Genomic DNA, 288,358 nt, shown 5'->3' on the forward strand with positions numbered 1-288,358 from the left:
AACCGTTTATTAATAGGACCTTTGAGCTCAACGGTAATTAATTAGTAGTGGAAATAATTTCTGGTAGCATCACAGAAATGTAGCAGTGACAATAATACTGTATGCTGTAATCGTACTGGGCAATTAGTGATACAAAAAACCTGTTTTATCCTGTGAATAAAAGTATATGTTTTTGTCAATGTACCATAATAACAGAAGCGAAACGCAATATTGTGTCAGGACAATTCACTATTTATGCACAATAAATAAAGGAGCATAGCGCGACAATTTCTGTTCAGCGCCAGACTTGCTTGTAACCTATATCACCAATTATGTTATGAAAATGACGTATTAACTACAACAGCAGACTGACCTTCGTGTAAATGCTTGGAGCAGACTAACCTGTGAGCTGGAGTGTTCTGGGACGTTATATTTGATCTTTGAATGGCTGCAATCCAGTCGCCTCTTTGTTACTTCAGAAACATGGCTCGAACAATTTCTCTTCAACGACGTAATCCGATAACAACCGATCTCTTTACCCGTCGGCTTCCCGTGGCTGTCATGCGACCGGCTATTGCAGTTAATAATACAACAGCTTCTTGACATTTTTGTGTTTCTTTTTATCACTGTGTGACTGATTTTAATTGAAAGCCTGCGTGCGCTAGTACCGCTTGCCACGAGTTCCCAGAATCCTTTGCGGTTCTACCCGTGAATGACGTCACATTTTCAATCTCTATATAATATGCATGTTAAATTTTATATTTGGGGTGAAATATCAAGTCTTTTCAAGTAAACCGGTTCAAGTCCAATTCAAGTCCCAAGTCATTGGTGTAAAAGTCCAAGTCAAGTCACAAGTCTTAGAACATTTTTTCAAGTCAAGTCTAAAGTCATAAAATTAATGACTCGAGTCTGACTCGAGTCCAAGTCATGTGACTCGAGTCCACACCTCTGCAACAAAACCAGGGAGAGTTTTACAAGGCATCCTGCGGCTGAAGCAAAATTAGCATGACTTTACATCAGTAGGACTCCAGGCCACAGTGCTTTATGCCCCAGGCAGTCAGGATGTTTCCCCTCCGCCAGTCATTACAAGGTTTGCTGTCTGCATGCAGTCATGTGTGTAGAGCTTTAAGTCATGAGTGTGCATTAACAGTTCACTCTGTTTGCATGCCAAACAGCACGTTTACCCCCCGAAGTATATTAGTTCAGCATCCTTGAGTTAAGCAGATAATCTTGCATGCACACACTGAAGCTTTACTTGAATTTTACACGTTTTTCAGCAGTAAAATCAACTCAGTAGATAAATTAAAATGTTATAGCGTGCAAAGTAAACATCAACAACACACAGAACAACAGAGAGCTGCATACTTGGAGTCATTTTAAAGCTATGGCTTCTCTGCCCCCTTCTGGTTGTTCCTAACCATAGACGGCTTCTTTTAGGTGCCAGAAGAAGCCAGAAATATGATCCTCCCCCCAAACCCATTCGCCCCCAGTTTACAGTACAGAAGCTAGAAACAGGGATTCACAGAGTCATTCATATACTGAGCAGGCAAGAGCTTCACAAGTGTAGTATACATTCATACGGGAATGAATGGTTGTGGTACTTGTTCATGCTCAACAATCCAGAAAAGGAAATCCCATGTGGACATAGAAATGCTGCATCCAGATGAACAGATTCAAATTTCAGGTATAACATTAAATGTGTACACTACTGACCTGAGCGTGTAGATCAGTGAGTTATCAGTCTGGCTTTCTTACTGTTTAACGGAGGTTTTTCTTTCCCACTGTCACCAAGTCCACACTTACAGGGGATAATCTGATTGTTGAGGTTTTCTTTCTAATATTGTTGGGTCTCATTTTTACAATATAAAGTATAAAATATATATAATATATTTTTTACAATACAAACTAGAAACTTGAAGTGAAAACTCAAGAAATTCAAACACATCAATACAGAGATGGAGAACAATGCACAAGGAGCAGATTGTCGTATAAAACGCCAAGAATACTGCAGAAATATTATTCCTCTTAAACTGACACATTCATGAACACTGCAGGGAAAATGTTAACATGCTAAAATCAGTGGAACTATTGTTCATGTTTGTTGGGAAACTTGCTTTGCATTTTGGAGATTGTACCGTTACAGTTATGGACACCAAGCATTTTTGAGTGCGATCAGTCTCTTATTATTTTTATGTAGCTGTAGTAAATATAATGCAGACAGGCATATTTCACTGACCAGCTTTAAGAAAGCAAAAAGTGATTTGCAGCCAACAGGAGTCTGCAGGGTGTGCCAACACAGACCTCCACCAGGAACAGAGAGGTGAAGCAGCCAGCTACAGCACCATTAATGTGAGCCTGCAAGCCATCAGCTGGCAGCTTGACACCCTGCAACTCCAAATTCATGAGCTCAACAAACTGTTCCAGAGTCACAGCTTTTCTGATGAAATTTCTAAAGCTAATGAGGAGCTGAACTATAAAATTCACACTCTGTAGCAACAAATTTAACAAAAGCCTGAAAGACATAGCCATGGCCATTGACTTTAATTAAATTAAAGCAGAACGTGAAGCCATAAACCAGCAGCATGAGGTGCTCAATAATGAACTTGAGCACATAGAGGAAGAGGTCCACAACAAAATAGCCTTTGAGGAAATGTGTGGTGAGATAAAAAAAAAGTCCACAGAGAAAATTAGACAACAAAACACAGCAATGCAAAAGGAAATCCAGCAACTCAAGGACAAGCATGAACAACCAAACTCACTGGATGTCACAAAAGCAGCAGAATGAAGCTTCGCAACAGGAGATTCAGGAGATCCACAGACACATCCAGAGCAAAATCTCTGCAAGAAACCACAACAGTGTAGTGTCAAAAGAGGCCTTGAGTCATCACAGTGATGCCTTACGACGGGAACGCCAGAATCTCTTCAAGAATGAAAGAAAAAGTAAATACTGGAGAGGCTCTGTGCGGTTAAACACAATGAAAAGGACAAATTGGAAGCTGTTGTCAACCATCAGCTGCAGATCGAACAAACTTTAAAGGACAGATACCTTTAACTGGAAGCTGAGGAGAAGGTGGCACCATGCAGGCACAGAGCAAAGTCCTAATTAAAACTCACGTGAAGGTCTACAGAAAGGTTCTGAATGAAGAAGCTTGGAAATATAAGCACAAGCTGAGAAAATAACGCTGATGCCTTGAAGAAAAGAATTACTCTCAATGAAAGTCAAAGTTTATGAAACTTTGAGTACTTATAAGACTAGTTATAAGTCAGGAGGTGCTGAGCAACACACTCTCAAAGGAGAAAGGTTTGCAGGAGAAAAATAATGAGCTAAAAGCTGAGAAACTCTGCAACAGACTCTGAGGTGAAAAAAATCTATGGTTTTATGTATGACTCACTGAAAACAGAGAAAGATGCCATCAGCCAACACATTGATTCTTATTTTGTTTCCTCCCCAAATTGACCACAATTTGTCATTTCATTAAAGTAACCAATTAATCAGTCACTCGGTCAATCAAACAAATTTGGAGATCCATTAAAATAAACAACTAAATAACTATTTTCATCTGTAAATGTGTGTTTAGTTTTCATTTCAAAGTCTTCTAACACCCTGGTGCACCTTATCGCCTGGTGATGTGTCAGCATGACTGTCCTATCAGAACGAAACAGCTGCACATCTTCATGCATGTAGGTTGATCCAAGCAGGAGGTCCTGTACTAAGTCATCATAACTCTTAACTGCAAGTCTGCTTGATGTTCAAGCAGCTTGTTCTGCTTATGTTATTTCTGCAGATCGAGTAAAGAGTCTGAACAAAGAAACCTTGTCATTTCCTGTCTTTACACGCACGCTTAATGTGATCCTTAAGGTTCTTAATAAGTCAGAAGTGGTCAGACTCAAAATGTTTTCCCAAGACTGAGAGCGCTCTCTAGTGGCAGATCACTGAATACAACGTCCACATTCTCACTCCTGGTTTGTCTCAGAAGGTGGTAAACTCTCAACATGTATTTGGCATTTACCATGAAGCTGTGTAGTCAGAGTGCCCACATGGCAAAGAGTTTATGTGCAACTCTGGCAGGCTAGCATCCTCAGCGTGGACATAGTTTGCACATCCAATTGAGGAACCTGCTTTAAACTGATGGGTGGTCAGATCAAGTCCTGGTGCTTCCATCAAAGCAAGCACCAACACTTGTAATCAGCTGCTCAAAAAAATTAAAGAAAGACTTTGAAAACACGTGAGGTCACAAAAATAATGCTGAATAATGTATTAGGAACAAAAGGATGCCACATCAATTGTCACCCTGCAGATCAAAGTGACAAAATGATGCGGCAGGCGGGTCCCTTTTGCAAATATTTCATTGCAGCATCTGTGAATGGTACTCACAAGTTTGTTTGACTTCCACGTGCCTGTATGCATGTCTGACAACATCAGGGCATGCTCCTAATGAGAAGACAGATGGCGTCCAGGGAGATCTCCCAGATCTGGATCAGGGTATCACTGAGCTCCTGAAGCTTGTGTCGTTTCTTTGCATCCATCTCTCTTTTTTTGTGGTAGGTGAATGTAGTATTATTTGAGTGTTGAGTGGTGGATACACACCTTTGTGAACTTTTAACACACATGGAGCTGATGCCTGGGAAAGAATGCATGGAGCTGCAGTTTTCTACTGGTCCAATCTTCTTCTCGTTCTCATGCTCAGCTGTTTGAGAGGTGACCTTGTTTCTTTCAGTGTCTCTTTGACTTCTCACGGTCTGATGAATGAACAGAGTGAAAGATAGGACTGTAGGTGATCTCAGCTTCATTCAACACAAATGTATAAAGGTCCTTGAAATTCTTGTGTTGTGCTTACACTTTCTGTTACTTGCCAGATTTCAGATTCCAGTGGGAAGCTTTCCAGTCTGGCAATTAATGAACAAGCTTGTGATGTTTCTCACAGTTAGTCAATGTCAAGCCCCTTGACATGAAGCAGGGCATCTTAACAGACAGTTAAGAGTCAGCACAGAGAGTCTAAGATGTTTCAGAGTGCTTAAGCATTCTTTGCTTAAATTCTAGGCCACTGGGTGAGTCTCTGAAAGCTGTCTGAGTGTCAAATATCTTGCTAAAGCAACAATTCAGGCATGCTAGTAGGCTTCATTATCATTTCTGTAGAAGGTAATGTCCATTTATTTTTTCAGTCTGAGTTATTCAACTGGAGTGATTGTAATTTCATTAATGAGGAGGATAAATACTGCAATACTCTCATGAAAAAGTGTTTGAATGGAGTGGTTTTGAATTGCTCTGCAACTGGAACCTTATTTAAGGTGACCCAGTTTGGTAACACCTGAGCAAAGGTGGAAACATCTACATGAGAAGGTGTTGGTATTGTTGTTACTAGCATGTTTTTTGCATTCATGTTTCTTTGTTTTTAATGTGCTTAATGTAGCATATAAAACCACAGTTTTGTCTCATATTTTATTACAATGAGCACAGAACACTTATCAAATGTTTAAACTGAGACATTTTACTACTTCATGGAAAATATTAGCTATAATATTAGTCTCAAAATACTGGAGGAACGTTTTCCGACTTATTAGTTTCACTGGCAACAGGTCAGTGAGATGATTAAGTATATAAATGGTGTCTTAGCTCAATTCTAAATCCTACATCTCTGACAGTATAGAGTTGCATTAGTGCCATTAGTTTCCACATCTGGAAAGCCATCATTTGTGATGAAGAGAAAAAAGCATTTGCCTCCTTCCCTGAGTTCTTTGTTTCTGTATTTATCACACTTTAATGTTTCAACACATCAAATAAATTTTGATATGAGATTAAAAAACACTTAACCCAAGTAAATATAAAATGATACTCTTTATGAAGGCCGTATCTTGCCTGTTGCTCACTAAACCCGTCATCTATGGCTCTGTTTTAGACAGTGTTGAGGACTTCTGTTGTCATGGATATGTATCAACATGTCTTCTTGAGTCATTTCAACGTATGATGAGATTTAACACTCAAAAATAAATGTTTTCTGTGTCTTTCTTATTTTTCTTAGGTTTCTTTGTGAGATTTCTTACTTTGCACACATGAATCTTCCATTGCTCATACACATGCAGCAGCTTGGGGACCTTTAGCTAGATTGCCCTCCTTCGGATTGTTACCTTGGAGAGTATACACCCACTACCAAACATTGGTGTGAATGTAATACTTTCTTTCCTTTGCTGTACTTGATCACTGCACTGAATCCATGAGGGTACTGCTGAAATTGCCAATTAGCTCACGCGCTGTTGTGTGGGAGCACACGCTGACCCATAAATCCACACAGACAGCATGGAGCAAAGTAGCATTACCAGCAACAAACAAGACCTTCCATCATTTATCTGAACCCAGCTCATAAATGTCAATAAATGAAGGGCGTACTGTCGGGAACCAGGCCAGAAAACAGTATGCTGAAATATATAGAAGTTCTGAGAAGTAATTATATTCAGTTTTAAAAGATAAAGACCATAAAAAGAAGGGAAATATATGGATAAAATATTATCAGTGTGGCATGTCAGTGACAAACCTCTTTACTGTTATATACGTCAGCTCACACAGTCATAAAACAAACACTCCCGTCTTCCCATTTGAGCTTTAATATTAAAAACTTTCAGGCCTTAGGTTGCAGAGTAGACTCGCAGCATAACTTTGCTTCTTGTTGAGAAGAGTCTGTTAAATATTTTAGTGCTGCATCGTTAATCTGTGAGAAAAGGCCCCAATATGTCAGAAACACAGCTGACAAATCAGTGGCAGTGGCGGAATTAGGTTGACTTATTGTAAACCTTCCTAAAAATTATATATAATATTTAATTGAACTTTCTTTTTTTTCTGCCTTTGTTTTTACTGAGTGATGAAGTCCATGCTTCTCCACGGGGCCATGGTCCGCGTACAACGTAGGAAAGCTGCACTGCTGTTCTGGGTCTTTACCTGCAGCCTGGTACCACAAGAGGGCGCTAGAGAATCAAGTAGTAAGAAGGCACAAAGCTGTTTAAATAACAGTGGAGAGGACACAAAGGCAAAATCTCTTAAGATGGTAAAACACAAAATCTAGAGGGGTAAAAATTTGGGCAGAATTAAAGTTGTACTGACAGCAAACTCTGTTCTGGTTCAGCTTCTGATTTCCCAACGTAGTCTCCACAGCGGATAGATCCACATGTGATCTGGCACTGGTTTTATACTTCCTGACACAACCCAGGCTTGGGATCAGCACTCATGATCCCCTGAAGGTGGGTTGGTGTTTCCTTGTGGACTATTAAAGTGAATGTGTTAACAGCTACATTTGGAGCCAGGTTAACCAGCAACAGGCCCATTAACAGTTGCTGTTTTACTATAAACAGAGGGGGATAACACAGCAAAAATATTGATATAAACATATAACAATTATATTAAAGAAAAAAGAAAGAAAGACAGAAAAAAAGGAAAACAAAGAGCTTTTCTTAAGAAAAGTGGCCATCATTAAAGATCAAGTCTGAGAGCTACTGGAGCAGCTGAGCTATGGCTCTTTTGCAATCAATTTCTCCCACCGCAACTATTAGCTGTTAAGATTTCATATTTTTGTAGAACACTGCGTATTGCACAAACAAGTGGTGCCACATCACCTGTGAAAACCAATAATACTTTAGGAATAAATTGAACATTTCCATTGTTCTATTTATTTATTTTTTAACTTTTTCAAAGCGATTACAAACAAATAAGAAAGAAGCAGAAGCTTATAGATGGATAAATATGCTAGTAAAAAATAATAATGATAATAATGAAGAAAAGAGAAATGCTGTTAAATTAACTCCTTTTCCTTTGCAAATAACACATGTAGAGAAAAAGGCCAGATAAAAGTCTGCTTTTTTCATGAGTAAGCCATTTATGTCTTAAAAGCAAAGATCATAAAGACAAAGAAAATATACAGACAAAAATAATAATATAAAAATAATTGCACTAGTTTTCCTTTATTGTCTTATCCAAAGTGCCTGAATATATAAGCATTTAACAACAAAACAAGCACTGATCTGAAACCAGCATTAAACCTGGAGGACTGAAAGGCCCAGCACAGAGAGAAGAGAAACAGGGATAGATGGAAGGAAACAGCTGGGGCCAAATCTTTGTTTTCTGTGCAACTTGGACTAAAACTTACAGACATGCAAGTTTAGTACATCAATGTACACATTACATATGTACAATTATGATTCTGTGAAATTACCAAAAGAATCCATGAAATTGTTCCAGTAAGAGTCAATTTAATAGTATGCTGTGTATCATGCACTATACAAATATATATATATATAAACTGGCATTCATCATCTCTTGAGTCATCATCATGTTCGCCTCTTTTTTAAGATTTGTTAGCTGAGTGCTCTTTTCATTCAGTCAAGGCTCTCAGTCACTTTGTGGCTTGCAGAGGTTTTGGGACATGCCAGCATGGTTCAATAAATGATCAATTATAAACTAAAAACTTGTCATTTTAAATATATGAGGCTCGAAGAGAAGAACGGGGAATTCCTCAGATCAAAGGTGGGACTTACCTGGGAACTTGAGACAAGCAGGTCTCTGAACTTCTATGATGGCCTAATCTTCACACACGACGTCTCGGACCAACAAGCTGTAAATATAAACCACTTTCCTCTCTGGATGTTCGGAGTGATGACTGACTTTACAAAAAGCATCATTTTACCAGAAACTGAGAAAACTGTTCACCTTCATTCATCAGAGTGGAAAAAGCATTAGGTCCACTCGTGCAGCATCACTACACTGTTGAATGTTTAAGTCAAACTTTGGGCAATTGGGTTTTATGCTAAAATAAAAACACGAGCAATATATGAGTTTGTTCATCTTCTGGATTCTTTGTTGCTTTATTTGAAGTGCCCTTTGGATGGGATATACATAGAAAATTAAAATAAAAAACAACAACCTCCAAGGCACTAGCTGGAAGGCAACACATGTAATGTCAATATTCTTACAGCAAGGTCACATTTAATCTATAAAACTGAAGTTTTTAATTTTTTTAAATATTTTATTAAAACATTTAATTTATTATATTAAAAACAGACAAAACAGCAACAAAAATCTTGATTTTTTTAATTACTCAGCGTGTTGGCTTCAATGTTCGACAGTCCTCTCAGCTGCTCCTTGTTGCTCTGCCTTTCTCTTTAAAATACTCATATGGTGCTCTGTTGGATTCAGATGTGGTCGTCTCAGTTTAAACTATTTTCTTCCTATGGTACTTTTGGCAGTGACAATCTTTTTTGAAAATTCTGGAGACTTGGAGTCATCCTGTCAACCAATAATTTATCTAAAGACATTTATCAAGATATCAAGAAACATTCCCCCAACACTTCATCCAGCCACAGTCCCACCTCCCTGCCTCACTGCTGGGACTGTATTCACTGTGGTGGTCTTGGCCCAGCTTATGCTAAACATGCTGGAACAAATCTAGGGAAAACAAATTCATCCGTCATCTGACTAAGAAATCTGCTCCTAATAAGCGTCAGGCTTCTTCTCATGTTTGTAACAGTTTTGTGCTGGAGAGAGACTTCCTGTTCGTTGTGGTGAACGTATGTGAGTCATCTAACACGTGGCTGTGTTTTCAAGAGCTAGCCCGTGCTAGAGAACAGCTACTGTGGTTTGATCTACTTCTTCTGATTATTTATGCATCTGTTCTTTTGCTGATAGACACCCATAAATAAATAAACTGTACGTTCTGATGCTCATGTTAATGGATCCAGGCTAACTGGAGATCTGAGAAGGACTTGTTTTGGTTTCAGTAATCAGATTTTCTGACTTGTCGCTGATCTTTTTGTTGTGGTCAGAAGTTTACATACATCATGGGTATGAACTCTACCAAATCTGCCAAGAAGAGGGGAGAAATTTACAGCTGGAAATGTCAGCTACTAAGGTGTCTGGTTCAGCTGCAGGTCGATAAAGGAAATTTAACCAAATGTATAAATCTGAAAAGCTCTATGTACATTTTTGACATTGTGTGGATTAGTGAAGATCGAAAACAAATTCAAACACAATTCATGTTTGTAAAGTCATTAAAGATGACTCCCCAGAAACTGAACAGTTCAAAGAAATAATTAAAAGCCCCAGATTTCAATGACATTCATGCACATGATGACTCGTGTGTAAGCTTCTGACCACAACTGCGTTTGTTTGTTTTTGTGCTTATGTATATTTTATGTTTTTGTTTTATCTTTATGTGGTGGAAATATTTCACTCGTGAACCGTTTTATATTTCAGCGATATTGCACACGGGTATTCTCACTTCTGTATATGGCAGCTTAGCATGTAAAGTTTTATATTTCAGTCTTTCATTTTTAAGCCCATTATATGAAACAGGCTCGTCATGGTAGCAGTTATTCATCATACGAGAAATGGTGTTCATGACTGATGACAAAACCCTGCACCTTTATAAATCTATATACATTTTCAGTGGTGGGAAAAAAGAGGAAAATTTCCACAGAAGCAAAAAGAAAGGAAATTTAAAAAAGAAATAAAATACAATAAAACAGGAAGTTATTGCGCCCCATTAGGCTCCTACATTGCTGCATATTCAAATCAACCGTAGAACTTTTTTTCCTTTAAGGTGTTCATATTTTTTTAAATCTTAAGAAAGATGAACTTTTGTGTAGAATAAAGACAAAGCAGATATGTAGGGCCAAGAAAGGAGAAAACATTTTAAGTTAATGTTTAAATAAACTATTCTATGTTGTATAAGTGGACAGATTTTACTCTGTAGTCAGACCCCCCCACCCCCGTATTACATCAGGTGAGGTACAGTCCAATAGCAGATCTGAAATGGCTGCAGCAGTGAAAATGCTGACTGATATGAAGAGCATAAAAACAGTCATGTTGTCTGTATTCACGGTAAGAATCTGGGGGGGGAAAACCAAATCTGAGCAGCAGTCAAATTTGTCTGTTCTGATAAATAAGAAAACAAAGCAGCAGTGGTCAACATTGTCAATAATCAGTTTCAGGAATAATGGACAGCAGCACATAATCAATGCCTGAAAGTAGTGATTAACACAGTCATCATTCCACAATGGGCGTAGGATTCGAGCGCCTCCTTTTAAGAAGAGGCACACAAGTCACCTGCTAACACAGGTAATAGGTCCATCTGTTTTCAAGCAAGTTGCATTAACGCACTTTTTGTCCTCTCATTTCTTTTTCACCCTGCTGTAAAAGATCACTACCAACCAAAAACACACAGGGCAAATTACACAGAGTACCACTTAGATATCTCCATGTCCCCTTCACTGTGTGAGAGAGCGAGGATGCTGGACGGGTGAGGGGTGAAGCAAACTGCTGAATGCCTGGAAGTGTGACGGGAGGACAGCGGTTGAGGATGATGAAGAGGACGGCAGGCTAAATTCCACCTGCAGCATGTGGGAAGCACTGGCCCCACCGCTCACTGTGCCACAGTCAGGGCCCTCAGAAAGTAAATGTTCGCCACGCATGTGTAGCTGAAAGAAACAAGAGTTTGGGAGCCCGTGGTTGTCATGGAGGGCCGGAGAGTTCCCGCAGGCCCACTGGGAGGTCTCAGCAAAGAGCTGAGACTGGAGCTGGACTGGAGCTGAAGGACAACAACTATCTGAGCCAGATTCCTGCAGGCCGTCTATGGGCGGGAGAGAGAAAGGACATCCGAACAGCTGCTGAGGACACTCGTCGCCGCACAGCTCTGACAAGCCCATCACCAGCTCGCCATCTGGACAGACGTATAGAAATTCACAGGACGACAGATTAATAAAACCTCCATTACTGTTGTCATATATTCTAGGATGTATGTTTGATGTCTATGGTTACAATGGCATCTGAGGAGTGCTTTTGTGCTCTTCTAGCGTACCTATTTCTACTACAGAGTACCCAGCAAACATTTAAACGGCTGGCGGTCTTTTCTCGAACGATAGTCATAGTTCCAAAATGAACGCTGAACCGATATCAAGAATGTTACCTTCACATCAGCACCAACTTCCTAACATAAACGAGGTTCTTGTCGAACGTCCTTGTTAGATTTTCAAGCACGAGAAAGTTTGTGTTTAAAAATTCTGTTTTACTGTCAGAATAAAGGAAATAGAAATTAAATTCTCTCAAGAAAAGCATGAGAAGAAAAGAAGAAACCTTAGTGGTGACTCAAACTCGTGACCTCACGCTTTCAGGTCGAGAAAACCAAACTTCATGTTTGAATGAAGCATTCCTGAGTCGACGTCGCAGACAGAGAGGGAATAATTGTCCAATGTGCTAAATTCACCAACAAAAAAATGAAAAGAAATTCAGATTTACGAAACTGAAAACAACTTAAAAGTGTTGTTTATTTAAAACATTTAAAAAGATTCCAGGAGCACGACTCTGTGAGTACGTGACGATGTAAAATCCACGGAAATATTCATGTGGATATCTGCTCACAACCACATATTAGTTGTGAAAAAATAATGAATAAATAATAAAAATGGCTATCATTCCATCTTTGCAATAACTTAATATTCATTTCTCACCGTTTAAGAGACGAGCCGACGTCCCTTTTGTTCTATGCGGAAACAACATCTACATCCATCGCTCTACATCGGCGTCGCACCCCGACCTGTCCTGACCAGGGACGCGACGTCGCAGTTTGAACCATGTTTGCTGGGTAATCTCCTCAAACATCTTCCTCATATGAGGAGATTATGAACTATCTGAAATATCTACACAACTCTGTTTACTGCATGTTTTATACTGTGAATTCTACACATGCTGTGCTGTGTATATCAGCGAGCCACTGCAATAAATGCATTTTTTTTTGCTACACTGATTTTGAAGTTTATTTTAATACAGCAGTCTTATTTTGAAAAGATGTGACGGTATATAAGGGAAAAAACTGTATTTGGAAAAAACAAAGGGAAAAAAGCAAAAAGCAATATTTTAAATAACATCTCCAACATTATTCAGACACTATTTGCAAATGCGCTAATTATTACACAGCCAGAGGAGGCTGTTTACATTAGACCCGTTTCTTTCCTTTCTCATTAAACTTTGTCTATTTATTTGTCTGATTATTTCCCAGTGACCACATTATTTTAGTTTTCTGTACTCATCCTCTTTACCTGCAGGCTGCTCAACCTGCTGTCTGTGGCCTGAGTGGACTGAGGTCATGGCTTTAAGAGAAAACGGGGAGTTCGTCTGCGCCTGGGGCGGCCCTCTTCTTCTGGAGCACCATCAACATGCACAACATGCCCAAGCGCGCACACACAGACACACGCGCAGACGTGCATACATGCGAGCAAAAACACAACACAAAACAAATGTATACCATGAAAATATTGGGGAAAACAAAGGAAGGGAGACATAAAATGTTTCATATGAGACAGGGATAATAAATATGTCAAAATAAACAGGAAGAATATATAAACAAACAGGAAATCAATGGAGCCCATGTATAACATGACTGAAAGATGATTTGGCATGTATGTTTCACATGGCATGTAAATGGTTTATGTACAAAAAGATGGGTAAACATACATAGCTTCAGTTTTATCAGACACTGAAACTTTTGTTTATCTACTTTTTCTTTTGTGAAGAAGAAGAAGAAGAAGCTTGTGTCTTTACTTTGAACTTAAGGCCACAGTTAATAACACTTTAGACTGAAGCCTTTGCTTCACTATTATTTGAATATTATTTTAGTTCTCTGTAAGAAAGGACATTTTGTGTGGCAAGAGCTCACCAAAGTAAATATAAAGAGCTTCCATCTGAGCCATCACGTCAGGTGTTTTTATGAGGCGACCTCTGGTTTTTACCTTGTTTGTCCTGGTCCAGGTTCGACTGTGGAGGTAACGGGGACTCCAGCTGCCCTGTGCCCATGGAGCTGTGAGGCAACAACCTTGTGGAACTGTTGTTTCCCTCGAGTTCCACAACCTCCCCATCCTGGTCTCCATCCTCCCTGCAACACACAGCAGAACTACTTCCAGCTCTGATAAATTATGTGTTTGCGACCTACAGAGCTCACAGTTTTCACTCAGACAGTAGTTGTTGTAAAATCTGTTCATATAACTTGGATTAACCAGCTCTTTGCAGACCACCAGCATCTTTAGACGTCCTTTGAGGTGAGAGACTTTAACAGATAGCTCACGAAAACTTTATTTGCTTACAGATCAAGTGAGGTGGAATTTGTCAAAATGCTGTTAAAGTGAAGCAAAAACATGTGGGAATGAAGAATTAGGCCCTTCCAGGTTCCAGTTGTAATAGGTCATCTGGTGTAACCTGATGTAGTTTTAGTGTAGACCTTTTACTTACCTGTACTACATTTATTTAATTTATTCGGTGGACTGGAGAAAGAGCGTAACAATGGTTTAACCTAATAACGCACTAAAAGCGCGCATCAGGTTTTCTAATTTGCAAGTTAGGTCAACAATTTTTATTTATCATGTTCTTAAAAATTCTGCAACATCTAGACCAGTTTAATCTAAAACTGAGCGAGCAAGAGATCATCAATACCATCAGGATCATCAGTAACCCACAGAATATTAAGGAGGCCGTGTCTCATGAAAATACTGCCCAATGGCAGCATGTAAGAATTAAAAAGTAAGAGATTTAGAATTGATCCTTGAGCTACCTGACAGGTCTCACGCTTAGAAAGTAGACCTCTCTGAAGTCCAAAGCCTATCTGGCAATTTTACAGGAAGTGATTCTAGACATGTACCAAAGTGTAAATGAGCACTTCCTTTACCCGAACTCTACCTCTTTATCAAGTGTCATGAAAATGAGCTTCATAGTTTTTGTATGATTCTGTTATGAGACAGAATCATACATACTGTTAGTGCGCCCCAGGGTGGCTGTGGCTACAATGTAGCTGCCATCACCAGTGTGTGAATGTGTGTGTGAATGGGTGGATGACTGGATGTAGTGTAAAGCGCTTTGGGGTCCTTAGGGACTAGTAAAGCGCTATACAAATACAGGCCATTTACCATTTTTACCATTTAGAAAAACAAAATACCAAAATTTTTGCAGGGATCAGAAAAAAACCAAAAATCTTAAAGCTACTTTGAGCTACTCTGGAGAGCATGTTTGATATGGCAGAGTTTGGAAGTACTTCCTGACACATTCCTAAAAGCAGGTTTCCCCTTCAAGGCTGTCTCCTTGTGCAACACTTTAACACTTCAGAACTGCTCTCTGTAAAGTCCCACTCGGATCACTTGCACATGTACATTTGCTGGATTTCTGTAGTCCAAACTGTTTCCATTTAGATTTCATTGTGGAGTACAGGACAAATTCACAAAGAGGTTTGAGTGAATTTGTTGGCCATAATTAAGATGCAAGTGGACAGATGGGAGCAGCGGGGAGCAGTGCAGTGCTCCACAAGGAGACAAACCTGAAATCCGATGGCTGTTCTTGCTTTTTATGTGCCGTTCTTTCTGATTGCACCTTTTATCTAAAAGACTCTGGTTATCTTCAGATTGGTGTCCCAGCAACACTCACATGCTCCCTGATTGCAGGCTGTACTTCTTGCGGCTCAGCCTCGTAGCCTGCTGAGTAAAGTACTTGTGACGTTCAGACTTCTTCCACATGTAGTAATACTCCACACACTCACCCACTGAGCGTGTTCGTACCTGTGGATAAGAAGAGGTTGTTTTTGCATTAGCGGAAAATAGTCAACACTTTTAAATCAGCATATCAGGTAGCAGGTCATCCTCTGGGTGCTCACCTTATTTGCCTGAATGAGGTGGAAGTTTTTCCCATAAACTCGATACCCATGCTCAAAGTTCCTGCACTCCTCCTCGCTCCAGGAGCAGAGCTCTTCTAAAGACAGCGGACATCAAAAATAAGTTTATAAAACTACATAATAATTTTACATTTTTACATAATTGTAATTACAATCACATAAACTAAATAGAACAGAAAAACTGAAATGAAAAGTGACACTCTTAATATCATAATCTGTTAATTTTGCTTTCCTGTTTCTAGCATAATAAAACTGGTCTTAAACTGGAGGCTCATTTCTGATTTGAAGGTCATGAGGTCACATCAGTGAGTTATTCCTTCTCTGCAGTGATGAAGTTGGCAGCTATAGTTCCACCGAAATGGTAATGAAACGTCATACTTTGCACCGGAAAAGAATTACACTGGCCTTGGGTTGTTGAATAAGCCTGCATTTCTCTCTTTTATTAAGAATACCACAGATTTTTCATTGACACTGGTATGCTGTTACTGCAGATCTAATTCTAACACAGGCTTTATTGAGAAGACCAGGGGAGGCTGACTTTCAACGACTGAACTTTTTTCATACTCGCTTTTTTGTCATGGATACTTGAAAATGTTGTGGTAACACAACTATTTACACATCTACAGACCAATCAATTCTTTTCCCTGAAACAATTCGGCTTTAGACCAAAATATTACGCAGAAATAGTAACCTGTTATTTTACTAACACCATTAAGGGCTTTTTTGGTGGCAGTTTTGTGGGGGTGGAATACACACAAACTTTTGAGGGTCTTGTTATTCTTGATCTAAAAAACGCATTTGACACTGCCAATCACAATATACCCAAATGTGCAGTGTGTGATGGATGAACAAGAAAGAAAATTAGTGAAACTATTGAAAAACAGAATGGGCATTCCCCAAGGACTGCTACTTGTTCCAATGCTTTGCACTCTGTTTATCAGTGATTTGCCTGCAAGCTACCCAGAGGCTGATGATAACATTTTACGTTTTTAATAATAATTTGAGATCCGCAACTCAAATTTGATAAACATGAAACAAATTCAAAGACTGTTAAGACCAATCTGAGTGTTTTCAATCTTATTCAACACTAGATGAACTTTGCAGCAGCCCAGCTGTTTATGCATTCTTTCATATTTTCGCAATTTGTGATATTTTATGACAGTATGGGTCTAAGTATCACCATCTACAACTAAGCACCTTCTATCTTTTTATAAACAGACTCTAAATAATGAATTTAAAAAAATACAGTCCACTTAGTTTTGATGTTTTCATTCATATCTTTTGTGTTAAAGTAGTTTTTAAATGCAGACTGGCCGCATACCTCTAGATGCATAAGACGGTGACGGCAGTCACTAGGACCATGTTGGACACTGTAAAACACCACATCAAAGATCTAAATTTGGACAATCAGCATTCGCCATAATGACCTGTCACCTATTCAGGAAGCATGTCCTGTCAGGCCTCCTGAAATCAAATTAATTATAGATATTGAATCTTATTAAAAGTCAAATTTTGGTTAATGGCAAATAAAAATCATTTGTTAATTTCTGTATCGTTTTATGTGCATTTCATTTTATTTATGTTTTTCCCTAGTTATCTCTATTTATTGACTTGTATCTATATTGTATAGTATGGTAACGGTTTTATGTAACTAAATATGATAAAATTTTGTGTGTTGTGGGTATAAATGCCTAACTAGGGTCAATGGTTGAAAATAGGCCACAGTTTCATGTCTGGGAATTCCTCAGTTAAGTTTTGCCCTTGCTAATGGATTAAAAAATTGTATAAAACACTGTAACTGCAAAAACCTGTGACATATGGGTGCAACGATTTTCTGATGACTTTAAATTTACATACTATCAATCATTATTACAAACTTATTCTGGGTTGTTCACAAAGGTGTAAAATGCCCAGTTGGGGAAAGTAGGACAACGGGATAGTTCTTACCACTGAATACTTTCACGTTGAAACGAAATCGCCTCAGTGCTTCTTCGACATTAAAGTTGCATTTCACTAACTCGTACAGTGCCTGAAGGTTTAGAGGAAACACAAAAACTGTCACTCAGTGAAGACTTACCTCTCGGTTTAAGGCAAGTTAAAGAAAACAAGAACTCTTGATTATGGACATAAAGGCTGACCATGTTTAGCCATGGTCCACTATGAGTTCAGGTAATGCAGACTAAACGAGACAAGTAGAAGAAGTCTTCTGAAACGTCTTAAGGAGATTGGGATGAGGTTAGTAATCCAGACATCTGAATAACAAGACAAAAGTAAAATCTTCAAGTACACAGATCTAATAATACATGGACTTCTTTTTATCCAGCTGTTTGTTTCTTTCAGCGTGTACAGAAGGCACATTTATTATATTTTACCACAGCTAAAAACTGGTTAAGATGAGTCATTCGCCTTTGTGTGGGGGGCAGTTGCGACATTGCCATGAAGGAAGAATACTTCGTTACTGAAGAGGGGCGCTTACGTGTTACTACAGACTAGCTTAAACAAACAAAAGTAGCCAGCAGTGTTTGCTGAGATGTACCTGTTCATTGTCTTGGACAATGACCTCCTCGGTTCCTACTGCCTCCTCCTGGCCACGGGGTCTTTGTGCATTCAGCAAGAACTCCTCCACTTCATGCACTGGCAGAACCCCTGGCCTCCACAACAACTGGTCTTCGGTGCTGTAAGCTAGAGGGTGACAGGCACAGTTTCTCAGACTTACAGCGGACACATTAGACACGTTTACTCTGTATCGTGTTCGTGTTTGCACTGTGCTTTACATTATGGACTTGAATACACCTCGGTTTTTCTCAGTGCCTCAGCTCCTCTCTTTCACACTCACTCTCTCTTTCATGCATCAACATGCTTTGAAAGGCAGTCTTGCCGAGCACAATGAGGTTGATGTATTTTTTTGTGGATGTATTTGGGCGGTTTTTTAGAAGCAGTGACAAATTGTCCTCCCACATTCCTTATAGATTTGTTAATAATGTAACAGCAATTTTTAATGAAGGCAGCACGACCACACTCTGCACACTGAGCTGAGTCCAACAGAACTGTGCTGGTCCTACATCTTGAAGCAGGTCACAGCACAGTACACATCAATCACACCAACTCTGGGGAGTCAAAAGTGCTTGGACACAGTACTAAACACGTAATCCCCTCTTCCATTAGTACCATCTGATCAACTCGCCACGGTTCACCACAGTTTTCAGGATTTTCCATTAGATCATTCCTAAAAAAACGTACCAGGCACAAGGTACACATGCTTGGCCGGGGTTCCAAGTGATCTGAGCAGATACTAAAATGTGACATCGTCAGACTGCATGCCACCGATTGGCTGGTCAGCGGTGTCACTTAATGAGTCAAGAGAGTCTCATTCACGAAACTCAACATCGCCATTTTTGAAACCCGGCAACGAGGGAAATGTCTACGGAAAACAACACTGTGGTCCCCGAGTGTGATGAAAAGCCACAGACAGAGCAACAGGTCTACTTCCGAGTCGAGTATATATATGTATATATATATTAGGGGTGCAACGATACTCATATCGATATTGAACCGTTTGATACAGTGCTTTCGGTTCGGTACGCAAATGTATCGAACAATACAAAATTTTTAATTTATTTTATCAACTTTTCTTCTGACGATGCTGTCTGTGTTGAGAGCTCAGTGGATCTGCGTTCGACTACTCCGCCTAGGCTGCACTGTCGAGCGCAGATCCATTACTGAGCGCAGCGCAAGCTAGCAAGACAGAAGCTCGTTGCAACATGGCAAACTTCCTCCCCCACCCTCATTCAGATCTGGCCTTTGGAACTATTTTGGTTTTCATGTGAAGTATGACCCTGAAGGTAAGCGCGTCATGGACAAAAGTAAAACAGTATGTCGGATGTGCCACGCAATGCTCAATTACATGGGTGGGAACTAGTGTGTTAGCGCAGTTTTCTCGTTAACGTGTTGACGCTGGACGGCAGCACGTTAACGGAGATTTGCCGTGTTGTGGCGTTAACGTCATTTCAGATTAACGCTGACAGCACTAGTGGGAACACAACGAATATGACTGCACATTTACTCCGACATCATCCTCGTGCAAAGACAAGTCGAAGCAGACAAAAACAACAAGCCCGCATGCTACAAACTTTACCCGAGTCATTTAGACAGCCGTTAGCACAGGATTCTCCTTATGGGGACCTGATATGTTTAATATGCTGCTGAGAATATAGCCCAGAAGAAGCGTATAGTATAGCTTTTATTTTGGAAAGAGCCATTTCTCTGTAATAAACTCTCTTTTCCAAAGATGAGTGATTTCTCCATCAGATAGATTTATTTTTATTATTACTTTGTTGTTTCAGCAACATTAAATTTAAAAACTGTACGTTTGAGTTAAAATATATATTTATAATTTTAATAAATGACAAATTAAAAAGGCATGAACATTTTTTTGTATCGAAAAAATATCGAACCGTGAATTTTGTGTATCGTTGCACCCCTAATATATATGTGTGTATATATATCAGAACAACTGTCAAAAATGACAATTTCAGTTGCTTACCTCTCTCCTGGTAGGTGTACGGGCTGATTGGAGGGATTTTTGCCTGATACATGGAGCCAACCATGATCTCCTAAACAGGAAATCCAAACATGAATAGTCATAATTGTGAAACGTGTGATCATGCCTATAAAAGCTGAAATTTTATTTTAAAATGTACACATGTTAGTGTTCTTTGTGTCGACCTACAACCATGAGAAACACAGGCCTGTCCAAAACAAGCTGTTACATTTAGAAAGCTGAGCCACTGTGGTTTTAGAACTTGGGAGATTTTTTTCCTATTAACCATTTCTCTGGCTTATATGAATTTGAATTTTCTTAAGTAGAGCATTTTTGGCCAGCCCATTAAAAGCATCGTGGTTCTGTTGAAATTAGGTCTCAGCTCAGTAGCCTAACTTTGAATTATAATTAGTGCCAGAGCAGGAAAAAGTGTCATGTTTATATAAATGTAACCAAAGCCTAGTGTATATTCAGCCTTTGATTGCACTGATCAAAAGAACCATTACCAAAGGGTTGATAACCCATATTTTATTGCTGCCTAACTGTCTTGCTATTGGCATTTTATCTGATTTGCTTTCCCATAAAGACAAGTTGCAACGTAATGTGTCTCCCTTAAACTTAAAGGTGATTGAGAGTCACTTAGTCAAAATAAGATTACTATGCTCAGTAACCCACCTTTTGCTCTTCATTGGATGGAATAGAGACATCATCAGAGTCTTCATCTGATGAACTGATCAACGTGTCTTTGTCTCCACCTAAAACACATGAAATATTAGAGAAAGATCAGGAGAACATTCAAATAACGCCACAAGATTTTCCATGCCATCTTAAAAGCCAAATCTTTCTGCTGATTAAGAAAGGGAATCTTAAGCATATTTAAAACCACAATTCTTTATAGTCATGATAAAAAATAAAATGACTATACACTGCATCTAACTCAGTATGAACCACAATTCAGTATAAAGCAGAATATGCACAACATCAATGAGCAAAGTGGCACCTCCTCTTTTTAACCTGTTCAGTGTGTTCAGTCTGTGCACCATGAACAACACTAAAGCTGCATACCTGCTGTACATTTGGTTTTCATGTTTTATAGAGTCAGCACCTTTCACATAGAATCACTATCTGGATATGACTGTTTCAATATATTAAAACTCCTGTAGATTGAAATATCTCTCTGCCTTTGATTTAATGGTGTCATATGAAGAGTGACACATATATGCTATCAGACAGGAACATCTCATAACAACTTCCACAGAACTGTATAAAATCAATGCTTATTATGAGTGCATTTCCCTAGGATCACAAACCCTGACAGGTTGTGTTATTTGAAATGTCATCAAAGCACCAGAAATTCGATTCGATTCAATTTCAAACTGCGAACCTTTCTTTAGCTCAGAAAATTTCAGCGAGTTTTAGTGTTATATGAAAATGTGTTAATGCGTGTCTCCCTGGGTGTTACCTTGGATGCGGCGAAGCAGATCCGAGGTGTTTGAGGTGACTGAGGGGGTGAGATCGTCGGCTAATGATTCTTCCTGCTCCCCAGGGAAGAGATCCTCAGTTATCTGATCCTAAACCAAACATATAATAAGACAAAAAAATAAAAACAAAAGACAGAACAGTAAAAATAGAAAAACAGAGTTAGCATATTCATTAGATGTACAATCATTCAATTTGATATTTTTGACTGATTCTCAAAAGTTCTCTGACCAATTCGACCAATCAAAATCTGTTTTGATGAATAAATGAAAGATGAATGAGGCCACGGGTGTGTTCTGTGCACCTCAGGTTGTATACCTTGTCCAGTGTCATGTCTGGCAAACTGGCAGCCATGTGACAGGTCTCCTTCTCTGGATCTGATACTGTATAGCCATAGAAAGCCAACAGCTCCTCCAAGGGAAGCTCACTGGCCTACAAATAAGGCACAGAGGGAGGCAGTGACAGGTGGAGGGGAGGTGATGGGGTATAAGAGGGAAAGAAACCACAGAAATGTATAAATAACACCCACATTTCTTGAAAATCATCTACATGTCTGTCAGTTTAGCTATCTCAAGCACACTTGACACTTTTCCCTGGTCTGTCCAAATAATGCCATCAGACTGATTGAGCAGTCTCCTTGTAAGATGCCTAAAACACCCCCAGAGTGTACTCAGTTTACTCAAAGTAATTGAACTGTTCTGTAAAAATGTCAGAGTCAACATCTGCACGTCCCATGTCATTTCCTGAACACGGTGTTCAGAATTTCAGCATTTTTAAAGGTAAAAATGAATATTTCTTTACTTTACATGTTATGACAACAGACGTAGAGATTATGAGAAAAGTAAATGGTTGCGTTGATTATTTAAATCATCTTCTTCTTTGACTGCTCCCTTTAGGAGTCGCCACAGTGGATGATCTGCCTCCATCGCACCCTATCCCTAGCATCCTCCTCTGTCACACCAACCCTCTGCATGTCTTCCTTCACTGCATCTATGAATCTTCCTATTTTCCTGCTGCCTGCCTTTCTCTCCTCTGCACATGTCAAAACATCTCAGCTTCCCTCTAACTTTTTTCACCAAACTGCTCGACCTGAATTGTCCCTCTGATGTTCTCATTCCTAACTCCACCACCTTATTGCCATCTTATAAACCTTTCTTTTCACTCTTCCTGCTATACTTCTGTCACAAATCACCCCTGACACTCCTCTCCACCCACTCCACCCTGCCTGCGCTCTCTTCTACACCTCTCTTGTGCACTGTCTGTTGCTTTGGATGGTTGATGTCAGGTACTGAAACTCATCAACTTCAACTTCATATTTACTCCTCTGTTAAACTACAATTTAAAATAATTCTGTTGAAATGTTATATTGAAGGCAAATAATGCCCATAAAAAGGGGGGTTTATTAAGAGTTATCGATGCTGCTGGTTAGAGTAATTATTAAAATTCACATTCACTTGCAGTATGTTGATAGATTTTGGTCCTCAGACTGTTTTTCGTTTTTGTCAAAAAACGCTGCTGTTAAAATTTCTATGAACTAGTAACTGAATTATTTCAAAAGCAAATGTTACATGACTTTAGAGTAACAAAACTGTACTGAACAATAATAGTCGATGCCATTACTGTCAGTGATGTAGTACACCCTGCAACTATAAGGTTCCCATAATCACAGGAAGCTATTTTGCTGAATATTTTTGTGTTTATCACACATATAAACATGGCAGAACGTGATCATACAGTGTGGGATGGTGTCGCCATCTTCATCGAGCGAGGACTCTTCTCCTCCTCCAACTCCTCTAAGACCCGTAAAGACTTCTGCTTCTCCAGATGAGGGCCTTCATTGCTGTATCTCCTCCACTCTCCACTAGGCCACAAGCTCTGCATTCATGTTTAGATGCTTATCACCCACCTACAAACATGCACATAGATAAAGACAGTATGTCTGTTATGTTGCATTCAAACTCATGTAAAATAGCACAGTACATTAAAATGGTGCCGTGGCACTCGCACAAATGAACACATGAACAACACAGGATCAAATAGTGGCTGATCCTGGCTCATCCCATTACAGGTCAGCTGACTCCTCACTTTTCAAGGGCTCTTCTTTCAACTTATGAGACCTTCTGCTATCCAGACTTAGGTGTTAAACTTAATAACAGATTGATCATAGCACTTGTGGGAAGTTTAAGCGCAATGTAATGTAACTTTAAAGATATTTAAATGTCCAAGAGCTCATTGTGAATTGTCACCACAGGATGGTCGGTTTTGCTGTGATACTACATTAACAAAAAAAGCTTCACGGTGGTTTTCCTGATTCATCGACACGATTCCAGGCTCGGCTTTGGTCTGAACTAATCAGATACAATGTACGTACAGGATGAAGGCCACATAAAGAGTTTATAACCATAGTGGGAAACTTTGGGTAACACGCTTACAGCAGTAACCGTACAAGAATCTCGCCCAAACCTACTTCACATGAAGTCCAAGCGCTCTCTAAATTAGATTATAATCTACTTCTCACGACGCCAAAAGTCACCAAAAATCTCCCAACCCGTCGGTCGCTGTCTGACTGACCAGGGGCGCTTTCCTGCGACTTGGTGCTGAACGCCTCTTCCTCTCTCCGGCTCGCTACGAGTGGCAAGAAGGAAATAACTACTTCTCAATATTTCTGAAAGAGACGGTCGGAGTTTACCGCCGCCGAGTCATGACATGTCTCCCAACTTTTTCACTAAACCCACTTCGCCGGCAAGGCACACCTGAAATAGTTCAGCACCCCCGTGTTAGACCCTACCGGGCTCCCTATTGTTTTCTACGGCTTTACTATCAAGGCTGAGGGAATGGCTCTTTAAAGCCAAGAACGCGGAGAGAGGCGATACGCTGGAGAGGTTCTCCATTTCTTCCGCCGCTTCCCAGTTAAATAGCCCCCGTAGCTCTCTTTCAGCGGTCGTTCACCAGCCGGCCAAACCCTCGGCAGTCTTGTGTATCGTACGGAGTGACAGAAGTCTTAAATTCGGCCCAGCTTCTCTAACATTTGGGTCATTACATTTCTCGTTTTCGCTCACTTACCTCCGCCATTCCGTTTCTGCGCAAGCTGACTATTGCCCGGATGTTGTAGGTCTACTCTTCTCTGCTGCTCCGTTTATTGCCGCAACGATTCAGCAACAGCGGCTGCAGTGCAGCGTCGCACACAGTTACAATGACTTTTTTTCAGTAGTTTAGTTCATTTTGTTTAAGTTTACAACTTTTTTTTAAAAATCCTTCGTAGTTTTAAGTAATTTTTTTAAATCGCCCCGAACCAACACTTTCGGTATCATCTCTAAAAATGTTGTTTTACTGTAAGTAACAATTCTAAAAATATTACTAGAAAAAGAAAAGGGAAATGTATCGACTGATCAGTTCAATTATTCTTCGCCTTAAAACTTAACATAATAGTGACCCAATTTCTGCTCTTCTGCTATTAAATTAGTAAACAATAGTTTGGCACTGAACGCATCTTTAAGTTAAATGTAAATGCCCCCCTTTACCAACACGTCCACGTGCGGTTGCTGAAAGACACTACGGTTTGTGCTGATTATGCGAGTGGAGGAGGGGACAGGACATGGCCAAAGCAGATAAAGATTGCTTATATGGCTTTGTCCTCAGCCAGTGACTGCTCAAAGTTGTCAGCCATTATAGAAGCATATAATGTAGCTCTACGTGTTGTCACCATATTCTCTGACATGCCTCAACTAAACTTGAATATCAAGCAACGAAGGTGAGAATATTAAAAAAGAAAAAAGAAGCAGTGGGAAAACAAAAAGTATCAACATTTAACTAAGAAGATTAAAAAAAACTTGTTAAATACCGTTAACTGAAGAATGTCTGCGTAGGATGGCATAGTATTTGCATAAATACTATTCAACGTCTTCAAAGTCTTGCGCCACCTCTTATCTCTTTACATTTTGCTTTCAAGGAGCCAGACTTTCTTGTAATTTTATAAAATGGTTTCTGAAGGTCCTTCAAAATTTTTCTTTGGACATTGGTTGCTTTTTCAATTATTTTTAGTCCAGTTGTACCTGACCATTTCATGAGGAAGCTTTTTCTTGTTCACTTTACCTTTGAATCACAGAAGCAGAGAAAAGCACCTAACTCATGAGACGAACCAGACAGCTTAGCAAAGCCCTCATTTTAAATTGTGTCTTCAGGCACTTTGTTACTAACAGCTGAAACACATATAATCTGTTCCTATTTCTTTAGTTGAATCTGTGTCGAATGCAAAAGATAACACGGGCACAAAATAATATTTCTGGACCATCAGGGTGCTTCCCAAATAGCTATGAGCCAAAAATTGGTATACCTTGGTATAGAAACTTGGTGCAGTTTGTCTTTTACAACAGCTGGACATGTGGAGAACAAAAGTAGAAGTGGGCTAAACGCTATCTACAGCAGATGAACAGTATCTGGAATTCATGTCCCTAAGAGATATGAAGAAGACCTGACACAGGATCTGAGACATGCATCAGGCCCTTCAGTTGATCCAGAAGCTCATCTTAATGAGGGAAAAAGAGAAAAATTATACCAGAGCTGAACTGAACATCGGTGACAATAGGTCTCACGAAGTGGTGAATACAAATTTGACATTTGTGGTTCAAATTGTTGTCAGTATTTGCAGAGGAGGTCAGGAGAGAGGTACAGCAGTGAGTGTAAAGCATGGTGGAGGCTCTGTCATGGTGCATGGCTGCATTTCAGTCAGTGGGGTTGGGGATTTGTCAAAAATTGATGGAATTTTGGACACATAAAAGTAGAGTCAAATTTTAATGCAAGATGGAAAGCATCTGGAAAGCATCTGATTGGCAATGGCTTTGTGACAGGGTTCCCAAACACACGGCCAGTGCAGTAAAAGCACACCTGGATACAAGAAGATACAATGGAGCCCTATAAGTCATGGAAATGAACTCCCCAGAGCCCGTGTGTGGGATCATTTTGACACAGAACAGAACAAAAAGCAGCCAAGATCCAAATAAGAGCTTTGAATGTCTTTCAAGAAGCCCAGAGAACTTTTCTTGAGACTGAACTTGTCACGGTTCTGGATCATTTTGACCCAGCTTTTTCTGTTTCTGTTTTGGTGTTTTTCTAAATTATGATTTGTTTGGGGTTTTCAGTTGTGCTGGTTTGATTTTGTATTAAGGGTTATTCTTGGTTTTGTTCTCTTTACGTTATTTCTTGTTCTGGCCTCTAGTTTAAGTCACTGTCTTCTCTGTTTTATGTGTTATATTCTGCCTGTCGAGCTCTCTGTGTCAAGTTTGCGTCTTTGTGATTTGTTTCTTATTTCCTGTTTTATTTTGATAGTCCCAGTCCTATGTCAGTGTATTCAGTTTTACCTGCCCCTGTCTCGTTAGCCCTAATCTCTCCCAGCTATGTCTCCCTCCTGTTTCCCATTCCCTGATTACTCGCCTGTGTATATAAGCCCTGTGTTTGCCTTTGTGCTCTGTCCTGTCGTACTTTCTCCATGCTGTGTGGTTCTCGTGTTCCAGTTCTGAGTTTAGTTTAGTTTTTGTGAGAGTTATTTTCAAGGAGATTTTTCCAGCATTAAAGCTGCGTCTTGAGTTCCAGTCCTGTCTTTGTGAGTCCTGCATGTTGGGTCCCTTTTCCTGCCTGCCTGCCACACAGCCATGATAGAACGACGCGACCAGTACATGGACCCAGCAGAACTCGTCCCATCTGATGAGCTTAAGGAGGATATAATTTATTCAGTGAATAAATTATGTGACCTGTGGCTGAATCATCCAGAGGAGGAGTTTCAGCGTGCTGTAACCTACCGGCTACAGCGACTGGTTTCCGGTCTCCCCTGGCTTTTGGACTCTCTTCACCCACTCATACAGGAGATTTTCCTTAATGAGCTTCATCTGCATTCCCCTGCTGCTACCACTTACTCACCCAGCTCGGAGAAGGATGTGCTGCCCGGCCTGCCGGATTTGGAGTTGCCCGGCTCACCGGAACCATCACCGAGGAGGAAGTGACGGCTGCGCCACCAGAGCGTCACCCCTCAGCCAGATTTCGCGATATCACTCACAGGCTGTGGTGAGTGAAAAAGACAATTTTTCTGTTGCTTTGGACAATGGGACTATTTATTCTGGGGCTATGTTTTTTGGATCAGCTGCCCAGCCTGAAGCGCGTTCAGCTGCTCAGCTGTCCCCAGTTCAGTCTTCAATTCTGTCAGCCACTCAGTCATCATCATCTCTATGCAGGGAGGAAATCTCATTCCCACCCTGGGTGTTTCTCATAACTTAGCTGCTTTAGGTACATTTATTTACTCCAGGGCCTCCCCAGAGGCTAGATCTCAGTCCCCAGCTGATTCTGGAACCCTGAAGATTAAGCAGCCACCTGAGAACTGCACCGTGTCAGCGCTGCCAGAACAAAGCCACTGTCCTGTGCAGCTCCAACCAGCTTCGTTCTTGCCAGAGGTCTCCGTGCCTGTTGGTCTCCGTGCCTGCTGGTCCTGTCTCGTCCCTGCCAGAGGTCTCCGTGCCTGCTGGCCCTGAGCCTGTCTCCGCTGGAGGGTTCGGGGGGCCCGTTCAGCTGCCTGTCTCCGCTGGAGGGTACGAGGAGCCGCTTCAGCCGTGCGTCATTGATGAAGGGTCGGAGGACTCGCTTCAGCACCTTGTGGCCGCTGACGGCTCTGAAACCAATCTGCCACCTCCTGCGTCGCCTGCAGTGCCTTCATCAGGGGCTTCCACGCCATCGCCTGCAGCGCCACCACCCGCAGCTGCCACGCTGCCGTCTGGATACGCAGCTGCCACGCTGCCGTCTGGATACGCAGCTGCCACGCTGCCGTCTGGATACGCAGCTGCCACGCTGCCGTCTGGATACGCAGCTGCCACGCTGCCGTCTGGATACGCAGCTGCCACGCTGCCGTCTGGATACGCAGCTGCCACGCTGCCGTCTGGTCCCGCCTCGTCTGGTCCAGCTCACCTCTGCCAGCCACTTTCCAGGCCTCTAGCTGGACTTCATCGCTGTTGAGGGCAACCCCCTGAACAAGGTCGTTGCCGCCACTGCCTCCCGCGTGGTCTGCCTCCGGACCTGCTCTGTCGACGCTGCTGCCGTCAGCGCGGTCGGCCACATGAACTGCTTTGTCGCCGCCACTGCCTTCCCTGTGGTCGGCCTCTAGACCCGTTTTGTCTCTGTCACTGGCCTCCGGGTCGGCCACCTGAACTGCTCGGACTCCTGTGCTGTCAGCCCCCGGGTCGGCCTCCTGAGCAGTCTCAGTCGACTCTAGTTTGGTTAAGCTCCTGGACCCCCTACCACCCACTCTTCTTTGTTTTATGTGTTATATTCTGCCTGTCGAGCTCTCAGTGTCAAGTTTGCGTCTTTGTGATTTGTTTCTTATTTCCTGTTTTATTTTGATAGTCCCAGTCCTATGTCGGTGTATTCAGTTTTACCTGCCCCCGTCTCGTTAGCCCTAATCTCTCCCAGCTGTGTCTCCCTCCTGTTTCCCATTCCCTGATTACTCGCCTGTGTATATAAGCCCTGTGTTTGCCTTTGCGCTCTGTCCTGTCGTACTTTCTCCATGCTGTGTGTTTGTCGTGTTCCAGTCAGGTCCGCAGGTCCGCAGGTCCTCTGTTCCGAGTTTTGTGTTTTTGTGAGAGTTATTTTCAAGGAGATTTTTCCAGCATTAAAGCTGCGTTTTGAGTTCCAGTCCTGTCTTTGTGAGTCCTGCATGTTGGGTCCCTTTTCCTGCCTGCCTGCCACACAGCCATGACAGAACTACAGTCTAGTAATAGTAAAGATATTATATTACCCTACATTTGTTTTTACATGGTTCAATATGTCTGTCATCTTGTTAATTATGTCATGTTGTTGTTGTTGTTGTTGTTGTTGTTGTTGTTTTACATATTGAAGAGATTGAACATGAGCTTTGGACATAAATCAACATGTGTACAAACAGTAGGCTATAAGAGACAGTGATAAACTCCCTCACTGAGAGTGGGGTCATACAAGCAATGACACTCATTCCCTTTGTTTCTTTGGGACTCATTAACTGAGAGTTTATGCTTTATGTGAGAAGGTGAAAGTTGTCCACAAAACAAGCAAGTGAATGTTTATGTAAGGTAAGACTTTGTTGGTGCTAAAAGTTGTATGAAAGTGTAAACGTTACAAACACTATACTTAACAAATCCTTCCATCACAAAATGAGGAAAAAAGGGAAGCAATTGATGAGGGGTTAAAAATAGTACCTTCTTTTTGAATGTAGCAATAATTTATGCATAATATGTGCATAACTGGTTATGCACATAACAACAGATGAGCGTAAGCTCTTGGACTCAACTGGGGAGAGATTTGTTATCTACCATTTACATCTTCAACAAATGTCATCAGTTGTAATTTCTAGTAAACAACATTTATATCTGAGATAGTAGTTATGCATAATAATAATAATAAATGACCTAAAGTGGTATTTATACTAGCTTGTTAAGGAGGTTTTGCTTCTGTCACACACTAGGAAAAAAAAATCATAACTCAATGAAAGAAGTCATGTTAGCACACAGACCTAGACTTTTATGGCATACAGGGGAAAAAAGCAGTTTGTGCCTTATGTGAAAACTACCTTCCAAATATTCATACTTAGAGAAAAATGAACAAAACAGAAGTGGAGTGTAAAAGTTATTTTTATAAGTTTACTGTCAGGGCCGTAAGTATTTGGACAGTGTCACTTTTGTATTTTTACCTCTGTGCATCACCATAGTGGATTTTTAAAATCAAATAATCAAGATGTGACTGAAGTGCAGACTTTCAGCATTAATTCCAAGTGTTTAACAAAAGTATTGCTTTATCTTATTAAGAATGAGATTTTTATACTTATTTCTGTACTTGTAGAGTCAAATAAGCATAATTTTCAGTATAACAATTGTTTTTAATTCTTGGTTGAAAATCAAATTCATTCAATGACTGTTAGGAGTCCCAAACCCAAAAGCTGTGTTTCTTCCCTTGAGATGAACAAGTTCCCTTCGGTTGTTGTTTGTTTGTGTCTCATGCTTTTTTTTTAGTGACAAAAGCATGGACGACTGATAAGAGAGATCAGGTGACTGACTTTGCTATTTGATATTCATGCATTACTTTTTGGTTCATTATCCCCTTTGCACTGCAAAGCACTGTTCAATCAATTTTGCAGTATTTGGTTGAATCTTAGCAGACAGTGTACCCTTCACAATTTGTCCTGCTACTTCCATCAGCAGTCACAGCATCAAACAGTAGTGGCCCAGTTCCACTGGCAGCCATACATGCCCATTCCATAACATTGCCTCCACTATCTTTGGCAGAAATGTGGTATGCTTCAGATCACAAGCTGTTTCTCTCCTTCTCCAAACTTTGTGTGCATTTTTAAAATTAGAAACTGTTATTAAGAAAAAACCCCCAAAGTGAAGCAAACTAAGATATTGAGGACTCTTGAAAGTTGTATATTCAGTATAGACTGCTTAGATTATGCCTACGTATTTAGTATTATATGGGTATTTGTGTGAATACTGCTGGTAAGTGGAGGGCATGTGTATTGCAAAGTCTGTTTTAATGTCTGGACTGGGTGATAAGTGAGGAAAATACCTTCACTCTGTGGTTCTGTAGACATACAAATCTGAGCAATTCAACTGAGGAGTAAACAAACATGGTGTCTTTACTTTATATTCCATCTATTATATATAATGCTTTGAATAGTATGCCCATACCAAAGGTCAGCCATTCAAAGCAACAGACTATGCATACAAGAGGCGAAGAAGAGAGTGCAGGCAGGGTGGAGCGGGTAGAGACGACTGTCAGGAGTGATTTGTGATGGAAGGAGGAAGAGCGAAAAGGCAATGCTATGACGTCAGGTTGGGAGACAGTGGCACTGGCAGAAAGACAAGATGTGGAGCTGGAGATGCTAAGGTTTTCATTAGAAGTGATCAGGAGCTGCAAGATCAGAGAGACAGAAAATTACAAAGAAGATTCATGGATGTAGTGAAGGAAGACGTGCATGGGATTGGTGTGACGGAGGAGCATGCTAGGGATAGGGTGAGATGGATTTAGATGATCCACTCCTGTGATGCCTAAAGGAAGCAACCAAAAGAAGAAGATGAAGACTTTGCCTGGTATTCCAGACAAACTACAACTTGTGAATCCTGATTTTAAGACATGCCCAGAGTCCTGACAGGGAGAGAGCAGATTTCTCCTGTATTGGCTTCCCTTCATTGGCTCCCTGTTAAATCCACAATTGAATGACCTTATAGTACCATATTAACCCATTAGAGGACTTCATTCTCGCACTGTAGGCTTAGTTTTTGTTCCTAGAGTATTTAAAAGTAGAATGGGAGGGAGAGCCTTCAGTTTTCAGGCCCCGTTTGGATTCAGGAGACAGACACTATCTCTACTTTTAAGATTAGGCTTCAAACTTTCCTTTTTGCTAAAGCATATAGTTAGGGCTGGACCAGGTGACTCTGAATCCTCCCTTAGGTGTAGGCTGCTGGGGGATTCCCATGATGCATTGAGTATTTCCTTTTCAGTCACCTTTCTTACTCACTATGTGTTAATAGACCTCTCTGCTGAATCACACTTGTTATTAATCTCTGTCTCTCTTCCACAGCATGTCTTTATCCTGTCTTCCTTCTCTCACCCAAACTGGTCACAGCAGACGCCCCCGCCCCTCCCTGAGCCCCTCCCTCCGCCCCTCCCTGAGCCTGGTTCTGCCGGAGGTTTCTTCCTGTTAAAAGGAAGTTTTTCCTTCCCACTGTTGCCAAAGTGCTTGCTCACAGGGCGTCATATGATTGTTGGGCTTTTTCTCTGTATGTATTATTGTAGGGTCCACCTTACAATATAAAGCACCTTGAGGCGACTGTTGTTGTGGTTTGGTGCTGTATAAATAAAATTGAATTGAAAGACAGAGTGGATCATTAATCCAAATTATCCTTAATTTTCTCTGATTCCTGGATTGAGGGTACACTGAAAACCCTAACCCTAACTAAATATTCTGCATGTGGTGTTAATACAGGAGAATTAGCTGTGCATCACAGGGATCTGGGACTGAACCATGACCCACGAACACCATGCTGTTATGGGGAGGACTACCTGTTCCAGCTCCAGATGAGAGGCAGATGTGAAGCAGGGATTATATTTAGTGTCTCATACTGTCTCTCTTTTTATGACTCATTTTCTGTTAAGTGTACTGTATGTTTTATAAACTGCTTTAACATAAAATATGTGTAAAATGAAATGTAAGAAATACATAAACTGTACATTAAGTTGTAACTATTTTCATTTGTTAAAAGTCATCTTGACTGTTACAATGTAACAGCTATCACCCAGTGTCTTTTTTTTAAGACAGAGCAGAAAGTCAGAGAAATGTAAACACAGAGAGGACACACTGCAGACATTACAACGTGATGTAAGTGATTAGATGTTAAAATGTTCATTAGAGCACACAGAAGATCAGATGTTTTTGTTTTTTTTACTCGGTACATATGCTTTTCAAAAGAAGAACTCACGTCAGGAGGTTCAGACTGTCCAATCTGAGACTCGTTTGGAAGCTGTGCTATCCTGACAACCTCACGAGCCCCAGCAGAATGCTACAGGGTAGCAGTCAGCTGATAGGCCTCAGGGCACATTAGGGTTTGTTCCAGAACAACTGCTTTGCACAGAAAAGTAAAAACAGTAACAGAGGTGGGTGTTTGTGACATGGGCATTTGTTTGCGATGATTGTGAATATGTGCGGTCGTTTAAAATGGATCGCTGGATGCACTGTATGCGATTAGTGATTGCTCTGCCTGAGTGCAACTTAGACACGTGGTAAGCACTAAGTTGTCACAAGAGTCAAAGTGAAATGCCAACTGTGCAGCAAAGAAATGTGATCTCATCCCATGTGATAAATGTTTCAGAAATGATGCACTGAAAACACATTTAGTAATCTTGGGATTGATTTAATAAAAGCCAAATATACAGAGGTTTTTTGTAATATGAAAAGTGACACTGTAATGCAATTAAAACTACTACAAAGTAGTTAAATGTTTTTTTAATTACTAACTTAAGTATTAAAATGGTAATCTATGATTTGACAAAGTGTGTAAATTATTTTGGGTAAGGTACTAGGTAGCTGGGGAGCTAATGGATGCCTACTTTGGTAGTTTGTTTTAATTTAACATCAACAGGAACAGGAAATCAACTTTTTTGTACGTTGTAAATAAAACTTGGTGTTGACATAGTTTGGGAGGAGGTGGAAAACCAACAAGCAAAGCATTTTGGAGTAGTTTCACTATCTGCAGCTGATCTGTTTCACCTTTTGTAGTTCCTTATTTCACAAAGTAATTAGAAAAGAATGGGAGGAAGAAGTTATTTCCTTACTCCTCAAGTGACTTCCTGGGAATGACTTTTTGTTTTTTAAGTGTGGCTGACCGCGTTCATTTCTTTACCGAGCTCATGATTATCAACTTTTTAACCACCACAGCTCACCCAGTGTAACACAAAAAATGTCAAGCTGTGTAAAAACACGAACCTCCTTTTTTAACTTTAAACATCTGTTTTATTCTTCGTATACTGAGCTGTGTTTAATGCATTTAAAACATATATTAAACTGTACTTTTAATAAAGTACGACAATAGAAATACCTTGTGCAACTGGTCTCCTGTGCACGTACATCACTGCAAAGTGTTTACAATGTTGCTAGAATAATGCTGACCTATACATTTTCTGTTTACAATGTTTCTTTCTTTATTCTTTTAAGGAACAGTGAAGCTTTGTCCTGATTTCTGTCTTCGTTTTAAATCTTTCTCTTCTGTCTGATGTGACTCAGAATAAGGCCTCTAAATATTTTTTCAAAACATATGACAAATTATATGTAACAGTATGCTTTCTTTTACACTGTAACTACCATTCCACAAGGGGGCAATGCTGACTTATGTATTGTTCAACTCAGGAGCTCGAGCTTGGCACTAAACTACTCTGTTTCACAAACTACAAGTTTTCTTAACCATTAGCTCTATTAGTTCTACATTTAGTATACATGTCTGGGGGGTTTTCAAAAGTTTTATAGCAGTACATTTTGGATATAAGTGGTCTTATTTTCAGGGTACTGGCTGGCATGTTTCCATCCCAGGTTTCTCTAGGCTTATTAACATCCCTCATCTTCTACACTTAGTGATCCTGCATGGACACAAATTCTAAGAAATGCAAACACGGGTCCTGACAATCCTGTCTCTAGCCCCAGGTAGTTCTGGAACTTTCTACCCACCTTTTGTAAGACATACTTGCCGTTACCCGTTCTCATTCACTTATTCAGGATATTCACTGGAATTTCATTCTCTTTCTCTTTCTCTCTCTCTCTAAACAGGATGTTTGTGTCTCAGCGGGGACGCAGTAGACCAGTGGAAAGCTGATGATCTGATAGCCTCACCGTGGAGTGTCTAGCTTCCCCAATGATGTGACAGATTAACTGGGATTTAGGGCTTCTATTTGGATTCCCCACTAAACCAACACACTGAAAGAGACAGCAAAACACAGGAGGTCGTGCAACCGACAGCGTGTGTTGAGAGTGAGGCACCCCCCTCCCCGTGTGATATTTCACATTGCTTCTCAGCCTCACGTGTCATACCCAAGAAGGCTCACACTCTGTGTAAAAAAAGAAAGAAAGTAAATGTTCAAAGAGATCTCAGGATGTCATACTTCTTATCTACAGGAGGTGATCTCTGATTTGTTTGGGTGCTAAAGATCAAGTGCGGTAAAGAATGTTAGCGCTGTTATATATTATGACCAATAATACAAAGATGAATACAGTCGTAGGTGATATAATAAGACTCGGGAGACTTGAGTTTCCGTGTATTGTGTTGGTGTGCGTGTGAACAAACTCCAGTTAATGTTAGATGCCTGCCTGGGCAGTGATTTGGTAGCACAGGATCTGAATCATGAGTACAAGCTATTTCATGGCAAAACAATGTTGCCCAGTGTGAGTTATCAAAGCACGACTTAGAAGAGAGGGGAAACCTGAGGTGGGGCAAGACTGACATTTTTTTCCTTTCCTGTGCTTTTGCAGAGTCTTAATTGTTTCATATAAAGTGACAAATGCAAATTGCAGAGTTACTTTTACTGAACTGGGAATAACTTAATGTAAAATACAAAAATATATGCTATGGTTACACTCATATCCTAACAGCATATTCTGTCCTCGTATTTTATTAATAGTCTGCATGACTTTTCCTGTAGAAAAAGATGTTTTCGTGGAACAGTTGTGGGCATTTCCTGTGAGACACAACAAGCTCAAATAAAAACACAGGAGTGGAAATTTGTATGTGGTTCTGCCCTGTCCCCTTTTAGTGCTGCTCCACCCTCTGACTCCCATATCACTCTCCGTTTCACAGAAAGTCTCCAAACCACGTTTCCTCAGATTTACCATTTTTGGCCCCAACTTATTTCATTAGTAGCTCAGCAGCTGAGTTGACTTGAAACATTTCATCTTTTTTTAAAAGGCATCGTTTTTCAGGTAGTTAATGTGCAACATTACCAAATGATGCCCGTTGCACTAAAGCGTCAACAAAATTCTATTTTAACCCAGAAGAAGGATCAAAGCAGGTCAAACATCTCCCATCTGACTGACACAAGTGATTCTCTGTTTGCAGGATTTCCGTTCGTGTTATTTTTTCAAAATATGTACAAGAACCTGAGTGTGAATTAGGGCGGTAAGTGGTGTCATTAAGTCACTGACGCCCAGACACATAGGCCTTTCACTCTGAAGACCCACTGGTGTGTGTACACACAAGTCCCATAGATACAGCACACAACCTGTCTACTGTTCCCAATCCACAGTTAATCTGCGATCGTAACTAGCTGCCTTTTACTGGCTCACAGTCATATGAGTGGATACAGGCTGTTTGAAATGTTACGCCATTACTTAACGGTCGCTGGTTTGCTACTGTAGATCACATAAGTCACTCAATCTTGCTCCATGGAAATTGTTCATATTCCTTATTGATTTTTTAAATAGCATTTTTCAGTTTATATTTATATGTGTTTGCAATGATCATACTTAATAACGAACAACCTAAACTAAAGTAGGAAAACCTGTCCCAGTAGCCTGTGCCCGTCTCTATTCTGATTGTTAACAAAAGTGGTGTGGTAATTTTCCATGATGACTGTTTTCCCTTAAACGGTTTACGGCTATATTGGAAGTAAAATGTTCCAAGACAACAAGAATGCCAAGTGAGCGAGTGCCTTTGTGGTGACGGTCTCAGAGAACTGGCAGTCCACTGAGAGGTCAGGTCTTTATCTTTTGGCATGTGTCCACAAAAAACAAGACACAAAAAAATCCATTGGGTTGAGAATTGCAGAGGAAACAAAGAGGCCCAACCTCTTTAGAAATGCAAGTTTCCCTGTTTTTATTCGTCTCACCTTGATAAGCCTTTGCTCTGATGAGCACCTCAGCAGTATGATAAGGTGCAGAACCAAGATGGGAACTGTAGCAGTACAGCAGGCTGAAATATGGGTGCTGGAGACAAGTTCAAAACCTACAAACACAAGATAAATTGCCCTTCTTATTTGCGACTGCTAGCTTTTCATAACAATTTAGAGATCTTATCTAGAAGACAATGTTTTAAGAAGTGTGTGCATGTGTGTGTGTTTCCAGAATGGTGGCTTGTAAAGGTGACGGCTGTGTTGGAGACATATGTCTACTTTCCTGTGGTTTGATTGTTTTACTTTAGCCTCCAGGGAAAATGGTCCAGAGGTCCAAGGCGAGGGCAAGGTCGTGGCAGTTGTGCATTGTGCAAGGTTTGTGCGTGTCTGCATGTGTGTGTGTTTGTGCATGTCTGTGCAAATGTCAGATTTACTTTACCTCAGTCAGAGACGTTGTGGAGACATTGGCTTTATGGCTTTCCTGTAGGAAAGGATGATCTCACAAAGCAGGCAAATCTTTAGTGCTTATACAGCAGCCGCACAAAGCTTATACAGAACTGGATCTGACACACTGCTGCTGGATCTACCGTTTGCAGAGCAGTTCATTTATTTTAACAGCACATTCTCCCCGGGCAACTCCAGTACACCTCTTCCACCCTCATTCCTCTTGCTTGTTCCTTTCAGCCTTCATCAATAAACAAACTGTGACGATCACAGCCACATTTTCTCAACATGCCATTGTTAGACCCTCTCAGAAACCACCAGAGCTCCCACAGCACACTCGCAGGGAGAAGATGACAGATGTGGCATGACTGGCTGGCTGGATGGGAGGTGGAGCAGACTGCTGTGATCTCAACAGTGTGATGGACCATCATGTGTTGGAATCATAAACAAAGGTAGACTTCTGAACCGCTGTGTGCCTTCTTGGAAATGTGTATGTGTCACCAGATGAACTGCAGCAACATGTGCCCCGCAGACGGCCCGAGCTTTTGTAACACATTTAGTATACAGTGGCTGAAAACATCATTACTCATCACTGTGTTCAATCTGAGGAATTTGAACATTTCAAACCTGTGTGCCAGTGAAAGCATGTTGACCAGGAACTAAAATTCAGTGCTTTACTTAAATGAAAGAGTCGCAGTAATGTGTGATTTGATTGTAATTATACTTATGCAATCAAATATATCTATCTACACTCAGTTAACTTACTATAATGTCAAAATTTAATAAATTAGAGTGACTGGTTTCAGTTTGATGTCGATGGGAAAACTTTTTTTTAAAAAGGTCGGACAACTAAAACAAGGTAGTTGCAGTAGGCTAACGTTAGTTTTTAAAAAAGAACTTACTTCCAGATGTTTCTTTAGGTTGGAGGTGGAGTCTTTTGACGCTGAGAGCAGCAGGTTGCTGACAAACAGACTTTGCATTGCACGGTCAGATTTCACCCATCCCTTTCTTCTTTAAATATGAAGTGGTGTTGGAGTTTCTAAGTAAGAAATCTATTCCTGCCCGTGCACTGCTGGCTCTGTTGTGCTGGCTCCGGGTCCACCGTGTAACTGACACCACCGACATTAACAGGACGCTTACATTAGAGCATCTTATTGCATGTTTTGTTTGGATTTCCGGCAATGCATTTAATTACCAAAATTAGAGAGGCCATAGGCAAACATATGAAACAGGAAAAGACCACCGTGTAATCCAATTATTTCAACAAAGTAACTGTATTCTAATTATCACCTATTTAAACGGTAACTGTAGCAAAATACAGTTACTTATATTTTGTATTTTAAATCCGTAACGCCGGTACATGTATTCCGTTACTCCCCAACACTATGTGAGGCAACAGTGCTAACACCATTGTACCAGGCTGCATGACAAAAACATGCTTAAAAAACAAGTTTTTTTGAAGCTTAACATAAACGGGTGGAAAAACACTGATGCATTGCCTGGGCAAATAACTCAAAAGTAACTCTTCTCAGTAACCAAACTTTTAAAACTGAATTATAATCATTACTCCTTAGTAGAGTCAGATAATTTGTGTTGGAATGAAATGGATGTGATATTCAGGCCCTTAGGCACTATTGCAACAAAACTGTCATGCACCCTTGGTTGGTTGTGTCTACACTGTGTCTGCAGTTTTTGTACTGACATGTGGGTTCTATGATGGGTTCACTATTTGTAGTTTTGCTTTTCTGTGTTTGTGTTCTTGATTGAGATCTTTTTGAGTTTTGCATGGTGAATGTTTGCTGTTTTTTTTTTTAATGATTTTATTCTCAGTTTAGTTGTTGCCACCCTTGAAATCCACTTTCTGTTTGTGGTTGAGGCTGTGGTTTCTATTTGATTCCTTGAGCTTCAGCCTACGCGTTTCCCTGTCAAGTTACTTCCTGTCATTTTTCTAATGTGTCTTGTATTTATTTTTACTTGTGTGTCATTACATTAGTCAGTGCTCCACTTCCTTCATTACCTGTTGTATATTTAAAGCGTCAGTTGGTAAGTGCTCTCAGCCAGAGCGTCTGTTTACCGCAACTTTGTGAGTTCCTGTTTATTGCCCCATTTTTCTTTTTTGTTATTGTTTTCTCTTCTTTTGACCATAATAATGAAGGTTGGTTTATCAGTCTTTAAACCTGTTCTGTGAGTGCTTCCTCTGGTTGTTTTCCTGCTCCCTGTTTTAAACTTTCATGAAAACTGATATGATCCTGTAATGTCCTAGTGTTTTATGCATTACATTAAATCCACAGTTCATTGCTGCATTTATGTGACCTCTGGAAATCCCTTCTCTGGGCCTGAACTCATTTAAGGTGAACTGGGGGGATTACTTCAGTAAGACAATATGAAGCCACTTTGTAAATGGGTTACTCCAGCATGGATCTCTAGGAAAACAGTCTTGCTATAAAAACAGCCTGTCTTGCAGTCTGTTTTTATTTTTATTTTAAAAACCATGCAAACATTTTAAGTATCATGGCTGTTTTGGTATGACAAAGGGTTTCTAAGTAAAAGTATGTTAGAGGGGTAATAATTATTCTTTACAAGCAGGTTTACCAGGTAAACATTTGATGATTTGTATTCCTCACATGCAGATTTTGGGAAGGTTACATGGTCAAGTCAACCTTTGTTGGGCCCTTAGTCGGTTATCACAGTGGGCCTGTCTAATGAGATGTGAAGTGTGTGTTTTAGCCTTTATTTTGTCCGGCATGTCCCTGGAGCCAGAGAGCTTTAGGATTGCTGTGTCCGATGGCCAACCTGTCTTATTGTTGTTGCTGGTTGAGTGGTCACCATGGCAGCCTTTACTACCTCTGCAGATCTCTATCGAGCCTTTCTTTATGTGAACCATCGCTATGTCACACAGACCACAGAGCCCACTGTCAGCGAGAGACTGGTACCCTGGCTGAACACCATTCACACAGTAATTCATTCACAAACATGCACCATTCATCTCAAACAGTGACTATGGCAAGGTCACGTTCTGTCAGAATGCCCCTGAGCATGTCCACATAGTCCAGCCCCATATATGAAAGGGTTTTGCTGTTTAATTTATCAGCACTATAGGAAGCTCCTTATAGTTAGTGGCTTACCTTGAAATCTCTGAAAAATTCAAGAGTTATATACAGAACACAATGAACTTTAGTTAAAAAGCTAAGAGATCAGAGCAAAATGTGTCTGCAGAGTGTTTTTTTATAGCAATAGAAAGTATTTGAAATGTCTGTTAATGTAGTAACCATATCTGAAGAGCAATTTGATCAGCTGAACCAACATAACTTCATTTTCCTCATTTACATTTTATAATATTTAAAAAATGTAAGACTTTTTTGTCCATCCATCCATCCATCTTCATCCGCTTTGTCCGGGGCCGGGTCGCGGGGGCAGCAGCCTAAGCAAAGAGGCCCAGACCTCCCTCTCCCCAGCCACCTCCTCCAGCTTATCCGGGGGAATACCAAGGCGTTCCCAGGCCAGCCGAGAGATATAATCTCTCCAGCGTGTCCTGGGTCTGCCCCGGGGACTCCTCCCGGTGGGACATGCCTGGAACACCTCACCCAGGAGGCGCCCAGGGGGCATCCTTGTCAGATGCCCGAACCACCTCAGCTGGCTCCTTTCGATGTGGAGCAGCAGCTGCTCTACTCTGAGCCCCTCCCGGATGGCCGAACTTCTCACCCTATCTCTAAGGGAGAGGCCAGCCACCCTTCGGAGGAAGCTCATTTCTGCCGCTTGTATCCGCGATCTCGTTCTTTCGGTCACTACCCACAGCTCGTAGCCATAGGTGAGGGTAGGGACGTAGATCGACCGGTAAATTGAGAGCTTCGCTTTTACACTCAGCTCCCTCTTCACCACGACGGACCGGTGCAGCGTCCGCATTACTGCAGCTGCAGCCCCAATCCGTCTGTCGATCTCCGGCTCCCTTCTCCCATCACTCGCGAACAAGACCCCGAGATACTTGAACTCCTCCACTTGGGGCAGGAACTCATCCCCGACCCGGAGTGGGCACTCCACCCTTTTCCGGCTGAGAACCATGGCCTCAGATTTGGAGGTGCTGATCCTCATTCCCGCTGCTTCACACTCGGCTGCGAACCGTTCCAGTGCGAGCTGGAGGCCCTCACCCGAAGACTTTTTTGTATTATACAAAAAATTTAAACTTGTAATTGTGCATTAACATGCTATACAACAACTGACATGCTGAAAAATTAGTTATTAATTTTGTTACACCGTACTTTAACAAATTTACCAGTTTGTCGTGGTTAAGAGAGAGCTGAGTGTAAAAGCGAAGCTCTCGATTACTTGTCGATCTATGTCCCTACCCTCAGCTATGGTCACGAGCTGTGGGTAGTCACCGAAAGAACGAGATCGCGGATACAAGCGGGGAAAATGAACTTCCTCCGAAGGGTGACTGGCCCAGTGAGAGGCGCGAGTAGTTTGGCCATCCAGGAGGGACTGAGAGTAGAGCCGCTGCTTCTCCACATCGAATGGAGCCAGTCGAGGTGGTTCAGGCATCTGACTAGGATGCCTCCTGGGTGAGGTGTTCTGGGCATGTCCCACAGGGTGCAGGCCCTGGGGCAGACCCAGCACATGCATGGAGAGATTATACCTCTCAGCTGCCCTGCGAACACCTTGTTATATCCCCGGACAAGCTGAAGGAGGTCTGGGCTTCTCTACTTAGGTTACTGCACCCGCAACCCGGGCCCGGACAAGTGAAAAAAAATGGATGGATGGATGAATTTTGTTACCCTTTTTGCAAGTAAGAGGAGAAAACAAATGCCAAACTGAGTAGCTAGTGCTAGCTTAGCTTGACTTTGCTAGAAAAACTAACATATTGTGACAAGCTAATACTTACTTATATTCCTACTATTGTATACTGATGAAAAGAAAGAGTTCTGTCCTAGCCTGTCACAGTATATATTTTAAATCTTATTTAATGCCTTAAAAAAATGTAATTTAGAAAAACAATGTGGACACAGCTGTGGGCGTGTGGTGCTCTGCAGCCACAAGATAAGATACAAATCAAACTAAGAAATCGTAAACTTTTTAAGCTAGTTAGCAGGTGGTTAGCTTGACTTAGCAGAAAGAATGGAAACAAGACCAAAGAGCCAGCCTCTGTAGAAAGATAACGCAATACAGAACTTTTATGTAATGTATGCAACATTTGTTAAATACATTTTTGATGAAAATTGAGGAAAAACAAAACGATATAGTGACAAGCAAATACTTATTTACGTACTTACTTTTATATACTGATGAAAAGAAAGTGTTTTGCCCTTTTGTACCACGTAACAAATTTTATACCTTGTTTAAGTCTAGGTGTGTTGCAGGCATAAGATAAGATACAAATACAACTCTCTATAAGAAAACTGAGCATATCAACATTTTAAAAGTAAAAAGTAGTAAAAAGTTAAAAGTAAAAAGTTTCAAGTGACCACATTTAGTTTAGTGGAAGCAGCTGGAAGATGCGTATGCTGATGTCACACAGACATGGACATGGTCTAATTCTGACCCTGCCACTCAGATGCTGAAATCGAGACTTATCAGGCCAGGCAACATTTTTTCTGATATGCTTTCTGCAGTTTCGGTGAGTCCACGTGAACTACAGTCCACGGTAAAGGGTTTCTCTGCACTTGGGAAGATTGCTGGTAATGGTGGATGTGGGGGTAGCGGATAGTGTCTGATTGGGGTCAGCGGTACATGTGTGGAGCAGACACACTGGGCTCATCTCAAGGGAAATGCACCTTTGACATCATCGTAAAGAACAGCAGCCGTAAAAATAACAGGCGGTGAAAATAAACCTGAAAAAACAGGATGCATAATTCCTGAATGTAAAGGATGCATATTTTCTTCTGCATGACGGCCTCTTAAATGTTTGTGTTTGACAAATAGTCATGAAAACCACATGAAAACGGAGTACGGAAACACATACACACAAAAGTAATTAGACGCAGACATGCATCATGCCTACAGAAAAACTCATTCGTCTTACACACATGCACGCACACACAGAGGATTCTTTCCCAGACATTAGAGAAGCAGTTCTGAGAAAATTGGGCATGACTGTTTACATGAGAGGGGTCCAAGTTATTTTTACCATTTTTTTCTGGCAAATAGTTTGAAGTTTAGTGTTTAGAGCCTTAAAGAATATAAATAACATCATAAAGATCTTGACATGTGAAGTTGCAGGCTTATTGTGTGAGAAAATAGATGGTGACATTTCAAAGTTGGGGGTGGGGCGGGGGCTGGACGATGAGAAGTTGAGATATGGAGCTGTGTTTACATGCACTCAATGTTATTTTGAGGTCCACAGCTTTTTCATTGTGTTTTACTGCGAATCTTGAGAGTTTAAGTCATGCAGCTGTTTCTGAACATGAATTTTGCAACACAAGAGATCTCAACCTCCTGTCTCAGATCAGTTTTTTTTTCACACTTTTCCAAAGTGCACAGCAAGAAGGGTGTGTTTGCGTGTTTGTGTGTGTGAGAGTGTGAACCAAGAAGGGCTGACTGAGGATTTCTAGCTGATAATTCCTCTGCCTTCCTCCCCCCTGACAACTGATTACAAGCAGGATGAAGTCTTTGTCAAATCACACGTCGCTTTATCTTCCCATATCCTACGTTCATATCTTCCTGCACCTGTGTGTGTGTGTGTGTGTGTGTTTATGTATATAAAAGAGAGACTTTGATGGAATCTTAATGTAATGTAACTGTGCCAGTTAACAAAGCTAACTTACCGCTAAATATGTACATCCATCTGTCCTCCAATTATTATTCCAGCTGTGCGTCCTTTGATGGAACTATTTTGAGCTAAATGCAGATAAGAACGTTATCTAAAAGAAGCAGTATGGCTGTATCTCAGACAGGCAGTCACCTTGTGCCCTTAAAGATTTCAGACCTCTGCTGATAACCCACCAGCAGCACCAGTCCTCCAGATACACTATCAGCCCTCAGAACTCTACTCACAGCCTCCAACAGTGAGGTAACATGATTCACGAAAGAAAATATGTGATGGTACTCAGTATCCAGATAATGTTAAAATCATGTGGGCTGAGCAGAATCAAACAGGGGGTTTTGTTGTTATTGCTGTAATTTTCTGTTTGGATCCGCTAAGTGCAAATAGAATATTTTTACTCCGGGGAAATCAAAGGAATAATACCTCAATTTTTGTGCATATTCGATAATGAAATTAAAAAAAAAAACACTAAACCCCAAAAGAGAGAATGCATTTATGTTTTAGTAATAAGTAACCAAGCGAGTGAGGTAAACAGAGAGGATGTTTTAAAATAAAACCAAATAAAAGTTGCAAAAAACTGTAAACAGATCCATTTCTCTTAGAACCATCAGTCGCTTCAATCGACACCAGCAGAGTTTTTTTTTAATCTGTCAGGAATTGAAAGGAAGTCACTGATGTAGTCTGAGGTGATCTGGAAAGTGATTTGAAAATCAGAATAAATAATTTTGCCTCTAAGCAGTAGAGCTGCTTTCATTTTAATATTTGTGATCATTAGTTTGGTTGCAGCTGTGCAATCTTGATCTGTGGTTTGTTTCCACCATGGATGTCATAATGCAATAATAAAGACAAATGTAAACAAAAAGTGTGGGTGAGTCTTCACTTTTGTTGTGTGAGAAGATGCTTTAAGTGTTATAAGGCTTTTGATGTTTAAATTTTGATGAATTTAAAGGATTCCAGACTCAAGATTGAAGGCTCTCTATGGTCATTACAAATAAAAACTTAAATAAGATAAATATACTGACACATTATAAATAAAAATACAATAATTAAACACAAGTTAGTAACATGTATTAAATAGTAAACATGTTTATGTATATACACACACCCGCACATATAAATACGTATATATATATATATATAAAAAAACACCCAGCACGCCCCTGCGGGCGGTTTATCCTTCAAGCTCGGGTCCTCTACCAGAGGCCTGGGAGCTTGAGGGTCCTGCGCAGTATCTTAGCTGTTCCCAGGACTGCGCTCTTCTGGACAGAGATCTCCGATGTTGTTCCCGGGATCTGCTGGAGCCACTCGCCTAGCTTGGGAGTCACCGCACCTAGTGCTCCGATTACCACGGGGACCACCGTTACCTTCACCCTCCACATCCTCTCGAGCTCTTCTCTGAGCCCTTGGTATTTCTCCAGCTTCTCGTGTTCCTTCTTCCTGATATTGCTGTCATTCGGAACCGCTACATCGATCACTACGGCCGTCTTCTTCTGTTTATCTACCACCACTATGTCCGGTTGGTTAGCCACCACCATTTTGTCCGTCTGTATCTGGAAGTCCCACAGGATCTTAGCTCGGTCATTCTCCACCACCCTTGGGGGCATCTCCCATTTTGACCTCGGGACTTCCAGGTTATACTCGGCACAGATGTTCCTGTACACTATGCCGGCCACTTGGTTATGGCGTTCCATGTATGCCTTGCCTGCTAGCATCTTGCACCCTGCTGTTATGTGCTGGATTGTCTCTGGGGCATCTTTACACAGCCTGCACCTGGGGTCTTGCCTGGTGTGATAGACCCCAGCCTCTATGGATCTTGTGCTCAGAGCTTGTTCTTGTGCTGCCATGATTAGTGCCTCTGTGCTGTCTTTCAGTCCAGCTTTGTCCAGCCACTGGTAGGATTTCTGGATATCAGCCACCCCCTCTATCTGCCGGTGGTACATACCGTGCAGGGGCCTGTCCTTCCATGATGGTTCCTCGTCTCCCTCCTCTTTCTTGGGTTTCTGCTGCCTGAGGTATTCACTGAGCACTCGGTCAGTTGGGGCCATCTTCCCAATGTATTCTTGGATGTTCGTTGTCTCATCCTGGACTGTGGTGCTGACACTCACCAGTCCCCGGCCCCCTTCCTTCCGCTTAGCGTACAGCCTCAGGGTGCTGGACTTGGGGTGAAACCCTCCATGCATGGTAAGGAGCTTTCTTGTCTTTATGTCAGTGGCTTCTATCTCCTCCTTTGGCCAGCCTATTACCCCAGCAGGGTACCTGATCACGGGCAGGGCATAGGTGTTGATGGCCCGGATCTTGTTCTTACCATTCAGCTGACTCCTCAGGACTTGCCTGACCCTCTGCAGGTACTTGGTGGTTGCAGCTTTTCTAGCGGCCTCTTCATGGTTCCCATTTGCCTGCGGGATCCCCAAGTACTTGTAACTGTCCTCTATGTCTGCAATGTTGCCTTCTGGTAGTTCAATCCCCTCAGTTCTGACTACCTTCCCTCTCTTTGATACCATCCGACTACACTTCTCCAGTCCGAACGACATTCCAATGTCATTGCTGTATAGCCTGGTAGTGTGGATCAGTGAATCGATGTCTCGTTCACTCTTGGCATACAGCTTGATGTCATCCATGTACAGGAGGTGGCTGACAACTGCTCCGTTCCGTAGTCGGTATCCGTAGCCAGTCTTGTTAATGATCTCACTGAGGGGGTTCAGGCCTATGCAGAACAGCAGTGGGGACAGAGCATCTCCTTGGTAGATCCCGCACTTGATGGTGACTTGTGCTATGGGCTTGGAGTTGGCCTCTAGTGTTGTACGCCACATCCCCATTGAGTTCCTGATGAAGGCTCTTAGGGTCCCATTGATCTTGTACAATTCTAGGCATTCCAGTATCCAGCTGTGGGGCATTGAGTCATAGGCCTTCTTGTAATCAATCCAGGCAGTGCACAGGTTGGTCAGTCTGGTCTTGCAGTCTCGGCTGACTGTTCTGTCTACCAGTAGCTGGTGTTTTGCAGCTGGATAGCGTAGTGGTTAGACTACACGCCTTTGGAACAGAGGATCGCAAGTTCGATTCCTGCCTGGGGCGTCTGTATCCAGTAAGGGTCCTAAGGCTAGACCCCCTATGCTAAGCAAGCCTACCGCAGACATGAGCGAGACAGATAAATATGAAGGCATGCCGGCTCGGACGTCGCCCGGATCAACAAGGTCCGCGTCAGGTGTTGAGGAACCAGGGCACCCTGACGAAAAGTGGGCTACTGGAACAAGAAGGCATCAGTGGGCAAGAGACGAAAACAGGGCGTTGTTGGAATGCTACTACGCAAGTAACCCTGGCGGAAGGGGCTACATGAATAGGCTGAGGGACCTATGGATTCTTCGATACCCAACATCCACAATGACGGCGAAACAACTAGTAGCTCAGTGTTCCAACATTCGAAAGAAGGGACTGCTCTCACAGCTAGAGATTGACAAGGTACAACACAAATGCTACGGCAAGGAGGAGTCAGGATGCCAGGTCAGGGGGGCGATATCATCACCCCCACCCGAGATTGGGTACATAGCCCCAAGTGCGATAGGAGAAGGATCGTTAAGTGCGAGAGGAACTGACCTGAAAGATAGGATCATGGCCAAGCTTGAAACCTGGATCCCCCGTAGCCGGTTACCAAGATTACGTGAAGTACCCTCAGAAGGTCTGCTAGATGATGTTAATGCAGCACTACGGACGATACCTACAACCACAATTACCGACACTAACAAGCTGATCTACAATACGGCAGCAGTGATCAGTGAGATGCTTGGCTACAAGTTGAACAGCCACAAGGGGCAGTACCCTCCATGGAGAAGGAGGCTAGAGGGCAAGATCAAAGTAGCACGGAGGGAGGTTAGCCAACTAACGGAGTTGCAGAAAGGTGCGACAAAGAAGGTGCATAAGAAATACAGCAAGCTGTCCATACCTGAGGCCTTAGAAACTGCCAAGCAAAGACTCACAGCCTTGGCCAGCCGCTTGAGAAGGTACACCAGAGAGATAGAAGGCAGGAGAATAAACCAGCTGTTCTCCACAGAACCAGCAAAGGTGTACTCTCAGTGGCAAGGGAACAATAAGAGAACAGCACCACCAAGGCTGGAGACCGAGCAATACTGGAAGAGCATATGGGAGAAGGACGCAACCCATAACGGCAATGCTCAGTGGCTAGTGGATCTGAGGGCAGACCACAGCAACCTCCCCGAACAGGATCCAGTAACCATCACAGTGGCAGATATCCAAGAAAGGGTCTCCAGTATGAAGAGTTGGACAGCACCAGGGCCCGACATGGTTCACGCCTACTGGCTAAAGAAGCTGACTGCACTCCACGAGCGTCTAGCAGCACAAATGAACCAGCTGCTAGTTAACGAGAGACACCCGGAATGGCTAACCGAAGGTCGGACGGTCCTGATCCCCAAGGACCCCAAGAAGGGACCGGTCCCCTCCAACTACCGACCAATAACCTGCCTCAGTACTACATGGAAGCTCCTGTCAGGCATCATATCGGCTAAGATGAACAGGCACATGGGTCAATACATGAGCGGGACACAGAAAGGAATTGGCAAGAATACCAGAGGCGCAAAACACCAGCATAGATATATATATATATATATATATATATATATATATATATATATATATATATATATATATATATATATATATATATATTAGGGGTGCAACGATACTCGTATCGATATTGAACCGTTCGATACAGCGCTTTCGGTTCGGTACGCATATGTATCGAACAATACAACATTTGTAATTTATTTTATCAACTTTCCTTCTGACGATGCTGTCTGTGTTGAGCGCTCAGTGAATCTGCGTTCGACTACTCCGCCTAGGCTGCACTGTCGAGCGCAGATCCACTGAGCGTTCAACACAGACAGCATCATCAGAAGGAAGAGCGCAGGGCAAGCTAGCGAGACAGAAGTTAAGCTCTCCTTGCAACATGGCAAATTGAACCTCCCCCACCCTCATTCAGATCTGGCGTTTGGAATTATTTTGGTTTTCATGTGATGTATGACCCTGAAGGTAAGCGCGTCATGGACTAAAGTAAAACAGTATGTTGGATGTGCCAGCAATGCTCAATTACATGGGTGGGAACTAGTGTGTTAGCGCAGTTAGCTCGTTAACGTGTTGGCCGTCTAGCCCCATGCAGGGGTAGCTCGTTAACGGAGATTTGCCGTGTTGTGGCGTTAATGTCATTTCAACGAGATTAACGCTGACAGCACTAGAGGGAACACAACGAATATGACTGCACATTTACGCCGACATCATCCTAGTGCAAAGACAAGTGGAAGCAGACAAAAACAACAAGCATGCATGCTACAAACTTTACCCGAGTCATTTAGACAGCCGTTAGCACATGATTCTCCTTATGGGGACCTGATATGTTTAATATTGTGGCGAGCTCAGACAAGGAGGAGACGGAGGTGTCGTTTGGTCTTGTTTCCCGTGAGCTAGCCAGGGAGCACAGCCGTTTATTGACATCTGCAGAAGAACACTGCCGCTAGCTAACTGCTCAGCGCGGCAACCGCACAGCAACAACAACAACAACACACAGGGCGCCCTCTGACCCCGGAAGGACACACCGTCGCAGCGAGAGGGCGTCACCCGTCACTATGGCAACATAAACAAAACATAACTGTACAAACAGAACCCCGAACAGCCCTGACCCGCTACAATATGCTGCTGAGAATATAGCCCAGAAGAAGCGTATAGTATAGTTTTTATTTTGGAAAGAGCCATTTCTCTGTAATAAACTCTCTTTTCCAAAGATGAGTGATTCCTCAATCAGATACAGGTGTTACCGCGCCAGATCCGCGGCCCCGAACCGTAGTAAGGAAACCTCTGGCAGTTACTTGAAGGTTCCGTAACTGACTCGTAGCCGGCAACAGCTTACTATACAGGTCAACTCCGCTAGCAAAAAGATCGAAGGAGGCGTAGGAAACTGCTTCACCGAACTTTATTTCTTCTCTAAGGCACGAACACTGCGTACAGTGGGCTGAAACAGTTTACTCACAGCGAGCATCGCCGACACAACTCTGGCTGTCGAGGGAGTTATTATATTCCTTTTATTTATTTTCTACACACACACACACACACCAGGCAGTCCCCCTACACACATCCCGAATACATTTCCCATCAGGCTTCATCCTTAAAGGGCCATGCCTGTAACACAGGGCTTTCAAAATCGCTAGCCCGACGTCCCGGAGCTAGCGATTTTTCCAGTCGGGCTACCAAAATCTATCTCTGCCCTGCCCGTCGGGCTATTGTAGGAAGGAAAAATATATGTCAATGCTTTTGCATTCTTTCGGAAATGTAGCTGGGTAATTATGTCATTGGCATCGGTGAGCCACTGTCAATATGTGACATATTGAAATCGCGTTTGAATTTGCGCTTGTTTTTTGCTTTCACTTTGCAAATGTCCAGGTGCCTTCTTTTGGCGCACCGGCCGGTCACGACCGGCGGGGGAAAGTCACTTGGGTCAGAACATGGGGTGCCACCATCATCCCACTTCTGACACCAATGTGGCGAGCTCAGACAACGAGGAGATGGAGGTGTCGTTTGGTCTTGCTTCCCGTGAGCTAGCCAGGGAGCACAGCCGTTTATTGACATCTGCAGAAGAACACTGCCGCTAGCTAACTGCTCATCGTGGCAACCGCACAGCAACAACAACAACAACACACAGGGCGCCCTCTGACCCCGGAAGGACACACCGTCGCAGCGAGAGGGCGTCACCCGTCACTATGGCAACATAAACAAAACATAACTGTACAAACAGAACCCCGAACAGCCCTGACCCGCTACAATATGCTGCTGAGAATATAGCCCAGAAGAAGCGTATAGTATAGCTTTTATTTTGGAAAGAGCCATTTCTCTGTAATAAACTCTCTTTTCCAAAGATGAGTGATTCCTCAATCAGATACAGGGCTCGCAAAATCGCCTGCCCGACGTCCCGGGGCTAGCGATTTTTCCAGTCGGGCTACCAAAATCTATCTCTGCCCTGCCCGTCGGGCTATTGTAGGAAGGAAAAATATATGTCAATGCTTTTGCATTCTTTCAGAAATGTAGCTGGGTAATTATGTCATTGGCATCGGTGAGCCACTGTCAATATGTGACATATTGAAATCGCGTTTGAATTTGCGCTTGTTTTTTGCTTTCACTTTGCAATCGTGCGAACTGTGTATAGAGAGCGACAGCACTGATTGGTGAGTGATGATAATTTGTGCACCAATTCCTCTGACATCGTCTTATCAATCGTTAGCTTACTATGCAAACATGACAAGTGAAATCTCCCGCAGCAAGCTTAAACATGTGAGAGGTTGATCGCGCAGAGAATCGCTGACCGTTATGTGAGTGCCTGTGTAAGAGCAGCAGGATATATATTTCAGTTCTGCTGAGCCAAATAAGACAGGTCAGGGTGAAGAAGTGACAGCCAAAGAAAAGCTTACCACAAACCGGAAAAGTTATGACAAATCAGACTATAAGGCAAAAAGAAAGTGCAGCTTTATGGTTTCATGGACAAAATAATTTCTGTGGCTGTGATATGATGAGCTAAATAACCAGGGCTGCACATAAGTGGTCCGCAGGTGCGCATTCGCTGTCAAAATAAAAAACACGCACAAGGGTTAGGGTTAAATTTAAAAACTGTACTTTTGAGTTAAAATATATATTTATAATTTTAATAAATGACAAATTAAAAAGGCATGAACATTTTTTTTTGTATCGAAAAAATATCGAACCGTGACACCAAAGTATCGAACCGAACCGTGAATTTTGTGTATCGTTGCACCCCTAATATGTATATATATATATATATATATATATATATATATATATATATATATATATATATATATATATATATATAAGTGGTCCAGTCAAAGTCCGAGTCTCAATTCAACTTAAACACTGATATGAGTTTAAAGAGGGATGTGCATAAAGAAATGCCTGCAATAACTTTCAGGTTATTGCTACTAAATGTGGTTCTACAAGTTACTGAGTCATGGAATCTACTTAGTTTTTCATAGACCGCACAGAGTCTTGTGAAAACCTTCTTTTCCTCATGACTGTGCATGTACAAGATTGTAAACTAAAGGTTTTTACATGGAATTCCCCAACGATAAATTTCAGTCAACATGTTTGCACATGTACATGCACACATAAAACTGTGAAAAAAACTCATCCTTTCAACCTTTCAATGAATATTCATTTTGTGAATAATGTTACAGAGATCCTCTGCCAAATAGCTATAAGCAAAAAAGAAAAGAAAAGAAAAACATCTGTCAGATTTGCTAACCTCTCAACTGAAAGCAAAATGTTCCCATGATGAGAGTTCTAGAAAACAAATCTGCACCGCTTTGGCAAAATTCCAGCAACCAAACCCAAAACTGAAATTAATAAATGGGGGCTACACCAAATTAGTATATCCAGAGGTTCCTCCAAACAACATGTCACTATCCAGCCAAAAGTCTAGATTCCAAAACCCAAAGGCTGTGGTGACTGCCCCAGAGCTAACAGCTCAAACGCTCAATTTAGACATTTAGACATGTCACAACACTACTTGAATTTGAATACCTAAATTCGATTCATACCTATTAGTTATGATGTAGTTTGGCAATTTCACAAACCAAATGCCATCAGGTAAAAAAAAAAAGTCTGGCCATATCTTCTCTGCCCAAAAACTCAGACAAACACTGATGTAACCTTAGCCCCCGTCCTCAGACAGATACTTGTGGTGGATACTTCCACCAAAAAGCAGACAGAAACTGGCAGCCCTTTAGAAACGAAGGAAAAGTTTTGTCTTTACTAACATTCTCTGTCACACTAAAGATAAATCAAACACTGGTCGGTCTCTTCTTGAGCTCAGTCCTTTCAGCCTGCCAAATGGTTGCATGGTTTATACAAACTGAAATTTGGCTATTTTCATCAACAACAGATGGATTTGCGAACCAAAGGAAAATAGAGTCTAATGCTGCTCTCTTCCAAACTTCAACCAAATGTAGTTATTAAAGAAGTTAAGGAAACCAATCTAATCAAATGTAACGCACACATTACATTTATTGTTACATATATCTGCATGGTGCCCATCAAAAGTTGGATTACGGTGGTACATCAGTTGTCATTTACTTATCGAGGACATAAAATATTCTCAAATTCATCGTTAATAAATAATAACGATGTGTGCATACTTAATATACGTACTGTAAATCTATGTATGTCTAATTTTGTAACAGAACATTTTTTTAGTGGGTGTGGGTAAACAGCAGGAGTGGAGGGCAGTGGGTCTACGGCCTAAGAGGCCTTCCTTTTCCACCACCACAGCTCCTTCTTCGCTCCCACTACACTTTGCATTCCCAAACATCTAACTCACCACTGGAGCTTGCGTCATTGTGCCCTGACTCACTCACTAATGTGCATGCATATGCACAATGCACACACACAGAGCAGAGCAATGGCAAATTACTGGGCCTAGTTTTCAGGATCTGGTGACCTGAAGCATTTCCTCTTTCCAACACAGCACCAAAAATCTAGGAAGTGTGTATCCAACACCGAGCCAAGGCCTTTGGAGTGTTTTTCTTTGGTTATAAATGTGTTGTCAGAGTGTCTGTACATCTCTTGCTCTCAGGGTAAAGTCAACAGCTGTGGAGGTCATTCATTAATCTACCATCCCTGGGCTGACATTTGTAAGAGGGCCAGGCTGCCTGTAACCGCTCACTATCTGTGATATCACAGAGCCAGCGATACAGCGGGAATAAGAAGAAGCTGTCTGCTCGGCTGCACCTTGGCCTCCTGCTTTTTCTGTCTCTTACCATCTCTTCTTCTTTTCATCACTATTTGTTACGCTGTCGGTCTGAGTTAGCCAGAAGAGCCATTTTCCACCCTGTCCAATGCTACTCAAGCTCTTTCGATCCAGGAAAAACAAAGAATGTGAAAACAAAAAAATGGAAGTGATGGACACTTTGAAAAACAGAGCCATTCTTAGAAAAGAGAAAAAGGGAAAACAAAACAAAATAGCCCCCGCTTTCACTTCTTTTTTAGATGCTTTTAAAACATATCAAGGATGACTACCTTGCCTTGGAATAGGCTTATCGAGCAGCACAAGTCAAATCAATCTGTGACTGCAGAACAAGGCCTTGGATCCCGTCCTTAAACTTCACTGCAGTATATTCATGTGTAGTTTTGTATTTTTTTTACTTTCACTTTTAGGTCGAAATGACTGAAACGTAGTCACATTCAAAGTATATGTAACCTAAACAGACACACAAATTATGCTGGTTATAGGTTTAACATCGATCATGTTATTGACAAATGGCTGTATTTTATTGAAAGCTAAATGAAAAGCTAATTTTTTCCATGCGCTTATACTTTTCTCTTGTCATTTCTTTTTCTTCCCATAACTGTTATAACTGTTCACAACTCCTTGAGCGTTTTTTTGCCAGTTTTCTTTAGGTTTCAGTAGGTATACAACCACAGATCAGCAAATTTCTTACTGTTTTTAGGGCAGATTTCCTACGAGAGTGTTAACTTTCATAAACTTGAGTGAATTTATGCAGATAAAAATGCAGTGCAGTTAGTTTCCACATAAAGTGGGGGAACGTGGTCTCACTACTATTTATCCGTCTTTACTTAACACTGAAAGCTTATGTTTGATTTGTTACAAATCAATAATGTCAGGAATTAAAATAGTCTCTCCATTGTTACACTATAGCAGGAAAAGTGGGGAAAGCACCATTCATTCCTCTGGTATACCTGTTTAGTTTCTCATTTATGCAAATATTCAATTGGCCAATCACATGGCAGCAAAGTAGCGCATTTTAGGAATTTGGGCACGGTAACGACAACCTGCCGAAGTTCTAACCAAGCATCAGATTAGAGAATAAAGGCAATTTGAGTGACTTTGAATATGGAATCAGTGATGATGCCAGTTGGACTGGTGTGAGTATTTCGAAAACTGTTGATGTACTGGGATTTTCTCACACAACCAGAGAACACTGAAACATCAGAGAACATCGAAAAAAAAAGAAAAAAAGAGGAAAAATCCAGTGGGCTGCAATTCTCTGGGTGAAAATGCCTCGTTGATGCCAGAGGTCAGGAGAGAATGGCCAGAGTCCATGAAGCTGATATGAAGGGAACACCGAGCCAAACAACCACTCATTACCACCAAGGTATGCAAAACAGCATCTCCGACTGCACAACACTGAACCCTGAAGCAGTAACAGGGAAAACCACACCACGAGTTCACACGTGCCCACCAATGTTAGGGAATAGAAGCTTGAAAAAATGTCGCTTGCTCTAATTTCAGAATTTGTTGTAAACAATATGAAACCATGGACCCATCCTGCCTTCTGTCAGCGGTTCAAGTTCACGATGGTGGTGTAATACTATCAGGGATATTTTGTTGGCACATTTTGTTACCTTGATATCAATGTCACTTTATAACCAGTGTACCCATCTTCTGACAAGCCATGCCACAGAGATCAAATAATCTCAAACTGGTTTCTTGAACATGACAATAAATTCACTCTACTGAAATGGGCTTGACAGACCTTTGGGATGTGGTGTAATGGACAGAAGGCAAAAGGAGGTCCAACCTGATACTAAGAAGGTACACTAAATAAAGTGGTTTTATGCAATAATGATAAGGCTTGCCATAGTGTTTTCTACCTTCTTACTTATGTCCAATTTCATTTTTGTTTTTTCCCTTTGAATGCTGTTCTGACTCCCTTCTGACTCATAATTAATAGTTAAAACCAAATGAAGAGTTGAAGGAAAATACCACCCTGCTGGCCAGGACTGATGAGACTGGGACAGTCAAAGCTGGAGAGTCAAAGTGAAAGGATGCTAGAAAGTTAGTACAGAACCTACTGTGGATATTAAGGAGGTCAACTTTACTACTTTTTAAGCAGACAAGGACATGAACCTTTGATTTTACATTGAGTATATCTCCTTTTTGGAACTCACAAATCCATCCCTAACCCTTTTCGCCAATATGGACCTTTCTGCAATGACCAAACTGTCAGAACTCCACAAGCTAGAGATGACACCCATGTACGTAATACCCCAGTATCTTATCTGTTCAGAGAAAGTGCATAAAAGGATAAGAAATTTGTAACTCTTCCTTTTCCATCCTTCCAGTTGGCTCCAATGGGAGAGGTCTGACCTATCTCACACTCCTAGAGCACTAAAGGGACTCAGTGATCCTTTATCTGAGCATGAAAAACAATGAGTGGATTCCAGCAACTTCTTGGCCTGTCAGTGGAGGAGAATATTCCACAGATGGCTGATTGTGTTATGAAAATGAAATATTAACCTTTGGATAGAGTGATATACTTTGGTTTGTGATTTTCCTCTGCAACATTTCCGATGTTTTTAAGGAATATGATTTTATACTGGTAAACATCAAACGATCAAAACAACAGGCGTGCTACAGTGATGTAATGCAAGCGGCGTATTAAGGCCCAACGGGCAAAATCTATTACATGTGTTGCAACAAGTAAGAGCAGCAATTTTATGACACACTGGAAGAAACAAATTAGACGTTCTTCTCTGAAATAGTCAGCTGTCCTTTGACCACGGAGAACAAAAACAAATCGCTTTGACCTACACTTGGAAAATAAACGGTATCATTCACACTGCACGGCTCAAAAGTATAGCGCAATGACTCGCGTGGGTTCGACTTCTCTCCTGACTCATAATTAATGGTGAAAACCAAATGGAGAGGTGAGGGAAAATCCCGCCCCGTTGGCTGTGAGGGGTGAGACCGGGACAGTCAAAGCTGGAAGCTGGAGAGTCAAAGTGAGAGGACGCTGGAAAGTTAGGACAGAACCTACTGTGGATATTAACGAGGTCTTTACTTTACTGCTATTTTTAAGCGGACAAGGACATGAAACTTTAATTTTACATCGAGTATATCGCCTTTTTGGAACGCATCAATTCTGCGTCTTTACGCACGAGAGGAAAAAACAAATAAAACAACAACTTCGACATTTTTGGAAATCTGCTCATTGCAGGGATGTTCAAACGAGCCACATCATTCTGACAGGTAGGATAACTTTCTAGCATACTGTTGCGGGAGCGAAGAAAAACACACCGATTGCGCAAAGACTGTGCGCTAACAATGCACGAGCTCTATGTCATTTTTGATAACTTTCACAAAACAGGAAAGTCAGGAAGAGGAAAGTTACGCAGAGGCAGGATTTCAATTAAAGCCTCTGGCATTTTTTACTTCTGTAAAGAAGTTGGCTGTAACACTGTGCCTTGTTTCTGAAACTGGAAGAAACTTAATTTATGTTCAGCGTCATTGTGAGGGGGCATTTCTGGATCATTTAAAGACCTTTATAAAAGTCTTTTCTTTTTTTAAGGAAAAGAAAGAAAGAATAATAAATGATGACATAAACACTCCCTAGACTCATTATTCAACTATAATGCCAAAATTGTAAGTACTTGAAGTAAGTGGTAGTGGATAGAACAAAAGAACGGGCAGTTTAGATCATCTGATTGTTTTCAGTTTCTTCATGAGACTGTGTTCTATTTAACCTGTAAGTGCCACTGCTGTCTTTGTCAGGACACTTGTCTGAAGGGATTTTTGTTCTGATGTACTTATTTGCTTAGTTGCATAGCTTTAAACTGGCAATACTTTCCTTTTTTCAACGCAGATTTGATGTTTCTATAGAATAATCTTCTTTAGTTCCCAAGCTCAGAGAAAACCGAGTAATTTTTAAACGTTATCTTTTAACTTTTCTTCACAGGCTCCTCAAAGGATGTGACTCTGCCAACTTGACCACCCTTGCCTCTGTGTCCAGTGCTGTGCCGCCCTCTGCTGTGTGACCGAGGAAGGTCAAGAAGGGCCAGGCAGTATGAGTAATCAAATAGAGGAGGGGATGAACCCTGTCATAGTCATCCACTACAACCACTCGGGAAAGTGGGAACGGCCCCGCGTCAGTGGGGCCTGTAAAATGGTGCTGCTGCTTCTCATCTGCGTGCTGATTGTTCTGGAGAACATTACAGTTCTCCTTGCCATCTGGAGGAATAAGCGCTTCCATAGCCGTATGTACTTTCTCATTGGAAACCTAGCGTTGTCAGACCTGCTGGCTGGGGTGGCTTACATGGTTAACATCTTTACCTCGGGACCCAAAACCTTCTTCTTGACACCACTGGAGTGGCTGGCCAGAGAAGGCAGCATGTTCGTAGCCCTCAGCGCTTCTACCTTCAGCCTTCTGGCCATTGGGATCGAGAGGCACATGACAATGGTGCGTCTGCGCCCCTGCGAGACAGCAGGTCGAGGTCGGCTTCTAGCACTGCTGGTAGCCTGCTGGCTTGTGTCGGTACTGCTGAGTGCTCTGCCCAGCCTGGGCTGGAACTGCCTAAACAATCTGCCTTCCTGCTCCACAGTGCTGCCGCTCTATGCTAAGAGTTATATTGCTTTCTGCATCAGTGTGTTCAGTGCCCTGTTGGTGGCCATCATTATACTCTACATCAGGATCTACCGTCTGGTGACCTCCAGTAGCCGCAGGGTGAGCAGCCGGCCTTCAGAGCGTTCGTTGGCCTTGCTTCGTACGGTGGTTATTGTGCTTGGGGTTTTTGTCATGTGCTGGTCTCCCTTGTTTCTCCTGCTCCTGCTGGATGTTGGTTGCAGTCCAGATAAGTGCCCTGTTCTCTACCAGGTGGACTGGTTCATTGCCCTTGCTGTACTCAACTCTGCCCTTAACCCCCTCATATATACTCTGTCCAGCAGAGAAATGAGAAGCGCATTTTTCCGGTTGCTGTGCTGTTGTCAGACCAGCATGGAGCACACTGGGACTCCTGCAGTGGGCAACCCCAACCTAGGGACAATCATCCCCACAGGAGAAAACAGCAAGACAAGTTTTGGTGGAGGAGGGGGGAGCGGGGATGGGAAGTCTACAATGAATAGAGGGAAGGTTCCCACACCTGTGAACTTAGACAACAAGCACGGAGATCCCTCCGCCACTGCCGTGCCCCATCCTTCAGGGCCAGCAGACCTGCTTTCAGCTGTACTTGTGAAGGCGGGAGCGCTGCCAGCCCTCAACAAGTTTTAAATGGAAAAGCCTAAATGAGGTGTTACAGTTACACAGAAACAGACTGGTCTGATATAATCCTGCTACCAGCCACTTTTTGCTTGTACAGTGTCGTTTGGGAAGCATGGCTTAGATGAAGTAATGATAAATACATTCAGAAATTCATTTGGAACCAAATGCATCTGATTCTGAATCATAGTACAAAGGAACTCTTAAAGCCACTATTTACAGGAACTCAGATGTCTTTTCCAACACTAAACTCGCTCGAATACAGCGTCGGAGACTTACTTGGATTTAGAAATTTTTGACATTGAATTCATATTGACTGGGGATGCCGTAAAGCATGATTTACTCTTTTAGTGTTTTGTCTGTCATTGAGTTGGGTTTTTTTTTCTTGTCATTTTAAGCAAAATGATCAAATTCTTGCACTTTTCTTTTTTTTGCATGTACTATACGCAGGAAATCTTCAAACACCTGCATTTTTCATTACTTGACTTGATAGACTATTTATTTTCTGTGAGAACATTTGCCACCTTAATGCTACACAGCAGTGTTTTATTTTTTGTTTGTTTTTTGCTTTGTGTGCATGAAACCCATCATGGTACTAGGACTTTACTGTTCACTTTATTATTGATTATTTGCAATGCACTGTGAGAGAAACCTATTCTATAAGTTTAGTGCCAGACTAGCAGCCTCATCAGGCTGTGATGTGCATAATTACAAACCAAAAACAACAAAAAACCTGTTGGTTGAAGGAAAAATGACACTGCTAGTAGTTGATTCTTACCACTAGTGGGCAACATAGTAAAGTATGCCCTGATGGTAGTGCTGCAGGAGGTGGTGTTAATTTGTGGGATTCAACTCATGGACATTTCAGGTTCAGGTCAACAGAAGCTACACTGTGAGCAAAATCGGCCTGGCTAATAGCGACAATCATGAAAATTTTAGGGTCTCATCAGCACATCTACAAACCACTTGCCCATCAACTAACCACTAGTAAATACGAGTGTTGGATGTGAATTATTTAAAAGTTGTAGACTGTAAATGACATTTATGCTGAGGGTGATGTATTGCCTGATACGTTAAATAGCAAATAAAATTCTATTCGCTTTTATCCGATTTTCATGCGTCATTTTGTTTTATGGAATCAGGGGCTCGTTCCGAATCCCCTTCCTCTCTTTTCGTCTGTCCCTGTGATCGCCAGCTGCATAAATTTGCTAAAGAATAGTCATAAAACCCGATGATAAAAACCTTTTGCCAAATGAATGGCAGATTCTACTACTATCAATCCTTCATAAGATCCTTATTGAAGCCTAAGCCGTGGATTCCACACATTTATTAATGTGCGGTATAATTTGCCGTTGGTTTATTAATTGCTTTTCACAGAGGAGAGAAGAAATGTCATCAGATTTAACCTGCTGCACTCATTTAATACCCTAATGGGAGCACGTTCCTGCTATCTTACACGCCTACACATGCAGACATGGGTCAGACGCTGATGAATAATGCAAAAAAAATTCTTCATCCTTATTATGACTTGATCTTTCCAGTCAGTGAGGTCATTTGCCGATAAAAGGCATACTACTTGTGGCTACTGTGGAAAAACAGTCTGGGTGTTGTATGAATTCTATGAAAATCATTTAGGATGTTTCTTTAACAAAAAAAGAGTGATACCTGTGTGAATGATTTTATTGGCAGAGTATAACAGATAATAATCAGATGTGTAAGCAGCATATTTTCTAGACGTTGATAACTAAAGACAAGGAAAGAATTTGTTTGTTTTTGTCCTAAAATACTGCTGCACTAAAGCGTACTTTTACACTGAGCTGACAAATGAGCAGAGTTTGATCTTTTTACTGCACCGCTAGACCAGACAGGTGCTGTCAGAGTGGCATTTTATACTTGCCTCAGCTAAAGGATGTGTCTTGGCTCTGCACTTCCAGTTCTGATGAAGAGAGACAGCGAGGACGCAATACCGGCCGAACATTTCCAGCTTAAAGGTCACTGACTGCTTCCTGTCAGAAATGTCTGAACACGTTCTTTTCTGAATTAGCTGGGGATGATTGTGGCCTTATGCCACGTGGAACACCGGAAAATGTCCAAATGTTGAGCTGTGTAGTGTGATTTATAGACAGTGTATCCTGTGTTTCCTGAAACAGTTTACCCAATCTCTGCTTCATCCTCACCATTGCTTTATTAAATCACATCCTCATTTTAGTTCCGCTAAATCTGTCTTTTTTTGGTCTGAAAACAGGTTTGCAAAGAATAGAAGATAAATAAAAATCCATAAAAATAAGCAACATACAGAATTATAGAAAATTTCACTCTCAGAAATTTCACCGAGGGGATCCAGCGATATTTAAAACCCGTTAAATTAAATCTATTCCAAAAAGGATGATTATTCTTTATCCCCTCCTTAACATAAAGTTTGGAGTTTGAGATAAATCTTTTAATGTCATGGCAAAAAAAAGTAAACTAAATATTCTGGCACTATCATGTACAAATAATGTAACAGCAAGATGGACTGCTACTCCAAAACATAGACAATACAATGAAAAACAAGGAATGAATAAATAACTTGGGGGAAAAAAATCATAGGCAGAATTGTCCAAAATAGAAGCAACACAATCACAGTGGTCAAGATTACAACAATGTGGGATTTTTACAGGGACCAAAGTATTTAACAGCTGTGCAGATCAGCTGATCTCAGTGTCACCAAGCACCGGGTGACGGCTCAGCTGAAGCAGTTTGAGACATTCCACTCGCCAAATCTCAGCAAAACAGTCCATGCTGACTTAACCTGCCCAGAGCTGCGGTATCTTTGCAAGCCACTTTGCAACCCACCTGTATTCCACCCCTTTTACTGCTCAGTTCTATGCTGGGATTTTGCTACTGATCTCACTCCTCCAGCTGCCTCCAGAGTGGGGAGGTGAGCTCCTTATGTTTTTATGCTTTATGAGAAAGGGTGGGGAGGTCCCAAAACAAAGCTACACTAACATTTACAAATGACTACAAATGTAACCTAAGATTTTCTTTTGACTGTAGTGGTGTTGGCTGAAATGTTATTTAAGGACGTGTGTAGTATGTATGTGTACTTTATGTGTTAAGAAAGTACAGTGAATTACAGTTTCCAGCTGATTTTAGAACCCCTTTTTTCATTCTGACCTTGTATTTGGATCAACGTATTAGAAGAAAGTCATAAAAAGATGTCAGTCTGTCTTGAAATGACAGACAGTTCTTGGTTGACCCAAGTACATTTTCTTGAAATAACCTGCTTTACAGTGTTGGAGATGTGCTGGCAAACGTTTAATAATATAAACCTATAATAACTTACAGTATATATCAGCTCTGGTTTCCTAACATCACTTACTGCCACTGATAATGATTTTTGTACAAAACCTTCTTAACAAACACAGAAGCAGACAACAGTCATTATTTTTTAAGAGAGAAAACAAAAAGGTGGAAATAAAAGACACAATGTTGCACATGTCGGCATCATTTTCTAATCCAAAAGCCTTCTTTCTTTGCCCAACATCTATGCCCAGATAAAGAAAAGGACTTTAGCCCAGGGGCCTTAATTTGGGGACTGTGAAGACATAAAGTAGAAAAGTGAATAAATGTTGTTTTTCTAAATAATAATCCTGTTCTTCAAATCCAAGCTATGACAGATTCAATTTCTCCAGTACCTGAAGCAAACACCGTAAATGGTCTGTGTGCTAACTAGGTCAATCACCTTAATAAATCATGTTAACTAAATAGCCATGACTAGTGTTCTTTAAGGATTTAGACATGGTGGATTTGTGTTATTCTCTGTGCACAATGCTTATTTGCATATGACTAATGTGAACACAACGGAGGACAAGAGAATCACACCCCCTCCCATCATCACAATCCTGGCTTTATACCGCTGTGTGCTGAGGAAGTGTGCATGCGTGTGCATGCATTTGCACACATCCCGTTTTTGTGCACAGACGTGTGCACGCCGCGTGTTTCAGAGAAAGAACAAAGACTCCATCTGGTCCAGTCACTGAATGTGCCAGTATGAAACACTTCTGTCATTCTCAAGTCCCTTTTTGATGTAGCTTGGAGGTGGAGTGGAGCCAGGCCGAGAGCTGCGAGGGGTCCCATTTGAGGCGGCCACTCATGCTGGGAGCTCCCGAGTTGAAGCCATTCCCTGCTCTGCAGCCGAGTTGTACCACTCTCACCAGAGGAGGGAATCATTCATCTGGTGTGTGATGATTCTCCTCCCCTGCCTTCACCTCCATTGCTCCTCGATTCAATACAGTGTAATTACACGTGGAACAAAGAGAGCAAAGACTCAAACAGACTTTGGTGATAAGCCCCCCAGGATCACGGGGCTTTATCTAGGGAGCAGGTGGGATGAAGCCGAGGGAGCCGAGGCAAAGGTCACTTTGCAGGAGGATATCTGGAGGAGCTTGCTGAGATTTGGATTGGTGGACACTCCTCCCAGCATTCCCCTCAGCACCCCATTGCCATTAATTCTCCTGTCTAGTGCTGATCAAGTAGAATGAAAGCAGAATAGTTGAATTTGACAGCCTTTTTTATCATCTCAGCTAAGTCATTTTTTCATTTTTTACTTTTTGTTTCTCAGCATCAACAAAAACATCTTAATATACTAGACAACCACGAGACAATATCTGATCAAAGATGAGCACAGAGCCAATTCTGTGGCTTGTAGGGCTGCGACTAATTATTCACTCTTAATTGATTTTTGATTAATGTACTAATCCTTCTACAAACTGTGTGAAAATAACAGAAAAATTCTCATCTCCATTTTCCAAAGCCTGCTTAGATGGTTTTAAACAGCCTATTGGCTTAATAACAGTGTGAATGGTAAAAAAACAGAGACAAAGAAAACTGCACATTTTCACATAAACAGTAATATTTGCTAGAGAAATTACCTAATGACCTATTTATGTCTGATTAAATGCTGAGAGACTTACTTACTGGTTTTTCATATGAGAATAGAGACTCTGTTTTCATCTATTTTTATCTTTATTCCTAGCCATCATGTCTGCGCTTGATAGTGGAAATATTTTATTCTGTCATGATCAGCTGTCCAAAAACAGTCTGAAGTATTTTTCATCTGTGCTCTGTGTCTGTTTGCAGGAATTAATATTGTGTTCATCACCCAAACTACACAAACTACACGACATGCAGGCAACAAAAACAGGAGATTTTTGTAAAGTAATATTTTAATGTCTCCCAGAAAGGCTCAAGGAGGACATCATATCTCCAGTTTATCAGGTTATCTGTCATGACGCCACACAAATACCACACCTAGAAAGTCTGAAGTCTAATGCATTGCACCACATAAATGGAATTTAATATTTCACCGGCCACATAATTAGGTATACCAGTTTAACTGCCCGTAAACACAAATATCGAATCACCCAATCACATGGCAACAACTTAATGCGTTTATGCTCATTCATGGTCAAGACGACCTGCTGAACTTTAGAGGATCAGAATGAGGAAGAGAGGAGATTTAAGTGAGTTTTAATGTGCCGTGGTTGTTTGTGCCCGACTGGCCGGTATGAATATTTCTCATTTTCTCACAAACCATCTCCAGGGTTTACAGGAAATGGTCCATAAAAGAGAAAATATCCAGTGAGCGGCAGCGCTCGAGAGATCAAAGAAGAATGGCCAGACTGCTTTGAGTTGATTGGAAGACAACAGTAACTCAAATAACCACTTGTTACAACCAAAGTATACAAAAGATTATATCTGAATGTAGTACAAATGGAAAAATGAAGCCACTGGACTACAGTGTGGACCACACTGTGTGTCATTCCTGTCAGCTGAGAATAAGAAACTGAGACTACAGTTCAGACGGAAACATGTTGCCTGGTCTGATGAGTCTTGATTGTAACTGCAACATATGGATGGTAGGGTCAGAATTTGGCATGAACAAGCTGAATGGCTCCGTCATGGCAGCAGTTTAGGTTGGTGGTGGTGATGTAATTGTGTGGGGGTTATTTTCCCGGAATATTTTGAGCCTCTTAGTACCAAAATGAGCATTGTTTAAATACCACAGCCTACCTGATTACTGTTGCTGGCCCGTTTTTGACCACAGTGTACTTTTTTTTCTGACGGCTGTCACAAAGCTCAAATGATCTCAAATGCCCTGCACAGTCACCAGAACTCCATGGTCAGTGAGTGTGCATTTTAAACCTGAGTGTGATTGCGTGTGGTGTGTTAAACAAGCTCATCTTTGTTCTATTTTGCAGTACCCGGGTCTCTCTTGCAAAAGAAAAATTAAATACAGTACCTGATTATTAAATGAACACACGTCATGTTTTCATCAGTCTGAGCAACCAGCCGTTCGGCAACAGCTGAACAGATAGGTGGCAGGAGTGGGTAAGCAATCTCTTCAAGATTCCTTCCCTCTCAAAACCCCCCAAAACAGCAGCTGCCTCCCTCACCCAGCCTTCTCTGATTGCAGTCTTCTGGCAGGCTCTGACGGCAAACACACACCTGCTCACACTGACCTCCAATTTATCTCTTGTACGCCTGCCTGCCACAACTGTAGGGATTAACATGTCTGGAATAGGGGTTTAAGTGAGAGGGAGGATGGCGGCCTCTTAGTCTGACATGCATGTCCCGTCCCTCACTTGTGGCACTGAGTTTGTGTGCACAGCTGGCTAATTCCCTGCCTCTGTGCATGCAAACAGCCTGGAGGTTTCTGTGCAATATTGTGCGAAAGAGAAACTGAGGCTGAAGATCCAAAGTGTGCATCTCATAAATGTTAAAGCCCAAGGCAACTTGGGGCTGGAGATGGAATAAATATTTCTACATAACATTCATTAAACACAACAGATGTCTGAGTCTGTCATCAGGTCCGGGTTTAAACACTGCAATATTCGGATGGGTCACCTAGTCCCCACCGAAATGTCTCGTAAAACAACCAAAATTTTTACGTCTTTGTGTTCTTTTCACAATCAGGCTTCTACAACAGCAAGACTTTGACCCTGAAACAAAAGGTATCTAAACTGTAAGAAATCCATTTATGTATTGAATACTTCTACTTGCATGTTATGGATCTGTGTGTATACGTTATGTGGTTCCCTAAATGCTGTCTGGCTCTGAGGTGATCACAGGTGTTCATTCCTCCAAGCTTATCTAATGGATTATTAGCTGGCGTCACCGCATAATCGCCGACACCCACCACATCTGACATTACACACATTCTGATTCTGATATGACAGCCGCTCGCGCGCACGCGCACACACACACACACACACACACACACACACACACACACACACACACACACACACACACACACACACACACACACACAGAGACAGACACAGTGGAAGACACACATTTTTCCGAATTACTGGATATTGCTGAAGGGATGGAGCCACTTCTCCAACCTTCACAAATGCGCTCATAAAAATATAGCTTAACAGTAGGCAAGTTTCTGTCTGATAAAAACAAAAGAAAATCGAATAAAAACACCCTTCAAAGCAGAGAACAGCTAAGCGCTAGACAAAAGCCAGAAAAATGTGGGAATATTTGTTTGATTTTTACATGCTGCATTCCCGCTGTCGTTATTATTCATATTCCTCCCCAGGGAGGCTTGTTTGAAAAAATGGGACTGAAGCAGCCCCCCCTCCCCGTAATGTCACCGTCTCACTCTTAGACTCACAAACACCCACGCGCACACTTGTTTGGAGTCTTATTGGGGAAGTACAGCCAGGCTGCGTCTCCCTCCCATCCCTCCTGCTCCTCCTCACTTTCTTCATCTCCCTCCCTCCCATTTTCCCCCCTTCACTCTTTCTCCCCAAAACAGGGTGATCCAGCTCGTCTCCTCTCTCCGTCACGCGGGTAATCAGCCTCTGCTATTTCATTTGCCTCAGTAATGAAAGCAATCCCAGTGCTTTTCACTGCAGCGCAGCCCAAATAATGAGGACTGCCTCACCCCTCCTCAGCCACACCTCACCCCTAGTTCTCACCCTCTCCCTCCCAACCCTGCTGTTAATGGATGAAGGAAAGCAAATGTGTGTGCGTGTGTGTTTGAGTATGTGAAGCACGCAATCTTGCCAAGTCCTTTGTGCCTCTTTTCTCCTGCTGCAAAGGAGCCTATTGTATACAATTTCATCAGCAATGCTCTTAATCAGAATATTTTGGAAGGTTTTTCCCGCCTACATTAGTGGTTCCTAACCTTTATTACACATGACTAACATCAACGTGTTAGAACTACTCACAGGATGCACATCTAAGCTGTAAGCAGTTATTCTGCTATTTCCCATTCCCCAGTAGCTTTTCCAAAGGAGGTAAATTGCAAACAAACAAAGAAAATTATTTCATAATAAGAAAATCAAAATGAGTAAGAAATTAAAAAAATGTTGCAAAGCAGAAATGAGATTTTTATTGTTTCCAAATCTTCTACATTTCCTCCCCAAGTCAGGAACCACTAATTGTGATTAAAAATGTACAAGACAACCCTTTAAAAACACTGATTTGATTACAGGGTAATGCAGAGGTTATAGAGTGCAACCTAACATCTTTCGCGCCTTTTTTAAATTTTCATTTTTATAGCCTTAAGAAACAATGATTGAAATTAATTTTCCTTTCGAATGTGTCTGGTAGAAACCATCCCTTTCCTAACAGGAGTTTTAAACCACACAGTCAGTGCTGTTACCAGACAGCAGCAATGAGACTCCATCCCATTTTGCAAACATCTAATTCATCTTCAAGAGGGCCTCTGGAACCAGCTTCCAGTTTGGATTCGGGAGACAGACACCATCTCTACTTTTAAGATTGGACTTAAAACTTTCCTTTTTGCTAAAGCATATAGTTGGGGCTGGACCAGGTGACCCTCAATCCTCCCTTAGTTATGCTGCAATAGGTGTAGGCTGCCGGGGGATTCCCATGATGCATTGAGTATTTCTTCTTCAGTCACCTTTCTCACTCACTATGTGTTAATAGACCTCTCTGCATTGAATCATAATTAACCTCTGTCTCTCTTCCACATCTTGTCTTTTATCCTGTCTTCCTTCTCTCACCCCAACCGGTCGTGGCAGATAGCCCCGCCCCTCCCTGAGCCTGGTTCTTCCTGTTAAAAGGGAGTTTTTGCTTCCCACTGTTGCCAAAGTGCTTGCTCATAGGGGGTCATATGATTGTTGGGTTTTTCTCTGTATGTATTAATGTAGGGTCTACCTTACAATATAAAGCGCCTTGAGGCGACTGTTGTTGTGATTTGGCGCTGTATAAATAAAATTGAATTTAATTGAATTGAACTGAATCTTCTACTAACAGCATGTAATGACTATGCCAGACAAAAATTGTGCAATATTCAATCAAATGTGATTTAATATAGCCAGTGTTCTTAATAATCCCAATTTGTTTTGGCTTTCAATATTTGATTCGCATCTCTTTCTACATATGAACCTTCTCCTCAGTTTCTGGGCTTATCTTATCTTTAAGTTAGTCAAAGACGAGACCAGCTTTTATAAACCCAGTATTGTCTTTCAAATGCAAGAAACAAGAGATAAAAGGTCAGTGAGCTCAAGGCAAATACAACACAGCTTCTCTTCGCTTATGAAGGAAAATCAACAACGTAACTCTGTCAAGCAAATCAATAGAAAACTGTACGGAACTGACTGGATGGAAATAAGCAAGACTTTATGTAGAAAAGCTTTTGGAATATAACTGCTGCTGGTAAAAACCTTTTACACTTGAAAATAGCATACTTGCAACATGGATTTTTCAATGTTTACAAAAGGGTTTCCCAAGCCTGAGGATGAAGAAGGAATCTAATCTGATACAGTAAAACTCAACTGACTGATTCTAGCAGAAATATGAAAAATCAGCACAATGGCTGCAAGGTTTTCACCTAACAACAGCAATATTTTACCAGTGTCGATGAGGTGTTAATGTGGAACAGCAATAATTTAATCTCAGTCTCCTGCTGGTCTTCGGTACATTCAGAATACACACTTTCTCCTCTTCGGAGCTCTGCAAACATCCACTGGAAAGAAATGCAATGAAATGAACGTTTTTTTTGTCCTTAAGTCAGCCTCGTTTGGATGAGAGAGAAAAGGTGCCTCAAGTTCAGGTACTGCATTTCACGTGAATCAGTCCCCAAGATGTTTCAGCTTGGCACGGGTACACAGCAGTGGTAGGTAAGATAAGCTCCTCATGTGTTGAATCATCAAAAGTCTTCCAGTCAAAATAGAGGAGAACGCTTTCACTCCACTGGGTAGATCCAGTCAAACATTCATGTTTGAAGTGTCTGATCACTGAAAGGGCGCTCCAGGGCGGTCAGAGTGTCTGCACCAGCACTGGGAATAGCAAGGACAGGTGCTCAGCGCCTCTGATCGGGAGTTTGTGTGTGGTGTAAAAGTGGATGAGCTCTGGGATGGTGTCAAAGGGCGGGCTGTTCTGTCCCAGCACGTACTTGCCATCTTTACACTGGGTGAACTTCATGTGCATGAAACCTTGACAGCTCCTGTGAGAGTGAAAGCAGAACCGTAGATTGAGGACGGACATAAAAAGGAGAAAGAGCAAAAAAAAGAAGAGGGATGACATTAAATGTAGGGCACATAAAACACCATTCAGGCTTCCACACATTTTGTCACGTAATGACGGTGAAAGTGACAGGCCAGATTTATGCTCACGCCTTTTTTTCCTTTCGCTTTGAGGACACAATTTTAACCAACATTTAACACCATGTCACAAATTAGGAAGGAAGTGACATTATGATGGATGGATAAGCGGTGTTTTAACACATGGTAGAGAAACACAAAGTCAGAGGGAGAGCGAGAAAGATGAATGCTCCAGACTGTGAAAGTGGCTCCGCTCACAGGACCACACCTCCCCTTTAAAATCGGTGCAGCGCGACAGGACTTCCCCTTTAAGAGCCAGCCAGCCAGCCATGATGTATGTCTAATTATAGAAGCGGAGGGAAAGACAAGGGCTGAAACCGGTCACCATAATTATCATTGTTCAAGTAAACCAAATTAAATTTTGAAGAGCAGTGAAACCAAAAGCACTCACTGCAACTATAAACAGCCAAACAACCGGCAGTATGTAACGTCCCACTGGTTTCCTGAGCACCAGAGCCAGACGCTTCATCATGTCAGAGCTCAGAGTTGACAGCGTGTTTCCATCCAGTCCTGTATGTTTGGGGATTCTTTGTACTAAATGGTAGATTACAACCTACCAGTTCTTGTGCATATTACATGTTGGTTTAAACCTAGCAGGCCTGCCTACTTCAGTGCTGACTCACTTTGACACGGCTTCCTCCTGTCTCCATTAAAACATCCTTAATCAGTCACTGCTTCTATTGTTCACATTTCTGTGTAATCTTAGAATAGCGTAGGTGGGGTTCACATTTTCCAAGGACAGATAAGAGCAATGGCCGAAAATAAACCCACCCCAAAACATACAGATAATGCATTTTTTGATCAAATGTAGGTAGTACTGCTTGTTATTACACAAAGAATCTTTCTGAAGGTTCTATTGTTGGTATTAAATTTAAAAAAAAAAAAAGCCTACCAATCAGCCAAAACACCCTGATAAAGATTAAACTGATACATCTTCATAGAAGGACAGTTTTCTCCCTTATTTCAATAGTTTAGTCTTATTTCAGTAGCTTAGTCTACCTTTTCTAGCTATGGTACTGGCACAAGATCAGCCAGTTTAGTTAAACCACTGCACTAGATGGTAAAACCCAAAGGATTATGAAGATACACATACCTGAGTTGGGCTTTTACAGATTTTAAGGGTTCAAATTAGTATTAGGAGAAAAAAAAAAACCAGACTCTGGGGGTCACAACAACAAGTTATAAATCTCTGTAAAATCAAACATGCAGATTCATCCATTGTGGTAACCCTTTTGGGAATAAGGTGGCATCTGAAAGCACTTTATCTTTTTTTTTTAATCTTTAAAGTCAGTTCTTCTTAACAAAGCTTTTTTTTGTATTCATCAGGTTGCTTGTCTTTTTGGTGTCTTTTAGTGATGTATGTCAGTAGATCTCAGGATCATATTGCTTTAGCTCAGGGGTGCCCAATCCCAGTCCTCGAGAGCTACCGTCCTGCAGCTTTTAGATGCATCCCTACTCCAACACAGCTGAATCAAATGGTTTGGTTACCTCTTCAGCATGCCATCGTGTTTGGCAAAGGCCTGATAACAAGCCATTCATTTGATTCAGCTGTGTTGGAGTAGGGATGCATCTAAAAGCTGCAGGATAGTAGCTCTCGAGGACTGGGATTGGGCAGCCCTGCTTTAGCTGGACCCTGAAGGTTGACTTCAGTGAAGGCCAGCTTCTTTATGGTTCAAAGAGTTTCTGGATATATGACTTCTCCTGCACATTTTCCAGCTGTTGAACCATTACCAGTACTGACCTTGTTGCTGGAGAAAAATGTGCGTGTGTGTGTCACATCCATCTTCTCATGTAAATGAGTAATGCATGAGCTTGTTTATATGTCAGCACAACACGGTGACACACTGTGCCTCCCTCTCCCCTCACGCTCCTCTTCCCTCTCTCCTCTCTCTGCCTAATTTGCTGTGTCCCACAGAAGGTAATTCATATTCATTAGTGATTATGTGGAGGATGATGTGTGCACTGAAGTGTGCTCTACCTGGCTGATTACCACTTAGAAGGCCCGCTGGGGCCGTGAAGGAAGGCCACAGAGAGAACCCAAGGTTGGTGTGAGGACAGACCGCTGATGGGAGAATGGTGGTGAGGCCAGGACAATGGATCATGCTAGTAATTACAAGGGAGAGATTTGACCAGATAAGCAGTATTGTGCCCTGCAAATGAGTATCGGGAGGAGAATCAGTGTGGCAGTGATCTTAAGTGGAGGTGATGGTAAAGGGAAGGGAGGGGGAGAGAAGGGGGAGAGACAGATGGAGCGGTGTGGGAGACTGCAATATAATATCAGTAGCTCAGGTGGTGACACACACATACTTTCCACACACTCCTCCTACCACACTTGGCAAGAAAAAAAGAGAAAGATGCAATTAAACTGTATAGCTGTTCATCTGAAAGGGTGCTCAGGTGTTATGCTGCCTGTTGTTGCGTGTGCATGCATGCGTGTGTTTCTTACCGAAGAGAGAGGGAGTAGTCCGAGCGGTTGGCCTGACTGTTCCTCACCAAGTAGCTACACTCTTTACACAGTGTAAGCAGCGACTCCGCTTCCGAACGTGACAGCGAGCCGTGGTACCATCTGAGCAAACGCATAAAGACATGACAAGGCATGAGGGGAAAAAAGCCAAAACCAATAAACAAAAAAAGGGTCAGTTTTACACCTTTGGGAACAGATGTTGACATGTGTTATAAAAATATATTGTAAGATTGACCCCGGTACGTGCAGCAGCAGTCTTTGGTACAATGTGGACCCGAGAGTAAAGTTTTTCCTTCTTTCTTCATTTTTTTTTTTATTATTACAAAAAATGTAATGATGACAAACTCAGAGCACCACACATTTTACTTTCCTAGCTCTAAAATGTCAACAAGCCAGGATGCCTGCTAGCAGGTTGTGGGATCACACAAATTAAATCCATCCTCAGTGGGACACAGATATCTGAAGCAAAGTTCGCTGCAATTCATCCAACAGCTGAGCACTTAAAACTGCAAATGCCAAACCCATCAGTTCTTTCTCTTGGCTAGCATGAATGTCCAGACAGAATTTTATTGCAGTGCATCACTCACTGCTGAAAACCTTCAGTGTGAACATAAGCGTTGGACAGACTGATAGTGCAAAGTGCAAAGAATCTTTGGAGTGTCATTAAAAGGGGGGGGGGGGGGGGGGGGGGGGCTACAAAAAAAAAGGATATTGCAATATCCATTTCTATAACGATGAGCTTTTATTAGGAGATGTCTGAGCAAGGGGTGCTGTATGTTACAGACTGACAGAGATGCTGTTTTCTCGCGGAGGAAACCACAAAGCTCAAAACAGCCTCTAAGAGATCATCAGGGAGTAATGGAGCGTAATAATCAACACCATCCTCATGTGAATGTGTACAAAGGTTCAGGCTTGTGAGAGCAACCCAGAGTGTTGCATGTGTGTTTGAATGTGTATCTGTGCTTAAGGGGTGTGTGTGCTTGGATTTCATTAGTAAAACGACCCTTAATGTGCGCAGAAACAGCACATAAATTACACCAATGATGTCTGAAATTAAGACTAAAGTAAATGTGTGTTTTTAATGTTCTGACTTAATTAGCTCTCGTTCTAACCTTACTCAGTCCTGTAAGGTCTGATGAGTGCTGCTTAGCCGAAACACATAATCGTTTCACTTTAATGTGCCCAAGCCCTTAATAGATCAAAGCAGTGCAATCAGACAAGCTTTGGCTTTTTTTATTTTATTTTTTTCGTGGGACCTACAATCCCCCAATTTCAAAACCACTTTTATAGGGATGCCTTAGGTATGCGCATAGCAGCAAAGCATATATGTTTGTAGACTTTTCTTGTTAATTTACAACACATGAATCTGCGTTATGAAGCACCTGGTTTGATTCTACATCTGAACATCCAACTCTTCAATGTACTTGGAGTGATCTGTGTTTGAACACTGAATCATTCACTGCATTGCCCGTACAGTTTGATGCCTGTAGAAATGTCTTTATCCTGTGTTACAGTGAATGTAAATGAAGTGACAGCATCTAGGGCACTCAGTCATTTCCTGTCAGAAGTAACTGAACATCAGAGCATGCAGGCCTCTTAATCTGATTAAAACCTGACTAGTATGGCCCATACTGATAAACAGAAACTGATGATGCTGACTTTCTATGGGTTTCAAAAAAGACAGCATACATACACCTGCTTTTCCAGAGGCAGAGTAGGGTCCACTCTCTCCCCCACCATTGTGAGGCCTTCGTGGGGCATTCGAAACTTCATTCCCCCTCCCGCCAGCGGACTGGATCTGGGCCCCAGGGGACGCAACCGCTCTGTTGGCGATGAGGAGCGATCCCACTCTGTATTATCAAACTGCACTGTTGGCAGGCGGGGACAGAAAGAGTGAGTCATGTTATTTACACAGCAATATTATCAAAAGGGATTAAGCCTCTCAGCCAGACTAGGGTAAACATCAGACATCGGGCTACTGCAAAGCTGCGCATGCGGCATAGGCCTCATGGGTGGGTCACACTACAGGACAGCACGTCGGGGTCCAACAGTGACAAAACTATCAGCAGTATTATCACAATTACCACGATCGGTGGGTTTGTAAGATTAGGGGGGCAGCGGAATGCAGGAATTTAGCGTCTTCTCTGCTTCCTTCTCGCACATGTCTTTGTTTGCAGTAGACAATGCAGATTACTCGATGTTGACTGTACCAATACTACTTTGGAGCAAATTACAGAGACTGAAGTGTTATTTACCCCTTTTCTGCCTGAATTTTGTGAAATTGAACCTAGTGAACTTGTAATTAAACATTAAGTGCACCACAGCACTACTAAGTACCCTGACATGAACACAGCCGACATCCTCGTTTATGGGGAGCTTTTCATGCATGGTTGATGCACGAGGGGAATGCGGTAAGAAGGGAGTGCTTACATCCCCCAACACCACATCCAACAGTTACAACAGGCAGGGACAGATGCAGGTGCTGCAGATGCAGGCCGCTGGTGGCTCAGAGTGGAGGCAGAGCAGATGCAGGACAACAGCTTGGGTCATATAGGTCAGGGCGACTGCATGTTTCAGTGCTTGGGTTGAAGAAGGAAAGTAGGGGAAGGGGGCTGTTGGTGTTCAGGGTGAGAGGTCACCTTGTTCTTTGGTGGGGTGCTCCTCCTCCAGCTGACCCACAGGGGCAGGCCAAGGCAACTCCGCCAACTCCCTCATTTCTAATAAAAGGCGGGAGCAGGGAGGAGGCAAGAGAAAAAGGAGTGAGAAAACAACAGATGGGTTTAAGCAAAGTTAAGCATGAAAAAACAGACAAGTGAGGAAAATGGTGATGATTAAGGAGTGAAAGTGAACTTGGGTGCAAGATTTTAGAGTGAAGAGAAGTGAGAAGTCGACGTGACAAAGAAAAAAAGAAAGAGGAAGCTGAGAGTAGGAGAGAAGACGTGTCAAATGAGAGATATGTAGTGCCATTCAGTGCAGTTAACTAAACCTAGGCAGAAGGGGAGAAGTGATATACTGTACCTTCTCTCTCCTCTTTCTCCACACACGTGAACAAACATAGCGTAGTGTTTCACAGCCAATATTTAAAGTAATTTATTGTGGAAGAGAAGACTAAAGAAAGCAAAGAAAATGAAACAGAGAGAGCAGGAGATGTCATGCGTGGGTTATTTATCTCTATAAGTTCATCTTAAGAAACTGTCCCTTAGCATTAGATGTAATGAAAACAAGGATTTCATATGCAAGACAACCCACAGCGCAGCGTGACAGAGAAACTGTGACGCGTGGGGACGAAACATGCTCCATTTACCTTCGTACCTACAGCGAAAAAGCTACTGAAGGTGCACTCCGAGGCAGATCTGAAAATAGCTCATTATATACCATGGCAGGCGACCATCTAATGTAACAGTCATTACCGCAGCCTTACACACACAGACACACAAGGAGACACACGTACATTATGCATCTTTCCAGCTTCACACTGTGCATTCAGCTCCTGCTCACCGCAAAAACGGATTACAAAACAAATAAAAGGGAAAGAGGGGTGACATCTTAATGAGCCGACAAATCCAAAGACCCCCTAGGCCCACGACATCAAAGGCCATTTGAATGGGCGTTTGGAAAGAGACCCGGGCTGTACATACATGCCTCTCTCCCTCCCTGGTTAATTATTGAACAGGCAGACATACTCCGCCACTTTCTCTGGCTCTCGGTGAATTATTGATGCATGGCGCAGTACAATGGCCCCATCTGGAGCGGGCCGCACCTCCGCTCAAGCCAGGATTAAAGTGTGGCCTGGCACCCCTCAATGGGAGACACGCACGCAAACACAGGTCCATACGCACACATGCACACATTTAACCTGAAACCCCGAAAACGCTGCCACTGCAACACTCTGCTGCCTGTCAGCTCACCTCCACATCACATTTCACACCTCTAATTCTCAAGTAAAACTGAGAGGGATGTGTGGAACGAGAGGAAGGTTTAACATCAGAAGCACACAAAAGCAAGTGAAGGGTAACAAGAAGAGAGAAAGAGAAATTGGAGACAGCTGAGACAATTTATTAGAGATCAAAAATGTGCTCAGCCATCTGAGTTAGAGATAACCTCAGCTAGTGGCGTGTTACAGGAGGAGAAAAGTCCATCAAGCTTCCTCATTTTTACTCCTATTGTTTGTCTGGTATTCTTGAATCTTAATTGCGCTCGCTCATCAAAAAACTGACTTAAAAATTAAATAATTCTTGAAAGACTGAAGTGGTTCAGCTGTTTATCCCGTCTCACATCATTTGTAGATTTTTGCTTTAATAGAAAAACGACTCATCTTTAACTGAATCCGACTGAATATTTTTAACAACACACTGGTTTCAAGGTGTTTTACTTAATTTATTTATTGATCGCACAACTTCTATTTAGACACCTCATGTTACTGCACTAGCCTTGATTATCACCAAGAACAAGCCTGAGAGTACGAAACCTTCAAAAACTGGCGAAATATTCGTAGTCAGACAAATACAAACACCAGACAAGTAAGATGCTGGGAAATCTGCAAAAAGTTAACACTGACTTACTAATATTGGGGGGGGGGGGGGCATTATTTATGTAAGGCGTGAAAAGTACTGGGGGAAAAATAAAGCGACTGAATCAGCAGCAACAACAGTCTGGGAACCCTTACTGCTCCTTAAATATCAGGTTACATTCACGTATTAAATAATAACTGCTCAGAAAGTAACTGAAACTGTCAGACAGAAGACAGATTTTGTGACTGTGTAACTTGTGCTGTGACCTTTGCACACATGCTACAAAGACTACAACAGCCCATCTGTAACAGGGAGGGCTGCACCCGTATATCAAAGGTGGTATTTTGTGGTAGAGCATCAAACACTTCATGAGGACACGATATGAGACTCACTTAATTTATTGAAGGGCTGTAATACAAGAGCTTTGATGGACATCTTTTTTTTTTGTTTTTTTTAGTTTAAAGAAACAAAAGAAAAAAACAGATTATCTTTGCGATCCAAATGCATTTCTCTTCTGGAAAAGACTGAGCAGAAGCATTACAACACAAACCACAGAGCTCCTCCATTTAATAACAAAAGACTGAATCCCAAGCAAGCACACACACACAGACACACACACACTTATTCAAATTCACACACTCACAGCATGTCACTGATTTACTACCAGGGAACATCTGTTTTCCATTCACTCCTAATGGAACCTGTGGGTCTGTCATCCACAGAAAGTTCATCGATACAAAACAATGAGAATAATGGTTTACAGACAAATGCGCGCCCACATCAATAAACAAAGGCAATCTTTTTCATTTGTAAAGTAAATAATGTCTATGCAAAAAAAAGAGTGTTTTTTTATCCATTTTTAACCCAGATAATGAAGCAGGTAACAGCCATTTGTGGCCTGCCAAGATCTCCTGTTGCCGAAAATACCTGCTGACAATTACCAGAAATGATCTGAGGGGGAGGGAAATGAGAGTAGGTTTGACTCTGCGTGTTGCACAGAGGACACATCTCCTCATGTGATGGATAAGTAACTTTTCAAGTGCACCAGCTGTTTTCTGTGTCCTCATAATTAAGGGAGAGCAGACAAAGACAATATAACAGCATCATTAGGGTCCAGTAATGAAGACAGCTGTTTTTCCAAATACCTCTGGCATCACAGCGTGTCTCTACACACAAAGACCTTCTGCTGGACACAAAGACGCCAGTAAGATTTATAATTATCACCTTATACCAGAAAAATGTATATTCAAACAAGTTCCCTTTCTATAACAACTCCTTACCCATCGTTTCTTTCTTCATTTTACAGACCTACATTATATCCATGTCCCTCTGGATTTATAGTGCTCTCCGTCTTTTTTTTCCTCCATGCTGAGCATTCCTCCTTCTTCATCACTACTCCTTCACCCGTTTCCCCCTTTAACTGGGACATTGTCTTTCTTTTCAGGCTACCTTGATCGTCTCTTTTCTTGCCCTACTCTACTTCTGTTATCTCTCGTACAGGCCAGTGAAGAAGAGACACAAAAGAAATGTCTTTTCATTAATGCCAGTCAAGGTTTAGGCTGAAGGAGGGAAAAGGGAAAGACGGAAGGCGGGCAGAGTCTATTGTGTGAGTAAATTGATGAAGAGACTGGTCAGATGCCCCCAGGGCCTGCTTAGAGATACAGAGAGCAGCATCAATCCAGAAATGGAAATCTCATTTGCTGTTTCCTTTTTTCCCCTCACACACACACACAAACACACACACAGGTTACTGTATAGACACACACACACAAACAAACATGCAGACACACACGCGCATGTTCAGGGTAGCCCTGGGAACCTTGCCTTGTCAGAGTACATGCATCAAGATAAAGCCTATACGCACACCCCATTTGTCATGGTGTCTTTGCAAGCTTTGCACAAAAAAGCATCTACTTTGGTAATCATGAACACTTTAAACCGCCCTTCAGCATCTGGCTTACGGTGCCATTTAGTTAAGAGAAGGATTTGAACTATTCATCTGTATATTTTCTTGGACAACCTGCAAAGCAATTGCCTGCAGATAAAAGGTCATACAGCTGTGATCAAAAGTTTTCATACACATTTACATTTGAAAAACGAGGACTGGATGCACAGGTTTGAGCTAATTCTTTTCCTAATCCACACATGTTCAAAAGTATACATACAGGCTCAAATATACACAAACACAATCACTTAAATCTGTTAACAAGTTATACTCGTTCTACAAGGTTTACCTTGACAAGGCCATGGCTTATTAACATCATTAATAACATCATCATTGACTACAACTGGTAGTTTCTCTTAAGCAGGATATGCTTGTGAGGGCTCATTGGATTGCCATTGTTCTGAGCATTGGCCAAAGTTCAAGGAACTCAGTGAAGATCTAAGAAGGAAAATTTTAAGATGAGATTTCTAGGATCGGTTAGGATGTTTAGCAACACACCAGAAACCACCAAGGTTCAACCCTGATGAACTGGAAAGTGTTGGAACACCGGCAGTCACTGTCCACACTGACGTCTGTTGCACATCACCATGGACTGAGAAAGTACTGACCAAGAAAAAGGCCCTGCCCTAAGACGGACACCCCCTAGCTTAACTTAAATTTGCAGCTACTCACATATTCAAGCCAAAAGCCTTCTGGAGGAAAGTTTTATGATTAAATGAGAAAAAAAAAACAGAGCTATTTGTCTACAATAACAAAATGTTTGCAGTAGTAAAGTAGAAGCTTTCAAACCTAAAAGCACTATAACAACAATCATGCATGGTGGTGGTACCATCATATTCTGGGGCTTGGACATAACTGTGTGTTCCAATAGTAAAATGATACCAAACAAACATTTTTTAATGAATAAAGTAGGCTAACATAAACAATCCAGACAGACCTTCCCAAAGCCCCAACCTGAACCCTATTAAAAAATTGTGGATTATTTTTCAAAGCATGGTCCGTACCAGGAAACCAGCCAATTTAAATGAACTCTTCCATTTCTGCCAAGAAGAATAATTAAATATTCAGCTAGAATCACGCACACTGTTGTCTTTATCTTTAACCTCCTAGGACCTGGGCCCTATTTCAGGAAGCCGGTTTAGTGCAAAGTCTGACTAAGTATACCCTGAGTTAATGAAAACTCTGGTTTTTCGGTTTCACAAAGCGAGTTCAGCTGAAGCCTGAGTGAGTCACTATGACGACACACTCCGTGAAGCTAACCTGACCCCTAGCAGGTTTACTACAACTAACCCTGACTGTCCCCGCCTCTTTGTCGGAAACCTGACAGTAGGAAGTGTCAGACATGGCGTGTCCCTTCCTTGAAGAGCCAGTAGATCTTGAAGCCCAAATTCTCCGCAGAGCTCTCCGCCGGGAGAGAGTGATCAGAGCGCGTATCGACATTTTATCATTACCTGATGATTTCCTGTGCGAACGTTACCGTTTCTCAGCACAATCAATAAGTTATTTGAATAACATCCTCAGGCCATATATTGCGCATGTGACACATCGCGGACATGCGCTCAGTCCATTACATATTCTTTGTACCGCACTCCGTTTCTTTGCAAACGGGAGCTTTCTGTACAATATTGGTGACGCTGAGCACGTTTCCAAGGCTACCGTCTGTCGGGCAGTCAGGAATGTTACAGTAGCACTGAAACGTCTCCTGCACTCGTTTGTGGTGTTCCCCGGTCACAGACCCACAAGATTTATCAAAGAGGGATGCCACAAAATTGCAGGTATCAGGATGAACAAAACTTAATTCATGATGTGGTGATATTTGAACTACTACTTAAATGTTACATTTATTCTCACGGTTCCCAGGCGTGATTGGCTGTACAGATGGCACTCGCATTCCAATCATTGCTCCTTCAGTAAATGAAGGAGACTATGTGAACAGGAAGTCTTTCCACAGCATTAATGTACAGGTACATAGTTCCCTGTAGCATTTCAAACTAACAAATTATTTCATTATAGTAATGGATGCTAATTTGTGTTCTCTGCACTGTGAAGATCATATGTGATGCTGCCAACATTATCACAAATGTGGAAGCCAACTGCTCAGCCTCTGTGAGTGGTGGTGGTGGAGGACCCCCACCTGTTTTTCAGGCCTCCGCTTTTTTTCTGTTGGCTATAACGGGTCACATTTGAGAATATAGAGTAAGCAAATATGTACTTGTAATGTGCTCAGATAATTTCAATAAGTGCTTACAGAAAGAAAATTAATGTAGCCTCTAACTGCAATTGATTTACATGGGACAAACAGACCAAGCACTATGGCTCATAATACAATTACACCTTACCTGTTTGGACTATATTTTTATATTTCATTTTTACTTGCTGCCAGGAACGTTTGGGGCCTGTTGGGTTGCACCTGCGCTCAAATCACATCACAAAATAAAATGTATGAAATAAAAAATAAAATAAAATATAATAAAATAACGTGTTAAATGGGTGGAAATCCCTAGATCAGTGTTTAAATTAACACTCACGCATTGACTCTGTCGGCAATGTTTTGCCATGCATGCTCCCTTTCTTTTGTAGCTGAGGCTGTGTTACTTTTGTCCCGCAAAATTTGCATGTTATCGCCCACCCCCGTGACATCACGCTCCAAAGCCCTATACTGCCATCAGAATTTCGGCCTCATGCGCTGTAAAATACATTGACCGCGCCTTCTTTCCCTCCGTCTCCATGGTGACTCGCTTAATCTGTGCTCCACTAATCAGGGCTTTATGTATCCTCGTGCGCGCGCTTAACTTGGGGTTAAAGCAACTCCACGTTGATTGAACTAATTGTTATCAGCCTTTCTGAAACCGAATATTCCGAGTTGGACAGTTCGGGGTTACTCAACCCTGAGTATCGTTTTTCACTCTGAGTTTTCTAAACCGGCTTCCTGAAATAGGGCCCTGGTGTCCAAATATGTGGGCATCACATTTGGGGTTGTCTAGACCAAAATACTAAATTTTGCTCTATAAGGGCCTGATGTCCACTTACGAGGACATTATGCTGCCAATGTTCTATCAAAATTTAAAACGAATGTCCTCATATGTGGATCTCATTTTTCTCAGAAACAAAAATCTGGTAAAAAAGAAAAAAAATCTGGTAATTCTTTGTTTTTACATTCATCAAGCAATTCTCCGCTAGCACAACCTACTTTTTAAATGCATCAGTACTAAGAGCTAAATCCTAGCAGCACCATGATAACATGCTTACAGAAATAATACTGCTAGAGTAATCCATCGCTGCACGTAAAACACAAACCAAAGCATATCAAAATTCTGACCTGATGATGTATGAAAAGTTAACGAATCATCAAAACAGTTTGGGAAATGCGAAAGTATAAACCAAAATTCACAGCAATCACCTAGTTATCAAAACATTTGACTAAAAAAACCCAAAAATGCTAATTGCACAATGGAAATGGAAGAAGAGCCATCAAAAGTCAAACATAAAAGTCACCAGTATGAATCTGCTGCTCCGGTGAATAATACCTTGCCACAATGCAGGGTTTTTAAACTATGGTACATTTACCAGTGCTATACTTGCACAGGCTGCAAAATCCCTACTGCAACAGAAGTGGAAATTTCACCTTCTTTTTAGCCTGAAATAAGCTAATTTATGTATATTTAATGCACTGTATTTAAAAAGAAAAATGCACTATAGATTCATAACTATTTCACTTTAATGTATTTTTGTGCTGCAAGACTTATTCTGAAGCTAGACCCAAATAAGCCCTGAATTCACCACCACCTTGCTTTTAGGATGCAAAATATTCATAATGAGCAGCTTCTGTGTATGGGGAGGTGCAGTCCTTTGGTGGTGCCTAATGAGCAGCTGCACAGGAACAAGTGGAGGATAAGTGCTTTGCTCAATGGCACCATAATAGTAATCACTAGGGGTGGCAATGTTATTCATTCAGCTTCCCTTTTCCAGATTTCCAGCTGATTTGTGCCTCTCTCATCATGTGCCCACTCTTTCAGACTTCACACAGCCATCACTGGCATCACATGGCTCAAAGCTATTGTCGTGGACTATAAAATACAAAAACATGAAATACCTTATACGCCCACTCATCTGTTCATTAAGTGTGGCCATCGGAGAACTAATAAGACTGTGCCTTTCATTAGCTCACTAATAATGCTGAATGGCTGCAGGGCCAATCTCTCACTGCTGGACCGTCTATTAACTTCCAGGAATTAATGACTGCTGTAATTTGAGCTGGATGGTAGTAACTAGTGACAGCTTTCTAACGTTGCAATTAAAACCCACTGGGCTGAGAGAGGCCTGTCATGTCCGACTCCTCGGGCACTGACAGGCTCAACCTCACAGCACTGGCTGATATGGACCTGGCAACCAACGGAAAATAAGTACAATGCTTTGGAGGCAAGCTTATTTTTGATAATATATGAAATACAGCTACAGCGTTCAATATTCATCCATGTGATTACATGTAACCACGGATAAGCTGTGAAAATCACAATCAGAGAAGCTTTCGCATGAATGCAGTGCAGACAGATCCACACACAATATGCAACAGCAATCCTCCCAACTCCCCCACAGCCACACACTCATCTGTGCCAACAGCACGCAACACCCTTGAATTAGGTGCATGGTGATAATCAGAGCTGGGAAACCTAGTAGAAACTCTATTTTATGTGTGTGTGTATATTTGTGCATGTGAGTGGGTGATGATGTAGGGATGCTGGCAGATAGCATCCCCCTCCCCGCTGCCCCCTTCAGCAGGTTATCTGAGTGAGTATGTCACATCCGCAGGGACGAAGGGCTGAGGGGACAGCCCTGTCACGGCTGCTGTGTATGTGTGAGCCTGCGTTAGTGGATGACTGATTGCACCCCGCTACAATGGCCCTGACTCTCCTTCCTCCACACCTCGCCATAGCTCCCGACCATTAATACCCCTCACCGCCCCTCCCCGCAGAGGCACTGGGACTCCAAAAAACATCCAGTGAGGTGCCACCAAACATACCATAACCTTGGATGTCCCTTCCTATTACGCTCCAGCTAGCATTCTCTCCGTTTTCATCTCTCTTTGGATCTTTCTTACTCTCTTACCTAGTTCTCGTGTCATTTTTTCCCCTTCTTTACATCCCTCTATTTCTCTGACCTCCCCATCTCTCCCCATCCTTGCAAGTGGGCCATGCCTAGCAACGCTGAGAGGGCCTGGGAATATGGATTAAAGTGAGAATGGAAAATACTGTTTGTGTGTTTACACTTCAGTGCTTTGCTGTGCTCAGACAGACAGCACGCCAGCTCAGAGTGCTGACTCCAAATGAAAAAAACAAGGGGTCAGACGACTCGAGCTGCACAAGCGTTTTCCTCCACTGCGTTCTCTAATGGTGCTGTAAGCGCTCCTCTGCAGGAGTGCACGGTGTATGTGGCAACAGGAAGAAAAGCTGAAGAGGAAGTAAATGACAGATAAAGCAGGAATAAATGCTAAGTAGGTGAAAAGTGATATTAGCTTTTAAATGAACTGCCATGCACCTCTTTGAAATCACTCTCAAATAGGTTACCGTGTCTTTTCATTGCTCCTCTGCGTAGCGCAATTTGGGCATGAACACAGTGTGCATGGATATGATTCTGAAAGTGTGTATGTGTCTGACAATGGTGTACTGACCATGACTCTCCTATTAGCACTAGATCAGTCACGCACATGTAGGCATGTAATTAACTGAGAAGAGGGGGATGGGGTGGTGGGCATACACACCAGGGAAAGAGAAGGGAGGAGAGTGGTATTGGAGGGGAGTGAGGACAAGGCAAGTTGATTTATTATCCCATCACCTTGACCTTGGTGACTTGGAGATGCAGCTCAATTAGACTGGCTTGGCCTGGCAATGCCTTGCACTGATCCACTCCTAAATCATCTATCAGTCCTACTGTGTTTCGCTTTACCCCTAAGTCTCTTTCATTCCCAGTTCATTCTTTCCCTCCAACTTGACTCCTTATATGGAACATAACGAGATGTGAGACATGAACTACACAGCTTTAGCAAATGGGAAAAATGACACGCTATGTCAATTTTTGAAGACATACTGTAGCTAATATGACAATGTTGATCTTTATCCGTCTCTTCTTGACAACTATTCCTTTTCCCCCCATACGGACACAGAAGAAACCATTATTGGTTTTAATGATCACTTCATAGATTAAGTCCACGGTCAGTCACATGTGTGACAGCAAGAAATCAATATTCACCAGAAAGCATTTAAACATTAAAAGAGAGGCTTTTCGTCATTTGAAATGAGAGTGAAAGTCAGAGCCCTCGCTATTTCCAGGGAAAAAGGGTTGGAGATGTAATGACTGGGTGGGGTTGAGGGGGTGTAATAACTATATTAAAGGTCAAGAGAGTTAGACGATTATTTCGCCATGTAGTATCAGCAGTAGGGGTTGTCTGTGTGCTCCTAGGAGTGCTCTGACCTTTAAAAACAGAACATTTGAATCCTGATTTTAACCATCTTGACATATTCTACAGATTTTTTTTTTTTAAAAAAAGCTAAAACTAAATTTGAAAAACTAAACATGCCTCATGGATCAGACTAACATCACACCATCTGGTTTCAAGAACTCTCGTCTGATAGGCATTCACAGGTTTACTCCGAGGTACTTTTAACAGAATAGAGAACTGCCAATATGTGGGCACTTTTCTTTGCAAATAACCTGTTATTATGTGAGACTGCATTGACTAAAGCAGTTTCACACATTCACTGCAACCCCAAACCTTTCTATATATATATTACCTGATGGAGTGCCGATGAGAATGCAAATGTTCAAATGCCCCCGTGTGAGAATAACACGTGTAATTGTCCAGTAAAATAATAGTGAGTGAGTGGGCATCATGCGTCCTGCATGCTCTATCCAGGCAACAGCCTCATTTAAATTAAACAGGACATTATCAGCAGTGAGCAGCGCCTCTGAAGTGAATCATGTCCTGTTTTGTGTGACATGTGAAAAAGGAAAACTTTCATCTGTTTCTCTTAACACTGACTGAAGGGAAATGGTGTGATTCACCGCTTCTTCATAAATTACTACCTAATTAGGCAGTATAACTATAAAACAAAGCGCAGTTCAGAGTCTCCATTGCTTACATTTTGTGGGAAATGCATTAAATAACCTATAATCTGGAAAATATTGACAAAGGTTTAAAAAAGCACTACAGTTAGTTTTCTAACTACCTGCAAAAGCTTTAGAGATGTTGTCCTTTTTCCATTCCCAGGGTTGGTCATATTCATCAGCCGGTCTCTCGTCATCTTGCGGCAGTCTGCTGCTCTCCTTGCCCTCTTCTTGAGCTTCTCCATACACCAAACCCAGACACTGGCCTCGGATGTCTTCATAGGGGGTGTCATAGAGCTGCAGCCCTCCACGCGCCTGTCCTCCTCCTGGGTTACGCTGCAGCTCTGTCACGTCAGATCCAAAAGAACACAAGTTCATACATCGCCACGAACATATACATGCAAAAATATGTCTGTTGCATCGCGTTTAACCAGTCTGAAAGAAAACAGATAACATTACAAAATATTATCTGACACAGATGACGTTCCCCTATGCTAATATTATTCTGAGCTAAAAAATTTAAACGAAGCCTGTTGAGCTCTGCCTCGACTAGAATTAGGGGAAAGAGACAAATTATGTTTGCACAGCTTGCTGTGAGCTCAGAATCTCATATGGGGGGGCTTAATGATGCCTTGGGGTAGATGCTGAGCAGCAACACAGTAGACAGCCCACCACCCCTCCTCTTGTCCAACCTGAATCCCAGTAGCAATCTTGCACAGCTCAACACAGCATCCGCAATTCCCTGTTAACATTTTCATTACCTTCTCTGCGGGTTTTCAACCAACAAATGCTACTTGGCACCTGCAACTGTTATGTGGAGTCAAACGTGGCCATGAGATAAAAGGCTTTAAGGTTATTGATGCAACCAAGAGGTGAAAATCTGATTTCCAAATGCATCAGTGAGAGCCTCTATGCTGCAGCAATACCAATCAGCAATGGCTTTTTATATGTAGACCTCAGAAATGTGCCCGCTTTAAAAAAACAAAGTAGTGTTAGTAGTGAAAATGAGAGGAAAAAATAGAAGAGCAGACATTTCTGTGCACACATCTGGTTGTTTTGTAAGGAAGAGTAGATGGAAAGGTTTGCTTTCGAAAGGCAGAGAAAAACTTTAACCTTCACACAGCAAGATACAGTTATTGGGCGGTCTTGTAATCACCATGGTGACCAAGTGGTGGGCCCCTCGGGAAAGACCCAGAGGTAATGGAGATGAGGGTGGAGGGCAAATCGTAAAAGAGAAGGAGCAAGGCAGAGAAGCGAGGGAAAGAGGAGGAGAGGATGTGGTGGAGCCGTAGGAAAAGGAAGGGGAAAGGGAAGCAATGAGGAAACAAGAGGAGGACGCGAGAGAAAGGCAAGGAAGGGCGGAGGGAGGATTGGGGTCTGTCAGTGTTTGATGTTAAGTCATTGAGACAGAAGCACAGCGGGGCTGTATGCTGCTCTACCTGCGCTGGGAACCCGTGGTGCCGTGGCAGCCTGGAGATGGAAAAGATGAAGGTCGGGAGATAAAAACCGACATGAAGGAAATAAAATGATAAATTCACAGAAAACACGATGGAGAAAAACACAAGCAGGGGGTGGGGTGGCGGGAGTAAGAAAACAGCAATTTGACAGAGTGACAGACACTGGAGATAGAAGGGAATGACGACAGGAAGTCTGCTGAGTGTTTAGGCATGCAGACGTGTTGGGAGACCAATCTTTTATCCCCACGAGCACAATTTAAGAATCACGACGAAGCTGCTTAAGAAGAGTAAGCATTAAAGATCTTTACTACTAAAAAGTACCGTTTTCAGGACAGTCTTTGTGTGAGATCATTAAAATTCTGATTGCGCACCTGATTTTGCTGCTTTGCTGTTCTTTAGCGGGAAACAGCAGATTTAGACAGACAGAGGGACAGACAAAAGCAGGCAGACAGACAGCCCAGGAGTGACAGACTCAATGCAATGTCAGTGAAAGAAATTTTACAATGGCCTCCCAAATGCTGCGCCATCACCACTGCACATCTAATCTCTCCAATAGCTCCATCCAGCTGAACCACAAAACAATTTCTCCAGCATTTCTTGGTTTAGGCGAAGGAAGGGATGCACCATGCACTTATCCATGATATTATGAATTTCACGTGATGACTAAAAGGGCAGCACAAGTGACGGCGGAGAAAGGACAGGGCACAAAATTCGGTAACGGACAGATTAGAGTGACAGCCAATGACTCCCCTCAGGGCCGGGGAGAGCCCTTGAGATGAAGTGAGATAGAGAAATGGAGAGAGAGGAGGGGGCAGGCTTTCACACTAAATGACTAGGACAGATGAGGGAGAGAGAGGGGCTAAAGGGGCAGACAGAGATGTTATAGAAGGAGAGACAAATGGAAAACGATAGATGTGAGCTAGACGATGTGGGAGAAAATAATCACAGAGGTGGGGAGGGGTTCAAGACTGTATCGTGGCTAGACTCTTTAAAGGGACTTTTCGTGAGGCTGAGAACTGACACAGCTGGCTGCTAAAATACTCTGGGATGGTCTGTTACAAGGCTCAAGGTGGTGAATAAATGTAGCAATTAAATAACATATTATACGATATTTATACTGAACTACAGAGAAAAGGATTGTTATATTGGTCTTCTGGTTTTGTTCAGTAAAGGGAGAGCTGACAAATTACATATCGGTGATTTTGTTACTTGCATTTACATGTAAGAGCTGCGTATATTAAGAATGACAATTTTACTTTTATAGCAACTTTAAAACCAGTGTTTGCAAAGTGCAGCAATGTGAACGAGAAAGAGTAACAAAAATGAGAGAAAATTTAAAAAAGGGAAAGTTAAAGCAACATTATGTTATAGAAACAATCATGCAAGAATAAAAACTTCACAAGTCTATAAAAATGTGCTTCAGGAAGTAAAACGGCACTTATTCCACAAGCTTTATACTTTGGGCGCCTCCAAGCTGGAGGGCACAGTCTTGACTATGAATGACCCGAGGGCTGAGAAGCAGCTCGATGGAGGTAATGGTTTGGCTGTGTAGCTTGGAAACAGACCAAGAAATACTTTAAAAATTATCATAAAATCTTTCTAATCAGGATGTTTAGTAAGCCACAGATGAACCCAGCATCCCTGTACAACAGACAGTTACAGTGGTTCACTGGTTCAGTTATATTTGTATTTTTCATAGCAGGTTTCTGCGTTCTGGACGAGGTTTCTGGCACCAAAGTGCAAAACAACAAAGCTTTATTCAAGCAGCCATCACTCACATGAACGAGTCATCCTACAGGCTGTCCTACATGACGTTGTGCAAATTTGGTATTATTATTTATTTCTTAGTATTTTGTATTATGTCTGTACTTGTACTCAAAATGTGCATGTGAAGATGGATGACGTACTACTGCAGACCAAATCTACCTCTGGGTACAAATAAAGTAACCTGAACCTAAAATGTACAAGGAGCTAATGAAGAGAAGATACCATTAAGGTGACGTAATGCCATCTGCTAAAATCAGTAACACATCCAGCTGTTGTATTCTGAAGCTGCAGGAAAGAGGGTGACATTTAGATGAAAAAGGCCAAGGATGAGAAAAAAAATTAAAATCTGTGGCAAAACTGGGACTGGTTAGATTAGGGTGTTAAGGGCCCCCTGACCTGTTATGACCCTTTGGGCCTCATAGGGCTCCATATAGCCGTTGTTTTCACAGGGAACAGGTCGAAGATCTGGGTCTGGTCGGTGGTTCAGTCGAGCATCAAATGGGTCCGAATAATCTGTGTCTCCAGCCAACGGAGCGGACGGCACCACCTAAAGGACAAAACAAACTTCCTCATGAAAGAGAAGATTTACACAACTTTAACTTGACCCTCTGGAAAGAAAATGCTGACTCAGTATAATGAGTCACATTTTCAAAAGGAGCTAGAAGTCCAGCGACAGGCTATAATTAGTTGGACTTTTATCCATCATTTCTGGAGTTGCACATCAAACGAGCCAATCCTAGAAAACAAGAGTTTTTTGGATAATTGGGAATCACAGTCTCCATGTTAATGCCAAAAAAGTAAGGAGTGCTGCACAGAAAGATCCCCACTCAATGGCATGCTAAATAGGTGTTTGCTCACAAACAAATACACATGTACGGCATTACCGTGTATACTATATTTAGCAGCTAATCAAGGCAGTTAACTCTTGAATCCCTTGAAGGAAACATACTGCATCTTTCTTGTCACATTAAATGAATAAACAACACAGTGAGAAATCATCCTATCTTAGCACGACCCAGTTTTTGGCTGAAGGTAGAGAAGAGGAGATTAAAGAGGGAAATGTCCAGTTGGTGGCATTTGTTCTTTCTTACAAGCACAGGAGGAAAACAGTTGTAATCTGGCACAGTGACAGCTACATAGGAAAGCATATGGTCGCACATGCATCTACAAACCCATGCGCACGCACAATGTTCTTTGTCTGTCACTCTCTGACAAAGGAAATCACTGTAGCGAGACTTGCTGGCCAATTTCAAGATAAACACATCCACGCCCTGGTAAAATTACATCCTAATCCCATGTTGATTCTGTAACAGGTTATCTATCAATGCACAGGAATCTGCAATGTTAATTAGAGTGCGGATGTTCCCACAGACCATGGGAAATTAATGAGAACAGAAGAAGAGTGGGGCAGAGAGGGGAGCTATTGACTTCAGTTAAGACTGCTACTTCAAGCCACTTCAGGACATTTGCACTTGTAGCATTTTCCATGAGTGGAGTCATAGATTTAACTGCAGTGATGAAAAGCCGGAAATATTCCATAACTTATTCAACATATGTTGCCGAGTTGATGTGTACACCATACTGCTGTAAGATTTTTATTTTTTTCTTCAGTCGTTCTGTTAACATCTGCCTTTTTTTTGTAATTCTCAGTAGCTTTTCTACAGCACAATATGCAGCGCACGCAGCCAAGAGAGCAATACAGTCCTGATGACCCAAACAGCGCCAAAGAATAAATTTCAGCTCCCTTTGGCCCTTGACATATCACCATACACCATACAGTATATGGTTCCTAACATCTGCTCATGTGGAGGTCTCTCTCAGCTTGCAAAACCAAACCACATCTATTATTTATAGGACATAAACTCAGGGGACTGTGACCCTCTCTGATTCAATGGTCCGCTCAAGCCATCAATAATTCTTTCTTCAATCTAAGGTAGTAAGATTATGTGTTGCATAGGACATATCATGATTTATGTAAACAACACATATTTCAGACACAAATTAAAGTCACTTGCTTATGGAGTCTGATCAATAAAACTGTCACAATGATGAAAATGGGATGAGAGAAGTGGGAGAGTTTCTTTCCTTCGCTAGCCTTCCGGTCATCCCTCTAGTTCTCAAGAGATAGGCCACATAAAAAGCTTGTCATCGCCTACATTTTTCCTTATATAGGTACAAAGAGAAACTCACGGGCTCTTGCTGATCCTCTAAAGAGATGGTGCTAAGTAGGATCTTGGTGCGTCCCAGTTCCTGTGAGTCCACTTTGATCAGTCTGTGTTTAGGAGACTTCACGTCCACACTGGATGACTTCATGGGAGACCCATAGACAGGTGTTGCAGGTTCAGAAGTTCCAGACTCTCCCCTGGATCTATTTTCTGAGTCCTCATAGGGATCTTCAAAATCGAGGTCTCTCTGGAGCCGATAGGCTTTGAGGATCTCGCTCTCTGTGTAGTCTGGTGTTGGAGGCTGTGGAGGCACCTTCTTGCCAAAGCTCAGATAGTCTTTTAACCACTTGGCCATTTCCACTCCAAATATGCCAGTGTGTGGTGAAGGGAGAGCAGGAGGCTGGAGGAGATAGACATGGACAGATAAAGGGTTATTGCTTTACCTTTTTTTCTTGTAAGGCTTTGTGAGCTATGTGCTGGATTTGCTTTGTGAGATTTTGTGCTTTTCTAAATGTGACAGGTCAATGATTAAAAATTAAATCTTTCAATTATAAAAAAAAAAACCCCGCGACGATAATAATCCACAGGTCCTGCTTCACTAACAATATTTGTGTAGGATTATCTCCCCCTGATCACAGAGCCACGATTTCGGTGCTTTTACATGCATTCGTGTGACATTAAACTACACCGACAGCTGGGCTTTACGCACTCCTTTTGTTTTACGCAGGGAGCAATAACGTCTGGCATCTGGACTTTGCCCAAGGCTGCAATTACATTTCACACCCCAGCAATAAAAGGCGACTCTAACGCGGTGATACAAAAGTAAAAGCAAAGTGTGGAAGAGAATATTAGAAATAGACGAGGAGTTAAATAAATATAAGTTGTTTTAAATTCTAACGATTTCACTTTTTGGAATTTGAGGAAAACAAATTAATAAGTTCAGTTTTGACCCAGTCTTATTTCAGAAAGCCGAAGATACGCGGATTTCCCTAAACTTCCCCTCAAAAGCAATGACCAAAACACTGAATTTAAACGCCAGAGCGAGCGCTGCGCTCCGAAAGCACATTCACTCACCCAGCCAATTCAGTCCTTCAGCCACTTTGGATGCTTAATTCCGCGTTTTTCCATCTCGATGACAACAAAACGACACCGACAAGTGTCAAAACCTTCTACTTCCACTTTTTATTCCACAAAAGCACAAGAAAAAAACCAAAACAAACAGTATCCTTTCTAACACAAGAGCCCTGAAATCCAGAAGAGTTCCTCCAACGACTGGCGGAAAATGCGCGAGTGACGAGACCGACTACAGCTCCGAGAGAAACTCAACCGAGCGATTAAAGGGGAGGTGCTTCATTCCCTGTGGAATATCATCCTACTCCCTTTCGCAGTCAGCCGACCGTTCATTCATTGAAATATCTGCACATCGCACATGCTTCAACAATAGCTGCATCCTCTTAAAGCGGTGCACGAGGAGCACAAATCAAAAACTGAATCTAGGAGCTGAAATAAAGAAAAAACAAAAAAAACACCTCGCACGAATGTCATCCAAACTTGTGCATTATTTATTCGCATGACATCATTGGACAATTTTAATGTTTCAGCGTCAGTCTAGGTAAGTTAAATGATTTTGCCTTTAACAACTGGGAACTTCAAACGCACTAATAGTACTGAAAATGTCATCTGCTTCCCACGCAGTTGACAACATGATCAGGGTTGTAGGGACCAAACAAAAGAAAGCCCTACCACACAAACAAGATGCCAAAAGGCATCAAGTCCCATCCACTCTGAGGAAAAACTTAAGGATGTTTGTGTTTCATCTTCTCTTTTCAATCCTTACTGACCTCTCTGAATGTGTTTCATCCTCTCACAAACGTCACATCATCCACTGCACAGGCAGGAAAATTGGATTGTGTGCAACAGCGGTTAAGGACCATCTAAGTCTGTTAAAAGACCGTAAATGCCTCTTTCTTTATGAGCTCACTTTCTCCCAGGGGTGAGAGAGAAAGGATGAGGTCAGCAAACTAGAATCCACCCCCACCACACTATCAGCACAGCCATCAACATTATCCCATCTAGCTTTTTACATCTCCGCCATTGTGCCTACTGAGTCTGTCTCCACCAGTGTTTACCAAGTACTGGCTCCATACCTAAAGAGGGTCAAGAGATCAAAAACATGGCTCCAGGTGTTTCTGAAAAAAATCTGAGTGCACTTTATTAGTGTGAATGCAAATCTTTGTGGGCCCTGCAGCTCAATTTAAATCAATTATAGCAGTGAAGCAGTAAATGTGAAGAAGGGATTCAATTTCACTAGCCACTAAATGCCTGCCATTATTCTTATTGGGGAAAAGAAAGTTTCCAGAGTTGAAAACAAAGTCTCATTGTGAGGTTTAAGTAGTCTGAGAATCAGTCGTTATCATATGGGCATTGTGCTAAAGATTTTATCTTATAGGAATTAGATCCATATATTTATTAACAAAAATATGCCGTCCCCACAAAATCATGTTATCAAATTACCTACAATCTTTTCTCCCAGATGACAACGGAAAAAAGCCATCTTTTGGTTGTCATTATTTCCTGGAGCTTTACTAGCTCCCGATATCTCTTCCCCTGCCCTTTCTTTTCCACCTTTGAATTTTTATCTCCTCTCATATCTTTCACTGTAGCTGTAATATCTCTTCTCTTCCCCCTCCCCTTAGTCACACCTTCCCCTTTTTTCATCTGCACAATCCCTTCAATCCAACACCTCCTCTAACCCCCTAGCGAGTACCATATTGAGGACACATCTAATTTTTTATTTCCATCCCGACCAGGGTGAAAGCCAGAACTCAAAGACAGAGACTAAGCAGTAGATGGAACAATCAGAGATGAACAGACATGCAAGCTGTCAGAGTGAGCAAGAGGAGGACACATGGAGAGCACAGAGGGGAGAAAAACTGAAATGGAAAATTTGGATCTCTCACCGACATGAAATCAGAGACAGTCAGACTGACAGGCACACAATCAGACAGGTAAATAGTGACTGCAGTTTTTTCCATGCAAAATAACCGCAGTTACATAACAGAAAAAGAAGCTCTGTATTTTTCTTTTCATAGAATTAATAAGGCTGCCTCATTATAACGGGCTAAATATAGAGGTGACATTTCCTCTGAACTCCAAGCTTCACTCAGATTTTGGCTTCAATGTGCTATCATTTATGAAATTTGACAAACACAAACATACTACAGGTTTCACACATACACAGTGATGCACACATATATCAAAGCCTTGAGTTTAATCTTAATGTCAGCATAAGCGTTTGCCTTGACAAAAGGAGATAGTGAGGGGGGTGCAAAGCAGACCTGTAGAAGCAGCGGATTTCCATAGCTTCATCTGCCTTGCATCGACTGCCCTCATTTGGTGGTTGGTGTGCATTGCATTCCATGTGCTCTTTAATAAGCATGAGCACACCAGTGTCCCACTTTAACCACAGCTAACTTACTTGTCAGTTACTTGCAGTTATGACAAAGAACAGAGCAACTGCAAACAAAAAAACAAAAATAAACCGCAGAGGCAGTAAAGCGAATCAGCCTAGTAAAACACACACTAGTCTTTACGTGGCACCTGTAATACAGTAACATTAAGGTAAATTCTATTTTCCCTCACCTCACTCTTTCTTATTACATAAAGGTGTTTGCTTCCGGGGTCGGGCCCTCCAGTGTTGCCATTGGTGAGGTTTACTTTCTGTGATTGGCTAAAATTTTCTAAACTGTGGAACTTTCCCACCGCTACCACTACCCGCAGAAAACAGCGACAAAACAACAAATCATATATGACGTAATACCTCGATAATGTCACCATCACCCTATGAAACGCCTGTGCTCGTCACTGCTTCTCTACGCTTCTTGAAACCACAACTTTTAGAACAAGTCTGCCTTTGGCTGGCTGTGCTGCACGCGACAGAACAAAGTTGCCATCCATCATCTCCAATCAAACGCTGATCCGGCGTTTCCTGCAGTGCTGATTGGTTAATTTACGATTAGGGCGGGCGCATTCTTGCTGTCCGCCAGGCAGCAGTGACTTCAGTATTTTGCCGCGAGGAGCTCGTGGGACAGATGAAACCCTCACCTGGAGCTAGACGGTCGTCCACGGGTAGGCTGCACGTTTCTCCAGCTGTGTAATTGTGTGTCTGCATGAACTGCGTTAGTGTTGATGCTAGCCTGGTGGTGCATTCCCTATGTACTCCCCAAATTTTAGTACTAACCCTGTGGCTGGTCCACTGTTGAGAGCTGAGTAATGGGTAAATGAATCAAACCCTCCTTAAGACCCACTGAGAATTACACTAGCATTTTAACTTTAGCTCTTTTTTTTATTCTTACCTTGCAGTGCACCTGTTTAGACAAAGGCTGTCCAACCGTTATGAAAAGCCTGAAAGCAAAATTTAAAAAGATTGAGGTAAGAGCCATCTGTTGTGTGGCATCTTGAGTTTTACAGGTGGGTATGTTTTAAAGGAGCACACCTGTCTGATATGCTGCTTCAAGTTATTTGGTTTTTAAATGAATGTTAAGGTGTTGAACTGGACTGTGTTATGTAGTCATTTATACAGTCCCAGGTTGCTTTCTGTGTGTATGTGTAATGGGGGGCAGTGGGATTTGGTGTCACTGAGCAGCAGGAAGGCAGGACTGTCTCCAGACTGCAGCTGTAACCAGAGATCTCAGGTAGCCCTCAATTATTCACATGTACCTGCACACACACACATGCACACACAAATAGCTCCTATTATCCTGCTGTCATCCCTTTTCACATGAAAGCTGTTTAAAATGTTAACTTTACTTTTTAAATAAGAACCAACAGAGAATTATAGCAATCCTCTACACGATGCAGTGTGGTGTATTCAAACTGATAGGCTGCACTGAAAGTTGCTGGTTTATCTAACTAGACCTACTTGTGTTAGCATTTTCATGGTGGTGATGCTTTTAGAACAATTATAGGCTTTTCTTTGTGCTGTATCACCCTGACTTAGTGGCAATGAAGGTTACCTCTTTAGGTGAGACTGTGTGGACTATAACTTAACACTCCAAGAGGCCAGATAGGTAAAATTGCTAGTTCGGGCTGTCCTGTTTTTGTGGTTTGTACCTATTTGTGTTTGTGTCTTGCTTTTCTCCCGTTCCCTATAAATGACGTCCCAAACCTGCAGAGCAGCGTGCAGCTTGTCCAGCTCCCTTTTCCTGTTTTTGCTGAGTCCTCACATCGCACAGGCCCTACTCTGAAGCTGCAGAGGCACAGATCTGTGACGCTGACGCCAAGGGGTACTGTTGGAAGACCTGGCAAAAAAAAAAAAAACTAATGAAGAAAAGAAATGAGGTGGCTATAGAGAGGAAGGCACAAGAGAAAATGTTAGGTTAGAGAAAGGAGGGCAGTGAGGAAAGGAGGGAGAGTGTGTGTGGTGCAGTGGATAGACTGTTACGACTCTGCTAGCAGCTGGAGCAGGACGAAAGGATGCTGTTTTAAATGCGGAGAGGGAGGACAGAAAATAGCTGTGTTATGTGTAAGTGCGTCACAGTTTATGTGTGACAGTCCTTCGTTTTCACTGGAGGTATGATTTCACAAGAGCATAAATTCTCTGGTAGGTAGAGCTTTGCTGTGTTTTTGCTCTGACCTCTAAAGGGTAGCTTAAAGAAACTTAGGGGTAGCTGATTTTTTCTCTCGATCATTTGGAGTGTGTTTGTATTGTTATGAAGCCAGGTGGCAGTGTGTATTGTCTGATAGGAAACACTGCGGTGGCTTCGTATACTGTAGCTGTATTTAGTTGTGTGTGACACCCTGTTAGCAGCATGGATCCTCAACAGCCTGTTTATAGCCTGATGAAGAGGTTCTGTCCTTGTTTCAGCCTGCTACCGCTGCCAGTAGGTATCACATAGAAATATAAGTGATTTTTTTGCCTCCGTAGTTTATAATATTTCTGTATTTAAGTTATTTTGCATAAACTATAAAATTGTTGTGCTCTGTTGTCTTTACTGTGTTTTTCTTTTCTTTACTGGATCATTATCACTAGTTGTTGCCCATTCTAACTGCTCCATATTTCTCAGTCAACTGTTGTGTTGAATGGTAAAAGAAGTGGTACGGTATCAGTTTTCGTGGTGACCTGTTCTCTGTTTTGGCCCCCTCAGAGTCAGGACTGGAGTAAGAGTGATGAAAGGCTCTTGCAGGCTGTGGAGCAGAATGAACCCGATAAAGTCTCAGCTCTCATTGTCAAAAAAGGTCTCTGTCCTACCAAGCTGGATGCTGAGGGCAAGTCGGCGTAAGTTGAGTGCCTAAGTCTGCTGTGCCTTCAACCCTGTTGAAAATTTGTATCCAGGTAGTACCAGGAAGCCAACCAGTTCAAATGAACTCTACCATTTATGCCAAGAAGAGTGGTCAAATATCAGCTAGACCTGTGCCAGAAACTTACCAACAGTTACCAAAAAGTGCACCTTAGACAAAAACTCTGGAAAAAAAACTGTCCAAAGAAATCATTAAAAAACTTAAATTACAATCACATTCATGTCCATAATTAGGGAATGTCAATCTATGACCACAAGTGTAAATAAAAGTAACTAGAATCTTGAGCTGAAACTTAACTGATGAGAAGGATCACTAATTGTGACATTTTGCAATAGAAATGCAGAAATAAAAGCCATTTTTATTTTTATCCTCTCACCTGTAAGATGTGGTGGCATGTCCTGTTTCTCCTGACAGGCTTCACCTCTCTGTATCCCGAGGCCGGCTAGATTGTCTGGAGGTTATCATCTCTCATGGTGCAGACATCAGCGTCACCGATGGGGCTGGTGAGGGATTTTATTAAACAGAAACATAGTTGTATCCTGTAAGCCACTGGGCTGTTTATAAAATACATGTAACTGTCTGACTCCAGGCTTCAGCGCCCTTCATCTTGCAGCCAAAAATGGCCAGTCTGAGTGCTTAAAGAGGCTGTTACAGGTAAAAAAAAAACCCCAACAATGACACCATAGCTAATCAATTAATTATTGAAATCATTAATAAAAATAATGGCCATTATTTTAAATATTTATCCGGTTACCAATGATGCGTGCTTGTTTCCTCTAACAGGAACGAATGGCGGTAGACTGCACGGACAGCATTGGAAGGACACCGCTCCATCTTGCAGGTCGCTGTTACAGCATAAAATTATTACACCAGTTTATTTAATTCCATAACAGTTTGCTTATAACAAGATTTTATTGATCGTTCTGTTTAGAAATTCAGTTGAATTTAATCATGTCATTGCAAAACGCACTATATGCAAACTTTTAATTGCCTGAACGCTGGTTATACTCACAGCGGTCAGTGGTTGCATGTCCTGCACTGAGACCCTGTGGGACTTTAAAGCCAATCTGGATGCCCAGGACACTGTAAGTTTGACAATTTAGCTGTTTGGTTTGCTGTTTTTGCTGACCCAAAATAAATTTTATTTTTATTTATTTTTTTCAGGACGGGGCCACCCCTCTGATATTGGCAGCCCAGATGAGTAGAGTGGAACTGTGTGTCTTTCTATTGGGTCGAGGTGCAAATGCAAACATACAAGATAATCAAGGAAGGTAGTGAACTGTTATTGATAGTATCCCAAATATTGTTTTCCTTGCATGGCTTGGTGAGGCAGGGTATGACTGCTTGGGCCTTCATTTCCTGTTTCTTGAAATCATTATAGATGCAATGACTGAAGTGTCAAACAGGTTGGAATTTCACATCACTAGAAAGTGTCATGAAACCACTAGAACCCTCTAGCTAAGCTAGAACAAAAATAAAATCTCTTCAGGATTACTCCCACAGCAGTCTGGGTCTGCAGAAAGGATTCCCATAGAATTACTCCAGTAGTCGAGAGATTTGGAGGGATGCAGGTCAGGATCTCCAGCTGGGGCAACAGCTTTCGGGTTGGCTTTAGATGGCCCCTTGGAGAGGATTACTAGAGAACAGTCCTCGGGTTAAAATTAACAAGGGAAAAGACACAAATTTGACATAAAATGAAAAACTGCAGTATTTTCTGCTTCATATTGAGTATCCTGCAGTGTGTTTGTTTTTTGTTTTTCAAAACACATCCTGACTTTTATAACTGGAAACTTTGAACAAAATGAAACATTGCGCCTTTTTTTAGCATATTTTATTTTGCAATGATTGACATGCCAAACGAGATAACTCTGCACAATATGTAAGTGAAGGCCTGGAAAGAAATAAACATTCTCTAATACTTCTGTAGTTTCTTTTTGTATTGCATTCCTCATCGTAAGTATTTTTTTTATTGCCTTGTAATTATATATTGTGTGGGGTCACAGGTCTGCGTTGATGCTGGCCTGTGAGAGTGACAGCGTTGAGACTGTAGAGGCTCTGCTGAGAGGTGGGGCCAACACACAGCTGGTCGACGGCCTCGGACACAAAGCTACCGACTACAGCGTAACCACAGGCAACCAACGTATCATTGAGATGCTGCAGGATGGAGTACCTTCAGGTATGAGGCCCAAGTTTTCTTTCAGTAGTGTTTGCATTTGCTTTTGTTCTAAGATCTCAAAAGACCTGTCTCAGTAGTGCAGCTCAGATAATCAATCAAATTACTGAATGTTTGGGAATGGTGAAAACACAGCTACTCTGATCCCCACTGTAACACATGGTACACAGTGACTTTCCAGAGATAATCAGACCCAGAGTATGGTTTGAGTTGCTGTGATATTCCAGATCCAGACATTCTCATTGGCCTCCTTGGAAAACAACTGTAATAGAGGGAAGTGGATCAGAAGGACAGCTGGGCGTGATTGTAAAGTGGGGCATAAAAATGAAAAAGGCTGCTTCCGCTTTTATCTCTCAACAAAGACTTTGCTGATAGGTTACATGGAAAACAGATGTTTGACTTTTTTTGAGAAGATGAAGGAGGTAATTTGGTGTGCACATGATGCCTGACCACATCGGTTCATAATAATTTGAGAGATTTTCATAGATTTACTGCATAATACATGAATGGCACCCATGTAAACTGCATATTAGAAAGGGATTTCAGGGCATTGTCTGCATGTTTTTCTAGCTGTTTTCTGAGTCTCTGTGCAAGTGAGGTTTAAGTGCTTTAATGTTTCTTTCCCTATGCATACATAGTCTCTGAGGGCGCAGGGGAGGAGGTAATGTTGCATATTCTTGTGCTGCATCACTCCTTCCATAAATGAGATCATGGCTCACTTTGGCAATCATATTGTGCATGTTTTCCAATATGAGGTCATTGTTTTTTTCGTTTTGTTTTTTTTGTGCTGCTTTCTTTGTGTTGGCTTTCTTTCTCTTTAGTTGGCGACCTTTTGTCTCATCTTGATTTTCTCCATTTTTTCCCTTTTGTTTGTTTTTTAAGTTGAGTTTGATCTTTGCTTGCTTGTTATCACCCTCTCACCTCAATGCAGCCTTCTCAAACCCCCTCAGCCGCTTCATCAGTGCAAGGGGGGACTACCCCCCGCAAACGGAAAGCTCCTCCACCACCTCGGTCTCCTCTTCAGGTACTGTAAGAAACATGTTAGTGGGCACGAAACATTTCTCTGTTCAGTGTTGTCAGTATCTCCTGTACCCTAAACATGAAGTGATATTAGTTTAATAGTTGAGAAATGTTACACCTGAGATTTTCTTTTGATTGACTGTAGGAAATAAAAAGATGTGAATGAATTTTTAGTTTACAGCTCCACTTGGCACTCTGAAAGAATTGGCAGGTGTCCCTGTTTATACTAATTGTACCATCATTTCTTTGGTGAAATCTCTAAGCTACAACATTGCTTCTCAAGACATTAACTGGATTGTTTATTGATCTGTGTGATGTGATTCTCTTGATTATTTTTTTTCTGATCTCAAAAATGCAGGGTGTGCCACCTTCCCAAAAGTCCCAGAGTTCAGCTCCTCCTGCCCACTCTCCAGAGCCCCATCAGTCCCAGTCCCCACCTCCCTCTCCCCAGCCTCAAGAAACCCAGCAGTCACCCCAGGTTAGCACTGTAATGTTGGCTCTTATTTGGCTTTTAAGGGTTTCTTCCTTTATCTTAACATAAAAGGCAGACTATTGTTGGTTTAATTATTTTGTGTTGGGTTGTTTTTTGCTTGTTTTGTTTTAGGCTGAAGACGAGGAGGTGTTTGAGGAGATTCGGCGGCTGCGACTGGAGAGAGGCCGTCTGCTCCAGAAGATCAAAGCCTTGGAGCAGCAGCAGCAGAGTGCCCTCTCTGCCTTGGAGGAGGTACTGAACAAGAGTCTCCTTAATGCCTTGCGTGCATTCCCTTATTTTGTTTAAACCATGAGTGATTGAAATTGTACTTTCTGAATGCAACTGCAGTGGCCAATATTATGTGTGTTTGCTCACTAGCTTTCCCAACTAAAGAAACGTCTGGAGGAGGCAGAGGCAGAGAGGGACAAACTGCTTGAGGAACTGAAAGCAGTCCATGGTATTGGGGCGAGTGACTCTGAGGACCTGGATGAAATGCTGGACTTCCCAGGTATGCGATCCAAATATTTGTGACCGTTCCCGTCCCTAGCACAGAGCGTGCATGCACTTCATGCCGGTGTCATTGCTGTGCCACTTGGGTATTCTTACATCTTTCATGTCAGGGAGTCATGCTGATTTATTTTTGTCTTTGTTTCTTTTTAACTTTCGCTCTAGAAAAGCTGCTCTCCAAGCGCTCCAGAGCCTCCCCTGCTCAGGATGAGGCCTCTTCTCAAACGGACATTGACTCAGTCAGCCCCTCTCCTGCCCCTGCAGACCCAGGAGCTGTTGCTGAGCTGCATAAACAAATAGAGGAACTTACTTCCCAGAATGCTGAACTTGTTCTGAAAGTTCAGGTCAGGCAGCATAAATGCATAAATACACAGCTAATGCATAAGTACCTACTCTCACACATGCACAGACACCATTTTCATGCCTTCATTATGTTGGCTCATTAACAAAGATAAATTGGTAGTCAAAAGAGTATTAATTGGTTTCCTGGCAAGAGATGAAGATTCTGTTTCAAGAGTTGCTGAGTGTCCTTCATTCAAGCATTAGTCATGACCACTTAAACTTTGGGATGCTTCACTTTGGTGCACTAATGTACCCAGGCAGTTAGTTCATTTAGGTATAAATAGAACACAGCAACATCAGATGTAGACATGGAGGCATTTTGCAGGCGTTCTATGCTGACCGGTTCATGCTAGTTGAAGTTAATCAGAGCTTATTAGTGCTGATGGTTTTATGAAGCATTCTGTTATAGTGTGATTGTTCATTCCCCACTGGAAACATGAAAAGTCCAAACTCAATAAAGACTTAAATAAACTGAAGTAAAATTGAATTGAACTGGCAGTATATGCTCATGTGCTCACACTGTCACAAAAACGTGGTACTCTAACGACACTACCTGAATTTTCTGTGCACATTCTGTTGGGCTCACATATTGAAGCTAACTGAGTTTTTAATAAGCTGCTATAGTTTCACCTCTGTTGTGTACAGATGTTGGAGATGTTCGAGAAGGATGACACAGACATGCAGACCTCCAGTTCGGACTTTGTCCCTCTCGTTCAGTATGAAACCCTGAGAAAAGAGTATGAAACCCTTCAGGAGCGCTTCTCTCAGGCCCAGGCTTCAGCAGAGGCTTCAAGTGTGGAAGAGCAGCAGTAAGAATTTATTTGAAATACTACCACTTCAAACTAGAATCACAGGAAGAGTTCCCGTTCACTGGCTCTGGCCTTCATTCTAAAATGTGCTTGTTTACAAATTGAGTCCTCGTGACATAAGGCTTCATGACTGCTGTTGCATCATGTGTATTATTTTTCTTTGAAAAAATATAAAACCTCATCTGTGTTGCAGCTAAGCAACAAAACACTTCAATAATACACTGAGAAAGTGTTATCTAATTCTGAAGCAGTCACTCATTTACACCCTTGTTTGTTTAACAATAAGCTGTATGTCACTTGTTTTCATAAAGGCTAAATATTTATAATTGATTAGAATTTACGTTGGGTTTTTTTTGTTTTTTGTTTTTTGAGGACATCACCTTGTGTTGTTTTCTGTAATAACTAAACGTCTGACTCATATGAATATAGCATGTTTTCTTAATTTCACTTCAAGTCTCTGTTGTTTTGCAGTGATGATGAGCGCTCTCAGGGAGGAGCTGCAGATTCAGAGAATACAGAAGCTCTGAAGGAGAAGCTGCGTGAGCTGGAGGAGCAGTTGGCCTCTTCCAAATCTGAGCTGGAGGAGCTAAAGGAGCAGATGCGTGTCGGGGTGCTTTCTGTGGAGTGTGGTATAGGGGATATTGCTGCAGCAGGTGCTGGCGCTTCAGAGGAGGGCCTGAGCCAGGAGGCAGAGCAGCTGAGAGCCAGGGTGACAGAGTTGGAGGAGGAGCTTTCTAAAAGAACGGGTGAGGCTGGGGGTCAGAGCAATTCGGACAGTGACATAATCAAACAGCTGACAGAGAAAGTAAAGGAACTCCAGGCTGCTCTGGCCCAGAAGGAGTCTACAAAAGAGGAAGAGGAGAAAGAAGACAAAATAGAAGATACAGAAACAGTGAAGTGCCTACGTGACAACGTTGCTAAGTTGGAGGCAGCCCTGGCAGAGAGCAGGTTATCAGAAAAAGATAGAGGCGGAGCAGGAGATGGAGATCAGGTCCATCGCCTTCAGGAGCGTTTGCACGAGCTAGAGGGAGAACTGAGGAAATGTGTGCCCCGCTCGGAGCTGGAGGAGGTGCAGGTGAATCTGGGACTCCAGTGTGAGCAGCTGGCAAGGGAGAGGGCGGATGTGGCTAGAAGGCTCAACGATGCCCTCCTGGAGCTGGAGAGACTCAGACCTCCACCACACGGAGAAGAGGAAGATGAAGAAGAGGAGGAAGAGCATTCAGAGAGTTCAGAGCCCTCAGTCATATCAGGTACAACTGATAATGCAGTGTCATTTTGCATGAGTAGAAAACCATTGTATTTAGTTCACAGGTTGAGTTCATGTGTTATTATTTGTGCCTCTGTCCAATCAGAGCACTCCAGACGCACCTTAGCAGCAGTGAGAGAAGAACTTGAAGTAGCGAGGCAGGAAGCAGCTCAGGCTCTGGATTGTCTGTGCGCCGAGCGAGAGAGCCGGGCACAGGACGCCCTGCAGCTGAAGGACACGGTGCCACTTGCGAAACATAAAGAGGCGCTGTCGGCGGTGTCAGAACAACTTGCTCAGACACTGCAAGAGCTCCAGGAAGAAAAAACCCTTCGGGGCCATGCTGAGGAGCAGGCTGCCTCACTGGAGGCTAAACTGCAGGCCATGCAGGATGCCATTCCCAAAGAGGAGCATGAGAAAGTCAAGGTCAGCAGAAATGTACAAATATGATAATAACAGCTCAAAAGGTCAGTGATCAAAAGTAGCTGATAAGGCCGGGCTCTTCTTAAATATGTTAAATATAGACTCAGCAGAAGAAGCTTGTTGATAAATGGAAGGAAAACCATTTCCTCCACTTTTAAAGGACAGGTTCACATTTTTTCATCACCTTAACTCACGTGCACAATATACAGTAATAAGTTGCTGTAATTGTTCTGTAAAAAGCTAATTGTGAGTGAATCTGCCTGCAGTGAAAATTAATACATTTTATCTGAAGCATGAAACTTCAGGGCCTGAATGATGCCTCCATTTTTTCCTGAAAAATCTTTAATATTAAATACAACGAATTACAAAATGGGCATTTGCAGTTTCTTTAAATTGTTTATTGAGGTATGGAGAGAAGTAAGAGCTATGCACATGTGCTTTTAGTTGACTTCTCCTTCTGCTTTTAATTTTATTCAACCACAACTCTTAAGCAAACAGATCCCTTGTTAATGAACCTTGCCATCTTGCACATTATTAAATGGCATATGATAATAATAATAATAATACTGATATTGAATTTCCAAATTTTAGAAGTTTGTTTTAAATGCACACATGGTCAGACGGAATAAAACTCTTCAGTTAATCCTGGCTCGTCTCACAGGCAGAGCTCCAGCACGCCCTGCAGGAAAGTGAGAGCGGTGCAGCAGCAGCTCGGGATGCTCTGAGTGAGAAGGAGATGGAACTGAGAGAGCTGAAATCCCAGAAGGCTGCAGAACAGGGTCTGATTTCTAAGGAGGATCACGAGGCCCTTCGGCTCTCTTTGCAGGCTGAGATCAACGCCGTCACGGCCCGTTTCAACGATCTTACTCGTAAACACGAGAAGACCTGCACTGAGGTCTGTGTGTCTATGATATTATGTGAGACCTCAGATGTTATTGTTTTGCAACAGCAGCAGTAGCTGTGGGCCTTGATGCCCTCCTGCCTGCCTTTACATTATCCTACTCCATTACTTCTGTACTTTTTGCTGCAATGACCCATCTGAGTCATGTACTAAATTTGCTTGTGCACTACCAATTCAAAATATAACAAAACAGCAGGAAGCAATACAGCTATCCTACTAATTTAAGTTTTTATTATATATTTTTGCATTTAATTGATTTTAATTGCTGTAAAAAAATTAACTTCCCAAATGTGGGATAAATAAAGTACATCTAATCTCATTTTAGGGACACTCCAAATTGAATTTTCCTTCACATCTGCTGTTGCATTTAAATAATAAACTAAACGGCTAAATGCAGAGATTTTTTTTTTTATTAAGAGGCAGGATGAGACTGTTGGTATTATCTGTCTACTGCAGGTATTCCAGGTACAAAGGGAGGCACTCTTTAACAAGAGTGAGCGGCAGGTCGCAGAGTCGCAGCTCGCCACAGTTCAAAAACAACTTGCTGAACTACAAGCCCAGTCAACCCATATCCAGGAACTCCACAAAGACATCCAGGAATCGCAGAGCCTCGTGAAAGAGAAGGACCGCAAGGTGAGATGCTAGCTGTTCATGAAGTTCACGGCTGCTCTTGAAGAACAAGGTTGTGAAAAGTGATGTGTTCAATATGTGTGCAGATAACAGAGCTGTCAAAGGAGGTGTTCCGACTGAAAGAGGCCCTGGGGGCTCTCTCGCCTCCTCTCGGAATCACCTCTTCCTCCTCATCAACCCATCATGGTAACCCTGGACAGCAAATGGCTCTGCAGAATAGGATTGCCATCCTCACTCAACAGCTCCAGGTGATCTATTAGATTCAAAGTGAAAATGTACTCATAAGTCTGGACGAATAAAAAGGTTTTGAGTGGTTTTTCATTCTAAATGTTTGGATAGATATAATTGATCTGAGGCCAGCAGGGAGCTTATTCAAATGAACACAACCACAATAACTGAAGTCAGCTTTTAGTGCACTTGGATCTAATTCTGGGAACAGTTAAAAGATCTACACTTGATGACTGGAAAGGCCTGACTGGGTTGTAGACAGATTTGTACTGTAATATGATAATGATATTGTCCTTTTTTTGCAGGATTGGGAGAGAAAGCACAAAAAAGTGGTGACTGTATACCGCTCACACTTACTGGCAGCTGTGCAGGTCAGTTCAGTGCACTCATATGCACAACAATTAGGACTGAAATGGAAATTTGTTGAGGATTTGTTTGTGTGTCTGTGTCTACTTTGGATCACACAACAGCAGTCTTTGTATAATTACATCAGGTGCGTACACATTGTTGACCCTGTTGTTCTGACTTTTTAACCCTCAGCTGTAAAAGACAGAGTACTGTAGTCATCCTGCCAGGCAGGCAACGCTAACACACACGTTTATGAGTGTGATAACTCCAGAATGATGCAACATAGGAGTTTCAAACTGATACAAAGGTGTATCTACTATAAATCTCGGACAAATTTAGATCTCAGTGACCTTGACCTCAAGGTCAATGTCAAATTGATACCAAAGGTATATCTAATAGGAGCCTGAGGGGTACCACTGGCTGCCGCCTGTATTTTTCAGTTGATTTATCTAGATCACAGTGATTTTTAGTGTTCAGTTCATTGTTCATTTGTTATTACCTTTTGGCGTGCTAGCTATAATTTATTGTTCTATGTTGTTGAGCTGGCTGCATAGTTGCTTACCTTTAATGCTTTTAGCAGGTAGGAATTGTCTTCTTGATGCCTCTCTTAAAATGGGACAGTTATTGTAATGTTTAGTTGGTGACATTGTTTTTCTGGAAATACAAGTATCTTGGACTGCTATTTGCAGTATCGGTTACCTTTCATTTCAAGATGGCATCATCGTCTGTCAACAGGGTCGCATGGATGAAGAGGTGCAGCATTTGCTACTCCAGATCCTGAAGATGACACACGAGGGGCAATGAAATTTAGAGCATCTGCAAGTTTCTCTCAGCTCCAGTCCCCTCTACAGGGCAGCATAGCAGCTCTATCACAGCAGCCTGTGGGACCAGTACCCAGTATAAAGCCAAATACAACTGATCTGTGGTCAGGTATAGCTGCATGCTTGTAATGTAGTAACCCAAACAACCGATAGAAAAATGGAACATGGAGTGCCTTTATTGTGTAGTATGTGAGGAGTTTATGAAAGCAGAATGTGAATGTGACAGAGTGAATATTTAGACGATACCAGATGCATTGATTTGTTTTTTTTTTATATAATAGTTTTAATTAAAAAAAGAAGATAAATTCTCTGCGGTTCACTGTGTTCTTTTTAAAGTGATCCATCAAAGAGTGTCGGTTGACTGACTCTGGGCTTAACTGTGAACCCGATACATTAGCACACAAATATAGGATCCATTCCAGTAACTATACTATGGAGTGTGCGAGAAAAATGCATAGTAATATGTCAAATGCGTATTTAAAACACTAAGGGTCCTTATTTTACAGTATGTAAGCCAGCATGCTGTTCTGGCCATCCTGATCCATGACCCTCTGCAGCAGCTATACACATACATTAAGGAAGCTAGAGACACAATATTTGAACCAACTAATATGCCTGAAATACGTGCATACAACCATTTATACTTTGTGAGGATAAAAACACGGTGTAAACAACTTTCAGCTGCTTCCTTACTCACAAAAAGTTGTACTGCATTTTTGATCATCCGATGCCGTTCCTAACACAACCCCAGTGGGATTTGTGCCCTATTAGGTGGGATCTAAACATGGATCTTTTGCTTGTTGGTTAGATGGTTAAACTTATGCTCACAAATGACAACCCACCTTTTTTTAATACATTTTATTAACAAAAGGTCAGTCAGTTAATCATAGAAGAAAAGGTCCAGGAAATTCCTGAGGGGAGATACAAAAGAATGACAATGATCTGGATCTCGCAAAAAAACTGTTGAAGTTTACCTCATCTTTATGTGCATTTATGAGGCTAAGAACAAAGGAGGGCCTGATTAAACTTAAGTAGCCAAGAACAGAGAGGGGGAAAAGGGCAGAAAGCAGACAAAATAATTTTAAAGTATTACAGTGTCAAAACTGGGAATGAAACGCTGTGGAGCAAAAAAAAAAACCCAGCAAGTCAGTAAAATGTACAGACAGGGAATAAGGACAATAAAGTGATGCACTTCCCTGAGCTGGGAAAAATTAAGCTCCTTCTTTAACATGTCTATGACTGACCTCTGACTTAAAAACTCTGAGGGACACACATATAAGACGATAACATTTAAGACCATCATAGACAGTATTACTCATTCACCCCAAAACAAGAGCAGCTTCCATTACTGTTTACATGTACACAACTTTGAATCATCCTGAAGTTTGTTCATTTACTCATTGGCGTGGCAAGAAAACTGTTCTTTTGCAACAAGAGCATAAATGCACATTATATACACGCTGACACAAACGCCTGTCAGTGTAGTTATTAAGGCACTGAAGTGGGGGAGGCTGGGGAGAACGGGCATGGCTATACTGAGCATTAATGCGGAGGAGTTTTTACCACACATGACTTCCTAAAATAATGAACAGCCCTTACAAACAGCACAAATAGCAGATTTAATAGCAAATGTGATCAAACTTCTCAGTCAGGACAATGTATCGATCTCCACTGCACTGATAAATACACTAAAGCCACATTAAAAGCATCCATTGTGTAGATCCCGCTTGTTCCACCTAAACGGCTCTGACCGATCGGTGCAGCGACAGGTGATGTTTTGGGGTGCGCCGTGTTGTCTGGCTCTTTGCATGGAGTCGGTGCAGTGGATTGGCTTGTTCTGGCCCATCTTGTGGCCGAAAACAGAACCTGCAGGGAGGCGGGCTGTTTCAACAGCTTGCACTGTTTGTCATGTTCTGCAACTGTTCCTGAGGAAAGCACTTGAGGTTGCTGTTACTTGGAACTTGTTTATGTGGTTGATGTCTCGAGATAGCTTCCACTTGAATGCCAGGACCCAATGTTTCCCAGGTAAATCAGTGATGTGCGCTTCACCTGTCAGTGGTTTTAATGTTGGGGCTAATCGGTGTATCATGATTATGCTTTTTTTTGATGCATGTGAGGCTTAAAATAGCTCAGAGAAACAATAAAGGCTTTGTGGCTGTTATAAATTCAGATACTGCAGACCTTGAACATGAGCATTTAACAGTCTTTACATTCTAAACAGTTGCAGAATTTTCATTTCCTGCATTTGTACCGAGATGAACTACTGGACGAACTGGACATCTTGTTTTGAATTTTTTGGTGCACCAGAAAATTAGTGACAGTTTGTTCTGGTGATTCCCACAACTGGTTGATTTGAATAACCTGTGACTTACTAGTCATGCAAGTTGTGGTTTAAAGGAAGAACTTCACAATTACAGGCTTTTCTTCACTGTGCATTAAATCCTTTTGTGATTTCCTGAGGTTGGCTCCTCTCCAGACAGGTTGTCAGTTTAATTTTTGACCTCGGTTGGTGATTATCCAGCTCGGGCACAGCACAGACTGTGGATCCTGGTTGGTTTGTTAGCTTAATAACTGCATGCTGAGGAGTTTATGACAGATGAGGGATATTTGGTTTATCCTGGTAGTCAACAAGCAGAAGTACAGGGATATATCAGATACTGCAGACTCCTTAGAAGGATTGTCCATGGAAAGAAAGTATTGCTGATATTCTTTCTTCCCGTTGAAAAATCATCCCATAATGAGTCCTAGATTCAGTTTTTATGTGATTTGTATGGGCACATAGGAATTTAGCACTGTAGAACGAGAGAGAAAGAAATACTACATTATTTCTACTTAGATCTATTGTAACCAAGTGTGTGAATCTAAATAATCTACATGCTAAAATGTGAACCTCCCCTTTGCAGTTAAAGACAAATTGAACACCTCAACAATGTAAAGAAATAGCAATGCTTTTTAAAATGATAATGTTAGCATGCACTCCTTGCTTTACGTCTGCATTATAATCCCTTAAATTATTCATGTATCTGGTTTGAAAAGTCCATAGTGTATACTGCTATCTTACAGTCCCACACAGGTCCAGGTAATTCACTGCTTCCTCCTCACACCCCGTTTGAGATGAAGCTCACTCTCTGCTGCTACAATAGGCAGCTCATTCTTCAGGTGAAACGAGACGAGGTGGGTTATGCTCTCAAATAACATGTCTTTGGTCCGGACCTTTTTTTTGAAGGGAAAAGCAAAACAAAAGGAGTACACCAGTGTAACTTCATAACAAAACAAATAAGCAGTGTGATTTATTGAAACTACTTCTTAAGAGACTCACCACTCCTTCAGGGTCCACTAGCAGTAAGTGTTTAGGGAGGCCACGGTGCAGGCCGCTTAGCACATACTGGCCAGGATTGGTAGTGCTCTCCCTTACCAGAAAATCTCCATCCCGGCTCAGGAGTTTTTCTGCGTCTCGCCGGCTCATCCGGCTGTGGTACCAGGGCTCACGGCGAAGCTGCTCCTCATTTGGAGCAACGGGGGCTCTGCGTCGTGGAGGGCTGGGCCACTGATCCTCCAACACCCGACCACCTCCCACTCCTCCCTCAGCACCAGAGCCTCCAGATATAGTGGACCCAACACCACAGGCCTCATGGAGTTTCAGGGCATCCTCAAAGGGCCCTACAGAGATGACAAAGGCGCTTGAGATGTTTCACAAGGTTTTGTTGTTTCCTCATAGTGTAGTGGTCTGCCTAACTAGTAAAAGATGCGTGGATAATCGTAAAAGGACGGTGTCAAAAAGGGAATCTGGTGGGAATCAAACATTTGAGAGAAAGTCTGGCTGTCGTTCTGTTATATATATGTCCGAAGATGTCATAGGCAGGGACTTACTCATGTCAAAGAGATCCTTTTTGGGACTCTCTGGTGCCCTGGTGCCTCTGTGCCCATCAGGACCCTGAGTGAGTGAATCCAGGTTTTCCAGACTCTGGGTGTTAACATATTGATGCTCCTCATAGTCTCTGCTGCCTGGAGGCTGACCGTCAGCACACAAATAACCATCTGATGTCAGACCTAAGACAGAAAGGTGCGCACAAAATGCGTTTCATTCACTAGTTTCTGCCCCGTGCTACAGCACTGTTTGCTGCTAACGGAAACAACTGATTATATAAAAGAAAAAAAAATCACAAAATGTCACTTAAAATTTCCAACTACTAAAAGTCTAACTATTATTTTCTATATTTTTGAAAGGAAAAAGTTAATTGTCGTACCTATCTTGATCATCCTCCTAGCATCAGTCTAGTTAAAGATGATAAACAATATGAAGTATGAAGGGGGCCTTATTAAAAATGCCAAGATCCTATTTCTGTTAATTAAGAGGGCAAACGCTGAGCTCCCTCAGGCAATGAGAACTGTGATGATTAGCTTTGTAATACAATAAGGATGGAAAAAAAACAACTAACCTCCTTCAGAGACAATTTAACATAAATATATACACAAAACAAATCTGACAATCCTCATTGTTTAGTATGTGACTAGAAAACGTTGCAACTCATATATTTAAAAAAAAAAAAATCCTTCATTTAAAAACCTGTTTGAAATCCCCCCAGTTAAGTACATCACCTCTATATAACAACTGTATTATAAAAACTAATCTAAAAGGTCACAATGTTTTAGCTGTTACAGCTGCTCCCTGCCACAGGATGTCTCACCTGAGCTGCAGGTTGTCTCCGTGTCCCAGTGAAGCTCATAACACAGCTGACCAGGCTGGTGAGATGCTTGATCTCTCCTGGCTGGTGAGCTCATCTGCTAACACATAATCACACCACAAGAACACAACCTAAATACATCTGGATCTGTATAACCAAGAACTCTCATCTCGTGTCCCTGCATAATGTAGTTTCGAAGCACTCTATTTGAAACATTAGCTGCAGCATGTCACCCTGTTGTGAACAAGTTGCAACAAAGGGGGCAATGGGTCCTTTCACCTGATAGGCTACAGAGAACCCAAGGCTCTTCGTGTAATCGTATTTGTCTTAGGCAATTATGCTGCAGGCACAGTTATGGAGTATATTTTCATGATCCTATGCTTTAATTCCATGTAACAATATGAGGCAGGAGCATGAAAACACATCAGTCACCAGTTCACGAGGGAGATGTCAGAGAGTTCTGTTCAAAACATTAATCCAATACTTCATGATAATGACCAGATGTTTTAGTTTAGTCTGTAGTGCAAGCATGCAGGTTTTACAGTTTTACACAAAAATGCACCGGAGGTCTTCTCGATGAAATTTGGAGAAGCAGAAATACACCGTACAAATAGAAAAATATAAATACACAATATGCAATTACCTCAAAACTGGATTCAGCTACAGTAGAGCTACAACATGCAGAGCCTGATTTAACAGTATTTCTATAGCCATGTCAGGACACTCACCTGAGCTGCTGTCTTGCTCTGTGGTTGAGTGTGCATGTGACCAATGAGGGTTCCACTGGGCCTGAGTCTGGAGTCTACCACACCTCCAACAGGAGGCTCCTTCCCTGGAATACGGTTATAGTAATCCGGCTCAGAGAAGTCCTCATCATCCCTCCAAATTGGTTCTTCTGTCCTGGCAGACCTAAGGAGAAATATACTGTGAGTGTAAGTCTGACAACAGAACTACATGTCCAAATAAAGACAGCAAAAAACTGTATTTTAACCACGACTTCCAAATATGATTATGTATTCATTTCTATAATGATGTTAACGCTACAGCATTAATTTGAGGAGGAAATCAGCGTTGTTAAATTGATTTGTTCTGATCAAGTAACATCTCCACATCCGAAATTGAGAAGATGTTTATTTGAAACCAGGAAGAAACAAACTGCTTGTCTGGACTTATTCTGGTGACTGCAGTGGCATCGCTGCGGTAGCATCTCATGTGTGAGAAAATCTATGTATTTACAACACTGTAAGACTGATTTTGAAGAAATACAAGAACAAAGTATCACATCTCCTTGTAATAAATAAGAAAGAAATCTGAGAACTCTAAACTAGATCAGGTTGGTGGTGGCTAAGCTCTTTCTGCTGGATGCTTAGAATAGAATAAACCTTTATTATCCCACGGATGAGAAATTTCGGTGTTACAGAGCTCTTACAGCAAGTGAAAGTAAAATATAAAAGGAAGACACAAGCAACCGAGGTTCGTATATACAGGTATATACAGGTAACAATGTACAGAATATGTATAGAAAAATATAAAAATTGTACAGAGATATGTATAAAATGTGCAGTAAACAAACAAGCTGGTGAGTAAGATGACCAAAAGAGTGTTAAGCTGCATTATAGAGTCTGACAGCTGCTGGTAAGAATGCTTGGGATGTATACAGTCCTGGGAGTCTTAAACTGAAGTGTTTTTTGGTGCTTTTGTTACATGAAGTCAACATACTAGATTTTTCTATTTGACACGTTGGGATAATTTATGAGTCACTATCCCACCGCTTCACCGATGTCACTGATTTTAAGGAGAGTAACAACAACTCTTAACATCTTTTTTTATCCAGTTAAGTACGTGAGAAGTGGCAGGACTTTCTGTTACCTCTCCACAGATGTCATGGTTTTTGGTGGACTGTGCAGATACTGTTTGAACTGCAGCTCGAAGGCTTGGCCGAGGGTACTGATGACACTTTGGGCTAAACCATCTGAGCACTCCAGGATATGACATGCTGAAAGAAAAAGAGAGAGAGAGAGTGAGGAGTTAAAAAGTTGCCACGAGCTATTCAAACTCCCGGTACAGCAATGAGCCAATAGTTTATTGGCTTCTACATATGTGGATTTTTAAAATATTAATATTTTTTAAGACATCAGCAAACACAATGTTTATTAGCTATTTAATTTCCAACAAAGTATATTTTGTGGTGCAATAGGCTGATATTTTATAACAATACTGGTTTACGACACCGGCATATTACCACATTTTATATACTTTAGTTTTTTTAAATAATTGTGATGTTTAAAAATGAAATACTAATATGTTTACAATGCAAATGATAAAATCAAATCATCAATATTGTTAATAAAATATTTTTTTAAATGATTTTGTACTGTTATTGTTACAGTCTCACCCACCCTAAACCCATAATAATTGTAATTAAGCCACAGACAGACCACATAATACAGTTAGAGGTGGAATCAAAGCATTTTTAAGAAAAAATGTCTATAGATATCGCAATAGTAATGTTATAATCCACAGTAAAAAAGACAACAGACATTATTTTCTAATGCAACTTATTTTGCCTTACAAAATAAACGTGTTTGTCTAGTGGCAAAATGTATGGAAGGAGAAAGGGAACCTTTTTAGAACATACCTCTCTGATTCACTGGGTCTTTGGACACATATGCAACATAATCAGGTGTGTCCTGCAACATATCAGTTTGGGGGAAAATCAGCTCGATAAATCAAAACCATCAGTAATTTTCGAAGCTCGAGACTGTTAACGATTAATTCAAGTCATACATGTTTGCATAGGCAAAATGTTCATTCCAACAATTTAATGGAGAGTAAATGTTAAATGCTGCACTCACTGTGTCTCCCCCAGAGGCAAATGAGATGGACTGCAAGGGATGATGAGCTATCACCTGAAAGAGAAAGGAAGCCATTCGTTATTTTGTCAATGAATGTACAGTACTGTGTAAAAGTTTTGACCCACCCCTCATTTCTTCATATTTTGCTTCCAAGGAGCTAAAATTTCTTTGAATTCTTATAAAGTGGTCTTGAGCAACAGCCCTCCAGGTTTTCTGAAAATCTTTCAAAGTTTTTCTTTGGACATTGGCTGCTTTTTAACTGTTTTCATGTTTTTGTTTGTTTGTTTAGCCACCTAACTCTGGCCTATTACTCATTCAAGCATAAAAAAGGCACCTAAATCCAGCGATGAACCTGTTGTATCTACACATAATGGACAACTGGGCAAAGTCCCAATTAAAGGTTAAAGGTTTGACTCTGTACCTCACAAAAGTGGTATTTATTTATAATATTCACATAGGAGTGTAAAATTGTTCACTACAAACTTCCAACAAAGAATTTTTTTTTATCTCATCAGTGATTTCGCACATATTTTACCCAGTGATTAACAGTTAAGAGAAAATATGCTAACGTCAATGTAAAGCTAAGCTATAGGAATAAAGAAAAATGCAAAAATAATAGCTGGCACATTATAAAGGTCTTAATCACATTGTGGTCATGCAAGTACATTCGCCACCTTAATTAAGTATCAGCTAACCTGTCGTGTGGTAGGAATGAGCAGATTAATACCATCGATGGAAATATTGACTGCGATGCTCATGCCTGCAAATCGTAGGTTACTCTTCCCCATGACTGACTGCAGAGCTTTGTTTGGAACCTACAAAATAAAGGATACGATGAAAATTACAGTTATATAGCTTCAGTTGTAGATACAGATAAAAATGTCATACTGTATATTAGTTACCAGAAAAACAGCCGCATGGAGCAGCAGCAGTCCTTTCTACCCTTTGTTGTTATTTTAATACATCTTGTGTGTATATAAAATTACTATTGACTGCTTGTCAAAAGTACTGCATGTATGTTAGAATTATAAATTACTGTTAACCTTCTTCCTCCAAGCCCCCTTTCCACCTGGCACAGCTTCGCACAGTCTGTTGATGGCTTCCCTAAAGAGAAACATGAAGAAAGATTTCAGATCAGACTAAAGACGAATATACTGGTCACTGATTATCAGCCATTTGTAATAATAATAATATTATATAACGTATAAATCATATGGACTTGTGTTGTCTGTGCAAAAATACAGAAAACTGAGTCACAACACAAAACGCCGCCCCACAGCAATGGAAAACGTTAGGTTAAACATGAACAGACGTTTTCCCTTCCTCCAAACAAGCCCATAGGTCGTAGGCAAATCGTAGTTCAAAGGTCACGAAAATAGATAAGAAAGTCACAACATTCTTATCCATTAATGTTGGAAATGTTAACCCGAGAAAGAAAACAATAACAGCATTCATCTGTTGATGAATAATTTGGGAATTTAAATTCCCAAAGTATGGGAGAATAAACAGCATCAGATGAAGAAAATAAAAAGTAAATAGTGTATAAGACCTCTTTAGGGCATTAGCATTAGCATTTATTTTCTGCAGTGCAATTCTCCCTGCACATTTGTTACAAGTTGGCGATAAAACTGATATAACTCCTGGGAATGACTGCCTAATGGGCATTTAAAGGGTCTGTCCCTGTGTGAGCATGATGGCACGGCTGAGCCATAAAGTGGATTTGAGGCGAGAGCTCACACGCTCTCTGCCAGGGGACAGTGGGAACAATCAAGAACCTAGCTGCCCCTATCAAGTGGCTCGTAAATATTTAAAAAGCAGCGTCCCGGGCCCCATCTCGAGTAAAAGTCTTCTCAGGGATTTTTGAAAAACACCACAATGTTCGAATGACTCATGCTGATGAGAGAGCAGAAGGAGGAGGAGGAGGAGACAGAGGAGGGGGGGAGAGATGAGCTGTTGTTTTCGACTACAATAAAATGCTGCACCTCGTTTCACTCATTTTGCAGTTAAACGGCAAAAAACACAGAGAGGACTGTTAAGAGAAAGCACCTTCTTTAAATCCTGGAGCTGAATTACATTTTTGAAATACTGGAAGCTACTGACTGTTTCGTTGTGGTCTTCCAGGACTAAATCAAGTTGTGTATAAGTCAGGAAGCTGAAGAATGGCCTGTTCTGAATGGATATGTAAGCCCTTACTGTGCTGCCTTTAAATGATATCCAGCAATTCACATACACACATATCACGACTTTGGCAAACAAAGTAAGGAAAGACCCAGGAACAAAAGCCTTGTGTTGTTAGCATCATGGAGGACTTGAACCTATTTTGAATTTTTAAAAAATGCCTTATGTGAGCTACTAGGTGAAAAGGGCCCCTCTGACCTTGACCGAGGGGTAAACACACTTAAATGGGACTTTAAAATCAACCACGACAGGAATGCAAACAAAAAACATTCATCATTGCTGGAAATAATCATGACTCAGTCAGTCACATAAAAACAAGACCAGACATAGCCATCTTACTCTCTATGGCTACTCCCAGTGCAAACATTTTGTTTTGCTGCTTTGTTTTGGACATCTTCCTCCTCCTCCTCCTCCTCCCCCCTCAAGAAGTTACAGCCGCAGACATTATCCAGCAGGGTGCGTTCATGGGGACCACTGCAGCTTTCTACAGTCATTAATGAACATCATCAATAATAGATCTCCCTCTCCATCACTCCATCTCTGCTACCTCCTCCCCCCTGCACTTAAGCCTCGGATGCACGGTGGGCTCAGATTACTGCCGATCGATTGTGCAGGAGAGAGGAGAGGGTGAGAGACAGAGAGCGAGGCAGACAGGGAGGGAGTGGGGAAAAGGACTTCTCCCATGAGGTTGAGGACTGCAAAAAACCCTGTTTTTATAACAATAACATGACGTGTAGGGCATAAAAACACCAAGACACAGACATAGTAAGGCCCTGAGGCATAGTTTAATGTGTAACCTTCTGGCCTTTGATGCCAGTGAACACAAATACAGCAGCTCTGTTTATCTCTTAACAGTCCCACACTATAACTGCTGTCTTCATGCATGTAGTTCTTGCAAGTGCATGAGTTATTGGACAGCTCCACTGCAACGTAAACTTGAAATTCAAAGTTGTGGCTCTTGATCAAAAAAGACTAATGTGACAAGTGTAAATCTATTGGCCATGCTAAAGCAAAAGTATTTATATATAGTATATATATATATATATTTTAAAAAAACTCTTCACACTTCAATTAATACTACACATCTACACTGTCAGATATGACGGTTACCAGCTTACCTTGTCACTTGAGTGCGTGTGGTGAAGTCCAGGGATCGCATTGATTTCAGCACCTCAATGCATCCCATGTACTGTAAAGAAAAAACCAAAGGGAGAAAAATCATTAAAATCTAAGTTAAATACCTTATTTTTAATTTAAAAATAAACTCATGATATGTTCAAATATGTTTTATGATCTGAAAAGATAATTGAATGAAACTATTCAAAAATACAGAACTATAAACATGCGCTGCATTTAAATTAAGTTTGTATTTTTAACTACACCACAACACTTCCAGAAAGAGATGTTACGTTCACAATAGACTATACTCTGTTGGTACATGTGATTACTTTCAACAGTAATCTAAATCAAATCCCCATATAGCCCATTAATGTAGTGTCCTCCAGTGGGAAGGTCCCAGCTGAGCAGCTTCCTAATGCCTGTCAGGTTGGGGTGCTAATGGCACTGTGACTAGATTAGCAGCACTCAGAGCTCCAAATCATGGATAAACTGCAGCTTCTCAGCCCTCTGGGGGATGTGAGTGTGTTTGCGTAAACAATCAGCATGTGAGTACGCCCTCTACATCTTATTTGCATATCTGTGTGGTTATCATGAAAAGATGAAGTGGTGAACGAATTGCTTGGCATTTGTTTGCCTGCCATAATCAGTCTCTAAAAACCAACTCGGAGATAATAACTCATTTAAAAAAGCTTCTACCATCTACCACATTCCTGCTGCATAGGTAAATAAACCCATGAATACGTAAAAACAACAGATGCAACATTGAATATTAATAATTAACATTTTTTCCTGTGTTTTTTGCTACACTGATTGAATCGCAGCCTCCTTAAAAACATGTGACACTCATCTTAAATGCAGCACATTGCATTGGGGATGTAAAGCACAGCTCTTTGTGAAACTTATTTGGAGAGACGGAGAGAGAAACAGAGTGGGACCTCTGAGCCAGAGAACATAACGAGCTCACTAACAAGATTTGGACATGAGGGACATCTTCCATCAGAGAAATTGTCCCTCTCTTTTTTCTTTCCCTCTCTCTGCCAATGCTTCCATTGTCACAAACTCAATCTACTGATGCAACATCCCTACTTCTATCACCCTATCTGCACTCTTGTCCTTTTGGCCAAGTCTCTTGCACACTATTGCTATGACTACAGGGACGTAGACTTTCCAAGACACATTCCTTAGAAATTTAATAACATTAGCATGTCCTCTTTAGCCGTGTTTTGCTGTAGCGGCTGCCTTTGACATAAATAATTGCCAAATTATATCGTTTGTCACTGTAAAAGATTTCCAAAAGAAGTTTATTAGCCAATGTGATCAGATTTTACAACAAAACAACAGCCATGTAGTAAAGGATGATCAGATAAAAGTATGTGATTAGTTACTCTCTATTCCTGGTTAACTGCACACTACGCAGAGCATATTCAAAAATATATGACAGTAAAATTACAACAACTCAAGTCTACGGACCCTTCTAGAAACTGCATCAATTAGCAACAGGCAATCACATTGCAAATATTTATGCTTCGCTTTGATAGTGAAATAAGTGAAAAACACAAAATAGAAACAGTTTGTCTCTCTCTCTGCAAATGATTTAGCAGAAGCGGTGTTTTGATGGTCGGTGCAAAATCCTGACTAGCAGAGGCGGCAGATGCAGGCCAGACACAGATCTCGACGTGGCTATGCAGCGAGAGAGAGGGAGAGAGAGCGAGTAAGAGCATTGCTAAAAATCTGATTTGTGTCTTTCCCAGCAGAGGAGTGGATATGTATGAATATGTGAGTGAGAGAATGAGAGTCGCTCAGCATAGTGGCCGTGCTGCTTAAAAATGGCAAGGTGCAGCAGAAATCAACCATCACTCTGACACTAATACATGCATTTCAATGGCATAGATTTCCCATTGAAATGCATGCTGCACATACATGTCTCCTGAAGTACTACGTTAAGAGGCGTGAAACACGTTCAAACACTGGCTCTTTCAGGTCATCTGCAATAGTCAGAGGGCATTTTCTGATGACAACAACAAGCTGTTAAAAGCCTGGTCCCATCATTAATATGATTATGAGTCAGATATGAAAAGAGCACTTGTTATCCATTTCAGAAAGCCCTTCCTGGCTGTGAGAGCTCATATGTAATCGACATTTGGACTGCTCCCATACAGATCCAACCATCCTCTTCCACATCATATGATGCAAATGACTGTGATTAAATGTAATTGAATATGGGAATGAATGGTGCCTGTATAATGTTATTAGAAAGCGTGCTTGGGCCCCAGTCTGGGCTAATCAAGAGTCATGTCATTAGTTTGAGGAGGAGGAGAGCACAGGGGCAGAGGTGAACAGTTATGGGGGATTGCTGAGGGGACATCGAGCATTCTGCTCAGGCTGGTAGCCCTTTGTAAACACAGCGAGCTCGGATTGAGAACAAGATTTCTTTGAAACTCAGATTTATCTATATCATTTGAAATGATCACATTCATTTCTATATGTATCAGTTTATTTTGATACAAATTTACAGAATAATAAAAAAGCTTTATTGAGCATATTTTCATGATAATGAAATAAACATTTGGTATCGACTATGCTGAGATGCTGTAAATAACATTTTATGGGTAAAATCATAATAATTCATTGCACACAAGAACGTAAACAATCCCGAAACAAAACAAAGAGCAACCACTCCCACAAGCTTGCAGTGGGAGCTTACAATCAGACCTAAGTTACAAGCTCTATAAATACAGATTCTCATTGTTTAAGTACAGTATGATAAATTCTACCTTTGGTAAACAGTGCAGCTGAACCACAATCCTTTCTACAGTCTGTACACATAATTTCATGGTTTATCTCTCTCCACCCTGACGCCTGCATGCTGTCTCCCAATGAGCAACGCTCAGCCATCTATCTGGATTAAATTATGTGTTCCCCAGTCTTCCCACATGAGCTGCATAACAAACTGCCTGATAGTGAGGTGTCCTTTTGTCTTCTGTGCAGTCAGACAGAGAATATTTAAGTGGGGTCATATATTTAATATTCTGCAATTATCTTGTTCTCTTTACTCATTGATGAGCACCTGAAAAAAGTTACTGCATATTTCCTTTGGTTGTTTTTTATTTCTTTGAAGAAAATAAAAAAGTGCCAGCTAGCTTACCCTGACAATGTAGGACGCTCCTTGTCCTACTATCTTCTTGTCAGGGTGCAGCCAGCCTTGAGAGGGTTTGTGGATGAAGCTGCCCTTCTGGTTGAAGTCCTCTCCCCCAAGCCACATGCCTTCGACCCTTGTGCTGCGCGTCATTCCCGATCTGAAGTTGCTGGAGCCACCGGGGCTCGCCATGACCTCTGCGGCTCCAAATACGTGCCCCCCTGGACTGGCAGAATTTGCCGCTGCTACTGCTCGCTGCCCCCGAATGGCCTGTAGGGAACAAGGAGTGACACACACCGGGTCACAGGAGTTAAGCACTGCTGCAAGGCTCGCCACTGGGCCACTGGCTGAGGCTCCACCACCAGGCCTGTGTGATGATGAAGAAGACGTGACAGAGGCCTGGGAAGTAGCTGCCGCTGTCTTGCCCGAGTCCTTGCTAGAATTGGAGCTGGAACTGGAGTTGGATGGACTCCGGCTAAGCAGGGAGTTGGAGAATTTCCACTGAGGCATCTTAGGAATGAGCATGCAGAAGGTTGTCGTGGCATCTTGTTCCCCATCCAGGCAAGGAGAGTCGGCCAAGGCCATAGCCCCAGCAGAAGAGGAGGACCTGGCACTGGGATCCAGGGGAGGCAAAGGAGGCAGAGGAAGGCTTGGCGTGGAGGAGGGAACCACTGGTGTGGCCACAACTTTGCCGCTCATGGCTAAGCTCTGCATTAGGTCGTCGGAGGAGGTCACAGACTCATTGCGAAAGCGGTCATACTTTGGCTTAAGGAGCATGCCCGGAGTAGCCGCCTGAAGCAGGACCTGTGAGTGGGGATAACTGCCACAGGATGGAAGAAAAAGGGGAAAGGGGGGAAGGGGAGGGGGAAAGGTGCAAAGAAGGAGGAGGAGAAAACTAGCAGGAAAATCTTGTTGGTCTTATATCCTTGTCAAAGTCAACTGAATGCTGTCTGGTCCTCTCCCGTTCACACACACACACTGTCCCGCTCTCATGCTGCTCTCCTCACTGAGCTGCCCCGCTCCCTCTCCCTGCCTTAGGCAAGCTGTGCTCCCAGTCTTGTTCTCTCTCTTCTCTCTCTCTTTGGATGATGTCATTGGTCTATTAGCCCTGCCCAGCTGCTCTCAGACTGTATTAGCCAAATCACATCTGCCTGAACCACCCGGCTCCCAGACACACGTACACATTGACACTACAGAGCACCTGTGTTTCTACATAAAGTACATTCAGCAAGGCAGTAATTGGAGCCAGTAATCATTACATTTTGGAATCTACTCCTCAAATGAACTCTATGCCAGCATTTGACCTCCGACAATAAAAAAAACAGTGATATTAAGATTATAAAAAAGGCTGCATTGCTTTTAAGACGGTAAAAATATGACTGAAATAAAACGATATATCCATCCACTTAACCACTTAACCAGCTGGGATCCCAGCTAACACTGGGCGAGAGGCTGGAAACATCCGAAGCATCTTGCCCATCCATTGTCAGTTCATTATCATTTGGAATTTTTCTTATCTATGGATTTTCTGTTTATTTTTTATCCATGCCTTCTGTATTTCAACTGTCTCTGCATTTTGATAACTAACACAAAATAATGTCCTTAATTTAAATTCACATGTTCAAAAAGTAACCAACACTACTGTAAATCGCATAAAAACAAATAACACAAATGTACAGCAACAGAAGAACAAAGCTCTAGAACTAGCTAAATTGAGATATAAAGTTAAAATATTTAGGGTATTGAGTTTGGATGTTGATGAATATCAGAAAATTTCCTGTCCATTTAGTTAAAGTGAATTTTGTATGATTTGATGTATGCTTATAATTGATCCTGGTTATAGGCAAAGACTTCACAAAGAAAACAATGCAGCCACTCTCCTAAGGGACTACATCTCTAAAAACATCCACCCTATTCCATCTGCCTGAATTCCCTTCCCATCTCCCTCCCAACCGTCTCCCAAGAGAACAATCAGCCATCTCAGCAAGATCCTTTTAGCTGCTCTCTCTTTTTCCCTTTCCCCCGTTCAACCTCTTTCCTGCTTCTCTCTCACAACTGCATTCCTCCGTCTTACACAAAGGCAACAGAAGGTACGCATCAGGAGTCAGGATTCTCTGTGAGAAACATAAAGCGAGTTAAACGATGATTTTCAGTCGAATCACGTAAACAGGTACAGTAGTAAAAAGGATACTGACACAGAAGACAGAAGGAAAACCTATTCCCCAAAACAAGTTTCTAGAAATATATTGTGTCTAACCCAACACTCTGTCATGCCAAAAAGCTGAAGAAAGGTCTGTAATTCACGGGATTTCTACAGCGCTTCAGAGAATCTGGAGAACCTGGAGACCATGGCATTTATCCAACACCAACTCTAGAACAACTACAGTAAACAAACTACAGCCCAATTCATTCAGAACAATAGTAACAAGATAATAGATTATACAGGCATGCGACTGACACATTTGCAATCTTAAAGTTAGAAAGAAGCATGGATCTTACCTGTGTCAGGCTCTGAGAAAGCTGCTACATGACCACTGCAGTGGTTGTTTGCTAGAGTATAAAAAGTTACTGATAAACCAGATGTAATCGATGCATGTTGACAGATGCAGTAGCCTTTCTCGGTATTTTCTGTTCCCCATTTTCCCTGGCAAAACACTTGAGTGTCATGTATAAAATTAAAGTGTTCATGTTATTTCCTCAAACTCTTACTTCCACTTTCATTCTACAAATGATACCAATTCCAATTTAATTCACACATTTTTTTTTCTCTGTATTTCAAGAGTCAACGGATTTACCTCATGAATTTACATATACAAGTGGAACAAATCCTGCTCTGAATAACACACCACTCATTAGCAGCCACTGACACAACCTAATACAACAAAACGTCATAAGGTACCTGCAGCACAGAAAATTTAAGCTGTTATTTGGTTAAAATGTAAAATGAGTTCGCAGTAAGTTAGTAGACTGAGAATATAATGCTATTTATACAAAACATATATATACAATTTGGCTATGAAAGTTGGGTGTAAACGACCTGCATCTTGACTGTACTGTTTAATCACTTACTGATAATGCTGATGGATGCTTTTCTAAATATTTTTGCCATATTCACTTTCAGTGTTCTATGACAAAAGTGCTTTTTAAAAATAATAAAATGTATGTAGTCATGCTAAGTGTTCTGCGGGGCTCCGTAATATTCCCATGCTGTTGTGAATACACCACAGGTCGAACAGAAAGTATAGAAGTGAATCATACATACGATTTCACCCCCAGTGGATACATCGCCAACCCTGTGTACTTTTCTCCTGAAAGTTTACCCTCCGTTGTCGGCTCGTCTACGTCAAAAGTCCTCTCTTGCAGAAGATCAACTACGTAGCAGAGATAATTGAGAGCCGAAGATCTTTTACTGTGTCAACTTCTCAACATATCTGACAAAACGACCACAAACTTTTCAAAATACAACACAAACCTTGGGTTTAAAAAAATCAAAAACGTATTTTTTTTTAAATCTTATATATAGCCATTCCTAATATACCGTTAAATGTACAAATTCTATCGCGATAGCGCTTCGCCTCAAGGCTTGTGTTTTCCTTGCGGAGGGAGTCATCTTTCTTTGAATAGACGATCCTGTTAAGTCCGCGTGCTGCTGCTTTGACCAATCAGGGGAGTGCGGGTAACCGTTGGGGTTTGAATCATCCCCAGAAAACAGCGGCAGATGACAGTAGTTCGTTGAGCTTGTAGATACTGCTAGCGAACATATTTGGTTCACATTATCAGCTCTTTGAAGCGCAGTTTTGTTGCTTTTGTCAACTGAAAATGTCGAAAAAACAGATTTTCTATTCTGACAAGTACACCGATGACGACTTCGAGTACAGGTATTGTGTTTTTAACGTTTTCAAGAGTCCGTTAATTTAGTTCGAGTAATTAGCTAAGGTCAAAGTAGCTTTTGAACGTGGTGGAGATAACTTATTGCCGCTGTAAATTGAGACGTCTTGTGTTAGCGTTAGCAGTTGATATTAAAATATATCAAAATAAACTGTCTGACCCCTAGTAGGCAATTAACAATATGTTTGTTATATTTCCATCCTCAGGCATGTTGTGCTTCCTAAGCAGCTGTCCAAACTGGTGCCCTCCTCCCACCTGATGACAGAAGAAGAGTGGAGAGGACTTGGAGTCCAACAGAGCCAGGGCTGGATTCACTACATGATCCATAAACCAGGTCAGTAATCACGGTGTGAAGGATAAGTTCACATTTTCCTCAGTCTTGTCTTGAAAATTAAGTCAGACGCCCATGTGTGCATCTAAAGAACTACAAATTGACGTCATCATTCTTTGAATCTAAGGTGGTGAAAATACCACGTTTCTGTGTATTTGTCAAACTTTTGGAAAACTATGAAGCACAGTAAAAGCAAATATGTGTTTTAGGGCTCTTTTCTTTTTTTGTTTTAAACCAGACATTTCACCATCTGTTTACTGTCACTTGAGTAGGAAAGCGTCTCCAGGGAATGATCAGGGTTGCTATTATAAAAAAAAAAAGCTATAACAGCCTCCCCTCTGTCAGTGCGCCCCACGGCAGCTGTGGCTACATTGTAGCTTGCCATCACCAATGTGTGAATGACTGAATGTAGTGTAAAGCGCTATACAAATACAGGCCACTTACCATTTACAGGCCATAACATTGCTCACTCTACGCTGAAGCCTTTAGCTTTAGCTCAGCCTTTTTACATGGTGTGTATTCTATTGGCCATTATGAACAGATCTCTTCCTGGTATATGTATCAAAGAAGAGGGATGACTATATCAGGGTGATTTTCATGGTGACCCTATATCAGGGCCAAACTCATAAGAGCCTAGTTTGATCTTGTGTGGGTAAGAAGTAGTACATCCACAGGAGAGATGGTTGAGACCCTGAGAAACTGTAAGAAAAATAAGCACAATTTCAAGAAGGTGTTTTGTTTTGTTTGTTTGTTTGTTTTAAAAACAGCCAGTACCATTATGACACATCCCCCTGAGAACCAGCCTATTCATTTATGTCCTTTGTAATGGGCATTTGTTTTTGGTCTATATCTTTTGACTTATTTGAGCTATACTACTAAGTCCTGAGGGACTAAATGGAGGACATTCTGGGCTTTCCATTGATATCCCATGTGTTTGGGTGGCCTCTTTTAGCTCCAAAGAGGATGGTAATCACAAAAAAGTTCAATGGGAAGATTCTTTTTTTCCTTGGTTCCCAGGAAGATATATTAAAATGTGTAGATCACAGTGAATATACAAAATTAGAGAAGATTTAAATGTTAATTTTTTTGGAAAGAAGCAATATTGGGGTTTTTTTGTTTGGTTTTTTGTGTTTGTTTGTTTTTTTTTATGATCCAAGCAATCTGAATTAAATGTCCATAAATTATCAGTCATGTGAAGAAACGCTGGTAACGGCAAGGTGTTTTACTGACTAAAAACATTTAATAATTACCCTATAGAACCTTGTTATTGTTGGTAAAAATAAACAAACATAAGAACGTTTTTTTGACATCCATACCATTTCAATTATTATATTTTATAATTGCCCTTGTATACAGACCCACAATGTTTCTGTTTCAGTGTTTCTTACGCATACAGCATGTGTATATAGTTTCACTCGCATATATGTATACATATATTGCTTTTTATTTTATTTTCTTATTTATTTCCCCCCTTGTTGTATATTGTTTTCTCTTCTTATTTTTGCACCTTTGTGGTCCAGCTACCCAATTTCACTGTGCAAGAAACTGCACAATGACAATAAAAAGCTCTAAGTCTAAAATTTCAGGTTATTGTCTCAAGATTTTGACTTACTAACTCAAAATTCTTATTTTTTCAATTTCAATAAGTTGATAACAAAATTTTGACTTGGCTCTGCATTTGCTGAGCTGCATTTGGCCCCTGTGTTTGAAACCCCTTCAATATACTTTCAACAGCATATGAGTATTATGCTAAAGTTGACATAAGAATTGAATCTGTCATTGTACAGCTTCTACACTGCATTATTTGGCCACGATCAAATTTGGGTGTAGACGACGTACAGCTGTAGGCTTGACTGTGTTTGATGACTTACTGATGATGCTGACAGATCCTTTCTTGCTTTACTCCCTAGAGCCACACATACTGCTTTTCAGAAGGCCTCTCCCAAAGGATTAAAGGGGAAGCTGTCTGTTAAAATACCTGCTATCTCCTCTGCTGATATGTATTGTCTTTCGATCCTATATCTGTCCTGCACATAAATCTATATGTGTTGTGATATATTGTGTAGATGCCCTGTAGTTTTGTGTGTATATATTTTTGTGTTTCTTCATTCAAATTTCCTCAGTTTTTAGAGGTTATGAGAGACAAAAATGTCTTGTTTTCACTGTGAATGATAACTTAAAACAATTTGAAGGTGGAAGTTTGCCTGTCAATTGTACAATTTACCAATTTTTTTTATCTTTAGGTGTAATGTTGTCAAGACTGATCTATTTACTAAATGGCCATATGAGCATATGATTTTATTTTGCTCAAACCAATGACATCCCTAACATTTTTGTTAAAACATTTCTTGATAATTCCTTGAATGTATGTATTTTATGTGCATATGTTATTTCTTGATATACATTTGGCTCTCCGTTATGGTTGATTTGTCAAGTTCTTTGATACTGGACAAATAAAATATGCTAATTCCTTAATACTTGCTGCTTTTCTTTTTATTTAATTGAAGGATGATGTAATTTTCTCTCAGATGACTGTTTAGTCAGAAATATTGACAATAAGTGGAGTAACAAATTCTGAGTGTCTGATACCCAGGGAGTAGGCTGGTGCCCGGGCCTTGTGGACTGTAACTTTCTCTGGATTATATGTTCCTGGACCTGGTTTCTTGGTGCCATCTCTGGGTAAACTGTGACGTCCCGACATGGAAAACGCTGGCCGTCGGAGCAGATAAACATTTGGGTCTGTACTATTGTATCTGCAAGGCGCAGGAGTCTTGGCTAAATCCTCAGATGGTCCCCCTATGCTGAGACCACCTGATATTGTGTAGCTTGCACTGGATGCCTTGTTTGGGACTTGAGCGCCCATAAGTGGCGGTAGAGAGTACTTGTTGGGAGCTGGGACCGAGTCAACACTGCGGTAGTGTGTGCGAGAGCCCATGGTGTAGGATGGAGGTCTGCGCTGCAGGTTGCATGGTGGGGCTCTCTCAGGGCTGTATGCACCGGGTCCTGGTGTGTGGAAAAGCTCCTCTAGTGAGCAGAAGACAATCACATGGGGTTCTCCAGAAGGGTCAAAAGTACATGTTTTCTTCACTAATCTATTGATCTGACTGATATACAATATGTCACAATTAATTTTAAAATAAACTCCAATAATGAAGGAAAGCATACTTACTCTGGGCTTTGACTTTACCCAGCATTGAGTATGCAGGTGTGCCATCCTTTCCAAATCGAGTGATTCTTGCATCAATGTGATACTGAGGCCCTGGACTGGAGTCAACACTATACACTGTTAAAAATTAATTGGATAATTACAAATGTATATTTTTAAAGAGTAAACTTCTTTTCATTCTTTTTGCTTAGTTTGATTTGATTTGATCCTGAAAATCTGTAGATGCAGTTTAAAAAAAAAAAAAATATAACAAAAAGTGAAGAAAAACGTCTTGTCTCCACCTAGTGGTTGAATTTGACATCACACCAAACGGAAATTTTTGCGAGATCATTTTTACAGGAGAGGAAATCATTGTGAAAACAAAGACATAAACGATATAAATTACTGTGAAATGTGTGTATTGGTGACTGTAATGCTTTCAGCTAATTTGTGTCCTAAATCAGCAGTTTGACGAAAAAAAGGCGTTATTTAGTTAGTCATAGAATAAATAAAAAGAAAAAAATCTGCAAAAAAAAAAAAAAAGTAAAACTTTAGTTAGCTTTAAGTTAAACTTGAAAACTAGCCCTCAAAGTACCCACTTCTGATAAACCATAAAGCAAGAGCGGTGCTCACTATTATCAGTCATCCTTCCATGGAAAGTATAGGCAGGGCTAGTTGACTTTGTGAAGTCATGGCCAATAAATCCAATAGTGGGAGGAAGCCCATAGCGACCAGGTCCAGGCCCTTGAAACAGCAGAAGATGTCACAAAGTTGCCATAACCTCAAAATACAAGTGTCTTAAATTACATCCAGTTTACAAAAATCATACATGTGGAAAATTCTAAAGTGACAGTGGCTCCTTTGATTGTGAACGCAGCTTTATGTAAGGTTCTCTGCAAATAAGGTCTGTATAATTTTGCCTAAGATAACTAGACAATACAAATTAATATTCATGTGAATTTTAGAGATTAGCCTTCCAGTTTTCAGCCTTGAATGAAACACTATTATGCACACTATGTCAAACAGCTAACAAGGTGGGAGCATTTTTTTCACAGAGTGGAGCAAGTCCTGACAGGTCTGCCCACTGTAAAACGACCCACTCTGCTTAACTGCAGTATATTAAGCTACTGATATTTATTTGTAAATATTAATTTACATTTAAAAAAAGAACCATGATCATTATTCACGATGACTTACCTTTTTCTCGTCCAGCAATTACTGGGTATTTTTTCTCCATCTTACTCTTTGCAGAATTGATAGTTACTTCAGGAGTCCAGCAATGGTAGTGGTTCTATAGAAGTATCAGATTGCTCTGGGCATTATATGCTCGTAAAACCATTTAAAAATAAATAAATAAAAATAGCTGAACTGGGGTCTTTGCACAGGTAATGTCCCTTTTCAGCTAAAAGTGAGGCAGGCTTCAGGAAATTCAGTCATCAGATTCAGAGGCGCAAGTGATTCCTTCATTCAGGCTGCTCTTGGTCTATTGTCTGTTTCTTTTTTGTTAGATATCTGTGCTTCCTCTTGATCCAGCATCACCAAAGCCCCAGGTGACTTTAGAAACCCAGAACCCTGCCTGATCTAGGATCAATCACCAATTTCCTCCAAAGCAATCAGGAAACCTGAGACCTATAATGCTTGTCAAAGTGTCAACAACAGAGGAGGATCTACCCTGGATAGGGTTTACTCTGTCTGCCCGTTTGCCCCTTTGTCCAAATGCTTCATCAGTGGATGCTTGGACAGGTCATTAGCCCTTCCTCCATGGGGGTAGGTGTATAGGTGCACTCAGCTGGCACTTAGAAACAATGTCATCACTCCGATTCACTCTCATGTAACGCTAGCTCGCTCCCCCCGCAAACCATGAAACCAAGATCCCCCTCTCCGTCCTTTCTCTTTTGACTCTTTCTGCTCATCACAGCGTGGAGACGCAATATCACTCTTCAGCCATGCGTACAGTTGCCACGGAGACTGCTGAGGGTAGCTTGCTGCAGCCTGGTCCCCTGCACCGCTGCCTCGTTGTCACAACAAGAACAAAGTTTTCCATTCAGAATGAGCAGCTACATCAGCTGTCACTGCTCAGAGTTTGATAACTTCAAATTTGGCCTCACGCTGCTGACGGTACCAGATCTCTATACAGTGCAGCCACATGGCTTTATATTATTTCTGTAAGTACGAACGCAGAGAGAAGATTTCCTTTAAAATGAATGAACAAGCACAGCAACGCTTTGATGCAGAGTACACGCTATAAAACCCCAAACCAGAGTCAAATGTAGTGCAGCACACATGAACCTGTATTTTGGCATCTCCTGTTGAACTGATGGAATACACAGTGAATTAACAACCCCCTGATTTATCAACCTTAACCTCGAGCCAAGCACACTTTCCAGACACAGTTATGTGTTGATTTGATTCGGTTTAAAGGCCTGATCTGCCAGTTTCCAGAGACAACTGTAACCGAGAGGGTCGACAAGTGACGTGCAGTAAGCAAACATTAAACTTTCACAGGCTTTAACTCTCTCCTGGGGGTGCCCTCCTTTGGCAACCTAAATAACACCAACACATTAAGGCTCAAACATGTGCAAGTATGCTGCTATCCTGTATATATCTTATTTACTATTGTTTGAATACTTGCGATTGTTTTATTGTACTTTTTATATTTTACATTTATATTTATTATTGAATCTTGCACCAAGGGAGTGGCACTCCAATTTTGCTGTACTCTGTACAATGACAATAAAGGCTATTCTATTCTATTCTATTCTATGCAGTTAGGTACAAATTCACACACACTAACATGCTTTCTGTCTCTAATGCAGCTACATACAAGGAATAAGAGAGTGAAAGCAGAAGGCCCTTTGAAGCAGCTGAGTATAATACAGTTGACTGCTGACTTCACCGTCCATTTAAGGGAAATGGAGCAACACATCTCTCATAAAGAACTGCACTGCAGCTCTGCTAGTTGAAAAAAGAGACACGTACTGTGCTGCAGATGCAGATATCTCAGTGAGTCAGTTGGAGAAACACAGGTAGTGAAGTAACAAAACCAAAGGCCTAAACTGCATACAAATTTTATTCTCATTTGTTTTAAAAATCACAATATTTGATATCGATCTGGGTTACATTTGATCAAATTTGGTACTTTTACAGAAATCAAAACTTCATTCTTTATTATTCTTTAATATTTTTAACTTGACTGCTTCAAAGATCAAAATTGAACAAAAAAACAAAATAGCTTATGAGCTGTACAATCAAATCTCAATGGTGAGAGGAGATGCTGGTATCTTGGCAGAATAGTTTCAGAAACACTACAGCTGGGTCGAACTGTAAAAGTCAGAGTCGGCCAGAGGCCTTTGTTGCATGCCAGTCCCCTTCTGCCTCCTTGTGTTTCTTGTCAATCTCTACTCTGCTGTCTAATAAGACAAAAATGCCCCCCAAAAATCTTTAAAATGAAAAACATTTCAGCTTATGTTTCCGTAAAGCATATGGTTAGCATATGTCTGTTTTCCAGCAGGATACCAGAAGAGGAATTTCATCAAACATTGCAATAACTGGGTTAAAGCTTGCTATGAAAGAAAAAGAAAAATGCCTTGGATAGTATAGCATACATCTTAAAAATCCACAAGGGGCAGGTAGAATGTACTGAGGGGGCGACTTAGAAAATAAAAATGATATGATCTCTATCTAAAAATAAATACCACAGATAGAAAATATAACAAAATACGTTGCATAACATCAGGTGTAATTACAAACATAAATACTTGATTATTTCTTCTAGTGATTATTAAGGCAGTACAGTGATTAACAAATATGATATTGTGCCTATTGATTACTAGGAGTCTAGAGGAGGAAAAATACAAGTCTGGAGGATACTAGCTTAATAAAAAACGTACACAGTCACATCCAAGCGCACACACAGGCTTATAAATGCATCCACTCTGACTCACACAAGGTCAAACACTCATTCTCCAGACCCCCCCATGTCTTCCTTTCAGCAAGTCTCTCTTCTCTTTCCATTCACTAGCATATTCACAAATAATGTACAATTCGGAGGTGGGTATGGCTTCACTCTGGGAGTGTTTCTGTAGATGACAAGAAAACAGAACATATGTTCTTTAAAGGATCATCTTTAACTCTTTATCCCTTGAAAGCCTCCTAGGAGTAACTCTTGAAGCCTTTAAAACAAAGTGACTGGGTTTTTATCAAAAGTAAGTGAGGACAGTCTCTCCCTGTGCAGCTACCCTTGGAAAAACTGGAAAGCTAATGGTCATCAAACCACTTTATTGATATATACCGAGGTGTCATTTGGGAACAGGGGAGATTAAATGTCCTCTTTATAGGGGAAAGTCTTGCTGAAGTCTGTGGAGACATAATATTGGGAGATGTACAACTGCTTTTTTATTCCTTTAATATTATTACCAAAGATGAATATCCACAACAGACTCTTCCAGATACCTAGAAAACATCAGAGAGGTCTACTAATCCAAAGTCTGTTAAACAAATACATCAAAGATGTAGCTCATACCATCGCTCAGGGGTGTTTTTTGTGTCCAGTGTGGGTAGCTGGGAATCTACTGGCAGGAGCACGTTATGCTCCACACCCCTGCCGCCTTCAGGAAGATCAAAATGGTCCCCTCCCTCTGCATCAGCAAGGAAAGGATCAGAGTCTGGGTCGTATTCATAGGAGTAGTAGGACACCTCTGCCATAGAGCCCTGCTCCTCTTCGCCTGGAGAGAACAGGGTTAGTGAGAAACACAGAGACAAGGTAGGCGAGATAAAAATGAAAGTTCTGGCTGTCATGGATACTCTAAAAATCTGTCCTGATGTGAATATATATATAGTTGGTGTTGTACTACTACACTAAACTACAGGGGGTGGTAATGTGCCACGAAAAACATATCAATGTTTCAACACAGGGATGAGGAAGACTTTTAAGAAGTAAATAGTGATGTAAACTGTGAGAAAGAAAAATGTTTTTAGACCTGCAGGATGCAGATCGTAATCCTGGCTAGCAACACTAAATCTAAACCTAACCCTGCTGGCTTGCGAGACAGCTCCACAGGACACCTCTAATATACTGCACATCTGGACCTCTTGAGGAGCAATACCACATCACACACAGCAGGGGTCGCACCTTGCTTAAAATGTTGTCTCCTCGTATAAGCGTGCTAGGCTTGAATCGGTCTTTTCAAGGTATAGCTTTATGAAAGTTCGCTTTATTCTGAGTAGCCTGCAATCAGAGTTTCCTTCTTTGAGGCCTGCAGCACATATGGTGAGAGTTAAACAAATTTAAGACAAATATGATGTGGGAATTTTGTAAAGTCTGTAACCAAAAAAAAATGTATGTGTGATGACCAAAAATCAGCTGAAGGAATGCCTGTATAGGTATTCTACTGTATGTTGTCCTCTGGCAGAAGGTCACCGACATGACAAGTCTGCACAAGGAAGCTAATTCCAGAGCTCCAGCGTCCTCCGCTGTTACACTGGAAACTGTCAGGTTCATGGCAAGACTCACATTCACCCATTACACTCTCGGTGCACTTATCTGGCATGTAGTGAACATTCTAATGGTTTACAATGACAGTGTTTTTACAGTACTTATTCAATCTAATCACCCCAGGGTTATCTTATTCTAGATGAGTGTGCACGTGTGTCTCTGTGTGTGGGCAAATATCTGCCTGTATGGACATGCAGGAAGTGTATGCGTTATGTGTGCACGTATAGATATGTGTGTGTGTTTGTGTAAGTGCGAAACAACATTCCAGTGGTGAGTGTGAAGCATTGGCTTTTGTACTAAGGAGACCTTTGAGTGAGAGAAGCTTAGTGAACTGCAGCTACCGAGGGTAGCGGGCTCAGCAACAAGTCAGTGCAGGCTGTGCCACACGGGGTGCGCGCACACGCACGCACACACACACACACACACACGCACCTGTAGGCAACTCAGACTTTCATGCAGGCCGAGTTTAAAATCATGTACATATAACAGCATGCGGTGTGCGCACACAGTATGCAAGTACACGCTCCTGCAGCTTGTGAATGACTGGGTTTTTTTTATGCTTGCACTGCCAAATGTAACACAGCTACATCCTCCTTGCATGCACAGCCAAACATCCTATCAGGAATTTTCTGGCTGCCTCCCTGAAAATGGCAGCTGATCTAAGCTCATGACAGAGCAACAATCAAGCCGGCTGTTTGAAAACGATCCACCTATTTATCACACAGACTGTAAAAACATGACGTGGTGGCAGGGGAATGTGCTGCCGTACGCCCCACCTGCATATCTACTTTCCTATACTCTCCCACTGACCCTGTTCCTTTTCTCTTTTCTGATCCCATCTCCTGGTCGTCCCCTTCACTCTTTTTTCTCCTTTTTAGCTTTACTGCCCTTACACACTGTCTCAACCTTTTCATCCTGGTCTTAAATCCTTTCTTCTTCCCTGCCCTTGCAAACTCCAATGTGCCACAAACACGGGGTTGCTCACTGCCCACTGCATTTACATTTAGTTAACATAGAAATAGAGTTTCACCTATAATGGCAGCAAAAGTGGATTAGTCAGTAGATTTGCTTTCGGCTCTTTAAAACATGTAAATAATGAAGGAAAACAAGAAAAAAAAAGCAAAGCTTTGTCTCTAAGACAAACTACGAGTTTGAGAAAAAATGCATAGAAAGTGCAGAGAGGAGATGAAAGAATGCAAAGCTGTGTAAGTGGGGAAAAGGTGTGATATGGGAGGCTACCTGTGTGTACAGGCACTGAGGGTTGCTCAGTTTCCTGACTCACTATTGGTTGCCTGTCCTCCGTGGTCTTCACTGGAAGTATAAACAGACACATGTTAGATTATTCACATTTATGTGGCTGCCACAGCACCTAAAAAACAAGTAATGAATTCAACAGAGTTTCATTGTTGCATAATCTAAATACTGGCCAGAAGCATTATCCACCCCACTGAGCAACACTTCTTGGCAAGACAATGATGCACACTCAGTCTGAACAGAGGCTCGCACTAAATTCTATCTATCCAAAAATAGCAGGGGCCAAAGCATGGCCAGGAGGCCATGTGTGGAAGCAAATCATATCTTTTTCCTTTTCAAAACTGGGAAACGGTGGCATGAATCTCCCTCGCACAACTGTACACAAACAAACAAGGTCAGAGGGCCCTAAACAAAAAAATACAATCCTTTTGATAATCTCTAGCATGAACGACTTGGCACAAACTGAGGTCTTTTCCCACCACAGTTTTGTCTATGCCTTTTCCCAATCTGCTCCACAACATGAAGGCTCCTTTGTTGTTGGGCTGTGCGTCGGAAAGGAATGTGACAAGGATTTCAAAGGCTGGACAAAAGCACTCTGTCATTTGGAGGGAGCCCTGTAATACAGCAGCGAGTGAGAGAGGATGGTGGGGGTGGGGGGTTGGGGTGCGATGGGTAGTACCCCCCCCCCCCCCCACCCCCCCCCCCCAAAAAAAAAAACCCAAACTCATTCAGTAATCAGCTCAACACCTGAACAGCTGTTTCCCAAACTCAGATCACTGCATACACAGAGGCATGTGTACATGAACAGACGCAAATAAAAATAAAGGAAAAAATGAGGATTACACATTCATATGAGCCCATTAACCTACAATGAGAGTTGGGAAAAACACATACAGTTAAGGAAAAATACACTGGGGCACGCTGTTAATGCCCGAGAGCCACAGACCACTAACTGTATAGAGAAATGAAATGACACATGCTTTATATTAACTGAAATTTGTCTATTTCTGTGACATTTCTCTTCCAGAACAGAGAGAAATGTGGACATGTACACAATAATTTAACAGTAGTTTTGGATCATTCATTCAGCCATCCTTTGTGATGCGAGTCAGGTATAAATCTGGTCTGTGACATTTTCTGTTGATACTGAACTTGGCAGAGGATGTTTTCACAACTTTTTAACATGTGGACTTGCAAAAACTTGAAATACATTTTTGATGAACAGACATGACGGATCTATTCTTACCACTGCCTAAACTGTGATTGCTCAAATGTTTGTTCAGCCATTGGGTGGAAACAAATGTCAACAGGAACCAGACCTATTTTAATCACTACAAATCCAGGATTTGGGAGAGTCTTTGGTCTGCAGCTTGGCTATGGTATTGTGCAAACATCACTATTAGAGGCATTTAAAAAAAAAAACAAAAAAAAAAAAACTAAGGTTAAACAAAGAGGTCCAGAATCTGTGAACAGATGAGATGATGCGTGATGACAGAGCTCTTACCGTCTGGACACTGGGACAACGGAACCTGCTTGATTCTTGTGCCATTTCTGCAGGCAAAGACCTCCATCTGACACTGGTTCTGGTAGAGCTGCCCATCTGACCCACAAACAGGATCCCCATCGTAACCGCAATCCCTGTAGCACGTGCAGCGCTCAAACCGCTCCTCCTCCAGACAGCCAAACACATTGTTGCACTGGTTCGCCTGCACAAAACCTGCAGAAACAGAATTTTTCATTAGATTCATGAAAGTGAGGCCTTTCCACACTTTTAGGAGCGCTGCACATGTTTCTCACCTATCCACTGATTGGTTGAACTTTCCACCTCATTGCACGTAGGTCCATCACACAGCTCCCGTGCAAGTGGACTGCTCTCACTAACATTGTAGAACCGGGTAGCCTCGAAAGCTGCACGACAAGCACAGACCCACACGAGCATGTTCACACATTCACACACATGAAACAATGAAGCTCACCATTAGTAGGTCATAAAAAAAATTGTTTAACTCCTTAAAGAGGAGCACTTAAGCTCTTAATGCCCAGAGTTTTTAAGACTTCTTCATCATCAGTGTGATTTTCTCCCCTATTAAAAAAGTCGTAATATATCAGACAATATATTTAAGCAATAAACTGCAAAAACAAAATGCAGAATGTAGCAAATATGATACATGCATATTAATATGTATTTATTTATTGTCAAAAGGTTCAATAAACACTCCAATTTCAAATAATATGAATTTTATGGCAATTATTTCACAGTTCAGGCTTTAAAGGGTTAAAATATTCATCAGAGGCACACCTGGTTCGTAGTAGTCATAGATCTTGACCGGAACAGGCGCCGTCTTGCCCACAATGTACTCCCTGACAGCTTGGAAGGCCACGCACGTCATACACTGGCTGGGAATCTACAAAAGGTCGAAACAGAGAAAGACTTATGAAAGCACCCTAGCCCACATACACATGAATACAGACACAAACATGGGTATTATTAAACCTGCTTAAAAAAACCAAATAAATAAATCAGAGGTTCTTTTTATCTTGTGTTTACAGTGATGCAACAGGTGTGCAAAATCAGACGCAGCAATCAAGAATTTTGATTGCACTCACCTCATCAAAGTAGAACAACACTTTTCTCCCATTCAGCTCATATCTCTTCAGACCGACTCTCTTGTCCATAAGCAGCTGTTGACCAGCACAGTACATAAAGAAATCAAGCTTCATACGCAAATATTAACCTCGATCTCTTGACATTCTCATTTAAAATAGTAAAAGTTTAATAACGTTGATTTTATAATGCTGGAAGGGGTTTGTGAATATCTCTTGCCTTTGTACCTATTGAGAAGAATTAAAGGTCCTTTTTATCAGATCCTGATAAAAACGTGTTTAGATTTTCTAAAATTGCAGTCGAGTAAGATTATAAAATGTCAATTTAAAAACGCATAATGCATGGCATCCAGCTAAGTCAGCTACATGTACGGCTCCAGTATTTATATATGAACATGCAGAGAAGTCATTAACAATGGACATTAGCAGTAATCAGCACCACAGCAGTCTGGACAGCTCCACCTCATGCCAACCGAGGTTTACCGTACACAGACCAGTAAATATAATATGTCAAACATGAAAGAAAACCCACAGTTCTTATGTTAACCCCGTGACCACTACACTACAGTGCATCTAGGATATTATTATTTAACTAAAATGCTCCCTTTTCTGCTTGTACAGATTATGACTGTAGTGAATATAAAGAATTTCTATTATTGTGTGGCATGTGTGAGCAACAACAGAAATGCAAACCATACCCACTCTATCATGAAGTCATGTCCACAGTGGAAAATGAAAAAGACTCAGAAAGGCTTTTTCTAAGTAGTTAAATTATGCACAAATAATCATGTTTACATGAACATCTTACTATAATGATCATAGGGTTTGTATGTATATATTCCTGTATGTACCCTGGGGCAATATGAATGAAACTTTGCATTAACATCACCACACAAGGAGCAATTTTCATGTCTATATGTTTTTTAAAAACATTTAACATCAGTATTCTTGGGATTTTTGTATTCATCATCCCCTTGCGAATGCAACGTTACTGTTGCCACGTGTCACGTTCGCCTGTATGTAACTTAATAGTCACAAAAATTTGTCTCTGCAATAGAATTGTATTCGACTCACCACTAAATATGGAAGGAAGAATTTGAAATAGGCAGGCCTGGCTTTTGTTACGGTCTAATAATTAGGACGGTATGAATGACCGACGAGGATGCTGTTTACTAAGAATCAGAGTGTGTGCATAGAGAGCCAGCAGTTAATTCCCCCCACCAGGGGATTTTCATTCCGTCAGAGGTGGCAGCCTTTGGACAGCAGGGGTTTATGAGGTGCTCAGCCTGAGCTGGCGCCACCACGACACACGCACTTACACACTGTTTACGAAAGCATTGTTTGTCTATATAATAACCAAAAATTGCTCATGAACTCCCATTGCTCAAATGTTATACCCCCAAAGTGCCCTGGGTTGTTAAAGAAAGCTCATTATATTGGGTGATAAGAGGCCATGGCTGTGGCAGCTCCCAGTCAGTCACTGGACTAATCATTCAGTACTGCAGCATCAATGAATGCAACTAGACATCACTGCAGAAGCCAAGCTTGCCACCATAAACTGAGGAATGCAAGTGGCAGTCGGGCAGGCAGCAGTAAAACTCCAGGGGTGTAAACTGAGCTTGTTAGCCACTACAACTCGGGTCAGTCATGACTGATATACTCACAGTACTATGTGTGTATGAGTATGCGTGTTTTACATCTCTCCAGGTAGCCAGAGAGGTGGCTCTTTTGGAGGTGGAAGCCTGCAGACTTTAGCCCTATAACTGTCTAGTAATGAGGGACAAGTTTCAGATTGGTGGCTGGAGGGCTGACCTTGATACAGCCCTTAAATTTACCTTACTCTCCATTACTCATTTCATCCATCCAGCATAATGCTGTCTGTCAACTCTACACTTTACAAGTTTTCTATGTACCCCACATGGCCTAGTGAAGTGTATGTCTACGGTCTCGTAAGCCCAGAGAGGCCTGACGACTTTTAACCTCCAAGTTAAAAATGATCCCCATCAGCAAGACACATACACACACATGCAGACACATGAATATAACATTTCAGCAGCACATATTGCATAACATGCAGTAGTTAAATGACCTGCCTCTATCTGAAGGATGTTTTCCGGAGCTGTGCTGTCAAACAACACGGGACAGAATGCTTCACTGTGCTATTTACGCTAAAACCCAACAATATCTCAAATGTGTGTGTTTGTTTATGTGAGTGAATTAAATGTTGCATCCTGTTTGGTTGTGAAGGTTGTGAAGCGTGTGAGCGTGGTGTTTGCAAAGGGGTTTGATCAATTCCATGACATACTCATTATTGTTAAATGGCCTCAAGATGAATCTGTCTCTTTCTACCTTCTTTTCAGTTTAGTCAACTACCTGATTACCTGCCTGTCCAGCAATATGTCAGTCACTATGGCTAAATGCTAAATGCCTCTTTTAAAGTGTGGTCATGTGCGATTACATACCCGCTCTAGACTTTCGACATCTGCTCGGAAACCAGAAATCATAGGTACTTCTATGACAGCCATGTTAGACGAGCCTGAATGAAGCCACCTAGACAAAGGATTGGCGATGAATACATGTTTTTCCCCAGCTCTGTGTGTAAGTGTGTGGTAATCATTTACCTTGCACAAACTTCTAATGAGATGTGATAATCCAATTTGTCCTGGTGGGCTGCTGGGTCATCATCGTCAATGGGTGCCCGTCGCTTCCAGTTAAGCTCAGAGCGGTTGTCAGCGCGGCTCCGGGATCGTGAAGTAGAATGACGGGCAGAGGAGGAGGAGGAGGAGAGGGGCTGTAGGTTTCGTTCCTGAAAAGGCTCTTTCAGATCCACCTTGAGATGAAAGGCTGGCTTGGAAACTGGGTCAGGTACATTATAAGACACGTCGATCTACAGACACACAGAGAGAAGGAGATACTTGTGAAAATCAGGCACGCTAGCAATGTGGCTTCAGGGTCTGTACCACTGAGCTACAGTTATAGTAGAAAGAAAGCACAACCTCTGTCAATCCTAAGGTTTTACTTATCAGGACATAATAAAAGCACATACAAACTCAGATGACCAACAACACAGGTGATTCTTTTTTTTTTAATAAAAGCAAAGCCAAGACCAAGAAGTCGAGTGTGAACACCCCTTCCTCACATGTGACGCTAGAATACTTTAGTATACAAAAAAGTTCATGGTTGATTCAGTGATTGCAAAACAAGCCAAAGTCATCACCTCGCCACCACCGTGCGTAACACTTGGTATGTGTAGCACTCTCGTGTGCTGTGACGAGCCAATGATCACTCTGGATGTTGGTCCGCTGTAAAACTTTAATGCGTACTCCAGCACACGACAAAACACAATGGTAGTACCGGAAGAACAAAACTCCCCCCACCATACTATTCCGGTTGGACTAGCCCCCCACAGTCAGGCAGGTCTGCATAAACAAATATTGTTTGGCGATCATTTAACCAATGATCTACAGTATGAGTTTATCCTGTACGTGGGTTTCTTCACACATGGTGCTGTACATGAGGGTCAAACATCTCCATTTTGGTATCATTTCATCCGAAGGACATTGTTCCAGACGTTGGGTGAATTTTGCAAACATACATGTAAGCTGTACTGCCATGCTTTTTTAGAGAGAAAAGACTTTCTCCTGGCAACCCTTCCAAATAGGCCACACTTGTTTATCGTATTTTTTGGACTATAAGGTGCACTTAAAATCCTTTAATTTTTCAAAAAATCGACAGTGTGCCTTATAATCCAGTGCCCCTTATGTATGACTTCTGGTTCTGCTTACTGACCTCGAACCAACTTTATGTTGTACATGGTGCTCAAAAAAACCTGTCAAAAATGTTTTAGCACGACTTTGGTAAGCTACGAAGCTGCACCGGTTGATGGATTGTCGGAGCATTAGGGCTACCGTAGTCAGGAGCCTCGCGGAGTAATCTGGGTTCAGGTCCCAAAGTCGCACGAACACTGCGGCATCACTGAGAGTTAAAAACTGTCTAAATTCTTTCATCTTTAATAAAATGATCAGCGTTGCTGCTTTACCAGGTGTAACAATTAAGTTTAACATCCAGGCATCCATGAAAACAGAATTTATTCAATTTAATGGAGTTAGAGTTAGCATAAGTTAGCTCGCTAGTTTCCACCTAAACACGATATAGCATGTTCTGACTGAGAGATTTCCGAAAAAATTAAAAGGTACAGCTCTGCTATCACTTCCAACATAAATCAAGACAGAAAACTAAACAGCACTTTTGTAGGGTTACTGAAGTTGGACCAGCTGGTATATAATGATGTGCTACGTGATCGCTAGCGACACAGCTATGTTAGCATAACACAAACACAGTGAAGCTGGAGGATGAACGCTAACTTTTTACCACTCGATAAAAGTTAACGTGAGGGTTCCCGATGGTTAGGGACAAATGCAATCGCATGGCAGGATGCTGTAAACAGACCAAACTTCAGTCAGGAAAACAACTGAGATAATCCATCAACAGTACGAGGTTAGTCATTAATATACTGCAGTAACATGAGAATAGAGCAGCTGGCAAAGAATTCAACATTAATGAATCAATGGTACAGAAGTGGAGGAAGCAAGAAGAATGAGTTGAGTAAAGTTTGACTTATCTGACTGTTTTGTTTCGCTTAATGCGCCTTATAATCCAGTGTGCCTTATGGTCCGAAAAATACGGTAGTCCTTTTCTAACTGTACTGCCACGAACTTTAACATTTACATGCTAGCAGAGGTCTATTGAGTCTGAGATGTACCTCTCAACTTTTGGACTGTTTCCCTGAGAAATGAATAGTCAGATCTTGGAGCAAATTTGCTGGGATGTTCACTCCTGGGAAGATTGTTTAAATTTTTTTCTACTTGTGAATTATATGTCTCACTGGAGAATGATGGACTTAAGATTGTTTGGAAATGGTTTTCTAACCCTTTCCAGATTGATGGGGAGCTACAATTACTTCTCCAAGATCACTGTTGATGACTTTTCTTCCTGGCATTGTGTGAACACACCTGAATGCTCCAGACCTCCAAACTGCCAAAACTTCTGCTTCTACAAACATGGTCACACTTGCTGATGATCAAGTAATCAACTGCATCTGATTAGCAGCACCTTCTTAATTCCCGTGGAAGGAGTAAAGGTGTACTTCATTTTTCACATACTGCTTCTTCATTTTGGCTTTTGATTAAATAATGACGGATGTAATACATCATGTTTTATTGTTCATCTGAGGTTGTGTTTACGCAATTTTAAGACCTTCCAAGGAACAGAATGTCGTTATGTCCTGTTGCGTAAGCTCTTAGAAGTGAAAGTGAGTGTACTTTATTTTTACCATGACTGCATTTTTCCATCATTTTGCAACTATTTTCCAAATTATGGTAAAAGCTCACATATTTCATGAAGCCTGCTGACTTTAGTATTTCCCCAACGTTCCCCTGTATCATTATGTTGCTTAATGGACAACCATTAAAGCTGTTATCGACATTCATGCTCCCCTCAAGTTGAATCTAACAACCACTTTTTCCATACCACAGGTTTAATGATAAATGCAAATAGTAATATTATTATTCCTCGAGGTGCCTTATGCTAACTGAAAAACATTGATGCCTAAGAACAGTTCTGTCTCATAAAGCCAGTAGTATGACTGTGACCTGTTGGTCTTGTAGACTTCAAATGCTCCTTTGTGATCCGGATATTAAATCTTGATTAGTAGTCCTTGTCGTATTTCAAGTTTATTCTAAAAAAGTGAAATCTGATTATTTCCTCTTCATTAACTTTGATCTTACAGAGGTGAAGCCTTTTGTTTTCAACCAAATTATTTCATTTTTTGGATGGAAGCTTTACTTTAAAAAAAAAAAATACCAACACGGTCAGTAAAATAAAAATAAAGTAACAAAATGTTTAAAAATTTGACGCCTTCTTTTATAACCTCTAACATCAAAAAGTGAAAGCAGAAAAGGTCTTTAAAGTATAAACTGCAAATCATATTCTGTGGACAACAGAAATGCATTCAGCAGCCTGTGTTTTAGCCTGGGGACAATTCACTGCTTTGATGCTCGTTTTCATTTCACAGAAGATTATTCTCAACAGAACTGTCCACATTTCTGATAAATCATTCAGTGTTACCCGAGACCCTAGCAGAGCTGCTAAATGATATTCCTGAGGCAACTGCATATACTCATTGCATGCCTACAAACACATACACAGGCAGGACCGCTCAAGTATTTCATTAGAGCCCAGGTGCTGCTGGCCCCAGGGGCTGACAGAGAGGTGTGTTGACTCACGGAGAGGTGTGGATATGGGGAAAGCAGAGAGGGAGAGAGGTGTGAAGAAAAAAAACATGTTTGTGTGTGGGAACCGTGCAGAGGGGAGAGAGCTGGAAGCCGACCACCACATCCTCTAGTGCCTCGTTCAAATCAAGTCAGATTTCAAATACAGGATTCGGAAAATGGGACTGTGAACATCTTTGATCGCACATGCTTTTTCATTTACAACTTGTTTAGTTTTAAAGCAGACACATGTTTGAGTATGAGTGATAAGAAGAGAGGCACGGTCATCGTCTACAAAGAAAAATAACTCTTTCTGTTTATAAAAGGGGCTTTTGTTTGTCTGTGACAAGACAGGGAGAGACAACAGGGATCAACACACCCCAAAACAACTGGCCAAATTATGCCAGATCATTTCAAATTTCATGTTGGAATTTGAGGCGTTATGGAGCCTCTCCCCTACTGGCAGAGTGTTGCTGTGAGTCACTGAAATAAGCATTGCATTAAAGTTCAATTTTGGGCAATTTTCAAGAATGCAAATGTGTGTTTGTGTGAGCCTGTGTCTGTAGTAGCACAGTACCTGCATGAGACAGCAGCCTTCTCCTTTAGCGCTGACGAAAAGGCCTGTGGGGATACTGGGGATCTGAAAAAATGGGAGAGAGAGGAGAAACAAAGAGAGTCAGGGGGGCAGAGAGAGGTGAATGAGTCATTTATCAAGTGAATGAATGCTGTAGGCTGCTACACTGCCACTTGTGGTTCCCTGGCTACTAACCAGCAGGCCTTAATTGCCCCAATTAAGATGACACTACTAATCACAGTGGAGGAATATGCCTGGCAGAGAGAACCTACTGAACTCTCACCTGAACCACTCCAGCTGGCTGATGGAGCGCTTTCTCTCTCTCTCTCTCTCTCTCTCTCTCTCTCTCTCACACACACACACACACGCACGTGCACACACACGCACACACACACGCACGCACACGCACACACACGCACGCACGCGCGCACACACACACACACACACACACACACACACACACACACACACACACACACACACACACACACACACACACAGAGTAGTGCTGACCTGACACCACAGTGCTCTGGCCAAGGTAGTTCATGCCCAAGCTGTCAGGTTTGTATAAATCCAGTTATTAAATCAACAGACCAACAAGGTGCTTTTGGGAAATCCGGCCCAGTTAAGCCTGGTATGGTTTGGCAGTATCAAAAGGTCCTGGCTACTGCACAGTTGAACACGGAAACGGGGATTAATGTTTAATACCGGTGTGTGGCTCTGGTACATAACTGCTCATCAATCACAGCTCCTAAACTGCATTAAAGTGCACTGGGTTCTCTTAAGGAGGATTTACCAACTCAAGTACTGGTAATGATTAAGGGATTTCATTTTTGATAAAGCGCTGTCAAATTAGGTCATCTTCACACACCGCACTGCAGTTCCAGACTTTTCAAGACATTAGATATTGCAGAGTTCGTCCTTTGTTGCTCCCACATGAGGATAGCTTGTTTATTGTCAGAAGGATTCACAGCGACCGAGTGGGTGTTGTGTGTGTGACCACGCTAGCCTAAACTAGATGTGTGTATATCCTGCTGTGTGGTACATGTGCGTAAGGACAACTTCTTCCTTTTCCTTCATGACCTGTGTGCAAAAACGCTGAACAGCCTTGACATTAAACTAGACCATGTATTCAGGTTACCTTGGCACTCTGGAGGAGCTTCTTGTTGTCCCTATTGAGTTCAAAGGTCTCCTGGAAGTCAAGGTTGGTGGAGGCCAGTGAGATAGTGAGGTTTACCCCTCCGACATAAGACAGGATGGCATACTCCGACAAAGCATGCAGAGCCACACATGTGTCCTGGCACAAGGGGTTTTCAAGAAGCATCAAGTTAACAATTTATACTTTAGTAGTAACTGTCCATAACACTGAAAGACAGTTTGCTGTCATTTATTACTTATAGTTAATTTAATCTACAACAAAATATAGAAAAGAAAAACAGAGGTACCTGTGTGGAGGAGAAGCCACCCAAGGCATTCCTTTGCTGGGAGAGCCATTTGACGACGGGTAGGGCAGATGCCACATCCCCCAGCAGCGTGTAGGTCAAAAGACCGTACGCGGTCATCTCCACTTCTGCTGATACCACTACAAATAAAAACTGATTTTGAAGGGCAGTATATTTTCTCAGTGTGTTTTTATTGACAGAGGCTAATTCAAAGCTAGTGTATAGTACTGTGCTGTCACCTCCTTTGCATTATATTACACAGGCAGGAGCTATTCTGCAGATGTACAATATACCTGACTGAGCGAGGCCATCACTGAAGCCCATGAAAGTGTCTTCATCTGTCATTGTGCTCCCAGTTAAACTCCAGTGGGTTAGTCCATCTATAAAGACAAACCAGGTGAAACAGACAGGCAGGGGTAACGACTCACCGCTCCTTCCATCAATCTCCTTTGATAAAAACTAAAAGAAAACATCCACACCAGAATGGGGACGGTGCCAGCCCAAAGACAAAGTGAAACAAGCAAAGTTCAACACATTAGCTCACTGTGGGCTCACTAACTATGCTAGATATTTCATGGATCGTTATCCTGATTATCCTTTTGCTACCCCACCCTATGCCTTTACTGTACCTGGGGAATAAAATTATTGCTATCAAGGAAGAGCCCCACTCCCCCTGACGCCTGCAACGTTGTTAAATCTGCCAAACTTGCAGAACGTTTCAGGCAAGAGGAAGACAAGGAAATGGCCAAAGGAAATCAACAATAAGATAAGAAAGACAAGGGGAAAGGGAGGGGTGGAGCGAACTGCTGCTGAATACTGCAGCAGCTGGTTTTAAAGTAGCTGCTCTCCTATAGTTTGGGCCTGACTGCTTGTTCAAATTGTGAGCAGGAAGCTGTAAATATAAACCAGTAATACTTTTGTTTTGCTACAAAGATTTGACCAAAGAAGATCTAAATCTCTACATTTTAACGTGCAATATTGTCGTGGTTACAAAAAATACTTGATTCAATTTTCCTGGTTAAGTTCTGATTTAAAATACTACTACTACTAACAGTATTGCTCATAGTGGTACCTTGGGTGATAGCCATGTGGTTGAGGCGGCGCAAGGCCAGCGGGGCATAAGGACTGCGTAGCAGCGCCAAGGCATATGCAGACAGAGCGGTAGTGTAAGGATCATCAGCAGTGTATGTGTTCCCTTCCAGAAAGTCCTTGGCTTTAGCCACTGCCACTTTCTCTTCCTGGACAAGACAAGAAAGACCACAGGGCAAACACAGATGAACGTGTGATCAAAAGTTTACAAAATGTGGCATAGAGACATTTTTCTAGAATCTGTAAAAATGTTCTACTCAGTGTCATATTGGCAGAAATATGTGTATGCCTTGATACAAACACATTTCATATCTAATAGCTGATGTCCGCTGTTCATGGGTGAAGCAGAATTTTGCATTTCACATTTAATGCGCTGTTAACATTGCGACAAAATCTCTATAGTTTACATTGCAAATAACAGAGTGGGTTATAGTGATTTGGTCTGTTTGTGCAATTCTATATCCCAGGATCATCAGATATAGCTTTTACTTATTGAAACTACTGCTACACTTTTAAATCCCGTGTCCCCAATGCAAACACACACACACACACAAAATCATCACCAACCTAATATTTTTTAGAGGCTGCTCTGTCCAAAAACACGACAGTAGTTATTGAATAAACACTCATTTTAGCCATTAAAAAGTTGAGAGTGACTTTCATCTCATGCAGACGTGACCTTCCCTCTCATCCATGCGATGATAGGCCTCCAGAGCCACTCACTGTAATTGCAGCAGTCATCTTTTAATTAAGTGAAATTGAAGGGGGGCGAGGGGGGGGGGAGGGGGGTGTACTGCTTTGAAGTGAAGGATACCTTTTTGGTTTTTATCAGTTGTAAAAGCACAGATTCTCAGAAGAAACCTTCTGGGAGAGATAGAAGAGGAAGGGGGGAAAGACAGATGGGTGGAGAGGAGCCAGGCGGAGGAAATGCTAAATAAAGAGTCAACTATCTGGACGATTGTTGAGCAAAGACAAAAACAATTTGAGGTTTGGAGGCTTTCATGTTTAAGGAATTTCCAGCACACGCTGAGGACGATCATAGAAGACTCTTTTCCTAACTTTTCCATTTCTTTTAGTGAACACTAATGTTTATTTATCGAGGGCGGCTACTAGTAGGAGAATAAAGAAAAAGCAAGGTGGGAAAAAAATAGAGCAAAGCGGAGGGACAAAGGGAAAAAACAGATGGCAGAAAGAGAGCAATGCAACAGAGGTGTCTTTCATGGGAATCAAATGTCTCTGCACATCAGCCTGAAACTTTTGAAGTAGTCCTAAACGTGATAAGATGGTACATTAGCAGCACTGGGGCATAACAAATTTGAGTAGGCGGACTGCCAACACATCCATCTTCACAACTATGAGGAATGCAGCGATACGTCCACACACGACCCAGGCTGCGAGGAAGGACTTTAGGAGTATAGAGCAGGTATGTTTTATTAAGTAAAGCACCTCACTTTGAGACTGGATGAAACCATGAATCAAATTTTACACCACTGCGTTGATTTTACGTGACGTATTAGTCAAAATGAGAAACTTTAGCATGTTTTAGTGGGTTTGTTTAGGCCTGCCTAATTCAACACTATTTCGTTTGCCCCTGAGGAGCAACTTTGAAGCGAGAGGAATAAATAGTCTGCAGTGTCATTCAGTGCTGCTGGCCTGCTTACCTCTGTGGTCATCCCTGTCTCCAACAGAGCTGCTACCACATAAGCTGTAAGTGAAATCTTCCCATGGATTCCTCCCTGTGGTCAAAACCAGACATGTTTTCACTTAATAACATCTCGGCTCTCATTTCTCTGCAGTATAAATATAGTTAAACTTTAAATGTATTCATCGGTCCAGAAATCCTTTAGCTAAAAAGTCTGACACCAGGTTCATGCTGTAAATTTATGTGATTATTGCCCTCTCAATCAATGCCATTATCCATCTTGTCTATCCAATCTACTTCTTACACCCGTTCCTGCTTTGCAAGCACAGAAAATTAAACATCTGTCACCTCACATCTATGTAGACACAGCCCTACCTGCAGGTCTTTGTTGAGGATGCGACCCATAGCGGGGAAGGAGCCGTCATCTCCCTGATGCTTGATGAGCCAAGACTTGGCTGCATGAAGCTCATCGGGGTCGATGTAGATGAAGCCTTGAGACTCGGCAAAGGACTTCAGCACAAATGCTGTCAACCTTAGAGGAAGGACAGATGGAGGTGAGAGAAAAAAAGACGAGTAAGGGAAAGGAAAAGATATCAAAGATCTCTGACAACATATGGAATCACTATTTCAGTGGACTGAGACGTTTTTCCACACTCTTTCTATCTGTCAACAAATGGGAAGAGGGGCTGATAGAGACGTCCATAAATGTTGGGATGTTGTTTTCCAAGAGGACTGGTATGTATAGATGGAGCTGATGAAATGGAAAAAAGCAAGGAAGTAAGGAGGGGAGCAGATGGGTGCGGCAGGGTTTGATCAGTGCTACAGGATGCGGCAGCTGTGCTCTTGGGAATGTGAAATTGCACACGGGCCAATCAAGTATGTTTCTGGTTGTGATTCGAAGATTCCCCGAAAGCATTCCGAAACTTACACAAACATGAATATCAGGAACGAAGGTTGGGAATCCAGTTGGCCTGGGAGTGCAACTGAGAGTTTATGAGCTGTGGCTTTAGTGGGCCACAGTGGAGAAGAACCAGGGGAGAAATGGAGAAAGGCTAAGGTCAGCCCAGGGGGACACGGCTGAGCTAATAAACATACACGCATCCATAAACAACAGACCTCCCGGTACTGGTAGAAAGCAGCAGTCTCTGGCCAACAACTGCTCAGTGACAGCAAGACATTCCATTACAGCACCCCCTTACCAAAAGAGACTCACAGGATGAGGTAAGCTGTTTACAACAAAGAGAAAGAAACACAAGAGAGAAATAACGGAATAAACAAACAGGTCACACTCTAGTTTCTCAACGCAGCTTGTAAGTGAGATCACACTCCAAGAAAAGAGTACCAGAGGGGATGAACTGGAAAAAAAGATCTTTGCACTCATAAACCAAAAACATTAAATCTTCCGTGGTTGGAACCTGGATTATTCCTCCCCAGAGACAAAACTAGGGCTGAAGCCACAAGTCCGCTGGAATTTTTATAATGTTAAGTGATATTGTGTCACTGACTTTAAATGTTAGGCTTCAGGGAAAGGTACTGGAAAATGTAAATATGATTTAGCTTGGAGAAGGAAGGAAGCAGTAGACAAGCTCACTTCCACCACTCACCCCACGACTAAGGTCACCATCTCACGACTCTCGCCTTCACTTATTGTTTCTCCTGTTTTCTGACTCCACACATCCAAATCCTCTCTATGAGCTACACTTATTCAGCCCCGTCAGAGCTAAAGGACTTTTCTGAGACAATACATGGGTGTGCTCCATGATAAAGCTGAGGTTGATAAGCGTTAAGGAGAATTTTACAAGGTGGATTCAGAGAAAGTGCTTATCGTTACTGTAACGAGCCTGGATTCACTATATATATCATATAGTTAACACAGTAAATGGCTTTACTTTAAAACATATTTTACAACACATCTGCAAATAGAAGGCAAGCGACAACACAAACACTGACATACAGGTTTGGCACAGGAATGGAAACAGATATTAAGTTAATACAGCATTGTGTATCAGTTCTTTTAATCTCAGGTATTCAGCCTGTAACCCTGCTAATGCTGTCAGATCAACCTTTGGGTCGAGACACAAATGACATGCCGGTCTCAACACGTAGAGCCAAGAACTAAACCCTATTATTAAGGATAATTATATAAGGAAAAAGCAACAAGTTTTTAAAGCACATTTTGATTTACTACAACTTTGCTTTATTCTTTTAGCTAAAATTAAAGAATACAAGACAATTTGAAGGCTTATTGCAGTTTGCAAGACAGCCTTCACTCTGAAGTTTTATTTACTGTCTGCCTGGAATATTAAAAATATTGTGCAGGGGGAATGTAAAAATCTTGTAATTGTATCCGAATAGTGAATTCATACCTCTAGTTTGAAATGAAGTTCAAGGCTTCAATTACTTTTAGGGGTAAAGGTCACATTAGGGATTAAGTGAGGGGAAACTGATGTTGTCAGTGAACGGGCTTCACATCTTAAATTGAAGACAATCCAGAAGTACTTTAAAGTACAATATCACCAGGTGCTGGCTTAAAAAAAACAAAACAAAACAGGAATCTCTGCCTTCAATAGACCCCAAATGAAAATGAGTCAACCTCTCTCATTAAATAGTAAGTCTGTAAATTGGTTCCACAAGTCCATGTGATGTCATTCGCTAAACCCACTTCATACGATTCGGTGTGCTGGTGATCATCTTGAAATTAATTCCAATATGAAGCAAATATCAGGCCTGAAAGGAGGTATTTCTAGGGGCGTGGTTGGCTTAAAAGACATGCCTGGTCTAGAGAGACTGACAAGGCAATTTTGGCATTAAGTACAATGTGTACACATTAGCTATGCACCCCAGTCAGGATCAAGTGGCACTCGTCTGCTCTAGCTCCCTTCCCATATTTGGAACATCCTGGCTCCAACCAGAAGAGATGGTGTGGACCATAAAGCGAATCTCTAGGCCAGGGATGTCGAAGTCATTTTACATTGTGGGCCGCATACAAATCACTTTGATGTGGGTTGGATCAGTGAAACTCTCCTTTCTGTCAGTGTATAGAGGTTAAAATGCACATTTAATCTTGGAGATATCTTAATATAAGAAAAAGAAGTGCAAATTCAATTGTATGTCTCAGTTTTTCTGCATGATAAAGAAATTCTGTTTGAAGTAAATGAAAAATATCTGTCAGCACAACTCTTTGGGGTAAGAATTGGAAAAAGGAAATGTGTAAAATTACAGAAAAAGATGTGGCTTCTCATTGCCCAGATGTCTGTTAATTCTAAGGAATGCCCTATTTATTGTTTTAACTGTGGACACTGTAAAAAACTGAAATTTCTATAGGAGAACTTTTCAGTCCTTTAATTGTTAACTATTACTTAATTACTTCAGTGTAGTAAGAATGGCCATGGGAATGTCTTTATCATTAGAAAAAAATTCTAAAAGTTAAGATAAAAGTTAAAAATTTAGGCCCTACTTTACATTTTCCAAAGCTGGGCTGGATTGGAGTGTTTACCAAGCTGATTCTGGTCCCCGGGCTTTATTTTTGACAGCCCTGCACTCAGCTTAAACTCAGCTCCAGTGCGAATGACTGGGTGAAGTCATCACTTGCTTCTTCTATCTCTATATTTTTGTATTTGCAAAATATTGGTCTTTTAATTCTTATCACCATAAGAATGAAAGAGGTAAAGGGTCAGAAACACATCTCATAATTTCTTTCTTTGCCAGCGTTTCTCTACTTTTGCACAACATCAAGTCAGCGAACGTTCAGCCCAGTTTGTGAACTGTTAACGGCCTTGGCATCAGAGATCATTAGCGCTACACACCTAACCATTATTGCCAGCCTGTGTCATTCTGCTCTGTATTTTCATTAAACCCTGTCAATTTCCATACTGATACATTTTCACATCCTGGGATACATTAACACTGCATTACAGCTGCTTTTAAGCAGGCAGTAAAGCAGTGCTCTGCTCATGAACCCGGAGTCTGAAGCAAAAGCTGGGCTTGTTTTGGATGCAAACATGTTGTTGATGGATTCATAAAGTGTCTGATGCAGTTTTACTGAATGTTCACCATCTGTGTCCATCTGTGTTGTGCCCACAGCCCACACTTGTTACCCTGGGTGCCAAGGAAAACTCCAAACCGCTGCTGGTTACATCCTCATATCCTCTCACAGTCATCAGGGGAAGAGTTCAAGCTTTCAGCAGCGGTTTAATGTTACCAATTACACCCAGGTAGTGAGTCATAAGGAGACATGCACCATTTCTATTTTCTAGACCATGTCAAAAAAAGGTAAAACCTTTTTGGTAAAGTGGCTCCAGACAACTTATAACACTGTCTCCAATAGTGGCATTAAGAGCTTGTTTGTGGGGCCAAAGCAGCATGGGTCCACTCAGCGCTACGGATATGAACCCTGATTAATTGCAAATAAATCTTGACAACTTTGCCTACCTCAGGGATCCAATTATGCAGTTTGTTTATGATTCTCTGTCATTTATGTAACCTGCTGTTTCACGGTGTTAGCTCTACTAAATATCACAATACCCACCTCAGTTCATAAATCAACCAGAGGTATGTACATTCTGCGTGGGCCTCAAAATACAAGCAGTGGAGCTCCCCATTGAGACAACCGAATTGAGTTTTATAAATATTAACATGGTTGTCTGCCTGCCTGCCTCCAGGCACTGTAAACATGCAGTAAACACTCGAAAGGGAAAAACTCAGAGATTTAAACATACCAACAGGAATAGATTAATATGAGCACAGAGTACGAAGGTTTTGATAAAAACTTTACTGCTTTGGCCGGCAACCTATGTCCCACTGAAAGCTGAAGAATGTGGCTACAGCCAAGCATAGCTTAGATGGTATGTGTTGTGCACATTTCAGCAACTACACCTACAGCTACTTACCACATGCTGCCAGAGGAATCCCTCTCTCCGAAAGCACTGTATGATCCATCCTGCCGCTTGTAGGTCAGCTGTCTCTGGTAGCCTGGATGAGAAGAGAGTACTGTAAGAAAGGTTGGTTCCTAAGAACACGCAGAAATTATGTACATCTTTTTCAGGTTTGCTGATAAATCTCGAGGTGGATGTATTTTTTTCGTTTTTATCCACCACTGCAGAAATGTGCACAGAATAAAAGTAATGTGCAGGAGAAGCACCACCATGTTAACTAGCCCGTGTGAGCTTGGAAGATCAGGCAGACCAGAATCAACGCAGTGAAACTAAACACGGTATATTAAAAGGTAGCCAAAAAATTCAAATACATTTCAAAAATATAACATTTGTGGTATTCTTGGATCCCTAAAATTCTCTTTTGGCATTGATTTCTGATTCTTCACCCAGCTCTGTGGTGCATAGTGTGCTGCGACTAAATAAATGAAGGAAAACAGAACATTTACTCGGACATGCTCTCGATGTTCTTACATATGCAGTCAAGTGGTTTCACTTGCAACTATGCAACGAAGCAAACTGTGCAAAGATGTTCTGGTGCTTGCCTCCAAGAGGGTGAATCCAGCATAGTTTTCAGGTCTTAAAAAACACAAACGAACAAGAAAAATAGCCCACAATATAATAATTTACCAATATTCAAACATTTGTTGCTGTACCTAAGACAGTAAACACTCGGTAGCTGAATTTCCACTTTGTTTTAGGGTCAGCCCCAGTGTCAAAGGCAAACTCTTGAATTTACATATATGTGCAGGGTGACCTGTCCTTGTGTGGCACAATAATAAAGCCTATTGACATTTATTAAAGTTGAAGTTTTCCTTTTATATCTTTGTGAGGGACAAAGACTAATCTTGATAACTCTGAATAAACCTTTATGTTTCGGGTTACGATTCAAAGTTTTGAATCCCAGCCAGTCCAAGGCTCCGCTGCCAAAAAACTTTTTGTCTGATAAATGAACTCTGTTATTCAAGGTAAACTATATTCTTGTTGATTGCAGACAGCCCAATTATGATGCATAACTTTAAGAAAACAGCAAACTGTTAGAAATCATTCCTTTCTTTGAGCATGACGCCACTTTGCGCAGCTTCATGCCAGAAAGGATTTGACTTGTTGAAATTCATGACACACTCTTGAAGAACTTAAATAACTTCCTTGTTCCTGTGTTTAAAGCGCTGGTCTCTAACTGGGTTTACATCGGTGGGTATTTGGGAGGGCACAAATGGCAGAATCTGTGGTACTGAAAGTAATCCATATGTTTAAGAATCACCATATTGGTGTTACTGAGTTAACTCAGCATCTCGTTAATATATTATTCATCTTAAATACTCTGATGGCAGCTCAAGCACATTTGGACATGAAAAAATAATTCTAAAGAGACCATCAGAGCTTGTCTAAGCGAGGAGGTCATATTTAACCTACGAGGAAAAGAAAATACTGAATATCTGATCCAAGGAAGCGATTTGTTAGGATTCAGTTTCTTTACCTTGAAGTAAGTAGTCAGTTGCTTCATTTTCAACCTCAGGGCTGAGCTGCCTGGTCTTCTGCAGATACTTCAAAACAAAGACATTGGGGGCAAAGTGGATCATGTTCTGCTCACCACACCCAAAGGGTAGCCTCAAGAGCTTGTCCAGGTTATGCAAAGTTGGCCCCATAACATCACCTGATATTAGAGCAAGATACACAAACACACTTCACTTACTGACACTGCAAAATGTGCTGTATATTAGTTCCATTCGCTTGAGGATTGCATGATCTAAAATAGTTTTTTTTTTCAGATGTAAATGACACAATGGTGGAAGTAATAATAGTATATGGAATATATAAGCATCCAACCAGAAAACAGTTTACCAATCATAAATGCAGCAGCTCTTTCTGATCCAGGCACCATGTTTTGTGGGACTCCAAGTGTGAAAGCCTCATTGTGGTTGTCATCAGAGTCTTCCTTCCTCCAAATCTTGAACTCCCCTACTGAGCCCCAGCCTGTAGAAAAGCCTATGTGCCGCACCTGGATGAAAAAAAAAGGTATTTTTACAGAAATGATCTCTAAAGATATTTCCTGGAGTTGGAACAAAGATGTCATAAAAGTGTCAAACCTGTCCTGTGAATTGGCCTGCCCATCGCAGGATGACCGATTCATTGGTTGGATGTAAACCATGGCCCACCTGGAAGGAACGCAGGAATAATTATTTGTAATTATTATTCTGCATTTGCTTGAAATGTTTCATTATTTTTGCCCCATTATAGACGATACCAACAAAAACATTGGCACAGATTAGACCCAAGATAGCTGACAGATAATCTGTTACTGAAACTATGCTCCAAGAACTCAGTTCCCTCCTCACCCCTTTATTGTTTGACTGCATCTGCAGTCTCATAACTCATAACTGGGTTCTCTTGCTACTTAAAGCAAGACACAACATCCATCCAGACGATCAGTAGATGGAAAAGGTCCCAAATCCACAGTGGGCACTGCCTGGATGGTACCCATTCAAACTGAATAAAATAAGGGATTTCCACTAGTGTGTTACAAAGCAGGTGCCCTCCTGTCACTGGTACATATAGAGGTACAAAGTGAAAATTCTTAGCCATGGCTTTGACTTCTCTCATAGCATATATATATATAAAAACCCATATGAACATGCTAACAGTGTTAAAGATTTTAATTTTTATGGGATAGGTTTGTGAACCTACTGGTACAGTTCCTTTCCAGCTGGTCCTTCTTCCAGCTGTTGGTGATGCCATTGTGATTCATGCACCTCCCACAGATAATCCCAAAAACAAACACTCACACAGACCCATGCAGAGCACACTTGCTCTCCCGTATAAGAGTTTAATTTCATAATCACATTACACCATAAGACCATGAAACTCATCCATTTCCCAACGCTATTGGTGTTGTAGAAAATAAATGTATTCCCAAAGTACTTTGGGAAGTAATACGCGGCTTTTTAATTACTGCCTTTGGTGAATGGTGCAAGTCTAATTAATGCTGTGGCTGGAGCCGGGAAGTGGTGTGCCAGCCATTCACTGCCATGCAAGTCCTTGGCCATGGATCATCGACTGCCCTCAGTGTCCCCTGTTAAGTGTGAGTTCACCCAGAGGCACACCAGTAAAAACGACGCCAGCTCTCCTAACACACAGACCCCATGGCCTGCCGCACTTCTTTTTGTGTCAGAGCATCCGAGCACAACCTCGAAGCAAATCTGCCGTACATTTGGAAGTGTTACATCTATGATTCCTTTCTCTTCTTACCTGTACCACACCTCCCTTCCAACTGATCCAAAAGCTGCGGAACTCATCCCAAGACAGGATCCCTGGCGTAGGGACGCTGACAAGAGGCTCGCCCATTTTGCCAGCGGAAATCCAGGAACGAGTGTTCTGCCTGCCCCCGAGTACGATCTCCAGCATCTCTACGCTGTCGTGGGGACTGGCAGAGAGGGCAAAATGGGCATCGTTGTGTGTCTTTACTGCCACCAGGAACTGGTTCATCCTGCTTGGCTTTTTCACATACTGATACTCATATTTGTTGGGGGTAGAAATATGAATCCTCTCTGAGAAATGAAATGCAAAATAAACTTGAACTTTGTAAAGTTTATTCTCATTATGCTATATCAATTAAAAATGATTTACACTGACCATTTGGACAGAAGAAAACACTGTAGGTGTATTCTCTGGGCAGGCCTTCTGGCTGTAAACAGGGTGGCAGCAAGAGAAAAGATGCAGAAAAACATTACAGAAATACACAAAACAAACAATAAAAAAGTAGTTCTTTCTTATTAAAAGATTAAAGGATTAAAAAAAACATTAAAGGAAAATCTCAGCTTTCTTACCTCAACCAGGACAGTCCTACGGACATAGTCCTGGCCTTGGATCATGTCGTTACTTATTTTGCCTATCTGGAATCCATCTGAGCAGCAGCCTGGTTCACTAAAGGCAATGGCACGAGCTGTGTACAGAACAAAAGTCAGCTTAAGATTTTGTTTTTCTTGACACCATATGCAGCTTCAGAGACAGTGGCTTGAGCAGTTGCTCTTCTTTAGCCAGGGAAATGAGGCATAGTGAGCCTGTTCCCATCTGTACTTCTGTAAGTCTATTTGGGATACTTTTTTTTTTCTAATTACCTTAATTAGTTTCTTAGTGAGATGATCAGCAGTCAAATAAATATGTTTTGCAAAATTTCCAGACATCAAAATACATTAGACAAGACAAGCATATCTGTAAAAGGATTCCCAGTTCTTTTGCTGGGGAGCCCACTGGAAATGTGGCCCTGTGCCAATTGTGTCTCTTTGTGTGTGTGTAGTGAGAAGGAAACACAAGGGGCTAGTGGACTAGGAGTGGGGCCATGGGGGGCCCATTGGCCGCCAGTGACCTGCAAACTCATCAACATGCCACTGAGTGTCACAGTGCAGCTCTGGTTACTCCCCCACTGCTGGCCTGCTTTGTTTTCACATGCGCTCCGGAGGGGACTATTTGTAACCTGGGTGGGTGACCAGATCACACACACGGCTCCTTGGCCAGCAAAGCTTTCCTCAGTCATAGGCTCGCCCTTTTGTGTGGAATCACACTGAGTGGACCAAAGTCCTGGTGAAAGCTTGCTGTTGCTTGTAAGTGCCACGCCACTAAAGAATGCAAATAAGGCCATTTCCATGAGTCAGCACAAATCAATCTTGTAACATTCACATTAGCATCAAAACCTTGCATCATTCTTTTTTTCTAAAGAATGGCTGATCTAGAGAATGGGAACTTTATGGCATTGTCAGGTCTGTGCTTTTATAGTACTGGTAACACAATCACCATCCATGAGCATGCACTGCTGCACAGATGCTTCTCCACAGTTGGAAGAAGTGAAAAATTGCTCTCTGACTTTGCCCTGTGGCTCACATATACGTGTCCCAACAAAATAATTATGGCTTCCTAATTAAAACATTTCTGCCACTTTATCAACGTAGTACTAGAAATAAAATAATAAGCGAGTTTTATGAATTTGACTGAGCTCTGTGGATACCTGTGATGTTAACTGATCCCAGCTCAGTGAACGACAATACAATATTTGTAGGAGCAGCCTCTCCAGGAGCAACACACTTCTTCCTGGTGAGATAAAGCTTTCCAGGATGGCCAACAAACTTGATGCCCTCTGGAACCGACACTTTTAAATGAACCTGCGAGTGGAGAGGAGAAGAAGAGACAACAAATCAGAGAAAAGCGATCTCCTCTGATAGCCTTTAATGACATCATATCTGTTAGGCACGCCCCTCCCTCATATAGCGTGCTTCATCAAAGCTCTGAAAGCAAGGGCGAATTTTTTAAATCACACTGTGAATTTTCCATGCTGACTGACTCATGCTTCTCAAACTCCCTGAAGGATTAAGTTCCACTCATCGTCCAATTTTCACAGGGCTCAGTAATGCAGAAGGATCTTTTAACTGTTCTTTATCCGCATGCCACAAGTCATAAATAACTGAGCAGAAAATATAGGAATCACATGTTGCTGGGGTGGACATCAAAGGATGGGCTATTCTGGTTTGCATATTCACCTAACATGACATCAGGGCAGCACACGCACAGGCCATTTAACAGGCTCATCTGCAAACATCATGATGTCATCCGTATGGCGTGCAGGATGGACCCATTTAAGGCCAGGACAGAGCTTAGAAGGCTCTTCGGAGTAAGTGCTGAAACAAACATACTAGGCTAATCTCTTCATGGTCACATTACAAACCTATACTTACTACCGAAGAAGTTATTTCAGTTGAAAATATTTGTTCTGCATGTGTATATAATATCGAACCAGTTCTGATACATGCAGAAATAATAATTTAAAGAAATAGATCAACACAGTTATTTGCATCTTATATTTTAATATTTCCTACCTGGATAATCCTCTGTGATTTATGGCATGTGCCATTTTTAGTGCAGAGCTATGAACAAAATGAAGGACTGGACAAATTCCAAGACGTATCCGGTCTGAACCACAAGCTCTGCATAAAGATCCGCTGGAACGAGGTGTTCTAAGGGGTCCTGAAGTGGTTTGAGAACTCATTTGTGTGTTGGCTGGTTTCATCCCGTTCCAAGATTCCCAAATCTCTATGACTATGGATTTTATCAGCTTATCGTTGACCTACTTCTGTCTAACAACTAAACGGAGCACCTACTTTATGCCTCATTTGACTGACAAACCTGCAGTTTCTTTTTTGATGATCCTTCTCTCTTTTCCTCTTAGAAACCTTTTTCTTAACCAAATCTGGGGTCTGATCATAGTGAGAGTTGTGAGCAGTCTGTCTGTCTGCCTACGTCTTTTATTTAACTATCAAATTCAGATTACTGAGATATTTGCCTAGTGTGGTCTTTTAATTTTTCGGGCGCTACATTATGGGTTGCTCTTCTTCACTTTAATACAATTTTAATGTCATTTTTACTTATACGCAACACATTCTCACTCCCAAAGCGTAACATTTGACGCTAGGTGACAAATCGTCGGTATATTACGCTTCCGGGCACCCAACACGTCTCTATATTACGAGATCGGAAAAATTAGGAAACAGGAGAACCGTTTGGAATGAATCTACACATGTACGTTTATTTTACTTAAATCGCTTTGGAAAACACTATCTAACGTCATTAAAGTGGTGGTTAAGGTTAGGGATGAGGTTATGGTTAGGGCTGGAATACATGGCTGGAACGTCTATTACCACGGGACCGTCGTTCTACTGGATTTCATCCACAACCCAGCACGCAGCATAAGAATGCTGAAGGTCACCTTTCGCGCCGGGCGCGTTCCTATTTAACACCTTGGGACGTGACAAATCGTCGGTATATTACGCCTCAGGAGTGAGAATGGTCTGTTATACAGCACCAAATCACAGTTGTCTTAAGGTGCTTTATATTGTAAGTTAAAGACCCTACGATAATAGCGAGAAAAGCCAACGAGTCCATGTAAGGAAGCACTTGGCGACAGTGGGAAGGAAAAACTGCCTTTAAATAGGAAGAGACGTCTCAGTGACGTCATTGTGGTTCCTAACTTGATGTTCTAATAGACTCTTAGCAAGTTTAGATGGAGTCATTTTAGGATTAGTGTTAAAACTAACTGTCAAGAGCTTGCATAACATGTCATACAAACCTATAATTAGTGAAAATGTATTAAAAAATATGTTCTGCGATGGTTTACAAGTCATAAATGATTAAAAAGCACAGATGTGACATGTCCTGTCTTAAAGAATATGATGTCAAGATTGGACTTGAAGGCAGTTGCTAGGAACTAATGTCAGAGACCTGTCCATCTGCCACATTAAGAAAACATCTTACCGCAGAGCAGGTAGGCAGGTAGTTGTAGACGGTGAGGGGAACTTTGGTCTGCTCCCCTCTGATTAAGCTGTAGGGCAGCGTAAAGTCCACAAAGAAGCGCTTGAAGGTGCGAAGCTCTGCTCTCGTTCCTAACGCCAACCCCTTCTGCTCGGACAGGGAAACAACTTCTGCCACCCATGTGGTGATTGAATCCGGCGCATCCAGGTGCAGTTCAGCTTCCCCAGTTTCAGAGCTGTTACGTGGAGATACAACAGTGGAATAAAATAATTCGAGCATATTTTCTTTTTAAGACAAGCTATTAAAATTCATCAACTACAAGGAAGAGCTTGATCAAAGGCTGGAGATTACTTTAATGTTAGCACCTGTGTCAACACCAACATCTGCACCAATATAACTACAGCAAACACTCTAAAATGGACGGTTTCAAGGGACGGTCAGGTGTTGACCCAATCTGTTTCTTTGAAAGAAATGAGCTGGAGTCATTATTGGCAGCGCTCACTGGATGTTGGTCTTGGCAAACTGCAAGAGGGCACAATAAACTTCAAAAACTGCATGTACAGCCTTCCTTTTGATCAAAGCCGTCCAAAATCCATTTTAATATACTTTTAAGGAAAAATCAGAGCTCTGCACTTCACAGGAAATTAGTGAGAGCTGAAGTCCCATCCAAGGGAATCAAGCATATGGAAATCTATGGGCAATTCATTTATATTGGCTAAACATGAATGGAAGGAGCTCTTGAGAAAGTAAGAGTCTGTTCCAAGATTGAATGAGGCATTTCACACCCAGTGGGAGAAGTGGCGGATGCTGCTGCATGATGGAAGATCGGCCGTCTGGCATACAGCACCGCCTCGCACCTTTCCTCTCACAAATTTCTTCCAAGAGTCTGTCATGTTCACGTTTTCCTTTCCAGTACTCTCCAATCTTTTTTCTTCCAGCTCTACTCTCGCCTTTCTTCTTCTACCTATATTCTGCTTTTCACATATTTCTCACCTCCTTTTTGCTCTCTGTAAATATTTTTCCTGTATCTTTTTCACGCTATCATTTTTTTTCCACATTTGCTCCTCTCTTTTCCATTTCTCTATTCTCTCAAGCACTAAATCACATAAAAGGATAGACAATCTGTTGCACCTGATATATCTAGCCAGAGGCAAGTAACGCAGACACACAGACACGCTCACACAAGACAAATATTATTTAAAGATTTAAATACCTGACGTTGAGGCAGTGCCACACCCAAGTCTCTGGGAAAAATGTACGCCTCCGCCTCTCTACTCTACAGCCAAAACACAAGAAGACATCAGTGAAAAAGCTTTAGCTAATAAAATAACAACATAATGGAAAAATATACTATTTAAAATTCCACAATGATAAGTCACATCATGTGTTTGAAGTTCGGCACTAAAATGAAAAGTATTTGTAGCACAGGGGAATGCAGGCCTAACATGTGAAATCAAACAAAGAGGGCGATCTTGATGTAATTATTATTCTGTTATGGGTTTGCGTTCAGATTCCTTGTTTTCGGTAAAGTACATGCCCATATTACAGTGTGTGGTCCAGTGAAGGATTACAGTTAATCTTCTTCAACAATAATAACCACTTTTTTCCCTCTGACATTAAAGAGGGTGGAGTAATACATACAAGTACACAAATTTAATGGTTTAAAAGAACCTCCAAAACAGACAAGGATCATCTGTTTTTATCAGTTAATGAGCCAACATACACAAAAACAACTGAATAACCTTGACTATGACATGACACCACACCCAGGTGGCTCACAGTTTGGCTTTTAATACCAATAGAGTATGGTATTTGATAAGCTAGTTTCCTATAATTCATGTTTTTAAAATTTATAATGTCCTGTGTAAAAGTCTTGATCCACCCCTCATTCCTTTATATCTTGCCAGAAAACTGCCAAATTTCAATTTATGTGCAAAACACATTATTTAATGTGTTTTGCACAAATGCAATTATTTGTATAGTTCTAACAAATAAATCTCTTGAATGAGCTTTCTTCTGATTTCTCTAAGTATTTTTCAGGAAGAGTTCTCCAGGCTTCTTAAAGGAAATTCAAAGCTCTTCTTTGGATGTTATTTGAATAACGCTGCAGCCAATCAGATACTTTCCAGCTGCACTGCATGGCAGATCAAAATCTGATGGTAGTTTTTGACAGAGCCTCTACCGTACTTTACAGAGGGCTGTAGACACTCACTGCTGCACCTCTCTCCTGACCTCCTCCATACATACTGACAACAATTTGAACAAAAAATGCCAATTTTGGATTCATCACTCCATGAGACCTGTTGCCAATGGTTTTTAGTCCAGTTCTTTGGCAAACCTCAGCCTTTTCCCCTGTTTCCCTTCCTTTACAATGGCTTCTTTGACAGCCACCCTTTAACAGAGATAAATTCTGATGAACAGCGGGCAGTAGTGAACAGCAGATGGATCAGTTGAAGGGCCAGATTAATCTCTTAGGTCCTGTGTCAGGTCTTTGTTGGATTTGTCCAATTTCCTCATTTTTTAAGGACACGCTAGTTTTTGGCTACAGCTCTTTAGGAATCACCTCAATGGTGCAAAAACGCTGACAAATAGAGATTTTTGTAGATTCAACTAAAAAAATGAAGAAATGATTTAATTTTGCAGCGGGCTGCTAGTAACAAAGTGTCTAACGATACAATTTAAAATGCTTTTTTTGCTAAGTTGCCCATTATGTGTAGACACAAGACTGGTTCATCCCTTGAGTTAGGGGCCCTTTTTATGTTTGAATGATTCAACAGAGTTAAGCGTCACATAGACAATCATTTCCATGAAAAATGGTCATGGTCATGAAAATGAATGCAAAAGCAGCCAGTGCCTAAAGAGAAACTTTAAAAGTCCTTCAAAAAGCCTGGAGAACTATTTCTCAAAACCACTTTAAAAAAATGAAAAGTAAAATATAAAGAAACGTCGGCTGGTACAAGAAGAACTTTCACGCCATTTATGAAAACGTTGAATAATACAATTTGCACATTTTTAGGTATGAGATCATTAGAGTTTGCTGATGCCCAGTGGACAGCCTTGGACACCTATAAAGAACATCCTGTACCTGTTTGTGGGGCGGGAGGGCATAGCAGCCACCAAGGTAGAGGTGTGCGGTTGAAAGGCAGGAACAGCTTCATCTGTGTACATGCCCCCACTCTGCCGATGGTTTAAACTCACCATATCTGTCATCACAACCAGTCCCGTTTCCTGTATTAAATATAGAGAGAAGTAAACATCTGCACGCACTAGTACGATTACCTTTTAACCCAGTGACAGCACTAGCTGAGCTCTTTCACTAAGTGTATGTTCTCACTGTAAAAGCAAAGCGCGCGTCCTTAGTGATGTCCCAGTGCCATGGGAACACAGAGGACCGCCTCCGTCTTTTTGCCGTCAGCCCAGGCCACCAGAAGTGTCCGTCATCTTTAGGAATGTTGAAAGCGTCTGAAACATCAAACTCTGCCAGCTCTTTAAACACCTGCAGAGTGAAAAACATATTTATATAAAGTTACAGTAAAAGTAAAGTTATTTACAAAAATACAGCAGGTAACATCTTAAAAACTACGATCTAAGAAAGTAATTTAAACCAGCTCTCTAAATCTATACTATAAAGCGATTTTAAGTTACAGAACGCTTTAATCGATTGTTTATTAAAGTGTAATATCACCATAATCTATAAATATGACCAACCTTTTCAGGACTCAGCTGAAAGTCGGGCTTCAGCAGGTAAAGACTCTTATCTACAGTGGCCACGCAAACACAGGATCCCCTCTGAGCCCGAACGCGCAGGGTCACCGAGTCCCCCGGCATGGACTCATTGGTCGACATAGAAATAGATACCTGCAATCCAAAACATGACACATAAGTGCATTCTGCATAAACAAGGTGCATTTAACACATTTCCGCTCCACAGAATTGTGAATTTGTAAGACTGTACGGTTATAAGTTTACTGAAAAGGTTCACAGAGATGTCTTCAAATTGGTCACTTGAACATAAAACTTGAACCAGAAGACTGAATGTTTCCCTCATGAAAGAGAAAAATCTGAAATATCTATCAAAATGTCAATATCAAATATCAAACTGTCAGGTCAAAAACTAAATAATTTCAGCACTAGCTGGCAGATCCTCAGTGGCATTCGGAATAATATCAGTCTGAGAATTCTAAGCAGCAAACTTTGGAAAGCTCTGACTGAGAGTGGAAAACTACAGCCTTTGAAAGAGGGAGGGATGGCCAGAGTCAGCTTTCACAAATCAGAACTATTTCTCACCAGCACAAAATCACAAATTAACACCGTTAATCGGTTCTGCTGCCCTCCTTTCACCATTCTGTAACCTGTCATCCTCTCCTGTCATGACCCCACCTATCTGCCTGCGGCCTGTGCAGCTGCTGTCTCATCCTGCCCTCACAACCCCCTCCTCCGGCACACATACGCACAACACACACACACACACTTAGTGTTGTAAGGGCATACCAGAGAGCTGTAAATACTTCAGGGAGTTAACTCCACCTAATGCAGGCAGGAACTGGGGATCTCTCCCAAGCCAACACAGCTGTTTGTTTACAGACATTACACTGTGGTGTAATGGTTGGTGCATGGATACTTAGGCTCAGCTCCAAGGTGTATACAGAGAGTGCACCCTTTTCTCCGGGTTTTAATAAATCGCTATTTTAGCAGCAAAAAAACCCCCAAACAAAACATGAAAAGACAAACTTAATTTTGTATATCCAAAAACACTGGTGTTTTCGTAACAAGCATATGCAACAGTACCAACTGCAGTACTTTTCTCTGGATAAATTAAGTTATAATAGTTCTGTTTCCAAACCTGGTTCTCAAACTCGGGCTTGACAGGGATTTGCAGACTGTCTGTGACACCCTCACCGTTTTCCCTCACATAGTAGACCAGCAGACGGCTGAGTGGTGCCATGCTGTGACTAACAGGAAAACGTAGGTAGGACACACATCTGTCCATCTCAGTCTGGGAGGAAGAGCCTGCAACATCTGGCAGAGTGACAGGGTGACAGTGCTTTCTCCAAAACTATCTGGCATTCTGATGTCAAAGACCACTACGATTGAGAAGCTTGGACACTGATTTCCCAAGCACTACAACAATGAAAGAAAAAAAAAGCTGATTCATCAAAGGATTATTCTGTGAAACTTTAGCTCTTAAAATTACCTGGATGACAGTGAAGTTAGAGTTGTAATAAGAAGAAATGAGTACCAGAAGCAGAAGGAGGCAGGTGGGTGCTGTGAATGTTCTTGTCAAAGGTGACTGTGGCCCTTTTTCCTCTGTGGGAGGCTGTCAGGTTGGCTGCCTGTTGGCCTGATAGGACAATGTTTCCCCTGGATGCTACCTCGTAATGCAGGGTGAAGTTACAGGGACAAGTGGATTTGAGAGCCACTTCTGCCTCTTGTCCAACCTATACATGCAGACAGATATAAATATACTTCACAATCTGATGTTTTGAAACATGTTTAAATCATCCAAAGTTAAGCAAGAAACTCATACCACCGAAAAAGGTCACACCTACCTTGAGCGGGGTGCTGGGACTTTGGATCTGGATGTGACACCTGCTAGGAGAGTACCAACTACTGATAGAAAGGTAGCTGGGCAAGTACTGGTTTCCAACTGTCCTGTCCTCAATGGATATCACCTTGGTCTTTGTCAAGAAAATGCAATTAAGATTAGCTTCAAATTACTTCTTGCATCACTCTGTTTATATTACGTGACAATAGGAAGTTCTGACCTCAAGCCAGACATACTGAGCAGCTGCCGGGATGGAAGGGATCTCAAAGGTGGCCTGACCGTCCTTGGAGATTAGCTCGCTGGTATAGACGTTGTCCTTCGGGGTCAGCTCTGCTTTAACGCGCACCTTTACCCCTTCAGCAGGGCTCCCATCAGGATAGGTGACCTCGATCTACAAAGCAGAGGGAAAACGACTGAGTGTGCAAATGCAGACTCATTTGTGAATCAGTAATGTACATGGCTGCATACAGGCTTAATTTAGCTTTAGCATCTAACTGACTAGCAGTTAAAGTCATACTTTATTTAAAAAGCACAACAAATAAATATACTCTGAGCTCTTCTCAAAGCAAATCCCAGTGAGATGAAGATCCAAGCTGATTCGTATTTCTCTTCTCTTTTTTTCCCCACGGTGCCAATAACTTTTTTGTGGGCTCTCACCTTCCCTTTGTAAGGCAGACCAGGCTTGAACTGTTTGCGTGTATCCTTAGAGTACTTGATGTCAATGAGCTGTTTATGGACTGGTGTGGAATCATCAAATGTGGCTTGCTTGCTTCCATCTACGCTGGTCACAGAAGCCCAAATGCTAACAGTCCCTCTGAAGTGATCAGCCACATCCAAGGGCATCATGTCTTTGACGCACAGACTGAAATTTGCAGAGCCTTTGATCTGACAGCAGAAAAGATGTAATCAGGTACAGCAGGACATGTATAATTTTGGTGTCAGGGTTTGGAGCTTAACCTCTTAGATAATAACAATGATTTACAGTGTATGCATAAAACAGTAGCACTTTGAAGGAACTCTGAAGACAAAACAACAATCAATCAACAACCCTGTTTCCATATCAGCTTGGAAGTCTCTAATACATTCACAAAGCATGTAGAATAGGGATTAAATAAACTAACCTCCATAGTTTTTATGACAGGATGGCCCATCTCATGGCGGTAGTAGCCGACCCCATTCACCGTCATATTTACTGTCAACTTCCCAGTTACGGGTTTCCCAAAGGTATATCTGCATAAGAGTGACATGCCAGAGTGTAAAATTGATGTTCTTTTTTGTTGTATTGTAAATAAACATTACAATAATAAAAAACATTTATAACCTATTATCAGAGATGGACATGTAATCTGATTACTTTTTTCAAGTAACGAGTAAAGTAAGGGATTACTATTGCAAAAACGGTAATTAGATTACCGTTACTTTCCCGTAGGAACGCTGCGTTACTGCGTTACTAAAACCATGATTTTTTTGCGAGAATGTCTCATGACAGTGACGTAAGCGAGTGCGACGTTTGTGATAACAGCTGTGTGCAGATCAACAATGGATCATATATCGAGTGCAGAGAGAGTATGAGCGTGCAGCGTTTGAAGCGTGGAAGCACTGACCTTACTTTGAGTTTGATTCCATAAAAAGTGACAAAAACATTAGTGTCCGCTGTGCGTGGGAAGAAAACTTCTTTTTACACCGAAAAAAAACCCTAAACAAGCACCGAGTGCGCAACGACGTAATGGGAAACTCACAGAGAAACTCGCGGATTCTTCACCTGACCGCTGCGGCACACCTGCACCAGGGTAAACCTCCGCCTACCCTGCTCCTGCTTTACAGGTGAAAATAGAGCAACAGGACCGCTAGTCTTTGATTTTATTTATTTTCTGCTGTGTTTTACTTGCATCTATTTGAAAGACTGAGTGTAAACACAAATTTTTTTTTTATTTTATGTGCTGGAATGTGCAGAAAATAGGTTTAAATGTTAAACTAATTTCTTCAAGTCAGAGAATGTTGCATATAATTTAATTTTTGCTTGATGCATAAAGTTAAAAGATCAAAACTGATAAAACAAGTTTAAAAAAAAAGAGACTTTTCCATCTGATTACATTTTGTATGATGGATTATGCAGAAAAAGTAGAATTGGGCTGAGAGATCTATTGCTTTATCACCTCTTCAGGTTGTAAATCGTTTTTTTAAAAAGTAACTAAGTAATTAATTACTTTTGAAAATAAGTAATCAGTAAAGTAACGGGATTACTTTTTGGGGGAAGTAATCAGTAATTAGTTACTGATTACTTTTTTCAAGTAACTTGACCAACACTGCTTACCACTGAGTAAGTCCCCTTCATTCTTTCAAAACTGCTCTGACTTGTGGGGGCATGGAAACAATACCTGCTGGGATTTCATGTGATGTATAGCACCGGGACAATGGCAGTGGGCTCTGTGGACCAGGGTTGTTCTAGTGCACCCCATGGCTGCTCTGTCATGCTGGTAGTTAAGTTTAGAGATCAGGTGAACGCTTTGTGCGCTTTAATGTGTCCTTTAAGCTGATCCTGTGCAGTTTTTGATATGTGGCATATGAGAGCACACCCCCTAAAGGAGGAGGCTACTACCATGGGAAGATGTCCCATTTTGCAAGAATGTTTAGCAGGCGCTGTGTGTCAAAGTCCGCACGTAAGTACCCACCGTTTCTCAGAAGAGTGCTGCACTGGAATGAGATTATGACTTCACCATAGTCAATGGTTTTTATGCTGTGGCTGATTAGTGTAAACAAAGAAACAAAGAAAACACTCCACAAGTCCAGGTTAAAGTCTTGTTCCACTTTCGTACAGCGCTGAATATTTAGTGACTTACCTGGCCCTGACTGTGGCCTGCTCACATAAGTTCAGATCACGGATGTAGCGCGGTGGATCAATCACCAACTCAAATTTGGGCGCCACTGAAAGAGAGGCAGCACAATATTTTTTTTTTGAACTTTTTCTTGTGTTATATCTTATACATCAATAGCCTTGCTGTTTATTTGTAATATATTATTTGACAACTACACACATTTTAGTAGAGTAAAACAGTAAATATGCTTTTAACACAACTTGAAATAAAAAGACAGGCATTTAAAACAGCCTACAATGTTAAAAAAAACATACACACACACACTCATTACAGTGCTCTCAATAAACAATGGCAGGTGTGCGACAGTGTGTAGGTCCTCACCATATTTCTGCACTTCAAACGACTTGTTATAGGTGTGGCCCTGCACCTCCACGAAGACAAACCAATCTCCCAACACAGGCTGGTCAGACAGAGGAAAGCTCATGTTCACCACCCCTACAGGACGCAAAAATCTAATTAACACATTTAATTCCTGTGTCCTTGATAGTGATTAACCAAACTGTAGCAATCATATATCACCGTTCTTCAATTATGAGTCCAGAAAAGTAGTGTTTTAATTCAATCCCCCAGAGCAACCTAGCAATGAAATGTAAACGTGCAGCTTACACAAAGATGATGTAAAAATACTGCAAATGATGCGGCTCACCACAGCAGACAGAATTAAGCCCTCTCCACTGCACCATCCTGGATCCTCGTGGATCCTGGAAGATCAAAGCAGGATGTCACAAACCAATGTTAAGATTCCTTTACTTCACATACCGAAACAAAAATGCGGTACAAGTTTAGTTGCTCAGTGAATGTTGTTATCACACAATAGAAAAAGTCATAAATAGTTTTATTATTGCTGAACAGTCCCCTCACTGAACTTGACCCAGATATCTGGGTTCTGATATATTTTCCAAAATACTTTTAAAACTCTTTCCAAAAATAACATATACTGTAGTCTATAACTGAGGAAGAAAAATGCATCTGTGTGCTTGTTGCTACTGTTAACTCATGTATAAGCTTTTCTTCGCTTCCCATGAAGTCTTTGCTTGGTGTTTTCCAAATATTTCCTAAGATCTGGAAAGATGAATGAAGATCCAATGTGAGCTAGGTTTGCTAATACAGGGATTATAGTGTGTTGTAGATGTACGGATACAAAAAGACAAAGGAGAAGAGAAGAGAAGAGAAGAGAAGAAAAGAGGTTCCTTTCATGTTGTTTATCCTTGTACTGGTCCAAAGAGCACCCTGTTATCTAGGTGAGCTGCCCTGACTTCTGCTCTGTAATCTCCAAGCAGGCTGGGAACTAAAATTGCCACTGTCCCATCCCGGACGTGGCTCTGCCAACCCTGGGTGGTCCTGTCAGCCTGCACTCACCAAAATATATGCCTCAATCTGCAAAAAAAAAAAAAGAACAAAAGAGAGAAACACAAGAAAAAGTTGCAATAAAGTTGCTTAAAAAAAAGTACAAATCCTGTGTTTTATCTCTATGCTTCATCCCATTCATTTCGATTTCAACAATTTTCTGTCTGTACAATTAAGTATTGCCCTTTTACCTGCAATGTACCTTTATAGCTGCAAACATCAATAAGCTGTCTGTGTGCACAGTTGCACAGTATTTTTGGAGTCATTGCTAACATTCCAAGAGAAATGAGTCTAGCTTGGCTACAGTAAATAGGCAACTGTACATTTTCTTGCACACAGTGCAAAGTTTCTCCTCTTAACTCCACCAATTAAAAGGTGGAAAAGTATGCCTGTAGTAAACACTCGGTCATAAATCAAAGTCTGTCTGTCAACTCTGTCGTAAAAACACAGGTTTTGCTAATAACCCAACCCATTTTTATTAAAGATTATCATTCAATGGGTTTACTGTTTATTGTGAATCTGCTGAAGAAGCACGACAAATTGCTTTAATATTTGTCTGAATATGAGATCAATTCGGAATTACCTTCTCGTTTACTGGCCTCAAGTCAGGGTCAACTGTGTAAACGTTGATGAGAACTAAAGACAAAAAAAGAAATGCAATAATCTTAAAATAAGTCTTTCGTGTTTCTAATCAGAAAAATCTGCACGCACATGAAAATCTTGATACTTCTAAAGAAAACAACCCCAGCTGTCTGAAGTCATTTGATGGGTTGAAATCCTTAATTATGCAATCAGCAGCTATGTCTACAACATTTGTACAGCTCAAATGCAGCATCAACATGCCTGCATCCCCTGACTTATTTCCACTAACTGGCATTACTCTGTGATTAACTGATTAACTACCAGGTGCACTATGAGGGAACCTTTATGTTTGGGTTTGTAGATGGGTTTGTCAGTCTGGATGAACACAGCTGTGCCCTTGCTCTCCACGGTGACGGTGGTGTAGTTGTGGAAAATGTAACCTCCTTCCGCGAGGTGACGGTTCCCCCAGACCTTCAGGTGGGCCTGGCCTCTCAGCCCTGAGGGAACCTGGTGGCGTATACACACATCCATAAACGCATACAAAAGCAAAGTCAGCGGGAACTGAAAACGTAAATTAGGACTGAAGTGTTTACTCGAGGCTGAATTATTTGCCGTGATTTATTCAATTTCATTTTCTAGAGAACAAAAGCTCCAGAATAACAAAAACAGATTTAAAAAAAAAAAAAAAAAAGCAGAGAAGACGTCAGCCTCCAACAGAGTACGCTTCACGCGACAGTATTTTACGAGAATGAGGGTAGAGGTTATGAGAAGGGAAGGGAGAGAGAGAGACAGAGGCAAAGAATCTCTAAAAGTCGTGCATACTAGATTGATCTATTCCAGCCTTCGGGGGCGGCGGACCATACATGCACGTCAACAGCTGTTGCATATTATATCGAGGCTGTTACCTTATTCCCAATGAATGAGCAGAGACAGATGTTGCATTACAAATAATGTTAGTGTTGATTTGCATGTTGCTTGAGGAATGTGCACACAGCGGACAGGGGGCTCTCACTACTGTGCAGCTGTCACTGCTGCTGAGAAAATAAAAGCGCACTTAGTGGCACACAAAGTTCGACTCACCTTTAGTTTGATGGCGCCTTTGTCTAAAAGGAGAAAAAGTGAGATTTAAAGTAAGATTTTTTCCCCCCACAGGCTCTGCCATACACACTCGATTAGACCACTGACTGCACCTCAGATTTAAGTGCAAATAGATAGAGGAATAAATTGACTTTGAATGGGTTTTGTTGGGTTACAACCACTCTTTTAGAGGTTTCTATTAACGATGTGCTTGATGATCAAGTCCCTGAGACTCAACACATTAATAAGCTATTCGCTAAAATGGGGAAAAACTGGATTTCTGTAGTTAAAGGATGTGCAAAGTTTTTGAAACCAAACCCAATGAAACAATTTGTCCAGACTTTGATATTGTCTCATCTTGATTATTGCCCAACATTACGTGGCACAAAGAAGTAGATTAAGAAGTAGCAAGTGGTAGAAAACAGAGCAGCACATGCTGTCCTTTGTTGTGTGTACAGAACAAACATTGTAACAATGCACAAACGCCTCATGCTTTTGTTACAAACACTCCAATGATTTTGTTTGAAAATGAATGACAAATTATTCTACCAAACACGCCACAGAGAGATTTTATAACTCACAGCAAGAACCAGTTCAATCAGTAGAGCAGTTTTCTATTGGTCTGTTATGGAATAGAATTCATTGCGAATGTAGCAGAACTAGTGTGCACGTACGAATAGTATGTCATCAGTGCCTAGCTTGATGCGGAACACCATTTGTGTTGTGAGGAGCTGTTTGATTGTTTGCATGTGTGGTTCGTTTTGTTTTTGTTAAGATGCTGTACGGCTTTGAGTAATCAGTTACAGTCAAAGTGTAGAGATCTGTGACCCCAGGAAGAATAGCTGCTGTGCTGCTACAGCTAATAGGGATCTTAATAAACCAAGCTAAACTAAACCTCAGTTTCTCACAGATCTGTAAAGTGATCAATAAAATGCATGCTTCTAACATGCTTTAACTGTAAGCGCTGTGGTTAAGTCAGTTCAGTTGCTGTTCCAGCTGCAACCTGTCTCCTCTAAGCAGAGTCAGCACCATCTATCTATGCTGTCAAACAAATCACACAGTGTGTACATTAAGTGGCCGATGAGCTGGACTGAACTGATGCCTGCAGTCACAGATAATCTATATAAAAGCCAAAGCTTGTCTTGTAGCAGAGGCTCACACCGTCTGTGTGTGTGTGTTCTTTAATCTATGTGTATATTTTGCCTGCCTGCATCCTTTGAAAACAGTGACATAAAGGGGGTATCTTTTAGCTTGCCTAACTTGTCAGTGCATGCTTTGTTTCCAAACGTAACCCACTGTGCCAGTGTAACTTTAGCTTAAAGAATTTGTTCTCACCGAGCACTGAGCCATGGCTGTGGGCAACCGTCTGTCCCTTCACCGACAGCTGCACCTGGACGCGGGTTTCTGCTTTCGCGTTAAAGATGGTTACGCTCACGCTCTCCTCGACGCCTGCTCGAAAGACAGAGGGTGCAGCGACCAAGTAACCCCTGAGAGAAGAGCAGGAGGGCAGAGAGAGGGAAAGAGTTTAAAGGAAGGAGGGAGCAAGGGGGTAAAGTGAGGTGAGATGACAGTAGGGGGAGAATACAGGTGATGGCAAGGGAGGCAAAAGGAGATTGGAGACCAGGTGTAAATACACATTTTTTTCTGTCTCGCTTCATCTTTTTCACTTCCATGCACGCACAAGGTTAATTGCAGTTTTCACCAGGGATGCAGTGCCTGACGACCACTGAGCTTGTTGCTTTAATGTTTTCTTTGGGTGGTCCGGCACCCTCTGACAGAACCTCGACATCTGTTTGGAAAAATAGTGGCTGAGATTCCTCACAGTCACTCTGACATTTAATTGAGGGAAGGGGACCTGTCACTGAGGTCACAGAGCAAAGGTCATTCTTTGATGCTTATTAAGAGTCTAGGGTGTGTGTGTGTGTGTGTGTGTGTGGGGGGGGGTTCAATTTAAGTTTTATTTTGAAAGAACATGCCTTCTGGCACAAAGGGGCTACTTCTCTCAGGTAACAAAGGTAGAATAATAGGTGCTCTTGTTAGCATGCTCCAGTATGACTCAATCACCAGAGTGTGTGGAGCAAGTTCACTGAAGTGTCCACCAAATGTTGAGCTGTGTTTGAGACTCAGTCAGTTTAATTATTTTTGACCATGTGATGACCGAGGCTGATACAGCAACGCAAGTGTAAATATCTTCCTGTTAGTCTAACTCATTGCTTGCTCACCCCAGCCTTGCAGCTTTTTTCGACTGGGCCAACTCACCCCTTAACAACTTAACTGAAGATCACACAAATTAGAGGTGAGCAAATCCTTGAGCACAAGCCCAGTTGCATGCATGAGAGAAGGATCAGGTGGTTGGCATTACAGCACAACGGCATTACAGCTAGAGGCAACTGCAGTTCCTGAGAGAGAGAAAAAGTCATGAGAAAATCCCCTGGAAAATAAGGCTTTCGGGAGAATGAGGATAATAAGAGGAAATTGACTCTGTGCGTTTGATCTACAGTGAGTTTAACCAGCTCTTGGATGAGCTGGGATCAGGTGGTGGAGACCATGCTTATTTCAGTCACATGGCTCCATTTACTCAAGTTCTAATTGTTTTTGCTCAACTTTTGTCCTGTGGGAGTTAAGAGCCTGCTCTCATGTGTAGGTGAAGCTTTTAAGAGTCACATGGTTTCATGTTTTGCTCATTGCTTAAACTTCTAAGCTAACTTGTTTAAAGCTTCACAAAAAGATCTGCTTTAGCTTGAGTTTGATAGTAACCCCTCCTCTCTTCCTGGAAGAATTGCTACAACCATCGGCGTAACTTTGTGCTGATCTCAGTCTAAATAAATAAATCTGGGTAAATTCCCAGATGATTAGACATGCAACTATTTTGCTGGTAATACCTGAAATGAGTAAAGAAAATCAACATCCTATTTATGCAAGATAATTCATAATTTTATTGGGGGGAGGGGGGGTATATTGGTTGGGTCTGATTATTGGGGGGAGGGGGGGGGGGTCATAACCCCCCTAACCCCCCTGGAAATTACGCCCCTGGCTACAACTAGTTGGTCTCTTATCTCCCAAGGTCACAATTAACCCCTCAAGCACCTGACTGATAGAATCCGTCCTGGGTCTGGGTTAAACAAAACAACAATGAAAGACACACAGGAGTGCATCTATTCATATTTGGCAAGTTATGGGCTATCATTGACCTAATGCATCACTCTGTGTGACAACCTCACAGGTTAGTAACACAATTAATGAAAGTATGACAACAATACATTAGTGGCAGTGTGGTTGGGACAGTAATAACATTAAATTGTGGCTTATTCACAAAAAGGTTTTAATCTGACTGATCCGTACAATGAAATGCACTCAGTTTAAATAAAACTATTTTTAAAGATAATTTTTAAAAGTTTTTCAATGAACAATCACAGTCTATCCATACTTAAAGCACCGGGAAATGCTTGTAGTAGAGCACACAGCAGCTCAAAGACACCACATGTAACACAGGCTACTTACTGTCTTTCTTGTGCAGAACTTGTGCTCACGGTGCAGATGTACAAAATCCACGAAAGCCTCAAAGCTGTCAGAGACAACCGTAACATTTTGGCTCCAGAGCCCAGGATACTTCAGGATACAGTCTTTACCGTCTGAATGAGACTGGCTCTGAAAGCCCTGATTAAATGTTAAATGAAATTTAATCCCAGCCCTCACGGTCTATCTATTTATCCATTGAGATCGGTAGGAGAGAAAGGTGTGCAGAGCTCCGTTGAGAACCAAAGATCAACTTAATGAATTCATCTGTCTTCGCCAAATCCAGGTCCAAGCAAATCGTGCCTTTTTTTTTTTTCCGTCTTTTAGAGCCCGGAGTATACGAGCAGTCCTCACCCATGTGCCTTCACCCGCCCCGGCTTCGCTCTCTCATATTTCAGCATTACAATTTGTAAGTGTCCTCCCACTTCAGCGCGGAGAAATGTCACCGTTACGATTTGTTTGACATCTAAAATCCGCGCAGCTCTCGCTGTCCCGGTTGTTCCTGGTGATCTCAAGTCGGATGGTCTTTTTTTCCGCTCCTACAGCATCGCGTTGAGAGGCTTCAGACGGCGCTTCTTTCGCTTTGATACCTTCTCTTCTCTGCAGAGAGCATGAATGAGACCAGCTTAAGAAACAGTAGCAACGTGTCCTTTTAGCCACTAAAAACTATCTGCACGTTTTTAGCTCAGCCAAAAAGTCAGAATATCTCAAATCTGCAGCTACTCTGTTTTGTTATGAAACACAACAGAAATGCCAAGCGGTGTGAATGACACAATTCAATTACTGAAGGCATGATTATAACAGTTTTACTCACTTAAATTTGCACTTTTGGAGTTCATTGATGCCCTGATAAGATATCTGCTGCCCTCTAGTGGCACTTAGGTTTAGATGCAGTCGTGAAGTCTACATACACTCATGAATGTCATGGTTATTTTGGTCTTTTATTTACTTTTTCGAACTGCTGTTTGTCCAGGGTGGAATGATTGTACAGTATACATGTTTTTAGTAAAGTTCATTTAAATTGGTTTCCTGGTAAGGCGTTTAAGCGTATCCTAGCTTCCAGAAGCTTAACGTTAGCCTTCTTTATTCGTTTTCAAATAAATTTTGATCTGTTCGGGATCATTGTCCTGTTGGATCACCCAGCTGTGTTCATGTTTCAACCGTTTAACTGTTGATTTTTGTGGTAAGGTTGAAGAATTTGGAGATAGTCACGCTTCATTATTCCGTCCACTGCGCAATGCACCACTACCACTGGCACCAAAACAGGCTCGTCCATGTGGGCAGCTGCAAATTTCAGTTGGACTGGAAGGTGTCAATTTTGGAGCAGGGCCTTTTGGTCACACACTCTCAGTCCATGTTGATGTAAAGCCCACTTCACTGTATACAGTGATGCTGGATAACCAGCAGTTTTCAGTTCATGGCAGGCTTGAGCTTTTGTGGTTCCTGAACGTCGTAATCAAGTTCCTCTCATCTGAGGGTGAACGTCTGGGTGACAGTGAATAACTGAATAACTAGTACTTGCGTACAATTGCTTGAACTGGTGATCTTAGAATGCAGTTGTTTAGAAATGACCCCAAGATACTATCCCAAATCTACAATTCTCCTTCTTAGATCTACACCAAGTTCCTTGGACTTTTAACATTGTGCCGACTACTGGTCAGTCCAACGAGTGCTGACAAATCCTTTTGTTTTTTAAACTGGCAAAGAAACTACCAGTTTCAGTTGATGATGATCACCATAAGTTAATAAGTCTTGTCAAGGTAGAAGACACTGTAGAACCTTCAGCACCACTTACTAACAAATGAAGTGAGTGCACGAGCCTGTGTGGATTACAGAAAATCCTAAATAAATTCATTTTGTTTTTAAAGAAAAAGCCTTTAAAGACGTACACTTTACAGTCATTCCAGCCATTAAAGAAAGAAATCATTAAAAAGCTCAAAATTACCACGACAATCAAATCCATGATGTATGTAAACTTCTGACCACCATTGTATTTCGACTGTAACCAAATTTATTAAAATGATTCCAAAATTTGAATTTATAAGAATGAGTAAACAGTTACACCTTTGAATTTCTGTACAGTTCTTGTAAAAAAATACTCAAGGGAAACATCAACACAAAATATTGGTAGTAATATAAAAGTAATTCACATCTTAATGTAACTCGTGGCCATCAGCTCAGTGACAGTCCAGATTTCTTAAAAAACAAACAAACAGTCAATTTCCTAATTTATAAGAATACCGAGCGGTATTTGTATGGCTTGTTTACTTCTTATTTGTCTCAACACAGCTCTGAACAATATTCTTAACAGTGAGATCTCTCTGTTTCTCAGATGCTATGCTGTGATACAGTTTACAGTGCAGTGTTCCTTGTCCCGGCTCCGTGAAAGCAGCTTTGGAGAATACTACTTGATTGTCCTTGTTAACCTCAACTCCACATGACCGGCACAGTTGAGCTGTAAGTGATGCGTCTAAGAACAAGAGCTTAGCCAGTCTGTCAAGAGGAAAGCGACAGTTGCGGCTGCTGTATCCGTGGCTGTATACGAGCAGCAGATCTTGACGACATGTCATCAGGTGACGGTGCAGCGCACAGGTCTGTAGGAAGTTTAGCTTTTGAGCCAACCGAAGCAAACGGACAGGGTTTCTCTCAAGGAAAGCTTGGTTGATGAAAAGAGCAAGTTTGATGTTTGGAGTGCTGCGTAGTCGCAATGGGAGTTGCATGGTGTGCTGCATAGTGCGAGCTGAACCTGTAAGAGAAAATAAAGCATACAAAATTAATTGCTTTCTGGAGGACGTGGAGGAGTCCTTAATTTTTAAAAACATTCCCTGCATCAAAAATCTGTTTGCACAACACTGAACTAATGCATGCATGACTTCCAGCTTGAACATGCATACAAATACACCAAAATAGCAGATGATAAACAAAGTCACCAACCCAAGTTGTACAGCAAACTGAGCGACTGGAACTCTTCTTGGTTGGGATGAGGTCCTGTTTTGGTCATGTAGCAATCCAGCAACCAGCTGAGGTATTCCTGCAGGTGTATATCATTGATACGTGGGTCGTAGAGACGCAGCGGCTCCCCACAAAGACGATAAGAGGCATAGATGAGGAAACGAACGGTTCGCTCTAAAATGACCACGCAGTCCAATCCTGACATCCTCTGGATGATCATGTCCTGCTTCACAGCACGAAGACGGTCAAAGACAAAGGTATAAACCTGCGCGACAACAAATAAGTAAACAACAAATTAGTCATCTTTAATCTACGATGATAGATTCTGTTTTGCTATTTTTCCATCAGATATTTTCACATATTTTAAAATGAACAGACAGTGAAATATTTGTCGTTCCCTGCAAGGCTTGATTTAGACTTCTGCTGGAGAGAGGCTATAACATAACCTACGTAGGTGGCTAATGTCGTTGCTGGCATTTATGCTTGTGCTGGTGTATTATGTTTTAATTACCTTGTTGTAATGTCCCTGGGTTGTACAGCGAGCTGTGACCCGCCTCTTTGTTGTGGTTAGTTATTTTCGGGGGCAAGTATATTTGTATCTTTAAATTTTTCCACTTCTTTGTACATTTGCTCACATTCATTCTGATAGTTTCACCAATCTCCCTTCAAGAATTTGCTGACATTTGTGAGTGTTTATATCGATGACATGATTATTTGTTCAAGAGAAAGCGATTGTTATTCTTTCACTGATAAATTCAAAAACTGCAGCAAAAAAGTAGCTGTAGCAATAGTAATGCACAGGGGGAAGTGACCACATTGAAAGAGTCACTCACAGCAAGTAGCCTATGTCGACCCAACGATTAGTTACAACGTAGCAACGCTGTAGATTTCCCGCTGAAGCATAAATCCCTTGTAAGAATCACTTGCAATACAGTTTAAATTTATATAGCAGAATAACCTACAGCAAGTTTAAGACAGGAAGGTTCAAGAATTGGGATTATGACAACAACAAAAATTAAAGCTTTACAACTGCACTTTTTGTCAAAGCACCGTTAGGTTCTTGGTAAAATAAAGAACTGGCTTCTGCACGTGCATGTTGTTTTGAAGATGGTAACACACACTTCTGCACAATAAATAAATGGGCCCTAAATTTAAATTCTTTAGCTGTCTTTAAATAATAACAAAAGTTTAATTTCTAAGTCACCAATTCAGTTATTAAACATGAATCATTTCCTGATATTATGTACCATAAACAATGAAATGATTTTTGCTGAGAAATGTTACTTCAGAAAGACTCTTGTGAATGCAGTATTTTACACATTTTACAGCCTTTCTTTCCTTTTCCAACATTTTTAAAATCTGTTGCCATCATCCAGTTTTAAAATATTGAAAAAAGGTTGGACTTATTTACTGTTACACAAAGTCCCAAGCTTTTGTGGAAATCAACAATTTGAACGATCGGTGTAAATATTACGTACCTCAGTCCATGGATACAGGCTCGGGGCGGCTGCAATGTCATTAATAAGGTAGTTAACAGTTTTCAGCAGCACAGGAGGTGGTCTGAGGTCACTCGGTTTGGTTGAGTCCTTCCCAGCTGCTGGTCTGGAATACTCCTTAACGGCACGCGATGGGTCTCCTTTTGGCCGCCGATCTTTCTCTGTGCCTGGTAACATTTCAAAATGGTGAAGTCGGTTCTGAGCCTCACGATCCCGTAACTCCTGAGCGGGGCACATCGTTTGGCAGGTCCCTTTTGGCACCGTGTCCTCTTCATGCTGTCTGGGTTTCTGCTCCTCCTCGTCCGCCTGTCTAACTTGTGCTTTCCCTTCACCTTGCCACTGCTCTTTATCCCTTTGTCTCCATTGTCCTTCTGATGGTGCACCCCTCCTCTGTGAGTGAGATCTGTTTGATTGACAGTTTAATTAGTAATTAATACTGATATTGCAAAGCAAGTATTAGAAGCACCTTTTACCTCATATTTACCTTTTTCAACAACAAGTAATCTCTACTCGTTGTCAAGCAAACTTAAATGAGCCCTGCTTTGTGCCTGAATCCGTCTGCCACGGTAAACAACAGAGGCTGCTACTTCATTTCTGTGCTGCCTCTAAAATCATGATCTTTCCCAGCATCATCTTAACATTACCGCTTATACTCAGTCTTTGAAAGCAAAGATGATATATGGATAAATGTCATCCTTGGGGATTGTGTTCCTGGAGCTTCAACTGAACTGGAGCTGACGATGGTAGTTCTACACCAGGGAACTGCTGTGAGGTAGAAGCCACTGTAGCTAGCCCCTGCAGAAGGTGGAGAACTGGCTCATCAGCTGGTCCACAAAACTCAACAATAACTGCTGAATAGAACAAGGACTATCTCTGGAGCTGAATACATTTTCTTTGCTCTTACCGCTTTCTCTGGTCTCATCTTTGCTTCCAACTTTGCCCCCAAACTGCTCAACCTGAACCGTCCCTATCTTTGCAATCCTGTGGTCATTCTCAATGGAAATCCTAGCATCTTCAGCTTAGCCTCCTGTCTTTTTGTCAGTGCCACTGTCTCCAAACCACAGATCAGGTCTCACCATCTCATAGGTCTTCCCCTTTTCTCTTGCTGCTATCTGTCATAAATGTGTCCCAAGATTTGTATCCTCCTGCTCCACCCTACTTGCACCCTCTTCTTCTGTTCTCTTGTCTTTTGGTTTTGATGGCTGCCCCCAGGTATCTAAACGTACCTACCTTCAATACCTCTACTTCTTACAACTTCGCTGTTGCGCGTTAATCCCTCTTATTCACACATGTACTCTGTCTAGCTTCTACTGACTTTTATTCCTCTCATCGCCAGAGCATACCTGCACCATACTCTCGCTAAAGAACACAATATCATCTGCAGAGATCATGGTCCATGGAGACTCCTGCCTGACCTCATCTGTCAGCCTGTCCATCACCACTGCAAACAAGGAAAATCTCAGTACTGATGCCCGCTACTGCACACGCCACCACCGTCTCACTATCCTCATACATGCGCCAATTCAACATTTTTAAACTGCAGCATAAACGTTTTGCTAACATTTGTATTATAATGTGCATATTCGAGTTTTATCCAAGTAAATGTGCAACAAGCAACTTTTTTTAATATAACGTTTTCATCCCACCGCTAAAACAGGAAGCCCCAAATCTTAAAATACCTCTCTTGCTCCTTTGCAGATTCAGGGTTAGAATAACACAACGCAACAAAGGATACGGTGTCGTGCATGCAATGTGTAAAGGATAAATCACCGCATATACATATATATCTGCCACAGGTGTTACTGCAGCGCTGACCATCATGCTAATGTCTAACTTGGACGGCTAGCTAGCGGTCTGGACGGTTGGCTACCAAACAAAAACACATCGTTATTTCCACGCAAACATCTGTTTTTCGAAGCACAAAACATACAACTGACATTTGGTTTATAATACAATTTTAAGAAATGCTCACTTTATGTGAAATAAATGTTTTACTCACATGCGACGGCTTCTCCTGCGATTCATTGGCTCTCAGTAAAGGGAAGGTCGTCACTTTCCACAAACTACCAATAGAAATGACCCATTGTTGTCTTGATTAACGTCACATCCGGGTGAGGATGGACTCATTTAAGGTCGAATGTTTTATGACTTTAAAACGTAGTTTTTGATGTTTAGTTAAAATTGCAAAATAAAACAAGCACACATAAGGGGTCGAACAAAAATTCAAACGCGTTGTTAGACTCATAAATCAAATTAATAATTTTGCCAATTTCTGAGATATCACAAGTTTGTGATTTAGTGACAAGGTATGTTAGAGTTATTTGATCAAAGTTTCAAACTCCTCTGTATTCAGCAACCTTGGTTAGGATATTATGGATTCTTAGTGCAATGCGATTTTTCATAGTCTGCAAAATCTAAATTCTTTCTTGTATTTATTGGTCACATCTATAAAGAAGCAATTAGTCCACATTTACAACATTACAACACAACCACAAAGAAAATCACAAATGTACACCTACACAGTACACACAAAAACACACAAAAACAGACAAAACCTGTGAATATATAGAAATCATAAAACATGTGGAGTTGGAGCATATCCAAAGTGCTTGTTCTGTGTATGCCATGCTGAATGCGATCCTTCAGTGTTTGGGGCAGTAGAGCTCTCTGGATCTTGAACTGCCCAGCTGCTCCTCCTCTGTGCTCTGCTGCACATAGATTCTTTGACGACAGACCAGTGATGACAGTTCCAGCTGCTCCTTAAAGGCCCTGGGAGGGGAAAAAAAAATAAAAATAAAAATAAAAGTGATTGTTTTTAAAAGGTTTTGATAAAGCTGCCATACCCACACTGTTACACAACCTGTGAAGGAACAAAACAATCATAACCTAACACAGCAAAACACAACATTCTTTATACATGCGCCTACCCGGACAGCTGCTGACTGATGTCCTTTGATGTTACTTTTATGTCTCGAAGGCACTCCAGAGATGTGCTGTTGTCCTTATAATCACCCTCTGTGCACTCCAACAGCAATTTCTCACTCTCCTTTAAGGATGCCACAGCTTTATCTGAAAGGGTTCAATTTAAATTTATTAAAAAAAAAAAAAAAAAAAAAAAAAAAAAAGAGATCAGAAAACAATAATTTTCTCCAAGCTACATACCACATATGACTTTTGTTGTAACAAAAGCCCATGGTGGTTGTACAGTTTTAAATGGATCATGTAATCACTCGTGTAATCACTCATGTAAATGCCTGAAAAATATATTTCTAAATATATAATTAGACTTAAAACAAGGCTCTTACCATAGCCTTACAGTATACCACTATCCTGTAAAATCCAAGCAACAGAGCCCAAGCAAAACTTGATTCATGGAAGAATTTTATTTTATTTATTTTTAAATGCAGTTCTTTAAGTCTTTTTTATTTTTCCAGTCAGAGCACCCCCCTGCTGGGCACTTTGTTATTAAACCACAGCTAAATCAAGTATATTTTTAAATTAGTGTGTGTGTGTGTGTGTGTGTGTGTGTGTGTGTGTGTGTGTGTGTGTGTGTGTGTGTGTGTGTGTATCCTCCTCCTGTCAACAGTTTGACATAGAAAGGATTTCTCCATGTAGCTTTTAAATTTCACCAACATAAGTAGTAGATCAAAACATTTATATGGAGGCTTAATGGAGTCTGCATCAGTGCAATTTTGTGGGTTTTTTTGTTTGTTTTTTTTTTTTTAAATCGTACTTATGAGTTTAACGTAAAATTTACCTAGAAATTCACGTCTATCTCCATCAATGTAGAAATTCTTAACAGGCAGCTCATGTCGGGTGGTGTCAACAGCTGTAGCAAAAGACTTGTAGTCCTTTGTAAACTGACCAACAGCCTCTGCCACAGGAGTCAGTGTAGCAACCTGAGGGGCAATAATTATAGAACATGAATCAATTATACGCTTTGTGTGTCCACCATTTTTCATTTCGAAAACGTGTTTTGACCAGACATTAATAGAATCCAGCTTGATTCAAAAGAGTGTACAAAAGAACCAAAGTTTGCTACCTAAGTGTATTTTCGCATTAGTTAACCCAAAATTCAAATGGACATTAAATATACTAGTGCGTCACCAAAAACTAGAATCATAAAAAAAAAACCCCAAAAAAAATTGTAACTTAATTTAAAAAAGTAAAGGTTTAATATAGTTTATATTCAGTATGTTTAAAGTGAAATATTTCAAGCCTTTTTTGTTTTAATTTTGATGATTTTGGTTAACAGCTGCCACATGAGGAAAACCGATGACAGTTGTCCAGTGCTATTCAGGGGCTGCATCCTTCGGAAGCCGCATTTGAAGGCCGATTACCTCACAGCCAGGTGATGAAGGCTGTCCCAACTCGAAGGCTCCAAATGCAGCCGAAAAATGAGTCCTTCATTTCCCCGAATTTGAAGGATGGGCCGGGTGTATCCGTCGTGGCCCAACCTATCCCAGAATTCAATGACGGCAGCTACTTGGTTGTAAGATTTTTCTTCTTACTCTTTTCAAATACAAACAAATCTGAAGGCTAGACCATCCCATTTCACAGCCTCACACTTCTCGGTCTTTGAAGGAGCTGGCCCACGTAGACCGCAAAGGCCCGATCCTCCAAAGGATGCAGCCCCTGAATTGGGACACAGCTCAGGTGACAATGATCGACACCCTCTAGAGGACAGCAAAGGCTGAATGCTCACAGAGTGCTGTACTAAAGCATATTAATAGGAAGTCAACAAATAGGACCTCTCCAAAAGTTGATTCTGTTCATCTGGACGTAGCGTTTTGTGGGAGAAACGTTTCGTCACTCATCCAAGTGACTTCTTCAGTCTCAGCTGACTGCAGGTTTCCCCAATCTTTCCTATTTGTTATCTTATCAACAAATAGGAAAAAAATGTGGTAGGAAAAGCTGCACAGCCCTGAGAGGATTGTCAAGAAAAGTTGATTCAAGGACATGTGAGAGATTCACAAGGAGTGAATGAAGGCCAGTGTCACAGAATCCAGGTCCAGATCACTGCATTTTTCATGTCCAAAATCAACACAGACATCTACCAGCAGATTTTAGAGAACCATGCTTCATCTGCTTACAAGTGTTGTAAGCAGTGCCACAACAGAACACACAACAGTATTAATTAAAACGCATGTTAAAAAAGGAAAACACCATTTATTATTCCAGACCTGCAAATCCAGCAGTTCATTCACCAGCCGTTTCTTTTCTGCAAGGAGGTACTGACGTTTCTTCTCCTTGACCTCATCATGCAATGACTGCTCTTCCTCCATTGCTTGCAGAATCTTTGTTTCTGCCTCAGCCTTGAGTTTTGCTGTATTGCTCTCCATCTTAAGTAAAAAATTGTAAGCATAATATCTCTCGATGTAGAAGTCACCAAAATAATAAAATAGATGACTATGTTTTTACTTAGCATCTTACTGTACACTAACTGAACTATTATCAGATCTATTACATCAACTAACCTTAGCTGTGAGGTAGGCCAGAAGAAATGTTTCCATCTCAACCATCATCTTTTCATTCTCTGGATTTCTTTCAGGTTCTACTGCATTTTCAATGACTGTTCGATCTTGGGAGATAGAACAAAAAACAAAGTTACAGGACAGTCCAAATCATAAAACATTTTCAGCATTTTTATTCAGTTTACCTTTGATAACCGAAATATCTAAATCTGGTCGAAAGCGGGGATTATCTGAGAATGTGGACTGCAGAACACTTTTCCCAAGAAGTGATGCTTCATTTTCACGTGACATCATTGCTAAAAAGGAAGAAAAATGTGAATGTGTTATTTACAGCTATCATTTAGACCAGCGGTCCCTAACCCCCGGGCCTCGGACCGGTACCGGTACGTGAGTCGTTTGGTACCAGGCCGCGAGAGTTGAGGCTCAGGTGTGAAATGTATAGTTTTCAGGGTTTTTATTGGTTTTCAGCGTTATTTTGTTATCATTTTTATCGCTAACTCAGTTTTCCTGGGTCTTTTCACATGTGTTATGAATAAATCTTTTTTTCAGTACTGGTACTAGTTTTATTTTGTTGCATTTATCCGCGACACCTTAAAGGCCGGTCCGTGAAAATATTGTCAGGCATAAACCGGTCCGTGGTGCAAAAAAGGTTGGGGACCGCTGATTTAGACCATAGACGCTTACTCAGATGCTGTGTTTTTTGCATTACTAAAGATATTAACTGAAAACAATTCAACTAGAATCAATCTAAATAGCTGACTGTATCCATTTGTCAGTTGATAATATTTTTTCAGAACACATAATTTCCATTGTCCCTTTTTAAAAAAAATATATATACAAGCAGAGCACATCCATATCCAGGAACAGTGGATTTGGAAAGCCGCTGAACTGAAAAGAGGCATAAAACTACATTCCATCAAGTCTCAAACTGATGGAATGTAGTTGGAAAGTTTTATCTTAGAAGAGCCAAAGTGAGGGATTTTCTCACTTCTCTCTTTTTAAATTTTTATTTTATTTTTATGTGTATCCAATTTCTCTCCAGAAGGCTAGATCGCATGCAGTATTGTAAACTTCATGATACAAGATCTTTTGCAGTCCAAAACTAAAAACTGCCAGTAGCTGTAATATTTCAAGTGGTTGTGACTTGGTTGTTTGGCAGCCTACTTGTAAATCTATTATCATAATGCATGATTTTATTGGCATGTTGGCTAAGGTAGACCTAATTACTGAGCTCTAAAGTGAACTGGATACCTCTGATCTGCATCAAAGTCTTGACAGATGAAAATAAAAGCTTTTTATAAAGCTGATAATATGATTACAGCACACAACACTTACTATACATGTCTGAATCAGCACCCACAGTCACAACTATGGCCACAGGGATTACTTACATGTTGCATATGGGGCCATTGAGCGTCTTGTCGGAGTACCCGCCTTTGGTTTGACACCTGTGGGTTTTGGTGAAGATGGTCGTGGCACAGTGTTCGACTCATTGGTCAGTGAGTTACTCTGTTAATGTTTACAGAGATGCAATCAGTATGAAAAACGTGACAGCAAAATTCAAGATGAAATTAAGACGTGTGCTAAATATAAATGTGAGGCTGAAGACAATATCTCAACATCTTAGCTTTGAAAGCTATGTAAAACGATGAAGAACGATGTATCTAATGAACAAGTGAAGCACATATTGTACAGAAAAACAGAAATAAAAATAGCATTACCTTTGAAAGAGATGTCTTCTCAGCAGACTGAAGATATCGAGACTTAACAACAGTCCCACTTACTAAAGATTAATGAGGACATTTATGGATATTATTTAAGAAAGAAAAAAAACATTTAGGCTGAATGTTGCTGTAACACAGGGGTGGGAAACTCCAGGCCCCAACTGCCTTGGTGTCCTGCAGGTTTTAGACGAGTCCTTGATCCAACACAGCTGATTTAAATGGCTATATTACGTCCTCAACATGTCATGAAGTTCTCCAGAGGCTTGGCAATGAACTAATCATTTGATTCAGGTCTGTTGACCAAGGGTGCTATCTAAAACCTGCAGGACACCGGCCCTTGAGGCCTGGAGTTCCCCACCCCTGTTGTAACACATCTGTGCAAGCCTCACATCACTAAAGTCCTCTATAAACGAAAAATAGTTCAGCAAGTTCTAGAAAAATTGTGTCATGATTATTTTATTTATACCTAACAGCTATCATGCAAATTGAGTTGCATTATTAGATCTTTTGTGGAAAATCACATAGACAGTGATCAGCTCAAATACCTTGTGGAAGACCCTTTGAGGAGTTTTTAGGACTATAAATTAATGTGATGTCTGACACTGACAGCTGTAGGTAAAATTAACAATCTATTAAGCCCATAGTAGTATCGCATACTTACATTTAACAGTTTTCTTCACAGATCCGACGTTGTTGGCTTTATTAGCAGGGTTACTGCTTTTTGAACTGAGAAGAAATAAAGGATACAGAAATGAGGACGAAATTGGAACAAACAGAAAGTATGCTAAGCCAGACGCTATAATGTTAGCCGAGCTATCCTGAGCTTTCTTTACACAAAAAAATTCTTGTAAATGTATTTCTACTTATAAACTATTTCTAAATACGTCTAGGCCTGTCGCTAAAGAAAAGAATATGTAGTGCGTCAAAGAAAAACCGCTGAGCTTCAGTGTGTTTTCTGCACATTAAAATAAGCTACAATTTAAAACAAATCACACACCGGAGAAGGTTACAACAGCAGTGTAAAAGAAAAAGGGAATATAGAAACTACCTTTTAGAGTCGGTGGGGATGCTTTTAAAACTACTTGGAACTGTTGTCGCTCTTCTCGACGCCATAATGTTTTGAAGAAAACCGCCTGTACGCCGACTCTGTAAACCGGAAGAAACATGAACTCACGCTTTTGTTCCGCGTTCGACGTTTAAAAGCAACTGGAATGTCTGTTGCACCTACAGTACTGAAGTAAGTACAGTTATCACGGCTTATCTAAATTAGTTTTTTTACTAAACGATTTGTAGCTACGTAATCTTTTCCTTCAGAATATCCCATAAGCTCTAGTTAAGTTCCTTCTCCTTATTCTGAAGCTTGCTTCATTTTTAACAGCAACAATTGTCTTTGCACATAGAGTTACGGCCTTAGGATTTTGCAAACTGGGACAATTTTCTGCAAATGTGCCTCTGTACACCACCACAGTGGATTTTGAATCATGCAGTCAAGCTCTGACTGAAGTGCAGACTTTCAGGTTTACCTTATGGGGTTTAACTGCATTAACTGTCTTTTTATACACAATTCCCTATTTTGAGAAGCTCAAAATTAAGGACAATTTCAACAATTTTAAGTATAAAAACAGTTTTTAGTCGTTGGTTGAAAATCCTTTGCAGCCTAAAATTCATGGATATCACCAAATACTGTTTTCTCTCTTTACTGCAGCACTTTTCAGCTGTTGCTTGTTTGTGGATGTCTTCTAGATGTTTTCTCAAAGTTTAATCTGCCCTTCCCATTCTTAAGTGTAACTAGTGGATGGCACCCTGCTGTAAACCCTGGATAATGATACTCATACCTCATTGAGAGTGTTCTTTACTTGGGTAGATGTTCTGATTTTTTTCTTCTTTACCACAGAGAGAATTCTGTGATCATCTTCTTTGGTTGTCTTCCATGATCTTCCTGACCTTTTGGTGTTCCAGAGTATTCATTCTTTTTAAGATGGAACCAGATTGCTGATTTTGCAACTTTCTCTAATAGATTTATGTGGGGGTTAATTATGGCCCCCTTCACTTGCACTGACTGAATTCTAATGAAACGCTACAAATTGCAAGTTCAACACTTGGGATCAACTCCAGATCTTTTAGTTTCTTAATTTGTCATTAAATAATGAAAGAATAGACCTCGCCTGGCCCTAATTTTTCAATTACAATTGTCCAGTCACAATTTAATATGGCCACTATATATAAAAATGACTGTAATTAAAAAACTTATACTTAACTCTTATAGGATTAACTGCATATTGTGACCAAGCCAAGGATCTCCAGTCAAATTATGGTTGGAAAAAAGAATTCCTAGTGACCTCAGGTAATTTCAGAGACTGCAGTTGATCTGGTAACCACTAGATGGGTGTAAGAGCCTGCATCCACTGTCAGTGTAAGCTCAACTTCTTTGACATTCATGTAAACTTCATTCACTAAAAAGCTAAAAGCTGTTATTGTATATTTTTCACATATTTGTACGGAATATTGTATTTATTTTAATTGCTATGTAGTTATGTGGTGCATGTGTTTTTGACTTTTGTTGCCATGACACCAGGTCTCTCTTGGAGACGAGATCTTTAATCTTAGTGAGATTTTTACCTTGATAAATAAAGGACTAATTAAAAAATAATAATTTTAAACTACATTTAAGTCTGTATTTGTTCTGCATTTCAGTTGATGTAAAGACGTTTTGATTTCTTTTTTGTTTTTGTTTCTGTTGAGGGTCAAGAGGTGTCTGGAGCTAATCTCTTTGGGGTGTCAGAAGAACAGAGATGACCTGGCTGGAACCTGTTCACAGACAGATGCAGAGGAGAACATGCAGACCTGATGCATGTACCTACATGTGTATCTTCAGCCCATATGTGAATATCTGCTTAGTTAGTTATCTTACTTGTGGTGGTTTGTGTACACTGGTCTTAGAAGACATAATGAATGCTTATCCCACCTGTATAGGCTAGTCTTAAACAACAGGAAGGACAATAGGAGGAGACAGGGTGTGGTACTGGATGGCAAACATTGGTCAGCTACTTCTGTCTTAAGTCCCTTCCACAGAAATGAGCACACAAACCATTAGAAGTAGACAGCAAGAGGGAACATAAGAATAACTGGGTATCTAAAACTGAATGTACTTTTGGCTTTATATTCTTATTTCTTCTTATCCTTGTCTATTTGAGGTGACTGTAGCTCAGGAGGTCAACCAGATCATTTACTAATCAGAAGGTTGGTGATTCAATCCCTGGCTGCTCCACTACGAAAGTATCCTTGGGCAGAGTTGCTCTCCAGTGCGTTCATCTGTGTGTGAATGATAGAAAGCGCTTGAGTGTAGAAAAATCTGCTTGTGTGAACAAAGCATGTTATATAAAGTCGTTTGAGTGCTCAAATAGAGTAGAAAAGCGTTTCCATTCCCAGTAAGGTTTTTTTTCTTCATATTTTATATTTATACGTGTTGGAAAACATCCAGCCTTTGAAACTACTTTTATTCTGACCTTTCTGTTTTAATGAGTTTTTCACGATGAAGGCTGACCATTTGGACTTGGCACTAAAACTGATCTCACACACAAGTGCATGCCTGTATTTGTGTGTGCATACAGTTTGTGTGTGTGTGTGAGAGAGAGACACCTTAACCCTACATTATCAGTCTGTGTAAAGGCCGGGTCTTATCGCGACTCTCTTCTCTCTCAGAGTAATAATGCCTTGAAGATGGCTGCTGTGTGCTTGCATGCTTGCTGGCCATCTCTCACCACCAGGCAATGCCAGCACCAATGACTGCTTTGAGATATACAAGAAGTGTTGTTAATGATGGTGACATAAACACTGACACTTTTGGTGTCAGTTTGTAATACTTGTGATTAAATAAAATTAATGTTCTACTGGAAATGTGGCTTCCTTTTGCTTCCTTTCTGGAGTAAAATAAGACATTCAAAGCTTGAAGCTTGAAGCTTGAAGGCTTGCACTGAAAGAGTGAGAAGTGCATGTTGAAAGATAGTTTTACAAGGAGACATGGAGGAGCTGAATGAAAGTCCTTGTCTCCGCTCTGAGCCCACCTCTCTTGCCTTTTCACTCTGCTCCGAAACTCTGACGTCTAATGAAGGATTTACCTATGTCACTGTGACCTCACTGATACTCTGCTCTGCAGTTTGGGATGATTATAATGCAAGGTGAAACAGCTTTGAAGAGTAAAACACTTGTATTTACTCCTAACATCTGTGTGCATTTGATAATATGTAAACAGACACAAGCCAGCCATGCCTTTCTTCCCTCTGTGGTGAGCTTTTACTCATCACCCAGTCTGCCAGTCTGGTCCACATAGCCTCTCAGGAATGCTTCAAAAACACAGTACCTCATACAGTAAAGCCAACAAACAGTATTTCCAACGTTCAGTATCTGAATTAGATCACCATGCTCTATATTTCCTTCTGTTTAAAGGTTTGCTTGTGGGTATATTTAATGCTTTAAACAAGGTTTCATTATTATGTTTTTATTTATCTATGTGAAACTATTTTCAGCAGACAAAGAATTTCCTTCCTTTGTTTTCTGGCCACCTCAGCTCTCCAGGACAGAGGGGTGTATGGTTTCCTCTGTTTGCTCTTCTGTCAGCGGCTCTTGTTATAGAAAAGCACCTACAGACCAGTCAGCCAAGACCTTTACACTCAGCAAGCTTCCCCCTGTTGACTGATCATACTAAGGAGCGGAGTATTAGGGCAGTGTTTGCCTCTTCACTTTATTATAACGAGGCTGTTTGTTGTTTTCTCTGACTACTTTAGCCCCTAAATATAAGAACTTCTGTGTTTTATGTCATTAAACTAGGGTGGCTATGGCTCAGGTAGTAGAGCGGATCGTTTACCAATTGGAAGGTTGTTGGATCAATCGTGTCCTTGTGTCAAAGTTACCTTGGGCAAGATACTGAACATGAAGTTGTCCCTGATCTGAGTGTATGTGTGAATGTTAGATAAAATGAATGCGATTGGGTGAATGAGATTTATAGTGGAAAGTAAATGTGGGCAGATGGATCCAAATATGGGTAGTATCATTAGTGATAGTACACCAGCGCCAGTATTGGTATTGGATCAATACTAGCAAAATGAAAGTGATACTTTGTTTCCATCTTATAAGTTCAGTATGTAAAAGTTTGAATTGTGGTTAAAAAAAATTTTTTCTTAAACATCCAGTATGAAAAATGTTTGAATGTTTTTGTGTTGACTGTCATCTATATTTTATTTATAGCCTGTAGCACATTTAAACAACACAAGTTGACCCAAAGTGCTTTAGAGACAGGAACATTTACATTCCAGGTCTCCAGAAAAACCCAGCTTTACAAACACCCGCTGAAACTGTAAGGTGTGTTTTGACAGATTATTCAATTATAGAAGAAAGTACAAATAATTTAGTGATCATTAAAATATGTTCAGAATTTGCAAATTGATGAATATTCATCTCATAACTCATAACGCCCTGCTCTCCCATACATAAGCTGCCTTTATAGGTTAAAAGTATCGATATTGGTGTTGGGAGTATGGGCTCTGTATTTACTTGGTATCGGATAAATGCCAATTTTTGTAGTATCACACAGCACCAGTGGAAAGTGCTGTATAAGAACTAGTCCATTATAATAGCAAATGGGTAGAAAGTCTGGAAATACCTATATTAGGCTATGCAATGTTAAATTAGAGAGCACTTAAGATGTTAGGTGAATTCTTTAATCCTTCAGATAGGATATACCAAGGCTTGCTGTTTGCTTGCTTTCACTGTGTATGCTAAGCTAGCCATCTCCTACTATAACTTTATATTTAATGGAAAGAGTGGACTTAATCCTCTCATCTTTCTAATGGATGCATTTCTAAAGTGGCCAAATTATTCCTTTAATGATGTTAACAGTCAGTTATTTTGATATTTTTTGGCTTAGACATCAACACTAAAAGTTTCGCCGTTATATTTTGCTTTCCCTTCTCCTTAACCTTCAGTTTTCTGTTTATGCACCGCTTGCTTCGTGCTAAAAGAATCCCCTGAAGCATTTCAACAGACTCTGTCAGATGGTCATGTTTTCCACTTTATGCACATGTTGCTCACTTCCTCATTGTTTGTGTTTACCTTAACAGGATTTGACCTCTGCTTGGTGTTCAGTCTAACGTATGTATTTTGCAGCATCCCTCACTGCATTGCCCAAGGCTGAGGGATTGTCTGGGTGTCTTGGGGGCAGACAAGTATTTATCCAGGAAGCAATTTAAGTAGCACATCTTTAATCATATAGCAATGGGTCAAAGGTTTATGTTGCCTGGTGAAGGAACGATTGCAGAATAAACTGTATATTCTGTATTAAGTAAAGTCTGTTTCTTCATTTGAATGGTCAGAGGTCAGTAGTAGAAAACTGGGGTTTGCTCTAGACAGTTTATTATTGCATTAACGTCCCAAAATGTAAAAATTATAATAATAATAATTAGAGATGATTACTTTTAAATTACTACTTGTGAAGTAATTATAAAGCTATTTATGATGCATATATTCACTCTTTTTTTTATCTGTGTGTGTTCATGTGAAATTTTGAAAATGAGATATGATTATATTATATTTTGATATTGCTAGGGATGATGCAATGATCGGGGACCATTCTTAATTTCGTTGTTCTCATGACAATGACAATAAAGTTTCTGATTCTGATTCTGATTCTGATTACCTTATATGTAAGCATCAAGCATGACTGATTTGTGTGTGTGTGTGTGTGTGTGTGTGTGTGTGTGTGTGTGTGAGAACCATGCGCTGTGCTTTAGCGGGGCAGTGTAGCGTGCAGTGCAGGAGTGAGCAGAGGCGGCCCTGGCCAGTACAGCCCCTGTTCCCTGGTAATCCCTGCGTTTTCAGGAGCCCTGGCCCGTACTTGATGAGCTTGAGCAAGAAAAAGGTTGCGCTCTCCCGTGTGTTTCTCTCTCTGTGTCTCCCTCTCTTTCCCTCTGTCCCTCGCTCATTCATTCCCCCACTTTTTCTCATGAACCCCTCCTCCCCATCCCCTGGAGCCACTGTGCGAATGAATAGATTCCAAGTGTTTACTCAGCAACTTTGTCCATCCATCTCACCCTCAGTACTTCTCAGGATTTCATGGAAAAGGAAAAGAGAACCTGTGAACTTGCTACCATCAGTGAATCTCTTAGCAAACTGGGAAATATGACTGGAAATGTAACTGAGATTTGCTAAAACTTGTGAAGAACATTAAAACAAAACTGGAAAAGTACATGCTGTAGGAGTCGTGCTACATGATTTCCTACCAGTGGCATAAGTGGTTCAGAAAATCTTGCAAACTTATGATCAGTTCCTGAGAGAAAATTCCCCCAATGTCAAACTCTGGCTGAAGTGGTTCAGGATGGATGTAATATCCAGTGTGGCGGCACAATGTGGAATCAACATTTAGAACAAAATAAAACTGGACATGTGAAATTGTCTGTCTGAGATGAAGTAGCCATCTTTCCTTCATTCGATTACCCTTAAATAAGCATCCAGTTTACACTCACAGGACACTTTGTTAGATGCACATTGCTAGTATTGTTGGACTGCTTTTTGCTTTCATAAGCGTCTTCATTATTTGCAGCATAGATTGAACAAGGTGCTGGAAACATTCAGTATTGACATGATAGCATCATCCCACTGATGCAGATTTGTGAGCTGCACATCCATCCCACCACATCCCAAAAGTCTATTTGACCGAAATCTGGTGACTGTAGATGACTACACAGTGAAGTCATTGTCATCTTCAAGAAACCAGTTTGAGGTGATTTGAGCTTTGTGGTAGTGTGTCATCCTCTTGCAAGGAGACTTCAGAAGCAGGGTACACTGTGGTCATAAAAGGGCGGACATGTCCATCAAGCATATTTAAGCAGTCTGTGGTGTTTAAATGATGCTCAGTCAGTACTAAGCAACCCGAAGTGTATGAAAAAATCTCCCCCACATGATTACACCACCAGCAGAAGCCTGAGCTGTTAATTAAAGGCAGGAAGGATCCACGTTTTCATGTTGTTTATACCAAATTCTGACTGTACCATTTGAATGTGGCAGAAGAAATCATGACTCGTCAGACAAGACAATGCTTTTCAATCTTCTATTGTCCAATTCTGGCGAATCTGTGAGGACTGTATCAGAGATGCTATTCTGCACACCTTGGTTGTAACAAGTGGTTAGTTGAGTTACTGTTGCTTTCCTATCAGCTCTGAGTTGATATTTTTCTCCTTTTCAGACCATTCTCTGTAACCCCTAAATATGATTTTGTGGGAAAATCCCAGCAGACTAGCAGTTTGAAATATTCTGACCAGTACATGTGGTACTAATAACCATATCACATTCAAAGTCACTTAAATCAACTTTCTTCTCTATTCTGATGCTCAGTTTGAACTTCAGCATGTTGACTTGACCATGTCTAAATGCATTATGTTGTGATGTGAGTGGCTGATTATATATTTAGGTTAATGCGCAGTGAAACGGGTGGAACTAAAAAAGTGTCCAGTGAATGGCGGTCTAATTAGTTCATGTTTACCCTTTAAAGCACAGTGGCTGCGACGTTTAACTGTGTGTCTGATGTTGGTAAAAAAGTTACCTGTTCATATTTTGTCTTCATGCTCTTATAAATATATGCTCTGCTCTGTATGTTAGAGAAAGTCTGTGACTTCTGTTTACTAGTGAATTTGGGGGATTCTACGTTAAAATAATTTGTCACTTACCAAGTAGTTTCCAGTTAAAATCCTGTCGATATGATACATGATTCATCTCGCTTTAGAATACAGCATAGGTTCAGAGGGGTTTAAGGAAGTCGGGTTTTTTCTAACGAAAAAACAAACAAATATTTCCCACCAGTGAAGTTACTCCAACTGACTGACTACAGTCTAATATACAGTTAAATATAAAAAATAGCAAATGTATGAAAGTTTAATTTGATGAAAAATGTTCTAATGGAGCTATTAAACATATTAAACAACTGGATTGCAGCTAAGAGTTGGAGTTAGTTTTAGTCACTATTCTTGCAGTTATTAAGAATTAAGCAGGGTTTTTGTACTCTAAGATGAAACTTCCACTTTTTGGGTGCTGGTAACTTCTCTTGTTCTACATTTTAGATTAATTCTCCCACATCCATAGACTTAATTTAAAATGTTTTACTGTAGCGGGCTTTTTCTTGACTAGCCACAACATAATAAAGTAAGTAAAAGTACGGTGTGACAGAGAAACAAGCATGCAGACTGGCCGTACAACATGACTAATGTACTGATAGTGTTGAGGTACAGAGAGGTGTGAAGGGTCTGACAGGGTAATGAGGTGGTCAGGGTGGGGATTAGCAAGAGGCCGCAGGCCCCGAGGCAGAAGGCCTCGTTTCCTGGCCTGAGCCCCTGTTTGTCCTGCCTGACCTGACAGCTCTGGGGGCAGATCCTGCTTGGATACATCCCCGCTCCCACGCCTGTCTGAAGCTGTTAGCCACTGGCTGTGAGTAGCTAGCTGGGCTTAGTGTTGTCTGAGCTGTGGCTGGGTGGGGAGGGGTCCAGTCATCTGTGGGAAGAGGTGGCAGCTCCTGTGTGCTGGCAGAGAGAGGGTGATCGGGGGGAAAAGGCATCTGGGAGAAGAGTGGGCAGCGATGATTAATAGCTTTGGTCTGGCTGTTGTCAAAACTTTTTTATTTGTGTTACTCATGTTGGAAGGAAAACGAGCCATCTCGTCTTTCTTCTTTTGAACATCATCGCTCTGTCTCCATGGATCTGTTCTACCTAGTTGTCAATGATTTACCACATATTTGTACAGTAATATTTGGGAGATCAACTAAAAGGAAAAACAACAAAAAATATTCCAATATGGTGTCTGGCAAATGCATGCTCCCAGTTTAGTTTGTCATAGATTTGACCCTTCTACCAAAAAATGTAACCTTGTGTGATGTGTTGTTGTTGAATTAGATTTTTGGTGATTGCGTGACTTATAACACTGCTCACGTAATATTTACTTATGAACTCTTCCAGGGATTCCACCACTTCTATCCTGGGTTTTCCTTTAATTTGTTGCTTGGATGTCATTGACATTATTAAGCTTCCCTTCAGCTCGCTTCAACACCTTAACCCACATTTTAAACACTGGTAGTTCATCTCTGTGCGTTTTACCTGTGCAATTAACTTCAGCCTTCTTTTTTGCCTGAATGATCAATTAAAAGCACTTTCAAGTTCTGGTCTTCAAAGAGTGTTGTCTGCATACCAACTGTGTGCACAACCCTGTTTTTACTTCAAAATCCATAAGATAACACCTCTCCTCTACACCACGGGGAGTGTTTGATTATCACTCTCCAAAAATGAAAATGAAATGAAGGGATATTTACTTTTCTTGCCCAAAAGCTTTGATAGCTCAATTGCTTGTTTTCAGTGGCTTGTTATTATTTTTCAATTGGTGGATTGGCTGTTGGGTTTGGAGTAGCATGGAGCAGCTCTCCGAGTGTTGTTTCTGCCCTGGATATACACACAGGCATTAGTGAAAGCACAGAGAGAGCAGCTGAGATAAAGACACACAAGGAGAAAGAGAGAGAGAGAGACAGAGAATGCATCGCCACTAAAATTTTTGTTAGTGTCTCAAACATTACATCCATGTGAGAATGACAAATAAATGCAATATTATTGTTTGGTTCTGCCATATACGGGCCTCTTCTGATTAAAGATGTTAAATCCTACAATGTAAAAATACAACACTTTTTACAATCTAAAAATTTAGCATTACATGCAAGTCTTTGTATTATATAAACAGCAGTCTGTTAGAAAATTGTCAATTTCTGGGTGAGTACTCGGTGGGTCCTCCTGCCTCAGTCGTCACTGGCTACTCAGTGGCGTCATTCCTGCCCTGTCATATAAAACTGTCAACGCCTTTCTCTCACCTGAACTGACACACACACTACCCCAAACACCAGGGCAGGATAGGGGCCAGAGCAAGGGGCTGTACATGCACCTGGTTGATTCTTTCCCCTGCTGATCATTTCGACAAAAAGGCGATCGTTGCATTGGTTCTTTTATGAATCTAGCAAATTATTCCTACTTCTCTGGCATGTGCAACATGACCGCAGAGCAATCACCTGCCGAGGCAAGTCCTGTTGTCATGTCTCCAAATGTGAGCCTGGACTCGCCACTGCCTCCGCCGCCTTTGATGCTGCAGGCCCGGTCAAAGGAAAGCATTTTGATCAAGTCCGAGCCCCGAGGAAACAGTCCCAACACGGAGGACGGAGGCGCTCTGGGTCAGACTGAAGAGCACCTGCCCTCGGGGAGCCGCAGGAGGAAGAGGCCCGTCCAGAGGGGGAAGCCTCCCTACAGCTACATCGCTCTCATCGCAATGGCCATTGCCAACTCCCCGGAGAGGAAACTCACCTTAGGGGGCATTTATAAGTTCATAATGGAGCGCTTTCCTTTCTACAGGGAGAACTCGAAGAAGTGGCAGAACTCAATCCGCCACAACCTCACGCTCAATGACTGCTTTGTGAAGATCCCCCGGGAGCCCGGCAGACCAGGTAAAGGCAATTACTGGACGTTAGACCCCGCAGCTGAGGACATGTTTGACAACGGAAGTTTTTTGAGGAGAAGGAAAAGATTCAAGCGCACAGACGTTAGCACATACCCCGGTTACATGCAGAGCTCCAGCGCTTTTACGCCAACGCCAATGGGAAGGCCTTCGTATCCAAACGCCCTGTATGCCGGCATAGGGTCAGGTTACGGCTCTCAGCTGACGGCCACATCCCCACACCCAGCCATGCTGCATCATTACCAGACCTCTGCTGGAGTCAGCCAAGGACAGCCGCGCATGTTCAGCATCGACAACATCATCAGTCAGCAGACGGTTGTGCAGAGCGGCCCAGTTGGGGACCTCAACTCCCAAGCGCTGGGACTGGGTGGAGGCGATCTGAGCACTATGACCTCCAGCTGCTCGGTAACCGGCGCCGACCCGTCTGCTTGCTTCCAGACTCAGACTGTCAACCCGTCAGCGAACATGCTGAGCAGAAACAGCGGGAACCTTTCATCCAACCTGACCACCGGGTACCCATATTCCTCTCCGGCTTCTCCTCCAAATCTACCCACCATGACCCAGTCCGGATTCTCCCCGGGCAGCTCCCAAGTGTACTGTACGAGCAACCGGCTCTCCCTACCGGCATTGCGCCCGAGCTCCTGCGCCGAGCACTCGGAGCAGCTACTGGGCCTCTCCAGCCCCATGAACTACAACAACACTTACATGAGACAAGCCAACTTTGCGTCAGGATTAGAGCGGTATATGTAAGATGAAAACTAAAAACTTAATTGAGTGCAGACAGGAAGGATTCTAGACCTAAATTGCCCATTAAAGGAAAAAGCCCCAAATTAATCAGAAGAACAGCTTAAAAATAAAAGGTCCATATTATTCAGTCAGCATAACAATAAATAATAGATTTAGTTCACGCTGGAATTTCGGAATTTAATTTTTGCCAAGCTCAAAAGGACATGACACAATAAGACCGAGCCTCACTATGAAACATTCCTATTTGAAAAGGTGTAAAGCCATTTAGTTTGACACATTCCATGAGTGTATCTCAATATGTACTAATCTGTGAAACACTGCTTTCGTATTTCCTGTATTTTGCCGTTTGTTTTTAAGTTTACATGTTTCTTATAGACTTATAGACTGTTCACGTCTGCTGTTTCACGTCTGCTGTTTTTTTTATGTAAATATTGTGCTGATGTAAAGACTTTATTAAAGGAAGGGTGTTAGCATTACACGCGACAAAGGATATAAAAAGGAAATAAAAAGGATTTTTACAGTAAAGTAAATGTAGCCTTTTTCCTTGACCATTTAAAACTTTAAAACTATGAAAATGGGTAATATTTATTTTTAAAAGATTCCATGTCAATACAAGCTAAAATCTATGAACACAGTTTTCTTACATTGATTTAACCTAAATTGGTGTGAGAAAATATTAAACCAGTTCACAAATAAACCACTTTAGTCAGTTCTTTGGAATGAATCATTGCATCACCACGAATCACCAATGAACCATTCAAAATCCACACTTTTAAAATGACGTCTTGAGTTGGGTACAGGTAGACTCGAACTTTCTGTGTTCAAATGCACGAATGAATAATTATATTTTAAATGTATTTCACTGACATAATCAATAATAAATGACATAAAACAAATAGAGTTTTTATTGAGAAGTGTTCAATTAAAAAACTAGACTCAAAACTAAAAATAAAATCATCTTTACCATCATTCTTGAATTTGATACCAATCACATGGAATTCAGGTTAGCAAAGATGCATGGCGATTTAACAAAGATACTCAAACTGTAAAAATAAATAAATAAATGCCCCAAAACCTGCATTAAGCCTTTTTTTTTAATTTGTTAATTAATTATTAATTACTGTTATGCTATGTTAAGCATCCCTGCTATAATAATCTTTAATATCTTGTAGGCTTTTCCTCTTTATGGATTTTTACATGTAATTTTCTAGACTTGTGAATTGTAACAACAGCAATACAACACAAGAAAAGAAAACAACAAAAAAAGAGCCACATATGAGCCGTATTTTGTGGAAATTAATTTCCTGGTAATCTAATGAAATAAGGACATAAAGAAAGTGTGCATAGCAGTTATTGCTGGAGACAAAATATGTTTCAGACAACAGCTGGGACAATTTTTTTTTTTTTTTTATCTCTGAGGTATATAGTTGGGATAAATTATCGTGTAAACAGTTATATGACTTATATTTGACTTATAATACAGATTGAAGAAAGGTGTAAGAAAAACATTCCGTTTTAGGCACCTGGGACAAATTTGTGGAAACGCAAACATACCCATGAGTAAAGCACTTACTTGCAAGTATAAACTGTAATGGTTGTTCCGTTTGAAGGATAAAACCCAACAATTTCTAACAATTCTAACAGAAAAGTCAAATTCAAAGTCCAGGTCTGCTCATCACCGCCCAAACCTCACGCCAACCAATCACAACAACCGTGTATTCAGCAAAAACGCCCCAAAACTTTTATTAGATAACTCTGAAGCGCTGAAGTCGCCGAAGGACTCGGACAGCTGCCTCACCACTAGGTGGAAGCAAAGGCACGACGTGTCCAGCTTGTATAATTTTCTCCACCCTCCATTAAGTTTTTTAATCATTAACTTTTTGAATTATGATTTACCCGAACATATTTTGAAGAGCAGTCACCAGTGAAAACACTTTCTGATTTATTGAAATGAGCTTATTTAAATTTTTATTTTGTTGGTAAGTCTTGTTCGGTGTTCGTGTTTCATCACTGAGATGCAATCTCAATCTAATTTTCATATTCAAGTGCTGAAAAGTGCTTACGTCAACAAAACGCACTGAAGGTTTGAGACACACAATGTGACTGTTTAAGCAAAATGTTATTTTTTAAGTATCCCAAAGGACATCCAGGAAAGCCACAATCCAGTCATTATGATCACATTTTTATTCTTTATTTGCCATCAATTTAAAAATAATATCCAGCAGGCGCTCATGTGTAGCTATACCAGGCTTCATTTACATTACATATGAGTTTTCAGCAGGTGTTAGTCTCACAGTACAATCTGCTCCCTTAACCTCAAGTCAAGCACTAACCGTCTATTCAGCCAGACAGTTTATTTCAGGAAGTGTTGTGTTGCACATCAACAGTAGTTGATATTTTATAGCCTAATATAGAAGTTATGTACTTCTCTGGCATTATAAAAAAAATAAAACTATATTAATTTTTCTAACAAAGGCTTTTGCATTGTATAAAGTGGTTTCCTCATTACGTGAGAATGTTTCAATAACCTCTGCCAGTCAGTGCAAGTTTTACCGATTTGCTGCTTGAATGAGTCACAGCTAGTCTCACCTGCGAGTGCAAGACTTTAATCATCACTGCTCTGCAAACAGCAGAGGGCGCCTTAACACCATAAACTGAAATAAGCCTCTTCTTTTTGAGAGTCGCAGAGAATATGAACTAACGCCTACTGAAGCTTTAAAAGATGATAACTTCTCAAAAGCTCCGGTAACTCTTACTCTTCTTACTTCCGCGTGATTACACACGTAGCATTAAGTAGACTGACAATATTTTTACGTAAATATGTATATAATTAATTCATTGGTTATACTGTAAGTAAAAAACCAGCATTAGTTATCAAATGAAGGCAATGCGAATTGCTACCCCTTCTGTTCGTAAGGCAGGTCATTGTGACATATGGTCGGTGTTTTAAAAGATAATAGAGGGAATAAATAAACAAATAAGAGCAATATTTTCGCTGATCTGTGAATAAAACTAAGGCTGGGCCTTGGGTTCCGTAAGAATGATCTAATATAAGTTAATGTGTTATGTCTCTTGGGTAGCTGTCAGGCAGGTGTCAGAGCGTCTATTTCAGATTTTTAAAGACTTGTGACAGGCAGGTCAGAGAGCAGGACACATAGATCAGCAAGCGCTTCCATGTTTAAGGTTACGCATGCTCGATTTGAACTTGCTCTATCAGTAAAAACAACACACACACACACACACACACACACACACACACACACACACACACACACACACACACACACACACACACACACACACACTGTTCAAGAAAAGGCAACAAACAACATAAAGAAAACAAGTGTCGTCGAAAACGCATGAAAGTCTTGTTCTTTGACTTTCCCAAACCCAAAAACAAACAAACAAAAAACCCACCCTAAAAGCAAAAAATATGACATATATGAATCTGATCTGTTTGCTGTTTGACCTGTAGCTAGGATTAATGGGGTGCTGATGTAAACGCATTACAGTAATTCGATGTTTCTGCCCCATAATGAACTGGAATGCCCGCCTGCTTTAAATAAGCCCGCACACATTGCACTTTGTCATCTGCTCCTGGCCTTTCACGAAGATGAATTGAAGCAGGTTGCGGCACACTATACCCCCGTGTAACACTGTAAAATATGCAAAAAATGCCCACGAATAATGCTGCGAATTGTTGATGAGGAAAACACTAAACCCGTGAGAATTTTTTCTTCGTTTGAATCACGGAATTATGCGCCTGTCTGAAACCTTTCAGACAGTTGTGCATGCTCTGCTTGTACAACTTATTTATGCAGCACTTTGGATACTTGAATAAACAAAACGGATTTAAGGTTACGTTACATTAGATAAAATCGAAAGAAAAATGTAAAATACTGAACAAAAAAAAAACCCAAAACGTGTCGAGGACTATTTTAGTAAAATATGTATATTTAAAAAAAAATCTATTTCACACTCGGATTTTAAAGTGCTGTGCACTCTATTTCATAAATTAACCTCAATTAAAAAGCTTTATAACAATACTAGTAATAATAATAACTTGAGCTGCAGATTGTTATTATCTTTTCTTTTCCATCTTTTTTACTTTATGAACAGATTCAAAATTTTGATTTCTCTCAATATGCGTGCATTATTATTATTATTATTATTATTATTATTATTATTATTATTATTATTATTATTATTATTATTATATTATTTTATTATTATTATTATCAATAATGATAATAATAATTTTATAATCTTTTTTCTGATCAGTCACCATCAGTGGTGCACCTTCCCCTGAAGTCACGGTGTCTTCTTTAAGTGAATCAAACACTTCATGTCCAGGTATGAAACTTTTTTCTTTCTTTTTTTTAAAGTGAATAAGAAGCTACCAGTAAGACAGTTTTTCACTTTTAACACATACATTCACATACCTATTTCTTATATTCTTTTCCCTCTGATAAAGCATAAAATATGCACAGAATATTTGAGATCTTCGCACTTGGAGGTCTTAAAATATGTACATATACAAGGGAACAACTGATGTCGTTTCAACCTGTGTAGACTTGAGTGCTTCTGTTATTAGTATAACATTTTAACTTATGATATAATATTCAAGAGCAAATGCAAATATTGTTTTTTGCTGGATAATTTCGTCCAGTTCCTGGTAACAGTGACTCAAAGACCACGTGATCAGCGTGGCCCTATAAATACCTTTTGAGCACTAAGGAGGATAGTGTGACAGTCTGGCTGGATACCTACCCAATCTTGTGCGTAAAAGCTTTTTTGAAAAGACATTTGGATGCCCCGAAGTAGGTTTTTGAACAATAAGAATAAGCTTGAAGTGATCACAGACGGAAACCATCGTGTCTGAGGAAAACACGACTTCTTATCGGTGCAAGATCGTTGATCTTTGACTCTATTTTTTTACGCGTGACTCCCAGAAGTTTTCTCGATGAGAGCGTCGCACGGCCCCGCTTGACCAGACTCGGACTCCGAGGACACGCCAAATCCACAGGTCAAAGAGTTATTTGTCTTTTTCAATTTTAGCCATGTGTGATTTCGGTAGTTGGAGATAAAGCTGCAATAAAACCCTTGTGTGGTTGTAAGGCAGAGAGGAAGGGTGTGTGCGCGCTCTCGCTCTGTAGCCTCACCGGACGAGAGCAGGAGGAAATCTGGGAGAGAGGAGGAAGACAAGCGGCAACTCCAAGGATGACTTTAGGGACGGATATGTCCGACAGCTCTGCATTGTCCGAGGATGTGGACATCGATGTGGTTGGTGGTGACATATCGGTTGGAAAAGACGGAAAGTACATCCACCATGACTTCAACTTCGACAATGACTCGGACGATAATTACTCCCAGAACACGGCCGAGAGGGTTGCCTCTCCAGGGCTCAGCAGCTCTGACTGCCCGTCAGATCAGGTCGGGTCCAATGCAGAGACCGGGACTGCGATTGGGGACAAACCCAGAAAAAGTGCACTTGTGAAACCACCGTACTCTTACATCGCTCTGATCACCATGGCCATCCTGCAGAGCCCCAAGAAACGTCTCACTCTGAGTGAGATCTGCGAGTTTATTAGCAATAGATTTCCCTATTACCGGGAAAAATTCCCTGCGTGGCAAAACTCCATTCGTCACAACCTTTCCCTTAACGACTGCTTTGTGAAAATCCCACGGGAGCCCGGCAACCCCGGGAAGGGCAACTACTGGACTCTCGACCCGGATTCCGCAGACATGTTCGACAACGGGAGCTTCTTGCGCAGGCGGAAGCGCTTCAAGAGGCACCAAAATAATGATATCCTCAGGGACTCCGGTGGCTTTCTACCAGGATTTGGATATGCGCCGTATGGATACAACTATGGACTTCAGCTGCAGAACTTCCACGCAGCCCACAACCCTTACCACCCACACCACACAGGTGGTTCCTTCCCGTTCCCTAACGCCCCCTGCACCTTGCCCTCATCAGCCTCCATATTCCCCGCGCCGCATCATCTGCCCTCCCTTTTAGGGACCGATTTAAGAAAGCCTTTTTATCCTCAGCTAAGCCCCTCTCTGCCACCCCTCAAGACGGACTCCAGCGCCCCGAGTCGACCTTCGTTCTCCATTGATAATATCATTGGTGCAGCCAACTCCACCGCTTCTTCCTACAGCGCACAGCCGGGAAGCCAGGCTCAGATTCTGGCCATGCTGACCCCAGCACTGGCCTCTGCCTCAAGTCATTTGAACTTAGCACAGGAGAGCATATTACAACCTGGGCCGCAGAGTCAAACTTTTTCCAGTAAAACCCCGAATATGAACACTTGCCCTTTTTAAGAAATAGGAGAAAAAGAAAAGACTGCCAGAATGCCCTCTGAATATTTTTCATGAAAAAAAAATCAATTGTGGCGTCGTCCTCTGTGAAGGTAGGGTAAACATTCTTCGGGAAGTAAGAATGTTTCTTGTTCTCCCAGTTTCTTAACAGTGTACGAGGAGAGACAGGTTTATTTATAGGGTGTAAATATGTGTATAATATTGAGAGACAAAAGCAAGAGAAACTCGGAGAGGGAGCTTTTTAAATAATGCTGGCCTGCAGTGTGGCGTGTGGCCTTCAATTGTCAGTGGAGGGGAAAAAAGGAGTCTGTTATTTTAACATAAGTTAAATTTGTCCTAAGTGGTTACGGGGGATTATTTTTGATTTTTTTTTCCAAAATACAATTGAGAATTTTATTCTGATTTATATTGTTTTTTATTTTTATTTTGTGTCTATAGAAAAAGTGGCACTGTTGTTGAGATATGCTGACAAGAGACTGTAAACTCAGGTTTTTACTTAGAAAGCACACGGAGACAAAGGGGTGTTTCTGAAATTTAAAAAAATAACACTACAATTTTTCCACTATCACTCCCCCTGAATCTTCTCTACATGGTAAATTTGTGACAATATCATTTCATGTTGTCAGTGGACCCTTAGGCTATGTGACTTTTGGTATTAAAGAGCGTATTACCTCTCTCAACCTTTTAATTGTTCGTTCCTACCTATTCGCAATTTAATCTGTGAAGCATACAGTATGTCATGTGTTGCCAATAGAAAAACACCTAAATGTTCATAGGTCATTTTTGTTGTAATGACAAGAATAATAAATGTTTGTGACTTAAAGAAATGTTTTTTTTTATTGCATGGGAAGATGACCTTCAAGCAGACTCGACGCCATAGACTGAACAATAACGAATTGCATTCATGTTATATTTGCAACAATTTTTTAAACTGAAAACTAAATGTCGTAGATTTCATTGCATTTAAGCTACTTTTATTTATTTATTTATTTATAATGACACTTACAGTCCATATCCTGCCCACCTGAATAACCCACAGTTTTAACGATGTTTGTATCAGTCGTTCAATTCCTAAATGTGACTAATTCAGGTGTTGATTTGACCAATTAAACCAATTTGGCGTCCTGGGCATGCAGTCCGCTAAATTAAGACTAATTTAAGCTGTGAGAAACGAAACCCACAAAATTCGGTTTTAAATGTTTCAAACACGGCTCGACGTTTATAACACTCACGAATATCACGCAACAGTGGGCATGCATTCCCCTTGTGTGGCTCTTGCTCGCTTGTAAAGGACCATTTTCTAGCGAGTTACAAAGGCTTTAAATGAATGGGAACATTAGCGGGCCTCGGCGGTCTGTAATTGAAAGTGAACAAGGATATACCCACGGTCTTTTGGGCTTTCGTTGCTAATTTGTAGCAGCATTTTTCACCAGGCTCCTAATCCACCATAATGCGGCTTTTTGGCCGTTTGTTGATGTTGTCAGTGTGGACCCCTGGCCCAGGGGAGTGAATGTGCGCACAGCGAGCGGTCCCCTGTGAGACCAGCCACATGCATTTGGACCCTGAAAAGCAATCTTCTCAAAAGGCCCTCGGTTTGCTCGGCTTTCATGTCATCTGTGTTGTCTCGGGATACGTTCAAAAGAAACAGTGGGACAAGTCCGGCTACAGAAAACAGGCCTATTGGTCTTTTTCAGAGTTGTTGGAGCACATGTTTCCAGACAGAAGCTGGTGTAAAGCCTCTTTTATTTACCAGATCTGTGCGCAAATGGTTAAATTAGTTTGTGGGTGTTTTGACAGATGATTATTAAGGATGAAGGGTGGGAGGGCTGACTCCTGTGTTTTCCCCTCAGCACAGCTCACTGAAAGTCTTTGAAACGAAAACCAACACATGACTACTTTCTTTACTCAGAAGCAGCCTTTATTTCATTTCTATTTCTTCTCCTCTCCTTGTTAGCTAAAATTGGACAACTAATAAAAGTCGCATACTGCTTTTGGGAAATCATTATGATTAGCGCCTCTCCCGGTATATCCACAGTGTTAATTGATATCCTCTATGTATAATTTGCAGAGTAAATGAGGTGGAAAAAACATTAGCGCACTATTGAGAGTTTTCTCCGCACGCCCACGCTGATAGGGAGTCATTATGCGCCGCATCAGACCATTAAAATCCACATCAAGCGTGTGCAGAGGTGGTTAAATGGTTAAATAACGACAGGAACGAAAACGAAGCCAATAAAAATCGCGAGACTTTTAATGCAAGCTACAGATCCGCCACGGGGAGGTTCATGCAGAGGGAAAGAGCTTTGAAAACGGACCATTTGAGACTGAACTAATTTGTATGGATTTTCAGCTCGAATGCGCACTGACCATCCAAGCTCCATCTCTGCTGTAAGATTAAAGGCTTGTGACCAGAATAGAAGTGGAACTTGCTCTTCCTCAAACCACTGCGAGCAACGAGCACAAACACAAAGATATCAGGGGCGCATCTTTAAAAACACTCTTTAATTTGTCATGCAAGTCCCACGCAGCATGTAATCACTGCATGCACACTGATAGCTTAATGCTTCATAAAGTTCTTTGGCGCTGTTGTCACTCCGAGACCACCCGTGCTTTCAGCACCAGACTGCGACTTGATCCCGACACCACAACGACATTCGTCATTTTCGTGACGTTTTCCCTCAAACGAAATAACTGAGTGCTATGTGAAGTGACAGCCAAATGACTCAACAGTCACCATAAACACATTTTAGTTTTCGGGGCAATTCCAGTCTCTTTCTAACCGCTTCCATATGCCCCTGCTTGGGCGTATAAGCAGCCTTAAACCCGCTAAAATTTATTTATAGGCTTTAGATGTCAACATACATTTAGAACTATTTTCATTTCATTCTAAATATTTGTTCCCTTTAGGCTCTTCAAGTCCTCGGGAAAAATAAAGAGCTAGGTCATATAGTAATAATAATAATAATAATAATAATAATAATAATAATAATAATAATAATAATAATAATAATAATAATAATAAATTATATGGTAACCAGGATTATGATGATGATGATAATGATGATTATTATTAATGTTTTTCAGTACACACTATATGACCCCAGAGGATTAAATAAAATCGTTTTACTTAAATATCTCACAGCCCTGCCAATAACGTCATGTCCCCGATCGATGCATCGTTCACCGCTGCATCTTGAAGGACGTAAGGACAGAGTGCGCTGACAGTACAAGGACACCATGAGTGTGTGTGTGATTTTTCTGCGGGATGTGTGACTGCGTACGATAATCAAGGTCAAGTTCCTGATTTCGGGGTGTTAAGAGAATAGTCACGTTTACTCATATATAATATAATATAATATAATATAATATAATATAATATAATATAATATAATATAATATAATATAATATAATATAAAGATGCCAATATGTAGGATGAGAATACCCGCCTCCTGTAGCCTTAAAGGCACAAAAGCTGGCTTCCTATTTTAAAAGATTCATCTATAAGCTTTAAAATCCGTCAACTTTGTTCTATGATACAAACAGATTCCTCTGATGAGAGAAATCAGATTCCTCCTTAACCTCCGCTGGTTATGCTCCTACAGGCCTGCCTGGATACATAATTATAAAACCTGCTGCTGCACAGTTGGGATAACTCTGGAGTGTGCTAATAATAAAAACAAACCATTCTCGTTATACTGGTGGGGACATTCTGGACACACACACATAGACAGAGACACTCCACGTTGTTTCCCCTCGACTTGTGAAAGCACTGGTGAGGCTTCCTTCCTTCATTTTTATGCACTTTCCCCCCAGATACTTTCACTTGTATACATGACCATTTCTTGTCCCATAGAGATCACCCTCTCCACGTCCCTTGTGTTTTTATGTGCGTGCAGGCGAGCCTCCCTTTCTCGCCCCCGCACAGGAATGTTGGCTCGGTCCGCGGCTCCCCGGCCTGGAGGAGAGGCGATCCGCGGCCCTATATCTGCACCGCCGCAATAAATCACAGCCTCCCCTCGCTGCACCCAGCCTCCCTCCAGCCTCCGTGTTTTTGCAACAGACAGAGGAATCCTTCGCTTAATTAATTTAGAATGTGTAAACAAAGCGAGGACAGTGAACTCCCCATCATCTCTGGAAACACAATATTAACTTTGGAAGATCTTCGCCCTGCCGACTCGACAGACTAAAAGAACACCTGCTGCAGAAAATAAAGACGATGGCCTGCCTGGTCTATGCACACACACGCTTTATCGGGGCAGGGGTATTAATGACTGAAGATAGTATTACTGCGCAAGGATCACCAGAATATGATATCAGGTAAGGTTACTGCACCCGTCATTCTAGCCTGTTTAAGAAGAGTGGGGATCGTATAAAGTCTGGTTCGTGTTTACTGGATTTAAAAAAAAAGTTTTTTTTATTGGTCATTTTTAATTTGTCATATTTTACGATCCACGTGGATAAAATAAAGCTTTGGGAAGTGCCCGTGACTAATAAATGTGTCGCCTGTGCGCAAATTGGTATACATTCTTTTAATGGCCACATACGTGGACTTAGGGGTACATCTGCTTTGCACGCCACTGAAGGCCTGCGCATACGCGATCCCGTGACTGTTCACACATCTGTCTCTGGAAGCAGTTTAAAGAAATGGCACAATGCGCAACTATTGATCTGAAAGCATTGCACACTCACTTTCGATGCATTTAGGGCTACATCGAAAAGGGACCTAACGAGTGCCTTGTAAGGCCCTCAGGTAGTCCTCGGACCTTATGTTTGGCACTCGGTTTCTCCTCCCGCAGTCCGTCTCCCCGGTTTGGCTTAGCCGCACTAACGGAAAGGCGACAGTGCAACACTTTTCTCTATCGCTTTGACAGAGAGGCGCAGCTGCTGCCCGTCGCTCTTGCACACTGAGCGGTGTCACTGCGGGCGCTTTTACTGGCTTCTTCCAGTTGACCTTTGATGCCAGCGCGTTAGACTCACAGCAAGGATCTACTGCGATTAATGGCTGCGACCCACTTATCAAAGCCTATAATTATTGATTTAGGATATATTCTCCGAGCAGATAAAGCGTTTAATTTAACCCCCATAGAACAAACAGCGGGAAAAAGCATTATGTTGCTATTGTTTTAATTAAATCGGGTTGTTGACAAAAGTGTGGATGTTAAACCTTCAGATTTGCCCTTTCGTGTATTTAATATGAATTAAACCGTTATTATCAGCGAGCCACTTATAACAAACATTCATATTTAAATACACAAATCTTTCTTCTAATGAAGGAACTGATCCCAGTTCTTTTAAGCGAGGACAAATTATGCACACGTGTACACGTGTACCAGTCTACTGTAGGCCAGCTTCAGCGTGTTTGGTTGTTAATTGATCACAGGGCTGGTGGGTTTCAAGAGCATAATGATTATACTTCAAACTTGGTTGCAAGTGTATTTCTCACCAAAATGTGAACACGAACTTTTTGTTTAATCTGACGTCTATTTTTATTTTCCAGCGTGAATGTGTGTTTTCAAAAGTCGTCGAAAACCTCGTGATAAAATTCAAGTTTACTATCCAGAGTGAAATGCGATCACGCTGAGGTCGTGGGGCCAAACTTTTTAAGACTAATGTTTATTTAGAGAAGTGAGCGCTGTCTATGGGACTCCCCGTCCTCCCAGAATGCTGCACTAATGTCTTTACCAGGCCCGACTGGACCACCAGCAAGAGCGCATGCAGCTCTGTGCAGTCTGTAGCCTCTTGTGGCCTTTTCAAACACGACCACATTCAGCACAAGATACCGTGCAAGCACGTCCCCCTGGCCCAACATTAGGCTTCATTTTAGCAGGTTTGCTGTCTTTTAAACTCGTAACGTGTACTACTGCAAGCAGCAAAGATAATCCTTTCCACTGAGTCTTAAGCTCCTATTTATTTTTTTAATCTAACAATAATATTGAATCGGATTTTTTAAGCTGTTTTAGACTACCAATCTTTTAAAATCTCCCTTCTAATAAAAATATCGAGGAGGGATTCAGAAGCCTTCCTTGTTCGGTTTGCTCAACAAGCGAAACGAAACGTTGCCGTTTCCGACTCACTGGAAGAAGAAAGAAGTTTGATCACGAAGTGTAAAAACGGACATACTTGCAGCACATTTTCCCCAGCGCTTGGAGAGCAGCAGCAGCAGCAGCAACAGCAGCGTGTTTTCTTACAGTTTGTAAAATTGAATTAGATATGGTGGGGAATCTGACCTCTCTCCAGACCGGCATACTTTTCACCCCTCAGGTTTTAGTGCTCCGTGGGTATTTTTGTTTTCTCAGCTGGACCTGCTATCAGACATTGTGTCCACGCTGTCCATTTATTTCTATCTTTACAATCTCTCTGTGCTGACCCACCAGAACACCCCACCACCCCCACTACCTCCCCAACACCCTAAGGTCCCCCAACACCTAACTTTCTCCTCCTCGGAACAGCTCACAGTCAGCCACCAGCGTTGATCTGAGAAGCAGACTTGACAAGGATAAGGCACACAGGGAGCCCTGCAGCCCATGAGCATGCGCATTGTGCACACATTTCACCCAGCGGAAAGCGCTTGTATACACAGAGGAAATCACATGTGGACAGGAACGACTGTCAAATGACACTGTTAATCTCATGGGCCACTTTTTTTTTCCTGGATAGACTTGCTCTAATGGACAGGGGCTGTTTTCTTTTTTATAAAATTCAATTTCTGTGCAAAATATGCTCTGTGACTTAATTTGAGTCCATGCTTAATAAAAGGGACTGTTTTTAAAAACTTTATGGTTATGATTTGTGTGGTTCATTTTAAATTTAAAGTGGTTGGCCAAGTCTAAAGGCCAGGTGAGGGTGCTTTCGAAAAGAAAAGTTTTTATTTATTTATCAATCTCATAAGTCATCAATATGTCTATGCCTGCAGCTGCTCAAGGGAAAACGTTTATAAACAGATAGGTAGATATATCGATCTGTTTGCTATATGTTTATGTATGATTGAAAAATAATATATATATATAGGTGGTTATTGTTAGTGTTTGTGTCTGAAGAGTTTTGCTGTGGATACAGTTTCTATGTGAGTTATTGGCTGAAAGTGCTGTACAATTGCACACAATATAGGCCCATATGATTCTTCAGCACATAAGAGCCCTGAGGAGCCACAACATCAGTTATAGAGTCAGCAGCAACATAGCCTGCGAGCAGCCACTTCAGTGGAGAGGCAGAGTGTACAGTAAGAATTACAAGACTGAAAGACGTGGATAAAGAGAGATTAAAAAAAAAAAACCATGGTTACAACATTGTGCTTAAACAGTTAAATTATTTTGTCCCATCTGGTAGAGCTGAGGTTTTTTATTTGCAAAAAGAAACAACGCAGGAGGATCCCATTGTCTGATTTGCAGGGAGTTTAGGGCTTTATTGAAGACACAATAAGTTAAAACAAGAAAATACTGCATAAATATGCATACATGGACTCATGTTTCTTCTTATTAAATGATAAGTAAAGTAAAGCCAGCGTATCTGTGGTTTTATATTGGTTTGAAATGTCATTTTTAGCGGTATAGTTCATCTATGCATGCAGGTAGACAAAAAAACAACACAGTATGAGCCTAACAAAGGTATGACTGTACAAAATCCATCTTTAAACACCACAAACATGTTGACTCAACACACACATCACACACCTCATTTATGAAAATCGTCCCTGAAAAGCATCAAAGAGTGCAACGCCTTTGTTTAGATTTTTTCCCCTCTTTTTCATGTTATTAATCTGAGTCGGTTCATAAAAAAAAAGAAATAATGTGATAAAGACACTGTGGTTCATTTCAAGACCGTGTACGTGTTCTTTGTACTGAGGCTGGAATGCTGAAATCCAATTAGGCCTGATGTATCATAAATGGAGTGTATTTTAACATCTGTGAGTTCATCTGTGTGTGTGTGTCTGTGTGTGATTGCAATGGAGTTCACAGAAAACCCAGGTTCAAAGGCGAGCCAAATGAAAAGGCCAAAGATGATAGGGCTACTCTGAGGCCCCATCCAGAGGAGAAATGTCACACATAAAGAAGGGAAAGCAGAGCAGAGAAACAACAGAGAGAGAGGCTGATGCAGGGGTGAAGTAGCTTGAGATTGCACTCTAAGTAGAGGTAAAGGGGCATCTGATCACATGTGTGCTCGTACGTGCGTGTATCGATGTGTGCGTGTGTTTGTGTGCATTTGGATGGGGGAGGTTAATGTTGTTCATGACTAGTAGAGTCATTTCACAGGGCTAGAGGCGCGGCTGGATGATGGATTGGAAGCTGAAGGGGCGAGCAGATGGGTAAGTAGAGAAAGTGAGGTTAAGTGGCAGTTAGATGTTGCAGATCTAAGTAGATCAAGAGTGGGGGAGTGGGAGTTTGTATGTGTGTGAGAGAGAAAGGGAGCAAAAGCGTTAGAGCAAAAGAGTTAGAAAGACCCCTACTCACAAGCTATATTTCAAAAAGTGCCACCAAGACATAATCGTACTCGGAATGCTGCATTTTTGACAGATTTCGCTATTTATCTATTCGGCATAGGAACACGACGGTGGTGTCACTCTGTCTTTCCTCCTGTTTCTCCATGATGTGTTCCCGCAGTGAGAAACAGCTTGAAGTTCATTAATTTCTAAGTGGAACTGAGTGACAAAAGTGTGGGTAATTAGCAGAAATTTTCCTGTTCAATGGTCATCTGCAGTCGTAAAAATGAAAAGTCTGGTTAGTGTGTTAGAGTCTGTTTGATGACTAATGTGGCTTCAAAAAATGAAATTCAAAGGTTTCCAGTTGCCTTTCGTTTTCAGATTATTTGGGTTTATTGGATCACTGGAAGTTTTGAAGACATTTATTTGGTAAATGTGGTCTCATCTGCAAAACAAACAAACAAATAAACAAAAAAATCAAATGTAAGCCTTATGAAGTTTGACAAAATGAAAATTAACATATTAACTGGACACAATGTGTGGACCATGATTCATAAAAACAAACAAACTTTAAAATTCCCGTTGTTTTCTAATGCAAATGTTAACTTCAAGCATAAATTGAGATGAAAGGTTGAAATAATGAATCTTTTTCTATTAAAGTAAAAACCTCCACTGAAATTTGTCCTCAAGAAAGGCTATTAACCATGAAACTGGGGTGGGGATCTTCCCCCAGTAGCCCACTCTCTTTTTAAGGCAGCTGGTTCTCAAACTGTGAAGTGAGCCACTGTAAGTGGGACCCGGCTGAATGCAGATGATTTTCTTTTGTTGTTTTTTTTTTAAAAACAGGACAATTAACTAAAACAAACAGTTATCAAAATGAGAATCAGCCTACCCCCCCCCCCCCCCCCTTTTTAAGCTTAATGACTGATAAATAAATAAATAAATAAATAAAGTATTGTGCAGTGTGGGATGGCACGTTTTTGGCTCCTGAAGCTGGGCAAGCCAAATAATCACAACTTTGAACCATTTTTTTCTGATTAGCTGCCCCTTGGAAACAGAAGGTGGGTACGGCTGCTGTGCCTGAGATAACCATATGATGCAGAGAAGAAGAAAAAAAAGTTTGAACTGTGGTCTTCAGAGCAGCTTGAATCCTGAGGTTTGGACTTATTTTCTTGCACACATGTTGACTCTTTTATTTGAAATTTGGGCCATGTTTAATATGAGCATCTACAATTGTAACAGCATATATATGAGAGAAAAAAAAGGCATAATAGGTCCCCTATGAGAAATTTTACTCAAATACCACAAATGTCAAGTTCTTGGTAGGAAAAAATGGGATCATCAGCATTACTGGGTTTTACTATATGGGAACCTTGAATGTCTGCAAAAATTCATGGCAGCTGTGGGTGGATTATTCAGTCCGGACTGAAGTGCTGGACTGACTGAGAGACCTACATTGCATCCCTAGAGCAATCATGCAGTTTTACAGCATGATATGGAGGCAGGTAGCAGGCAGTGACTGCGCTGAGAGAAGTTTAGACTGCATTAGCAGAGAGAGGCAGGACACGCAGTCAGGCACCAATAAGATCTGGAGAGGAGGGAAATGAGTTGTTGGTGTTCCCGCCTGTTTGTCTTTCACCATATTGTGGCTGGTTGGGGCAGGCTGTCTGGGTGGCAGGTCAGTCACAGGCCTGTTAGTGTGCTGTCACAGACAATTGTGGCAGCGTGGGATTGATGAGGACTTGCAACAGGAAGGCTGCTGGAAACTACAACAGGAAGAAGAACAGATGAGAAGTAGAAGGCGAGGAGGAAGAGAGATGGAGATGTGATGACAAATTAAATAGACAGATTGATAACATGACCCATCCAGATAACTGAAGTGCTTATCAAAAGGTTAGGGATTCATGTCTGCAGGTGGGAATGTCAGCAAATCTCTTAAAATTAAACTCCTACTGGTCTCTTGGGCTAAGGATCTCTCCTGCTCCCTCACCTTCTATTCTTACATTTACCCCTTCAGGATCTGGTCTGGATTGAATATCAATGAGAAAAGTTTTAAATGTCAAAAAAGTAAATAATTTATTGGAGTTGTGACTGATTAACCACATAAAATCATTGGTAAACTAATATTAATTTTCTGACAAACTTTACCCAGGGAAAATCTTGGCACCCTTTCAGGGTTTGAATTGTTCTTCCACAGTAAATACATATAATGCTTTGGGTGTCCCTCTGTCCATTAAACCAGTCCCACCTGTTGCTCGCAAAAGGTTAAAAAGAAACAATATTTGCAAAGTCTGGTCTTAACCTCTTTTTCATCCGAATCTGCTCTCCCTTTCTTAACTCCTTTCCAATTATCGTAATCCTTCCATCCACTCTGCAGTATTTCTTTTTTTTTTTCCTTCACCGACAGCTGCTAAAGGACGTAACGGCTGATGTACGAAGGGTAATGGTCCTCTTCTTCCTCTTTGCACCCCTGCTTTCCTCTCCTCTTGGTTTGCTTGGTGGCACTCCCTCCCCTAATTCAATTCTACATGCTTTTCTTGGCCCGACCAGCTCCCATCCTCATTCAACAATTTTCCCCTCTGCCTGTTGCATTTCTTCTTTGACTTCTTCCTTTAAACTCATACCCCCCCCCCCCCCCCCCCCCCACACACACACACTCTTCTTTAACTTCCAGCAATCCCTTTCTCTTTTCCTCTCCAGCTTTCTGTCTCCTTGTTCCCAGTTGCTGTGCTTTTAGTGCTGGCTCTGATATGCAACTTCTGGCTTTTCCCTATCTCTCTCTCCTTCTCTGGGCCGTCTGCTTCACTCAGACAGAGCAGCACTGGGGCTGAGAGGGGTCACGCCTGGGTGAGGGATATCACTTCACACCTATCTCTTTCTATCCCTTCCCTATTCCCCTTTCCTCCTTTCCCAACCCTTCTCTATATTTTCTTTCTCTCCCTTTGCAGTGTCCCTTTCTTTCCTCTTGACATCCTTCCTTATCCTCTTTCTCCTCTTTTCTTCCTCAGTTTCCCCCTCATCCTCCTGACATAATGGATTTAGTGAATATTTCCAGAAGCACATCAAGTTAAAATACTCTTTTTGTTTCACTTTAACTGGCTTGCATTCTGAAATAAACGCCTTATTTTTTTCCTGATTTCACTTCTCCCAGGTGCTGCATACTGTACGTATTCAGGAAATTTTAAAGGTACACACATGTGCATATCTTCTTTGTTCCAGCAGAGGAATGCTTTGGGGAAAAGACTGTGAATGAAAGTGTGTATAAGAGTGATGATGAATGGCTGTATATGTGTGAAGTAGATGCTGCTGAAGGGCTGTGTACACAGATGCCAACACAGAACGCAGAGAGATGCAGAATGAGAGAACCACAAACAGAGCGATGAGGAGGAAAGTGACAAAAGGCAGAAGATCACGACTGGAAGAGAAAAAAAGATAAACTGGTTAGTGTGCGTTCTTTTGGGGGGCAACTTAGGGGATCATCTTCCCCCCCTTGGCCCCTCCCTGGCCCCAGCCAGAAGCCTCCAGGGGTCCCTTGGTTCCTGAGGAAAAACATCTCGGCCCCCATCACCCCTGAACCCGGTGCTGGGCTGTTTACCTTGGCCTGGCTGCCTGACAGCTTTACTGATGTTACATACAGGCACACAGGGACCCCGAGTCAGAGAGGGAGCAGGAACACAAGGAGAGAGGAGGAGGAAGAGAGCGGGATAGATGAGGAATGGAGAAGTGAGGCAGACGAGTGATGAGGACAGAGGGTGCAGGGGAGTAAACATAGGCATGGAATAAGGTGAACAGAGTAGAGGACTAGAGAAGGTGAGGGAGCAAGAGGCGCGAGAGGAGAGCAAGAGTGTTAGCTTACTCTGATCTTAATCACCACAATCAGATCCATTTGTGGTGATCTCCAGAGGAGAGCGCTGTTCAGAGGGCAACTAAGTGCACACTGAGTACACACAGTGAAGAAATATTGCCGGAAAAAAAAGTCTGCACTAAAAACACAGGCATTAATTTTCATCAGCTTTCTAAGTTGATCCCTGTGTATATAAAGCAATATTTTGTTTTTAGGGTGATTGCTCACAGTAGTATGTGAGATTTAAAAAGCAAATGTGAAATGGAGACTCAATATTTTGACAGGAGCTAACGTTACGCATTACACTGCGTCGTAGAAATGTATAGGCACTTTCCAGACCTTTCGCAGGGAGAGAATGCCGCATGGAGGGGCCCTCCTTACATAAATGTTGACCTAAGTATAGCATATCTACTTTAAAGAAATAAACAACATCATTTGGAAACAAAGCTGTGCATCATGGAAACGCCTTTAATAACAGAACAAAAGCACACTGCAGTTAAGAACGATGGAGCCCGTTCAGAGGAAATTCAGTAGAAATGACTCAGATGGCCAATTTTTTTCCACAAGTCACGGAAAGCACAAAACAAAGGATGGACGCTGCTTTTAGCAGTGATCTGAATTTGCATTCCTTCTTTGCTGCTTTCCAGCAAACTTCTCCTCATGCCTGGCAGTTTATCTACGCAGGCGTTTGTTTGTCCATTTCTGAACCACAATGCTGGGCTGGGCTGGACCACAGGGGTTTCTGCAATGGGGTGGGAGGTCTGTGTTTTGTAGCTCAGAGCTCTAAGCCTTGTTTGTCTGTACCGAGCAGCTGCACAAGCTGTAATAATACAAACAGGCCTTTGAACAGGCTGCTGTGTTGTGCCGCTCTGGCTTGGGTTACATCGCACACACTTGCTCTCTGCGAAACACACGCATACGCACTCATGACGGCCAGACTGGCAACAGCACATACTTTTAAATTCATGCCAAAAACACATGTTCACACGCTTATTAATACCAGTCGGTGTGCAGGCATGCATGAGCACGCAAACAACTGTGCACTCTTAATTGTTTATCACAACCAACTGAACTCACTTGCCTGTCGAACTTTGATTGATCATCTTAAACTCTGCCATCACTCTGCCTGACGGCCTGTTTGTCCGTCTCCTCTGCTTGTTTGTTTGTTTGTGTGGACAGGCGGGTGGCTTGCTTGCTGTTTGTTTATGGCCGATCATTTGTCACAATAAATCATTAGGGAGGGACGCACACACATGCGCTTTTGAGCCCCCTGGATCGCTTCCCCAGACTCTCTCTCAAACTGATTTAGGCTTACACAAACACTTCAGACTCATTGCGCTGTCAGCCTCACACACTGGAAGCGGCGGCTTCCTCACAGAGGGAGAGAAAAAGGGGGACATAGCTGCGGTCCATCACACTTCACTGCACTGACGGATGACTTCCCCTGTCATTATGTAATGAAGTTCAGAGGTTCACCTACAAACTGGCCTCTGTGGCCCAACAGGATATGAGAGGACAGGGAATTGTTCTGTAGGTTGCTCGGTCTCTCCTCTGGTGCCCTACATCGCTACCAGTTGGTGATAAATGGGAAGGAAAACATGTCCGTATCCATGTGTACAATACGTCAGTGCAAATTTAATTTCAAGTCCAAAACCACTGACGCTAAAAGATAACACAGGCCCATATATAACAGCTTTCTGGTTTGGACTACTGGTATATCTCAGTGGAAGCACACATGTAATAACATTTTTCATATGTTTGACCTGAGTGAGCATTTGACCTAAGGCCTAAGTGGTGCATTTGATACAGTGGATTATGGTATCCTAATCTCTAGACTGGAGAGCTGTGTGGGCCTTAAAGCGGCTGCTCTCCAATGTTTTAGATCTTCCTTAACAGGCAGAAGGTTTTCGATCAGTTTAGGTGGCTTTTCGCTAACACCTGCTCCCCTCTCAGTCTGGGGTCCCCCAAGGACCAGTTCTTGTTCCTGTTCTTCTCATTCTACATGCTCCCATTAGGTTCAATTTTCCAGAAAAATTGGAATTTCATTTCAGTGTTATGCCAGTGATTCACAAAATTTTCTTCCACAACCCCTTTGAAAATCATGCCTGACGGTCTTGCAAACATAAAATCAATGATGGCGCTAAACTTTTTGAAGCTGGCTTCTTCACACTGGCTCCCAGTGCACTTTGGAGTTGATTTTAAGATTTATTGTTTGTTTTTAAGAGTCACTAAATGGGTTAGCATCTCTTTACCTTTCTGATCTTTTAACTATGCCCAGTCCCAAAAGATCATTAAGGTCAACTGACCAGATGCTTCTCATTGTACCAGAAAGCAGATGAAAGCGGAGCGCAGAAGAGATTTAGCCTTTGCTGTAGCTGCACCTACACTTTGGAACAATTTTACCTTAAAATTAGAAGCTCATGGTGTTTTATTGATAATTATGGATTGCATTTATATAGCGCTTTTCTAGGCACCCAAAGCGCTTTACAATACCACCATTCATTCACTCTCACATTCACACAAACCACAGCTGTAGCCACAGCTGCCCTGGGGGAGACTGACAGAAGCGAGGCTGCCATATCACGCCATCGGCCCCTCTGGCCAACACCAGGAGGCGTTAGGGTGAAGTGTCTTGCCCAAGGACACAACGACCAGGACAGAGAGAGCTGGGGGATCAAACCGGCGACCTTCCGGTTACAGATGAGCTTCCCAACCCCCTGAACCACGGCCGATTATGGTTTAATCCTTTACTTCAGGATTTTGGTGAATGTTTGTTGTTTTTAAATGTGCTCATAAATAAATTGACTTGATGATTGTTGTTAACAAACAATATAATGTCATAATAAATTAAGTCATATTATTAGAATGCTCTTTACATTTATATAATATGACTTGACTAATAAGGTTTACTTTATTTACATTTCAGTCTTAATTTACAGCATGTTAAGTGAATTGAAGGGATTATCAGTTAGTATTAGGCGTGATTATTTTAAAGATTGTATTGCTAATCTGTTTACACGTGTGATTCTTTATCACTTTCCTACTGATTCTTGATCAGTTTTCTTGCTGATTGTTTATCTCTAAGATAGTCTGAATGCAGCCTTAAAAACAGGTAAACCAAGTGTACAAAACCTCCGCTGCTATGAGTTTGCAATGTGCAACTGTCAGAATAACATGCCAGCGATGAGAAAAGCAACTGATACACAATTCCCATTCCTGAATGCCTAGTCAAAATAAAGTACAATTGGATAAAAGCAAAATAACTTTGCAGGACTTTCCTGTGACGGTCCCAGCAAAAGCTGAGGTAGGACGTTTCTGCTTCTTAATTCAGATCAAACTGAGGTTATTGTACTCGGCCCTGAAAATCTTAGAAATATGGTATCTAAGCAGATTCTTACTCTGGATGGCATTACCTTGGGCTCCAGTAATACTGTGAGGAACCTTGGAGTCATTTTTGACCAGGACATGTCCTTCAACGCACATATTAAACAAATATGTAAGACTGCTTTCTTCCATTTGCGCAACATCTCTAAAGTTAGAAATATCCTATCTCAGAGTGACGCTGAAAAACTAGTTCATGCATTTATTACTTCCAGGCTGGACGACTGTAATTCATTATTATCAGGATGTCCTAAAAACTCCCTGAAAAGTCTTCAGTTAATCCAAAATGCTGCAGCAAGAGTCCTGACAGGGACTAGAAAGAGAGCAGATTTCTCCTGTTTTGGCTTCCTGTTAAACCCAGAATTCAAAATCCTGCTCCTCACATACAAGGTCTTAAATAATCAGGCCCCATCTTATCTTAATGACCTTGTAGTACCATATCACCCTATTAGAGCACTTCGTTCTCGCTCTGCAGGCCTACTTGTTGTTCCTAGAGTATTTAAAAGTAGAATGGGAGGCAGAGCCTTCAGTTTTCAGGCCCCTCTTCTGTGGAACCAGCTTCCAGTTTGGATTCGGGAGACAGACACTATCTCTACTTTTAAGATTAGGCTTCAAACTTTCCTTTTTGCTAAAGCATATAGTTAGGGCTGGACCAGGTGACCCTGAATCCTCCCTTAGTTATGCTGCAATAGATGTAGGCTGCCGGGGATTCCCATGATGCACTGGGTGTTTCCTTTCCAGTCACCTTTCTCAGTCACTATGTGTTAACAGACCTCTCTGCACTGAATCATATCTGTTATTAACCTCTGTCTCTCTTCCACAGCATGTCTTTATCCTGTCTTCCTTCTCTCACCCCAACCGGTCGCAGCAGTTGGCCCCGCCCCTCCCTGAGCCTGGTTCTCTTGGAGGTTTCTTCCTGTTAAAAGGGAGTTTTTCCTTCCCACTGTCGCCAAAGTGCTTGCTCATAGGGGGTCATATGATTGTTGGGTTTTTCTCTGTATCTATGAAGCGCCTTGAGGCGACTTTTGTTGTGATTTGGCGCTATATGAATAAAACTGAATTGAATTGAATTGAATTGAATTGGACCCAAGTTGATATGTCTGGATTTGTGCATCTATGAACAGCTCGCCACACAGACAGCAGAAATACAGTTACTCATTTCTGACAAGAAGATCGGGAGATAGAGATGACTAGAAATTATTATTGTGCTGAAAAGGATGTCAAACAATCTAAGAGTCACTGCTACTAGTACTATCAGTTCCACTGAGAATCAACATTCAAGCATCTTTTAAGTTAGTCAGGTTTTAAAAACATTTCAGAACAAAACACCAATAAATATTTCAACGGAGTCGGCTATTGAGCGAGAAGACTTCAGCAAGATGTCCATGTAGTGTTCTAAATGGGTATTGCTGGCCACAATGAGCTTAGGCAGCTGTTAGATTAAATGTGATTTAAAAAATATAATTTACCTAAACAATCATTTTCAGCTTTACTATTAATATTAACTATAGTCTTTGCTTTTATCCTAAGGTTGAAGGACACCATGTTTTTCATTTTACTATTCAGGGCAAACAGGCAGCACAATGACAAATAAAGGAGACAAAAGGCAAACCAGTGCCAAGACCAATAAATATTATGTATGTTACCATGCTGCTCATTTGTCTGCCCTTTAATGTGTTTGGCTATTTTTAAGGTAAGCCTATGTTGTGTGGAGATCTGCACTTCTAGGCCTATTTGTATATGAGTGAACTGTTTTGTTCCCTGCCTCATTCTCTCTCACCACTTTTTGTTTTTACATGACATGTTGAGATTTGCTGTTTTGTTTGGTTTGCAACTCCTTAGCCACAGTCTTCATTATATAATGAGGGGGGACGGTATTTGTGGTGGGCAGATGGAGGTCAAATCTGTGTTTGGAACACACATGCATGACTGGTCAGTCAACCACGGTGGGTTATGCAGACTGAAGATTCAGCAAAACAACTGCCATATGTGTTTTGGTGCAGATCATAGCTAGGGAAGCAACTGTAGTAACAAAGACAGATTTAGCCACAGGAACTGGTGCTGGATTAAAAATGAGATACTGACTTGCTATTTAGTATGCTAATGTAGTATTTGAGAAAAGTATGCCAAGTATTTCTGGTGTAATAACAAAGTATGCAAGAACCGGACAGCAGGCCAACATAAATATCTCATAATGCAAGGCCATTGCTTGACGGTGAGAAAGGCAGCTGAGATCTGACATCAGTAACTCTTCAACTTAAGTATTTAAATAAAAAAAAGTTTCTTTTTGTCCCATGTAATATATATTTTTAATGTTTGTCCGTACTTGGCCAATCTCAAACAAGGTCAGGTTACCATGACAGCATGTCTCTAACTGTGAAGCTCATGACTTGCAATCTACAGTGGTGCAGCCAACAAAACACATACTACTGACATTAAAGTATTTTGAACAGTGGTGCATATACTGGATATAGTGCATCTAGTATGTGATCTCAGACACAAAACGGTAGCATTGTGTAGCCTATGAAGAGATCCTAGAAGGTAAAAAAATAAAATGGTTCATATGAAAAAGAAACCTGACATTCAGAAAGACGACAGTCTAAAGAAATAAAAGGCAGGACAGACATGAAACACTACCGATCGGGAACATGTCTTTGTAATCACTTCAACTACCAGAAGTGGGAGACAAAAGTGATGCAGGTTTGAAAAATTTAGCAACATTAATGATTATTTAGCTAAATTTTCACAAATAAAAACTGGTGAATAAAGAAAGTAATACACAAAAACATGAACTCGACTGGTGGCAAATACAAACTGACCTCAGTTAGAGGGGTGACCAGTAGAACAACACGTGGTGTACATAGAGGAAAGTAATGGTTTACCCGAGGGGGAAAACAAAAAACAAACAAATAAATAAAAAAACAAAACAAAAATATTAAACCTGTAAGTGTGGTGATTGGGCCGTGTTTAGTAAGTTATGACCACGTGACCAGATGGGGGGGTTAGCCAAAAAAGAAGACAGCTCTTATCATTTCAATTAATTATCGTGAACCCGTTTGGGGTTAGTTTGGTCTCAATGCAATTAAGCCAGCGCTAGTTTGTGTGTGAAGCGAATTACCGAGGATTTTGATTTTAAAGTTACAAGAACCCAGGATGACTGGAAGAGAACTGAATCCCCCAACAAGGGAGTTTAGACGACGGGAGCTCGTGAGGGACAAAGGTAATCCGGAAAGGTTAATGGGACGGTTTCATCTTGCGCTATTTCCAGCTGCTTTTGTGCCACACACATCTCTACACCTGGAACAAAACAGTAAGTAAAATATTTCATTGATTTTTATGAATATGTGGAGCGCGTTCTTTGAGAGCCAGATACTTTTGGATTTTTTAATAGATTCATTGGTAGGAATTTAGACATTTTCATAGTTAATGTTTGTTGACATATCAGTATTTTTAATTTAAAGCAAACTAATTTTGAATTCTTTGCATATTTACTTTTTTTTAAAAATTTTGTAGTGGGTTGGATCCCCTTTTTACCACATCAGTTCTTCCTGCCATAGATTCAATAAGCTGGTGGAAAGATTCATCAGAGGTTTAGGTCCATGTTGACATGATAGCATCACACACTTGGTGCAGATTTATTAGCTGCATATCTGCCTGCATGATTAAATACATTACAGTAAGCCTGAACCGATTGGCTTGTTGTTTCTAGTTGCAGGTTGTAATAAATTCATTTTAAAGAGGAAAACTTTTGCATATAAACCCAAAAGCATGTCCAAAATGCTTCTGATCTAAACTCAGTTCAGCCATAGCTTCAATTGTTGAGGTTCCTTTTCCATCTCTTTTTGATTCGTTTCTGGTTTACAGGAGGTAGCAGCAAATGTGACCATGGCATGAGTAATAATAAGATGCTAAAGCTAAAACTAAAATCCTTAAATGCATTGATTTTTCTATTAGGCAAATGTAAAAATACTATGAGTTGAACTGTGATCAGATACTGGATATGGACCTATAGTACACGAGCTGCAATATGAGTGGATGTGTTAGTTAGTATGTCATATATTGAACGGGCTTTATTTTACCCTTTGGACCCGTGACTCACCGGTGGGGTTGCATCAGTGGATGCTTGTGTAGAAACACATTATATGTCACAGACCCAAATGCATGCACATATTTCCATGGCCTCTACCCCTCCACCCCTGCTGTTTGAGTAGTGTTAGGTTTATGGCAGCCATGTTAGAACATAGGCAATCTATCTTGGACAACAGGAAAGATGTAGTGAGATTCATAATAAGAAATGGACAAAGAGAAAAATCGAATGGGAGTCACTTAGAATGGGAGGTCGGTCTGCAGGAATCCTTAGCTCAGGCCTTGAATTGATAGAGTGTGATATGTGATAGAGTTGGAAGAAGAGAGGTGAAAAATAAACTGGTAGAATCATACAAAGAAGCAAAAGGCTGGACTGGAGATGGTGGCAAAAAGCAAGAGGTCACATGGAGGCTACGTAAACCACAAATGAAAAAAATAGTGATTGGTTTGATTGCTAGTGTGGGTCAGATCAAGTGTGCAGTGAGGTAGAGAGAACTAGGGATCAAGGCTAGAGGGGCTATCAGGAACAACACATCTGCAAAAACCATTAAGAATTGTGTATGTATGCGGCGTGATGCTGTGTTTCCCTGGCAGGCCTGGCTTTGGCCTGAGCGGTAAAACTGAGATCAGGTTTCGTCAGCGTGCAGTGGGGGGCCGTCTCCAGTTGACGCGTGATGATTTAGTCAGGTGTGAGCGTGCACTTTCCAATTTGGAGGGAAATAAATTAGAAGTGATTTTTTATGAGACCTCTGTCTCAGGCTGTCTCAAGGCTCTCTTTCCCTCCCGCTGTGCACTGTCAGCCCAGCTGATGTGTTTATAAAGAGGGCTGCAGTGGCCCATAAACACACACACGCACAAGCACACAGAAGTGAGTAATGAAAACAACAGCATGCATGAAAAATTCACATGTGCGGACATCTATGAGAAACCCACATATTTGACTGTGTGTGCAGAAAAACAACTTTGCAAGCTGATTAAAATGTCCCTCATATGCCATTCATGCGTGTATGATGTGCATAAAGCATGTGAAAATATTACAGTAAAAATACAATAGTTAAAATAACAAAAGAAGCTATTAACTCAACCAGTAAATGTGCGCATAACCAACCTCATTAAGAGCAATTCTTTTCCCTATTGTTCTTGCTTGTGTAAGAGCAGCTCCACTTAATATTGAAATAAAATAGAGCAACAGGTCACTACAAGCAGGAACCCCAAATCCCACCTCACCTCTGCGCTCTGTTTGGTTCCTCTACTACTGGGCCCACATATGGTCCTGGCTGGAGTTACTAAAAGACTACCTGACTTGTCTTGTCTGCCTGACGTTTTTCCTGCATGGATTTAGTTTAGCTGTCTCTTCAGTTGTCTGTATTAAAGACAGGACTATTCCCTGATCTTACAGTGTCAACCTGTGCCATGCTTAATTTATAGCAGAGCGATTGTATCTGTTTGTGGAGGTATTTCCTTACAGATAGGGGTTTTCAGCCAAGGCAACTTTTCTGCAGTCCTCTAAAATTCCAACTGCATGGTGCTCGATGGGGACGATGTATCGGTTAAATGTCGATTTGGTGAAAAATCCGGCCAGGACAGGGAAGGGAGCGACAGCAGAGTCTACATGTCAAAGCACAAAAAACACCATTAAAGATCAAAACGGCAGCATGAAAAGACAGTAAATTAGTAGTAATTCCAAAATAAGGTGATAAGTATTACTTTCAAAAAATGAATCCAGATGATTTTGAACTGGAGCTGGAAAATCATGAAGTAGCACTGCTCACAGCCCTCACATAGACAACTTCAGTCCATTGTAAAACAATGGTAAGTCATACACTAATGCCACAGCTAGTATGAAAGATGGATGTAGTTACTGTGATGTCGTCGCCTGGTTTTTGAAGTTCTGTTTTGAAGCCTTGAGATTAGTGTTTTCATCTTAGTTTCAAAACACCTAATGTGATGAAAGGTGGGTCTGACTGTCAAACCTCTTGGTCTTTGGCTAAAGACTTGTCAGTCACAAGTCCTTAGCCAATGAGCATAAATAATCCTTCATTTTAAAACACATTTATTTTATTTGTTTATTTATTTTTTTAAATGTAGTTTTCAGTATAACCTGGAATGAGTGACAGGCCCCATGAACTCATTAGGAAAGTGTTTATAAAGGTTAAGTAAGAAAGCGTTTTCTCATAGACTTCTACAGACTAAATGTCTGTTTGCTACCACAGCTATCGCCACCTGGTGGCTTTGCAGAATGCAGCTTTATGGCACATTAGCATTAGCTTAATTTTTCCAACCTGGCAGCTAAATCCATGTTTTATGCCGTCTATGGTAAATGCAGAAAAGAGGTAAAAAAATAAATAATCTCATTGTTTTTGTAGATTTTTATAATAAAAATTCTAGCAGCCATAGAAGTCAAACTGCTGTCAAAGTGTCAAAAACACGAGTCATCATGTAAAGGGGTTTGGTACAAGTGCCAAAAAAAGAAGCTATGAGACAAACAATCAGTAAAGTATATTTCACAGTTATGGCACATCTGCAGGAGACTGTCAGTGGAAATAAAGTCAAAGAATGAGGAAAACTGACTTTTGGAATCTAGCAACACCAGCAATACGCAGCATTGACATTGTCTTTTTGTTAAATAATTACAACTCGGTATTGGTTTCTAACACTTGTTGTCAGAACAGTTTGGAGTCTTGAAAAGACAGAGAAGTCAGGATTGGCTCCCTCTAGAGGGATGTCCACTACAGCCTTTAAAGGGAGAATTTCATGGGAGGCATTTTGCAGGACTGGAACTTCTTTCGCTGTATGCTGAAAGCTCAGCTTGTCAGCACTGCACAAAGATGTAAACTGAAAACACTCACCGACTTATTCAGTCTATTAAGTGAAAAACATTCATTTTGAGTGTCGTATCAGGAGTACTTTGACTTGAGAGGCAGTAGGCTACAACATGAAACAGTCTGCATCGTGTTAAAAGCTGATGGCGTGGTATTTCCACCTTGTCACTAATCTCATGATTCGACAGTTTATTTTAGCATTACGAGACTAAATTTAATGCAGTTGTTTAGAGAAGCTGCACAATCCATTTTTAACACCGATCTATTTGACCCATCGCTGGGAGATAACTGTACCGATGCAAATATTGTGCCAAAGCATATGTGCTAAGAGAAATTTGTTTTCATACATTAATTTTATAGCAATGGCCGCCATACAAAAGCAGCTTGGCTGTGTTTTTTCATCTTACCCCTTTTTAAGTTTACAGTACTGTTTAAAAGGGATTGGTCATGACATTTGGTATAAGTCCTATTTGTACGGAGTTTTAATGCAAGTCAGTATTTTGTTTCAATAAAATCCTTTTAGTAGCTCTGACATTTACAACGGGACTTTGAACAGGATGTGAGATTGCAGTCGTCATCTCCAGAGAAGTCAGTCTGAATTTGCCTAGCCCACTCCTACACACAGCAGATGAACAGAGGCGATTGGGAGCTTTTTACAGAGGGGGTCAAAGTCTCCTTCCTTTACGAGTTGTTACAACATGAATGGGAGCACTGAGAGAGGGAGGGAGGGGGGAACTAGGTAGGGAGGGAGGTAAAGGAAGTGAATGGTGTAGTTTTTCTCAGCTATAGTGCCTCTGAGCGAGGTGAGAGGTGGGGCCCAGAGGGCACTGGCTGGGTGGTCAGCGCGATCGCTGCCCTGTGTGTATTTATTTGTGTGTTAATGGTTGTGTGTCCATATAAGCAGGCAAGAAAGAGAAGAGCGAGAAAAGGGACTAGTCCATGCTGAATTCGTGCGTGGGGATGATGAAAAAGTCTTCCATATTTGCTTAAGGCTGTTTGATCCTTTCTTCTAATGTTTTTCAGAGAATTTTCTTTCCCTCAGAGTACTGCTTCTATTCTTGTGTCATTGTTATTCCACACAAAGCTTACACATGCACATTTTCTGAGGTTTTGCTCTTTACGGCCTGCAGAATGAGGTGTAGACCAAAATGACTGGTCTAATCGAGTAGCTGCACGAGTCCTAAAACAACAGACGACATTTAGCCAATATAATTCATTCCTCTTGACCATAAAATATCCAGGCTTAATAAAAAAAAGGCATCGAGCAATGAAAGCCTGAGTGTTTCATTTCATACACACCCGTGCTAAGAAAAACACAAGCAAACAGAGTGATTTTCAAATTAGGGAAGAGGGATGATGCTGTTAATGGAGTAGTCTGAAATTAGGAGAAGTAGGCTTTTTCAGTTTTTGTGGAGGGTTTGATGGAATGATCATAGCAGTCATATCTGTGTTGCGACTACCTTCAGCAGACTGGGAGCAGTGGGAAACTGGCAGAGGTCTGTTCGGCAGCGTTTTCCAGAAGAAATGTAAGAAACAAATACGAACAAAAATTGTCATCTTCCCTCTGCTTTAGCGCTTTACTAATTATAAAAGTCCTTTTAGTGCTTTATTAAAATGATATGCTTCAATAACATTTTTTGAAAGCTCTGCTGTCATGACCTCAACACGGTAACTGTCCGAGTGACCACAAAATAACATTAAAATGCATTCATGCCTCATTTAGTCCCTTCAGCCCCCCTCCTCCAAAAACGCAGAACTAAATATATCTCCACGGAGAATAAAAATATGTAAGAAAAATCAAGATGTTTTAATCAAAACAATCGGACAAACTAACTGCTTGGCTGTCGCACATCTTGATAATGATGATTAGTAAAAGATGCTGATCTGTTCAGCTGATAAATCGTAGGAAAATGTGACTGTTCTCTTGTCTTTGCTTCCTCTTTGTATTTAGAGTATTTAACAGACATCAACACTTGTTGTGTTGACAACAGGACACACATACAATAATAAAACAACAGGTTCGCCTCCAGAGGCAATGGCTAACTTTAGGCATAATTAAGCAGTAAATGAGAAAATGGATGCAATTAGGCAAACTGCTGTTCTCCCATGTAAGGAGAGAGATTGCTTTCACTTTGGTATCATTTTAATTGATGCCGTCTTCCCACAATGCGTAAGCGATCGGCCATTGTCCCAGGGCCATACTTTTAAGTTGCTTTTTTTTAGAGTGGCTAGAAATGTACAAACAAATAAATGAACCGTTTTATTGAAAAGTCATTTATCCAAGGCACCAGTAAACCTTTGATCTACTGGTCTGGCTGCCAGTGGTTACAAAATATTACACTGAACTTTGAAGCATGGATGCATCATTGTTTGCCCAAGAAAAGGGAGATACCTCTTACAAAAATAAATCAGACCTAAACCTTGTTTTTGGTTCCAGAACAAACACACTTCCTATGACTCTGCTAGGTACTCACTAGCCAAAAATCAGTTGTGACAAAGCTTGCTGTTTACTCCGAATTTACATTTTAACTTATGTATTTATTTATTTACCAGCAACCCCGCTGCAAACACATAGTTGATCCTCCGTTGATGGAGGCTGACGGCTTTCCTCAACCTATGTGTTATATGCAGCGAGCTGACATATTAGGAACAAGTCATCTGACAGATCTTACGCAGATGAAACAGACTGCTGCGCTCCATGAGACTGGTATCAATTTTCTGAATTAACTCTTGGCGAGAAGCTAAGTAAGCATCCCAAAATGTCGCAACACACCACTAAATTGAAAATATATTTTTGTTTGCAACACACTGACTCATGTTTTTAAATGCATTATCTGTTTATACACCCCGACATCCTTGTTATCTGTCCACCAATCCACTTAGCTGTCATGCTGAGTGGATTGTTTTGTCATATTTTGTTTTTCTATCATTTCTACTTCTGTAGCCCCAGTGTGGGCAGCGTGTAGCCACATTCAAGAATAGCTAGCTGTCATCAGACACTGCTAAACCTAAACACTAGCAGCCACAGACCCTATTCTCTCTTAGCCAGTCACTACACTCCTGTTGGCTTCCCACACGATGTTAAACAGGCACACATGTTTTTGCTCCTTCAGTATTACTCTCAGACTTCTTTTTTCATATTTTTCCCTCCCCACTCTGTCTCCTATCTGATCCACACCCATCTTTGATCTTCCAGTTCTTTTGTTTCCCATTCTTAGGCGACTGTATTTTTGTCAGATGCACACGTGACACGTAGCTGTCAGAAGTGAAGCATTTTCAATTTATTAGGCTGATCCGGCGGGTTCGTGTATGACGTGTTTGGTAGGAGGGAAATCCAAACCAGGCAGGAGTAAAGGTACGGATTAACAAGATCAAGCGAGAACATTCATCTCAGATGGCCCAGGCCGTGACAGAATTGGTCCTGCGTGCTGTTTTCCACCGAGCACCGGTGTTATGTTCGCAGAGTCCATGTGTTGTAAAGTTGGAGTGGTTTTGGCACGGATGGTGACGCCAGCTCCTGTTCTGAGGGTGAACCCCTTCCTGGCCAACACATGGTGGGCTGCAGAATGACACAGGATCAGGCGCAGGAGTGAGAGTGTTGACAATGCTAAAGTTGGAAACCGAGCCTATCCCTGACACTGAATACTCAGTCTGCCACTTCATGTTCCCCTTCACAAACATCACACTCCTCAGGGATGTTTATTTTTCCCTCTGTCTGTCACTTTTTCTTACTTTTTATCTTCCACACTGTTTCTTTTTATTTGTTTGGGTTGTTTGGTTCAGCTTTCCATGGTGGGTAGAGACTGACATCCATTTTCTTTATAACTAATGCAAGCCTCTGTCTGTCTGCTTTTCTCTCTTGCTCTCTCACCATTGCAGTTTCTCTTTCTTTTTCTGAGTACCTCAGTTCGATTCAAGGAAGTCATTTGAAAAATGCTGTAAAAGGTTAAAAAAATCCTGCTTTAACAAAAATGAAAATATCAACCCTACCTGCACATTTCAAAGTGCAAGTTAAACAAATGAAATAAAAAAAGCAAACAAATGTAAGAAGCCAGCAAATGGTTTTATGTGTATATCTTTGTGCGTGTGTGCGTGTGTGTGTGTGTGCAAGATTGTCTGGGTGTCACAGGTCGACACTTTTTGTATACATTTTTTTTTCCATGCCTTGTTTTTTTTTTCACGGCCTCTTTCTTGATTGCTGTCCGTTGTTACCCTGCTTACTTGACAGTTTGCTCCATCATAAAACTCCACAAAGGCTTTACAAGTTGAGTCTCATAAAAAACTCAAGTGACATAATATTTGTACTTTAAAACAAACTGCTTCTTTGGATCACTCACATTGGAAATGTGCAGTGGGATACCAGTTTTCTTCCAATTACTAAGCAATACAAGACAAAAATGATAGAAGAAGACAGAATAATACACACAGCCAGTGTAGTCTTGTGTGGTTTCACTGTAATAGATTTATGTAGTGAGCATACATTGATCAAAGGTTATAGTTTACCACCAGTGCAGATGAACAGTCAGAAGTTAATCCTTTAAATGCACGACACTTGTAACCAGCTGCAGTGGGCGCTGTTTTGTCGTGGTCACTGAGTTCAAATCTCCCTGTTTGACACCTGCTCAATGTAGATAAAAGTTCTGATGGTGCATGGTGGTGATGGTGATGATTGTTGTGAAGGTAGAAAAAGTGGCAAAGAACTGTGCTTAATAGCACCGTAAACGGCTGATAAGCAGCAGCCAAGCTTGGCATCTTATTCTGCAGTAGCTGCAGATTGCTGTTGTATCGCTGTCAAAATCTGATAAGGCGTGAAATATAATGAGTCATATCATAGAGGAAAATCGACAGGTGTTTTTACGTGAAACATGACTTTATTTTGTGAGCAAACATGAACGGGACAACAGCATCGTTTCATGGGAGAAATAAGCGAGGAGTTTTAAGACAAGCTAAAAAAGTTGGAGAAAAAGTGAGATGGAGAGTGGACAGAGGAAATTACAGAGCGAGAGAGAAGCGTTCAAAGGGAATGCAGCTTTTAAAAGCTGTGTGGTGGAAGCAAAGAGCTGGGACATGAGTTAATGTTCGTTTGAAAATATTCAAAGACTGTTTCTTCAATAATACCTGTAGAGCAAATCTATGAATCACAACCATAACATCCATTTACCACTCACAGCAGTAGCTCTGCTCTGTTTGGTCCAAGTAATGATGCAGTCAGGGTTATAGCTGCTCCTTCTTACTGTACAGCTACACTTTACCAGTTAGAAAAAAACCCTTTATGCTCATGTAATATCTAAAAACCTGATACAAACACTTGAAGCTCCCCATTATGTGACTACTTTTATGCTTTAGCACACAAGTGGATAAAACATTGGTCATTAATGTACACCAGCTCTCTCAAATCCATACCCCTAACAAAGCCGACCTCTGACATACTCCATCAAACTGTCCTTGCTTTTTCGTTCTCGCAGACCTGCATAATGACAAGCTGTTTCCATACTTTTCTTCATCATTTTAAATTATTAACATAAATTGAAATGCACATAAATATCTGTTATTTGCAGCTATTTTGAGCTGCTTTCCTTTTGAGACTACTCTATTTCAAACAAGATCAACAGCTTTCTGGGTGTAAGTGCTGGAAATAGATCCAAGCAACTGATTTAGATATTAGTGGTTTGATAAATCGCTTGTAATACAAAATTCTGACCTTGAGCAAATCTGTACACAAGAGACTTTTATAAATGACAATCCTGACCACTCATGGACTTCGAGTTTGTCTTCTAGCATTTAAAGACCTAAGCAACAGCTTTAAGAGATGGCTCTTCTCTCGTCTTATCGTCTCCTCTCTTGCTCAATGAGACATATTTTCTGATGTGTCAACGACTCTCACTTGATTAGCTAATAAGGTGGAATTACACATGCACTTGTGGTTAATGCTTCAGCGTTGTGTATTTAAATGCTCAGCGGGCCCTGTTACGTTGTAGAAAATTGAGTGATTCGTCTGGTATTGATTGTTAAGAAACACTTTAAAAATAGGTTTGAGCTTTCACATATCCTAGAATAAGATCATCTAGATTTTCTAATATATTTGGCAGTTTTAATATTGAGTAATTTTTCATATGCTTCCTGAAGTCTGGTTGTTGTTGTGTTGTAAAGTACTGAAAATACCCGATCCAAGAAGTATAGTTAGTCTTCAGCTGTATAATGAAGGGCACCACTTTAGGGGACATTTACTACTTTCAATGTGTTACTTGTGTTAAAGCAAAAGTTTTTTAATACGTGTGAGGATATCCTTTAACAGCATTTTCTTATTTGATGATGCCTGACAGCTGTGAGGCTTTAATAACTGCGTTGTAGCATGAAATAAATTCAGCATGTGAAAGCACCTGCTTGTGTCATTACTGAACTTCCACAGTGAGAATTTAATGTGGGCAGTGAGAACTAAAAAAGTAGACAATTTATCTTTAAAGTAAGTAAAACTATTTATTCAGTTAGGGCTACTTCTGTCAACACTGAGGATGTAACACTTTAAGGCTACAAATAAGACTTTCGCACTCCATCCTTCTATCTGTTTATCCAATCATCCAGGCTGGAGCCTATCCCATCTAACATTGGACAAGAGGGAGGATAGGTCGCCAGTCTACCGCAGGGCTAATGCAGAGAGTTACTCGTGCTCACATTCATACCCAAGGCAAATATGTAGATCCCATGCAGGCACATGTAGAGACCAACCAGAAAGGGCACAGCTGTCCAGTGGGTTTGAACCACTCAGAGCCATTTTGCTGTGAGGACAATCCTAACCGCTGCACCAATGAAAAACATGATCTAAGCACAGAATTATTTAATATATGAAAAGAAATCCACAGTTACTATGGCCAATATGGGATTCTTCTTCAGAAAAACTGAAAACTTCTAACATATTTTTTCTGTTATCCAGCTCAGGTGTTGCATGGAAATGTTTATGCAGCAAGTCTTACAGTGTGAGGGAAAACTCAGATGCTAGCATTCTATAGCTGACAGACAACAACGTATGCACTTCAAAAACATTCCATTTGAAGCTCACACCCTAGGATTTCCTTTCCAAAAGCACAAGTATGTCTATATAAATGAACTTTTAAATTGTTTAGCTTATATGGTGGATAGAGCCAGGACCGCTGAGTACTAAAACATGTCTCATACTAAAAGGATTGAGTCAAATAGACCTGTCAATAAACCCCAGCACACTTCAAGTGCATCTCTATGTGGTTAAGCTAGCAGTTCATCTCTTGGTCTGTCCTTATCTTGCTTGTTTGCCAGACACTTAAGTGGCTGTGTTCTGTGACTTTGTTTCTGAGGGTGAAAAACGACTAGTAATTATGCCTGATAGCCAGCGGGTAACTGCAACTCAAATAAGATAAGCGCTTTGCATGCAACATGTTCATATAAGCATGCATGACAGAAAACTTCTTCCTCCATGGTGACCGTTTCCGATAATATATACAGACTTGTCTGGATATATAAATTACAAGTGGAAATGCTAAAAAAATACACAAATGGGCCTCATAAGAATTTAAACCACATAACTGACAATAACTCAGCACAACATTCCTATAGCTTTGTCTTATTCACGTTAAAACGAAATTATCTTCAAAAATTAGGAAAATGCTTAATGTGTCAGATTTCTGGCTGACGTTATTCATTTGCTGAAGTCCTGGATTCTCTGTGTTTTTGTTGTGTTTGCTTACAGAGCTTTGCAGTTCATTTAACATCTACAAAACATTTATGCCAAAGATCATGAATTAAATAGATTTAAATCGTTTTTTAATGTGCATGTTGCTCTCAAACACGTTTAGTCTGTAAATTCTGTAGCCAAAAAGAAACTGACGTTCCCCATCAAACATTTTCTGTCCCAGTGATTGAATATTAAAATATAGGTTAAACACAAGTGACATTTCATTCCTTACGCGGAAGAAAATAAGCAGAACTTTATTGGGAAAATTTAATTTAAGTACAAAAGTGTGATCACTCGTGATATCATCTCTCCAGCTTAAAAATAAAAAAAAAAAACCCCAAAAAAACAAAAGCTCTTAAACTCTTAAGCAGCCTAGTACATACATACACACACATGCCCTTGTACAGTTACAAAACAAGAACAACAGCTTGTCATGGAAGTACAGTAGGTTGGCAGGGGGAAGAATACAGTTTTACTGCTCTGACTAAAATAAAACACGAGGACTCTGTGGTCCACTGTGCAGCTAGAAAGACAAATATTATTTTTTTTTATGAGCAAGAGAAGCCTGGGGACAGACTGTATAAAACGCCGTAATGATTGAATGGCTGAAGTATTAAACCTTGTAACTATGCCTGTTGGGCCCTGACCCGGACAGGGGTGGAGAAGAGACTAGTCCTTTTATAGCAGCTTGATAGGGGAAAATCTACCAGTGCACACACCTTTCAGATGCTTGTATCAGCTAATACAGTGACATACACACCCCGGGACTTACCTTGGCAAAGGATTTGCCACAGTAAATCTTTTTGTTGGAATGGATACTGAAGTGAATGATTAAATCTGAACAAAAAGCCTTCAGTTCCCTTTAAACACAACAAACTGTAATCAGACTTTGACCCTCAATATTTTCCTTCTTCGTGATGCTGGCTAAAATTACAATAAAACACGTTTCAGTAGCCTTTTCGTTCATTTAATCTTACAGACATTAACAGTAAATATTCTTTATGTAAGTGTTTCACATTTATATCTGCAAGTCATCGCTTATTTTTTTTCTGCATACATATTTTAAATATTTTTTCGCATTGATATTATCTCATATAACAATAGCAAATACTGGCTTTGTGGCATTGGATATACAAGTGGAGCTTTGAAGCTCAGCCACTGTGGGGCACCATCAGGTTCTCTGAAAGCATCACACATACAGTAAAAGCTGGGACTTCCTCCACTGCTGAGGCACTTTGAACTGTATGCTAATGTTGACATACCGGACTTGCAGCACTTAACTTGCAGTGATAAGTTTTATTTACAATGGAGAGTGATTGCCATCATTGCTCCAGCAAAACTGACACATCCATTCATGGTGCTGCATGGAATTTGCCAAATTCTAGGCCGACCTTTTTCACGAGTCCAAGCAGCCCCAGTGAAAGGACAGATAGATGGATAGTTGGGTGGTATGAAAGCAAAGGGCAGAGGATCATCCAAGAATGTAAGATATGTCAAATGCAACCACGTAAATAAATAAAGGTAGCCAGATGTATGCATGACTCTCTCCTTCGCACACACACCTCTGATGTCTGTACCTATCAAAATCACAGGTGTCAGAGACCAACAGGTGGTTATGGCAGAAATACACACATGAACACACACACACACAATTTGCAAACCATGAACATAAATACAGATGTCACATTAATGTCCCCTCAGGATTTAGACTCAAGTAAAACACGTGAAACTGCAGAAAACCGTCATGTGCGTCTGACATTTAAATAAAAGACTCAACTGTCCTTGTTACACTTTGCTTGCTCATACACCCCACTTCAGTGTGTGCATCTTGTGTCATTCTAGTGCATATGTGTGTGTTCGTGAACGTCCCTCTCAGTTTCCAGCTGCACCTCTCATGCTGGGGCCTCCTCCTGGTAGCCATTATGGGTGTATGTGTGTGTGTGTGTGTGTGTGTCTGTGTGTGTGTATATGTGGGTCTGGGTGGTCTAGTCCCGTCTTCTTCCTTCTAATAGTTTTATACTGTTCTGCCCTGGCGGTGCCCGAGGGCAATGGAGGTCTGGGAGGAGGGAGGTGAGGTAAGGCGGCGGGTGTTGCAGAGGGGGTGTTAGCGGCCCTGGTGAGAAGAGCAGACGACAGGCCTAATAAAGCTTCACAGGGTCTAGGCCCATCGCTCTCAGCACTTCCTCCCCGCTGCCCTCTTTGCTCCCTTCTGCCCCCTCGGTTCGCCACCCCATCCCACTCCCCCCCAACGAACACATGTGGTCCAGCCCTAATGGGACCCAGCTGGACTTCCACCTTCTCTCTCTTACAGATCCCAGCTCTCTTCCACTCAGTGTTCAGCCCCAGATGGCACACCTTTAGCCAGGATGTTCATTGCTTACGGATGTGTTTTTCCTTTTCTTTTTGCTGTCTTCTTTTCAGTGTCCTTCAGCTTTTGTCCAACGGTTTTAAATTCAATTTTATTATGGCTGTCTTCCTCACTTCTTATTCCCCCCCCCCCCCCCCCCTAGAAATTCTGTTCTTATTTCCTAGAAATAAGAAGCAGTTGGTCAATAAAGCCAGACAAACAAAATGAACAACAAACTGCTCTTTCTGTGTCACACATGGTGATGCACAAACAACTCCAAGCAAACAAACAAAAAACAAAATGTATTAATTTGCAAATGAGAGGAAAAAGCACAGACTTTGGTAAGTTATATCGGCTGCAACCAGGGTTGCTGCAACCAGGGTTGCTGCAACCAGGGTTGCTGCAACCAGGGTTGCTGCAACCAGGGTTGCTGAGGGTTGCATGAAAGAAGGAGCAGTGAAAATTGGCAGGACCAATAAATTTGCCTTAGTGTTATAGCCGATATATTTCAAAAGGCACAACTTTTACTCACAGTTTCACTTCTGCAAGTCATTGTTGAGTGTTTGCAGACAAGTAAGCATCTTGCATGCAAACCACAGGCAGTCTGCTACTGAGATTTTCCACCTCTTTGTAACTGATTTCAGCAACCTCCAGCAACCACTCACCAACAGGTTGGGGAATACAGTTTTTCTTTGCGGTCAGTGGTTTCGATGACTGGTCTCTAGGGATGTGGACTGGGGCCGTAACTGCCCAAACTCAGACTCTGATGGGTGGGGTCCAAGTTCAGTGCAGACTGCAGGAACCAGGGATTGTACTACTTACTCTCTGATTGGTGGATGAATAGCTCTGCCTCTTAAAACACTCCCATGTCCAATGTTCTCATTAATTGTAGTATGATTAAGTATAGTGTGTTAATCTGGCATGCATTCACTTTATCATTAATATTTATTTCCAGTCCTAAGCTGTGAGTTAAGTGTCCAAGCTTTGGGAATAGGATGTAAATTATTCCAAATTTGATATTTTAGTTTGCCCTTTTTAAATAGTCCTCATCATATCAACAGTGGCCTTTGTGTAAGTGAATTTTGTTGCTGTGCTTTTACAAAACTTCTTGGATATAGAGAAAAACCACCAAGAGTTCTTTTTAGTTTGGTCTTTGTCGCTTATTTTGTTGTCTTCTCCACTTTTTCTTGGTAATGTGGTTTTACTCAAGTTTCAGATTTCCCAAGACAAGCAGTGGGACCAAACAAGGAGGAGAGAACTCACTAATGTCTTCTATTCATCTTTTACCCGTCCCCAGTCCCCAAACCGATGTTTGTTTACTGGTCAAACTCCCTACGGCTTCCTTTCTGCGGGAAATTAACATGGGGAGGCATTTGTTCCCCCGAGCTACTCTGCTTCATCTCTCTGGAGTTGCAGTCTCAGTTTGTACAGTAAACAGGGCAGTGCCAATTGCATGGCCTTGAGTTTTTATGGTACCAAGACAGAGAAAACAAACAAACTAGAGAATTTTACGCCACAGTCTGTGAAACATTCTCACAGTGCCACAGGGGACAAGTGTTGCCAAGTTCCCTCAGCTGTAATTCAAGCACATACACAGGGAAGCCTGCTGATGTGAAAGTAAATACATGTACTTGAATTTACACACACACATGCAATATATAACGGGTGTCATACACAGAGATTACTGATAGAAGTGTTTTTGTTATGGATGACTTCATGGCACGGCATTCTGTTTTTAAAAAAAATTATTGTAAATATTTAGAACTTTACAGGAGTAAAACAGTGACAGTTGAGACACAATGTTTTATGCAGTTGCGTTAAACCCTACCATAATGGCAAATAATTTTTAATTACTTCCTCTTTGCAGCAGTGTCTGCAGTAAGAGTGGAACTATTCTCGTAATCACACTGGGGACAGACAGCCCATGTTGCACAGTTACCATAACGTCTTATCATTCCCAAACCCTAACTAGATGTTCACACTGATGAATAACTGAGCTCCTGCTGTGTGGTCCCTCTGTGGCCCTTGCAGCTGGTGTCATAGCGGTTCGCCTCCATGTTAGAGATGAGAAGGAGTTGGGTGCGGCAACACTGCGTTTGTGTTCTTGAATTCATTATCTCTGACCAAATCCGTCCCCTGTGATCAGAGCAGTCAGAATGGCAGAGTAACAGGACAGGGAAGTCGTTCTTCCTGTTCATCTTTCAAACTGCATCTGTGCTGCACGCATCCACGCGCGCACGTGCACATACCTTGTTTAAGTGGGCTCTGTGTTGTAAACATCTGTAGTGATTGATCCAGTGATTGTAGTTTATTTAATTGATGCTTTTAACAAAGTAACATACGGTCTCTGCGAGCCACACAATTGCATGTTGATTGCTTCATACACAGCTCAAAATTAAACAACCTAAAAGCAGAGAGCAAAGCAGAACAACTATGTGTACTTATGCTAGTGACCTTTTTGTTACATATAATTAAATCCAAAGCTAACTTGCGCCCTATGGAGTGGACTTCTGTTTGTAGCTTGTGAGTTGTTGCTATGTACACAGTGATAAGTGCGCAGGTTACACAGTGCCTGCAAAATGTCAACACAAGGTGGGCAGAAGAAGACCTGTTAGTAAGATTTTATGCATTGTAAAGCCAAGAAGTGTCCTTGGGTATCCGTGGCCGCTCTGCCGCAATTGGTCCATGAGGAAATATGTAAATGAGATACACCTTTCAAAACTCTTTGTAGTACTTTGCTAAAGTTTAAAAGGAGCTACATGAATACAATGAAGGCCATGTACCAACAAATTGCTGATCAGCCTGTAAATCTATTGTTCCTTTAGTGAACTTTATATAAATGGTCTGCAAGAAGTTTGCAAAACAGGATACAACTGTGCACTTGTTGGCTTCTGCGGATTTACATCAGAAGGATGGTGTCCATGTGTGTCACGATGAACATGTCACCTATTGCAACTTGTCTCATTTTATCATTGTTAGCCAACTTCAATTCAATTTCATTTTATTTATATAGCACCAAATCATAACAACAATCACCTCGAGGTGCTTTATATGTAAATTAAAGACCCTAAAATACTTCAAAGAAAACACCAACATTCAAATGATCCCCTGCAAGAGAGCACTTTGCAACAGTGGGAAGGAAGAACTCCCTTCTAACAGGAAGAAACCTCCGGCAGAACCAGGTTCAGGGAAGGACAGCCATCTGCTGGGGTGAGGACAAGAGCGGAGGTCTACGGCACAGCAGAATTAATTACACATTGCAAGGCTTTAGGTACAAAAAAAATCGCAATTATTTAACACAACGACTGCACTTTTGAAACAACAGCATTTGTTGAACATTTGTTAGCAAAAATTGCACTTGTGTTTGTTCATCCTCAGTGAACTGTGTGTGCTTTCCTTGATGACTAAAGCCTCTTTCTGTCATTTTTGCTCTAATAGAATGAAACCTACCACAAGAGTTAGGTTAAATTCTTAGGTGTAAAAGCCCTGCGCTATGAAGAAAAAGCATGTGCTGGGTTTAGAAAAGAAAGTGGCACAATAATTGCTTTATTTCCATTTTCTTGTTTACATAATTGTCGACAACTATAATTGTACTTGAATATAAATTCCAATTAATTGCACAATCTTATTAGAAAGTCAAATCATTTCTTGTTTGGGCTCTTTCAAAGGAATTGCTGACAAAAAAAGAAAAGTGTGGAATATTGCCTGAGTAATTCTGTGTGGCTCTACAGCAGGAGTCTGCAACCCTGGGCACGCATGCCACAGTTGGCATGGGAAGGGTTAACTGATGGCACGACCATAGCTAGACTAGTCATCTGTGATTTTTCGTTTTTATGGGCTGATGTTTTTTTGTTTGTTGTTTTGTTTTTTTGTAACGGTATAAACAATGAAAGGTGGTGGATTGGCCAGATGCTGGCCGATGTGTAAAATGTAAAAATAACTCAGTTGTTTGGTGGTTGCTATGGCGGAGCTTCCACAGAGGCCAGCAGGGGAATGAGGGAAAGGGGAGGCTGGAGGAGGAGAGACCCGAGGCGGTGAACTGAACTTCAAGTAAGAAGTTATGACCTGCAGTCTATCTGGGCCAGATATAAACCAAGATTAGGTGGAGTTAGCTGACTTTTTACAGTCAGTTACAATAACTCGTACTGCGTACTAGCTAGCATACCATACCATACCATACCATACCATACCATACCATACCATACCATACCATACCACCTTTATTTATAAAGCACTTTAACATAAAACCAGAGTTCACAAAGTGCTGTACATGCTAAAAGCATAAGTAAAGAAAATTAAAATGAGATAAGATAAAATAAATAACTAAAAAGAAAACTAAAATAAATTGAAACATGTCAAAACAAATGACGGAGTTTATATTCAGCTGGGTAGGACTATGATGTTACTGATAGTGAACTTTATTTTATTCATAAGGTTAGTTAGTAGAGTTGCCAACAAGACAAGTAACACCAGGATCCTTTTATATGTAGCTGACAGCTGGTAACTGTGCAGGGGCGGGTCTAGCAAAGTTTTGCCAGGGGGGCAGGTAGGGCATTAACAGGGAAAGGGGGGCACAAAGAAATACTTTTCTTTTTTATTGTTATTTAAAACGTCTCGCTTTTAATAAATAATTATCTGAATCTTACAACCAAAGTTTTTGTCTGATGTAAAATGTATAGAAATCATACATATACCAACAAGACAGTGTGCATCATTGTCACAACAGCGTTTATTTTCATTGTTGTGAGGAGACCATAAATAACATTCGCATGTTGTACAGTTCATTTACTGTTATGGATAAAAAGTGTATTTTTTTTGTTTCAAAATAGCTGATAACTATTCGCTGATAGCTGCCAACATCTGTAAACAAATGTAATTCTGTAAAGTTGTTCTATATAGTGTGTAACTGTTCATATAGAGCATTATTACATTTATTGCTAATGCAATCATATGGCACATTGACTTGTGAGGAAATTTTAGATGGCACTCATCATAAAAAAGGTTGCCGACCCCTGCTCTGCAGCGAAGGGGTTTGCACATGTGCCTAACAAGCAAAAAGATCTCTGGTTTGATCCTTGGAGGAGACATAAATCTTTGTGGGGTCGCGTCAGGAAGGACATTTGACATAAATATTTGCCAAATCAAACACGCCGAGTCACACTCTGTCCCTTCTCAACTCAGTTTCTCCACTGGCCCTCTTGGAGGTGGCTTTCCTGTGGGATTGAAACCATGACTCTTACCCCTGACTTTCATACATCCACATATTGTGGAGCAGAGGAGGCCCCTAAAATGTTTATGTGTGGCAGACGCCCAGGCTAAACAGGAAGGGACAGGAGACCGTCATTTGGGATTCAGAAATCAGACCTATACCCAAAGGGCGCCCCCTCAGCATGCCTCAGGCTTGCCATTGGTCATACATGATCACTGTTCATAACACCTGTAAGTGACTTCATATAAGTCAAAGCCCCGCTGTAAAGGGATTTGTGTTTGCACCTGCAATATCGAGTCTGTACTCCTGTTTGCAAGTCGACACCTGGTGTGTTGCAACAGTCGTGCCAGTCCAGGCAGCAGGCAGACGGTACACTGTCCATGCAGAGCCTCATGTGTGCTATTCAGACAGAAAAATAAATAGTGTCAGAGGACGAGAGGAAAGCAAGTATGTTTGAAGTCGGGGAGCTGCAGAGTGAACTGAGAGACAGATGAATCATCCTGTTTCAGAAACCTGAACGCACCCTTGTTAAGCAGAGGTAGTATGTTTGCGTGTGGCAGCAATAACACAGTTCTGAGACTTGGCTCTGTGTGTACACATACGCCAGTGTAACTCTACACACGACTCAGATGACGTCAGATTAGCATTAAGCGTGAGTTTGAGCCTGTGTTTATATATGTGTGTGTGTGTGTGTGTGTGTGTGTGTGTGTGTGTGTGTGTGTGTGTGTGTGTGTGTGTGTGTGTGTGTGTGTGTGTGTGTGTGTTGAACAAGATGTCTGGTATTGTTTTTTTGGGTAGTAAGAGAAATGTAAACAGCGGAAGGTAGTGGCTAAGGGAGAGTGGAAGACCAGAGACGTTCCATGCGTGGGTTTGTGTGTATGCATGGGTGTGCGGTAGAGGGATAATGACATCAGCGGCTGGGCAGGGAAGGGGTGAAGGGGCTCTGGTCAGTGTGAAAGTCAAGTCTGTCACACAGACGTTGTGCGACTGCAAGCCACACTCACAACAGAGCACTCAGCCACTGGCAGTGGTTTGAGGGCTGGCTGACGGTGGTCTGCCAAAAGCTGTCAGCTCCGTGGCAGCTTAAACGTTTCAGTGCAGCAATCTGGACTGAGAAAAGTAACAGTCACAGGAAAGGCTGGCATTGGATTTCTACATTAAAAGGTTTCCATCTCAACCTCGTGGCCGTATGAAGTTAATGGTGTGTACTTTTCTATGGTAAATTTAACATTTTAAAGCCAATCAGATGTAGCTGATTGCGATTTTCTCTTTTAAGTGGATTTTCAGTTGCTTTAATTAATTTTCAACAAACTCGGTCACAAAAAAAGCCGAGCAGAGAATCCCTGTAATCTGCGATGCAGTTCTGTCTCTTGATCGGCAGTGTGGCTGTGTGCCAGCCCAGTGTGGATGTTGCCAGTTCCAGCAGTGAGACAGTGTGCAGAAATGCCCACCTGTTTCCCTTCCTTCAGTTTTTATATTTATTTATTCGAAATGCTACCGTGATAAGTGCTTATTTTGCACGGCTATCAATTTTTGGGAATTTAGCCTTTATTTAAATCAAAACCCAGACAGACAGTTATTTCGCTTAACTGTCGCTTTTCTTGAAGAAAGTTGAGCTTTAACAGAAGCCAACTGCTTATATAGCATTTACGGGTTTTTTTTGCAGGGTGGCTTACCAATCTGAACCTAAAGTGACCTACAGAAGCCCAGTAAGTGTTGCTCTGCAGCTGAAGCAATATCCTGACCTTCCTGACTCTTGGAAAGTGTAGAGAATATTCCCCACAGGCATCAGTGAACTATTACTTTCATAGTTTTGTTTCATAAAGTATTTTGGTAAGGACCACCACTGAGCATCGAGGTCCAAATGCAAACTTAGGAATGATGAAATTTCTCATAGTGCGGGACTCATTGGTTCTTTTTCTCCTTCTATCAGAGGAGGTGGTCCTTGCTTTTTCTGTAGTCCGTCTTTGATCCCTCTCTCTTCTTTTCCTGCAATTCACTCTCCTGGAACAGACAAAGACTGTCCTTCCAACAAACGCAGCCGCTGCCTTTCAGGGCCAAGCGTCAGGCTGTTGAAGGAAAAGTAGACAACCGGAGAGGAGCAGGGGAGCAGTGAGGACAGAGAGGAGAAGAGCGGCAGGGAGAGGAGAGAAGAAGAAAGAAGAGAAGTGAGGGGACGAGAGGAAAGGAGAAGAGCATGCAGTTTCACCCACCCCGGAGGTCTCTGGCAGCCCCCTGCTCTCAGTACCCTACCTCCAGAAGGCCTTATTCAGAGACTCACCTAATGAACACTCCTGCCCTCATTCAGCCCCACAATGGAGCCCTCCACAGCCATTGAGCCTGCTCACAATGGAGAACATCGCCCCAATTAAACCCCAGAGACAATGAGCTGGGGTAGGTGAAGGGGTGGAGGTGTGTGTGTAATATGTGTGCATATATGGGGTCGAGCTGGGAGGTCAGCAGGGTAATGAACAGGCCCAACGTAGTGGATCTCATTGGAGGTCCACTGAAGTGCTGTTGCCTCTGATGTACTCTTTGGATCAGTAAGAAGCAATTAGGTGCCCATTGCCAGCACATCCCAAACCTTTGTCCTTCCCCAAGCACATCTAGCATGTGTGCTTACATATGTGTGTTTGAAGTACGAATAGGAAGGAAAGAAGGCAGTGAACGAGGGGAAATCATAAATAAACTGCCTCAAACTTGATTTCTTCAAAACTAAATAAAATGTCAAATAAGTGTTTCTGTGTTGCAGTTAAAAAATGTCAAACAGTCATCCAGCTGTCAAAAGGTTTTGCCAGATGCCAAAAAATAGATTCTCACAGGAGTCGTGCAGTACCTTTAGACATATTTTAAGAAGATCTGGCATTCAGACTGCATGTGATCAAAAACAGGGAAGATGAGATGAAAAACAGCAAGGTACAGAGACAGAAACTGTGATTGAAAAAAACGGCAAGGTCGGTTTAAATTCATATTTAGGCATATGGTGAACAAAGGGAGAAAGAAAGCACAAAACCACACACATAAAAATGTATTAATGTGTCTTGTGCAGGAGGGTCTACGGGCTTCCATAATGTTGTATGTGTAATTATTGACATTGATGCTCAAAATACAGAGTCCGCAGAGACGTGACATTTGACAGAGGCAGAGGCGGGCAGAAAAGCCAACAAAGGGCAGAACAAAGGCAGAAGCTGGGCCATGATAATGCAGCTCAGTGCAGATCCCTCTCATGAATATGGCAGCTGTGGTGGTGACTGCAGTAAAGGCATTAATGTGCGTGTGTGTAAAATACATGCACGTACTGTATTCTACTGCATGCATGCACTAGCATTATGTGCAAATGTAATTTGACCCACAAATAATGTATGTCCTTGCACTTGTGTTCTATCTCAGTGACAAGTAAATGTATTACTATATCAAACACAGTGATGTTAAGGCATTTATGTGTCTCTATCTGCCTGTGTTGCTGCCCAGTGGGGCTGAAAAGTCAATCAACTAGTCTGTCAGGAGAGCAGGATGCATATTCTGCACAGGGATCAATACCCTTCACCCCTGAGGCTCTTGCTTAGTCAGTGGGGGTATTGCAAAGCTCCTTAAATCCCTCGTACTTCTCTGACAGCTGCCTGCCGGGAATACTTCTCTAAGTGTGTGTGGGTATATGCCTGAATGTGGGTGCAAGTGTTCATTTGGACTCTTAATGAAAGAAACACATTTGGCGCAGTGTTATTATTATAATTAATGCTTTTCAGCTTGGTTTTGTCTGCATTGATCTGAAAAAATGTAGTTTTAAAGTGGATGTGACTGTGTATTTCAGACCAAGTGTATGTGTGTATTTGTACGTGTGCTTCTCTACCTTCTAATGTTTAATACGTGTCAAATTCCTTTACATTTTTATTTATTTTTGTTCGATTCTTCAGTAAAAATTAATTTTTATATATAAAAATCCACATATCTTTCAGACAGTAAACTAATAGCTGTCTTTGTCCTCGTGCCTAGCTTCCCTTTATGCTGTTCAGGACTAGCCCCCATACTCTACCCAGGGAATTTTTCTAGCTAGCTCCACTTTGTTCGGGATCTCATCTGCCCCCAATTTACTTTCCTAGTGACCTCCCAACCCTGACCTATCAGTGCAGAGTTCCTTTCTTTATTGCTGAAAGCCATATTGTTTTCAAATGAAAAAGGGACATAAATACTTGCTAATATTCTAGAGTCTCACTCAAGTGGAACTGAGAGAGTAGTAAATCAAAGGCCAAGAAGAGGAGTCCAACCACTGTGCCCATGTGTGCTGTGGTGAGCTCCCTTTTTTGTGCATGAGAGTGTGTTTTTCTTTGGCTGTCGGGGAGTGTGTGTTTCTACAGAGTGTGGGAGGGTGTTCTCTCTTTCTCTTTTTGTTAATCTCTTAATCTCTGTTGTCTTCCTCACTGGTGTTGCCACAAACCTCCTTTTCTCTTCCTCTCCAGTTCCTAGGAGGCCACAGGAAGAGAGACGTAGGACTGCCAAGGGACGCTGACGATGGTGGTGGGGGTAGAAATTTGGAGGAGCAGGGTGTATCATGTTCTCTCTTTCTCTCCTACTACAGATTTATGGGGGCTCAGTCCTTCTCTAAATATTTGCCTTTCCCCCTGTACTGTGGGAGATTGATGGTCTTTGATGTGGGAGGGGTGGCGCAATAGAGGATTGAGGTGCAGAGGCTCAGGGTGTTGGGATGGAGGATGGAAGGAGTGTACGGATAGGTAAAAACCAGGCTTAAGGCCACAGAGGAGTCTGCTGTTATATACAACTGTGTCACCACAGTGCATGTCTGATATATATTGACGTTACTGACTTCTGTGTACTTTTATCGATATAGGCCACCATGTTTTCCCTGTATCCACCATATCTTATAGTCTGAAACATAATATAATTGACGATCTGATGGTTTTAACATAAATGTTTTGGAATAATAGAACAAGGTCTGCCAATTACATCTTCCACTGAGGATTATGTTGGAAAGACCTGAGCAGAACTGCTAATAATAATCCTATCCAGAGTCAGTCATAAGTTACAAAAACATCTGTTAAGAAGCTAACTCTCAGTCTTTCCCAATCTCCTTTTGTAAATAATTGGTTTCAGATTCCCAGTTCTGTTTCCAAATCCAGCAAATGTTGCATCATCTGGAGTTAAATTTGTCAGCGACTGTTTGCTTTTTGAATACTGTCCTTGCTTTCGCTCCCCCAACACTAATTGCACACTCACCACAGCAAAGGCCAACTTATCCCAGACAATGATGTTTATATGTATGTAATTTTCGTAACTGCGCAGCATAACAACCCCATTCTCTGTCTTGTTTTCTAATCAGTTCAAATAAATCTTATATAGAAACACAGCCAAAGTAGTAACTGCGCTGTGAAAGCAAATAATTGCTTTGGTTATTAGAGCTGAAAGAAACATAAACAAGTAATGTCAGCTATCATGGTGGTGGTGACATAAACTTTTTTTTGGTTGCCTTCTGTGTGCTGCACAACTCTATTTTCGCACTCAACACACACACATGCATGCACATACAAACCCTCCACCCAGTGCACCCTACACATCTCTTCTACTTTTCCCGGTTAACAGCTCAGTGTCAGGGGGTAAGTACTGGGGCCCTGCCTCTCCACCCTGCAGAGGGGGGGGGGTTAACACACTCACACACACACAGACCCCCCCACACACACATAGACATACATACTCTGATTTTCATACCCATACACAGAAAACACAATATGTACTGTAAGTAGAGATGCTTTTCACACACATACGTAGGCTAAACTAAGCTCACCTCTGGTTCCTATTTACATCCCTCCTCCCCAGGCAGCTATTGCTTCAGAGCAGTGCTATGTTAGTGACAGGGAAGGAAAAGGAGAGGAACAGAGAGGTCATTCCGATGACTAATGGCAGAATTCACAGGAAACTCCAGGAACATTCTTCCTCAAATTATGCTATTAGCTGCTTTGGGGAGCAGTAACAGAGAATGAGGGGAGGGGAGGGGGGGGGGGGGGGGGGGCAGCCATGGATAATATATGTGTGTGTGTGTGGGAGGAGGGGGAAGGTCTTAAAACAACAGAAACAGAAAGAGAAAGGAACTTGTAGCCGTTTGGCCTCCCTTTCTTTCGCGGAATGCAGTGCAGTGGCATTTACACGTTCACAGTGATTTATTGGCGCTGACGTTCTCCCTCTGTCGTTGTCAATACAGGCCTCTCAGAGCCAGGAAAAGGCCCTAAGCCCAAGGAGACAGTGGGCCTAAGCGATTCTTCCTCTCCGCCTGCACCTGTTCCCTCGGCGGGGGAAATGAGAGCCAGTAATTATGTGTGAAAAGGGCTCTGCCGGATAGCCGGTGTGATAGTGTCAATCCGCTAATGTTTTGTATTGGAGTCTAAATGATCCTATGAACATGAGGGGAGAGCTCTTTGAGGATTTGTGTCAGTGTGTCACATGCAAGCATTTACATGTGGTTGATTTTGCAGTGTTGTGTGTGTGTGTCCATGCATTATTTTTATATTTACTGTGTCTATCTTGGATTTTTTTTTTCTTATACGTTTCACAGAGATTAGAACTAACTGCTTGCATTGGAAGCACCTATCAACTACAACTGTGGAGCTGTGATGTGCTGAAGAGGTGGATCAGGCTCCCAGCAAACAGAAATGATTCAGTGGAGAGGATTCTTCCAAGGTACAGGCTGTGTTCAGCTTTTGTCCTGACTTGGTTGCCTATACTGCTCTACCACTTAGTATTAAAACTGTAGCCTATTGTGTGTAGTCAAGTGTTCCTAGGACCACAAAAACTAGTTAATGGTTCCTGTTTCAATGGAAGCATCACTTTTAAGATTCACTTATTTATAATGTGCCTGCTGTACCTGGTGTTATCTCAACCTTAAATAAACCGTCATTATTTAAATTCCTAGTCAGTACAGGAGAGACTTTATCTGTAAGTAATGTTAAATTCATTTTTCTACTGACAGTGTAGTTTGAAGATGCTTTGTTTGGTTCATGTTCATGTTACTGTCAATTACAATTTGGCATCTGTTTTAAATGCCTGTAACAACCCGCTTGGCTTAAATTACATTTACTCCCATTTAGATATTTTATAAATAAGTAAATTTTTATTTGTTAATTTCTTTTTAATCTGCTATGTTGTATTTTACCAAACTGCCAAAGCTCACTCTTTAAGTTGGCTCTCTTTTTAATCTTTTGGTGTGCATGTGTGCAATGTGGTCACGCTTAGCAAATGTGAACATGGTAAAAACTGCACACTTGGACTAAAATTAGGGATGGTGTCCTCATTGGACTCACGGGTAACATTACTAACACCACGGCTTAGTGAAAATGTTGTTGTTTTACTGAAAAATCAGTATTTTAACATACCAAAAATTGGCTTATGTAAGTGGCTGACATCATTGCTGGCATTTGTGCTTGTACTGGTGTATTATACATTAGCTAGCTACCTTGTGTTCTATATGCAGTGCCAGCCATGACAGAAACAAATAAAATGCTAAAACTTTGTTTTCCCCTCCCACTCTTTGGGGTTTTTTTCATATTCAGAGACTGCTGTGTAAAATATTTGGAAATGCACAGGAGGAATTGACAAAAATGAAAAGGCCAGTTACAATAGATGCAATAGATGATTAAATCATAAGCATAAATCCCTGGTGGCCTACATCAAATATACTGTTGATCAATCTAGTGGTCTCTAAAGGAGTCCTTGTTAGATGATATGTGTGTGTGTGTGTGACACACTAATGTGTGATCCCATCAGAAGTAGTACTTAAAAGAAAGAGAGATTTGTCACCGAAGTGAACTATGTTTAATGAGGTAGTTGCACCCCCCAGCCTCCGGGTGGCGCATTGTTCAGTGAGACAGAATAGCGAGGTCATAGGCCCTCCTCTCCAATATGGCAGAAGCGAGGCAAAGAGAAACTTCACCAGTCGTCTGTCTCATCATTTCCCTGTTTTGCAGGTTTGTAACCGGTAAAGCTATAGTAAAACGGTTGTAAAATATTGATAAGAAACATAGCTAAATGTGGGGGTATAAATCAGCGGGTAAACGCTGTTATTGGTTACGTTTTATGAAGTAGAAGGACTGAAAAAATGCCAAAGCCCAGCCAGCCGCGGGCGCCATTTTGGTTTCCTTTCGTCACTTATTTCGGGTCGTTTAGCTGAATAAGCTCCTTTTTGTGTCCTGATATTGTTAATCTGCTGTTGGCAGTGAAAAACGACTGTTTACTGGTTCTGAAAAGTGATTTTGAGAATGTTAAAGCTAAAGCTAAGCCTGTCGACATACACATGACTCTTTCATGTATTTGTGAGCCACTAAGCTAAATTGGTTTAAGACCAAGCACTGGTATGTTGGTTAAAACAATCAGAATACATAGGTATTTGGGTTAAGAGTTAAAGAGAGGTAAAATGTATTTGAACATGCATTTCATATTGTTTTGAATTGTCATTCAGAGAGAATAACCGAGTAAATGATTTGAAGGTCACTACACGTGAAGTATTCTTGTTTCCCATGTAAAGATCGTGGTATTGCAGCTTGAACACACAGACGGTTTTACTGTTATTTCTGTTGTATATAGAGAATGGTGATGCTGCAAATTAAAAATACATGTGATTATATAAATAAATATGGCAGAAGCGAGGCAAAGAGAAACTTCACCAGTCGTCTGTCTCATCATTTCCCTGTTTTGCAGGAACATTTAATCTGTTTTACCGGCCCAAACTCTGGGTCGGTTACAGATTCTTGGTGGCCCGTACGGGGATTGGTTCCACATCATCAATGGAGCTGATCCTCACACATCCATAAGACCTGCTGCGGAGCTGATGGCCCAAGGAGAGTTGGTGTAAAGCGGAGGAGCTGCTGTCCACTACAGAGGGAAGATCCAGTTTAGAATTACCCATCGCAGAGCAACGAGGAGGACATCATGGCTGACGGTGTAAGGAAGAGCCTGGTGTGGGACATCAGGAAGGGCCTTTTCGCACTGATGCCGGATCAGCTTTTTGAGATTGCTGCAAAGGTGGGTCCAGTACCAGGCAAGGATCTGTCAAAGCTGTCAAGTGATGATGCAGAAGGAAGCTTCGAGTACATCAACTCCTTCATCTACAGCGAGGCAATGTTAGAAGCTGAGGACAGTGGGATGGGGGAATTGTTAGCGCTAAAGGACATGGTAGATGAACTTCTGAATCCTACCAACAACCAGACCAGTGCCGTGGAGACAGATGTGGAAACACGGACGTCAGAGCATGCACCCCACCCTACCTCAGAGCCCAGCCAGTTCAATGCAGCTCAAGTAAACATGGATCAGTCTGACTCTAGCCTTAACATCCCACAAGAAGAACTCCTTAAAATGATTTCGGACTATGAGAAGGTTGGTAGGACATTGCAAGGTTTAGTAAAAACTCCTGCACTACAGCAAGCTCAACTCACCTCACAAAGTAATGTTAGACCTCCCCCAGGCCCTGTAGTTTCCCTCAAAGACCTACCTTATCTTCCGAGACGTGAGTTCAAGGTTCAGGGAGGCCAAGTAGGGGATCACATGTCAGACATCAGCTACAACAGTGTGTGTAGGCAGATAGAGGAGGGTCTAAAAGAGAATTTTACAGAATCTGAGATTGTTAGAGGGGTGTTAAAAATAATTAAACCAGGCAGTTTCAAGGACATGTTAGTTAATAAAGATGACATGACAGTTGCCGGGTTAAAAGGATTCCTGCAGTCCCATCTTGGAGAAAGGAGTAGTACAGAGCTGTTCCAGGAACTGATTTGTGCCAAACAGAGAGAAAATGAAACAACACAACAATTTCTCTACCGCATAATTGGCTTAAAACAAAGAGTTCTTTTTGAGTCCAAAAAGACTGATTCTGAGATTAAATATACCCCAGAAACAGTTCAAGGTGTCTTCTTGCACACAGTTTATCAGGGGATCGGACATAAGGACAATGATATTAGAAGAGAGCTGAAGCCCTTGCTGGCGAATCAGTCAGTGACAGATGAGATGATTCTGAAACATGCAATGAAAGTGACCAGTGAAGAATCTGAGCGTCACCGGAGATTAGGTTCCACACCCCGAGCAAAACAGTTCAGTGCTCATGTTGCCCATGTGGATGAAGGGAAAGTCAAACTAACAAAGAGAGAGGTTGCAGATCAAAAGTCAACAGCCGACACAGTAAAGCAACTGGAAGAGAAGATTGATGCACTCACTAGAGTAGTAGATTCACTCGCAGAAAAAATGAAGAAAGAGTCTTCTAGCAGTACAGCTAGACCAGCTGCAACAAAGACTGAGAGACTTTATGCATGTTCTACATGTTCACAGGTGGGCTCTAAAAATTGTAACCACTGCTTCTCATGCGGCGAAGAAGGCCATAGAGCGATTGGCTGCCTCAAACGTCCAAAGCAGCCGGGAAACGAGGGCCGGTTGCTGCGGAGGGACCAGCTGTGACCGGGACAACATCTGAGTCCCACCTTGACACAGAGACTGAATCATGTGACAACACCAAAGTGCACCAAGCTAAACTCAAGACACAGAAATCCAAGAAGAGCAAAAATGAGCCACTAAAAACCACTGTAAGCAACAGAGAGCCAATAGTAAGACTAATAGGAAAAAAAGCAACAACAAAATGCCTTCTTAATGGGTTAACGGTGACCGCTCTTGTAGATACAGGGGCTCAGGTTAGCTTGATAGACCGAGCTTGGAAAAATAAATACATTCCAGATGTCAATGTTCGTCCGATAGCAGAGCTCATAGAGTTAACTGACTATGGGAAAGTGCCAAAGATTTATGCAGTTAATGGGGAATCTCTTCCATTTGATGGGTGGGTAGTATTAACTGTAAATTTGCCAGGCAATGAAGACCCAGAGCTTTCCATGAATGTGCCGTTTCTAATTAGCTCAGTGCCCTTAGACACACCACTCATAGGGTTCAATGTGGTGGAAGTGTTAATCCAGGGAAGCCCAGCACAGGCTGCTTCTAACTTAGCTAAGCTACTTGGGGGTGCACTGTCTATTCCAGTCGATGAAGCACAGGGAATGGTACATTTCATCCAGACACATCAGGAGAACACAGCTCAGGGGCGCTTGAGGGTGGGTTACAGAGACACAGTAATTCCTGCTGGCAGCACAACCTGGGTAAAGTGTAAAGTCCCACCACAGCTTGACCCAAGTGAACGTTTAGTCTTGTTTGAGCCTGAAGAGAGTTCTGTCCAGTTGCAGCAGTTAGGATTAGGAGAGGGACTCTTAGAGATCCAGCCCGGCAAACTACCTTATGTAGCTGTGCCTGTAGAAAACCACACTAGACATGACATTGTTCTAACAAGAAAGACTGCTATTGGTAGCGTCCAGGCAATTAAGAAGGTGATAGAGACAGATTCACCCATTGAAAACGACGCTAAAGTAGAGGCAACTACTGTTTGTCAGGCAGAGACAGGTTCCCCTAGAACTTTGTGGCAGCCACCAGTAGATCTAGGCCATCTTGAGAAACAGCAGCAAGACATTGTGGAAAAGATGTTATGGGAGGAGTCAGGCGCTTTCGCTAAAGATGCTCATGACATTGGTTGTATTCCTAGTTTGCACATGTCACTCAACCTCAAAGATGACGTCCCAGTGCAGAGGGCCTACTCCTCTGTCCCAAAGCCTTTGTTCTCCGAAGTGAAGGAGTACATTCAGGACCTCCTGGCCAAGGGGTGGATTGTTAAATCCAGGTCACCGTATGCTGCTCCAGTCGTCTGTGTCCGAAAAAAAGACGGCTCGTTACGCCTTTGTATAGACTACCGTCTGCTGAATCAGAAGACCATTCCGGATAAACACCCTCTTCCTCGGATCCAAGACCTGACCGACACTCTGGGGGGGCATTCATGGTTCAGTATCCTTGATCAGGGAAAGGCGTACCACCAGGGCTTCATGGCGGAGGGCTCACGCCACCTCACAGCCTTCGTCACCCCCTGGGGCCTTTATGAGTGGGTACGAATACCCTTCGGCCTCTCCAATGCACCTGCGGCTTTTCAAAGAAGCATGGAGGAGATGTTAGATTCGCTCAGGGACAATTGTTGTATCCCATACCTGGACGACATCTTATGCTATGCACCAACATTTGAAGAGCATGTTGAGGGTGTGAGACAAGTTTTAAGAGCACTCCAGAGGCACGGAGTAAAACTAAGACCCGAAAAATGCGAACTGTTTTGCAAAGAAGTAAGGTATGTTGGCCGCCTTGTATCTGCAGAAGGGGTAAGGATTGATCCAAAAGACTTAGAGGCAGTAGAATCCCTAAAAACTAAGACACCTCAAACAGTTGGTGATATAAGGCGTCTACTTGGCTTCTTAAGCTACTACAGAAGCTACGTCCAAGACTTTTCGAGGATTGCAAAACCTATCTATGAACTGTTAAAAGTAAAACCGGACATGCCAACCTTCCCATCGCGCCAACTGAAGACTAAAGGTCCCCAGTTGTCATCCAAGGCCCCCGTTGCATGGACTAGTGAACACCAGCATGTACTTGAACAGCTAATTACCATGCTTACGAGTCCCCCAGTTTTGGCCTACCCAGATTTTAACTCACCGTTCTGCCTCCACACAGATGCCTCAGAACAGGGCCTCGGTGCTGTTCTCTACCAGCGCCAGGATGGAAAATTACGGGTAATAGCGTATGGGTCCAGGACATTGTCACCAGCAGAAAAGAATTATTGTCTCCATAGCGGCAAGCTAGAATTTCTGGCACTTAAATGGGCAGTGTGTGAGCGTTTTAGAGACTATCTGTACTATGCTCCACACTTTACCATCTATACAGATAATAATCCATTGACCTACGTTATGAGTACTGCCAAGCTGAATGCCGTGGGCCATCGCTGGGTCGGGGAACTGTCAGACTTTCACTTTGAGATTAGATACAGGCCTGGCCGGGCCAATGTTGATGCTGACACATTGTCCCGTCTCCCTCTTAACATTGACATGTATGTGGGTGAGTGCACTGAAGAGTTATCACCTGAGGTGGTCCAAGCAGCCTGGGGTGGAGCTAGAGCAGCTCGAGAAAGTGATGTTGCATGGATTGCTGCCCTAACTATCGCTGAAAATGCAGCCCGGGAGCCACATCCAGTTTTCCCTGCAATCGACCAAGATGAGCTAGCTCAAGCACAAAGAGAAGACAAAACGGTTGGAGAAATAATGAGGCTAAAGGAGAAAATGACAGTCTTAACAAATGACATCAGAAACACAGTGACTAAAACAACGAGGAAAATGTTGCAGGAGTGGGACAAATTACATTTCAAAAACGGACTGATGTATAGACAGACAGGTGAAAGGCAACAACTAATCCTCCCCGCAAAGTACAAAGAGACGGTGTTAAAGCACCTGCATGATAACATGGGACATATCGGCACAGAGAGAGTACTGGCACTGGTGAGAGAGAGGTTCTACTGGCCGTACATGAAACGGGACATAGAAAGCTATGTTACCAGGAAGTGCCGATGTATCATTAGCAAGAAGCCAACAACCCAGGTACGTGCTCCAATGGGCACCATCACATCCACCTCGCCTTTGGACCTGGTCTGCATCGACTATCTCCACCTGGAGCCCAGCCGGGGGGGATATGAATACATTCTTGTCGTCGTGGACCACTTCACCAGGTTTGCCCAGGCGTACCCCACCAAAAACAAGTCTGGGAAGACAGCAGCTGAGCGAATCTTTGGAGAGTTCATTCCGCGCTTTGGGTACCCAGCACGACTTCACCACGACCAAGGGCGCGAGTTTGAAAATGAACTTTTCAAGACACTGAGGGAGAAATCAGGTACTGGACACTCGAGAACATCCCCATATCATCCTCAAGGTAATCCTGCCGAGAGGTTTAACAGGACACTTTTACAAATGTTAAGAACGCTAGGTGAAAAAGAAAAGGGGAATTGGAAGGATCATTTGCCACACATAGTTCACGCCTACAACTGTACGCGCCATGAATCCACAGGTTTTTCCCCCCATTTTCTACTGTTTGGGCATCACCCGCGCCTTCCGGTAGACATTTTATTTGGTCTAGTTGGGGAGAAGCAGATAATGTCACACAAAAGCTACACAGACAGGTGGGCGAAAAGAATGACAGAAGCGTACAGGATAGCCAGTGAAAAAAGTAGGTTGTCTAGTATCAAAAACAAGTCTTTCTATGATAAAAAGCTGAGGGGTGTAGTGTTACAGCCTGGTGATAGGGTCCTCGTAAGGAACTGCAGGGAACGTGGGGGACCAGGGAAGCTGCGATCTTACTGGGAGAAAACCATTTATTTGGTTAAAGGGCAAATAGGTGATAATCCAGTTTATGCAGTCTATTCGGAGGGCAGTGATGGAAGTAAAACCAGGGTCCTACACCGTAACCTCCTATTACTGGTTAACGACCTCCCAGTTGAGGCTCCGCCTCCGAGATCTGAGCAGGCACCTAAGAAACCGATTAGACAGAGAGAAGCGGAGTTAAGTGAACAAAACAGACAGAAAAGCGATTCTAGTGACTCAGAATCTGATGAGGATGCAGGAGGGTACTGGTTTAGGTTCCCCAGAGAGGCTAGACATGTTGAAAGAGACGTCCATTATAGTCAATCTGGCGTACCCCCAACAAGCCAAAGCCCTGAGGACCAAAGGAACCGCTTCCAGTTACCAACTAGAGACAGTGAAAGAGAAAGAACCTCCAGCGAACATGAACAGACAGGAATAGACAGTCAGATGCCCCCTGTCCCTGAGGTACAGGCACAGCCAAATTGTCTGGAAGAAGGATGTGAAAGGTCCACTTTACCTGGCCAAGCGCTACCACAGATACCAGCAGGTGACCCACAGACTGAGTTAAGAAGGTCAGCCCGAGAAAGGAGACCTAGACAAGTGTTTACTTATGAGTCACTGGGAGAACCGGCTCTACAGCCACAGGCCATAGTATCTGCACTAGCTGCGCCATTCTTTCCATACCAGCCATGGACACTAACACCTTTTGTACCATTTAGCCCAGGGTTTGCATCTTGTGTGCCTTATCCAGTTGGGCCATATACTTACCCTGCACATATGCCATGTTGAGTATTTGACTGTATTACTTTTGAAAATGTTTGTATTTTTGAATGTCAGGAGCCATTTCCATTTGTCAGGGAGCGTGTGACACACTAATGTGTGATCCCATCAGAAGTAGTACTTAAAAGAAAGAGAGATTTGTCACCGAAGTGAACTATGTTTAATGAGGTAGTTGCACCCCCCAGCCTCCGGGTGGCGCATTGTTCAGTGAGACAGAATAGCGAGGTCATAGGCCCTCCTCTCCAATATGGCAGAAGCGAGGCAAAGAGAAACTTCACCAGTCGTCTGTCTCATCATTTCCCTGTTTTGCAGGAACATTTAATCTGTTTTACCGGCCCAAACTCTGGGTCGGTTACATGTGTGTGTGTGTGTGTGTGTGTGTGTGTGTGTGTGTGTGTGTGTGTGTGTGTGTGTGTGTGTGTGTGTGTGTGTGCGTTTTTTGTTTGCTTTTTTACATCGTTTTAAATGATGTAGATTATTTATATATAATTTTGATTAGAATTCAACTTTATTGTCATTGCACATGCCACAAGTACAAGGTAATGAAACGCAGTTTGCATCCATCCAGAAAGTGCTTTAGCAATAATATAGATATTAATTAATATATATATATATATAAACTCTGCGATACAGGGGAAAAAAACAAATAGTTTGGAGGCCTTTAAAGCCCCTGATAATCCTGATGGTACACAGAGAGGGCGGATACTGCAAGTCCACAAAAAGGATATTTTTGTTCCATTGGCAGTCAGAACCTGCTTGTTAAGCTGTTGTTTAACTTGTTGGTGCTCAGATGCAGCCACGTAAGATTGGGCTTAATGCTGAGAGGTATTTGTTCAACATTTAGTACTTGTGTCAGGTATTTCCATCACTTGTTCTCATGGTCACTGTTTTAACTGAGCTCCTGAAAAACTGTGTAAAGGCCTTGAGTTACTATATCAACTATCATGAGCTGTCATTTATTGAACTTTGGCTTAACCTATTTTTAAACAGGTTGAACACTGCAGTTTAAATAAAGTCAAGCGTAGCCTGCAATAAACTCCAAATAACAAATCTTTCAGGACCTTAGGCTTGTTCTCAAGGCACCGCTATTATAGATTCCCAACTTGGTGTCATCCATTTTTTGTACTGACACAGAAACAGATAGGAAAAACTTTTGAAGAAATCACAAAAAATATATCCCTGGTATCACAAATGGAAAGAAAAATGATTATTTTCTTCACTGAAATGCTGACTTTTGCTGTCCTCATGGCTGATCTAATAACAGATGAATCTGCAAAAGGCTTTCAGCTGTAAATCTGGGTCAGATTTTTCCTGCTTGAGTGTGACTTAAGTTGAAAATGGCTGCCGTGGGAATACGGTCAGCTATTAAATACCAATTTCTGTCCTCCAGGTATACTCAGTAGGCAGAGGAAAGTTGTTCTTTCTAACTGTGGAAGTTTTGATGTCTTGGCAGTGGAAGCTATAGAGTGGGAAAAGATTGTGTTCTCTCACTCATCCATGAGAGAGACAGGGAGACAGGAAAGGTTATTTCAGTTTTGCCAGGAAATCTGTCTGTATTGTGTGTGTGTGTGCATGCATGCGCACACATGTGTGTGTATGTGTGTGTGTCAACAGCAGTCAGCACATACAGGAAACCACAGAACGCTAACATTTGTCTCCATAAAATGAGGGAAAGGTTTTGCTCCACCTGCCTGATACAGAGAAAATCACAAAGCTCAGTGGTCAGACAAAATAACCAATGATTTCTGCAGCCACCACTAACTTTATAAGCCATCTGACTGTGTGTGTGTGTGTGTGTGTGTGTGTGTCTGTATGAGAGCAACACTGTGTGAGTCATAGCAAGACTGCAGGTGATTGGTCAGGAAGTGGTCATGTTATTATCTCTAATTGAGGGGTAATTGTGGAGCTGAGTTTACCGTACTGTATGTGTTAGTGCGTGTGTGTGTGTGTGTGTGAATGTGTATGTGTATTTTTCTATGTGTCTGTGTTTGTGTTTAGGTGTATGCAGAGTGGAAAATTACATCTAGAGTTTAGGCTTGCTGTGATTAAAAACAAAACAGAGTAAACACTGGGATTTAGTGGGCAGCAGTGGGGATGGTTGAACCTTCTGTATCCTGTGTATGTGATAGTGTGCTGCTCTGTGCGATAGCATGCAGCCTTCATACAGGCAGCCAACTGTAATGGGTGTTTTTATTGTTATATTTGATAGATTTATCAGTCCTATAAGTACTACAAGTCCATACAAAGATGGAGGGGGGGAAAAAGACGAAGCTTGTCACCAATGCGATGAACTTATTTTCCTTTAAAACATTTTCATAATGTTTAAACTGCTAGTTTATGTCTATTTATACAGAAAGGGAAATATATTCACTGGCAAAAAATATTCCGTCTTTAATCTCAGAATGGTAAAAAAGTCATATATATTATAATGAATATAAGTAAATATATATATATATATATATATATATATATATATATATATATATATATATATATATGTATATATATATATATATATATATATTTAGTGAAGAAATTACATTTTGCTTGCGTTGATTAAAGCATTTAAAACTGCAATTTAACTAATGAAACCTGCAAACTCACCACATTGAAAATAGACAGAACTCTTGTTTTTTTTTTTCTTTGCAATTTGAAAAACTCGTTAAAGTTCAGGGACGCATTACAAACATAATTTAAAATCAGCGTAGCAGGACGGGGGGATATGATCTCTTTTTGCTATACCTATTTTTTTTCAGTGTCAAAACACAACACCTTCATTCCCCACAATGCCAGCTAACTGCCAGGAGTTTAATTGGTTTTTCAGATGTGTTATTTTAGTGTCAGTTAATGCAACTTATAGGTAGGTTGTAGGAATTGCTCAGAGATGAGGTGCGAACTACAAATTACTGGAGATTTTGTTGCACTGTAAGACCAGCGTGCAGGATTTATTCACGTCTAGCGTTGAGGTTACAGAGTACAACCAACTGAATACTACACTTAGGAGAACTTGTAGTAGCAATCACTTCAGATGGGTTAAAATGTAAAAGGCATTCTCTGTATCCAGAATAAAACATTCATTGTAAACTAATGAAAACACAGTGATTTATTGGTACAGGTGATCATACACTAAAGGAAACATACATGTAATTTCTGATAATGCATCCTTTTCCATAACTAATATATCTAATGTAGGGTTAAAGGGGGGCTGGGGCTCATCCCAGGGGTTGGAGGTGCACATTGGACATGTTTCTAGTCCATAACAGGGATAACAGATGCCAGTTTAGAATCAACTGTTATCCCAACAATCATGTATTTAAGCTGTAGGAGAAAACCAGAGTACTCAGAGGAGACAGGCATGCACAGGGAGAAGATTCGTCTTCTTGCTGTAAAGCAACAACTATTGCCCTACCTATCAGTATTATGTCACGTGGCTTGTAGCTTAATCTGCGTCGAATTGTGGGTAAGAAAAATATTATTTTGCATGCAGTTCAGTTGTTATTGGAAAATAAATGTATATTTCACAAAAGTAATTTATAGGACACAGAGTGGTTTGTTTTGGCACCATCGTGGCAGCTGGTGGTTGTTCTCAACATTGTATGTGTTGTTAAGGCTTTTAAGCTCAAAGCACGTTTCAGTCTTTTTTTTTCTGTCCCTGTGGTCAAACTGTCCTGTATTTCTCTGCAGTGAAATGTCCAAAAAGAGTATTTTCAAAAACAGATTGATTGTGTTTTTTTTCTTTCTTTCTTTCTTTCTTTACTCATTCTGTGTTTATGAACTGAAAACCACAAACACATTTCATTTTTGGTCCTCAGCATGAGCAGGAAGAGCTCCCCTTACTGATTGATGCCCCATCTCACTCTTCTTGCCTTCTACTGGTTTGAACCCCCAACCCTCCCCTCTCCAGATAGCTGTCTGTTCTCACCTACTCTGATCAGGGATCTAATTGAGGGCAATCATTCAGATAAAAAGCCCCCTATACTGCTATGTGTGTGTGTAGGGGTGTGCGTGTGAGTGGGGGGCGATCCTCTGCTTCTAACCCATCCAACCCGACCACCTCCCCTCCTCTCTCACTCTCTCCACCACCATTAAAATGCCATGCAGCTCTCTCGACCCGTCTACCTTACTATCCCCCCAACAAGCTTTTTGTGTGGCACTGAGAAGAGGCACTGAGGCTAAGAGAGAGTGAGAAAGAGAGAGAGACATGAAAAAGAGGCAGGCCAGCTTCTGTTGTTGACTGGTACCATTGTGTCGGACCTCTGGGAGCACCTCCTTAACATCAGGAGATCCAGAGTGCTTCCAAAAGCGCTCTACTTTTAACTCCTCTTAGTCCACCCATCCTGTCCACCCGCCCACCTGCATCCGCCCACAAATAATGACCCCACTCAGGCTCCAACCTGTATCAATGACGCTTGATTATTCATTTTCATTTATTTATTGATTCATTGTGCATTTTGTCCTCAATCTGCTGCATCCAGGCTATGTACACAGAGACTCACAAGTAGAAAACAGCTGCTGTGCAATTCTTAAAGCTCATATTGAACTGTGACTGTTCATGTTTAATTAAAATAGTCTTAAAGGGCATTCATTCATTCAGTCATTCATTCATTTTATGTCTGTTATTGATCGTATGAAGTATTTGTTATGGTAAAATACACCGTAGTACTTATAAGACACTTTTAAGTGTTATTGTTCTTGAAAATAAATAGTAAGGTTGGTTATCCTACCACCGCCAACCCTTATGGCTCCTTCCATAGGGGTTGGACCTCAGGAAGGCAGACCCATGTGGCTGAACTTAGTCAGGCAACTCACACAGGAGGAGTTTTAACTTGAAGAACCTTGGGCAGGATACAGAACCTAATTTATCCCCAATGCATCCCTCAGAGTGTGAGTGTATGTGAATGCCATTAAAAAGCACACCTAGAAATAAAAGATTGTATGAATGTATGCGTGAATGGGTGAATAGTAAGAAAGCACTCAAGAAAGTGCTCAAAGCAGAAAAGTGCCAGTCAATTTATAATGGGGATCTAAATCCTTCCACCATGTAACGGTGGCGATTCATAAAGTCAGATGACAAGGCCTTGGGAGTCCAGTTCTCAGTGAGTCAAACTGGCTTTTGGGGCAGTGAATACCACCTCTCTGGTGCGGGGAAGAAACCCAAATACTGGTCACATCCAGTTTGGTTCCAGAACCCTTGCTGTGCATTAAACCTATCTATGTCATCTACATCAAGGAGAAGTGACGTGTATGTCCCATGTTGGTAACTATACTTTGGGGGGTTTTTTGGGCTCTGGCTGTGCTTATTATGAATTTATGTTCTGCACATTGGGAACACTCAGTAGCTCCATAGAGAAGCCTGCTCAAGACTACTTAAATCTTAGAAACACAAAAGCTCACCAAAGCAACAACCTTTTTGTAATTTCCTTAAACTGCAAGATACTGAAATATTTGCAGTGCAAATTTTCTTTAAGCTTGAGCCACAGACTTCAACTACAATGATACTGTGCATCTTTAGATATTTGCAGCTATTGCAAAATCCCTCAACATTAAAAGCAACCTACTGTCCCCTTTCAAGCTCTTTTCTGTCTCTATATGCATTCACCCAATAAGAGCCAGTGAGGGTGTCATTGTTCTACAGCTGGTAGTGCACCTCCCTGAGCAGAGGAACACGGGTAGGGGGGCAAAAAGGGGTATGGGGAGACTCAAAGGGTAATAGGGTGAGACAGGCTGTTGTCGAGTGATCTAACCCCATTTGGCACCACTTTGCTCCACAGTCCTGTCTATATGAAAGAGTGCAGGAGTTTTCTAGTTCTCCAACTCTCCTTTTCAGGTGCTTTCAGTTGTTTTTCAAGTTTTATTAGCATGAGATCGTTAGATTTTTGCATTAGTTATGCTTTGCCTGAGTTCCTTCATCAATACAATATCATGACTAGGGATGGGTATCGTTTAGGTTTTATCCGATACCGGTGCCAAATCGGTACTTTTGAAACGGTGCCGGTGCTCAAACGGTGCTCAAACCGGTGCTTAAAGAATGGAGAACACAAAATTGGTCCAAAAACCTCTCATGTTCAGCTGGTTTTTTGTAAAAAGATAACAATGTTAGCCTTTTCTGCAGCTATGGGGCATATATGGTATCACTCTTGGCTGGAAGCAGTGCTTAAACAATGGAAAAAACACAAACTTTGTCCAAAAACCTCTCATGTTTAACTGTTTTCCACTTTTTTCTTTGGTCATTTTAGCCTTTTTGGCCAGGGTGAAGGGAGTATCTGCCATCAAACAAGAAGACAGCCGCATGTAGCTATGATGATGTTTGCTAGTTCACCTTACATGCATTAATGTAATAACGTGGTTAGCCTACTCAACGTAAATTACACACGAACAACATTAAGCTCCTCACGCAGAGAAGAACGGCTGCTGCTGCCATCATCATCCTCATCATTTCTGATACACTGGCAGGGCTAGGGGCCAGGACTCTCCTCTTCGGGGTTTTTGGGGGATATTGCTAACTCCGGGTCAGATAACAGGCAACCCACGCACAGTAGATGCGCTCGGTGTGAGGTCTCGCAGCAAGCTATCATACGGCGCATTTCTGGGCTTTTAAAAAAAACAAAAACGCTATGCGTCGCCAGGTGTTTCATCAGTTTCGAGGTGTTACCTCCTTTGACAGTATCACAGTATCAGCTTAAAGCACTTGTTGCTGCTGAGTTTGCATATTTTGCTGTGAAGTACAGCCAGACTTTGACCGCTTCGCCTTGGGCATTTTAATCTGTAGCTCTGCTCTAACAGAACGTACGTACCTGGCCCCGCCTACTATCCTCGGAAACGTAAAATGATTGGCTAGAAGTGTATCACAGCTCAGGAAAAAAAAGCACCGAAATAAAGCACCGAAATGTGCGCTGCTTTTCGGTCTGGTTACTACCGTTCATGTCAGAACCGGTGCCATCATGGCACCGGACACCGGTACCCATCCCTAATCATGACACACATGGTTATATCATAAATGTTCTAATTTAACCCCCTAAGACCCGAACTCTTTCGTGGCATGCATGATTGGGACCTGATGAATGTAAAAACAAAGAATTACCAGATTTTTTTTTTTTACCTGATTTTTGTTTCTGAGAAAAATGAGATCCACATAAGAGGATATTCGTTTTAAATTTCGATAGAACAGTGGCAGTCTAATATCCTCGTAAGTGGAAATTAGGCCCTTGTAGAGCAAATCTTTTTATTTTAGTCCCAAAACGTGATGTCCACATATGTGGATGCCAGGTCCTAGGAGGTTAAAGAAAAAAAAAAGGCTTTCAAAAGTAAGGAAAGGTCTTTCAGAGGAATCGTGTCAGTCTTTGTTCTCAAAACTGGCACAACTGGTTTGATGTAGCTAGAACGCTAAATTTCATTTGACCTTGAACTCAGGAACCATAAAACCTCCTATTTAGACACTGTGAAGTTAGTCCCTGGCTTTTTAAAAAAAAAAGTTTTGCTTATTTTGTGTTGGGTGTGTGTTAAGTCATGTGCAAGTCAGAGAAATAGATAAAGAAAAATAGGGAAAATAAAACCGGAGGAATGTCTGAGGTAAAAAATCCATGTTGGGAAACGGTATTCTGCATTCACTCACGCTATAGTTGGCAGATGCAAGAGGACTAAGTAGAGCTGAATGAAAGTTCTACTTTAGCTGTAATGTGTAATGTGTGGATACTTGGCTTGTTCTGTGGGTGGCTACTGTACTTGGTGTAATGTGGTTTTATGTGTGTCTGTGTGTGGTGGTGGTGTTTGGCACAGTGGGCTGGTGAGCAATCCATCCAGAAGACCCCTCTCCAGCATCAATTAATTCACCAGCTCTCTCCACTTGCGGCTGTCACCCAGGTTTATCTGCCTCTCTGCTGCAGCCAACACACAAGCAGGGCAAACATTAACATAAGTAAGCTCTCTGTCAACTCTCCCCTCTCTATTTCGCTCTCTCTTCTTATATTGGCCTCTCTTCTGCATTCTCTTTTTCCTTTTTCTCTCTCTGTTGTTCGCTGTGTCTCTCTGTCTATCCAGCAGGGAAAACATCATTGTCATGGAGAGAGGGATGACAACAATGAAGCGGCTGCAAATCACACTGATTGTTAGTGCTGGACCCGGTGGATGGGGAGAGGGCTAATGTAATTGTCCAGGCCCTTGTCACTGTTGATACTGGCTCTTCAGAAGGCGGGGTGATTTAGCTAAAAGCTATCTGTAGGCCAAGTAATTAGACACACCATTCAGGGTGGCATTAGCACAGGCTTCTGCCACTGTGTCCCTCACACTGTGTGTGAATACAAACACGCAGCATTCACACACACACAAACACATCTCACTAAGGCATTATCAGGCCACTCTGGGTGTTATTCAAACCATTAGCAGGGTGCATGATGTTCTAGGCTCGGAACAAGTGTGTATGGATTTCTGTGTGTTTATATGTGAGAAAGGAAATTCACGTGTGTGGCTCTTTCTGCTCGTGTGTACTCGCCTGTTGTGTTTACTGTCATGTATCATCACCATCGGCTGTTTCTGCCAGCTGACACAGGCAGTCTAAGATCGAGTTGAGGTAGTGCAACACACTTGACTTCCCTAAAGCATCCCATGTTCCCCATCTCCCACTATGACTCCATGCTCTCCCATTAAATCAATTAAACCAATCCAACACTCAGCTCAAAACAGACGGGGCAGAGTAGAGCAGGCACTGTGCCCCCCTGTTCAACGTGTACTTCAGTGGCATTCTAACCTAAAACCCGTGGAAATTGGACTGAAGTGTGTTGGATTGTTTAGCTATACTCACTCCAGGATAATGCCTTCTGTAGAGGCCCGTTTACATTTGAGGCCTTGAGATGAATAACAATATGTAAATTCTGATTTCTTCTCTCTCTCTTTTTTTAAACTGTATGGTCAATTTACATTGTTTGAAGCATGAATGACGTACATCACCCAAATCCTATAGTGTCTGTTATTGAATTTTTCCTCTTTCATATTTGGTATTAAACAAAGACATGAACAGGAGTCTTCAGCTTCTCCGTCATGCTGACTGATGCTGTTAGATTTTATGACTGAAATAGATTTTTAACAAAAGAGAAAAAGGCTAAATATAAATCAGAAAGAAAGACGTTGAAGTCTTTCTTGAGCTTCTGTTCCTGACGTCCATGGTCAGATTATGTTAGATGGTGCCGTGAATTATTGGATCAGTTTGCTGTTCTGCGTAGGCTCATAAATAAAGTGTGATTCTGGCTGAAATACATTCTGAATATTGAAAACATCATAGTGTAACCCAACAATTACTGCTTTCTGCTTGTTTGTTGTCCGAGTGCTATTAACAAATTGTGTTTGAGGAGGCGTCGGTTGCAAACACTGTGATCTGATAACAGTTTTGTTTTCATCAGCTTTTTATTAATTGTTTTTATTAACTGCATTAATAAGGCTTCTCTAATTGGGAGTCACTTTTTTATATTTTCACTTTGCGTGGCGTACAGTTTAACAAAAGCATATTTTAAAAGTGAAATCAGCTTCATTTGTGTGATAATAAAAGTTTCAATGTGCAATTTTAATTAAATGTTTACCCTGCACTGATTCTACCTACAGCAGCGCTTCGTACGCTTCATCTAAACGTGAATTTTTCACTAATGTGGGCCTGTTAAGGTGTTAGCTGTGAGGACCTTTGCATATTTGGATGTCTCAGGTGTCAAGAGACTGTAAAACAGTGACAGTAACTTGGTAATTCAAGCAGCCATAAAAGACGATTGGTAACGTTGCTCTTGCCTTAGCTTTACCCTGCAAGGATCCGGATAGCCTGAGGGAGCTTTGCATTTAAGTAACACAAGTGGAAAGCACTAAAACTCCCTCCTAAAAATCACTCCCTTTCTCTTTATTTTCCACCATTTACCCCTCCCCACCTCTCCTCCTGCTCTACTCCCTCTTTATGGGGACACCGGACTCTCTGACAGTTTGTTTTAAATTTGACCGTGCAGATGTTTTTCTGGGTGACTGACTTTTATAGTTTAGAAAAGATTATATCAGCTTTCCCTAAGATTGTGTTACTGTATTTAAAAATGACTGGAGAGTCAAAAAAAAGAGGGGTGTGGGAGAGGAGGGTTGGTTGGGGGATTGGGGATTTGTGCAGTGGGTAGGGGAGGGGGGGCACAAAGGGGTTTGTAGGTCTCTAAATCCTTGGTCTACTTTTCGGCCTCAGCAGCACAGATTGGACAGCGAGTTCTTGGGGGAACAGAGAGAATGGAAGAAGAACAAGGGGGAGATGGAGATCAGTTGAAGGAGGTTAGAGTTCACAGCAGCTAGGTTTGGCTTACTGCATTAGACACAGCTTCTTTCTTAATTTTAAACAACAACACTTGCATCAAATTTGAGGATATTGGTTTTTGATAGGCAGCTGAGGCAAAGCATATACTAAGAGGGTGGGCAGGGTGAATCTTTTTTTCATTATAGGCCACATAACCATCTAAAAAATAATAATAAAAAATGTGTTTCTGCAGAGATCTTTTCTTATTATCGCTGTATATCCATGCAAAACTTTCTCACTTTCCTACTAACAAAGTCAACTGTCAACTAAAGGTAAAAATATAAAGTTTGAAAAGTTTAGAAGACGATTTGTAGCTTGAATGTAGAGTTGGACTAGATCGGTCTATTATGGGTAGAAGAGAGATGGGATGAAGTATGAGGCAGATAGATGTTAATTAAGGGAATGTATATCATTTATCTGGAATCTTTACATCAAGCATGTGTTTCCTTCCATAGCCATGTCAAGAATTATCAGTTAGGTTATCCATCCACATTCTGTAAAAGGGCAAAACCCATCAGCAGCAAGCTTCTAATGTTTCTTTATGAAAATACGCAGAATAACACAGTAACTATAATTGAAAGATTAAAGAAATAGAAGGCAGCCGTTTCGTCTGGCTCTCACTGTAGGTATAAGAAACTTTAATGAGAGATGAATAAAAGGTGATGTGGAGGTTTTCCTTACAGGTTCAGCCTGTTTGTTTAACAAGGAGCTCAGGTTACATTCATTAAACCATGGGCTTCTGCTCCACTGTAAGGGTGAAATGAACACGTTATCAGACTGCATGGCAGGAACTGTTTTGCACTCTCTGTCCTGTCTGACTGCTGGCCTCCTGACTCCGCCACATATATATATATATGTGTGTGTGTGTGTGTGTGTGTGTGTGTGTGTATATATGTGTACAGGGTTATTTAATGAGTAACACGGGATGAGTAACACAGGAAAGGCTGCTTCTCCAATGAGGATTAAGCAGTAGCACTGACTGGGGTTAATTACAGTTAAAGTTAATTGTCCATCAGTTCCAGTTGTGGTTCTGCTGCATGTAGCAACATCAAAACCGTTCTTAACATTGGACTTGCATTTACTTGGTGCATGAGAGGAAATTGGGCTTAGCGGTTGTAATTTTCTTGCTGTGGTTGCCCACCAGTGTTGAGGAAATGCTAAAGGACAAGACAAAGACTGCACGGGCTGTGGTGGACTTACTGGCTTCCCAACTGACCCGTTGCCTGACTTATCCAAGCTGCTGAATCACCACTACTTCCTTTCTGTGTGCTTGTGAGGTAGGGGGTGAAAAGTGTGGATTACTCCACTGTACTTGACATAAGATATAAGATATATACACAAGGACTATGGCAGAGTCATAAATGCAGCTGGGGGGAATTCATATGATACGCATGTCTAAAATACAAAGACTGTATGAAATTTGCTGCTGTGGGCCTGGGGCTTGGAACATCATCTCCAATCTCCATGTACATGTACATACATTTCTACAAATGATCAAGTCAAAATACATAAATTACTTTGAGTGTGGGGCTGACATATTGGCCAAGCTCTTAATTACTTTATTATTACAAATCCGTTTTGCATGTAAAGTAACTGCTCAGCCAGAGATATTTGAATTTAAGTGACTTAATGTATGTGTGTTTTTAATTTCCTCCCAAGCTTTCTTTTTTTTTTTTCCGTTTATGCGTGCTGACTTCTGGGTATGATTTATGCAACAAAAGCTCTTTGGTTTCAGTTAATAAAGTAAACATGTCCCGTCTCATACTCACCCTTAAACTCATTTGAATGCCTAATCACAACCATGAAAAATGTCAACCATGCTTTAGTTGCTGCAAATGGAACTGCTATTCTGCGGGCTTGATGTCTCTGTCAGAATGCATTTGCTGTTGCGATATAAAGGAGACGGGGTTGAAACAGAAGAACAATAGTGTGTTGTCTTACATATATTTGAACTTCTATTCCACAGCCAGACCCATCAAAGTTGCAAGAGAAAAGTATTATGCAGGAGTTAGTTGTGCCACCACCTCTTCACTTCTTGCTGCTTTTGGCTACTTCTGTTGGCAGCAAAGATTGGTAGTTTGCAGTAATGCACATGTAGAACCCAACATGATTGTCTTGAAATAGATGAAAGGGCATGTCTGCCTTGAACTTTGAGTGGCTTCCATCTTTTTATCATCTCCCGTTCTGTGCGTCCTCCAGGCTACTCAGAGATGAGGAAGATGGCAGGGGAGACAAAGAGCCTGTACCTCCACCATCTCGCCTTTCCTTTGTAGCGCTCTCTCCATCGCTGTTAGTCACACATGATTATGCCCTGTCGACGGCCGACCAAGTGTTGCTATTTGCCTGTAATAGTATGACAATCAGTGACAATCTGTGCTGGGCTCCCAGTGTTGTTCGCACTCTGTGTCCTTTGACTGTGTGCTTTACATATGGTTAGCATACACAGATTTTCCCTCGCCTCCACTCTTTGCATGCTGCTTTTACATCTATCAGTGTCGAGAAGTCGTGCTGTACAGTGCGTACGTATACACTGCTTATAGTGATGTCCTCATAAATACCCACTTGGAACTATATTGTAGCCAACATCTAAAGCATAAAGAGTTGACTGTGTGCACTTTTCAAATCATTGGTGAGTATGCTGTTTTAAACTGTTTTCATAATCAACACCTAAGAACGAATGTTAAGAAATGACACGCTGATTGGAGAGGAAACGAATACAAAGTTAAAGGAGAGCAGAAAAGGCAGCGAGGAAACAGTATTCATCCACCTCAAGCACATCTGCTTCACCTTTAATCTATGGAAATGTATGGAGCAGATGAAGTATAATTGCAAGTTGGACTTTGACCATTAAAATCTCTCAAGTGCTTGTTCCAGGAGCAGCTAGAGACAGACCAGGCAGTAATCACTGCAGGTTCACTCTGTTGATGATGGGGAGGGAATTAATTTACCCTGGAGGAAAACAAATTAAGGCTCTGCTCATCCCAGCGCTCCGTCTCACAATAGCATATATAAATATTTTATCTTGGGCAACGCAGGTTAGCAAAGGTTTAGTACATCTCCATTTACACAAGGGCCTGCTCTCCACGCTGTGGCCTCCGCTCCTCTCAGCTCTCCTCCTGATGAGTGCCTACTGCCCTCTCCTTCACCTCCCAGTCTTCCTCCTTTCGTTTTCCTTGCCTCCTCTTCATCCTCCAGTAGTATCCTTCTTACTCTGTACGGTAGAGCTCTCCTCCTCCACACAAACTCTCTCTTGCCTACTCTTTTCAACGGTCTTGTCCATTTGTTAAAATGCAGAAATTCTAATATTCTATCATAAACTGAACTTGAAAGGCTCTGATGTCTTAATCCCCTCTAACACAGATGTATCACTTGTAGACAGACGGGCTAGAGAATACTGTGAAAAACAGGATTCAGCTGACACCGTTGAAAATGCCACAGTGATTTATAGACCCATGTATAAATCAAGTTTGAGGCTCCGCTGTGTTATAGAAACAACTTGTGCACTTTCCTTTTCAAAAATGGAGCTCTGATCCTGTTGGATGTTTTGGATTGCAATAAATTCGCCCTGGCAAAAGTGGGGTTTGTTATTTTAGCTTCCTGTTTCACTCACTTTCCAGTCGAACAATAAAATCTAAGAGTGTGTCATACTATATTGTGGGAAATAGAATAATATTATAAATTGGCCTTCCACTGAATTGGACTTCACTTTGCTATTGCTCCTCGTAAAAAAAACAAAAAAAAACATTCGTTTTAAGTCTTTAGAATGTATTTTGTAGCCCAAAGCTGGGCGTTTTATCAAATCAGTGATAATAACCATAAATGTTAGCCCACTGCTAGACTGAGCTTTCGAGAATGTTTGTTTGCCTCTTTTCAAGTGTATGCTGAAGTAATGAATGCTCGCCAGCTTCTTTGTGGAGCTAAAATTAAACATGGAAACCTGCTTTATTCACTACGATCCAAGGATGAAAGCAAGCAAGTACACTTACATATGGTGCTTGTCCAGATTTGCTCGAGTATTTCCATTTGATTCCTTTATATAGCTCTGTGGATTACAGGAAAAATAGGACTTCACTTTTATATGGAAAACTTAAGATATACTAACGCAACATGATAATGTAATTATAGTAACTAAAACAGTGAAATGCTGGCCAGCTGTCGGCTACTGATCATTTACTAGTATTGCTCATGTTTATTCTTTAATATGTTTAAATGATGACGCTTGCATTTTACTCTGGCTTTTTCACTGCAGGCCTTTGTATATGCATTAACTTTGACTTAACTTTACAGTGCACGTTTGAGTTAAAATAAGCGTTGCGTGCGTTGTTGTGCTGATGTCGTGTTGTTGTGAACAAAGTGAGGCAATTAGAGCCCCAGCAAGCCAGTAATGACTGTGGTATGAAGGGAGCACACGAGGGCAGGCTGACACCCGGTGTGAGAAACTGCACGCGCCTGCCGCTACGCATCCCGGCTCGCAGTGATGAGGCCCGCGCTCTAATGAGAGGGATTTAATGGATTTATAGGAGTGGAGGATTCCTGCGTGTCCGCAGGCTCTTGGCTTCACTGACTAGAAACGTCTGTAATAATTGGTGAGCCGCCTCCACATTAGCATGGACCAAAGAGGGTGAAAAAAATGCCTCTCAAACTGCTTTCCCACGGCAGTGATGAGAACAGGTAGCTTAGGCCAACACAGATGCAGTGCAGTGAGAAGAGGACTGTGGGAGTAGTGTGAAAGTGTTTGTGTGAAAATCAGTTTCGTAATGAAGGAAATTCTCTCACATTCTTTTTCACAGAAGTTTTGCAGCTTATAGAAGTTGAGTTTGTTAAAGGTGGAATGAGTAATCTATACAATGCCGCATGTATTTTACATGGGTAAGTGTTTAGTAAGCTAATACACTAAAAATCCTTCACTTAATGATCTCAAAGGCATAAGATTAAGTTTACATGTCCTGTTAAGTGGACATTTGAACTGACATTATATACTAACGTAGCAGGAGGGACAAAGACAAGAAAAACAGGACCATCTGTAAAATGAATTTCTCGCTGGTGAATGTTCTGACATGCCATCAATGACATCATCGTGTCTTAATTTCTGCCAATGAAGCTTTGGATTTAGTGGACCAATTTATGCCTGTAATTCTTTTTGATCCAGCCTTTTCAGACTCAACCTCTTACCAGCTGTCACCAAGTCACAATGTCCTCTCCTTTGGAAATCAATAGGTCTAGTCTGCTAATTTATTGTTAATAAGTCCATTGATTATGTGTCCTCGGGGACCAGATTGGGAACTCACAGTTAAGCCTAGTTTAACTAATTCCTTGGGTAAGATCACACGTCACAGAAATATCATTAAGCAAAAGTCATACATTCTAAATAGATGTTTTTGGAACTAAAAAGTTCTTACTGGTGATGCTATAATTTACAATAATGTAACTAATGATGATATTTTTGTGTTTCTGTAATGCTGTCATGAAGCAGCAAATATTTGACTTTTTGTATTTGCATGAGCATTCATAACTGATAACAAATATAACCATGTTTTATTGTTTCTAATCCAAATATTGTATCCCTGCAGTCTCACGCCAAAATAAAAGCCACGAGCACTTATTGCGTTAACAAGCTAAATTCTCCTTCCCCTCCCCGGCTCGCCACACGCAGGATGACGAGAACTTCAGAACAAAAGAAACATTTAGTGTCTGCTTGTTTATTCCTGTGCTCCCTCTGTATTTATTCACTCCTGTCACTCTTCTTTTTTTCCACTCTCCACCTCGCTCTCCCCTGTGGCTTTCTCTCACACACAGCCAGTGTGATGGTGCTGCAGCCGAGAGAGAAAGATCTGGGTGACCATCTGAAACCAATTATGGCGGCGCTGCAGCCACCCAGAAACTCAGTGACGGATGGGGATCTTGTATTTATAGCTGGGGTAATTGGCAACACTCAGACACGCACACACATTATACACGCACACGCAACACAAGACAGTACAAAGAAATAGACACTTTTGAATGCTCGCTCAGTTAGTGTAGGCACACATTGTGTTTACGCTCGGGAGTGGATTTCACACGCACAGAGAAACACACACCCAGGCCTCACAGGCAGCCGACGAAAAGGTGCACGCTCCCTGGGCGCTCGCATGTCTCGGTCGCAGTCGAAATGACGCACCCCGTGTATGATTCAAAGACCTTTGTCATGGGAAGACAAATAAGGCTCAAGGATGGCCAAAGAGTCATGTTTGTGTTTTGCCCGGTTTAATCAGAGCCAATGTTTACAGCCATTCCTGCAGTCAGGACAGAGGTTGTACATCTCGGCTATCTGTCTCAGCCTGTCAGAGCGTCAAACCTGCATGTGAAAACATATACAAAACACATCTGCCTCTTGTTAGCCGCAATAAATGGCTGCCATGTGGTGTGCTGATAAATAAGCTAGTCTATTTATTGGAGCACAACAAATTGGCTACAAACACTGACAAGGAATCGAAGAACTATAAATATTGCTACGTGATGAAATCTTTAAACGTGCTGCAAGTAGTTTACGAGGGTCCCTCTCCTTTGGCTTTTTTATGTAGTAGGAGGTATTTCTTTTGACTGCTTTCCTCTTTCACACACCGCCTTGTTAAATAGGTGGGGGCACAATGGCACTCTCACACTGAGCAGGTCCAGGGCTAAGTGTGAGTGGAAGGCCTGGCTGCACTAAAGCTGAGCAGATCCGCCACTTGAGAACGATAAAGAGCCCTGTTACACCCGAACTCTCAGAGAGACGTAACCAGAAATTCCTGAATGAATCGGCAACAGACAAGCCCTAAACCCCGTGTAATTACATATTTGGAGTTTATCGGGCTTTATGCGAAAATGCACAAGTTTCCCTTCCCTGGTGGTCCTTAAACACATCCATATGTCCAGCATGTTCCCATTTCTGCTCCTCCCTCTGGCTCTCTCACCCTTTCTCTTTCTCTCTCTCTCCTCCTCCTCTTATTTTCCCTCCGTGAAAAATGGCTGCGGCGCACAGACGGATGATATGACCCATTGGAGTGGTGTTTTCCTATTGTTAAGTTGTTGTTGACTCTCTAGACTCACAGTGTGACAGATCCAGTTTGGTGTTTTGGAGTGCGCTGAGGCCATCAGCACCGGGCCAGAGCTCTCGGTGGTACTGTGTGCAAACATAGGAAGCCGCAGCCTGTCCACATCGCAGAGAGTGGAACACACACACAATTCTGGGGAGGCCTTCTATCGTGTGTGGGCCGCTTTTTTCATTTCTTTTTCTCTCTGTCTGAGTCTCTCTCTGTCGCTCTCGTCTTCTCTCTCTCTTTTTCTGCTTCCCCAATGCTTGAGAAAACTGATCTGTTTTAAAACACGTGCTAAATATTACCATATTTACATTTTCCTGTTTCAAGAAGGCAACAAAGTCAGAGTGTGCGGTGTGGATTTTTCTTTTCTTTTCTTTCTTTTGGGGGGGAGTTGAAAGGTCTCAGTCTGGGGTTGGGCTCTGTTTGAAACTTTAAACCTTTTTCATGCTTATTTGTTTTATGATTCTACAGGGCACCGTGTTTACACTAAGAGTGCAACATCTGGATTAGATAATTTGTTGAGAATTAACAAAGCCCAAATGCTCATCAGCTTCATCTGATTACCTTTTTTATGTTTTTCTTCAGCATTAATGGTTTTTCAGCCGCTAACTGATATTTGTTTTTTGCTTTTGTTAAATGTTTTTCAGGAAAATAGAGATTAATATTGGGCAGCACTTCTAATTACAGGCGTCGGGAACTCTCCAGCTACAGTAATGCTGGCCTTTTCATGGTGGCTGATAACTAATTAAATCTCACCAGTGATATCTGACCTTCCAATCATGCATGCAGAGGTTGGTAAAATGGACATCTCTGCAATAAATGGTGTCTTGCTTGTGCCTATTCCACACACACTATTTATATAAAATATATAGAGAGCGGATAAAATAAAAACTAATAGAATCATGTAAAAGCTGAGTAATTGGTGGCTGTGAAAAAATGTCCTGGCTAAAGAAGATAACTAAAGAAAGCAACTTTTTAATCTGCAACATCTCTTTAGTGCACTGGGTTAGATGGTACAAATACTTACGAGGGGATTTATCAATGAAAGTTTTTATTATGAGTTTCCAAAAAATCAAACACTTTATTTTTTGTGTTGTGTTTTTCAGGATGTCTCACTTACTTAAAAAAAGTGCTGTGTGACTGAGTTTATTGAACAATATCTTAATATTTTCCCACCAGGCAAGTTAAATTATATTTAAATAATGTATAGTGTGGCTAATACTTTGTTTCTCATATCGTTTTTTTTTTCCAGTTAAAATCTTTCAGTTACTCAGAAATGATTAAAATAACCTCTATGCTCCAGCCCTCATTGAAGTGTTCACAATCAGTACATATGCAATTTTAATAAATGTAAGTAGCAGTTGCTACATCACTTTTTGTCTGTTCTCACTGTGCAGAGGAGGTTTCAGCTGCTTACAGCTGACACACTTCTACTGCAGGTACACACCTTAAACTCCATATGAAATCAGACTTTCAGGGCCAAACCACATATAACACTGACTGTCAAAAAGCTTAAGTGACAGCGACTAAAGACAAAAAGTTCCTCAGCAGTAACCCACGATGGCCCATTTATTTCTACTTCCTATGTATGCTACTGACTTTATCGGACTAAAACATGTCCCCCCCCCAAGCCTCGATCGGACTTCATCTCCATCCTGCAATCCATTACAAAGCTGCCTGCTGTCCCCTGAGTGATCTGCCCCGTTCCCTCTAATCTGACCAAGCTGCTGTGATTCCATCACTCCCGTTGAGCCACACAGAAAGATTAGTCAGACTCTACATACAACAGATGTGTCCAGCACTTGATTTGTGTGTGTTTTATTGACTCTGGCCATCTGTTAATACAGTTGCTGGTTTCGCCGCTTGTGTTTGTTGATGCACACAGACAGGGAAGCTGAGTGCCAGAGGAAACATTGAGTGAAGAAGATATTAGAGATAGAGAAAGAAAGACACAGAGAGAACAGAGTTGTAGTTTGGAGAGCGATATTTCATGAACGGCTGCTGGTTTAAGTGTTAACCTGCGACCTGCTGTGTCCCAGCATATAGAACAGAAGCATTTGTCCTTGTTTTCAGTTTAGGTGGAGCACTGATACACGATAGCGATAGCATATGAGCTGCGTTAGTCGATGAATATGTCTCAGATGTTGAGTGCTTTCACAAAACGGTTAGATCTCAAATTCCTGCACTAGGAGGAAAGTGAAAGATTGTTTTAGAGATCTGAAATTCCTCCTTATACCATTCCTCAGATTCTCTCTCAACACTGAAGGCGCATGAGGACCAGTTGCTGTCAGCATTCCGTGGATTGTCCGTTCGTGCATGTATGTGCTTGTGCATGCTTATTTGCATTGCAGGAATTTTTTTTGCTGCTGCAAAAGGATGATAATATCCAACAGTTGCAGTCTCTTGTGTTGTCTTCTGTTTTCTTGGGCATTCCACCCGACTCCTTGTCTTCCTCCTTTCTGTATCACTCCTCTTCACAGTCTTCACTCCCATGGTGTCTTTTTCCCTCTCCTCTTGTCTCACATAACACTTGTATGAATGCCTTGGAAGCCGCAGGGCTTATGAAAACTTTTGCCTCACATTAATTATCCTCTGTCACACTAAAATGCCTAAAATGTGAGATGGATTACATCTTAAAACTTAACCTGCCCAGTCAGCAAGAACAGCATCATTTAGTTACCACAATCTCTGATAATATTTTTATTCTGAGCCATTTCATTTGCCCTTTTCGTATTAGCTGACTAATGCCCTGCATTCCTCCTAGCGATCAGTGAAACTGCCTGTTAGGTACCCACAATAAGAGCAGACTTTATTTAACTGTCTTGCTCTGTGCAGCAGCACAGTGATTCTTGCTAACCTCTCTTCCATGTCATGATGATGGGATTTCTTGACACAGACTTCACTTGGCCAGTTGAAACCCCAGAACTCCACGTGAACCTGCTGAAAGGGAGGTGGCGCCCCGCCTGGGTAAACACAGAGTGAGGGGGAGCCAGGGACACAGCCTGTTGGTCCTAAATGTGGAGGAAAAACGTCCAATAACTAAGCCTGTGGGGAGCAAGCAGCGCCAAGGCGCTAACCCTTACACATGCTCGCTGGGAGTGGGTAAAGGAATTGCATGACAGCTGCTCGGAGGGATGTATAGGTAACACACAAGATTTGAGCCTGGGCCTTTTAAACAGAAAATCATTGTCTAGGGAGCAGTATCCCATTTGCAAAGTAGAAAAGATTAATTCACTTTTAAGTCAATATATTAGGTAGATTTTCTTGAAAATAAAGGTTGAAAACAACCATAAAATTACTGTTCTAACCTACAAGGAAGTGAGTGAGGATTAGATTCATGTTATCATTTACTTAATTCCAGTTTTAAATTACATGCTAAACTGGGCAAACCAAGAGCAAATTGACCACAACTCTACAGGGGAGCTTTACATGGACATGCACCGCTACTTATGTATCCGCTCTGCATCCTGTACATTCACCCCTCGGAAGAAGTATGGATATCGTCTTTAATGCTTTTTACCTCACTGACTTTCTATTCCCCCTTCAACTTTGACTGTTTAAGGTTTAAGCTCAGACCATACTACCAGCATGGGGTCAGAAAATCACACAGAGAACATTGTATTCAACAGAGAGCCTGAGGTCTTACAGTAGTTGTGTCTTTGTGAGGCATAACTCAGACAGACTCATATTAAATAGTGTCCTGAAATTTTGTGTATTTTAACCTGTGTGAAGTTCCAGATGGGTGGACTTTAACCAGTAAGAGTAACCCAGACACTAGCAGGAAGATAAATATAATTAATTTACGTGTTTGCCTTTAACTTCTTGGGACTGTCACATGACTGGATGCAGGGGGACAGAAAACCATTCAGAATTTTGCTGCTGCTGATTAAACATCCATCAACAAAACCGCTGATGGCAACTGCAAAATGTTCAATTCATTTACTTCTAGAATAAGTTGGTAAATTTCATATCATCATTGGCTTCTGAGCTAATAATCAAACAACAACAAAAAAAACGCACTTGGAAAAAAGTCTGTTTCATTTAATTATGCACGGACAGCAGGACAAATACACTGATGTCAACTATTCTTGCTCGGGTAGCCAAGCTTCTTCTTCTTTGTCATTGTGTTTTTGGAAATGAAACCCTTTCATACTTGTTCAGCCCCGTGGCCACCTGCTCAATGTCCCACCCCCGTGCTACCTCACAACCTCTGGGAAACAGTTAATGCTTTAATTGGCACTTAATTAGTTAATTGACCCCAGCACTGTTGGGCTAACAGTGTGACAGGGGCTTTCGGGGCGCAGGTGAGGGTGGAGAGGATTGGCCCAAGGTGCTTCCTGTGTCACATCAGCAGCGGAGGTTCCCATCAACCTCTTTGAACTGGGACACAAACACTGGAAACACTTTCATCGGGCCGATGTGTCATCACAGCCGGGTCCCATGTATATGTATGGGACCGTCTGAAAATATACAAAGTCCAATTTGCCCGGGACAGGCCAACCTCAGGATAATGAATCACATGTGATGTGTATCTGATATGCCGACTGAGTCATCACCAGATGTTTCAACAGGATTACTTCCAGTTCTGGAGAAGAACTGTGGGTTTTCAAAAAGAAACCAACAGCTCACCATGGAGAAAGACAAAAGAAGTCAACTAACATTTGCCACCACGATGAGTGGAACATAAGAGATTATAAAAATTATGTACCAGAATGCTCTCAGTGCCACTGGAAGGCAGACCAAAGCCTTTCTTGTGTCTGTAATTGGGTGTAGACATGCCAGATGAGAGGAACTTTGAGGTCAAGCACAGAAGAGGAAGTAACTTGGGTACCAGACCTTCAGATAAAAGCTTACAGGTGGACCCAAGTACAGTTTTACATATGCAAGCAAGCTGTGGTGCTTGTTTGTTCTGGTGTCTGTTTGTATGTACAAAATGCAGCTCCCAGCACATAATGTGTTTGCCCTTTCAAAGCATAGCATGTACTCTGGGTAACATTCCCTGTCTCTTTCACTCTGCAAAAACAAATGAACCTGTGTGAATTTGAGAAGCCTTTTGGAAACTTTGAGCATACTCACACATGCAAACACACATGGCTCATTTTTACATATACTCCAGTGTGTTTTTGCACAAATAAGTTAACGTTTCTTTCTTTTCTTTTTTATCTTTACCTTTGTGTCCGAGGTTTCATCTGCTTTGCTTTGTCCTTAGAGATTAATAATATTTTTTTGGGAGTGTGGGGGTCAGGCCTGATCTGTGTGTGACTCTGTGTGTGGGTTCCTGCATTAGCCCCTGTATGTTTGTGGCTGTGTGTGCATCAGAGAAGGGCGCCCAGCAGGCAGTGTTGTTGTAGGTGAGGGTGAGGAGCCCCCTGATGGGCAGCTGTGGCAGAGAGGCCAGCTTTGATCAAAGGCCCAAGAAGAGGAGGAGGAGAAGGAGGAGGAAGAGGAGGAGGAGGAGGGAGGGGGAGAGCAGCGGGCCATCCAGGAGAGAGAGGAGGTGAAGGAGTGCTGCAGAATGGGGGAACCCAGGATGACTGTGTCCTTAAGGCTATAGTGGGACCCTTGAAGAACCAAGAGAAACCACCTGCTTCTCTGCTACCTCGCTTGAGTCCGACTGACTGGAATAAACTCCTTGGGCATGGCTGCAGACTCACATTTGAAAACTTGTCATGTTCATTGGAGATTGTGGTCTAATAACTAATTAAAGTACATTTTCTTCAGAGTTCATTTCCTAAACATTTGAAGAACTACTGAGAGGATGCCGAATTGGCTCAGCATTAGATTTCGCAGTCTAATGAGATGAAAAAGGAGTGGGCTGTGAAGAGTTTTCCAAATAATTGAATAATGTATTTATTCAATAGGCTCTGGGCAGCGTATTGATTGTCGACAGATTGAGTTACCGAAAAATCTGTGGGAAATCTACGAAAGGAGACGACCTAACCAAGGGCATGTGTGCAAGCAGCCGTGTGGCCAGACTAATGTATTCAGACGAAAACCATGTCGCTTAGGTCATCCTGGCTTCACGTTTGCCTTGAGGGAGACACGTTTAATCTAGCTCCTTAATTCCAAATGAGATGCTGTCCTTCTGATCCCTTTCTTTTTCGTTCTTACGCTATTTATTTTGTTTCTAATTATTTAAACACATCATAAGCAATTTTTTAAATTATTATTTTCCTTAAAACGACTTTAAATGTCCCTTAAACTTAACGACGCACTCTTTGAACCCACTATTGTAATAAATACTCTTCCATACAGACCGATGCATTTAGAGCACATTCGGCAAAGCTCGAGAGCTGAGAGATTATATTTAAAAATGAAATAAACTCATGAAAGTCTTCTTTGAAACACGAGTTCGTGCGATCTGAAAACTTCGCCAGCTTTCTTTGCCAAGCACAACTACAAACATGCCGACAAAGCTGGGCTTCACTGGCATTGGCGCACTCCGAAAGAAAATTAAATTTGACAAAATAAATTAATACCAGCGCCACTTGAGCGGACCTGCAGCTGCACCTTCATGTAAGTCATTCCGTTAGATGTAAAACACTTGTAAAATGCAATGGCGCCCCTCTCCTTTTTTTTTTTTTTTAATTTTTTTTTATTTTTAAAGGACAATAATGACAATAATTATATTAATAGTAATAATGATGTTAAATAGTTATATTTTTCATAATTGATCAAATAAATTATACGATTAAAATAAATAAATAAATAAATAAATAACAGGCTCGTGTTTTGACCTGAAATCGAGTCCTAAGTATTCAAATAAAATATTTCGGGCGGATTATGTTAATGAACGATTTATAACGACATTTACGAATTATACTTAATGGATGCTGTTATGTTGTGGTCACAGTGGAGTAAGTGACTGTATGTGGAAATGGAGAACATGTGTTTCAGTCTTGACTCCGTGATGAAGCGCGTGGTACAATGAAGGAGAATTATTTTCTTAACCTCTTCATTCACCTGCGTAATGTCGCGCCTCTGTGTTGTAGTAAATGACGTTTAAATAAGGATAAAGACGGATTAGGACAGAATTAACAAAAAAAAAGAGTCCGGTGGCTGTTGGATCTTCAAAATGGGTGTTAAATGTAGTCAGATCCGCTTTTGTTGGCTGGAGAAAAAATACTGAATGCGGGAGTGAAGTTATGACGAACGAGGAGGGGCTGCTGATCTGTGCAGCCTCGCAGCAGGCAGACAATTAAAGGCAGCCTGAATCGGCTATGATTTAGCTCACCGATCCTCTCGTGTCATTAGTGTTTCAGAATAATGAACGGATCATTAGACTCGCTCATTTAAACAAGTAATTTTACTCCATGTTAAGCCCCAAAGTGTCACGAATTCCCGCACTTAATCCAAAATTGGAGCTGACGTCTCTCCAAGAAAAAGGCATCGTTATCAGAACAAATGTAAAATTTTGGCTGATTACATGCTTGAAATTTAGAAAAACGACTCTAATTCGTACAGAAATCAACCACATCATTCTTTTTTTATATTGTTTTTTTTTAACCGACATTACAATTTTAAGAATGAATGCGTGACTAGGCGGCTCGTTCAGATGCAGGATGCATTTTTCAGGGCTCTTCCTCATTGATGCCAAAACGAACATTACTTCCGTTATAATTATGGCTGTGTTGATCTCCATAGAGAAAGAATGACGCTTGTCGGGCCACAAGCCCGAGCCTGGCGCTCTGCATGCAATGGGAAACGCTGGCCCTGCGCAGAGCTGTTTAGTGTGGTTTCAGAGGAGTACCGATGCCATATGCGCTGCCTGTCCTGCATGATGCATGTGCGCCTTGTGGGGCACGCTAAAAAAGAAAAACAACAATTAGACATGAGTGTGTGTGTCCAAACAAACGAATCAAAGGCCCGTTGTGTTTGCGGGAAAATGTCTGGTGGGGGAGAGATCTTCCCCCGTCTCTCTTTCTCTCTGGCCTGACCCCGCGTTTGAGTCCTGCAGAGCGAGGCCGAGACACACAGATGGGCTGTGGTCTCTCTTTCTGTGTCGCCTCTCACGCTTTTATTTACTGTGCTTTATTCTCAGTTCAGTTCATATGAATTCAGTTCAATTTAATTCAACTCACTTCTCTTCTACGGTCTGTTTAGGCTAATTACATGAAATCGTTTTTTCAAAACATTTAGCGTAAATATCTATCTATATATCTATAGACAGAAAATCTGAAAATAACAAACAAACCAATAAACAAAACACCCTCCTCTCTCTGTCACACACAACAAACAACCTGCAGTTAGTCAGTCAGTCACGCCTGTTCCAGACAAGCCAAAATACAGCCTTGTCAGAGTTTTCCTGCAAACACGTGAGGATGTGGTTTCGCTCCATCAAACACAATGACAGGACCAAGCAGCTGTCATTATGCTTAGGTCATACTATCCAAAAACGATATGACGTGTTATGATTTGCTTTAGCTCCACTGCCCAAATGGAAAATGGGGCACAATGATAAATAAAAAAGAAAAAGAAAGAAAAGAAACCAGAGGATTTAGTAAAAGGGTAACAATCAAGAGACTTAAAAAATAATTTTACATATTGTTTGAATCCCTGCAAACGTTGCCATGTTTTATATCTTGTGTGATTTTTCTCCTATAAATGCAACTTTTTAAAGAGTAAAATCACTGCCAAGCTCTTGGTTGGATGTGACACTGACGCTGTTTTGAAGCAATTCTTTGGCAATAAACAAGCTTTTTTTCATCCATTCTCTCTCTCTCCCTCTCTCTCTCTCTCTCTCTCTCTCTCTCTCTCTCTCTCTCTCTCTCTCTCTCTCTCTCTCTCTCTCTTTTAAAATACCACAACATTACACTGTAGACGCATGAAATCTGAGCACAACTTGTGTGGGCCCACAGCGGTGAAAACCTCATGTCCCTTTAGCACGGATATCCCGGCTAGTCTCGACCATGTTTCTGTCCCTCCCAGCCTCCTACGCTGCACTGAGAAGGTATAAAGCTCCAGAAGTACATCGGCTCTGAATAGACCGAGGGCCAACAAAGCGGTGCAACTTTGGGGCCCCGGCCGTGCAAAGTTTGTGTGCAAGTCTCCGGTGGTTGAGACGAGGCGGTGCACTGGGGGAGTGTGTGTGGTGGAGGGGGTTTGGGATCCCACTGCATTAGGCTGTAATAGGTTTGGGATGACCTAAACGATTTGTTGACTGGGACAATAAATCTGTTGTGTGTTTCTTGGCATGCTGAGGGGAGGATTACAAGTTGTCACACAAAGGAATGCAAATTGCAAGCCAAACTCTCCGAGAGGCCTGTGGAGTAGCCAGCTATTTAGAGCATTTGTGCGGATCTGAGCTTCTCTCGCTCACTATTTTATGTTTCTCTATTAGTCCTAATAACTGTGAAGGGCCTGAGAGTAGCCACTGTATTCATCTCAAATCAATGGCTGTCCCGCACCAGGCCCTATAGACCCCTGCATTTGCATTCTATCCTGTGAGATGACCAGCAGGACAATTGGCGTTAAGTCTCTTTCAGGCGGCCAAATGGAAATCTCGAATCCTAAATGACATTTTTCCCTTCAGCTCTTTTTCTAGAAGCCACTCCACATTATTATTTTCTGAACAAAGTTCTTTGACACAGATTGTGTCCTAAAAAGGGTTACATACATATACTTTAATATTTAATTCAACTCTCAAAGTGTATTTCCTAAACTGTAGATCCTCCTTGAAACCCATTGGTGGACAAAATCCACTGAGCACTAATACAGTCATCGGTATTATTGCGTAAACGTCGTTTTTTTTCACGGCGGACATTGTCTCAAAGTAGGAGAAGCGCAGGTGTAGGTTAGTCGTGATATTTGCGTTCTACTTGGCGGAAAGCCTTTCGCATGCTGGGCCATTATCGTGGCTTACTGGTACACTTAGGATCCATCATTAATTCCACCTGTGCTTTCTGTCAGACCTCTACAGAGGGCTTTTGCAGAGGAATTGCAGGAGTCTGTCTTCAGGCACATCTCCTCCTAGCGTCTGCGGCTTGCAGTACAAGGCAGCCGTTCCATAAATTACATTAAGATAATAGAGAGAGCCCAGCAGCTGAACTGCATCAGCAGTAAGCATAGGTCAAACAAATGAACAGCGACGTGTTATCAACAGGAAGATAGGACTAACAGAGCACCTGATAAGGAGTTGTTTGAGCCCTGACAGAAATTCTCACTTTACTCGCGGTCCTTTTTTTTTTTTTTTTGTCTGTGTCCATCACTGTAAACCGGACTGTGTTCTGTACGCCAACTTTCTGTCAAGCATGCAGCAGATGCCGGAATTCAGGTTGACGAAGCCACAAGACACGAATCAACACGGAAGATAGCGGAATTATTACTCTTTTCAGCAACAGACCTGTCCGTTTGACGCGTCAACGCGTTACGTGAGAGAAATTACGGAATACAACGGCTTAAATTACTGCACTGTGTCAAGCGATCATCCCGGCACATTAATCATAAAAGTGAATTCTGCCTTAAATGTAATTTGTTTTAGCTTATGTATGATACATGATTTACCATTGCATACTGTAAAAAAGATTTCTATTTATTGCAGTTATACAAAAATAAATTTGTCACAACAACCTTAGCCGGTGAAACACACGCCCCATCCAGGAAAGCTTGTAACTGATTCTGCAAGGATGTCAGATTAAATATGGGCCTAACAACAAGAATATTATAATAAAGCAATTTTATCAGGATAAGGATAATTTAAATAAAATTGGTATTTACACTAGCTCATCCATGTGTTTGCTACTCAGATATCTATCTATCAATCAATCAATCAATCAATCTTTATTTATAAAGCACTTTTCATACAAAAAAAAAAAGTAGCACAAAGTGCTTTACATGGTTAAAAGCAGCCCACCCCAACCCACCCTCCAACTCACTCCCCACACTCTCATTAACATAAACGATGTGAATACACGCATATCCCCCCCCCCCCCCCCCCCCCCCCACACACACACACACACACACGCACACTTAAAGAGTATCAAACTAGAATTGCATAGACGGGCCAGTGCAACATGTGTCTGTCTGTCTCTCTCTCTCTCTCTCTCTCTCTCTCTCTCTCTCTCTATATATATATATATATATATATATATATATATATATATATATATATATATATATATGTGTGTGTGTGTGTGTGTGTGTGTGTGTGTGTGTGTGTGTGTGTGTGTGTGTGTGTGCATATATGTGTATAACAATGACAGATATCTAAAATCTTAACTGTATTTATTCAGGTGCAGCTTATCTTGAGTGTAATACAGGTACAGCACAGATTTAATAAAAATGCTTTTGCAGGTTATTCATGTTATTTCACAATGCAGTGAGACCCCAGTGTGCACAATGTTTAATGCAGGTAAAATTAGGTCCAACTTTTAATCTTATAAGTTGAAGTAGGCTGATCTCCTTATGCCTGTAATGATCTGTGATGGTTTGATGGTTGATCCATAACTGAGACTCCAGGCATCAGGTTCTTG

General features: G+C 41.4%; 12 protein-coding genes and 1 long non-coding RNA gene across 30 annotated transcripts; 6 read left to right on the top strand and 7 right to left on the bottom strand.

The window, feature by feature from the left end:
• Nucleotides 1-10,424: 10,424 nt before the first annotated feature.
• mier2 (mesoderm induction early response 1, family member 2) lies at nt 10,425-25,214 on the bottom strand. 2 transcript variants are annotated; one of them, XM_080878789.1, is made up of 12 exons: nt 24,748-25,214; nt 23,419-23,590; nt 22,003-22,116; nt 21,668-21,776; nt 20,881-20,960; nt 20,209-20,278; nt 18,202-18,347; nt 17,613-17,694; nt 15,648-15,739; nt 15,422-15,552; nt 13,744-13,886; nt 10,425-11,678 (listed from the first exon to the last, which is right to left on the bottom strand). In XM_080878789.1, exons 2-12 carry the CDS (start codon nt 23,563-23,565, stop codon nt 11,227-11,229), a joined length of 1,566 nt encoding a protein of 521 aa, XP_080734915.1. In that variant the 5' UTR covers nt 23,566-23,590; nt 24,748-25,214; the 3' UTR covers nt 10,425-11,226. The 2 variants fall into 2 exon arrangements, with proteins under 2 accessions (XP_080734915.1, XP_080734914.1); XM_080878788.1 differs by having other exon boundaries at nt 15,648-15,742; nt 24,748-25,213.
• A 31,248-nt stretch (nt 25,215-56,462) lies between these two features.
• On the top strand, nt 56,463-67,042 carry s1pr3a (sphingosine-1-phosphate receptor 3a). Its single transcript, XM_080878009.1, has 2 exons — nt 56,463-57,317; nt 58,024-67,042. Exon 2 carries the CDS (start codon nt 58,132-58,134, stop codon nt 59,329-59,331), a length of 1,200 nt encoding a protein of 399 aa, XP_080734135.1. The 5' UTR covers nt 56,463-57,317; nt 58,024-58,131; the 3' UTR covers nt 59,332-67,042.
• A 609-nt stretch (nt 67,043-67,651) lies between these two features.
• shdb (Src homology 2 domain containing transforming protein D, b) lies at nt 67,652-95,313 on the bottom strand. Of its 7 annotated transcripts, XM_080876763.1 has the most exons (9): nt 92,432-92,655; nt 91,383-91,757; nt 89,589-89,739; nt 86,091-86,312; nt 75,051-75,128; nt 74,105-74,279; nt 72,394-72,513; nt 71,926-72,050; nt 69,619-69,790 (listed from the first exon to the last, which is right to left on the bottom strand). In XM_080876763.1, exons 2-9 carry the CDS (start codon nt 91,710-91,712, stop codon nt 69,765-69,767), a joined length of 1,227 nt encoding a protein of 408 aa, XP_080732889.1. In that variant the 5' UTR covers nt 91,713-91,757; nt 92,432-92,655; the 3' UTR covers nt 69,619-69,764. The 7 variants fall into 7 exon arrangements, with proteins under 7 accessions (XP_080732888.1, XP_080732886.1, XP_080732887.1 ...); XM_080876762.1 differs by lacking the exons at nt 71,926-72,050; nt 92,432-92,655 and adding an exon at nt 94,696-94,829 and having other exon boundaries at nt 67,652-69,790; XM_080876760.1 differs by lacking the exons at nt 71,926-72,050; nt 92,432-92,655 and adding an exon at nt 95,178-95,313 and having other exon boundaries at nt 67,653-69,790.
• Nucleotides 95,314-95,353: 40 nt separating this feature from the next.
• ankrd24 (ankyrin repeat domain 24) lies at nt 95,354-107,873 on the top strand. 2 transcript variants are annotated; one of them, XM_080876756.1, is made up of 23 exons: nt 95,354-95,485; nt 95,720-95,788; nt 97,504-97,634; nt 98,072-98,160; nt 98,247-98,311; nt 98,441-98,498; nt 98,672-98,742; nt 98,822-98,928; nt 99,661-99,833; nt 100,469-100,491; nt 100,762-100,854; nt 101,209-101,328; nt 101,455-101,574; nt 101,701-101,830; nt 101,995-102,173; nt 102,817-102,980; nt 103,452-104,230; nt 104,333-104,649; nt 105,308-105,541; nt 106,004-106,180; nt 106,264-106,425; nt 106,711-106,776; nt 107,489-107,873. In XM_080876756.1, exons 2-23 carry the CDS (start codon nt 95,753-95,755, stop codon nt 107,555-107,557), a joined length of 3,363 nt encoding a protein of 1,120 aa, XP_080732882.1. In that variant the 5' UTR covers nt 95,354-95,485; nt 95,720-95,752; the 3' UTR covers nt 107,558-107,873. The 2 variants fall into 2 exon arrangements, with proteins under 2 accessions (XP_080732882.1, XP_080732883.1); XM_080876757.1 differs by lacking the exon at nt 100,469-100,491 and having other exon boundaries at nt 100,781-100,854.
• A 2,022-nt stretch (nt 107,874-109,895) lies between these two features.
• Nucleotides 109,896-125,095, bottom strand: shc2 (SHC (Src homology 2 domain containing) transforming protein 2). 7 transcript variants are annotated; one of them, XM_080878965.1, is made up of 15 exons: nt 124,810-124,900; nt 124,047-124,097; nt 121,557-122,367; nt 118,411-118,481; nt 116,158-116,218; nt 115,810-115,929; nt 115,115-115,168; nt 114,898-114,949; nt 114,129-114,255; nt 112,988-113,168; nt 112,263-112,359; nt 111,445-111,624; nt 110,894-111,234; nt 110,636-110,787; nt 109,896-110,366 (listed from the first exon to the last, which is right to left on the bottom strand). In XM_080878965.1, exons 3-14 carry the CDS (start codon nt 122,322-122,324, stop codon nt 110,659-110,661), a joined length of 2,181 nt encoding a protein of 726 aa, XP_080735091.1. In that variant the 5' UTR covers nt 122,325-122,367; nt 124,047-124,097; nt 124,810-124,900; the 3' UTR covers nt 109,896-110,366; nt 110,636-110,658. The 7 variants fall into 7 exon arrangements, with proteins under 7 accessions (XP_080735091.1, XP_080735092.1, XP_080735093.1 ...); XM_080878966.1 differs by having other exon boundaries at nt 121,557-121,817; nt 124,810-124,897; XM_080878967.1 differs by lacking the exon at nt 124,047-124,097 and having other exon boundaries at nt 121,557-121,817; nt 124,810-125,095.
• Nucleotides 125,096-125,244: 149 nt separating this feature from the next.
• On the top strand, nt 125,245-128,183 carry cks2 (CDC28 protein kinase regulatory subunit 2). The gene is made up of 3 exons (XM_080878970.1): nt 125,245-125,425; nt 125,642-125,769; nt 127,677-128,183. Exons 1-3 carry the CDS (start codon nt 125,367-125,369, stop codon nt 127,718-127,720), a joined length of 231 nt encoding a protein of 76 aa, XP_080735096.1. The 5' UTR covers nt 125,245-125,366; the 3' UTR covers nt 127,721-128,183.
• Nucleotides 128,184-128,302: 119 nt separating this feature from the next.
• cimap1d (CIMAP1 family member D) lies at nt 128,303-131,450 on the bottom strand (the record flags this gene model as incomplete). 2 transcript variants are annotated; one of them, XM_080878968.1, is made up of 4 exons in its annotated part: nt 130,109-131,450; nt 129,545-129,655; nt 128,936-129,049; nt 128,303-128,790 (listed from the first exon to the last, which is right to left on the bottom strand). In XM_080878968.1, the coding sequence occupies exons 1-4, from the start codon at nt 130,146-130,148 to the stop codon at nt 128,303-128,305; spliced, it is 753 nt and encodes a 250-aa protein (XP_080735094.1). In that variant the 5' UTR covers nt 130,149-131,450. The 2 variants fall into 2 exon arrangements, with proteins under 2 accessions (XP_080735094.1, XP_080735095.1); XM_080878969.1 differs by having other exon boundaries at nt 129,511-131,441.
• A 519-nt stretch (nt 131,451-131,969) lies between these two features.
• cpamd8 (C3 and PZP like alpha-2-macroglobulin domain containing 8) lies at nt 131,970-177,052 on the bottom strand. Its single transcript, XM_080876751.1, has 44 exons — nt 176,435-177,052; nt 174,269-174,420; nt 172,937-172,959; nt 172,198-172,363; nt 171,858-171,910; nt 171,287-171,304; nt 170,574-170,628; nt 170,249-170,362; nt 169,892-169,976; nt 168,173-168,281; nt 167,709-167,936; nt 167,272-167,442; nt 167,056-167,184; nt 166,746-166,944; nt 166,350-166,525; nt 165,215-165,364; nt 164,841-165,002; nt 164,592-164,734; nt 162,720-162,782; nt 161,510-161,741; nt 159,213-159,366; nt 158,038-158,153; nt 157,844-157,895; nt 157,460-157,758; nt 156,301-156,369; nt 156,056-156,212; nt 155,691-155,867; nt 154,169-154,250; nt 149,655-149,811; nt 149,299-149,373; nt 147,621-147,786; nt 146,842-146,928; nt 146,552-146,688; nt 146,248-146,403; nt 145,110-145,172; nt 140,885-141,150; nt 140,726-140,813; nt 138,267-138,341; nt 137,959-138,064; nt 137,457-137,567; nt 137,164-137,376; nt 135,645-135,716; nt 133,434-133,635; nt 131,970-132,990 (listed from the first exon to the last, which is right to left on the bottom strand). Coding segments are annotated over exons 1-44 (5,595 nt in total). The 5' UTR covers nt 176,521-177,052; the 3' UTR covers nt 131,970-132,989.
• Nucleotides 177,053-178,455: 1,403 nt separating this feature from the next.
• Nucleotides 178,456-182,974, bottom strand: sac3d1 (SAC3 domain containing 1). 3 transcript variants are annotated; one of them, XM_080876753.1, is made up of 4 exons: nt 182,897-182,974; nt 180,880-181,300; nt 179,384-179,666; nt 178,456-179,195 (listed from the first exon to the last, which is right to left on the bottom strand). In XM_080876753.1, exons 1-4 carry the CDS (start codon nt 182,920-182,922, stop codon nt 178,714-178,716), a joined length of 1,212 nt encoding a protein of 403 aa, XP_080732879.1. In that variant the 5' UTR covers nt 182,923-182,974; the 3' UTR covers nt 178,456-178,713. The 3 variants fall into 3 exon arrangements, with proteins under 3 accessions (XP_080732879.1, XP_080732878.1, XP_080732880.1); XM_080876752.1 differs by lacking the exon at nt 182,897-182,974 and adding an exon at nt 182,241-182,325; XM_080876754.1 differs by lacking the exon at nt 182,897-182,974 and adding an exon at nt 181,382-182,217.
• Nucleotides 182,975-183,312: 338 nt separating this feature from the next.
• Nucleotides 183,313-189,256, bottom strand: haus8 (HAUS augmin like complex subunit 8). The gene is made up of 10 exons (XM_080876755.1): nt 189,144-189,256; nt 188,757-188,821; nt 188,093-188,154; nt 187,763-187,880; nt 186,557-186,667; nt 186,375-186,478; nt 186,081-186,239; nt 184,655-184,796; nt 183,825-183,966; nt 183,313-183,666 (listed from the first exon to the last, which is right to left on the bottom strand). The coding sequence occupies exons 1-10, from the start codon at nt 189,206-189,208 to the stop codon at nt 183,540-183,542; spliced, it is 1,095 nt and encodes a 364-aa protein (XP_080732881.1). The 5' UTR covers nt 189,209-189,256; the 3' UTR covers nt 183,313-183,539.
• A 1,094-nt stretch (nt 189,257-190,350) lies between these two features.
• Nucleotides 190,351-191,980, top strand: LOC308393197. The gene is made up of 3 exons (XR_013970941.1): nt 190,351-190,439; nt 190,838-191,371; nt 191,754-191,980. It is a non-coding gene; the product is annotated as an uncharacterized lncRNA (long non-coding RNA).
• Nucleotides 191,981-198,979: 6,999 nt separating this feature from the next.
• Nucleotides 198,980-201,379, top strand: foxe3 (forkhead box E3). Its single transcript, XM_080878061.1, has one exon. It carries the CDS (start codon nt 199,121-199,123, stop codon nt 200,369-200,371), a length of 1,251 nt encoding a protein of 416 aa, XP_080734187.1. The 5' UTR covers nt 198,980-199,120; the 3' UTR covers nt 200,372-201,379.
• Nucleotides 201,380-205,095: 3,716 nt separating this feature from the next.
• Nucleotides 205,096-207,734, top strand: foxd2 (forkhead box D2). The gene is made up of 2 exons (XM_080876918.1): nt 205,096-205,394; nt 205,491-207,734. The coding sequence occupies exon 2, from the start codon at nt 205,589-205,591 to the stop codon at nt 206,690-206,692; it is 1,104 nt and encodes a 367-aa protein (XP_080733044.1). The 5' UTR covers nt 205,096-205,394; nt 205,491-205,588; the 3' UTR covers nt 206,693-207,734.
• The last annotated feature ends 80,624 nt before the right edge of the window (nt 207,735-288,358 follow it).

Source organism: Rhamphochromis sp. 'chilingali' (genome assembly GCF_963969265.1).
Source record: "Rhamphochromis sp. 'chilingali' genome assembly, chromosome: 3".
Lineage (NCBI taxonomy): Eukaryota > Metazoa > Chordata > Actinopteri > Cichliformes > Cichlidae > Rhamphochromis > Rhamphochromis sp. 'chilingali'.

Excerpts from the sequence above, each read along its gene's own strand:
- mier2 (XM_080878788.1), bottom strand. The coding sequence starts at position 23,565 with ATGCAGAGCTTGTGGCCTAGTGGAGAGTGGAGGAGATACAGCAATGAA. Across the intron at positions 15,743-17,612 it reads CAACGTGAAAGTATTCAGTG|AAGAGCTCTGCTCCTGGAGC; the intron begins GTAAGAACTATC and ends CGCTGTCTTTAG. Across the intron at positions 15,553-15,647 it reads ACCTCATTCAGGCAAATAAG|GTACGAACACGCTCAGTGGG; the intron begins GTGAGCACCCAG and ends TCTTATCCACAG.
- s1pr3a (XM_080878009.1), top strand. The coding sequence starts at position 58,132 with ATGAGTAATCAAATAGAGGAGGGGATGAACCCTGTCATAGTCATCCAC.
- shdb (XM_080876762.1), bottom strand. The coding sequence starts at position 91,712 with ATGGCCAAGTGGTTAAAAGACTATCTGAGCTTTGGCAAGAAGGTGCCT. Across the intron at positions 74,280-75,050 it reads GCACCCCACCAAAGAACAAG|TGCAGTTTGATAATACAGAG; the intron begins GTGACCTCTCAC and ends GCCTGCCAACAG. Across the intron at positions 72,514-74,104 it reads CTGCCTCTGGAAAAGCAGGT|ATGGTACCACGGCTCGCTGT; the intron begins GTATGTATGCTG and ends GCGTTTGCTCAG.
- ankrd24 (XM_080876756.1), top strand. The coding sequence starts at position 95,753 with ATGAAAAGCCTGAAAGCAAAATTTAAAAAGATTGAG. Across the intron at positions 98,499-98,671 it reads GACACCGCTCCATCTTGCAG|CGGTCAGTGGTTGCATGTCC; the intron begins GTCGCTGTTACA and ends TTATACTCACAG. Across the intron at positions 102,174-102,816 it reads AACTTGTTCTGAAAGTTCAG|ATGTTGGAGATGTTCGAGAA; the intron begins GTCAGGCAGCAT and ends TGTTGTGTACAG.
- shc2 (XM_080878961.1), bottom strand. The coding sequence starts at position 124,832 with ATGTATCCACTGGGGGTGAAATC. Across the intron at positions 113,169-114,128 it reads ACCATGACATCTGTGGAGAG|GTCTGCCAGGACAGAAGAAC; the intron begins GTAACAGAAAGT and ends ATTTCTCCTTAG. Across the intron at positions 110,788-110,893 it reads TAGTGGACCCTGAAGGAGTG|GTCCGGACCAAAGACATGTT; the intron begins GTGAGTCTCTTA and ends TTCAAAAAAAAG.
- cks2 (XM_080878970.1), top strand. The coding sequence starts at position 125,367 with ATGTCGAAAAAACAGATTTTCTATTCTGACAAGTACACCGATGACGAC. Across the intron at positions 125,426-125,641 it reads GATGACGACTTCGAGTACAG|GCATGTTGTGCTTCCTAAGC; the intron begins GTATTGTGTTTT and ends TTCCATCCTCAG. Across the intron at positions 125,770-127,676 it reads CTACATGATCCATAAACCAG|AGCCACACATACTGCTTTTC; the intron begins GTCAGTAATCAC and ends TTTACTCCCTAG.
- cpamd8 (XM_080876751.1), bottom strand. The coding sequence starts at position 176,520 with ATGTTACGGTTGTCTCTGACAGCTTTGAGGCTTTCGTGGATTTTGTAC. Across the intron at positions 168,282-169,891 it reads CAGGCCACAGTCAGGGCCAG|ATATACCTTTGGGAAACCCG; the intron begins GTAAGTCACTAA and ends ACTCTTATGCAG. Across the intron at positions 135,717-137,163 it reads GTTGTCCCAGTGTCCAGACG|TGAAGACCACGGAGGACAGG; the intron begins GTAAGAGCTCTG and ends TTATACTTCCAG.
- sac3d1 (XM_080876752.1), bottom strand. The coding sequence starts at position 182,275 with ATGATATTGTGTTCTTTAGCGAGAGTATGGTGCAG. Across the intron at positions 181,301-182,240 it reads TTAGCGAGAGTATGGTGCAG|ATCTCACTCACAGAGGAGGG; the intron begins GTATGCTCTGGC and ends TCAATCAAACAG. Across the intron at positions 179,196-179,383 it reads CAGTTTGCTGTACAACTTGG|GTTCAGCTCGCACTATGCAG; the intron begins GTTGGTGACTTT and ends TTTCTCTTACAG.
- haus8 (XM_080876755.1), bottom strand. The coding sequence starts at position 189,208 with ATGGCGTCGAGAAGAGCGACAACAGTTCCAAGTAGTTTTAAAAGCATC. Across the intron at positions 184,797-186,080 it reads ATGAACTGCTGGATTTGCAG|GTTGCTACACTGACTCCTGT; the intron begins GTCTGGAATAAT and ends ATTGCCCCTCAG. Across the intron at positions 183,667-183,824 it reads ATCAGTCAGCAGCTGTCCGG|GGCCTTTAAGGAGCAGCTGG; the intron begins GTAGGCGCATGT and ends TTCCCCTCCCAG.
- foxe3 (XM_080878061.1), top strand. The coding sequence starts at position 199,121 with ATGAATCTAGCAAATTATTCCTACTTCTCTGGCATGTGCAACATGACC.
- foxd2 (XM_080876918.1), top strand. The coding sequence starts at position 205,589 with ATGACTTTAGGGACGGATATGTCCGACAGCTCTGCATTGTCCGAGGAT.